This window comes from Aptenodytes patagonicus, chromosome 1, assembly GCF_965638725.1.
Source record: "Aptenodytes patagonicus chromosome 1, bAptPat1.pri.cur, whole genome shotgun sequence".
Classification (NCBI taxonomy): domain Eukaryota; kingdom Metazoa; phylum Chordata; class Aves; order Sphenisciformes; family Spheniscidae; genus Aptenodytes; species Aptenodytes patagonicus.
This window is the reverse complement of record NC_134949.1, coordinates 42,360,376-42,648,733: the sequence shown is the minus strand read 5'-3', so window position 1 is coordinate 42,648,733 and position 288,358 is coordinate 42,360,376. Positions and strand designations below refer to the sequence as shown.

Sequence of the window (288,358 nt, the reverse complement as noted above, 5' to 3'; positions counted from 1 at the left end):
GTAGTATCCTATCCACAACGTACATCTCGGTTCTGGATTTTTTTTTTAAAATAATAAATAGTTTAAAGCAGTAACTTCTTTAAGGTCAGACGAGATGAAAAACACACTCAGCAGAGCATTAAATCAAACATTGTGTCCCTGCTTTCATTTATCGTATCTTTTGTAGTTAAAAGGGGAAGAGATGTAAATAGTCACTGATGAAGGAAGAGGAAAAAACTTTTTTTTTTTTTTTATACCCATAACAGTTGATGAGTCTGAACTTCTCACTGTGCCAGATGGATGGAAAGAGCCAGCCTTTACAAGAGAAGATAATCCCAAAGGCCTGCTGGAAGAAAGCAGTTTTGCAACGTTATTCCCTAAGTATAGAGAAGCGTACTTGAAAGAGTGCTGGCCACTCGTCCAGAAAGCCTTGGGCGAACATGTATGCACATTTCCTGATTGTGATACTATGTTTTATCTTTTGGGAGATACAGGTGTTACTTAAGCTAATAAAAATAGTGTAGGTTGCTTTTCTGATACTGTATTTGTGTATATTTCTACTGTGCTTGCATTTAGAATTGGTGGCGTCATTTTTTTATTGGCATTGAAATCAGTGAAAGTCTGTGTAGCCAGACTTGCAGTTCTTTACAGATGTCAGCAAAGCTCTTTGCAGCAGCAAGTGTCTTGTCATCCAGCCGCTGACAACTTTGTTGCGCCTGAATTCAAGGAGACGAGGGAGGTGGTGTTTTGGGCGTTGTGACACATATATTCAGTCTTTTTTGTGCATGTCTGTCTGTGAACTTCCTTAAGATGGAAGTCACCTTAGGAATTTTGGAAAATGGATCTGCATTCAGTATGTAGTGTTCTGTTTGTTAACTTCTTACTGCCAAAGATGAATTCTGAGGTTCTTATTTAGAGATTGATTCACTATTTCTTTTCAAATATTGCAGTATGTGAACGCAACGCTGGATCTAATTGAAGGAAGCATGACTGTCACTACCACTAAGAAGACTTTTGATCCATATGCAATCATCAGGGCTAGAGATTTAATAAAACTTCTGGCAAGAAGCGTTCCATTTGAACAGGTCTGTCTTAAATCCTGGAAGTTTGTATCAAATTCTATCATAATACTTATAAAATAGTATATTTGCAAAATGTGGGGTTTTCAAGTTAGTCAAGTAAAATAAAATATATATTTAAAATAAATACATCTGAAAGTGAAGTGAGAAGAATAAACTGCAGTATTCTCTTGACTTCTGAATAATACATTTGCGTTCAGATGATATTGCCAGCTTCTTGTCTCTTTAGGCAGTTCGTATCCTTCAGGATGACGTTGCATGTGACATCATTAAAATAGGCTCTCTGGTGAGGAAGAGAGACACTTTTATAAAAAGAAGAGGAAGACTTCTTGGGCCAAAAGGATCTACTCTGAAGGTATTTCCGATAGGTGTAGTAACCAGAAAATTTTTAGACCCAAATTTGTGTCACGTCTTCAGTTTACACTTACTTCATCTCTTCTTTTGGTGTAGGCCCTGGAACTGTTAACGAACTGTTATATTATGGTGCAAGGCAACACCGTTTCAGCTCTTGGACCCTTTAGTGGTCTAAAAGAGGTAAGGGAAGGCAGATGAGCAGTTTGTGTAGCGTACTTCTGTGCCCAGCTTGAGGGCAGACGAGGCAAAATCTGGCAACCTCAAGAGTATCTCACTGACTTTTCAGCAGTGTGTTAGTAAGCTACACTTACACGAATGTCCATAGTCTTAGCTGCTGAATTTTGTTTAGACTCTGAGATCTTTCTGTCTTGGAAGTAAAAAGTATTTGTGAAATACTCTTTTTTTTTTTCTTTTTTTTTTTTAGTAGCAAGATTTTTTGTAGTTTTGGATAAAAGGTGTAAGACTGAAAATACTGCAGAATTAATGATATATAACCTTAAGGAACATCTAATGTTTTTAGTAACTATGTAGGAGAAGAGTGCTTGTCAAAAGCAAGAGTTTCTCATGACACCATAAAATCCATGGTAACGTGAAAGTAATGTTTGTGGGGCATGTTGGAGTGTATTAGAAACGACAATGTTATTGATATTTCTGAAGTGCTGTGCCTTCTAGTTAGTCATGTGTGTTAGCATTTTAAATCTACTTACTTTTGGGGGCAGGGGGGAGAGGAAGCATGGTAGTATACCTGGCACTTTAATTGATTAGAATATCGAATATTTGCTGAGTTTTCTGTTCTGTTTGTTTGTTTGTTTGTTTTATTAAATACAGGTTAGAAAAGTTGTTCTGGACACAATGAAGAATGTACATCCCATATATAACATTAAGGTTAGCGTGGTCCACTGTGCATCTTTATTTACAAGAAAGTACTATTACTTCTCAGAGAGCTGTATGTTAGTAATTTACATGTTTCTGTGTGGTAATATATTTTTGAGGATTTCTGTAGCGTGCTTCTTTAAAAAAACCCTGACTTTGATATCCTCCATTTTACCAGGATACAATGCCATAATATCATTAAAATTATCTGAGAAAACATCAAAGGAAAAGTGTGTATAAACTTTCCTCCATTCGATTGTTTGCTTGATACTTGCTCATTTAAACTGAGACACCTTCTCCAGTGCATTCTGTCCCCATTTTCAGACGTATCTATCTTTCTGGTTCTGCTGTTCATAATTAAACCCCTCTACTCCTACTGAAGTGAGAGATGGAAGGTTCAGATGTAGCATATTCACTGTAAGGAAGTTTAGTAAAACTTGTAGTTTGGAGCTCTTGGCTACTACTGTAATACTATTTTTTTAATAACTTCTTTGTGACATTCTAAAACTACTGAAGACTTTGATGATCAAAAGGGAATTATCAAAAGATCCTGAACTGAGGTCACAAAGTTGGGAAAGATTTTTGCCTAAGTTCAAGCGGAAGAACTTGAAAAAACGCAAGGAGCCAAAGAAGAAAAATACTAAGAAGGAGTACACACCGTTCCCACCTCCGCAGCCGGAAAGCCAGGTCAGCTGAAACTTTATTTGGTTATGCAGGAATATAGCACGACTTCAAATCTCGTTCTTGCTAACAAGAGGTTGGGAGGCCTTTTCTGTCAAGTTTTGATTTACTGATACTATACATCTGGCTTATATTGCATAATTATCTAAAGCTTACCGGTACTTGTCTTACGCAGACTGATAAAGAATTGGCAAGTGGTGAATACTTCCTGAAAGAAAGACAGAAGAAACGAAAGCGAGTGGAAGAGATAAAGGTAAAGTTGTTCTGACCCACTGTTCAGTTAAAAAGCATTTGACTGCTGACTTGGATTTTTTTTTTGTCCCTTTTGCCCTGCTCTACTGATAATTGACCTTTTTATTGGTAACTTTAGGCAAAGCAAGCAGATGCAATCAAGAAAAGACAAGAAGAAAGAAATAAAGCTTTTATCCCACCAAAGGAAAAGCCAGTTGTGAAAACAAAGAAAGGTAGCCATTTATTTTTTCCTGTTCTAAAACCTGCTGTTAATTCCTAGGCTGACTGCTTTTGCAGAGATAGAGCTGTAGGAAGTAAGAAAGGTCATGCAAAAAATCCTAGTGGTTAAATCCATGCCTGGAGTTGCCAGGGACAGTAGAAAGATCATGCAGCCCATAACTCTGTACCTATAAAATGACAGTTCTCTGTAGAACATTTTCCTGATGGAGATACTGGGATGGCCATCTCAACTGTTGTTCTGACGACATCAATTTTTGGCTTTCAGTCTTGTAGTGAAGCTGCCGTTACTTTTGCATTCAAATGGCTTTTCTGTTCAGAAAAAGAAACGCAAAAGCAATACTTGAAAACTTATGCCACAAGTAAGTATTGGTATAAGATGTGGATGGACCACAAGACGGGGACTGGGGGAGCAAAGTCCCTCCCACTGTAAGAGCAGATCAGGTTCGTGACCACCTGAGGAACCTGAACATACATAAGTCTACGGGGCCTGACGAGATGCATCCCAGAGTCCTGGGGGAACTGGCTGATGTAGTTGCCAAGCCACTCTCCATGATATTTGAAAAGTCATGGCAGTCGGATGAAGTCCCTGGTGACTGGAAAAATGGAAACATTGCACCCATTTTTAAAAAGGGTAGAAAGGAGGACCCTGGTCACTACCGACTGGTCAGCCTCACCTCTGTGCCTGGGAAGATCATGGAACAGATCTTCCTGGAAGCTGTGCCTAAGGCACATGGAGGACAGGGAGGTGATTTGAGACAGCCAGCATGGCTTCACCAAGGGCAAGTCCTGCCTGACTAACCTAGTGGCCTTCTATGATGGAGTGACTACATCAGTGGACAAGGGAAGAGCTACGGATGTCATCTTTCTGGACCTCTGTAAGGCCTTTGACGCGGTCCCCCACAACATCCTTCTCTCTAAACTGGAGAGGTATGGATTTGATGGGTGGACTGTCCGGTGGGTGAGGAATTGGTTAGATGGTCGCGTCCAGAGGGTAGTGGTCAACAGCACAATGTCCAGATGGAGATTAGTGACGAGTGGTGTCCCGCAGGGGTCTGTATTGGGACCGGTACTGTTTAATATCTTCATCAATGACATAGACAGTGGGATCGAGTGCACCCTCAGCAGGTTTGCTGATGACACCAAGCTGAGTGGTGCAGTCGACACGCCAGAGGGACAGGATGCCATCCAGAGGGACCTGGACAAGCTGGAGAAGTGGGCCTGTGTGAACCTCATGAGGTTCAACAAGGCCAAGTGCAAGGTCCTGCACCTGGGTTGGGGCAACCCCTGGTATCAACACAGGCTGGGGGATGAAGGGATTGAGATCAGCCCTGCCGAGAAGGACTTGGGGGTACTGGGGGATGAAAAGCTGGACATGAGCCAGCAATGTGCGCTCGCAGCCCAGAAGGCCAATCATATCCTGGGCTGCATCAAAAGAAGCGTGGCCAGCAGGTCGAGGGAGGTGATTCTGCCCCTCTACTCTGCTCTGGTGAGACCCCACTGGAGTACTGCGTCCAGCTCTGGAGCCCTCAGCACAGGAAAGACGTGGACCTGTTGGAGCGGGTCCAGAGGAGGGCCACAAAAATGATCAGGGGGATGGAACATCTCTGCTGTGGAGAAAGGCTGAGAGAGTTGGGGTCGTTCAGCCTGGAGAGGAGAAGGCTCTGAGGAGACCTTATTGCGGCCTTTCAATACTTAAAGGCGGCTTAAAAGAAAGATGGGGACAAACTTTTCAGCAGGGCCTGTTGCGACAGGACAAGGGGGAATGGTTTTACACTAGAAGAGGGTAGATATAGACTAGCTATAAGGAAGAAATTTTTTATGCTGAGGGTAGTGAAGCACTGGCACAGGTTGCCCAGAGAGGTGGTGGATGCCCCATCCCTGGAAACATTCCAGGTCAGGTTGGACGGGGCTCTGAGCAACCTGATCGAGTTGAAGATGTCCCTGCCCACGGCCGGCGGGTTGGACCAGATGACCTTTAAAGGTCCCTTCCAACCCAAACTGTTCTATGATTCTAAGATAGGGTAAATAACTTTTTTAGAAAAGTTAAAGTAAAACCACACTATATGCAGAGTAAGAACTTGTGTTTTCAGATGATTTGGTTTTTTACGCACTATAGAGAAACAAGTCTTCAGTTTTTTGGATTCATTGATTATACTACATATTTATTCATTGTATTAGATATACTGCGTATGTTTTGTATTAGCTATACTACCTACATATTATTACACTATATATTACAATTTCTTATGAACTGAAAATTTTGTTTCTCAAAAAGCATGTGTTCTGCAGCATTGATACAGCACTGTTTTTGTAATGGCAGTAAATTTTCAATAATCCTGCTATTGACTGTACTGTATCTCAAATACTGTGCTTTTCTAGCTGCTTTGTGTTTTGACTCGAAATTCTTCAGTCTTCCAAGAATAAATGACAGCAATAGTTTGCATGTAGAGAAGAAATGAGATCCAAAGAGGACAGCTGGTACCCACTGTTAGATGTAGGAATTAACCGTGTGAGGTAGGAGAGTTAGATCCAAACTCATGCCCAGAAGAGAAAATACCATCACCTAGATGAACGTAAGAGGAGGTTATTCAGGTTGCTCAGCATTAAGTGTTTAACTTAAGTACTCTGGCGCTCCCTGTAGAAGTCTCTTATAAAGGTCTTCATGCAGGGGTCAAAGATCTGTATCTTATTCCCCCAGACCACCCTTCCCCATCCTGTTTCTGATAGTGGCTGTTAATGGATGGCCAGGGAGAGAGTGTAAGGATGGGACAGGCATGTTTGAGATCTTACCGCCTTAATTACTTGCAGAAAGACAAAATACCATGAAAGCTTCTCCCGGTGTACAAACTCAATAATTAATTTCTTCTCTTCTTATGTGAGACCAATCAAGCCAATAGGCCTATGCCTAAGAGAGTGTGCATGTATTCATTTCTGAGGAGTGGGTGATGATAGTTTGTATGTGTGCAGAGTGTGGCATCTGTGTTCAAATGCAGTTGTATAGGATTTTTTATATGAATGTTCTCCTTTGAATTCTGCTGAAAGAGGTTTGTGGATAATACTAGTTTCAACAAAAATTATTATTAGAATAGTTTATGAAATCATTAGTGAATATAAAATGAGTCCTAACCAGTGCCACAGGATGCAGCTCACTGTGTTTACATATGAAGTAATCTTGTAGACCGCTAAAATCTAGAAAAAGTAAAATTCATGTCTGTTATCTGTGTATTTTTTACTGTGTAGCCTCCACTGAGAAAAAAATTGATATTGAAGCCATCAAGGAGAAGGTAAAGAATGCAAAGAAGAAGAAATTAGGAGCACTTCCTGTGGAAGAAGTCAAGTTAAAAATGGCAGCAGATGAAAAGAAAAAAAAGAACAAGAAGTAATTCCCCACCCGAGATGCTCACTTTTCTCCCACGTTAATGAACATTTTCACACTTGGAAAGATTTGAGACTTCTTGCTGTCAGTATAATGTGGACAAGAAAAGACTAGGTAGAAAGATAGTTCTCTTTTCATAAGTACACTTTAATTAGTGGACCTGAAGCAGCTGTGCAAAATTGCCAAGGTTGGTAAAGAAAATCGGTGCTGCTGTGTTGTTTGAGAAGGTAGGAGAGTGTATTTGGATAATACTCATCTGCCTAAAGGGAAGGTTTCGTAATAGAAACACTTCGGAGTTTGATGCAGGATGTTAAACATGAGGGTCAGAGAACTCGGTGGGAGTTTAAGGTAGTTCTTGTGTGAAAGACTACCAGGCTATATGCAGCCTCAGTTATGGTGATAACTTTTGCAAAACGGGCAAGATTTATTACTGTGTTATGCTTTCGTTTCTGTAAAAGCTGATTATTTTTGTGTGTCTTGTCTTGGTGTTAATAAACTATTTTAATACATTGTTCTTAAATCCTTTAATTAGTCATCTACTGCACAACCTACATGTTGTTTTCCAGGAAACAAGCTCACAGCTTCATGTGAGAATTAGACAAATCATAATAATTGAATGCCATTAATAAACTCTCATTTATTAGCATTATCCTGGAGGTTGTTAGACAGAATGTGGTACAAAGCAAGTGTCTTTTCACACGGAATGTGCTGCAGGGAAAGCATAAAGTCTTGTTACCTTTCTTTAAATATATTCTTAATTTATTTCTTGCTTGCAAGAAAGTCTAAGAAATGTGTTCCTCTTTTTTTTTCTTTTTTTTTTTTTTTTTGAGGCCCTTCCCCTTTTTTAGAGGAAGCCTAGAGGTTTTTAGTTTCCTGAAAATGCAAATTGTGATGAAATAACGTTCACTGGAAGAGCAGATGTTGCTTATTTCATGCATCTGAGATTAAAGCAGCAGATGTAATGATTAGGAGGTGGTAGAGCGATACCAATTTCATGATTGTGTTGGGAGTGTTTTTGCCAGGTTTTGGAATTTTGATCACCTGCACATGCAGTGGAAATGATTATGCTAGAACATTGCAACTTGCTGCTTTTAGGTTAGTGACCTTTTATTTGAAACTAGTAAGTGAAAACACAGCCGTTTCCTTTTTTGCATGTATAAGAATTTAGAGTATATGTGGTTAAATAGCCAGTACGTGTGCGTTGAGAAATAGCTAAGATGCTTGCCCTTCAGGGTTGGGGACGACATTAGCCTTAGCGTGCCTTTCAGTTAGTTGATCATTTCTTGGCACTTAATTGTTAAGGAAAAGACACTCAGTCCTTTTAGGGACTGCATTGTTCATAAACAGCAGTTTAATTACTTGTGGAATCAATCAGGAAAATACTACTTCAACAGATACTTCACTGAGAATATGATCAACAAGTCACAAACACCCGTCTCAGAAACTAGAGAGCTGATGGGTTTAGTGATACCAGCAGTACGACAAGCTTTTTAGAAACACCAACTGGTGTTCAGCAGTTGACGGTGTACAGGGGTGACCTAAGTTCAGTACCAGCCAGGTAGTTCAGACCTCTCGTATACTGAAAGGACTAATTTCAACAGGAGGCACTGCAATGCTTGAGTGTAAATGCCTGTTCTCAGAGTGTGATCCCACGAACGAGTGCTTCAACAGAGGAGTCTGCAGAGCTAGAAGCCAGTAAGGAGGAGTCTGTAGCCAGGGAAGGACCACGAGTGTATTAGGGGAGGGAGAGTCCTTGGTTCTCATCTAGACTGGATGAGGCCCCCTTCACTGCAGAGGACTGGCACAGGTGTTCCCCTGTTTGTTGTTTAAAAAGTTAAAAACAAGTGTAGCGCTGGTTGCTCTACCCTGGTCTTGCAGGCTGGCATTTCATTTCAGCAACCTCATCTAGCTGAAAGCACCCTACAAAAAAGTGTTTTCCAGCTGCATCAGCTGACTGCCTGGTTGCCTGAGTTGCAGTGCAGGAAAACAGCTCGGCTTGGTGGCAGCCTGGCCTTAAATTATATATAATTCCATTGTGCTTTTTTAATTTAGGACCCACAGCTGAAGCATCTATGTAGCTTCTGCATCAAATCCCTATCCATGCTAAAACTCTTACCAGACTTCAGGGAGTCTTGTCCTTCTGTTGTTATGGAGTGAAAAGGCTTCGCATTGTGTTTAATCTTTTTCAGTTGTTATGGTTGATGGGTCTCAAGGATTGTTGGTTGGACGTTTATTTACTTAAACTGGAAAATCAAGAAAGCCTACTCATACTCCTGTCAGCAAGTTAAACCAAAGGATTTGTCTGCTTAGAGTCCATATCTGAATGGTAACTGGCTGCACGGGCTCACTGTTGGTGCTTTTTGCACCTGTTTTCTCAGAGAATATGGCTATGCAGTTCTAACACTTGTGTAAAAAGTAAAGAATAGAAAACAAAGTGGATTTGGAAGGGTGAAAAAGGGGGTTTTTGTATTTTCAGAACAGCTTGAACTGTTGAAAAGGAGGCTGAGGGGAGACCTCATCGCTCTCTACAACTACCTGAAAGGAGGTTGTAGCGAGGTGGGTGTCGGTCTCTTCTCCCAAGTAACAAGCGACAGGATGAGAGGAAATGGCCTCAAGTTGCGCCAGGGGAGGTTTAGATTGGATGTGAGGAAAAATTTCTTTACTGAAAGAGTGGTTAAACATTGGAACAGGCTGCCCAGGGAAGTGGTTGAGTCCCCATCCCTGGAGGTATTTAAAAGACGTGTAGATGAGGCGCTTAGGGCCATGGTTTAGTGGGCATGGTGGTGTTGGGTTGACGGTTGGACTCGATGATCTTAGAGGTCTTTTCCAACCTCAATGATTCTATGATTCTATGATTCTATTGCAAATTATCTCCTTAAACTGATGTTAGAGTTTACAGACTTGCAAAAAAGTACCCGAGGGCTGTATTTATATATATCAGTGTTTTGCATTTATCATGTGGAATTCATGGGCATATGCCATAAGATAAACATGGACAGCTCAAAGAGGTTTGATCATCAGGAGTTAAATATCTGGAATTTTGGACGTCCTTAAAATGAGATGCAGGACTTGTTTAGGTTTGACTTTCTGACTTTCAGGCTTTTTTTTGTTTGAAAGATACCATGTTGTAAAGTTTTAGGGTTTTTTCTCCCTAAGCCAGTGATTTACAGGGTTTTCAATGAAGCTTTTTCTATGGTATTTCCTTAGAGCTGCTGGTACATAGTTAAATGACAGTGCTGTGAATGTTTTGAACTTTAAGGGCTCTGTGTTCGTTCTGTTTACTCTCCTGGAGACCAAGCACAGATTAAACTTAGCAGGGGAGAATTCCTGCTGAGCTCGTTTTTGCTCCCTAGACACAGCAGCGTATGCTCTTCCCTCTCCTGCATTTCTCTTTGCGGTAGTAGGATCTAACCGCACGAGGCTTCAGTGGGGCAGACACTGTGCCAGGCTCCGTGCTGGTGTGGGAGCCCGGTGCAAGACAGCCTACGCAGAGTAGGTCCTGCTGCCCACGTGCCGCTTGCCGTCCCATTTTCAGACAGAACTTTGCAGTACATGAAGCTCAAGACTTGGGTCTTGCACAAAAGAGAGTGGGAAAAAGACACGTCAGGAGGAAATTAGCTGCTCTTTTTAACAGATAGACCCATGGCCTTGCTTTTGCAATGGGGATTTTTTTTTAAACGCCCTAATCTGCCTAGTTTGGAAGACAGAACTGAGCTTGGCTCTCTCACAAGTAGGCCGGCATGGGTACTGGGACCCTGTTCACTGGAGTGTGGAAAAGAAACTGCTCATCTCCTGTCTGCGAGTGTGATGTCTTGGCTACGGAGGCTCTGGTATATATCAAGGACAAAAATATATCGAGGGCAAAATTTGGAATTTCGTCCCCAGCCATATTTGCATTTTGAAAAATGATTTATTCAGGGAATGCTGTGATGCTGAGATGGTTCTAGTGCAAGCAGTTACCTGGAAGAGTAACGTGAGAAACATTGTGTCCCCGTTCCAGTGTTTTCAGTTAAGAACCACTCCAGCAGTGAGGTCGGGAGTGGGTATGCAGAAACACTGACAGGTGCTGCAGGGGCAGGACCGCAGAAATGAAGTGGCAAGGGGAACTTCCCGGCTTCCTTTACAGCGGCGTGTGCCTGTGCCCTGCAGAGGGGCATGGTGCAGAGGCATCTAAACCCGCCTCCGAATAGAGACGGATCACCGCCGTCTAGCTGTGTGCTTGTGCAGCTCTGTTCCTTCCGGCCTCCGCTCGAGCTGAGCGGCTGCGGTCGGTAGAGGACATGCCCAGCTGAGCACAGCAGCTGTCCCCGCGGCTTTCTGCCTGCTGCAGATACGCGGGTTCCAGGGGACTCTTCCCTTGGCAACTGTTGAATCAGAGGCATAACTATGGGCACAGCATGATTTTATTTGGAGTTTTATGCCATCTTTCCCAGCATTGTGTTTCTCAGCATTGTGCAGGTTGAAGCTGAATCTGGGTTTTTTTGTGCAACAGCAGTTAAGCTTTAGATCACGTTGCAAATACCCAATTGCCATCTATGGGAAGCAGGAAATAATGATTTATTGTTTGAAATAGCAGTCAAACCCCCTATGCTTGGAAAAAAGGGGGGGGAAAAAAGGAAAGATTGCAGCAATACATAATCATGTGTAAACACAGGTGAAACTATGTCTTGGCACAGATGATGTGTGTTTAAAAACAAATTCTAAGCAAAGAGAAGTACCAGTGGCCCCAGTGCACTGAGAGACTCGGAAACGCACTGCCTGCCCCAGGATGCAAATGCCAGAGCTCTCATGGGTCCAAAAATTATTAGAAAAACATTTAAATGAAAAACCTCTCCAGGCTACTCTGCGTCTTGCTGGAGGAGCGTCCAAGGAAAGAGCGCCGTAGGGACGAGAGAGGTGCGTGCTCTGCTTGGGGCCTGGGCCGGGGCTGGGGCCAGGCTCCTGGCCTGGGTGCCCTCCAGCCCTTCCTAAGAAAGTGTGGCGGGCAGCTGCCTGCGCCTCAGTGCGCTGCCCGGGAAGCATGCTCCCTGCGCCTCAGTGCGCTGCCCGGGCAGCATGCTCCCTTACCCACTGGATCCTGCTCACGCCGCTCCACTTTGAAAAAATACATGGGTAATTTAAAACCAGTTACTGGTTCTGAGCAATGAGAAAGCTGCTTATCAGCTCTCCTAACTGCTGCCTGCAACGAAGATAGTATTTCTGTACTTTTAAATCACCTGTGGATGCAAACAATGTCTCTACCGATCTTTCTGCTGCCAGTAACTTATGTGCAGGGAAGGGATGAGTTGACCTAAGTGCTCTCGTGGTCTTCTGCATGTGTGTCATTCACTGGCGGGTGCTATAGACCAGTATTTTGGTAGGAGCCAGGTGGCCAGAATTGTCAGTATAAGGAGTAATGGCCTTAAAGCAATGACGGTGATGCAGTACTCGTCGCACGCAGGTCTGTCCCAGTCTGGATGCCACCTGGAATCACCTATGAACAAAAGAAGTTACTTGTTTTTCAAGTATAACTGCACCAAGGGCAACAAATGGAAGCAGTAAATTCTGGTGGTACTTACTAATGACTTTGTCACGCTCTGCATTTTCTGGAGAGAGAAAAGAAGTTAGCGTCAGCAGACTTACACACTATAAGCAATTTGAGTCTAAGCAAAAGGGAATGAAGCCTCACGATGGGCTCACAAATGCAGCTGCGTTTCTTTCCAGGAAGAAGCAAAGACTCGCCGACTCTGGGAGAGCCCTGCAGCGACTCTCAGGGCTTTGCTAGGAGCGCTTCCTCACACCGTGTTGATTTCTTCCCCTGCCAGTGGCTGGCATAGAAAGGACTCGCTCCCCAGGTGCGCTTCACAAGGTCACTTTGGGTCTTGCCCAGCGCCTTGCGTTTAAGATCCTCAGCCTATAACTAACGTTAAACCGTCCCGTGAGTCAGGGACTCCCTCTCCTTCCTGTGGTGCTGGTGTTTTAATGCCACCTTCCTTCTCTGTTAGTTTGCTGGAGTTGAGTGCTGGGGAAAAGAGTGACTGTACCCTCAGCTCCCCCCAGGCAGATGTCCACAGCACAGTGACTTGTCCTTCTTACGGGAATTGCAGAAGGTCTCCTCTCTCCACCTGACTCCATCCGGCCATCGCAAAGCCAAGGGCAGGTAAATCGGGTAGGTTGTCAGGGGCTCAGGCTGAGCACCACGTCCCTGTGAAGGACTCTCACGCCTGCACGTGGGCGTGTTGGCCCGGCTCCCTCCCAGTGCTTAGGGGAAAGCAGATGGCCTGGCTGCTGTTCAGTGGAGCGAGCAGCTTTGGCAGTGCCGTGGCAGCGCTCCTCCCCGGCAGAGGCACGGCGGGGGCAAGGCTTGCCTGGACCTGCACCAGCTCAAGCTGCAGTTCATGCACCAGCTAATAACCTGGAGCCCCCGGGGGGGATGCATATCCCTTTCTGTGCTTCCCATTTCTGCAAGCAGCAACTTCTGGCGGGGGTAATAACGCCATAAACTGTAGCCACTACATCTCCTGTATCATACCCTCCAGCACCTGAAGAGCAAATCCCATCCCATCACTTCCTGGGGTAGAAAACAGGCTCTTTCCGCCCTCCTCCCCTCTTTGTGCATCGCTGCTCACTTGGCTTCTGACTGCAGTTTTTCAGACTATATTTAGGAAGAGGAGAGCGCTCTTCCTGCCTCCTGCCATTATCTTTCGTGTGCTCTTTCCCTTTCTACGTGTGCTTGGGGAGGAGGGCTGGTTGTCTTCTACTTACGACACAGCTGGCTGGCACACCGCTCACCATTGCAGTCGCTGCACGCTGCTCCCGTCTTGTATGGGCGCCCTGGGTAATTCCCACTGCAAAGGAAAGTAACATTGCTCCCAAACCGCCCAGGCTCTGGCCTCGGTATTACCTGCCCACCTCTGATACTGCACCAAACGCAGCTCAGTGCTTCTGCTTTGCTTGGAGCATGGCCAAAGTGAGATTTACAGCATGCCTCAAACTGCCCATAAATACACTGAGAGGGATTTTATATGCATGCAATGTCAGCAGTGCTAAACTTCGTGGTAAAACCTCATTACTTTCAGCAAGGTGAGACTTTCATTGCTTGGTCTAAGCTGAAGAAAATCCTTTGGAGTATATTCACTTTAGGAATTGAAATTGTGCATGCATCTTGCTTTGGCCCTTGGCAGAGTTGAAAACAGTTAGAGGTTAGATAAATAAAGAACTTAAGTTGCTGCTTCTCAAAAGCAACAGCCAGACGTGACATTACCCCACTTCTTAGTACGCAACAGCCTGTTTGCAGTGTCCTCACCCAGCAGGGAAGGGTCCAGCTTTAGAGGCCTCTCTAGAGCCCCTTGCATCCCTGGGGAGTGCCCTGCCTGCTCTGCTGGGCACTGTTGAGGGTTGAGGGCACCCCTCCGCTTCCTTGTAGGGTCCCTGCCAATGCAGGGCAAGCGATCCAGCATGATTTTGGTCCTCTGCACAATACAGATATTGGCTAAGGGGCAGAAGGAGGAAGGCTTGGCTCATGTTTTTGGGAGATCCAGGCGTGAGGCTCGAGGGAGAGAGCACCTCCTGGCAGCTCTGGGGGCCTGCTTGCCTGTGCACAGGGTTTCTGCACCATCTAGCATGGTGGGGTGCATAGCGCCCTGGGTGATCAGTGGCTTTTGGCTTGAGAACCAGAGGGGGCAATGGTCCCTCATCCCGTTTGGGTGTGGGGCTTCCGGAGACAGCGGTTTTGTGGCTTTGGCACAGCAGCAGCTGTGCCATTTCAAGGTATCTGGTCAAGGGTACATATTCTTCAAGGATAAAGCATGGATAACTGGAATGCCAAACTTGCTCAAGTTCATGGGCTGGCATGGCCTTGGCCCAACATGCTATGCATGTAAAGCTTTTAAAGCTGTATGTAGACTGTGGTGGCATTAATTAGCTGGAGAAGGGTAAAAAAACATCTATCCTAGATGCAACAAATATCCTACTGACAATGTATATGAAGGACCTCCAGATAAACTTTTCCCTTGAGGAGCCCCAGCCTCATGATCAGCCCTCAGCCCCAAACTCTCATGCTAAAGCTAAGACTGCAGCTGCAAGCATTGCACACTTTAGTATTTATCCGAACCATTGACCTAGAGGCTTAATTCTGCAGGCACATGTGTAAATATTTTCAGGCTTTGGGCTTGCACCTTGGCAACCGTCTGGGGCCATCTTGGCACTCAGGAGCAAGGGATTACTTTTTGAATGATCACTTTACTATTTTCATTTCAGTATCTTAAATTTTACCCTTTCTACCAGTGCCACTGCTTTTTGGCCACAACACATAGTCCTCATCTAGCCAAAAAAAGCTGGTTGGACAGTGGTGTACCTCCTTCTTTATTTTGGGGACCGTTTCCTCCCACAAAACATGAATGGATGGACTGATCTAATAAAGTTGCATGTTGTGAGAGAGAAGGGGCAGGACCCCAAACCCTGTGAAATATTTGTAATGAAAAACCTTACGCTGGCCCGTAGTTGCAGATGAAGTGCGCTGCGTTGGTTATGGAGGAGTATGCCACCCTGGGACAGAAATGGACAGCACAGCCAACCTTGTAGCTTGTAGCCCAAACAATCTGCAAAGACAGACAGGTACACCGGTGACAAAGGCTTTGCTTCAGCATCTGAAGCATTACGGAGAAGACCTGCCCTCCTCTGTTTCATGACAACAAATTGGATGAGGAGCACTCCTTGGGCGGGCTTCATGGGGGAAAGCAGCAGTGATGGATCTCGAAATCATAGTTTATTCTGAAAAACGCCTGATTGTTTTGCACAATTCACCAGGTGTTTATTAAAACAACTGAAAGAAAGAATAACTGGCTCTAACAGGTAGTTTTCCTTTCTTGCAAAGGAGAAGGTGAAGTTCGTCTCCTTTGCTTCATGGCAATCCATTAGCTTTGCTACAGCTCCTACACGGTCTGATTGCCCCCGTACTAAATCCGGAGGGGATGTGTAGGCAAATTGCCGGAAGGCACTGGTGTTACAGGAGGAGCAGGGAGAAGGAGCACGTCCAGGCTGTGGTCCTGCCTTTTAGCATCACGGCCACGACTAAGATAATCTAGAGGTGAGGGCATTACATCATCTAATGATCCTCTGTCTACTACAAGCCGTTCAGTTCGACCCAGCATCCTATATCCAGCTCAAAGATTACAGTGCAACCAAATGCTTCAGTCCTGGAAAAACAAACCCCGTGACAGAAGCAGAGGGGAGGCGAGGGCACAGTGGTACCTGAGGGCTGTACAACAGCCATGATGACTGAGCACGTGAGAGATGTGGAGAGATCCTGGCAGCACAGGAGATGAAGAAACACACGCACGCCTCTGCTGACTCGAAGGGGAGGCCTGGCCCTTTCTGTTTGTGGCTGTTTGGTGCCAGCTCTGGGAAGAGGACACACTGCTTGGGCTCCTGAGGGTGTCCTCAGTGCAGCGGCAGAGCAGAGGCTGTTCCCAACGTCAGCCATAGATAGCTGCATCCCCGAGGATAGTGAAGGACCAAATCACAGGACCCTCCCTTCCTGGGCGGCCACCGGCTGAGGTACACGCTGGGGATGCTCCAGTAATTGTACCCAGAGGAAATTCCTCCACAGCTGGGAAGGAGGGAGAGGAATGAGGGTTTCCCCAAAGGTGCAGACCCAAGGATGCCTCCCAAAGCTGGGCAGACACACAGCTCCTAGCTATAGTCGCTATCATCGCTGACTCCAAGTGAGAATAATCTTATTTTCTCATTCTCCACCATGCAACCATCTGGGCTGCTCCTTTACAAACAATGTAGTAAACAGCACTGCACCTTAGTGCCAGGTAAGGTGCGTTTCACCGCAGTTTCCAGAGGCTGACTTTTGCTGTGTCCTTGTGAGCAAGGTCAAAAAGCAACACGCTGTCACCTCTCATGGCTCCTGCATCCAAATATCTTCTCTGCATGCAAGAACCCGCGTGTGTCATTCAGACACCCCACCAGCTTCAGCTCATCCCTTCAAGTCCTAAATGCATATGTGTATCTCCGCAAAAAATATTAAATAGCTTCAGGTCAAAATTGAATCCCTAGAGCCACTGTTGCAAGCCGTCCCGCTCTCCCATAGCCGTGGTTAGTTCTTTGGGAATCGTGGTTGGGAAAAATGCCCACATGATGCTTGCAGAGCTGCAGACATCTTTTTACATGCTGATATTTCCCCAGCCCTTGGCATGGCTTGTGGTGCCATGCGGAGGCTGCCTGCCAGAGCTGGGACCTCGTCCCACCACGCACTGCAGCCCACAGCCATTGCTGTTGCCTGGTTTTTGGCCACTGCTTGGCTAAATCTGACTGCTTGACAGCTGTCCTGTTTTCCTCCTGGAAACAAAATACAACTGGCATATTTAAAAAAAAAAAAATGCAGTGACTCTTTTCCTCCCTAAAATGGGGACATGAGAACATCTCGTGCGCGCAGACGGAAAATAAGACTACAACGCTTGGAAAAGAGTTCACTGAATTTTCGGCAGAAGTCTAGAGTTTCTGTGTCAAAATGGCAACGCTGGTTCGTGGTTTAGATGGAGAAATGCAATGCCTACCTGCGTATAGTGGCCGCACGCTCCTCTGCAGTTATTGGTGAAATATTGGTAGGCGCTGACCTCATTGTACCAAGAGGTGATGGCTCCTTGCACAGTAAAAACAGAAAGTGTGCCAGTCCAGAGGTTTTCTCCAACGGGGGTAAATTTGGGGTGAGCCTGCCCTGGATCTTTGAGGTACGTGTTATGTTTAAACAGGCATTTCTTTGCCCAAGCTTTCGCAGTCTTTGCCAAATCTGGATCCCAAGTCTGCAAAATAAAGACAACTAAAAATCACTTTGGTATCTTAGCAATGCAGTAATTCAGAGCAACTTTCTGGAAAAGCTGGGTCTCAGTAGCGTATATGCTTCATGTTCCTTTGGTTTTTGCTTCTGCCGAGACTTACAGAGCTACATGGTAAATTGGCTTGTAGGTTCATTTCTGATTTGAACTTAGTCGCTCATTAAACTTGAGGAAGTTTTTGGGCTGGTGGGTGATCTTGGCTGACTGGTTTGTTGGACACCAAGAGCTGTGCCTCAGTCAAATACAGTGTTTGGGGCGCAATGTGCATTTCCAGGCTGGGCCGGCCATGAGAGAATGTTAATTTCATTTAAATGGTGAATTTACAGGAGATCTGGGATTGGGGGGTATGCTTACCGTACCGATCAGACTGGAGTGCAGCCTCATGCATTGAGGCCCCTGCTTGCAGGTCAGTTCACAAGCATGCTGCGATTTTTGGGTCAGTTTAAACTCAACCCCGTGGTTTGCATCTTTGTGTTTGGTGGCTTCAAATGTTAGTGCTGAATTCGTATTTGTGGAATCACTCATTCACTTGCTACTCAATCCTACAGAAAGTGGTTATTTAAGCAATTGAGTTACAGAAATGTCTTCTGTTTGCACTGGAGGTGGTGTCGGGTTTTGCTGGGTTTTCTTGTGCACACAGCTTGATTGAGCAAATACCGCATTGTACCTCCTGGAAAACGCGGTACCACAAGCGTATGCCTGTACTTCTACTTACACTTTGTGTCACATAAATGAAGTTGTTCAGCACTGCTGAACTATTTTGGGTCAGGGCGTTTTGGGAAAAAAAAAAAAAAATTGTCCTTTTCTATATGGATTAAAATATCTCAGTTGCTTCTGCAAACAATAGAATCACTAGAGAAATTGTTTTGAATGGATCAGTAACAGTGACTAAGGAAAAGGACTTGGAGGTTGTTAGATTTTATGGCTATGTTTTACATAATATAACTTTTTTGTACCATAGGTAAGTCTGAAACAATTTGTGTATTGTTTATGCTACCAACAAGTAATTAAAAATTGCAAGATCATCCCAAAATACATCTACAGAAATTTGAAAATACTTTGTAACCTGTGTCTTCCATTTCTTCCTATGGCTAACATTTGGGGGTGTGTGTGTGTTTATTTTCCCACAAAACTAACACATAAATAATTTGCCTAGGAAGTCAGTGTATCGAATATTAAAGGTAAACTTGGGGCAGGGGATCTTATTTCAAGTGAGCAGTTGGTATTTCCTTAGATGATAACTTTTAAGGACAATTAACAAAATCTGGCATTGTACGGAAGTTATCTTCCAGTCCTAGCATTACTGCAAGACAGAGGCGGCAGTTTACATCTTGGCAATGCTTTGAGGTCGCAAGGAGAAGACCGTGATGAAAGATGTATGACAGTGGTGGATGCACCTTAGTGCTTCACGGTCTTGTTTTTCACATTCTGCTTTTTAAGAGTCGGCACATCTCTTCTCCTTCATCCTATAATAGTATTAATAATAAGTTTAAAGATCCATAAAGGTATACATATTAATAAGTTTAAAGGTAAATTAATCAGTTTAAATGTACTTTCCTTTTTTTTGTGTGAATGCTTAAACTGGCTGACAGTTGAAAAAGCAATGTGCAGAAACTGATAGTTCAACATGATCTTTAGTTTAACTGTAGTTATTTGCTTATGAAACTGCATTTATGCAAAAACATTGGACTAAACTGCATGGGGAGAAATGCACAGGACAGGGAGGTTTGCATATAGATATCATTGCTGTTTGAGAAAATAGTAATTACAAATTTTTTTCCCCACGAACTATTTCTCAGTATTGGTTTTATAACTCGGATGAGATGCCTACTGATTTAGGGAGGGAAAACTGAACGTATGATAAGTGAAATGTGATGCGAGGCAGCAGTAAGTCAGAGAGGCTGTTGTGAAGCCCTGATGAAGCTGGTGAGCTGCTGGTTTTGAAGAGCCTTGGAACAGACCTAAGCAATGCTTTGGGTGGATGGGAAAGGGGTCACATTTGTCAGGTAAAAAAAAAGTTAGACCAACATTCTTATTTTCTAATAAATGTATTACAAATATAGATGGTTGGGCTTTGTTACTTGCAGTTAAAGGAGTTTGCAGTTAAAGTATTTTCTTTCAAAAACTATTTTTCCAAAAGGTGGAAATGCCCTGAGTTCATAGTCTTTATTTTTACATATGTCCTGGTTTTGGCAGGGATAGAGTTAATTTTCTTCCTAGTAGCTGGTACAGCGCTGTGTTTTGGATTTAGGATGAGAATAATGTTGATAACACACCGATGTTTTAGTTGTTGCTAGGTAATGCTTACACCAGTCAAGGACTTTTCAGCTTCCCATGCTCTGCCGACTGAGAAGGCTGGAGGTGCACAAGAAGCTGGGAGGGGGCACAGCCAAACTGCCCAAAGGGACATTCCATACCATGTGACGTCATGCTCAGTACATAAACTGGGGAAAGCTGGCTGGGGGAGGGGTGACCGCTGCTCGGGGACTGGCTGGGCATTGGTTGGCAGGTGGTGAGCAATTGCACTGTGCATCACTTGCTTTGTGTATTATTATTACTAGTAGTAGTAGTAGTATTTTATTTTATTTCAATTATTAAACTGTTTTCATCTCAACCCACAAGTTTTCTCACTTTTACTCTTCCGATTCTCTCCCCCATCCCACCGGGGGGGGAGTGAGCGAGCGGCTGTGTGGTGCTCGGTTGCCGACTGAGGTTAAACCACAACAACATATCTAGGTGGACAGTTATCTACAGCATACAGAAGTTCCCTGTGAAATAAAGAAGTCATCTTCTTTTTCTCATTTTTGAAGTGCTAAAGGCCATTCAAAATTGAAGAAATATGCTGTTTTCAATTCCAATGCTTTTACTTTCATAATAGATTTTATCATGTATTGTACTGCTTTCTCCACATTAAATTCTTCCTGGGGGAGGTCATACTTAAGACTAGGGTTTTTGCAGTGTTTTAAAAGAAACTTACCATGATTTAGTTCTTGTTTTATTTGTAATAATCTTTCTTTGTTTGTTTGTTTCTTAAGCTGTTTTTTTCAGATTTCAGTTCTTCAGTTTTTCAAAAGAAAAATTAGGCACAAATTAAAAAATGAATACTGCTCTTTTAATACATCACAGCAAGATTTTGTTAGTGTAGGGCCAGTAAAGCAATCTAGAAAACAGAGTCTGGAGCAATATGTACTGGAAGTTCAGGACGCCCAGCTGAAGAAAGCTGAAGTAAAAGTCACATCTAGAAGAGAAACTAAGTTTTTTCCTGTCAGGCTTGCAACTTGCACTTGCTTGCTGCTCACTTACCCCTCCCTAAAGGGCACTTCTTTTTTAGTGTTTGACAACCAGAAATGGAAAATGAGCTTTATTTTTTTGAACTGTGGTTGGGGTGTTGCTAATTACAGGCGTGGTTATGTCCTCTTCTGGTGGTGACCATGCAAGATAGTCAGAAAGAGGAACAAAAGGAAAGAGATCAGAATTAAGCCAATCGCTATGGTCCATCTGAGAGATCTGTGGAGATTATCCCAAGAAGAAACACGGTATCTCAAGTATTACCCAGTCAAAGCACAAAAGGTGATGGATGTTGCAAGAGACAGCTCCCAACCTACTGGAATGGAACACCTCACAAATCGGAGGTGGGCTTCTCAGCCGTAAGCCCAGCTTTGCGCACGCATTTACAGCTTCCTCCTTGCTGGGTTTTCCGCCTGCCACCCAGCAGGGGGACAAGTGTCACGAGACATCTGAAACGAGAGGTGGCCACTTTTGGGTGTATTTGGAATCACGACAGGCTGTCTTTTGCACGGTGGCTGCAGACGTTACCCCCCGACGTGGCCAGGGAGAAGGCAGAGGGGCACAGCGGCGCGGGACCTGATGCCTCCAGCGCTCGCTGCTGCTGCACTTGTTGCTTTTTGGCTTCCCCTGCAGCCCCAGCACCTAGGAACAGCTGCTCTGTTGGCTCAGTCCATGAGAGCCTTGCAAAGAAAGCTTAGAGAAAGCTCTCCAATGTCATTTGGCAACGGTCTCTGCCTTTGCAGACTCAAGTATGAAAGGTTGTGCTTAGGTCTGCACATAAATTACACCCTGGGCTGTTGAGCTGCAGTGCCTTGGAACGAGGAGGCTTTTCACAGCGCAAAACGACAGCGTTAGGTTGAGGGTTGAAATCTTGAGTTTCAAATGAGGAAATTAAGCCAGGCAAATTTATACACATAGCCAATTGTATAAAGCCATCTGATAATCAGAGCCTTTTTCTCTGCTTTAAAAAGAAGTAGCTCTTTTTTCTTTTTTCTTTTTTTTGCATTCGATCACAAAAACAATCTTTGAGAATCATAAACACCGTCACAATGCTACACACTTGCACGTAAGTCATGAAGATCCCCTTACCATGTAGAGCATGTTGCTGGCTGGTGGATTCACTCCAGACCGGAATCTGTTATGGGTTTGCACACATTCCTCAATAAACTTTGGATCTCCAACATCAGGCAATGTCGGTGGTTCATAGGAGTCAGAGGAACGACAGAAGTGCAGAAGAGCCAGCACACAAGCAGAAAATCTGCTTGTCATGATTCTCAGCCTCTGGTCTTCCAGCTTTAAGAGCAGACAGAGTGTTTCAGCTGTACGAGGTGGTTTTAGCTCTACCAGCAGCGTTTTGCTTGGAAGGCTTGTGGGCTGGACTTATCTTAGCCATGATAATTGAATATGGCATTGGTCACAGGAAATGAGTCATATTTCAGGAGCGTTGCTATGAGAATAAGGAAATTAAACTACAGTTCACACCAGAGCTGTGGCAGCTTTGTCTGTCTCTTTTTTTCTTCTTTCTTTAATTGTGGTGGGCAAGCTGCTTCTCTCCTGTCCTTTGGGCTTCTTTGTTTTTGTTTCTTTGGCTCCCACCATCCCATCCATAGCAATCACTATGGATTGTAGTGAAGTTTTGCATAAATTTTCTGCTTTTCATGAAAATAGCATTGCTGTTAAGGCTGTTACTCTGAGCCAAAATGCTGTGAGAAATAATTGATTTGAACTATGACTTTTACTACAGTATGAACAGTCACTTTGGTTGTACATCGAGCTGTCGGAGGGGTAAGTTTGGCTGAGAACTGCAATTTAAATATGCTGCAGTTATTGATGGGTTTCTTCTGTGACCACACGCTTGTGTTATGCGTTGCTATCAATTTCTCCTCCCAAGCTTTAGCAATTCTTAATTCATTCCCTGCAACCCAAGCCCCCAGCAGAGTTGGGTGCTATGAAGTTTGGTGCTGTCTCATGCCGGGTGCCCAGCAAACCACCCTGGCTGGTTTCACAGCCAGGAGCTGGGAGCTGATGTCCCATACACGTTGCCTCAGGTGCCCAACGATCCCTGCTCAGACCCACCACCATCACCACCCTCTTCCTCACACTGCCCTTAACTATCACCTGTCCATCAAGCTCAGGCTCTTTCCCACAGTCCCAACCTGAACATCTCTGTGGGAATGAGGTTGGGTTTCTTCCCACTCCAGGTTTCGTTTTGAGGAATCTGCATCCTTTGAACAGCTGGGTGTAGGTCCCAGTTATCACTTCTGTGCATGCAGTCCTGTAGGTGTTGGGGCTGGTGGTAAGGCCACGTTCAGGTTGGTGGTCCGGGGTCACACTGTGAGCCTGCAACAGCAGCCCCACCAAGCACACATTAGGTCCTGTGGGTCGCACTTCTCCAGCTATTCATGGGGAGACTGCTTACAGGTGAAAAGGGTCTCTGAGGGAATCGTGGATGAGAAACACTGTGCTCACAACTCCCCTAGGGACCACTTCTTAGAGCAGAATACTGTGATGGGTTGACCCCTGCCAGCAGCCAAGCACCCACACAGCCGCTCACTCACTGCCCCTTCCCCAGCAGGACAGGGGGAGAAAACAGGAAGAAGAAAAGTGAGAAAACTCATGGGTCAGGATAAAAATATGTATATAAAGAGGGGTGAACAAACAAACAAAACCCCCCAGTGATGCAAAGGCAATCACTCACCACCCCCAATGGCAGACTGATGCCCAGACAGTCTCCGAGCAATGGCCACCCTGGAAGCCAGCCCCCCACCTTTATTCTTCTACCCCAGTTTGTTTTGCTGAACACAATGTTCTATGGTATAGAATATCCCTTTTTTGGTCAATTCGGGTCAGCTGTCCCAGCTGTGTCCTGTTCCCAACCACTTGCCCCCAGCCTACATGCTGTTGCTAGATATGCAAGATGGCAGCAGACAAGAACTGACAATTGTGAAATTAAATATGTATCTTCTTACATGGTGACATTTTGCAGCATATGACAAGAGCCCAAACATCTGGGTCTCATTTTTATTCTCTGGGATGCCATGCCCCTTCAGAGCTGCAACATGGCTCAGAATTTGAGTCACTGTGTTCTCAAAACATTAGGACTAAGATAAAGGAGGAGAAACAGCTTTAAATATTGATAGCACAGTTATGCATTGCAAATATCACCCAGCATGTCTTAGCTTGAAATACAGGTTGGTTTCCCTTACTAACAAATGTATATAGGAATAATAGGGGTCGAGGGCTAAATGTCTCTAAAACCAAACTGAATCCATCAACAGTTTGGGCTTTTTTAATGAGGTTGAGATCTTCCATTTCCAAACCAGAATCTGTCCTGGGCCCATTTCATCTTCCCTCTCCTGTTTTGACTCCCTGCTTCCCCCGCCTTCCCCTGCCTGCAAGCTCAGGATGGCTGTCATCTACTCTGCATTTCAGATTTTGTCACCATCTCACATCCTAAAATTAAGCTCTCCCCATTGACACTCCATCTTAATCCTTGCTCTGTCAACTTTCCTTGGTATTCTTCTAGCTGTGGAGGACAAAGCTTAACCCTGAGAGGAGAAGAATAGAATAGTACAACTGACAATAGAGTAACTTTAATGGAGACTGATACACATGGGCTAAATAGAGTAAAGGACAAGCTTTACTCAGTCTGTTCTTAAAAATAAAACATACAGTTAAATCTCCATTATCTGGGGAAAGCGATGCCTGCGATAATTGACGGTTAATGGAGATGAGTTATTGCTTCTTTTGGATCCTCTATGCCGCTTCAGATATGTCTGCGTGATGCTCCAGGTTTCCAGGAGGCTTGTTAGCATGTATAGTAATATACAGTCTATGTGGTCCCCCTAGCAATCGACTCCTGAGCCAGAGCTAAGAGGCTCGTGCAGACGTAGAAGCATGTTGCAGCTACTGCCAATAAATTACTAACTCTATGCACAGCCACTAATATCTTGCCTTGCATGAAGAAGCAGCCTTTTCTATGCTGGATAAACATCACAAGGATAATGGAGAAATGATTGAGTGTTTTTGCAAATGTGTGCAATTCTCTGAGAGTAATACAGTGGTATCAATATCTTAATTGATCATTACTCATAAAAAAATGCGTGTGGAAACTGCTGTTGTACTAAAAGAACGGCACCAGCACTCAGTACCAAAAACAGTGGTCTTAAAATTGAAACACTAAGACAGTACTGGTCACAAGAGGGATGCGGATGCTCAGCGGGTGGGATGTACGGCGGCGTGGGAGGCCTGGGGGGACGGGGCCGCGGTGGCTGGGGCTGCGTATCCCAGTCCGGATACCAGTAGGCATAATCTAAAAAACAGTGAAGAAACAGCTGTTAAGACCCATTGAACTTAGCCAAACTTATGGGAAAGCAATTAAGAACAATTTGATACGTACTTATCAGCTTCTCACGTTCTGTATTTTCTGTAGAGAGATCAGAAAAGGAAATAAATGTGAGTATCATTCAGTGGTGGTTCTTAATGTAAAGAGGTAAGCCATCGCTGCTGCCTGGCTGATTGCACTGACGATGCCAGTCAGCCCCTAAAACACCCTGCAAGGAGGAAGCGGGCCAACAAAAGCAGGTTCCCAACTGGCATGGGGCTCGTATTTTTTACTGAATTGCAAGAGAAGCAGAAAAGAAGCAGCTGTAATAGGAAGAATTTATGACATGGGGAGGAGGGAATAGCAAATAAAAACAAAACATGGAATTTATTTAAAATTGATACACAAACCAAATTTAAGTAGTTACAGACAGAAAATATAACTACTAAATTTATCACAGAAGTACACCTTTACTAAAAGCTTTGATGCATTTGCAGAATTGCCTGTGTGCATCCTATTAGAATTGCTGATTTGCCCTGTAGGAGAATATGGTAAAACGGGTTGTAGGATCTAGCACTTAATTTTTAAAAGCTCTCTTCCTCCTCTCCCTCCCCCTAGTCTTTGAGATGTTTCTAGTTTTTCGGTGATGCATCAGTCTGAGACTTCAAGATGAGTCAGCCAGGATATCACAGGAGGAAATAAGAATACCAAATGCTCAACTATTTCTACAGCTGAAGCTAAAGCCTGGCTAGTAGAGACCATCCCCATTAAACCTCTGTATAAAATTCGTGTTTGATTTAAGATGTTGTTGCATGTCCTTTAATCTCTTTATTTAAAACACTATTTCTGACTAATTTGGGACTAGGTGTAATGACATAAAGGGCCACAGCTGCAAACTGCTGTGGAAAAACAAGCTCTCACTGCTGTATTTCAGAAAATCACAAAAGTTAGAAATAAGTGTGCTTTTCAGTGTAGTCTTATTATTGGTTCAGAACTACAGTTTTCTGGAAAATGTGATAGGACATACTAAACAAGCAAGAAAGCAGAAGTTAAAGCTACTATTTCTGCTGGGAAAGAAGAACCAGACGGGCAATATTTGTTGGGGCTAATGTTTTAGATTTGACTTCCTGATCAGATAAAAGGCGGAAAGTAGTCTAACTGACACTTCTCTTCATGAGAAATTCTGGCTTCTACCTCTGAGAGCCTTTAACAGCAAAGTATTTCAATTAATTCCTTCTTATACTATTCTTACCAGGGTTTGGTACCGTTGCTGTGTGGTGGGCTACGGACCCGCTATGTACTTAGTGCAAATTGACTCACTGTTGTATTTCCACTGAAAACTATGCCACTTTTATTTCTATGCAATTTTGTTAGTTGATCACTTTGATCTTACCACAGAGATTGTCTACACACGTCTCACTACTGCATCCACTGCATGGTCTTCCTGCTTCATATGGTTTTCTTGGGTAATTCCCCCTGCAAAGCGGAAGAACAGTATTTTGTTAGCTCAGCCATTTGAAAAGCAATTTAAAAACATGGTTTCATCAGATAGTTAGAATAATTTAACATGCAAAGCCATTATGGGTGGGCGGAATCCCTTTATCCAAAAACTGATTATCGCAATTGTTTGAAATCCCTTAGATCAGATTAAAGCTCTCACTGGCATGGGGAGCAGCTACCTGGTGACTCTTCTCATTTGAAATTAATGACACATCTTGGGCAATACTGTATTATTCAGTGTAAGCATACAAGAATCTGCCTCTAGTCCCTCATTACCCATCTGTATTTTTAAAAAAATCTGTAAAAAGTAAGTCCAGAAATTGCAAGGTACGAGATAAACAAGAGGACTGTCTTCCTTTCATTTCTTCAATTAAAATGTCTCGTTTGAAGTTTGGGTGGGGCCATAGAAAGAGGTAATCTTTCTCAAGCGGAAAGCTTGCACCTTCCCAACTTTTCCCGCAGAGACTGAAGTCAAAACAGATTTTATTCCGCCGTCTTGGTTAAGGTGAGTGCTCTCAGCTATGATCTGCTCGCCTGCTTTTTTAGAAAGAGATTTTCTGCAGCTCCGACTATGTCCAGCAGCTTCTGCTCTCAATGGCTGAGGGAAGTTTCCCTCAGACCGGTGACATGTGGACGTAGCTGCTTCTGAAATTTGTTACAACTGCTCCCATCATCGTTTGCATCTGATACCAGGCCAGTTACAGGATATTTAAAAAATAAAAAACCTAAACCCCAAATGCCATAATTAACTTACGCTGGCCCATAGTTGCAAACAAAATGTGCTGCTCTGAAGAGTCCTGGAAAATTTTCAACTGTATTGCAGAAGAGAACTGCGCAGCCAACTTTGTAAGTCTCTGCCCAAACGACCTGAAGGGCAAAGGGAAATATGTAACGCACCAGTTCAAAGGCTGAAAAAGCAACAGCATTAAGGGAGGAAGGAGAAGGAAAGGATCTTGTGGAAGTTTAAAACAGCTGACACAGAAGCAACATCAACAACCCAAAGGGCAGCTGAGACAAACAACTGATTGATGTTTTTGCATCTATCATCCTGCTCCCCCAGAAACATGAAATCGTTAGGGGGATAATCCCTTTCCACCATTACTGAAAATAGGACTCGGACATCCCTGGGGCTCGGAATATTAATTTCCAATCTCACGCAGCAATAAACCGGGGGGTAAAAACCCTTGCTGTAATTCCTGTTCCAAAGCGGTCTGTTCCAAGCCTGTACTTGGATTTTCTGTGAAACCATTACATTATAAACTGTTGGGCATGTAAGACTCACCTGGGTGTAGTGACCACACATGTCAGTACATCTATTGGTGTTGAAATCATAGCTGTTGACTTCATTAAACCAGCCACTGAGAGCTCTGTCCACAGAGAAGATGGTGGCTGTGCCAGTCCAGATGTTTTCTCCAACAGGAGTAAAGGTGGGGTGCACCTTCCCTCTTATTTTAAGGTAGCTATTGTGCTTAAACTTGCACTTCTTTGCCCACGCTTTGGCAGTTTTAGCTAAAGCAGCGTCCCAGGACTGTAGGAAAGGAAGAAAACATAATATAACCTGCACTGCAGTGACTTACTTGAATTCAAACATTTTTAAACAGAAACTTGTGAGGATTCTTTTCCCCGTTTCTGCTTCCCATCCCTGCATTCAGTTTCTTTCTCTAACTTGACACTTCTACTCCCATAGCAAATTTATTTTCTTCTTTCTCCCTTAGATATTGCAGGACACATAGTGTCTATCCACTGTCCTGTGGTATCCGACTTGTTAAAATATTTAGAGCTGGATTGCAGTCTTTAAGCTGCTAGGCCCGAGAGAAGGTAACTGGGTGAAACCCCCAGCCTTAGAGGGGCTTGAGGGACTTTATGCCTAGGAGCTGTTGGCTGTCCAGGGATTTGCACTTTGCAGTTACCACTAGACCAGACAGGAATTCTGTTCCACTGGCCAGGATGGAGAGAAGAGTCACAGCTGCTCCCTTCCCCAGCCCCTTCTGCCTCTCTGTTCTTCTCCCTCCTCAGCGGGTGGCCAAAGCAAATGACAGGCTCACTCATCTCTGCTGGGCTGAGGAGGAACCATTCCCATCCTGAGTGGCACAAATGATAATTTGAGAAACCGGTCTGCGAGACTTGCAGAAAGATTTCATGCCACTGAATGACCAGGCAATAAAATGGCAGGTAAAATTCATTATAGAGAAATGTAAGTTAGGGGATGTGTTTTAAAAAACAAACAAACAAACAATTTTGACTTTGTGTTCGTAATGACAGGTTTGGAGCTGGCTATTACCACTTGTAAATCAATGTTTAGAAGTAGTCTAAAAAGCAAATAACGTGTTAGAAATTCCTTGAGAAGGAATGGAGAATAAAACCAGTATATAATTACACCACTGTAGAAGTCCTGTTAAATGCTGTGTGCAGCACCCCACCTTAAGAAGGGGACACTAGAACTGGAAAGGGCAGAGAGAACATGGAGGAGGAGGATCATCCTCAAGTACGGAGGGCTTTCATAAAACAATGGAGAGTGCTCTGCAGCTTTGATCAGAGACAGCTGAACATCTTGTGTGAAGTGTGTAAACAAGCAATGATTACTTGCTCCTTCCAATACAAAGACCAGAGACTATCAAATGAAGCTAGGAATTAACAGGTCCAAATCAAACACAAGGAGGTACCTTCACACAACTTGTTGTTAGACTGTGCAGCTCTTTGCTATACGATGCTAGGGACGATAAAAACTTACATGAGCTCAAGACTGAAAAAAAATTATGCAAGAAAAATCCATCAAGAGCTTTTAAATACAATGCAACAACTTCGATTTAAGAGGTTTTTATATATTTGTCCTGCTGTTATTCCAGACTTGCTGGATCTTTGGTCTGAGCGGCTAAGTTTGCTCTTGTGCATTAGCATTTTAAATTAAACATTGTTTTTTTAAAATGGCAAGAAATTAAAATCACGAGTAGTCTGAATTTTACCCCTTTACTATGAACTTCCTCTCATAGAAATGATTCGTACTGTGCGTGTAGTTAGGCATTTAACTTCCTTTCCAGCGATGCAGCACTGCTGGAGGGCTCAGAGTAATGACATGAGCTGACTGGGGTTACCTCCCTCAGCTATCTACCTTTTTCCTTATGTATTCTGCCGAACGAGCTGAGACCTACCCATGGCCTGTTCTGGTATCCATTGTATTTATAGGAAGCTCTGCCTTCCAGCCCAGATATTAGTATCCCTACTCTTCAAACCCCGCTACAGCAAATGAAGATCAGGTACCTAAATGGACGTCCTGGCAAATCCCTTTCTTCAACACATGTTCTAGATTGGAATACACAAGGGGAGAGGATAGATTTTCAACAAATCCTGTTGTGCAGATTGTCTATTCAGGAGCTTTTTAATACCAAACAGCTTCCCTGTGTGAGACCTGGACTAACATAAAACAGATTACTCTCTCTTTCAGAAAGAGGTAAATGAAATGCTGAGAACTGAACACTATTTTTTGCAACACAGCCCTTTGCTCTGGCTGAAGTTTAGAGTAGCAGTCCATCCCTAAACAAAGAATTCCCTTCAAATTATTAAAACTGAACAATACTGTCAAAATTAATGTATTTTCTATTATTTCCTACAAAGAACTAACATATAATAGAGAGATCATTGACAGAAGGGGAAAGAAAAGCACAAAGCAAATGAAGAATAAGATGGGCTAAATCAGCAGCACAATCTGTATTAATTTTTAAACAGATCACGAATGCCTCCTTACCATGCGAAACATATTGCTGGCTGGTGGATTCACTTTGGATCGAAACATGTTGTGAGCTCTCACACAGTCTTCAATGAACTTTGCATCTTCTATGTCAGGCAAGGGATATTGTGGATAAGCATGACAGCAAGCAAAGAGATCCAGTAAGAACAACACAGCAAAGAAAAATGTGATTTTCATAATTCTTCAATGCTTTCAGTACTATTTTTTTTAAGTTTTTAAAAGAAAAATCTCTTAAGTGGAGATAATACTGGCAAGCAGTTCTTCTGAGGTTGTCCTCTGGGTGTGGAAGCACTCGAAAGTGTCAAAGTAACAGGAAGTGAAGTTGCTTCATAAGGTACAGCTCTATATGACATCATAGCTGGCTGTCAAAGGGTAAACCATGAAACAGGCATCTGCCATGCATAGTAGCAAGGAGCAACACTTCAGATATACTTCTGTCTTTTCTTCGCATGTGCTCCATGCTGGTTCACTGCCAAACCATTCTGTGATTTTAGGTCTTATCTGAAGATATGCTGCAGAACAGCTTTCCTAAAACCTGCGTCAACCATAAAAATCAAAGCTTTGACAAAATACAAACCTGCTGTTCAGCTGATTTTCCTACAGTATAGCTTAGTCGTACCAGCTCAGTTACAATTATTTTGCAGGACCTTGCTTCCATTTCACAATTACTCAAGGAATAAACAGAATTAGGAAAACTGCACCTCAGCATCTCGAAAAAAAAAACGCTTTTGGTCCTGGCGTGTCCTTGATGAAAAGATGTGTGAGGCACTACCAATCATCTCAAACTCTCACCTCCCTTGGCAAATAAAGGGAAGTAGGAGGTGAAGCACCCACCCTGACGCAACCCCAGTCCAAGGAGGTAGTCACATTTGCAGCCCAGCCATTGGCTTTTAGCTCTAATCGCTTTACCTGTTCCTCTGTCAGTGGTTAGCTGTGGCTCCATCTGCCTCCAGAATATGTATGCGATGGTCATGACCTCACCTACATTTACTAGATCCACCTGCTGACTCTGCCTCCTGGTGTACCACTAACGGTGCCAAGGTCCCTTGCCTAGCAGACGTAGTTTCTGTTCTCTTCTGCTCTTATGCTCTATCCCAGAAACTGTGTGTGGGCATTGGCAAAGGTGATAGGGCCCTCAGCTGGAGTGGGACATTTTAAAATGTACGGGACGATGGCCTCTTGCTGGCATTGGTGACTGCTGGTCAGGCTGGGGTTGTGAAGGGGATCTTGGGAAGGAGGTTTCTTCCCATGGGTGCCATTGCCTTCTGTCCTACCAGAGGACAGAGGTTGGTCTCTCCTGCCAGCTTCTTGCTTCTGGGCTACAGAGGCCCTCTGATCCACCATGTGCACTCCTGAAGCCCACAAGGTACCATCCAGGTGCCACTGGCAGTAAGGTGTGTGTGTGTGTAGCACCAGGTAATGGAGAGATCCTTAGATCAAATTGTGACAGTTTAGATCATTATGGTGAATGGCCCTCTCCCCTGCTTCTAAACTGAACGTAGAAGGCCTGTCCACTGCTTTGTTCCTTTGAAAGTCATCTTGCCTCTTTTCTAAACCAGGGCCAACTGAGTTCAGTTTACCGCCAGTTATTCTTTCTCCAGCTGAGTATTACCTTGAACCTAGAAAGTAAGTATGTTTTCTCTTTCTTTTTCTTTTGTTACAATGCCCATGCAATCTAAAGCCTTTGGCCAGCTAGACGTAATGTAAAACCATGATTATATTACAACTACATGCAATTTGCAAAAAATTATCATCACACTAAAACTGCACCATTAATTTAGCAATGCAGTGGTCTTGCAGTTATATATGCGTGCAGTTGAAATTCTGTGCTTGGAAACTGAACTGAGATCTTTATGAAGTAGGAAATTTCGACATATCCAGGATAGTCCAGGTTATAAGATGCTTTCCTGCAGAGGTGACTGGCTCCATCTAGTGATTCTATCAATAATTAAAGCGGAAGTCCAGCCTGCCCTCAAGCATCTATAAACGAGGTTTTCACAAAAAAAGAGTTATAATCCTTTGCCAGCATTAATCAGTTGATCTTGTAAACCAGATGAAAATTAAGCTTTGGGATTTGGATATCACATTGTATTTGTCTGGACAATACAAGCACTGCCTGTCCCTGCATAGATCTCAAGTGAAATTCAGCACAATGACCTGGGTATGGGCAGGAAGCTGTACAGCCCAATGATTTTGAAAAAATCCCCATGTTTACATCCCCCTTTCTCACTTCTCGCCTGCTTTCAGTTTAAAATGGCTGGAAAAGTAAGACCTCAGATTCTTAGTTTTTCCCTAATGTACGATTCAGTCAGTGGACTAAAGGCTGACGGATTACAGACCGTTACAGATATCCAAGATGCCTGGGAATCTGTAAAATTAAATTTAATTTTGTCCTCAAATCATCAACTTCCCCACAGAGTATTGTTATTTGTGTTGGGGAGAGAATCTGTTTGTCCTTGACTTACTAGGTTCAGCTGAACAAACAGGGGTGGATCTGCTGGGTTTTCTTGTTCTGTCCACAGGATTAGGCAGCTGCAAGATCACTTGGCCTTCCAGACCTGTGAATAAACTAATAGTCTGACCTGCATTGCTAGTTCTGTTACACAATTTCACCTCAGGGCAGAAAACAGATTAATTCCAAGGATGGTGGTGGTACTGGATTTCCACAAGAATTATTTTGTAATAATTTATTTTGTAATTGTTCATTAAAAATAAAAAAATCTTGCCATTTTTTTGTAATAATGAGGCTGTAAACAGCCTCACAATTAACAGGGGAGGCCATCAGTACGTGGTTGGACTGCTGGTAGTTTTACTGTAGTTTTGGTTAGGGGAATTTGTACAGCGCTGCTTACTGCCACTATGTCCCTTGGCCTAACTGAGCAAAATCACAGTGCATTGCTTGCTGCGTTCTCTGAACAAAGCACCGGGATGTCATACGGACCAAAGCACAAGAGGTTGGTAGGTGTTCCTTCCCCTGTGGTGCTTACCTCCTGCCAGACAAGGTGGCCCCTTATCACATCTATTTTGCCCAAGGACAGCCTGTTTCACTCCCTCCTCTCAACCAAAGGATAAGAAGGGAAGTGTGAAGCACTCACCGAAGGCTGGCTCCTCCCTTTGGTGATAGCTCTGCTAAAGATTGTGAAGGGAAGATGGATAGGCAGTGATAATGCTGTGGAAGACGGTGGTCTCTTGAACCATATAAATACCTGAAGGGAGGGCATACAGAAGACAAGAGCCAGGCTCTTTCCAGTGGTGCCCAGTGATGGGACAAGAGGCCATGGGCACAAACTGAAACACAGGAGATTCCCTCTCAACATCGGGAAACACTTCTTTACTGTGAGGGTGACCGAGCACCGGCACAGGTTGCCCACAGAGGTTGTGGAGTCTCCATCCTTGGAGACATTCAGAAGCCGTCTGGACATGGTCCTGTGCAACCAGGTCTAGCTGTTCCTACTTGAGCAGGGGTGTTAGACCAGATGACCTCCAGAGGTCCCTTCCAACCTCAACCATTCTATGATTCCTTGATGGAGCCAAAGCTTCAGCAGGTTGTGCAGGATGAAGGATTTAGCATGATCTCAACAACATAGATACAGGAAACGTTACAGAGTACAAGTATATGCCTAGCTGGACAGGATCTCTGGTTATCTTCCCTGACCCTCATACATGATTTAAATTTCTTGAACTTAAATTACTATCATTTGTCACATTAGTTTCCTTCTTTTTAAATTCAAGGCATTTGAAAAATTAGAAGGCTCTTCCGTTGTCCATCGTAAGCCTCTTTTTGCAGGGTAACACCAGAAATGGTTGGTGCATGGCAGCAGTATGGAAGTGTGAAAGTTCAAGGACTGCTACCATACTATTGGAATATTACGGAATAATACTCAGGAATCTCCTGACAGGAGATTCAGCAAGCCATTACAGTCCACATCCATGCTGTTTTTAAAAAGGGGATCTTGGAATGAACTATCTTCTCAGCCACTCATAGATTCCCTCCCAAAGACACCAAACTGGGAAAAGGGCAAATTATACGTATTTCGTGTGGACACCACAAGAACCAGCACTGAGGACAGAAACCTTATATCACAAGTTCAGGAAAGCAGAATGAAAAATATATTCATGGATGGAAAATGACTTCACTTATTGAAACAGGATCTGATGGCATCACTATCTGCACATTATTCACTGTTGCAAATTCCACACTGCTTAGCTCAGGAAAAACACTAAAACTATGTCTCAGATGAAAGGCCTACTATCAGTCTGGCATAAATATGGCCAGTAGGAACCAAGGTTTTTCTAAAGCTTTGGGAGACTGCAGAGCTCTTTTTCAACTCTGCCTTCTCTCCAAGGCGTACTCTGATTGTCACAGTCCTAACTGTAATGGAGTTACTAAATGACAAGACGGACAGTTATTCTCAGGGATAGGAATTACTGTGTTAGATACGAATGTCTTCCAGGCTATCTCACAGCTCCAAGTAGGAAAACTTACATTTTAATAACTGAATGTAAATGGGGAGTTTTGTTTGTAAAAAGGCAGCATCTTAAAACTATGCAATATTAACACTTAAAAACTTGAAAGAGCTTTACGGTAGTACCAGATTTTGTATTTCAGGTACTAAGGAAACTTTTTTTCCTTACAAACATCTGAAATTTAGCTCTCAAGTAAGCTTTTCAACCCTAATACGGCATCAAATAATGATTTTATCGTCAGAGATGGTAAATATCAGCAACTTCCAGGTAAACCAATGGGAATAGCTGCTGCTCAGGAACTTTCATACTGCACAATTCTGCATGTAGGAGCCACCTATTTATCGTTTTAGGTATATAATATTAGGCTTCTAGATTTAAGAATGTAATCCAAGTTTTAAAGAATAAAACTTGTATTTGAAAAGTCTGTTCTGTATTTTAGTAATTTTAGAATAGAAAACTTACAGAAATAGCTAGCACATGCCTAATTTTAAATTAATCTAAATAAGTCTAGCTTACTTTCTTTGAGACTGTTTTATAGTAAGTATTTTTTATATAATCAATGGAATTATCAGTATAGATTTAGATAATAAATTGGAATGTTTTAGGTCTAAATTGTCAAACACACACAGAGAAAGAAAGTATAAAACAAATTAGTTCCTAAAACTGAACTCATAGAGGCTTCTTTTAAGCTCAATTTGAGTTCTGAACATTAAGAAAATAGCAGAATTTGACTTTGTGGGTTTTTTTATTTGTTCATTTTAGAATAACAGTGAAACATTACCTAATAATAATGAACTTTCATACAGTCGTATTGGCTTTCACTAGACAAGACTAAGATACAATCAGGAAAAAATCTAGTTTGCTATACTGGTAAGAAAAAAAGCTTCAGATTCTTGTATAAATTTGATCTGTCTTTTGCAGAAAGTGAAATTAAAGCATATTAATGAAAGACTTCACATCTTGGATATAGAAGAGTAAAATCTGTGTTGATTAAATGGACCTGAGCAAGTTTCAAGATAAAATAAAGAAAATTTATTATTAAAACTTTAGAACACTTACAAAACAGGAAATATGCTATGCATAAGTAATGGTACACGTTAAAACAAGGAATAAAAAAAATTAAAATTAAGCACAAGGTTTAGAGGGAGTTAGGAACAAAATAATAATAAATCTAAAGCTTCACATTTTGAATGAGGAACAATAATGCATTATCTTATAAATATCAAGTTGAACTAACTTCACAAACATCAAGACTTCTGAAGAACCGCCTTTCTATAAAATCTTCTTATTTTATATGTTTTATTCAGAGCATTTTGTCACTCTAGGAAACAGGACTAAGTACATAATATGCTGCTAGCTTCCTCTCAGCATCTAAATTAAGCAATTGTAATTTCAAATATTGGTTTAGTACGAATTGTAACAGTTGTTTAATTGACACCTACTTTTCTCCTTGAATTCCAGGAATAGAGTATGTCACAGTTTTGGGAAATTCGGTATTTAAAAATAAGGCTCCAAACCTTACCAGATACCGTCTTTAGCTTAATACTTTCACAATATGGGTTTTACCCACATATAGTTTCACTTTTTTTGGCATGTTAGCTTTCTCTAAGGAGCATAAAATAATAGCAACAAAATCATTGTTAAAGAAAGTTGTCTTTAAAGTCATGTCAGTATGATTTCTTCGCTCAATTCATTAGCGAGTATCTTCAGAAGATAGTAGGTATTTCAAATCCAGTTAGGTGGACATATGCATGTTTGTGAAGTGTTTTTTGATAAAATAAACAGCTACAAAAGCAAGGAAGATCAGCAATGATGTCAAAACTACAAAAGTGATACAAGCCTCATTGCATACAATTCTGAACTCCCAAGGGGGGTGCCATCTTGAATAATCTATAAATAAGCACATAAATGTAAGAATTATTGGTAGTACATATATTTAAAGTAACTGAGGAATATAAGTAGCAGTGTAAAATTGTAATACGTACAGACAATTTTATCACATTCTGGATTTCCTGGAAAAGGGGAAAAAAAAAAGTTTTACCAGCCAGCCATGATTTCTCTCTCCTTAAATCTTCTTAAATCTAGCTAGCTAAAACAAACTCATCAGATTTACAGTCAACAGAATTTGAAAAACTCTGAGAATTCCCATTGATAAACCTTACAAATAAAACAAAAGCTAAAATGTTTTGACAAAACCAAAAAACAATACTTCGTAATATTAATGTCTCCATAAAGCTATTATTGTTTACAACAATGACATGGATGGGGAGAGGGACATATTACACAGTCTCTTTATTTTCAGTTTGAACCCTCTCTCCTTTGTCTTTCTCAAAACAATAAATACTGTTTGACATTCAGAATATACACATGAACTAGGAAATACTATGAAATATAATTTTATGGATGAGAATGGGAGACAGACTGTTTCCTATGTGAGGCCTAATCCTGGGATCAAGTATAACCTGGTATTCCTTGTATCTGTTTTTCAGAGGTGTCTGCTACCTAAAAATGAAGCCCTACAGGACTGCTGAATGTTTTTAAAGCTATACTAAACATATATATCGAGTAAAGATAATAACTAACTGTTAAACAGAAACCACAAGCCTTACTCCCTGTTTATTAAATGAAACTTAAAACCATATGTCCTAACTTTAGCCACAGGAAACTTCTAGCTTATGACTTCCCAGTAGGTGGAAGTTGTGAGGTCTAAAGCTTTCTCAAGAGACCACCTACTGTCTCTTGATGCTTCACTCCATCAAAACATGATGCATACTTAGCAATTCATGACCCTAATTCATTTTCTTGACAAGAACAGAGTTAAAAGAACCACCCAGTTTAAGGAAGGAATCCTATTCACCATGGAGAAAATACTTTATAGCTAGAGAATTAGATTGGTATGCAGTCCCTTTTCCCACAGACATAACCAGGTGAGAAAGGCAATGTGCCTCAGAGAATAATTTCTTTTACAACTCTAACAAGAATTAGAGACCCAGAATGACTTTCCCACAGTTACTGTGGCTGCTTACAGAGCATATAAGCATCATGCTTATGCTGGATGCTTGAATGTAATTTTGCTGGGGCTGCACAAAACAGTCACAACAGACTCAGTAACTGCAATTTTAATATTTTAGTCTAAATACAACTGATTTGTAGCTTTGCAGTCTCTGAAGGCCTGTGAGACTTCTCAAGAGTTGCTGGTAAATGCTACTTTGAAAAGTGTGTAGCTAGATGCGGATTTCTTTGGTATGTTAATGAAGTCAGCAGAGTATCAGAGCGCAATAGAAACAGTAACACATTTAACTACAATCATTAATTATACCTGTCTATAATCAAATGGAGACTTCATAATGATCACTGAGGCCCAGATTCAGTAAAATATGAACTATTTGTTTCCTGAATGTAAATGGCCTTAAGAATAGTTTTAAATTACTTGTGAATTGGAGCTGAGACAGCACCATCAAGGAGCAAAACAGTTTGCAACATTCTTTATCAAGTAGGTGGCTGTATTTTTTTCCTGTTACGTATTGCATTTTACATTTGCTTTTACGTACTACACAGTTTATTTTCACAGGTGTCCCCTTTTGCACAATTACTGCATGATTTTCCTTCTATATATGGTCGTCTTGGAAAATTACCACTACAAAGGAAAAAGAAAAGTTTCATACATAATTTTAAATGATTTGTTAAATTTCTTAAATCATTTGTTGAATACACTGAAAATACAATGAATTGCTGACAATTCATTAAAAACCTCAGAATAATTTTGAAATCTTTCATTTCATTTTCATTGTTCTGTCCCTGTGAAAGAAAAGAGTCTTAAAAAGCTATTATTCTTCTTATGGGAAATACTCAGGCTTTTTATTAAAATTTTACATTGATATATGAACTACTAAAACAGAATGTTCTGGATGGAGCTTGGGTTTAATGGATGAAAAATGAGGATTTTAGAGTGGAAAATCTTAGACACACTTAGACACACTTAGACACACTCCCAAATAGCTTAAACCAAACTATTTAGCAAAAAAAACCCAAACTTGTGAGCTACTTACTGTTGAAGTAGTTCACAAGTAGTAGCTCACTAAGTAGCTCGCTTACTTACTCACTTACTTACTTACTTCTTACCTTGAGAAACAAGACCTTCATTCCACAAAACGCAAATGTCTAAGAGTAAGTATGCAGTCTTAGCGAAGACACTGGCATCCTTACATGCTTAAGTACCTCATCCAAGCGGAGCAGGAGTGTTTATAAAGATCAGCCTGCGGTACTTACCACTGCACATTCTCAGAAAGGCTCCTTATACATATAACTGCTGAAAATGACAATGCAGATACCATCATCCTGGCTGCCTATACTATACTACTAGGTAATGGGAAACACATTTTCCAGCCTATGCTGCATCCATTCAAAAAGATGAAGTGATGCTGTGTTTTATAGTCTAATCCTGGGAACACAGGAGCAGATTTAGTTCTCTCAAAGGACTGTGGGCTATTATAATTAGTTTTGTTTGTCACTCTACTCACCTCAATAGCGGGCACTGTGGGGATTTTTCCTCAAAGGAGATAATTTGCACCAAGACCTGTGATAATTTTTTTCAGAATTCTAAGTCTCTACTTACACCCTGTATCATCTTCTATATTTATAAACAAGAGCTATGCACCAGACATACAGATTTAAGAGCTGGTATAATGTTGTTGTAGAAGATGGAGGGAGAAGAACAGCCCAAAAGATTACGTGCAACTTACTTGCTACTATTCTTCTTGGAAATGTCTTTTATATACATTTGTGCACAGATACACTTTTGGCCTGAGTTTTATCCCAGCAGCACCTACAGTGGCATATTGCAACAACATGCCCTGACATGCAGTCCAGGCAGTAATAAAATAGAAGGGGTATCTTCTGATCCCAAGAATCGAACATAAGCTTTGAACTTGTCAGAGAAAAGCAGGAGAGTTGTGAAAATACATATATATACATAAATATCTCAAAAATAAAAACTTACAGGGTAAGTAACGTATCTTTTGGCTGATTGTCCATATATATATTCACAGCATGGGTGATTCCAACCAGTAGCCCATATGGTTATCTTAAAAAGGGTCTCAGAATCCAGAATAAGAAAGCCTGAAGGACAAAGCATTGCTTCTAGAAGCTCTGGCAAGAGCATAATGCTTCATAAGGGTATGAAAGCAGACCCAGTTGGTGACTGTGCACATTTCAATTGCAGGAATGCAATACAAAGCAGCCACAGATGTTGCCTGAGCTGCAATTCAGCAAGTCTTTCTTGGTATCAAAGGCTTCCACTGTAAGTGGTAATTACAATATTACTCCACACAGTTCATAATCCACTGTGCAATCCTCTTTGAGAACTCATAGAACTCAGTCGCAGATCCAGAGAGATGAAATGCCTTGCCTTTTTCTCTGAGAGGCCCTACCTTGTCATTTCAAATGAGTAAATCTATCTTATCTATCCGTCTATCTACAGACTGGTTAACACCTAGGTTGTAGAGTGCTGCCTCATTGAGAAGGTCTAAGGAATGGGGAAAAAAGGCACAAATTAACTTCTGGAGAGCGAAAAAAAGTCACTCTCAAAAGGAACTTCAGGTGGCTTCTGAAGACTATGTTACTTAAATGAAATAAAATATATGGGAGAGTATCATATGGGCTTCAATTTCACTTGTCTTGCTTGTTTAGGCCACAGAAACTAAAAGGCTGTCTCCATGAAAAGTGACATTATTGTGTTTTATGTTTCGCTCTCATTACTCTTTCATTTTCTTCTGACAGCTAGTGAGTATTGAGCTGACATTTTCCATGGTTTTATAGGTGACCACCTTTTCCCCCACGTGTATCACTTCATATTTACTTACAGTGATTTTCATCTACCACTTTATTGACCAGCCACTGAGGTCTTCTAACACTGTAACTCCCACAGCTTCTTCAGGAGAAACCGAGTCCTAAAAAAGGCAGATACAGCCACCTATCAGGGACTGGATGTCACTTATCTTTCTAAAGAGGTGGTGGATACCTGGAAGGTCATATTCATGGAAAGGTACAATAACAAAAACGTAATGAGATGTTATTCCCAAAAGCATAGAAGTATCATGGATTATCATTTTTTTCTTACAACAGAGGAACTGAGAGGCATCGAGTGAAGTTGGGACAAGGAGGTAGTTTTTGCACATCTGTTGAAAGCCGTGGCACATCTCTTGTTCTGAGGATGCCATGATCTGCTGAACAAGAAAATAGGGATATCCTGTCCCTGCCAATATCCAGGACTTCAATGAATCCTCTTTTGATGTGAAAGGGTGAAGTGACAGCATTTGGATTGACAGCACTTAAAACTCACAAAATACAGGTACTACCTGTAAGACAGACTGATAGGAATATGAAAGAAGGTGTCTTGCTGTTTAAAGGCATCTCATTCTTTTAAGTGTTGTGATAACCTCAACCACTACAAATCCTAATCTGAAACTGTAAATACAGCTTTCCTAATTCTGTAAGATCTGAATGTGTCATCATCAACTCGCAACAGAAAGCAGTTATAAAGTCCTTTGCTCTAAAATAAGTGGAAACTTACAGCTCCAAAACCAGGAGAGGTTTACCCTTCTGCTAAAGTAGACAAGATAAAGGTTCCTAAAAAGCAGTAAAATAGAAGCACAAATAAAAGCAACAGTCTGAATTGAACTGAATAAATCTTCTCAATGACATCTACAACCCATCTATCTGTGATGGTATTTGGTATTCCTAACCACCTTGTAATATAGTCATCCTGGTAATTTTGATATAGTTTCCAAATGTGAGAGAAATTTGAGCATGAAGATGAAGACTTTCAGCTGGGATATCTGATTTGCATGCATTAAACTAGTTTCCCTAGAAGTCAATGTACGATTAATCACTGTCTTCTCCTGTGAAAGACAAATGAAATGAACAAACTTTGAACACGAAAAGAAAATACTTAGAAAAGGGTTTGGAATAGGAAGCAGAGCTGCCACATGCTAGTGTCTAAGAAGGCATTTTTAAGTGTCTCAACAGACTTCCTTCATAGTACAGAACGGGAACTGTGATTTCAAAATGACTTGAGCATCATAAATATGTGAATAGTGATTAGTTTCAGAACAAGCTGAAACTCTCAAACAGAGGTCCTCTGGTATGTCTCCATGGGGCTGGTGGGTGCAAACTCTACCTGGTACCTAAAAGACAATGCTAGCATCCAACCTGAGACACCAGTGTTTCACTGGATCCACTGAATCCAGTTCAGATTGATAGCTTGCCTTCACCCAGCAGCACTGTGAAGACTCCAGAAACTGTCAGATGTCAGGAGTTTTCTGACATCATGTAAATGTCACAGAACCCTGTATTCACACAATGCATACAACGCTTAGTAATTTGGTAGTTGCAACTGATACAGTATCTTGTAAAGTGATAAATCACCACAGTATCTAGCTAGTCTTCCCTTCAGGATTCACCAGGTTGTTTACACTTCTTGCCTTTAGCCATGATGCTCCAAGGTGCAGGAGCAGGCTGTCCCCATACGCTGTAAGAAGAACGGGCGGGGAAGACGACCCACCTGGCTGAATGGGGAGCTCTTGCTGGGACTCAGGAAAAAAAGGAGAGTCTACCACTTGTGGAAGAAGGGGCAGGCGACTCAAGAAGAGTACAGGGATCTCGTTAGGTCATGCAGAGAGGAAATGAGAAAGGCAAAAGCCCAGCTAGAACACAATCTGGCTGCTGTCGTTAGAGACAACAAAAAATGTTTTTACAAATATATTAATGACAAAAAGAGAGCCAAGGAGAATCTCCATCCCTTATTGGATGCGGGGGGGAACATTGTCACCGAGGATGAGGAAAAGGCTGAGGTACTCAATGCCTTCTTTGCCTCAGTCTTTAACAGGCAGACCAGTTATCCTCAGGGTACTCGGCCCCCCGAGCTGGAGGACAGGGACGGCGAGCAGGATGAACCCCCCATAATCCAAGAGGAAGCAGTCAACGACCTGCTACGCCACCTGGACACTCACAAGTCTATGGGGCCGGATGGGATCCACCCGAGAGTGCTGAGAGAGCTGGCAGAGGAGCTCGCCAAGCCACTCTCCATCATTTATCAGCAGTCCTGGTTAACAGGGGAGGTCCCGGGCGACTGGAGGCTTGCCAATGTGACGCCCATCCACAAGAAGGGCCAGAAGGAGGATTCGGGGAACTACAGGCCTGTCAGCCTGACCTCGGTGCTGGGGAAGGTTATGGAGCGGTTCATCTTGAGGGCGCTCACAAGGCATGAGCGGGACAACCAGGGCATCAGGCCCAACCAACACGGGTTCATGAGAGGCAGGTCCTGCTTGACCAACCTGATCTCCTTCTATGACCAGGTGACCCGCCTAGTGGATGAGGGAAAGGCTGTGGATGTGGTCTACCTGGACTTCAGCAAGGCCTTTGACACCGTCTCCCACAGCATTCTCCTAGAGAAGATGGCAGCTCACGGCTTAGACAGGTGGACTCTGCGCTGGGTCAAAAACTGGCTGGACAGTCGGGCCCAGAGAGTTGTGGTGAATGGAGTTACATCCAGTTGGCGGCCGGTCACGAGCGGTGTTCCCCAGGGCTCAGTACTGGGGCCGGTCTTGTTCAATATCTTTATCAATGATCTGGATGAGGGGATTGAGTGCACCCTCAGTAAGTTTGCAGACGACACCAAGTTGGGCGGGAGTGTTGATCTGCTCGAGGGTAGGAAGGCTCTGCAGAGGGACCTGGACAGGCTGGATCGATGGGCCCAGGCCAACTGTATGAGATCCAACAAGGCCAAGTGCCGGGTCCTGCACTTTGGCCACAACAACCCCATGCAGCGCTACAGGCTTGGGGAAGAGTGGCTGGAAAGCTGCCTGTCGGAAAAGGACCTGGGGGTGCTGGCTGACAGCCGGCTGAACATGAGCCGGCAGTGTGCCCAGGTGGCCAAGAAGGCCAATGGCATCCTGGCCTGTATCAGAAATAGTGTGGCCAGCAGGAGTAGGGAAGTGATCGTGCCCCTGTACTCGGCACTGGTGAGGCTGCACAGGCTCGAATACTGTGTTCAGTTTTGGGCCCCTCACTACAAGAAGGACGTTGAGGTGCTGGAGTGTGTCCAGAGAAGGGCAACAAAGCTGGTGAGGGGTCTGGAGAACAAGTCTTATGAGGAACAGCTGAGGGAACTTGGACTGTTTAGCCTGGAGAAAAGGAGGCTGAGGGGAGACCTCATCGCTCTCTACAACTACCTGAAAGGAGGTTGTAGCGAGGTGGGTGTCGGTCTCTTCTCCCAAGTAACTAGCGATAGGACGAGAGGAAATGGCCTCAAGTTGCGCCAGGGGAGGTTTAGATTGGATGTAAGGAAAAATTTCTTTACTGAAAGAGTGGTTAAACATTGGAACAGGCTGCCCAGGGAAGTGGTTGAGTCACCATCCCTGGAAGTATTTAAAAGACATGTGGATGAGGTGCTTAGGGACATGGTTTAGTGAGCATGGTGCTGTTGGGTTGACGGTTGGACTCGATGATCCTAGAGGTGTTTTCCAACCTTAATGATTCTATGATTCTATGATCCCATGATTATCAGAAATGAGACTGAGATGTGAGAGAGCGTTCAGATTTTCTAGTTTGGACTTTCTGCCTATGGTGCAGAAACTGAAGAGCTAAAACAGACAAAGAAACTAGGTAAATGAAAACAACTAGGTAGAAGAAAACGAGTAGTTGGGAAAGCTCTCTAGGGTGATTAAGAAGAATGTCCAGTAAGCTCTGTGACATCCTACTAGACCCTTCCAAGGGCATTTCTAAGATTCTGCTACCCTTCAAAGAGAATACTAAGGACCATCTTGAGGCTCTTCTTAGAGCCGAAGGTTTCTTGGACATAAGACATGAAGATTCACCTACCAAGAGGAAGGTAGGTAGAAGACATGAGAAGAACAGCATGATGAACAGAGCCTGGTAGTAAGGATGAGGCAGCTAACTTTGGGTATGACAACAATGACAGGACAGGGCATGTTCCAAAGCAGTGTATGCTTCTCTTTAAACAGAGGGAAGGAAACTCGGAGCATCTCAGACATAGATGGTCCCAGCAGCAGACCTTCAAACAAGGTCTATAGAAGGACTACACTGTAAAACTGTGTCGTGGTTTAATCTCAGTCGGCAACTGAGCACCACGCAGCCGCTCGCTCACTCCCCCCCGGTGGGATGGGGGAGAGAATCAGAAGGGTAAAAGTGAGAAAAATTCATGGGTTGAGATAAAGACAGTTTAATAGGTAAAGCAAAAGCCACGCATGCAAGCAAAGCAAAACAAGGAATTCATTCACTACTTCCCATGGGCAGGCAGGTGTTCAGCCATCTCCAGGAAAGCAGGGCTCCATCACGCATAACGGTTACTTGGGAAGACAAACGCCATCACTCCAAACGTCCCCCCCTTCCTCCTGCTTCCCCCAGCTTTATATATTGAGCATGACGTCCCATGGTATGGAATATCCCTTTGGCCAGTTTGGGTCAGCTGTCCTGGCTGTGCCCCCTCCCAGCTTCTTGTGCACCTCCAGCCTTCTCAGTCAGTAGAGCATGGGAAGCTGAAAAGTCCTTGACTAGTGTAAACACTACCTAGCAACAACTAAAACATCGGTGTGTTATCAACTTTGTTCTCACCCTAAATCCAAAACACAGCACTGTACCAGCTACTAGGAAGGAAATTAACTCTATCCCTGCCGAAACCAGGACAAACTGCTACACTGAATAAAGTAATTCTGGCAAGGTGGTCCTTAAACTGGTGCATCCTCAACTCTGAAAAGAAACTGCTATCTAGCAGGGTAACTGAGCACTAAGGGTCCAAACCTCAAGAAGGAGTCATGAAGGTCAAGTTGGAAAGGGCTGTTCCAGTATCTGGAGTGTGGTGATGACTGGTGGCAAGGTTAAGGTTTACCTACTTTTCCAGAGAGTTTAGGAAGGGAAAAGGCTGTTAGAAGATGGTCTGTCTGCTCTAACTCCATTTGTTTCTGTGGTGACATCAAGATCAGTGTTCTTGGTACCAATCAGTGGACAGAAGAACAATGGCAGTTAGACCTCCTCTTCAACAGCAATTCAGCTTAGCTACCAGCTCTCCAGTATGCGCAGAACAGCACCGCAAACCAACATGGTATGTTACAGATTAGAAAAGACTCAAGTGACAAGGATTTACAGACCACTGTTGATGTAATTAGTCATTATTCTGAATTGGCACTGGAAATATTTTAGTTCACATTTTAAAAATAAAACAACAAAAGTTCCATACCCTAGCAAGTTTCAGAATAACGATTCAAGTACAAATCCAGTTTTGGGGTACAGGGAGAGAGATGGACAGGGCTCAGTGAAATTTTTAGTTCAGGCTAACTGAACTCCCTAATAGTGGCCTAGGTTTGCTAGAAGAAAAAGAAAAAACAGGTGTCATGAAAGCTCACAACCTATGTATGTTTTAAAAATGACAAACAGATTGCATATGTACATGCTTAATTATGGACTATGCATTATTATGAGACAAAATATATTATTTTAAAACTCTGCCTCTGTGTTTTCAAACTCCTGCTTTAGGAAGAGCACTGGCTGGAGCCTGTGTTTTTTCAGAATATCAATTTAAATGTAAAATCACATGTTGCAGTTAGCTTTTTCTTGCATTGATCATCTACTGTTTTCTAATGCTTAAAGAACACTTGGTATGATCACAGCTATTAACTGGGCATGAAATGATAATGTAATTTTATTTTACTCAGTTACACAGAAAGGAAAAGCAACTGATTTAACAACTATGCTATTATTTCTATAATTTCTAAAGATTAAAAAAAAAAAATACAGTGTAAAAAGCTAACATATTAAAAAAAATGTACAAAACTGCAAGAAGTAATTCCAGCTCTGATAGCAGTTGCCTGCAGCAACTTTCTCATTTCTTCTGTTTCATATGAAAAAGAAATCAATGAAGCGGAGCATGAGATAAGTTTGGGATTTGTTTGCTTAAGATTGGCACAGAATGAGATTAATCAGTAAAGTTAACAGATTAAAAAACTAAGCAAGTACACGTTCTAATGCTCATGGCTCTCTTGGTTACAGAATTAAACAACCATCATTTTCTCTGATTGCATTTACAAGACTATCAATAAATAAAGAACCTGATTTATTTCCAGCTAAATGTCATTACAATTGCTTTCATTTTTTTAACATTTAAACCAGCAACTTACCCTGGTGAATAGTTGCAAACAAAATTTGCTGCATTTCGTATTCCTGAAACTTCCTTACAAAGAGTAACAGCACAGCCAATTTTGTATGAATAGTCCCAAATGACCTAAAAAACCACGGTTTTAAAATAAATTAAAAACGACACTCAACAGTTACCTAGTCTAATATCTAGAAAGTTTCTGTTATTTTCAGGGATTCTACATATTATTTTCATTTTGCAACATCTTATCTGTTTATTAATTTAAAAAAATTGCTGGTAAGTGAGCTTTTTAAGGTGAACTTCTAAATATTCACCCCTCAAGATGAAGTGACCTATGCTGCAAGTTTCCACAATCTTCTACAGAACAATTTCAGTAAGAGTTTATGATCCAGGGGTAAATTCCAGGGAACAAAAGTGAAATTAGTAGCAACTACCCAACAGCTCCTTTAATTAATTTCAACATTCATAACTCAGGACTGCAAGAAGGGCTTCTCCTGTGTGCTAGAAGTAGTCTGGCTGATTACTGCTGTAAACTTAAGTCTGAAAGCACTGCACATTTTCAGACTAACCAGTGTTATCTGCCATACTTAGGAGAAGATGATTTACTATCACAGTTTGAGCATCCTCTGCTTTTTCTTGGTGATTCTTCCTATACTTTCTGCATACAACTAACGAAACTGTACTGAATTCAGGTAAAAATGTTTAACTATATACCTAGAACATCTGGATGATCATACATACCGCATCTGGAAAACTTAAAGACATAGTGGATTACTCTCAGTATCTCCCCAGTATGAAGAGTACAGGCCTCAGAGTGACAAACTTATTTGAACATCCCCAAAAGTTCCATCTCTTCAACTGTAACTGCAAGAAGCGGTTATTTTCAGAAGACATAACCTTTCTTAGAAAAGGATCTTGAAATTTAATGTGGTGTTATCCAAATCCTCAAATAAGGACTAAGCCTTTCAGGGACTTTTATGTAACAGTTTCATGTGTTTTTTGGAGATTTCCACCGTTTTGAGATTTCTGTGCCATGCTTCTCTTAGCAGGTCTACGCAGCCTATCCACTTACAATTTGTAAATTTTACCCCTTTTCAATTTCGTGTCTGAGCCTTCAGGACCACGATGGCTCCTGGATCATGCAGGGTCTTTGCTCATCAACTTCGAAGAAATACGTACTTCTACATGTTCATTGGTGTTTAGCCCATGTACTCTTGCCATTTTTTTCCAGTGATTAGTTTCCTTTGTAATCCTGCCTGTAATACTGACTGAAATGCATGAACATTTTGATACAACTTAACTATGTGTAACAAGAAAGAAGCAAGCATGCTTAATCAGGGGAAAGAAAGCCTAGAAGTGAACATCACTCCAAGAGAAACGTTCAAAAACCTCCAGAATTCTATGTAGGCAAGATTGAACAGCAAATTTTAAGATGCTAGGAACTACCTTGTTATGTAACATTTTATAATTTATTATGCCAGAGAAAAAACGAAAAATACTTTCCTGAGATATTGTCTAGTTCTAATCTTCCAAATATTTATTGCCCAATAAACAGCAAAACTTAAATCCTCCAGTCTTGCTTTTGAGTTTGTTACAGGCAGAACCAGGGGCAGGAAACATGAATTAACACTTGAGGAGAAATAAGTGAGAAAAGACATAAAAAGAAGTGCAAAAAGTCCCAAACAGAAAATGCTTTTTAAATGATTCTGGTAACTCGAAGAATTTTCATTTCACGATCCAAAGTCCACTCAAAAAGAACCTCACAGCTACTGTTGTGTCTGGCAACAGTTTCACTGTAAGTATACTGCACAGCATTTTCATCTGTAGTTTGCACAGGGAGCACTCTGAGCATCTTTGAATACTGAGATAAGAAATTAAAGAGTCACTTTTACTAGGTAAGATCTAACTTGACATTAAAATTATCTTCAGTTTTAGATCAGTGAAATATTATGTGTTTGGTCATAGATGAAACATTCTACTGGAAAGCTTATTTTTTAAACATGGGAAAGAATAAATCCAGTTAAAATAAGAAGTGTTCAAAGAAATGCTTTACTTTCTCAGCAGAATTAAGTTTGTCAGAATTACCACTGAGAAATAAGAAATATATCATTGTCATGGTTTAACCTCAGCCGGCAACTGAGCACCACACAGCCACTCGTTCACTTTCCCGCCCCTTGGGTGGGATGGGGGAGAGAATCAGAAGAATAAAAGTGAGAAAACTCGTGAGTTGAGACAAGAACAGTTTAATAATTGAAATAAAATAAAATAGTAATAATAATAATAAAAATAAACAAATATACAAAATAAGTGATGCACGATGCAATTGCTCACCACCCGCCGACCGATGCCCAGCCAGTCCCCGAGCAGCGGTCACCCCTCCCCGGCCAACTCCCCCCAGTTCATATACTGAGCATGACGTCACATGGTATGGAATATCCCTTTGGCCAGTTTGGGTCAGCTGTCCTGGCTGTGCCCCCTCCCAGCTTCTTGCTGGCAGGGCATGGGAAGCTGAAAAGTCCTTGACTAGTGTAAGCGCCACTTAGCAACAACTAAAACATCGGTGTGTTATCAACATTGTTCTCACCCTAAATCCAAAACACAGCACTGTACCAGCTACTAGGAAGGAAATTAACTCTATCCCAGCCAAAACCAGGGCAATCGTAAATTGCCTCTTTGGTTGTTGATGCTCTTTTTTTTCCCTTCCTTTTTTACAAAATTTGTAAAGAATACAAATTACTATGGCTGGCTTTTCTCCTTCTGTTAAAATTTCTAGTAAGGAGTTCCCACAGACATTCTGCAGTTACTGCAATTATTTCGAACAGCATCTCCAAACTTACAGAATTCCGAACTGTGTGGCTTTGCAGCTAGAGAACTTGAAATGATTATTTTATAAAGTTCATATAGTACTGATACAGTAAAACGAGGAGTGAGGCTTTCAGTGAGGTCAATATTGTGGACAAGAATGGATTACTCTTATACAAGATTATACAAGACAAAGAGGTGAACCAGCGCAGGGGTAACTGGCAGTACAGCCATTGCTTGAGATTACAAAAGACAGTAAGCTGTCAGTCACTACAAACCACATATACAACTCTATTATTTACAGCCCCTACCGATTCATCTGGTAGGCACTATACAGGACATTTTACCGAAGACAACTCTTACCCGAATGTAATGACTGCAAACCTTAGTACATTTCTGCACCGCAAAAGTATACAATCTGACCTCATCATACCAGGATTTAATGGCATCAGCAACATAGAAAGCTTGACGACTTCCAACCCAAATATTCTCTCCAGTATATGTGAAATTAGGATCGTGCTGATGTTTCCTACTTAAGTATACGTTATGTTCAAAAATGCATTTATTTGCCCATGCCCTTGCAGTCCTTGCCAAAGCTGCATCCCAAGTCTGCAAAACATGAAAGGTGAAATAGTTGTGCAATGTTAAGCTACAACCAGATCTTAAACATCAGATAAAACCAGTCAGGCAATAAAGTACAGATATCTATCATATGCGGGCGTTTTATAAAGAAATACTTTCCCTTATTTAGGCAAGTACCTGTGTTTTGTTTTCATCAACTTTTCCTGTTGCAGCACAGAAATATGAACTAATTTCATTAGACGAGTTTTTTCCCCCTTCACTGTTGAAAATTAACTTTGTAAAAGCACTTGCTAGCAACTGAAAAGATGTTTGAAATGCACTTTTATCTTCAGATAAGAAATTACTGTCACATTAATTAAACATGAAACTTTGTTTTGTTTTTTTGTTGTTGAACAGGTCATTAGGGATTTCTATTCGGTACATAACAATTAATTCAAAGTAAAAATGCACAGCTACTGTACATTCAGATGTATAAATATTTTAAGTATTTTTAAGAGAGCCTCCAGAAACAAATATTTACTCCTCCTACCGTAAAGCTTTAAATACACATCGGAGTATTTTACAAGGACAGCTTCATGAGGTAGACATGCCAATGTTTGGCCAGTAACTCATTCTGCTACCTCTTACTTCTTTGCAGTCTGTCAGCGTTAACACAACCTCCGATTCCTGAACGTGAACGATCTTTGGTACTTGTCTTCCAGTCATGACTGTTTTTCAGCAAGTTTCTTCTATCATTAAAGTACCTAGTTTTATGTCTTATGTCAAAGATCCTGTGTTTTATTGCCTAGGTTTATTGGTGTTCATACATTTCAGTTCACTCTCAGTCTCTATGTGGATCTTACAATAACTCCAATGGCTGCTGTCGTGCATGGGTGACTTAGATCACTTAAAGAATCACCGTCAAAGGTATTAGCAAAAGTGGTTTTAATATGATGTTGTACAGGTGCGACTTAACAAAGTTCCATGGCAAGGTTCACTCTATTACTGTACGGCACAATCACTTGAACAATGATTCAGAACTACCAAGGCACAAATCAAAGTTACCAAGACACAAAACAAAGTTACCATACTACAAGGTTATGCGCGGTATCGGTCGCTTACCAAAGATCTGCCGCTGGTAAAAAGTCTCTCTGCCTCAAGGAACAGCCTTGAGAGGTGTCTCGTCTCAAGGGGAGATCACCGCCATGCAGCCATACTGCCTAGCAGGGAGAGCTCAAAGAAGGCTCACTTAGGCTGTCATATTTATGGAATAAAGTTGTAGTCAAATTACATGCGATGGGAAAGGTATGCATGAGACTCCTCATACCCACAACTTTCTTTGTTCCTTGGTAAATGAGTCTTGGAAAAGCCACCCGCTATTCACGTGTTAATCGCATGATTGCTGTTCCAAGCTCATATGCATCGATGCTCACTGTGTCACTCTGCTCCTTTGTGGGTTTTCAGAGATCATATTGAAACTAGAGGAGTTTTTGGCCCATTTACGACTTAGGCCTTTACCTCCTTTGAAGCCTAAATCAAACTACCACTAGTTTGGTTAAGGGGTTGAGTGCATCTGTCACAGCTGCCGATATTGTTTTCTCCCTAAGACCTTCAATTTTTTCTAACCATATTTCTACATGAATACCTTTATTCATAATTCTTCCCGGTTTTCCTATTCCTGAGTACTAAAACTGGGTGCAGCATCTTTCACAAGCTTCTTCACTTCCAAGGTTATACCCTCTTATCTGCCATTCTGGCTTCAAATCCACCCATGCGAACAGCATTCTTTGCCATCAGTATCCAAGTACATGCATGTTCCCAAGCCTTCCTCAGGGTACTCATCCTTCAGCTGCTCACTGCCCACAACATTCTCCTTTTGCGGTACGAAGTGGACTAAACATCAAACACCCACTTTTTCAGCATCCTCTTCACTTTTGTTTAACCCTTCCCAGCAAAAAATTTCGAGTGCAATTTGTTTTGGTTATGACAAGCAAAGATTCTTCCTTGCCACCAGAAATCCCCTTCAGCCCCAGTATTGCAGTTCATATCCTTGCTTTTGATGGAGAGCCTAACTCTTCTGGATCAGTCCTGCTGCTGGACCATTGCTTCTTCCAAAGGAGAAATTCCTTGGCGTGAAATGTGAACACCTCCAGTTGCCCTGTCTCATTGCATCCTCATACTGCATGACTGTTGTTTCTAGACTCACCTGCCTACAACTGACTCAACTCACTACAATCATAGAATAGTTTGGGTTGGAAGGGACCTTTAAAGGTCATCTAGTCCAACCCCCCGGCCGTGGGCAGGGACATCTTCAACTAGATCAGGTTGCTCAGAGCCCCGTCCAACCTGACCTGGAATGTTTCCAGGCATGGGGCATCCACCACCTCTCTGGGCAACCTGTGCCAGTGTTTCACCACCCTCAGCGTAAAACATTTCTTCCTTCTATCTAGTCTACATCTACCCCCCTTTAGTTTAAAGCCATTCCCCCTTGTCCTGTCGCAACAGGCCCTGATAAAAAGTCTGCCACCACCTTTTTTATAAGCCCCCTTTAAGTACTGATAGGCTGCAATAAGGTCTCCCCAAAGTCTTCTCTTCTCCAGGCTGAACAACCCCAACTCTCTCAGCCTTTCTTCATAGGAGAGGTGTTCCAGCCTCCTCATCATTTTTGTGGCCCTCTTCTGGACCCGCTCCAACAGGTCTGTGCCTTTCTTCTGCTGAGGGCTCCAGAGCTGGATGCAGTACTCCAGGTGGGGTCTCACCAGAGCAGAGCAGAGGGGCAGAATCACCTCCCTCAACCTGCTGGCCACGCTTCTTTTCATGCAACCCAATATTTCCTATCAAATAAACGTGATGATATCTTTACACAAAGCAGTGATGCCACCCCAGTCGCCTTGTCCAGGGATCACCAAGAGACCCCTGGCCCGCTGTCCCATCCCCCCCGGCGGGGTTTTGGAGCTACCCGTGCACCCACAGGCCTGTCCCTACCACATACCGCATGTTGCTGGCAGCTGGCTGGACTTTGGTGCGGAGGTCGTTGTGCACACGCACGCAGTCCTCAGCGAAGGTCTTAATCCGTGACGCTCGGTAAGGCGGGCAACTGCCCGGCTGCAGCCCTCAGCACCGGCGACAAGGCCAGCTCCGCCGCCCACGGCCTCATGGCCCCAACCGCCGGGGCCTCGCGTGAGGGGCCCCCGCCCACCCGGGCCTCTTCTAGAACCATCTGCGCCGGGGAACCGCCCGCCGAGCCCTGGAGCGACGAGGAGCGAGGAGCCCGCCGGGGGGCGCTGTGTCGCCGGGAGGGGAGCGGCAGCCGTGCGGCCGCCTCTCCTTCGCGCTGGGCGGCGGCTCGTTGGCAGGAGGGCGGCGGGGCCGGCTGGGGCGGCGGTGGCGGTGGCGGCCGCCGCCATGGTGCTGTCGGCGCTGCAGCAGGTGGTGGTCTCGGTGGTGCTGGTGCTCTGCGTCTTCGTCGTCATGCCCAGGATGTTCGGGGGAGGAGGCGGGCGGGCCGGCCGGTCTCTGAGGGGCGGCAAGGCCGGCCCCGGCCATTACGATCCCCGTCAGCACCGCAGAGGTAGGAGCCGCGGCGGTGCCTGAGGCCGCGCTGCGATTGGGAAGCCGGCCCCTGTCTCGGGCGGGCTTGAGGGGAGCCCCCGGGAACGGAGAGGGCTGTGCTTCGGCTCGCCTTCGGTTGTCGGGAGGCGCTGGGCGTTTTACACGGCCTGTGAAGGGGGAGGCCTTGTCGGTCGGCTCCGAGCTGGCCTGTGTGCTCTCACCTCCTCGCCTTCATCTTCCACCCCGTCCCCCCCCCCCTTTTATGTTCTGCTTTTCTAGTTCGTTACTGTTTTGGGTTTTGTCTGTGTTGTCTTAAGAAAATTACTTTTAAATGCAGGTAACATCCTGTTATTGGAAGCATATCTTCTCGGGGCATTTTAATGAATAATGCCTGCAGGGGCACAGTTACTCTAACGAGTGGCTGTGAGGTGTCAGAGAGAGGAACAAATTCACTGCGCATGTTACAATTGCAATAAGGAAGCCAAGTGTACTGTTAGTAAACATTAGCACAGAATCGTATGAGATTTGTCAGGTAGTGTTTTGGAAAGAGTCCAAGATGCTTGTTTAGAAAAGATATCACTGAATGGGCTACAGAGCTTACTACTTGTTAAAGCTTGAGTGCTATAAATGTATGTTAAGCTATGTCAGTGTACGTCAGCTGAGGATTTAGCTCAAGGTCCAAAGGTCCACTTTTGTTTTGGAAAATAACAAAAAGCCTGCTTTCTTGAGGTAGCTCTGTGACTCATTGATGATGCCTTCCAAGGCATTGTAAACCAAGAGATAGATACTTGCTATAATTTTCCAAAGTATGTGTCTGTGCTTTTCCCTGGGAGGCAGAAAAAGTGAGGCTTGAGCTGCTACCGTGTTCTTCCCAGCTGATGTCGAACTTACTGTGCTTCATAAGCTCTAGCCTGGCCTGTTTTGCTCGATTACTTTTAATTTATATGGTGGCTGTAATTTCCTATAGATCAAATTCTTTTAAAACCAAACCTTAAAAAAAGGCACACTTCACATGCCTCTGATTCTACTAATGTATTGGCACAGCACTGTGTAAAATAAATTTCAGGCAGATCTGCCGTTCTCACCTGTCTGGGTTTTTCTTTTCTCCTATTTGGCCAGTAACTCACTCCACTGTTTTTTCTGTGGGATAAACTTGGTGCAGGACACTGAACTCAGTTAGGACTCGACACCCCTCCTCTGCCAGGAAAGTGTTGTTTCCCTTGACCACATTCTTATTTGTATGACCTGTGGAAATTTTTTCATCTGTGCTATTAGGTATTTTAGTAAATCTCCTCATTTACATTAAAAACAAATAGAACTGAAAGTAGGGAAAAAAGAGAGTGCAAACTTAAAACTAGTAATCAGTGGGAAACATTCTGAAAGGAGGAAAACCATATGTAAGATAAAACATGATTTCCAGATTAGTTAGTGCAGTTTTAGTAAGTCTAAACCTGCTTGTGTTGAAAGGAGAATGTCTGCCTGAACCTGCATTAAATGATTAAGGTAGCTTGTGTTCTGCTTGTATTAGCTAGGGCATTTAATTTTTTGTGTAACTGTCTGGTTCTGTTTCGAGTTCCAGTGAGCAAACATACAGATAAAAGGTCTAATCCAAATGCGCATGTTGCAAACTGATCAATGACATGCGGAAGAACTTGCAGTAATGCCTGGCACGACGTGACTGCAGAGCTGATAGTAAACATCGCTACAGTCAGGGTCATCCCTGGAAGTCTGAAAAACTTTTCTGGCTAACTCATTTTAGACAATTTTAAAGCACTGTTTGAGATCTCTTATCCCAAAGTACCAGCTTAGGTTAGCAGAATTAGATTCCTTTTTCTCTTGTATTTGGAAGAAGCTGTAACCAAACAGTTGTTTCACTGGGAGTTGTAACTTATGTTAATTTTTTTCTCTACCTGATTGTGGCTGTCTCTTGCACATGCAAGTTATGTTACTGTAAATTCTTGAAATGCCACTGTTTCAGTACTGATTGACAAGGAGCAATTTGCATAATGGTCTTTTCTTTAGAAGTTTTTATAGAATGTGAGTCTTGTTTTACCCATACTCAGTTCTGATATATTAAATTATGATGAACTAAATGTTCAAAGGGATTTGAAAGTATAAGTCTAGGCAGTCAGTTGAGACATCAGTGTAAAACTTCACACACGCTCAATCACCTGCTCTCTGTGTCTGCAAGCGTCTGCATTCTTTAGCTGATAGCACTGTTTCTCATGTCCACGTCCCATGAACCCCAGATTTAACTACGGAGTAACCTAGATCCTAAGTTGAGCAATGACACTGGCTGTTCTTTCATCTGCTCCCTGTTCTGGCAGGCAAATTACATGCAAAAGTACTTCAGACTTCCAAGGTCGCATCTCTGCTATCGTGTTATCTTTTCCTGCTAAATATTTGATTTGCAGAGGTACAGCACTTCTAAGCCTGTGGGAATATCCACGTAACACTGAATTTACTGTCAAAATAACAAAAGCAGCAACACAGCATGTGTATTTCAACAATTTTTTTTTTTCCTGGGACTAGACAATTCAGTTTCTACTTAACTCCTTTCTTTGTTACAGAGGAAAAATATTAATTTGTAACTGTTCCTGGCATTATCAATAGTTTCTCTGAGTATGCTTTCATTTCAAAATTTAAGTTGTTTCTTGTTACATCTACCTTTCTGTGGTTTGCTGTGGGTTTGCCAATGTTGCTGTGAAGGAAGAAACTTAAAACTTGTATCTTAAAGAAACATAGAAACTTAGTTTGAGAGTCTTTGCTACCTAGATTTAACTTTGCATTCTATTCATGAAAGAGTGATTTTAAAATTTTTTTTTTGTAACCTTATTTGAATGCAGGGCTGACCACACCATCTTAGAAAAGTGATGAACAAAGATGATCACCCAAGAAGAAAACAATTTAATTCCAGTTATGAAACTAATTGGACTCTTAATTTCCTTTCTAACTTTGCCTTCTTTCTCTCAATTTTTTAAGGTAGTCCTCAGACAGTTCATCAAGTTCACCTGAATCCAGGAAATCCTGACAGTAATACTTATCAGAGTATTCAGCAGATGAGAAATGCAATGGAAAAAGAGATTAGGAGTGAGAGAACAAGAGGAAATGGTAGAGAGTTAGCATTCACCCTCATGCCGTTGTATGCTCTTGGAGTGGGAGTGTTTGCAGCATACAAATTTCTTAAGGTAAGCCATAAGGAAAGCATTAAATTATTGAAATTAGAAGGAAATGTAACTGGTGTGTGTGTGTGTGTGTCCCCAGTTCTGAGCCCATGTGTATGGTTGTCCAAAAGCCATTTCTTGCTTGATTTGACTTTGAATGTGAGCTCCAAAGTTAAAATTAGAGCATATCTGATTCTTCCTTATGAAGGCTTCTGACTTATGTTTTTTTAGACACTTAAAGAAGTGAGAATCTTACCCCCCACCCCCCTCCGACCTCAGATAAGAATCTGAGAACCTAAACAGTGCTGTTACCTGAGGCTGTAACTTAAGCCTCATCGGTATTTCACTTCCTTTTCATTTTTCAGAATGAGATTGAGTATGGGAAGTAGATGGAGACTCCTGCAGAGTAATAGTCTTAGATTAGCAATTAGACAGAATAGCGAGTAGTCTTAGACCTTTTATTTGGACTTCTCATTTGGTCATGCAGCCGAAACATAGACTTTTATCTGTGAAATGTGATACCTTTTCTACCATTAGTAAATTAAGAAAGGAGAACACATGATCAGTTCCTTTTTTTTTTTTTTTTTTTTTTTTAATATCAGCCTTGACGTGTTACTTATAGTAAGAGATATTACAGCACTTGCAATGCTGAGAGTGCATCTGGAACATTGTTGCTTACCTTCAGGGAAAAAAAACTTAAGCCTGAACAGGACTGGAGACAGCATCTTCATTTCCATAGTCAGTTTCATATCATCTCCTGTGTGAGAAGAATACAGCAGCTTAGCAAGATGAACATAGAGGCTGACCAATTTGGTTTTAAAAATAAATTTAATTAGGTTGTAAATAAGATTTAAACATCATAAAAACAATATTTTGGGTGTTACAACTCTTTACACTTGCGCTTGTGGGATTGAAATATACATATTTTTATAATAGCATCTTTATTGCTTTAAGAAAGAAGTTTTGCCTCCTAGTTCATGGAAGGAGACTGGATCCAGTAACCTAGAAGGTTCCTTCTGTTCATTTTTGAAAACTGGAGTTGAAATAGCAACTGCATTCTTTCACAACTTGTGTCAGTCATGTTGTCGTTGCTTAAAATCAGATGTGTTAGTTTAAGATAGGAAGAAGGCATGGCAGAAAAAAAGTTTCATTAATAGAGCACATTTTTGTGGTTGCTATTTACTTTCAGTAAATTTGTAAATGCATTTTTATTTTTAATATACAAATAGTGATGAAGTCTTTTAACATGATTGTATTTATTAAAGATGAAATCACATGAAGAAAGTCTCTCCAAAAAGGAAAAAAGTACAGAAGACAAGGCAAAGGAAACGGGTAAGATACCCATTCAGAATGCACATGTTCACTAGAAATGCATATTTGCTGCTGCAACAAAGCTACATATTTTAATTGATGCAGTCTATCTAAACAAGAACAATCTTTTAAGTTACTTAAGTGCAGTTAGGAACCTACAAAAACCAGTTTGTTATTCTATATATTTGAAACGCTTGTTAGAGGTTTGTTTGAAAACTCCAGATGGTAATATTCTTTAAAACAGTTACAGTAATATAGTATGATTCTCTGCCTTTTAATGTCTGACATTTTTCTCACTTAAGACCTGTTCAGTTTTCTTCAGTAGAATAGGATGTTTAAGTAGGATATAATAATCTTTAGAATTAATAGGGTATTTTTAAAAGATGTAATGATCTGCTTTAGAATTGAACTGTATTGATAGTGGAACAGTATGGATAAACAGTTACAGAGACTGTTGAATTTCTGGGCCAAACTAGAGACCTGTCAAAAACTTGAAGTGTTTATAGAAGAGACAGAATAAATGATACCATCTTTTTCTTCATGATAGAGTACTCTTGACTGTCTGATTCAGTCTATTCTGCATGTGCCAAGAAGTGGGCTTTCCTTTGGAGAAAAAGTTATGTCACATCAAAGTTGAGCTGTTTTCATACTTTTTTTTTTTGTCCCTTGTGTAGGCACATTTTTAGTTAATTAAACAACTAGCAGCCTCTTTTGGTGTCCCTGTACACCAGATCTGTAATCAGGTTCAGCAATGATTTGCTACACTGCCTACTCACCATCCTTGTGTGTTGCATTCTTCTTTCTTCAAAGTTTAATAGTGTTTTAGGTGGAGTTACTCCTCTCAACTCTAGTGCATCAAGTGTTGAATGTATTTGCAAGGTATGAATAGGCAAATTCATGACAGTGTATTAAGTATAAATACACTACTTACGCCTCAGGAAGTCTTGGAACTGCATAATTTTGGGGGCTGGGAAGGTGAGAGCCCCATTCTCGCTCAGTTTCTACCAAGATTAGGGACATTGTTGCTTAGGGACATGGTTTAGTGGGCATGGTGGTGTTGGGTTAACGGTTGTACTCGATGATCTTAGAGGTCTTTTCCAACCTTAATGATTCTACGATTCTGTTCTGTGATTCTAAGATGTCCTCTGTTGGACACTATTGCAGACAGGTTATTGGATGAGAAGGACTTCTGGTCACACATGGTAAGACTTCTGTTCTTACCCCCATCACTGCCTTTTCATATTCTAGAATTTTATAGGGAAAACAACCTTCCTGTTTTTGAATCTGCCCAACCAAAAATATAAATTAATATCCTTTTGGTATTGTAAATACATTTCATACAATGTTCTCTCTCCTGCCCCCCCGCTTCCTCCCTCTGCCTCCCTCCTTTCTTTTTTTTGCTTTTGTTTTTTGTTAGAGCATCAGCTTTTAGAACTGGAGCAGCATCTAGCACAGACAGAGAAAATGTTAAATTCTTTATTGACTCAGCTGGATCCACTGTCAAACTGGTGAGTGTTTCTAAAACATCTCAGTTAGTATTGTTTTCTGTAAATTGAAATTCTCCAAAATGTTAACAAAGAGTTCTTAAAATGTTCCTTATGTATAAGTAGGGAACAGTGTTTCAGAACCTTCTTTAATTACTTACTGTTTCTGTAGCCTTTTGCAGGTAATACCTTTTCTGCCATTTGCAGTCTCTTCACAGACACCTCACATGTCTTGTTCACCAAACATAAATGTAAAAGCTCAGACTTACGATGAAGTTACTGTAGCTTAACAACTTAAACTTTGATGTGAACCAAGGAGAGTAATACTAAAAAAATGTTTAAGCTCAGTAGCATTTGAAAGCCCTTCTGGGAATTATGTTTCTGGTAGCAGAATGAGTTTCTTCCTTTTGATATCTTTAGAAGACAAAAATAGATATTAAGGTATAGCTGCGTATTTTTGTGTTTTGAAAGGAACCTGTTAAGTGACTGTGTGTGTTTGGGGGAAACATAACTTTGTTGTTGTGTAAAACAAAGGAATAAGTAATACAACCTCCTTGTAGTTTTAGAGATGTTCTTTGTTTAAGAAGCTAGGGCCTTACCCATCTATTGGAAATAAAAGTATCCATACAGGCTATTTTGTGTAGACTGACATCACTCATGAAGCCTAGTTTAAAACATGCAGAATTTCATGATTGTTCCTTTAGTGTACTTCTGAACTTATTATGTGCTGAAACTATTAAGCAGCAAATTCACTGACCAATTTGCCTAAAAAATTTCTAGCAGTGATGGGGAGGAGAGAGAGTAAACAAAATCTGAAATAAATGAGAAAAGCCTGTAAACTGTAAAGTTCTGTATTAGGCATTGTTGTCCTCAAAATGAAATAGCTTTGGAGAATTGTTTCTTTCAGTAGTCATTACTCAGTCTTGGCCTTTGGGGCTCCAATGTTAGAATTCAGTGTCTAGATTATTCAGTAGGTCTAAGTGATGGGCTCCCCACTTCTCCAGGGGCAGTTCTCAAAGAAAAGCTTGACCTAAATGTGTTGCTAACTTAACTATGGTATTTTTCCACTGCAGGAAATATTGCAATCTTGTGCATTATTATTATTATCAAGCACTCACTTCCAAGGTAATCTTTCAGCTGTTGACATCTGTCTTTTTTTATAGTGTTAATGCTTTAGCTTGTGAGCAGAAAGATGAAATAATGACACAGCTCCAATCAATTAGACGACTGATGAAAGAAAGTGGATTGGATAAATCAGAAAACAAGATGAAAGGTACTTCGATTTCCAGTAAAATAGATAACTAAGTAGTTTATATTTTAAAACAATAAACAGATCTTACTATAATAATGTTCAGCTCCTGCATCTTAGGTAATGTGTGTGGAATTAATTTTATTCTGGAGGAGTACCATTCTTCCTGTTTGAGGTGTATCTAACTTCAGATTTTTGATACATCATTTGGTTTTTAAGAATAGGTGTTAAAAGAGATTGAACTAGGATAGACCACACAATCACGTTCTGCTTTGTTAAAACAGGCTTCTTGAATGTGAGTTCCTGAGCAGTCTGTTAGTATTGGACTAACTTTAGTCTGAGGATTCACAGATAGGGACCTCTGAGGCTGTGGGTAATGCTTGCATAATATACTAAACAGCAAATTGTATATTAGTTTCAACTGGAGACTTCCAAGAGGTGCATAGTAGTCCAGAGAAATCTTAAATGTTAAGAATGGTTCACTACAAATTTGGGGAACTTTTGCATTAGTTGAGTCTTAATAAAAGAGAGAAAACAAATAAAAAATAAATATTATTCTTCTAAGCTGACCCTGAAATTTGGAGCCTTTCTAGTAATTTAAACTTTCATTTTGATTTTTTTTTAATTATAAGATGTCAGCCACATTTGTAATGAGAAACTTGAAGATCTCATTCAGTCATTTGCTGAACATTCTCAAGAGAAAGAAACAGATGACAGAGAAGATGACAGTAATGAAGATTTGCTTGAGGATGTTGATAGTGATTACAAGATGGAAGAGCATGAATTATACGATGAATGTGAAGTACACCAGTTTGAGCCAGATGTGGTAGAAGACCAAGAAATGATAAACAAAGATGCGATTGAATCAGAAGAGATGGGATTGAGGAGACGTAATAGATATGAATGTAATCTGCATATGTAAAACTTTAAAAAGCTTATGAATTTTTTTTTTACAACGTTGTATGCACTTTAAACTGTTTTGAATGAAGTTATGTGCACTGCTGTATGCTTCAAAAGAGGGGTGAAATACTGCCTGTGCTCATATCTGACGGCTCTGTAACTGACTTCAGTGGCAGCAGAATTTCACTCAGGATGTTTACATTTTTTTAAATTTATTTTTTCCTATAAAAATATTTCTGTACTCTGTATATAATGCACTGTAATTATATCTGATGCTTCACTAAAATATTGGAATATCTTGTAATTAAGACTATAAAGAACAGAAGTTTCATAAATGTTTTCTAACTAGTAAGCACAGTGCCACTTGAACTGTGACTTTCTTGAGTTCATTAAAGAGCATGCACTGATGAATTTAGCTCTTTGTGGAAAACTTTTCTCTAGGGGCAGGGAATGAAAAGCAGTATGGGTTAAGTCTTAGAGATGCATTCACTCTTTATTTGGAGAGAGAAATTTAGCCACAGACACTATTTTAAAATAATTATGTCTCAGTTTGCTGTCTCCTTATGTCTCGATTTGCTGTCTCCTCAGGAATGACGTATAGTTTTGTATGTCAATTTAAACCTTAATGCAATACACTAGATCACTTAATTTCCTCCCCACCTGTCACTGGTTAAACTGAGCAGCTGCCTAATAATTGATTGATACCCATTAGTACTAGTATCCCTGCTTCATATATATTTTGACATTATAGAATCTGGCCTGGTAATACACTTTTTCTTACATCAGTATTAACAGATGGATTGCTACATACCGTTCAAGAACTGTGGGGCTTGGGGGTGTCTTTTTTCAATACATTATGCTGACACTGGTCAGTGTTTAGAAAAGCATTTTTTTCCTCTGCCAGAATCATTTTTGTCCAGACCTTTATTTTCTAATAAATTTTTGTTTGCTTAATGCGCATGCCTATGAAACGGCCGCCCTTTAATGACAGGAATTACACAAGAGGTAGGTCTGACAGTACAATGCTGTTAAAGTTTCTGGTTTATAATGGCATAGCTTTTAAGTAGGCCAGTTACAATGCCTGAACTTTTTTGCCATCTTTTTTTCTTACGGGAAAAATAACACTTGGATTTGTTTTTATGGAGGAAATGTACTGTAGTTAAAGGGACTAAAACTACTTCTGTGTCACTCACTGAAACGGAATGAATTGTTCATTCTTGTGTAGAAACATGGTGTGTCTTTGGTTCTAAAAATGGATCACACAGGCTTGGAAGTAGCAGCATCCAGAAATACATCCCTAGCGTCAGTGTATTATTAGTTTTGCAGTAAGTGAGATTTTGCCTGACTTTGGAAAACTGATTGACCAAAAAGCCAGGGTTTTGCAAGAGGTGACACATTTTTTCCCCAGGACAGAACAGATTAATCAGAACTGGTACTTGGACGCAATTTGATTTTTAAAAATAACTGGTGTAGGTCTGGTCATTCAGGACAACTGGAACTGTTTAAAAAAATCGTAATTGCATAGAGGCTATCCTCTGAGATGACCAATAAGGCTAATTAAAGTGAACTGAAACTAATTTCAAAGCCTTTGATCAGAGAGAATGAAGGAATGGGAACCAAGCATGCTACGCTGCCGTGGTGGTTGCTGTTTGTGGCTCCATTGCTCGCTCTGGTGTGAGAGCTGGCATGGATGTGGGTCAGTATTGCTGCCCTCCAGGTGCTGCCACTATTGCTGGTGACCACCTTACCTGCAGGATTTCACTGCCGTGGGCAGTGTTTGAATCATCAGCGCTGTGGCTTTCACGTTCACTAGTCTTTGGATGCCGCTGCTACTTGAAGCCTTTGTCCATAAGGCTTTGAGCTACTTTGGGGTAATTGCTGTATTTCTGACCCAGGGCTACAAACATTCACCGTGAGCCCTTTTGCTGCTATTTTGAAGTCCCTGATTTCAGCTGCGTGGGTCAGTTGAGGACACAAACCTGTGCAATGCGTGAGTGCCCAGGACAGGCAATTGCTGCGCCCAGCTTTCCTGTCGGCTGTCTGCCAGGGCCGGCTGGCAGCCGCCCCGTCCCAGCCAGCCTGGGGAGCAGCCCTGTCCCCTCCGGTGACCGGCTTGCAGGTGAGCGCAGGGAGAGATGTTCAGGCACGCAGCCGTACCCCGAATAGGATGTTTCCTCAGGGGGAATAGGGAATTCCCCTGCCCCGCTCGGTTGAGGCGGTATCTTGCGAAACCTCCGTGCGAAGCCTGGCTCAGATTGGCCCCTCCGCGCTGCTGTATCAGGCGAGGCCCCAAGGCGGGCGGAGGCAGGGGCGGTGCCGCGGGACGCAGGCGGCGGGCAGGTAGGGCGCGGGCGGCAGCCGCTCCTGCGCCTCAGGCGGCGGCCGGACAGGGCTGCGGCAGCCGTGACAAGGCGGGCCGCGGGGGAGGGCGCTCGGCGGGGCGCGGTTACCGTGGAGACGCATGGGAGCGGGCCCTTTCCGTCGGCCCTGCGCGGCCCGTCGCGCCCCGTCGGTGAGACCGCTGCGGTGAGACCCCTCCGGGACCCGGCCGGCGCCCTGCCCTGCCCTGCCCTGCCCTGCCCTGCTGGGGCCCCGGGCCTCTCCTGGGCCCTGGGGCCTGCTCCAGTGTGCTCCCGGGAAAATACATCCTTTCCGTGGAGCTGTCTCAGCCCATAATGTTTATTTCACCTCTTACAGCGTTGTTCTTTGTGATAAAGTTGTTTCAGTGTGTTAACCGTTAAATGCAACAACGCTCTCTTCCCCCTGTGCCTTCAGTTGGGAAGATGCTGCATTTCAGTAAGAGCCTTGAGGTCGTGCGAAGACAGCGGCTCTTCATTTTAAGCGCTCTGGGAAAGGGGGTATGGCTGGAAGGCTGTCCTGTCGGCCAGCAGCTGTGGGGCCGTCTCCGAGTAGGCCCTGCAGCTGTGCTTCTGCTTGGCAAAGGAAAGGACACTTGGGAGTTAAAACCTGCTCAGTAGGTACAAATGGGGTCAGCTTTTGTGGATGGTGATTTGAAAATGGACCGTCTGATTTCTGGGAAATAAATTATAGGCTTTTGGTTCAAAACTGGCTGGGTGGAAGGAGAAGCCAGCAGAGCAGGATATAGCATACTGATAAAACGTCACTCTGGAGCTCTTGGAGGTCAGCTGCGTGCCAGGAGGGTCTTCCTGAAAATACCTGGTCACAGGGCATGGTGCGGTTGGGAGCCAGGCAGCAGCTGTAAGTGAAGAGTAAAAAACATTTGATGTTGTCGAGGGGTAGCAAATCATTAGTGCTGCTATGAGAAGGTATCAAGAGAAGTGTAAGGCACAGGGGGAGCTAATTTGAGGCAAAGACGTAAATTTGAACAGGAATCTGGTTAAGCATTAGGAAAGACTATAATTAGGAGGTGCTGAAAAAGGGAAGCCAGCAACATTTCATAGCTTGCTGAAGACAATACCCAAATTATTGGTGATAGACACATTCTTTCTAATGCAGTAATGTTTATTTGCAGAAGTACTTATATAAAAATACATGATTTTCTCAGTAGCCTTTTCTGGTTTTCAGTTTATTCTGAAGGCTGTCATTGAATTTGCATGGATTTGGAAGTTAAAGGAGTTGCTGCATCCTCTCGAAGGCAGACTCAGCTGTCATCGAGGGGGAAGAAACGTCAGGTTTGTTAACGGAAGGCTTGTGGTTGTCTTCCTTCCTTACTTTGACATTTTAAGAAATATTTTAATCATACTTCAGAAGGTTTTTACATTTTACATTTCTACATTTTGAGGTAAGTTAGGTGTGCAACCCTCACAAGATCACTGTAGCAGAAACTTTCAGGCTAACTTTTGAAAACCTGATTACTACAAATATGATCTTGAATTCTGATGGCCATTGTTTTTATTATAGCTAAGGTAAATATTAATATTTTTAATAACAGTTGATTTTTCTCACACTGTGGACTTTATGCCGGTGAAATAAAGTTAATTGGTAATCTTTCCTCAGCCCCCAAGCACGCATTTAACTTCCCTATTTGTTGGATGACCTCATTAGGAATTCTTGGAGTTTGACTGCCAAGTTGCTGTTTTCCTTTTTTGTTTGATTTTGAATGAAAAGGATCTTTTGTGAATGATAGCATATCAATTTTATAATGTTACCTTTTAACCAGTCTTTTGAGAATGAAATACCTGTATACAACAACAACATTTGGGGCATTTAGTGTAGGTTGTAAAAGAAAAAAAATGCCCATTTTTCTCTAATCTCTCACCCCTTTTTTTCTTCTCTTTCTCGTCCCCCTCAGTTTCCAAATTTAGACTCCCTAGTCCATCTGATTCTTGGTGGCTTGCAAAAATATATCATAGATTAAAATTAGGTTGAAACTATGTGCTTCACCCCGTAAATGTAGACAGTCTTCAGGATGATTTTTGTTTCCTTTCTTCCTGATTCAATGACTTCTGGAAAAGGGATTACATTAAGACTTTACCATCTAGCATGTGGTATGTTCTTTATCTTATCACAGTTGAAATGTTACAGAAAAATTACACACTTGCGATTTAATGCATTGCATTTAGTCTTAAGAGTAAGACTAAATTGTGTTAGATCTCTTAACGGTTTTTTACATATTTGACCACAAGGTGGTGGTGTTTATTATATGCGACCTTCCTGGAAAGAAACTTTTTTCTTTTATTAAACCTGATTACCCTTTTTTGAAGGCACTAGAGGGTAGTGTTGCTGAACTGTGAACTTCTTTTTCAGAAGCAGGCTACAAGGGTGTGTGGCAGGAAAGGAGTTACAGTTTTGTGACTGCTCTCAAATCATGAAAGGTGTTAGGCCACCGCTGGAAATAGGATGTCTGCTCAATTCAGACTGTGATGCTGAGATCTCTGAGCTGAAGAGTGTGAAAACAAAGATGCTGGCCCTGGTTCAGAGCATCCACTTTTTTTTCAGACTGGGAGGCCAGTTGGGGGAATTGTTACTATGTGCTTGCCTCAGTCATACAGTCTTCCTTAGGGATTTGCTGTTGGCTGTTTTCAGAAAGCCACAGAGAGGCAGATGGAGCTTTGGCTCAAGTCTTTTCTTCTTCCTATGTTCTTGCTCAGTTGAGTTTGGAGATCTGTGTGGTACACAGCCACACAAAATAAACAGTGTGAGTACACAAGCTGCCTAGTCATCATCATGTGCTGCTATACTAAAGCTGAGATGATACATTTACACCAAATATCAAGGCTTCTTTGGGGTCTGAGCTAGTTCCATGTGAGCCAGCTGGCTGTCAGTAATGTGGTTTTGGTTTAAGAGTTGGCTGAGGGGTTGGTTCCCACCCAACAAGGACAATATAACCTAAAACCTTGTGAGCAGTGATTGTACAGTGTCTCAGAAACATGGATTATTTTTAATGCATTATTATACTATCTGGATTCTGGATTCTTAATGGCTGGAAATCTTTCTGTCACGATGAATATTCAGTCTTTTAGTCTCATGACCTGTAAGAATCAACTTTCAATGAAAAGTTTTTGTTTTGTCCTTTTGTTAGTAGCATCTCAATCAAATGTCAGACAGATACTTTGAGGCATTGATTTTAAATATTCCAGGGGAAGTTGAAAGAGAGAACTATGTATTTTAATCCTGATCCCTGTAGCTATGTAATAGTGCGTCATTCTTTTAGGGCTGGAGACCAGATACACGGGCTACTCATGGTCCTCGCCCACCAGAGTAAGTCTGCTTCTATTTCTGATCAGTTTGTTTAATTGTGCGTTATTAACACAATGCATTTGCATTTGTATTGATGTGCAACTCAGTGTTCCATGAAATTTATCATCATAGGTTTGTTTTCTATGACTTATATTTAGAGTAGAATATTTGATGCGTTATTTACATTGGAATTAAGTTGATTTACATTTGGTTGAGCTTAGCGGTAGAGTTGTACTCAGAGCTTTCATATTTATACCTGGTCTTTCTTGAATATTTTTAATATAATAGTCTGCCAAAAGAGAAATGCATTTTTTAACTATTGGCCTTCTTTGCAGGTATTACAGTAAAAATTGCAGAGAAACTGTTGTGAAGGGTTTTTACAAGCAATGGGAAATTTTGTACAGTGCTTATAAATTTTAAAACCTTATAGTGACTTCAGCAGATAAGCAACATCTGCTATTCCAAGAACCATGTTTGATAGTTTAGTTTTTTTTGTTTACTGAAATGCCTTACAGCCAACGTATCTTTCTATGTTATTTTACAAGTATGTGTGACCATGACCTTGGATTGTTCATATCAAAGTCAAAGAAATTCAATTTCTGTGTACCGTAAGTCATTCTCTAATGAAAAAACACTGGAAATTAAGGAGCTCTCTTATTCCAAGAAGTAATCTTGTTATAATCGGGTTGTTTGGAAATATTGGTGGTAAAATACAAAAAATACATAATTGCGGTGCTCCGGAGTATACCTGGCGTAAAGGCAGAAGGCACAGAGACGCTTTGATGAACTGGAGATGTTTTCATTTCTTGAAGCAGAATAAAATACTGAAGTATAGTTGGCTTCCACTGTGTTAATCTCTTCCAAAAAGTTTGGAAGGTTTGCATCCCAAGGAGCTGTTGCTTCCCTGTTGCTTCTCTGGTGACTGATTATAGAGGGAAGTTGACACAGGCCTGCTGTAGAAGATGGGAATAAGGAATCCCTGATTTATGCTCTTGTTGCAGCAGCTCCTGTTGGGGAGTGAAGAGAAGCCAGGATGGCCTTACTGGGAGTGAAGAAGGGCCTTGCAGGGGCCCTTTTTGGCTGCCAGGGTACTCTGCAACTGGGGAAGAGGAAAAGCTCACTGGCCAGTTCCTGAGCTGAAGCAAGAGGGGCTAATAGGGATTTGCCAAGTAGGCCATCTCCAGTTGGAGTGAAACTGTTCATAGCAGGGAAATTTTTGTGAAGGAGCTAGTAATAACAACAACTAATAGGCAGTTTGCTTTTACTGTAATTGAAAAATAAGAGAACATATTGCTATTAAAATCATTTTAACTTCCTGCAGGGTGCCATGCCTAGATCTAGGGAGGCTGGAAGATTCTGATGAAGAGGTAATTATAAATTAATTCTGTCTTGAATAGTTTTTAGAATTCATGTGTTGCAGGAGTTTATAAAAATATCACTCTGAGTATAAAACAATTACGATTGCTTGTTCTTTTTTTTCTTTTTTTTCCTGTAATTTTAGGATGGGGACTCTTACATACCATACAGTGGAAGTTATCCTCATACATGCCCTCTAGATTCATCTTCAGATTGGAGAACGTTATTACAAACGCCATATGCACAGTATCATCAGGCTCAACAGGTCAGTCTATCACTAGAAATATCTTTAAAATATGCCCCTTTAGCAGTAATTTAGAAAAGCATACTTAGCTTTATTATACAAGTTCTCTTTTTTTCTTTTGGTTAAACTTGTATCTTCAAGTGCTATTGGTGCAAAATATTTTTGGCATTTGACTTTTGTATTGGGTTTGCGTGGCAAGGTTTTGGTAGTGGGGCGGATACAGGGGTGGCTTCTATGAGAAGCTGCTAGAAGCTTCCCCTATGTCCAATAAAGCCAATGCCAGCTGGCTCCAAGACACACGCACCGCTGGCCAAGGCTGAGCCCATCAGCGACGGTGGTAGCCCCTCTGTGATAACATATTTAAGAAGCGGGGAAAAAAAACAAACTGCGGCAGAACAACTGCAGCCGGAGAGAGGAGTGAGAATATGTGAGAGAAACAACTCTGCAGACACCAAGGTCAGTGAAGAAGGAGGGGGAGGAGGTGCTCCAGGCGCCAAAGCAGAGATTCCCCTGCAGCCCGTGGTGACGACCATGGTGAGGCAGGCTGTCCCCCTGCAGCCCATGAAGGTCCACGGTGGAGTAGATATCCACCTGCAGCCCGTGGAGGACCCTATGCTGGAGCAGGTGGATGCCCGAAGGAGGCTGTGACCCTGTGGGAAGCCTGTGCTGGAGCAGGCTTCTGGAAGGACCTGTGGCCCCATGGAGAGAGAGGAGCCCACGCTGGAGCAGGTTTGCTGGCAGGAACTGTGACCCTGTGGGGGACCCATGCTGGAGCAGTCTGTTCCTGAAGGACCGCACCCCTGGAAGGGACACACGCTGGAGCAGTTCATGAAGAACTGTAGCCTGTGGGAAGGACTCGCATTGGAGAAGTTCATGGAGGACTGTCTCCCGTGGGAGGGACCCAGTGCTGGAGCAAGGGAAGAGTGTGAGGAGTCCTCCCCCTGAGGAGGAAGGAGTGGCGGAGACAATGTGTGATGAACTGACCGCAATCCCCATTCCCCGTTCCCCTGCAGCACTTGGGGGGAGGAGGTAGAGAAATCAGGAGTGAAGTTGAGCCTGGGAAGAAAGGAGGGGTGGGGGGAAGGTGTTTTAAGACTTAGTTTTTATTTTCTTATTATCCTACTCTGGTTTTGATTCGTAATAAATTAAATTAATTTTCCCAAGTCGAGTCTGTTTTGCCCATGATGGTAATTGCTGTGATCTCCCTGTCCTTATCTCGACCCACGAGCCTTTCGTTACATTTTCTCTCCCCTGTCCAGCTGAGGAGGGGAGTGATAGAGCGGCTTGGTGGGCACCTGGCATCCAGCCAGGGTCACCCACCACAACTTTTTACTGAGAAGCCTCTAGAATATTTCAAAAATCCTATTTTCTTATATACCTTAGCTCTTCTTTGTTGGTTGATACAGTCATCCTTTTCATTGTACTCATTTTTGAAGAGATATATTAATAGTTAGCTTTATTAACAATTTGTCAAAGCACCTGAAAATGTGAGGTAGCTTGTAACTTTGGTTTATCTTTCTAAACAAAGTGGAACTTACAAAAATAATAAAGATAAGATCGATAGTAGCCAGTAAGTGTATGATTGAAGACAAAACCCAAGTTTACAAACAGTAAGTGTTATTTCTATGGAAGAATAGTTACTTTTGGTGAAAAGGAAACTTTTGGAGTTACGTGCAGCCATTTCATAGGGTTTTTCTTAAGTCTCTTGTCTTTAAAACAGAACCGTGATGTTAACTTTGGAATTATGTTCAATTTATCAGAGCACTTTTATTAAAATTTCCTGATCACATCTCGGCATTTTTTTCCCCTGGATGACTGAGAAACTTAATCACCACTAATCGTAGGTGCTTTATAAGGAAAATCAGTAGTCCAGATGCTAACATTCTGATTTATAGTACAGTACAGCACTGTTCAGGATCAATATCCACTATAACAATTTTAAGAATTAATTTAATTACTCAGTTATTCCCTGAATGCAGGAAAAGTTTTCCGTTGAACTCTTATATCTGAATTAAATTTGAACAAATGAATGTGACAATTTATTTGATCATGATACGTATTTAATTTCTCTTTTCCTTTAGTTTAAACAGGTGTCTAGAAAATCTTGTCAGAAGAAAACAGAGGTAAAGTAGCTGAAAAAGTACACACTGACAAAATAACATAAGCAATTCAGTAGTAGAGTACTGAGGTATATGATCTGAAAATGTAATATGTTTTAGCTTCTTTTGTGTGACAGGAACTAGCTTATTGGAGAGACTATTTTTAATCTCCTGTCATTCCATCAGTATTTTGAGTGTTTCAAATGTGATAATTAAAGGGAAAATGCTGAAGCACTGCAAACAGTAGTCTTCTGTTTGTAGTGCTTATATATTCAAGAGATTAGATATCTAGAACTTTAAACTAATTCAAGAAGAATGCTACCTACATGATTATTTTCTGTCATAATCGTGCACCAGACATTATCATTGTAAAAATCTTACTAGTAGTAGTACGCTTTTATTTGGTCAGGGTGCAGGAAATAGCCTAACTTATCAATGTTACCTCTTTTTGGAAGAATTGGAAAATATACTGTTTAAAAATCCATTATTTCAAAAATATTTAACTTATGTAAACCTAAGAAATACTCTAATGAGTGTGTTTAAAACAGAAGTGTAGCTAGCGGGAAAAACAATTATTAATTAATTTGTATATAACCTGTGCCCCTTGAAACGAATTAGATAGCAACTTGTATGGCAGGACTCCAAATTGGTTGGGGCTCAAGGTGAACCTGCCAAGATCATAATTTTATATGTTTCCCTATATAACCAAATGGTTTCTCAACTTGAAAAAAAAATTGCCTTTAGATAAAAACTGAAATGGTTAAGTGGTTTTTTTTTTCTTAAATAATGGACTAAGAATGCACTACTTCTCAGAATATCTATGTGCCCAACATAACTATTTATGCATGTCTTAAGATGTAACTGTAAACAGGTAACTACAGATAGGTTATTTTCCTCTGTACTGCTTTGTAAGTGTGCAGTGCAAACATATTTGAGTTGTTATACTCTTTTTAGGTCTGGATGCCTATAATTTCACCACTTGCTTTACCTTTTTTTAAAATATAAAGTTCATACATATAATTCTGTCTAGCTGCAGGAAGGCTAACGGAAGGTTGGTATGGCTTTATCTGTTTCTCAGGGTCTTTCTCCCTTTCTTCTCTGCTTTCCTTTATCTCTTGTTGCTTCCTTTCTGCCTTCATTATGTCTTAAATAGTGAACAGCTGAATGTGCAGGGATGTATCTTGTGTTCACTTACACTCTTTTGCTCTCCCTCTCTCTCTCTCTCTTTTTGCCTTTTTTTTTTTCCCCTTCTTTTTTGTGGAGATTTTCAAGCAGTTCTAAAATATTTTAATGTATTCCTCTGAGCGGCCTTTATTTCTGCACTGCTTGCTTCTGGGGCCCTGACTGAGCATTCCTTTAGCAAGATATATTCCAGCTTCTTCAGTAACAGACTGTGTAAGTAAATCGTCCCAAAATAGGTCACTTTTGGAAGAATAATTTAAATATAGTCTTATCCTTCAGGAATTAACCAGTGAAGGGATGTGGATCCTCTTTTGAAAGGGAAAGCTGCCCTTTCAAGAACATAAATCTTCTGGGTTTTTGAGAAGTGGTTTTCTAGAACAGGACTGTTACACTACAGTTGCAAGATGAGATGTGTCAAGTAGGGATGCTAGATAAGGCCGTCTCAATTTTGTTAGCGTTGAAGGAATATCACTTAAACATTGAAGGTGTTAGTTATTCAGGGAGAGAAAGAAGAATGGAGTCTTGGCCTTCTGTCATTGCTGCTGTTTCTACTGATCCAGCCACAATTGTGTAGAGCACTGAAGAGGACGTAAAGTTAGGAAGGTACTTAGCTGGCTTCACAGCCTTTTCAGATGATGTTGTTCTGGGGAAGGAAGTCCCAGTACTAATACTTATCTGCCATCCAAGAATATTAGAACTTCTGATCGAAAAAATCCATCAGCCCATTTTCAGCCATCCAAAATCAAATGTCAGAATTCCCATTTTAGTGATCTGTAACATTGTCTTATAGGACAGAACCACTGAATATTGGCTTCTCTCTTTAAAAGTGATGCAAAACCATTTGGCTGTGTACTTTTTAGGTTAAAAAATGGCAGAATATGAAGAACTCAATGAAAATTAAACCTGAATATGCAGTCATATTTGCATTTTTCCTTAATGTGAAGCATAGTGTCAAGCAGTTTCAGAAGAAGTTATACTGGATGGGAATATGATAATGCTGTTCTCATTCAATAGCTCAGCCAGAGGCTTTTATATTGATTATTCTTTGCTTTAGCATTCTGTTTTGGAGCAGAAGACAGTACCAGAAAATCTGCCATCCCCAACAGACAGATATAAACTGAAGTATCGTCAGTATGAAGCAGATATGAAGGAAGAATATAAGCAGTATTCTCAGAGAATTGCAGAAAAGAGAAAAGACCACCTCCAGTGTCCAGAAGCTTCAATAAAGGTAGCTGGCAAAGAAGTAATTGCATTTTTAGAAAGCAAATATATGCCGGTATTTGGAGAGGTTTGCATGTGTGTGTAATTAGCTTCTTCCATGTTTTTATTGTTAAGAAATAAAAATATGTGTAATTTCAGCATCTAATGTTGAGTAGGAAATAAAATATAGGAAGCTTGTTTCAGTTGTTCCAGAGTGAGAAACTGAGGTGCTCTGAGAATCTAAGTATGCTTGTATTCTTTGGTAAGAAATGTAATGTTTGCCCTCATAGTGCACCTCTAGCCTGAGAATGAAGATTAGCATGGTTGATAGGAAGGAGTTTGCAGCCTAAGAAGATGAGAGATAGCGGGAAGATCTTGGTAAAATGTTATTTCCAAATACAGAAATGCAGTCAAGCTTTTTTATTTTTTAAATATAGAAGTATATTAATTATTATTCTATTCAATTATGACTGTATATAGGACTTAAAAAAGGAAAAGTGAAAGATGTAATCTATACCCTAGAGAACTATTAACACTGAAAATGGAAGGGAATATGGGGTTAAAATAATGAAAAAGCTATTATCTGTACTTTTTGCTTTGACGTTGTATAAGATCCAGTACAGTTGGACTGCAGAGTTGGACTGCAAGCTGTATTAATTCTGCCAGGTTTCTTTTGTGTTTTTAAATTAAAACTAAGATGAAAACAAAGGAAGATCAGTGGAGAGAAACTGGAAAACAAAGGGGCGAAAAAAACCAACTTTCCTCTTGTTCTGGAAGAGATAGTGGAGAAGGGTTGTTGCACAGAGCAAGATACATCATTGTAGGTGTAAGGAAACAGGAGACACAAGTAAGCAACAGCTGTGAGGACTGGTTGAATGCTAGATTGCGCTGAGGGTAGGTGACCATTTAAGAATCTTAATGAAAAGTAAAGTATGCAGATGTTGAGGGAACATATTGTGCTCATTGCTTTTCAGAGAAAAGGTTTGTGATGAATAACAATGAGTTTACTGATTTTACTTGCTTAATGTTCAGTAGAATGAAAAGGGAAGGTCTTACATAAGACAAAGATTATATTTCACATATTGTTGTTACCATTTTACACATATTGTTGATAGTTTTAAAGAGGTTTTCTCCTCTTATAGTCACACTTGTAGTGTTCAGATAAAACTTGGAGAACCTGCAAGTACCTGTAAGTAAACATTCTGTGAGTGAAACAGTTGAGTGAAAAAAAAACAATTCTGTTATTTTGTTTAGTTTTATGTTTGGTGGCAGTTAAGATTGTCAGTTCTGGGGATTTCCTGTAGTATTACTTTTTTTTTTTTTTTTTTTTTATTATTCTACTCTTATGTACCGGTCTGACACCATTATGACATCTGTTTTCCAAGAAGTGACTCCTTTATATGCTGTACTGCAAGCTCATGAAACGGGTATTTACAGGAGCAGCCGAGTTAATCTGAAACTGAAGAAATAGGTGGCAAGTGTATACTGGGAGAGAAAAAGCAGGACTCGCTTATTCTGGTGATTTTGGGTTCCAGAAAGATACTTGCTAAGCACTAGAAGCCATGTGTGTCAGTTCTTATGACAGATTTTAATATAATGTCTAGCAGAACAATTTTCTGTGTTAGATATTATCACTACCTGATTAAATTAATAAATCAAAACCTCTTTAGATTTCAAGATACTTATTATTTTATCTGATTAGTGGAGCTTGTAATAACTTTTCTTCTCTGAAAAGAAGCTGCTCCTAGAGGAGCATAGCTAACAAAACCTACTCTTTTGATTTCTTTCCCATATTCCCTCCTTCCTGACTTCTGTAAACACAGTCTCCTTTGTCAGTTTTCTTTATATCCTCCATGTAGAAGATATTTCCGTAATACCCTCAGACTGATTTACAAGTATGTTAGACCCAGTTTAAAAGTATGCTTTGGCTTTTCCCTGTCTAGACTGTATTTAACTCCTTTGCTGGTCAAAAAGCAGCATCTCTGCAATGGTGAACTTTGAGCTATATGCATAACGGCAAATCCGCTGCTTTCTCCTGGCTGTTCTTGAACAGAACAGAGAAAAGATGAGCTCTTGTCTTCTTCAGAGAGGTACTAACAGTCTGCCTTCTCTGACTTGCTGCTGCTATTTCACAAAGCTTGCAGGAACACAGTATTTCTGAGATTTTTTTTTTTTTATTTCAATATGGTTGAAAGCTGGTAAGTATTCAGAAGCTATAAGGAAAGACTAGAGAGCAAGATTTGTAAGTTCAGTTTCTGTAGAAAGCTAGGCTTAAAAAAATTCTTTATTTTTTCTAATTAGCGTGAAGTAGAAGAAGTAGACACTTTAAAAAATGAAGAAAGAAAGAAAAAGACTTTTAAATAAATTGTTGAGGAAAATGTTGTGTGTGGGGATTTTGTTTGTTTGTTTGTTGTTCTTACAATTAATTTAATTTTATTTATGAAAAGAATGTATTTTTGTATAGGGTACACAGCTTGAAGATGGACATAATGACCATCTTACAGCTCTTGATGAGAAAGCTCTCCTGCAACAATGTTACACAAGCAAACCCTATAATATGCGGCACAGTATAAGGAAATCGGAAGCTGTAAGTATTTTGGCTGATATTATGCTGTTAACTGTCTAGAGTCGTAGAATGACTTCCCAGATGTTCAACAGAAGCCTTTGATGATTTGGTCCTAGTATGTAATTGCACCCATTGAAGTCGTGGGAGTTTAAACATTTGTTTCAAGGAGAGCTGAAATGAGCAATCCAGTGAGCATTTTTTTTATATTATCTGCAATACTTGTATTTTATGCAGTAGTGTATATAAATGAGAATGCAAATTATGAATAATAAATACAAATATATACATACAACTAAGATTAACTGAGTGACTTGTGTGAAGCTGAGTATAGTGTTACATTTCATCTGTAGCTTGTACCTGAGCCTGTATTCCATGATCCATGGAGTCCATGATTCCATTAGCTCTAACTCTGACTTGTTTCTAGAGTAAACAGGCTGTTTTCCCTCATTAACTCCTGAAATGGAGTATGTGATGAGAACTGGCTTTGTAAGCTGTGTGGGCTCTGCTGTGGGTATTAGATCGGGTCAGCCATGGCTTTCGCTGAGTCTTCCAGCTCCAAGGCTGGAGCTTCTACAGCATCTCTAGGCAACATCTTCCTGTGATACACTACTCTCCTTGTGAAGAGGTTCTTCCTGTTATCCATACCGAGCCTCCCAAGGCTCAGTTTGTAACCTTGGCCTCCTGTTAAACTATTGGCCACTGTAAAGGAAAAGTTTGGTTCTGCCTTCTTTGTATCTTCTCTTTGGTTGTAGGATGTTTTCAGAATGCCTCATAGCTGCTGCTTCTGCAAACTAAACAAACCCAAGCTCCCTTAGCCTCTCCTTTCAGTTGCTTTGGCTCCGATCCTCTGTTAGATCCTTTCCAGATTCCTCTCGTCTGTATTGATCTTGGGAAGGAGGGAGCCCTGAAAAATGGGAACGAGTATGACCTCACTAGCATGCGTAGAGGGAAATTAAAACTTCTGTTATATGGACGGACCCAATATGTTTCTTTAATTTCTTACATAGACATAATTTTTATTCTTTTTAGGACTGAACAATAGGAGTCTTACCCATCTAAGGCTAAGCCTTGAATTTAGGATTATTTACAATGAAGAACAACCTTGAAATTTGATATTGCATGATTCAGTATTTGCATATCTCGTTAGGTCGTGCAGAGAGGAAGTGAGAAAGGCAAAAGCCCAGCTAGAACGCAATCTGGCCGCTGTCGTTAGAGACAACAAAAAATGTTTTTACAAATATATTAATGACAAAAAGAGAGCCAAGGAGAATCTCCATCCTTTATTGGATGCAGGGGGAAACATTGTCACCGAGGATGAGGAAAAGGCTGAGGTACTCAATGCCTTCTTTGCCTCAGTCTTTAACAGGCAGACCCGTTATCCTCAGGGTATTCAGCCCCCTGAGCTGGAGGACAGGGACGGTGAGCAGGATAAACCCCCCATAATCCAAGAGGAAGCAGTCAATGACCTGCTATGCCACCTGGATGCTCACAAGTCTATGGGGCCAGATGGGATCCACCTGAGAGTGCTGAAGGAGCTGGCAGAGGAGCTCGCCAAGCCACTCTCCATCATTTATCAGCAGTCCTGGTTAACAGGGGAGGTCCCGGGTGACTGGAGGCTTGCCAATGTGACGCCCATCTACAAGAAGGGCCGGAAGGAGGATCCGGGGAACTACAGGCCTGTCAGCCTGACCTCGGTGCTGGGGAAGGTTATGGAGCGGTTCATCTTGAGGGCGCTCACAAGGCATGAGCGGGACAACCAGGGGATCCGGCCTAGCCAGCACGGATTCATGAGAGGCAGGTCCTGCTTGACCAACCTGATCTCCTTCTATGACCAGGTGACCCGCCTAGTGGATGAGGGAAAGGCTGTGGATGTGGTCTACCTGGACTTCAGCAAGGCCTTTGACACCGTCTCCCACAGCATTCTCCTAGAGAAGATGGCAGCTCACGGCTTAGACAGGTGGACTCTGCGCTGGGTCAAAAACTGGCTGGACGGCCAGGCCCAGAGAGTTGTGGTGAATGGAGTTACATCCAGTTGGCGGCCGGTCACGAGCGGTGTTCCCCAGGGCTCAGTTTTGGGGCTGGTCTTGTTCAATATCTTTATCGATGATCTGGATGAGGGGATTGAGCGCACCCTCAGTAAGTTTGCAGATGACACCAAGTTGGGCGGGAGAGTTGATCTGCTCGAGGGTAGGAAGGCTCTGCAGAGGGACCTGGACAGGCTGGATCGATGGGCCGAGGCCAACTGTATGAGATCCAACAAGGCCAAGTGCCGGGTCCTGCCCTTCGGCCACAACAACCCCATGCAGCGCTACAGGCTTGGGGAAGAGTGGCTGGAAAGCTGCCTGGCGGAAAAGGACCTGGGGGTGCTGGCTGACAGCCGGCTGAACATGAGCCGGCAGTGTGCCCAGGCGGCCAAGAAGGCCAATGGCATCCTGGCCTGTATCAGAAATAGCGTGGCCAGCAGGAGTAGCGAAGTGATCGTGCCCCTGTACTCGGCACTGGTGAGGCTGCACAGGCTCGAATACTGTGTTCAGTTTTGGGCCCCTCACTACAAGAAGGACGTTGAGGTGCTGGAGCGTGTCCAGAGAAGGGCAACAAGGCTGGTGAGGGGTCTGGAGAACAAGTCTTATGAGGAGCGGCTGAGGGAACTGGGACTGTTTAGCCTGGAGAAAAGGAGGCTGAGGGGAGACCTCATCGCGCTCTACAACTACCTGAAAGGAGGTTGTAGCGAGGTGGGTGTCGGCCTCTTCTCCGAAGTAACAAGCGATAGGACAAGAGGAAACGGCCTCAAGTTGCGCCAGGGGAGGTTTCGACTGGACATGAGGAAAAACTTCTTTACTGAAGGAGTGGTTAAACATTGGAACAGGCTGCCCAGGGAAGCGGTTGAGTCCCCATCTCTGGAAGTATTTAAAAGACGTGTAGATGAGGCGCTTAGGGCCATGGTTTAGTGAGCATGGTGGTGTTGGGTTGACGGTTGGACTCGATGATCCTAGAAGTCTTTTCCAACCTTAATGATTCTATGATTCTATATGCAGAATGATGGCCTTCAAAACTAGTTTTTGAAGGTATTGTTGAACAAAGTTAGCATTGTAACTTTCTCATGGAATACTAAGTCATGAGAAGTTTTATGAGATTGTAAAGCAAATAATTATTTTAATTTATTTTGTTTGCTCATCACTATGCACTGAATTTTACATCATTGCAAACATTTATTTGATTTCTAGTCTGGTCAAAGTGAACGTGGATGTTGCACTACTGAGGTCACTATTCATTTTCATGATAAGAAAATCTTTTCAGAAAGTACTTTTATGAAGAACTTGAAGAACTTCCTGTTTGTTATTTTTAGAATAAATTTTAAAATCTATACTATAGGGTGAAGATAATGGAAAAATTTTTGAAGTATCGTTAGAGTAACTACTTAATGCTAAATCAAATAAGCTGAAAACACTGAGAAAGGGAGCAGTGCAGGACCACAAAATAACAGGTACACTGCAGCTGGTATGCTTTAAAAGGAAGCCAGCAGGCATCTGAGCAAGGTGTCCTGGGGACCTTTAGAAGCACTTTTGTTAATGATTAGCACTCATGTTTGCACAGGCTGGCTGTCTCTTTCTAGGAGTATCTCTTAGGTTCTCTCGGGTTCAAGCTTCTGATAGTGGTAGGAATAATGGAAAAAATTGGAAGTAGTAACTGCATACATATTAATTCCATTGGGTGTACGTTGCCTCAATTGTAGGCATTTGATTTTAAGGTGTTGTAAAAATTTGCTTAAGAATACACAATGTTAAAATTTCCTTTTACTGTAATCCTTACCAAAAACTCTAATGTTAAAGTAGAATTTGTCTTAATTTTTCTGTAGTTTGGGATGAAAGTTCCCTTATTCAAGACAGATTATAGTACATGTGTGATTGCCCATAGATGCTATATATAATAAAATTAAGTTTTTTTGGAAGAAGGTTGGTTTTCTCTGAATAATCATATTTTGTGAACAAGAGTTACTACTTTTTAACTACTGAGAGCTGCTGCAAGTTCAATGTTTGTCTCAGCAATTTTGTAAATTCATAGTAGAGCTTTTGCCTAAGAGCTGAATGGAAGATGTTCCATGGAAGAGCACATTTAGTGACTTAGTATTCAATTGAAATTCAAGGTGTAAGGTTTATTTTTTTAAAATCAGGTTCTTTTCAGCATGCTAGCTTGTTTGGCTCTATAAGCTGGGGTCCATGGAATATGTTGTGTTTTAACAAACAAACCCCCCCCCATCTCCTATAATTCAGAAATCTTTTAAGGCTTAAAATCAGTTCAGAATCAACACCAGCTGGTCTGGTGTTACATTATTTATTTGGGTTTTTTGGTTGGTTTTTTTTTTTTTTGGCTAGTGCAAATCAGTATTTACTTGAAGGTTGTGAATTATACCCATAACATCTCTGTGGAATTAGGGATTATCCCTTACAGTTACCTGGTGTCTGGGAACCAACTTTCAGTTCTTCTTCAGCGATGGGAAGGCCTGATCTAGATAGAATTTGGTTTGCACACAAGAATTGTGTGGAAAAAATAACCAGTCAGAAAAATATCTTAATTCTTCAGTTTCAGAATACCTACAGAGTTGTCAAAAAGGTTGCGTAAACCCCCTCAATAACAATAATCTCTGTTTTCTCATATATAAAAATTATTTTTTTGGGAAAAAAGGCAAATTTAAGTGCAGTGAAAAAGTTCAGAAATCTGGAAGATAAAAAGAAGAGAGATGCTGGGGCCTGGTTGTTGCCAGTGGCCTCCATGCTGTCCTGGGGCATCCTCTTTGCTTTGGTTTCTTTCTATGACACAAATGATGATCAACGCCTGAGCACTTTACAGTGAATAGCACAAGGTTATGGTTCAGTGTTACTCTAATAAAAATAATAATAATATCATGTTAAGTCCCCTTCCCCCTTAGGATGATCTTTCCTGAAAGGTTTTTCAGATTGGCCTGTCTCAGCAGAAAATTATTGTGGCATGCAGCAAACAAAAATTGTGCATTGAGACTAATTCTTAAAAGCATTTTTTTGACTAAATATTGCTGGAGGTAAAGTTTCATTCTCTGAGCTGGAGCCTGTCTCAACCATGAAACCTGGAATAGTGTGAGTTTCCTCAGGCTCTATTGTACTTACAGAATTTATTGGAAACAATACAGAGATAAGGATGCTGTCTGTCAACAGAAATACTAGAATTCATATTTATTGACAACTAATATGCATAGACGATTTGAGTGCGTAGCAGAGAATATTATTTGTCTATTTGTTGTGCAAATAGAACTCTTCAAAAAGATGAGGGGAAAAAAAGATTAATTGTGGCATTGGTAAGATTGTGACCTCTAAATGCTATCTTAAAGGGTAATTTATTATTCGAAGTGTCTGGTGTTATGTATTTCATTTTCTCTCAGTCAGTCTTTCATTGCAGGAGGATGTTGCTGCAGAGAGGAGAAAACAGGCTGTAGTTGAACAAGTGATGGTGGATCAATTATCTAGGTAAGTGAATTTATAATGTAAAATTTCAGTTTTCCCTACAGAAGAATTTAGATCTGTGAGTGTGTGGCTTTTCTTGCCTAGGAGGTGTTTTGATCTTCTCGTTCCAAGTCTTATGCAGTCTTATGTAGTGTTATTATTTGCAAAAATTCTTTAAATTAGAAGTCTTTTTAATTTAAATTAAAAGATCAGTTTAAAGTGCTATGTGTAAGATCAGTTTTTTCTGAGAATAATTTTTAATTTTATAGTTGAACCTAATTAAAGAGCTTTACAATAGCATTAGTTCTCAGAAATAACCCTCTTGCACGTCAGCAAGATATATGGATGCCCGCTGGTACAAATTACACTTCTTCAGAATTTATTTTATTTTCTAAGAATCTTAGTTTTATTAATACTCCTTTATTAATATTGACACAACATCCCTCTGGAGTAAAGGAGTGTTATACCAATGTTGGGCAGGTAGGGAAAAAAGGCACAATGATGAATCAAGTTGAACAAGGTTGTACAGGAAGGCTCTCCTAACTTCATTGCTATCCCTTTGGCTCCAAGGAAGCATTGCTTCTATGTAGAAAGATCCCTTTATATGTTAAGGGGAAAAAAAGGTAACTTACAGGTAAAGCTGAGCACAGTAAAAACATCTTTCCTTATTATTATTCCCATAAACTTGTTCTCATTTTTAAGCATGCTTTAATAATTCAGGGGTTTATCCAAGTTGTCTGGTTATGGCAGTGTAGGATGCTGCAAGCTAGTGTAATATAGTTTCATGTTACCTTACACTTGCTAAAAATTATCTGTGGATAGCTCTAGATTATGTTGCATTCTGTGCTTAGTTTACAATCTCTGTAGTCATCTGTACTGATATTATAACCCATCAGATCTTAAGACTTTGAGGTTGAAATGTTGTTGCACTTCTCCATTTTATTTTTTCTTGGTTTCCGTTCCAACTGCAGTTTAAATGACTTATGTTGTTTAAAAGTGTATTAATGCTTTTACACTACTTAAAAGCTGAGATATCAAGAAAGTTGCATGAAGGAAACAAGATTGTACTGAAACACGATGTTAAATTCCAAGTGTCATTGTAGCAGGATTAAAAATATGGAAGTGTTCAGTGCAGAATTTTCAAAGAAATGCTTGTCCCATGTTGTAGCTCTACAAAGATGTAGGTGAAGCAGATGATTACAGAGATTGTCTTAAAAATGCGCTGGTTGTGTTGAAGTGTTTCAATCCTACTGATGTTGGATTAAACATACAGGTTTATGCATCTTGGATCACGGATGTTCATTCTGTGCTTAACCTCCTTCAGCTGCTTTGCCTTATTTTTTCCATGTATTCCTTCTCCTACTCTGAATGAACCCGTCTGTTGACAATGTCAAAACAATATTCAGTAGTGCTGCAGCTGCATCAGGATGAACTTTTAATTTAAAAAATCTCTCTGTTTATGTTCCAAATATAACTGTGCCGGTACAGCCAAACAAATTGGCATCAGAACGCAGGATGTTAGTCGGGGAAGATTAGTTCAAAACTGTTGCATGAAAAAAATCTATTAAAGGAAACACAAAGGTGTTTTGATTTTTTGGTTTTGTTTTTTTTTTTTTTAGTAGAGCCAATCTTGCAGTTAAATCAGTGTAACTGATCTGTGCAAAGATGGATCTGCATAGATCAGAGAGTAAGTTTATAAAACTATATTAGCTGTGCAAAATTATTTTTTCCTTCTGATTATGAACAATTTCAATAACGCGAAAAGAATCTAATGTGTTTTTAAAGGGTCTCTTCTTTTCTTTACTTGTTAAACTGATACAGAGAATATCAAAATGTTCAGAAAGCAGTTCATCTATTTCTTGTCTGCTTGATGGGACTTTGAGATCCTATGGGCTGTGGAGTGAGTGCTTTGGGAGAGGAAGTGCCAATGTTTTTGTTGGATGATGTCACTGGCCAGTATAGTAACTACTGTCACTGATTTTGGAGGGAGCCATGGATAAAGAATATCACTGATGGAATATTTACAGAAATAGTGGAAATGAGGAAAAAAAATGCCTTTGTAATCCTAAGATTTATTTTATATATACATATATAAAATATACTTTAAATAATATATCTATACATGTAAAGTTACTACATAGTAGTGCACTGCCAGAATATTATTGCATATATTTGATTTTCAGTAATCGACTTCAGAATTTTTAAAAACAAACAAAAAAATAAGCCCACAAATTTATGCAAGCTTAACGGATAACTCCAAGATTTTATTGCTGTGTTATTCTTGGGTGTTTTCTTTCCCGAGTAAGAACATGTAAGAACTGAAATTCAAACTTACTGATAGTCAGAGGGCTTCTCCCTGCTCTTTCTGGTCAGAGCTGTTATAAGTGACCCGGAGCAATCCACGCGTACTGATGTTTACGAAGAAGCTCATGGACTTCCGGGACTTGGGACAGCACCAATGCGTTTTAGAAGAAGAACGCTGCATGAAACGAAGTAAGTTTTCTCTAGCGGTCATTTTTTTTAGAAATACACTTTCTGCTGTATTTTTTATTATTTTGGGCTCTGCGAAGTCTGTTTGCCTTTCCAGATGTTTTATTTCTGGCTTGGATCCACCAGCTTCATGTGAAGCCTTTTTTGTAGACTCCCCATGCTTATAATTGCCTAGTGGGACATTTTATGTGGATTGTCTGTGTATGATTGCTTCATAGAATTTATAAAACCTGGGAGAACATTCTTAAGCTTATATTGATATTGTTCATCACAGGGTTTTGCCAGCCTTTTCTGAGCTGTTGAATGCCTGCAATCTTGTCATATCCTTTTAGAGTTTCCTATCCTGAGGTGCATAAAATTGCATAAATATGCATCCGTAAATGCTAATGTAGATCTTCACAATATAATCATACTTTTCTTTCATGTTTTGATTTCTGCTGCAATAATTAACCATATTGGCATTTAAGTGTCATTCCTGGCCTGTGAGCATTGAAATAGTAACTCCAAGGGCTTAACAAAAACTGAGAAAACATTGTGATCCATAAAATTAAATGAATCTGCAGGTCCGAGTTTTGTTCTGTTAATCTTTCTCAACATGCAGGCAAACATCTCTGCTTTGCGCATTTTAACATCCTGCTCTAAAGTCTTTCTCAACAAATGTCATCTTTGTATTCTTAAAAAAAAAAAAAAAGGCAACAAAACCAGTCTCAATCTCTTACACCCATCACATGGACAAATCTCCATTTCTGGAAGTAGTAATATGGCCAATATAAAATATCTAGGTGGGTAAAGAAGCCCCAACCTGGGTATTTTTGCAAGAAAACACAGCGATTGGTGGACGTATGGTGAATAGTAGAGGTTTAATCCTTGATATAAGTATATGTAAACAAAATTTCCCATTCATATCTGTGCCTTCTGTGAATGTACTCTCATATTATATAATTACAGAACACCTTCCACATTACAACTCTGAGTTGCTTTCTAATTCAACTACGAGGGATCATCTCCTCAGCCAGTTGCCAAGGATACCGTATTTCACATTTTTTGCTGTTTTGAAACAGTTGATTTTTATGTAACATTTCTCTGTGAGCTTATAGGTATCATTAACATGCTGCATTGTTTTCACAGAGTAAGGACCAAATCAGGATTAACTGAAAACATGCTCTCTAACAAGCTACGCTTTGATAGTAGGATTATATCAAGGTAATCACAAATTTTGTGAAGCTTTTCAATTCTATGAATTTATCAATGATGTTCTTTACCCTCTTGAAATAATTAATTGCACTGAACCTTTCTGTTCCCTATCTTTAGAAAAGAGTATGTGCTGTGTACACACATATATATGTATATATACATATATATATGCATACAAGTATAATACAAATTTTGACATGGCTGATGGATAGTGGCTTTACAGTCCCATTGTACAGTGTTAAGATGCATAAGTTACATTACCATCATACCCATAGCTCTGTGCAGGACAGTTAGCACACGGGCTGTGTAAAATTTTGCTCTTAGCCGTTGCACCTCAGTTGATTAAAATTTATTTTAGCGTTGTCTTAGTATGTGGCAACCACTGTGGATGGAAAGGATGGCTTTGTGTCTTGTTTGTAGCTCCTTACATATTAAACTTGCAGGTTTAGGGCATCCTTGAAACTGTTCTGAATTGAGTAGCGGTGACATAAATGTATTCTTCAGCTCTGAAAGTGGCGCTTTTCTGAAGCAGTGAGCTGTATACTTGTTAGACGTAGCTGAGGATTCAGCCACATAGCTTCACATACCATAGCTTCATATACCATAATGAATGCAGTAATCTTGGTGTAAGTAATCTTTAGTTAATGAGTGAAAATTATATTGGTATACTAAAACATGAAGCCTTGAAAGGTGTTTTTGACATTATGGAGAATGGAATATTGCATTAAAATACGTGTCCAAATCCAGAAGTTGAATTCCATGGTGGTGTAAAGAAAATAGTCAGATACCTCTTTCAAATAAAAAGATTGTACAATATGCATTGTGCAATGTACATTGAAAATAAAATGCATATTCCAAAATAGGAATGTTATTTATGTTTGGGTTGAATTGGATTTATATAGATGCAAAAACATAAAGGTGCTTTTCAATTTTCCTTCTAGAAATGGTCGCGATGCTTGTAGAGAGTTGATTGGATTTTTTTTTGCATGTGACAGATCCCTTACTGTGTATGAATTTCGACAGTTTGGAAAAAATAGGTAGGATGAATTACTTTTTTAAAAGGTTTTAGAAAACATCTTCTACTGTATCTAAGAAACTTAAATCAATTTAATTGTTTTAATATCAGTTTTGAATTATTTCACAGAACAAATGCCTTGCCTTTCATTCAGAAGGGAGTATATCAACATCAGCGTGGACAAAAGAAGGGAAAAGCTTATGATCTTAGTGACTTCTATATTGTAAGTATTCTGTTGAATCCGTGTCAATTTTGTTGGTGATTTGGAAGTAATATTTAGATATTCGAGTTGAAAATTGTGATCTAGCTTTCAGGGAAGACCAAAACTCTTTCCCTTCAGTAAGTTTTTGAATTAAAGATTTTCAGGAGTCCGGATTATTTTGCTGTCCCACGTTTTAGAGATTCCATTTTTGGCTTCAGATTAAGCTGTAGTTTGTAATTTTCCCACTAGAGGTCACAAGACTGCAGACAGTGTAGACCTTTTTGTAGGCAAAATGAACAACTCGGGAAGGAGAGTCCTGAAGATGCAGTAGACCAAAGTACTTGTAATAAACTTTGCAAGGTCTGCTGGCATTTTTGACACGAGGCAATGATTAAATTTTTTTTGAAACATGAGGAAATTGCAGGTTTCTTGGTTTTAACCTAAAGTTTGGAAATGTTTACCACCAGCTGTTTAGAGAGAGCTTTTGAAACAACGGTAAACTTCATCTACCAGCTAATCTGATGACTGACTACAAATCATATTGCATCTTCTGTACTTCTGTACTGGGTTAAGTGTTCCTGGTTTATAAATACTTGAGCAATTTTTCAAGTACAGAGTGTTTTCACTGAGTTCTTCACATCTTCCTGCAAATCTAAGTTTAGAGCAAAAACTGTGTTTGAATGAAGTACTGAAAGTAAACGAAGACAGCATTAGTTTTTAGAGTGTTTTTGTCTAATCACCTGCCTAATCCTAACTGTTTACATGTGGGTACAATATAAGAGTTTCCAAGATGAAATACATTACTTTCTTTATGGTATGGAGGTTGAAGCTATTTTTTAGAGATTTTTTTTTTTTTTTTTTAGTCATGTGTATCTTTGCAACCTGCAGATGGAAATGTGTTCTGAATAAAGATGTGTCTTAAGGCCATCCAGAAAATACTACTGAGTTCGATAGCTCTTTGGAATGATGTCATATCTGTGAATCTCCGTATCTGCAAACTGGGGTTCTGGGCTGACATTAAGATATACAAATCTCTCACAAAGTCCAAATGGTTGAGACACTTGCACAATAATGGTGTCTCTGTCTCCTTCCTAATTTATGAGTTTTGGAGGCTTTATAACCTAAGCCTGCATGGATATTACAGTTAGAGCTACTGCTTTTTCTGATTCTTCTCAGCATTCTTTGCTTTTAGTTTGCTGCTTTTCTGTCTCTCCCCTTCCCTCTTCTCCCAAACCAAAAAGCATCTTTAACTTTGCAGAATACGTGAGGTGTGTCTTCTGTGGACTTGGAGGGAAGGGGAAGAGATTCTACTGGCTAATAGAACTCTGTGCTACTAATAACATGGTTTTAGTCAATATTTATTAGTGAAATCTATCAATTTAAAAAAAATAACTTTATAGTTAAACATTGCAGGAATGATTTGAACTTTGGGAAGGCTACTTTTTAGTTGTTTAGTTGTTTAGTTGTTTGTTTATCTCAAGTATGATTTTAGGTTATTGAAAATAGCTGTGGAGGGTTTCTTCTAGTCTGAGAGAACTTTGCTCTCATGGAATCAATGTGGCACCTTCTGTGACTCTCTTCTGTGGTCCAGTGAGTTTTGGATCCCTTAAGGATGAAGGGGGAAGAAAAATTGAAAAGTAGAGCCTGGCTGAGGGAACAACGATCTGTAGTCTCATGTTTCTTAGTTGTAGATTAGGCAACAGTAGGCCCTCTTACTAGAGGGCCTTACTAAGAGTACTTACAAACTTCTATGAAGAGGATAATTTGTCATCTTGGAGCCTGCAGCTGTTGTTGTTTAGTCCTAGAAAGGCTCTGTTAAGAAGGTTAACTGACCTTAGGTACACCTTTTCATCATTTCATACCAAGGCTTTTAACAATCATACTTCTTGAAAGTCTTGCAGAATGTATTTTACGAAATGCACGACCTATTTGTAAATCATTGTATGCTTTACCAACAGGGAGCTAACCTAACTTTCCGAAGTGTTGATCATAACCTTCCAGAAAGCGTCAAGCAGAGCTCGGTTCTCACCCTTCGTGTGATAAGTATTGATGAAGCAGCTATGGATTTTCTAAAGTAAGTGCAGCTAACTGTTTTTCAAATTACCTTTGCTTCCTTAAGCAAAAGGAGCTTCTATCATCTTATTACTTATACTGCTAAAAAAAAAAAAAATCTGTGTTTAGGCTGTTAGGAGAAATTAGTAATAGATGTTGGTGGATGTTCTGTAATTCAGTAACTTTCTAGAATTATAAGGAGTGATTTTAAAATGAGAATTAATTATGAATCTGTCTTACTTGCTTTGTTTGAAGTCAGATGCTTTTATATACAAATCATATACTGAAACTATTCTTATGTGATGAACTAAAATACTACATTTAGGGAAAAATGGTTTTTTTTGTGATCAACATTACTATTGAATCTTTTGTGAAGCTTATGTTAAAAGCTTGTATCAGTCATGATAACGCAAGTGTTTGAACACCGGCAGGGGAAGAATTGGAGGTTTCTCTCTCTGTTTTTTCTTTTTCATTTTCTTTTTCCTTCCTTCATTCTTCATTCTTCCAGATATTGCAACATGTTGAAGACTTCCTTCCCAGGAACTGGGACAGGATTTCTGCACTTATTCTTTCAAAATAGGTTTTAGTAAATTATGTTGTTCCATAGTCTGAAACATGGGAGTTTCTTAGAACTTTTTCAGATGGTTAGGTGAATGGTTAACCTTTGAGTAGGAGTTATTTTTGCAGGTAATATTCTCATCTCAATATCTATAGAGAAGCAAACTGTCTAGGGAATGAAGCATCTTTCTCTGGGGTTTCTGGCTTGTATTGTGAGTATACTGGTTCTTAGCACAAGTAAAATCTTGGTATAAAATTTATTGCACTGCTGTGTTGCCTGAACATGGAAGTTACTTAACAGTCTTGGAAATACAGTCAAAGTTTGATTACTCAAATTTTGGTGAGGAGTGTTAGCCGATAGCAAATGTTACAAGGTACAAATTTTCATAAAATCATGGAATCATAGAAAAAAACCTCAAGAGGGTCTCTGGTTCAACCCCCCTGCTCAGAGCAGGGTTTACTACAGCAGGTTGCTCAGGGCTGCATCCAGTTGTTTTTTTTAATATCTTCAAGGATGGAGACTCTGCAACCTCTGTGGGCAACCTATTCCAGTGTTCAATCACCCCCACAGTACAAAAGTGTTTCCTGATATTCAGAGGGAACCTCCTGTGTTTCAGTTTGTGCCCATTGCCTCTGGTCCTGTCACTGGGCTGTACTGAGCAGAGCCTGTCTCAATCTTCTTTACTCCCTCCTGTCAGGTATTTATACACACTGATAAGATCCCCCGAGCCTTCTCTTTCCAGGCTAAACAGTCCCAGTTCTCCCGGCCTCTCCTCATATTTCAGATGCTTCAGTCCCTTCTTGACTAGGAACAGCCATAACAGAATGTCAATTAAATACATTCACTATCTAAAGACTACTTTTGTTAGAACAACTTAACTGATTATTATTTTTCTTTCTGCAAGTGTTTAGACACATGAAGCTTGTTCTCAGTTAAGGTAATACTCACTTTAAGGTCCCTTTACACTGAAAGCTTTGCAAAGGAACCATAGTGAGCTAACTACATAAACCAGTAAATTCAAATGTAATTCGTTAAAGAAATGTATAGTTGTAGGATGCTTAGTGCTTATTGTTCCCTCTCTGCAAGGTTTCCATGAAATAAAAACAATATAGTTTAATTTCACATAGTTTGTGTAAGACATTTTACGTCTCAGAAGCCTATCATTCTGGTAAACAGCTTTTTCTTTCAGTTTTTGCTAATCTTATACCTGTGAAACTTGGAGTTGATCCAATGTTATCTCTGAAGGGTCCAGAACAAAGACCTGCTCACTGGGTTATAATTTTGGATTTTCTGCTATCTGTGGTGGAACAGATTGTTTCTTTTTTATACACTCTCTCTGTGTTCTTTCCATTAGTGACTAAATTTCGAATTGTGAAGTCTGTCTTTTTCTTCTGCATGGGGGTGTTATTGAACTCTGTATTCTCTGGTGCAAAACTCTTGAATTGAGTCCCCTTACCCCCATTATTGTACTCACAGAGAATCCTGCTCAGGTACAGTTCAAAAGGTCTATTGCAGGTTTTCAGGAGCAGCTATGCCCTGCTGCCACAAGCCGTGAATCTTTTGTGTTTTACATGTGCTTTAGGGAAAGTATGCTGTCTTTTGTAGGTGGTTATTGACTTTCCAGTTTAGGCAGTTTGATACAGACAAGCTTTCAGGGACTTTATAATGGGAGGTACCCAAAGTGGGGATGAAAAGTCTTAATAGACAGCAGAGAGGTAAGTCTTTGGCGTCAGAAAACAGGAGGAGGAGTACTCCATGGCAAAGTACTGGTGAGCAAACAGCTCAAGTTGACAGTAGTGCTTTTGCCTTTGCCTTCCTATTCTGATTAAAATAATTATTGGATTTTTTTTTTTTCCTTCCAATAGGTTCTTCCACAATATTTTTTTATCAACCTCTATAATAATTTCTGATGGGGTTTTCTGGGAAGCCCTTCTCAGAAGGGAATCACTTGCCAGACAAAACACAAAATTTAACCATAATTCCTAGATCATACCTAAGATATGCTGATCCAGATTTTGGTCTACACCCTTTCTATTTCTCTTCTGAAGAGAAATTTGTAGCTACTTCATGTTATTTTCCTATTGGTAACTAAATGTAGTTGCTTTAACAAACTCTTCGAGTGGCCTGAGCTGAAGATTAGTATTGTCTTGAAATAAATTTCTGGACATTTTACGCACAAAAGGAATTATCCATGATTAATGAATTAGTACAGGAGCTGCTAATGGAATATTGTCAGAAAGGAATTTCTGCATATCTGCAGCTGTGCAGCAAAGACTTGTGTGTGTGCCATCTCAAACTCAAGCAATTGGATACTATGCTTATACGGGCAGTATAAGAATTAAATATAAAGTTCAATATGTTTTTTACTACAGCTGTTTTGAATTCAGTAATATTACATGTAATTTGACCAATCAAGATTAATTTTTATTATTTTAGAGCTGCTTCTATGGAATTCAAGCAAGAGTGTTCCAACCAAGTAGTTGATGACAGCAAAGTTTTCAAGAAGATTCAAGGTTTGTGTCTACCAGAACCCATTTAATTTTAATTTCTGTATCTCTATCTTTACAGCTCAACACAAAGAACAATAGTACTATTATAAATTAAATTAAACAAAAGCTAGATATTTATCAGAATATTATTAGAATCTGATACCAGAATAAATCATTCATAAGAATACCTTCTCCTCTCTCTTTCTGTAAATAAACAGTCTGGCTAAAGATCGTGGAGACAGTACAGAATAATTGTGAATGCAATCAATAAAATGTTAATCTCTGTGTCGACATAATCTCTGAAAAAATGCTGAAGCATAATGCTGATCTTACGTTAAACTGGCATTAAATTTAAAAAGCTACTGGCAAAATGTACAAACACAGTCTCAATTTCTTCAGTTAATTTTGTGCTAGATTCTTCTTTGGGACGTTGCTTCTATACATTGATAAGTTGTTTTTTGATAGTCTTTAATATTATGCTTATTAAAATACGTGAGTACAATTGAGTGTATATTCTGGAATATGTGATTAAATTTTACCAGGTTCCTACCTACAGTCTTTAGGACGAAGGCATAGCTTTGTGTTTAAAATTATGGAAAGGTGTTTACGCGGTGCTGTGTTTTATCTTTGTAACCTGTGGTCAGCAAAAACTGTTGAGCTGAACAGCTTCCAGCTCATAGAATCTCCACTATTTACTGTCATTAGCTAGAACTGATTTAAGTAGGCTGTCTTTGGTAACTAAAATCTGCTTGGACATTTATGTTTATAAAAATTGTTGGAATAATCAATTAGGGATATTTTTTAATCTTCTAGTTATTCCATGTTTTCCCTCACATAATAGACACAATTGATTTCTCAATCATCTGACTACATCTAAGGTTCGCTGGTGTGGTTTGGAAGAAGGTTATGTGTATATACTTCAAGACATCTTTTAACATACGTCTGAATTTGAACTTTACTGGAAAAAACTTTCTTCTTTCACTGTCACCCCTATTTTGCTTTATAGTTGTAGATACAAGTAATCTGAGGATATAATACGATAATACCAGATGACTTCTGTTAACAGAGTATGCTGAGAAACTCAGACATCCCTAAAGTAAACCTGCTACCTAGAGATTTTGATAAGGCTGTCATTTTACCATAGAAATAGTTCTCTCTGTATCATTTTGGAACGATTTTGCAGAATTACTTATATTTGTTCTTGTTTCCACATGTATTTAACATGTTTGTACAATGAAGGAGCAACTGTGTGTCCCATAATAGAATGTTTGTATTACCAAAGTAGTGTTCCTAAATTGCTTTGTATGCTGAATCATGGTATGTAATCAATTCTAGCAGAAGTAAGCCGTTTTATAATCTGAGCACATAGAGTGATACTCGTTCTTCCTTTCCTTCTGTGATCTCTTTAAATGTTTTGTTAGATGTTTTGTTAGATGTTGGTTGCTGCTTTATATGAATTCTACTCAAATGTTAAGTAACTGATAGTTTCATTTTGAACTGACATTCTTTCATCAAAGATAAGGGAGCCTGAATGCATGGATGTGTCACTTTAACCAGCAGTATCATAAGTACTTGTGGTTTACTTTTATATCAGCTCCATAGCATGTGGCCAACTCCAGGTAAACATTGTGTCCTTTATTTCTCTAAATCCTCAGGTATGCTCAGAGAGACACTAAGTAAAAGAGGAGTTCGGGTTATAACAGGCTTAGGAAAGTATTTCCGATGCATAGACAAGAACAGAAATGGTTTTCTCTCTCAGGCAGACTTTAAAGAAGCTCTAAAAGTATTCCATTTGGGAATACCTGAACGGGTAAGTCTAGCTGAAACTGTAATCATGGGTATTATCTTACTGTAATTTATAGAATCACTTCCTTTCTTTGCTTAAATCTATAGTTTAATAGCTATTTTTTGCAAGGTTTTTTTTTTCCCTTGTGGTATGTTGTCATTTCTGCATTCAGTCAGAATTCAGTCATTCTTAAAAATAAAAAAATAGTAATAAATTTAAAAATGTGCATTCTTTTTACATCATGAAGAAGCAAGTGGGATTGCAGTCCAGTTTTTTTTTTTTTGGCCTTTTAAAAATAATTTGTATGATGCTGTTTACTTATCTTTTTTCTTGGTTTTATATATTATGTTTTAAAAACAGCCCATATCTATCAAAACTGCAAATAATGTGAATTATGGTCATCAGTGACCGATGATGGCTTGCATTTTTTTGACGAATCTTTGAGTCAGTTTTGATTTGGAAGTTGTTTTTTTGTGAGAATACTGTAATTTCCTATTATAGCAATTGTTTCATTCTAGGACACAGTGAAGAACTTTGGCAAAATATTTTTAAATTGCAGGACTTTGAATCTTTATGGCTTATTCTTGATGATAGCAAGAGTGATAAGGTCGATTATGGAGAATTTACTCGTGCTGTATTTGGAGAAATGAATGAATATCGGAAAGCATTTGTAAGAAAAGTAAGTTTTGTTGCAGATATTCTAAGTGTAGATCTTTTGCAGTCTAACTTTGAAGTTGATTATTCGTCATGTTCCAGGTGGTGTTTTTTTGGTGGTGGTGGTTTTTTTGGTGGTGGTGGTTTCCTTGAATTGTGCATCTGGTAATTGACTTTTTAAACTTTCAGATCAGTTTATTAAAATAAACATAAATTAGAAGACTGCATGCTGTTCCATTGTTGAATTAGTTAATGTTGAACTCTAGAATGAATTCCTTTATTATTTTGAGTTTATGCATATGCGTGCAGTTCAGTCCAGTGAGTAAAGCATCTGGCACCCTGAAACTCTCTCTTCCAGAAGTCTGTTTCCTTATTTTGGCAAATTGCTGTATCTGTGTGCAGATTTTTTTTCCTCAGTGTCTGAAATAGAGGCAATAATACTTGCCTCCTTTGAGACCTACAATTAGAGTCATGATGTTTGTGAGGCTTCCTACATTTGAAATGCCATTTGTTATATGTCTATAATGTAACGTGGAGCTGTTTGCAGTATGAAACACTGAATACAAACCAGCCAATAGAGTAGCGACTGGATATCAAGATCAAGAAAAATGACACATACTTTCATACTTTTAATCATGGAGGATCTGACTCTCCTGGCCCTATGTATCAAGCATGTGTATTTAAGTAAACTGAAATGAAAATGAAGCTGCTGTTAGCAGTGCTGAAGAGGCTGTGTTGAGGGCTGTCAGGATGATGCAGGAATCTTAGTAACTGGAGGAGGTAGAAGGGAAGCAGCTTAACTTCTGATTGTAAGGAAGAGCTAGAAACTTAGGAGAAGATAATTTTTTTTGAGTTGGTGAGGGGACCACATTTGATGTGAAAGCTGTTGAGATAAAATAATAATGAAATTCCATAATCCAGAATAATTTTCTGGTATCTGGTGCCCTACATAAAATAGGTAAATTGACATAATCCATTGCATCTTTCCACTTGTTCTTTTTTTCTTATATGCTTATATGAATTTTTTTTTCCCTTTATAGGCTTATATGAAACTAGATTTCAACAAAACTGGGAGTGTGCCTATGGTAGATATCAGAAAATGTTACTGTGCGAAGAAACATCCTCTAGTATTGGCAGGTAGTTCATATGAAAAAAAAAGTTAAATCTGTAACTACTGAAGTCATCTTGTTAGCAGAGATACCAGATCCAGAAACTAGTTGCAAATACAAACTGTTGTCATACTGGCTTAGACTTGAGCTGTTAAGGAGAACTTTTCTTCCTCTGATGACCTATAATGTGTCTCTCCGGAACATGACTATAAATAGTAATGGACTTCATATACACAATTTTAATACTTGCTTTTTATCAAGCTGCAAATACTGCATATATGCAGAACAGTTCCCCTCCCTACCTGTGTAGGACTACATTTAAGTAGTTAGTTTTCAGCTTTGGTGTGCAAGTTATCAGTGACACATACAATATTAGTAATTTTCACTTAGGAGGATACTCTCATTTTCATATTACCGTTTTCCATCAAAATATGCAAGGTTTCCAGCTGGCACTGAATGTACTCAACCTTGAAGTTCCTTCCGAATAAACTATTTATTTCTGGGACAGGATTGTCATCCTTTACAGAGGATGTATTGGTATCTTCATTATTTTTTTCAGGATTCTCAAAAATGTTTAAACTTTTGCCATTGAAAAAATAGCAATTTAAATATTTGTATGTCAGTTTCTAAAAGAACATCTCCATGTACCAAACTAGTCATTGTGAAAGTCTCCCTGTCCTCACCCTTTCAGTTTTACCTGTAGAAGAGAGGATGTTTTTTGTATTGCCAGCGATTTTAATGGTAACACGTGAAGACACATGGTGGTATAGGGATGTTACATATGCAATTTTTTCCAATGCTATAATGCTTTATTTTTGCCGGGTTTTTTTTTCCCCTCAATATTATGAAATTATCTTGAGTATAATCTTTATTAAGTCACTAAAACACACGTCAATTGCAGAACACTTTTCGAATGCAAACTTGCATCTTAAGGTTTTCCTAGAGCTTTGAACTTGTATTACATTAAACATATGCTTTATTACAAGATAACTTCTGCATTACCAAAATTTTAGTTTATGAATGCATTATTCAGTTTTTGCAGTCATTTGAAGAAAAAAATCTTCCTGATCTCATAGTTCATTGAAATTGACTGTGGCCTCATATTTCTGTTGATACTTAATGCTATCATGTGCTATTAAAGTAGGATGATTTCTGTAGCTGGTATTAAGTGAGCCAATGACTTCATTCTGAAATCAGAATATTGAATTTGTTCAAGAAAAAAATATTTGCAAGCTAAAATCTGAAAGTTTCTTGCCTGGAATATATTAAATGCTATATATTCACCGTTGTTGAAAATTTATTTAATGGAAAAATATATTTTCACAGGCAAAGCTACAGAAGAAGAAATTAAATTGTCATTTCTAGAAACATTAGGAGAGTCCTGCAGCAACCCCAATGAAGTGTCCTATTCTGAGTTCGAAGACTACTATGAAGGATTAAGTATTGGAATCACGGATGATGATGATTTTGTTAATATCTTAAGGAACCCTTGGGGAGTTTAGAGTGGAGGACGACAAAAATGAAGAGGAGACATTTTCTAAACAAGGAGTGAGCTAAATAAGGGAGGATTTAGCCTTGATGTGCATTATTGCATAATAAGTGTCTTAAACTGATGTCAGGGACTGCAAATTTTAGATGCTTTCAGAATAATACATGGCAAATTTCTTAGAGTGTCTGTTGAGCTATGCTAACCACTTTTTTAATATAAATGCTGTTCATTCCTTTTCATTGGAAATAATAAAGGCTGTTCCCCATACCAAAAGGCATCATTTACTTGATATTAAAGTGGCCTATTTTAAAATAAGAGGGAATTAGAAACTAAAATGCGTGAAGGAGTATATGCAAGAGAAAATTTAGTTTTATGATGCGTTGTGAAAAGCTTTAGATTTAACTGTATAAATATCAATGGTAGCTTTTCTTCAGAGTTTTCTTCTTATAAAAATAATATGTTTATTCTTATAAAATTCTTGGTTTCATTTCTTGTTTCTTATGCTGGTACTTAGCCTGAAAGAGAGCAGGTCATTTTTCCAAATTTGAGGATGTCTGCAGTACCGAAAGTGCAGTGATGTTTACACCAATTAGCCTTTGAACTACAATGTGGACCGTCTTGACTGATCTTATTTTTTCATCAGGCATCCGAAGCTGAGCATTGAATCAGAAGGGTTTTAATAAGCACGCATATATTTTGTAATGCACTTCTTCCTCTCCTATATTTTGCTAAGTGGTTTTCAAAACAAATAATTTATATTTAAATATCTGGTTTCTGTATTTTCTATCGCTGTGATTTTTTTTAAACTAAAACTTAGCAATGATATCCTTTGTCAAGCTGATATATAGCATTTCCTATCTACTCTGAAAGTATAAAACAGAAAAGTGTAAAAAAAAAACCCAAAACCTGACCTCTGACACAAGAAAATTTAAACCATGAATTAAAATATTCCTTGCTACTTCAAATATTCAGCCAGATATGCTTTTCAATGTAATACATCTTGTTAATTCTGTAAAAGTCTTTGTGTTAAGAAATAAAAAATGTATTATTAATTATATCTAGAGAGAGATAGATAGCCTTTGGCTTCAATATACCTGTCACCAAAATTAACTGTATGTTAAACTGCATTTCCTAAGCCTATCCAATTAAAATATACTAGTTTTCTTTGTGCTTGTTTGCCTGGTTTTGAATTGATAGTCTGTGGTTAACAGAACCTTCCTCTGAGACAGAATTTGTTTTTCATAGGAGTTGAAGGGCAGTGCTGAAATGAATGCTGAAATGAGGGACTTTGGTCCCCCTGTGGCTGACGGGTTTATTCCAGATACAGCACTTCCGTGTTCTAATAGCTTGTGCATTGCTGTCTTTTGATTCTTTGTGCCCTGCCCTCACCTGTAACTAGAATTGCAGTTTCTGCTCTAAATCCTCAAATGAGGGATTTTGGGGGGTTCTTTTGGGGCTGCAAAAGTCTGGATGTATGAGTTTACAGAGAAAGGCAAATTCTGTCAATGCTTATTCTAAGCAAGAATTCTGATGTGGCTTATTACGATTTTCTTACTCCCCGTTCCTGCTGGAATTTCTCTTGCTGGAAAGATTTTGTTAATTAGTGTTCTTGGAATTGCTGATTCTGAGAAGGGCAACTTCAGCTGTTTTTACAGGGGTCTGCTTGTTAATGTGTCTGTTCGAATAACTGAAAAATATCAAGTGGCATTTTTATTAGTTTTTCAGAGAATCACCTACTCTGTGTAGACTTGTTCACTTAGGAGAGTTGTACCAACGTATAAAATGGTAGCTCAGTTTAGTAAGTGTGAAATGAGGTATTGGCATCTTTCTTTTTGCAATGCTTTTTTTTTTTGCCATGCTTTTGGGAAGATTATTCCACATTATCCTGTGGAATGGAAAAATTGATGAAAGTGGATGTATCCTTAGTGGGCCTGCTTATCAGGGGCTGTATAGGTCACATCTGCTGCAAATTAAGCGTTCTTTATTTTGCTCTTATCACTGAAATGAGGTGCTGTTATAAGCACATTATTTCCATAGCTTTGGTAGTCACATATTATTTTTTTTTCTTAATCTGAAGAATGATCCGTAACAGGGTAATCTACGATCAGTTCTAAAGGTCAGAAATTTCCTGAAAATACAAGTGGGTACTCTGGCAATTATGTAAAACCTGCTAGGTATATAATTTCTATTAACTACGAGGTCAGTTATGCATCAGTGGCTGCCTCAAAACATCAGGTATGATGTCTGGTGAGTTTTTAATGGAGTTCACAAAAGTAGTTTTCCATCTGCCTGCTGTTTTTCATTGTCTAAACTTAAGATGGCAACAAAGAATTCAAAGCGACTTCTACCCAGGGCTGGCCCACCGTGCTTACAGGCAGTAGGAAAACACAGAGACCGTATTCAAACCAGGGTCTGTCGTGTCTGACTTCCTTCGTTAACAGTGGTCTCAATGCCCTGATTAATTGCATTCTGATTTGCTCTTCTTTACTTGAAAACATTTGATGAACCTGAATCCTTTTCTTTGATCAATGCTTTGTAGCTTTAAAGCTTTCTGGAGGTGTCTACTGGGGTCTACTGCCTTTAAGTGTGTTTCAAACAGAACTTTTTCTACATTTGCTACCTTTCTCAGAATTGCCCGTGTTTTCCGAATCAGGATGTGTTATTAGTTAGAAGCGGTCTCCTCAGAGAAGCTGGCTGGCTTCTTTCCTGAAACTCGCTGCTTAATAAAACTAGTTGTCTTCATGCCACCCTGATTTACACTTCTGCTAAAAAGTCCTAGCAACCTGCCGTAATTGAGAATATCAGAAGTGCATTATGCTACAAACATATTTTGTCCTATTGGATGTGCACACTCCCAGAAGACAAGTGGAAATTAATGAAGTGATGTAACTCCTCATTCTCGAGGTATGTGACCGCTTCATCAAATGAATATGCACTGGCAATGTTAGCTGGAATGTTTAAGAGCGTTTTTAAAAAGCAAAACACAGGCACATGTGCAAACCTTTAGTAGCTTCACTTTGTCAGCTAATAGAAATCTGGCATCCTCACCTGGGATAGCTGTTGCTGGGAAGGAGGGGGTATTACTGACTCACACCCACAAACTCGTTTCTCTTCCGTAAGAGTCACTGCCAGCTGATCAAATTTTGTGGGTCTTTGGGGCCAGAAAAACAAAAAGATTAAAAATGTATCTACCACTGTGTGTTTGTATGGAGGTGCTGTTTAGTTTTGGGGTTTGGGGGCGTTGTTTGGGGTTTTTTGGTCTTGTGGGGTTTTTTGGGTTTGGTTATTTGGTTTTTGGTTTGGTTTTGGGGGTTTTTTTTGTTGGTTTTTTTTTTTTTTTTTGAGCATGCTATCTCTAGATAGTAAAAGAGAAAGCCTAGAACTGATTTCTTATGTGTTGGTCTGTTAAGTCCATAGAAAAACAAAGCAGATAAGTTTCTGCGGCAGAAAAAGAGAAGGTAGAAAATCACATGCTTTTTTTCTGGATATTACTCTAATAATTTATCCTTCCTCTCCTTCATACTCAGCAATTTAGAGACCGAGAGAGTTCTGTACTTGCTGTTCATGTTGTTAACCATCTTGTCTTTGAGAAGCTGAGTCAGAAGGACTCTGTTGTAATCATGAGGCATCTCCAGTAATGAAAGAGGCAAGCAGTATTTCCTTCCAGACCTGTTTAGGCTATTTTTTCCACAGAGAACATTTCAAAATATTAACTGAACTGGAAGGTACTTAGGAAGGAAATGTGGTAAGACGGTACCTACATGATGACCCTATGAACTATTTTGTTTTGTGGCTCCTATACTTTTGTTGCACCCCTTTTTTCAGTTTCGATTGGGGGAAACTGGAGTCTTAAAGATGATAGAGAGAAAGTACCCCCTCAGAAGAAAAAAAAAAATCTGTTTGTCACAGGTTTTTTAATGTTTACTACAGCATCTGTTGTGTTTACCTGGAATTTATACTATCTGGGTACCCATTTTCTGGCTTTTTTTTCTCCTCGCTCATGTGTTATAGTTTGGATGGAATTAATTGGATTTGTGCATGGAAACTTCTGTGTTTGTTGCTACCGGCAGAATTTTGTGTGTCCAGCGTCCCCAGAGAAGCAGCTTCAAAATAAGAAAAGTAATAGCCGTTTCTTTGTGGTTTGATTTTTTGCAGACTGCATTCCCATGAAAGATGTTTAATATTTTAGGATCTTTTGCTGGCTTGTGTATTTTTCAGCTCATGTCTTCTGACCTTTTGCTGTCATTTCCCCTCCCGGTTTTAGGTGAAGAGAGGAACCTGAGAGACTCTGGAAAAGGTAGAAAAAATGGTATTTAGAAGGTGTGCTGTCTAGGTGTCTAACTAACGAGGATTCTCCCTGTAGAAACTTGACACTGCTTTCGAACTGCCCTTTTGAGTAGTCTGAAAGAACCTCTGGTGGACTCCTTCCACGTACCAGAAATAATCATATAAAGACCCGAGAGGTTCTCCTCTCGGACGGCCGAGGTCAGCAGGCAGCCCCTCACGAGCAGTGGTGAGAAGGGCTAACCTCGTGGCTGGGAGAGGCGAAGGTGCCTGCTTCGGTCCCAGTGCCGATGTCTGCCTACCTCGCTGCTGGGCTCTGATGACTGCTGCAACGGTGGGCTCCTTTCATAACCCTCGTTGGGGGAGGCTTGTGGGAAGGAGACTTCTTGCAGACATTTAACTGCCTACCAATATGCCTTTGCTGAGCTAGAAGATAAGGACTGTCCCTCTCATGGCAAAGCTGGTCTTTATAGCGACTTTTCAAAACATCAACCCCTTAGTACTGTCTAGCTGGAGGCAAGCGTAATGGAGAGGGCAGAGGCTGGACTGAGACAAACTAAAGAGAAAACATGAAGAAAGGTTAGGCAGAAGACATAAAATGGTAGCACTTGGGGGCAGTGGGGGAGATGAAAAAGCAGGGGATGGCAGAGAGCTCCTTTGCAGCAGAGATTTGGGGTGCTTCTTCCCCATCTTTTCCCCATACTTCTATTTTATGCCGCATCTCACATTTGGTTGTAAGTTGGGAGTGAAACTCAGCAGGAACTGATTGACTCAGGTTCAAAAGGACTCTGTTCCAAGGATACCTCCTGGTGTTCTGGTGTCTTTTTTTTTTTTTTAATCTATCCCATTTCTGGGGTGGTTGTTGGTAATTCTGCACGTGTTCTTATTTTGAGAGTTTTAGCCAAGGCCCTCACAAAACTGGCTTTGGGAGGAGCATGCCATGGGCTATACCTGCTTTCCAGTACTTTACACTTCATGTGGGGAAACCCCAGGCCATGATAGGGGAGCACAGGTTAAAATCAGCGGAAGCTAAAATAGCAGCTTCGGTGATGTATCTTAAAGCGATAGTCCCTTTTCTTACAACCTCTGTCAAGTAAGTGGACACTTAATGACTCCTGTGACTAATTCTGGGATCCTATGATTTGTCTCGGCATGAATTAAACCCTGCACTCACACTGGTAAAATTATTCCCCTGAAGTCATTTCTTTTGACATAGTATTTGGCTTGCAGATGCTAGTGATTAACCGCAGGTTTCAGTTGTGAATACTGCAGTTGTTTTCATCCACTAGACATTTTTGAATTCTTCTCCTTTCTCAGTGTTTCATGACCAAAGGGAATAGTAACAGAGGTCAAACCAATGCTACAATTTAACTGTTTTTTTTCCTTTAAAACCAGCATTTTGGAAGTGCCTGATATAGCAACACAGTTTAAACCAAGTTATAATATTCTGCTTTTTATGGGTTTAATATGCTTTTGAGAAATATCTGTTCTAGATATTATTGTTACATAGATCCAAGTAACCATCGGGAAATAGGCACTCAGAAAAGTTTGTTTGTTTGTTTGTTTGTTTGTTTGTTTATTAAAACCAAGACAGTGAGAAGGGAATCGGTTGTCAGTGCCAGATAATTAACTTTCCATATTCCTTGTGTTTCTTTTCTGATACCTTACCCCTTCTTTCAGACTATGTGATTTCTATGTTCTATTTCCAATTTTATCTTGATGTGTCTCCAAACTCTCTTCTTTTGGGAACATCTGTGGAAATTAGCTTCTTCAGTAACAGCCGTAACGCTAAAGACTTTTCTGAAATAAATCAAAATATGAAGTAACATCCAGCAACAAAAATCCCTGTGGTAGAGGATAGGATACGGGGCAGATGACATCACTACTCATTAATATTTTTTGTTCATTCATATCTTTTGACTCTTCCCTCTGGAATGCCAGCCATGAAGAAAGGCCTACCCAGTAGTGTAGGTCAGTGTAAATAGTCCTTCACATACAGTCAGAAGGAATCAGTCTGGAAGAGATTTCACAAGATTGTCTACTCCATTATCCTATATTATCTGGAAAAAATAGTGTGCGTGCCACCTTCTCATCTGTGATAGAGACTCCACCATATTCCCAGGTAATCTGTTCTGTTGCTTCACCACACTTCATATTAGAAGAAGTTCCCTACTGATTAACCTGAATCTTTCTTGCTACAGTTTAAGCTGATTACTGTTTCTGCTATCCCATCCTTTCCTTATGCAACAGCTTTGAAAACTATTATTACATCCCCTTTGATCTGAAGTCTGCTAAATATGACTGTTTAGGAAAATTACAGTAACTGGACGTGTTTAGTCCATTCTCATTATTCTCCCTTAAGTGCCAGTTGGTGCCTTTCTTGTGCTGAATGTGGTGCCCTACACTAGGCACAATGCTCTGGTTAAGGTCTTGCCAGCGAGCTACTTGTCTTACAGATTTTATTTGTCAGTGTGTTTCTCTTTTTTTTTTTTTTTTTTGGCAACAACCTGATGTTATTAAGTATTGCTGAGGTTGTGATGAGTTTTAACCCACAAATTTTCTTCTTGAGAACTGCTTTTTCTTGCATCATTTCACTTGAGGAATGGTGAAGTTCTGCCATGCTATGAGATATGGGGAGATGTTCCTGCTGGAAAACCTGGCCTGGAGTGTCTCAGTTGCGTGGGAGCTTTGTGCTTACACTTCTTTTCAGGTAGCTGACATGCCATCATCAGCTTTACCTGAGACTAGAAGTATCATTTCTCCTTCCTAGTTTTGCTTCATCGGATATATGTCAGTGAAATCCATAGCATCAACATGGAATCATATAATGGAAAATAAAGAAGACCCAAACAATGTGGGGTTTTTTGTTTGTTTGTTTTTGTTTTTTTTTAAGAGCCGGGGGGGAGGTAAAGGCAAGCTGAACCAAAGTGTAAGGTGTTTAACAGCAGCTCTTTTCAGACACTGTATGTAAATGGTCTCTTATGCAATTAATAAATGTAACATAATATAGTAATGTATGCAGGTATTTATTAGAATAGGTTTTATCATTGCTTATTTTTGATGTCATACGGAAAATCTTTTGTCTCAGCTGAAACATATCGTTATTACATTTTGGTATGCGTACTAATCCCTGCTACTGTCTGATGTGTAGAAGTGCAGGTAGACCACCTTCAGTCTACAGTTACTTTACTGTAATTCCCAAGACAAACCTTGCTTCTCTTCAGCAATGTTCAAGATGTAGGGCTTCTATTATTTCCTGCTGCTCTGTTTTTTCTTCTTAAATTAGGCTGTCTCTAACCTGTGAAAGTGCGCTGTTACCAGGTGAGATTTTTCTTCAGCCCCCTTGTTAACTTGCTACTGTATTAATTTCTACAGTGCCTTCCCCCTCGTCCCCAGTGAATTAACTACCATGAATAATACATAAAATTATGACCTGCCTTTCACCCTGAAGGAGCAGACCACAAGGTTGCTTTAGACACTGGTCAGGATTATGTCAAGATTACTAACTTGTTAATGTTGCCTTTTTGGCTTAATTGCATTTTTCTCTCACTAAAATGAAAGGAGTAGTAAAAACAGTAGCCATATTAGTTCCAAATAATCATGGACTTCAAACTGTTCCTTTGCACTTTTACTTCAAAGACAGCCTTTTTGGTAACTGGTTAGATTGACTTGTGCTCTTGGGCTGTAGAGAGTATTTGATGGCAGCAGTTAATGTAATGTAGACTGTGCATTCATCACTCGTATCTATGAGGAGTTTAAAGGTGGAAAAAGATGGTTCTGACACTTTAAAAAACAACCCAGAATGATAACAACGTAGCAATGCTCAGTTTAGACTGAGTTTTAATTGCCAGTTCCTAATATCTATCCTAATAGCAAATGTTCAGAAGCATCAAACAAAAATTGGCATGGTAGTTGTCAATTTAGTAATCTAATAAAATGTAAGTGGAGGCTGGTGACATGTCTTTGTGCGACTGGAAGTGCATTATGTCAATTCTGTACTGTGAAGCTGAATGTCCTGTTCCCAAAACAGGACATGGCAATGCTCTTCCTTTGGGAGAGGCCATTGACTGGATGTCTTTTTTGCCCGTCTGTATTCTTGAATGCATTTTGCCCCAGGGAAGGGCTGGGTGGCTGTAGAGTGGCAGCTGACACATGGAACCTCCTAAGCAATTTTGGAAATTAATATTAAAAGCCTAAGCCAGGAGTTATTAAAAAATGTAAATGAACCTGATACGTAGTGGCATTTTTTCCCAAGATTAGTGTAATATTCACATTAGTTATGATACTGCTAGATTTTAAACTACAGCTTCCTTTTCTGGAGGAGGGGGTAGCAATCTTTCAGTCACAGCAGTGGGAGAAGCTTAAAGGTACATTTAAGATGGCAGCTCTGTTCTCAGAGCATCTCTTTTTGCATTTTGATTTCCACTGTGCTTCTCCTTTTGATGCTGAAACTTTTTGAGCTGGGACATATGTCAGTTACTGTTTCATTAATGTGTTTTCTAGCTTTGAAGCTCCTAAAAACTAACTGAGCCACGGGCTGAACTGGGCACTATGCAAGAGATAACTTTGGGATACAATCCTTGCCTCAGAAAATGTAAAATCTGAGTTGGAAAAGGTACAAGAGAAGAGATGAGGGTAGGAGACGAAATACTATGTTAATGATACAAGCAGCTAACATTTAATGTAACAACAAACATCTCGGGTTGCCTCTTGCTTAACAAATATCAATGGTAACGATTTGTAGAATGAAAAGAATATTGAAAAGTCAGAGCAAATCTTCATCTCTGCATTGGTTAGCAGGAACGCTAAAGTAGAGCTTTAGATAGGTAGGGGTTTAAAATATTATGAGGATTTTCTTTGTTTAGGCAGCTCCCAACTAGAAGATCTTTAGAATCCATTCTTTTTTAGATAGGTCCTTTGAATCTCCCATGTGATACTTCTTGACTACAGAAGGTTTTAAAAAAAATAACTATGACATGATACGGGAGTGCTTCTTCCATTTTTTCAGTCACCATTTACTAAAAAATATAATAGGAAAGATTTTGTTGTTGTTGTTTTTGTGTGTATGTTTGTTGTTAACATCCATCTTGGGAAAAAGGAGATGAGAACCTGAGTGGAACAAAGTGGCATTAAGGGACTTTCTCGTGCATGCCTTGCCAGTAGCTGTCTTGCATACTGAAATAGCTTTCCTCGCTACGGCAATGGCAGATTGACTTCTGTCTTTCTGCCAGTCCTGCTAAGTGCCAAATTGCAAGCTAAGTAGAAGGGTGAAGGTTGCAAAACTGACACCCTGAATTCCCACCGGAGGCTGCCAGTAAGCTTGTAGCCACGCTGCGGCACATGCGCTGTGATCTTGAAGTGAAAATATCTTCTTAAGAGGGGTATAAAACTCTCAGGTCATTTTAGCCTGCATGCTTTCAAGGTGTAGGGGGATGAAGCAGGTGTTAGAGCAACCCAATCTCAAGAAACAGAGCCACGGGTGGTTGCGGCAAGGTCTTGGTTAGTCACTGGCAGGAGTGTGCTGCTTAATTTTAGGCAGCTGCTTTAGGCACCTCTGTTGTGCCGCTACAGTCTTTAGGCTGTCTGCTTATTCTGCAGAAAAAGCAGGGTCTTCCAGACCTTTGAAGGCATGTGTCTTTCTCTTGTTGAGTATGTAAAAGCTTAGGGAAATTACCATAGCTAAACTGACTAGCAAAAGCTAGGAGGGTATTCACTCTTCCTATGGGACACAGATGTTAAAAATCGATCCCTCCTGTAGTTTCTGTGGTTTGGCAGATCAGATCAGTCCAGGACCTAACGACTGTCTCCGTTCTGAGTCCCTACTGCAAGAGGTACGCAAGGCCTTAGACAAGACTGCTGATGCCCCAACGGCCCCATTTCCTCCAGTCCAGACACACCTCTCCACAGTTCCATTTACACCCCTCGTGCACAGGACAGGCATGTGGCCAGGGGTTGGTGTCCTGTTGGCTGTGTGGTACCTGCTTTCCCCAACCCAGGTGGTGTGCTCAGCGAGAGTGCCCCTTAGCAGCATCTGCGGCAACAGCAGCCCCTGAGCCCACACCTTCCCCGTTGCCCCAAACTAGCCCTTTTTTTCCTTTATGGAAAGCATAGAGCAACTAGAGCACTGCAGTTCAAAACAAATTGGGAGAAGATCTCAAGGGTATGAAATGTTGCTGAAACGTTTACAAGATTAGCGTGGACGTGGCATGTTCTTTAACAACTAAGCGTAAGAGTCAATGTGACCAACGCGGTTTTACTCTGCACTTAAGTACGTAAGCTGACTTGTTCAAAGACATGCGGAGACTCGAGAAACCAACTTGCAGTTTTACAACCTTATATTATTTTCCTTATACTGAGATGGGCTACTAACTGAGAGTTAGTTAGGCTGTTTCTGCCAAGACTTCTCTACCTCAGCATGACCTTGCACAGCTCTTTAAGGCTCACTGGCACCTTGCCTCTGAGGAGGAAATGCTGACGATGCTACCCGCAATGGATCTGGTATTTCCCATCTGGCTCTCCCCTGTCAGGTAGGGTAATGGTCCGGTTTACAGGTTAGAGCAGAAATCCGTGCCAACACCTCTAACTTTTGCAAGCCTGACTGAAGCACAAGCAGAGGAGTTCAGAAACACAAGCAGTGTTTCTCTCTTGAGAATACTGTTCTGTTTCCATGGCAGTAGACAGCTCAGTCCAGATTTGGGCAATCTTGTCTGCAAAGTAGCATGAAAAAAATTAGGAGAGAAAAAGTTGACTGCAGCTGAATGGAGGCAGTCAAAATTAATCAAGCTTGCATACACTGAGATTGGGTCTGCTATATGAGACTGCAGACACTATGAAGAAACCTCTTTGCTTCCCGCATAGCTAAGGTATCTGATTTAAAATCTGCCTGCCTCAGTCAGTGAGAATCTGTGGGAGACTTCTGCCACTTGCACTCTAGGAGTTTCCCTTCTGACAGGTAAACTATAACTACTCACAGTGGGAAGACAAAATCATTGAAAAACATAATTATTAAACTTTGAATCAATAGTAGAGAATGAACTATTGTTACAAAGTCTCTTCTATACGCTGATAGAGCAATCAATTAAATGGCTGTTGCTTCAGGAATGCCTTGAAGATCATCAGTGCAAATATCTTCAGAAGATAACTTACTAAAGCAGATCCCTTGCCTTCTTGGGATACGTGTATTATGGTCTCTCACTAAAAATAATGGAGTTTGTTAGTCACAGAAAGGAGGAAAATGATAGATCAGGTAGGTTTCCAGTTAAACTTTGGTGGAATGCAGAAACTAGGTGGAACAATGCCAGTTATCTGAAAACCCTTGCAGTCCTTTTCGTGTGTTTTCATTGATTTTGATGGCATGTGAGGGAGGGTTTGCTGACTTCCTCAAATAAATCACCATCATATGTGGGTTATGTATCGGATTTGAACTGATTTTAGAAGATCAGTAAAAACTAGCATTAAGTGAAACATAAAACTGCTTCCAGACAATTTTAGTAAGTGGACCTATTCTTTTAAAAACAGACTAGCTGTTCAATAACAGTTTGAATATCAATTGAGGTAGTAGATAGAGTGTGTGCTGGATGATAGATAATATAATTTACCAAAATAAATATGTAAAGGTATCTCCCCCCCCCCCCGAGTCAAATTCGTCCAACTCAGTTTGATCACTTCAGAGACTTAGAAACTAAAGATGGCTTTAAGTTTCTTTGTAAGGTTGTTTGGTGGTACTTGTGCAGTGCCCCTGTAAATTGGATGTTTCTTAATACAGTCTTTGCCAATGAAATGAAACCGACAGATGTTTCAGAGCAAACTATGTTATAGATCTGGGGAGTTTTGTTGTGGTGGTGGGTTTTTTTTTCTTTCTTTTCTGAAGAGACTGCTAAAATAGATAATAACATTTCTTCTGTTTAGACAGATTTAGTTCTTCCAGGGCACGCTCTTCTGTCTCTAAGTATATAGAGCACCTGGAAGAAGCTCAGTCCATGTATTTACATTCTACTTGAACTAAAGAGTAAACGCCTGTTGAGGAGCTCAGTACTGTTCTCCCTGTTTGATTAGTCTTCTTTACAAAGCCCCTATTTTGCTGGCAGGTGACAGTCCCTCAGAAGTGGCAACATGTGCTGGCAAGTTATGAATGAGAAAGACACATCACTGACCTTTAACTGGAATTGAAGCAAATTTTCAGGATAGATCAAAAATTCATTCCAACTATTTCAGCATTGGGCACTAAAAAATGTAAGTATGGACAGAGCCTGAGGCAATGCCTCCTTTTATAAGCAGAATATAATATCCTATATCTCTTGAGAAAACGTGCATCCCACAAATGTGAATCAGCACTGACAAAGCTACTTGAATTACAGCAGAAACAGGTGAGTAATCCTTTTTTCCACCATTTTGCATTGCTAATACCTCTGGCATTGTGTCCTGGTTTCAGCTGGGATAGAGTTCATTCTCTTCCTAGTAGCTGGTACAGTGCTGTGTTTTGGATTTAGGATGAGAATAATGTTGATAACACACCGATGGTTTAGTTGTTGCTAAGCAGTGCTTACACTAGTCAAGGGCTTTTCAGCTTCCCATGCTCTACCGACTGAGAAGGCTGGAGGTGCACAAGAAGCTGGGAGGGGGCACAGCCAGGACAGCTGACCCCAACTGCCCAAAGGGATATTCCATACCATGGGACGTCATGCTCAGTACATAAACTGGGGAAAGCTGGCCGGGGGGGCCGCTGCTCGGGGACTGGCTGGGCATCGGTCAGCAGGTGGTGAGCAATTGCACTGTGCATCACTTATTTTGTATATTATATTATTATTTATTATTGTTGTTATTATTATTTTTCCTTCCTTTTCTGTCCTATTAAACTGTCTTTGTCTCAGCCCACAAATTTTACTTTTTTTTTTCCCCAATTCTCTCCCCCGTCCCGCTGTGGGGGTGGGGGGAGTGAGCGAATGGCCGTGTGGTGTTTAGCTGCCCGCTGGGTTACGCCACAACACATATAATAATTGGGGGGAGCCAAAGGGCACCCCAGGGTCATGAATGAAAAAAACAGTGGCTAGGAGAAGATTCTGGGATGGTTGATGTTTGGGCAAAGGGCGTGTGGGATCCACTCCTGATTTAAAGGAAAAAGTGGAATTGAAAGCAGAGGGTGACAGTTTCTACGGGATCGCCCCCTGTGAGAGCAGGTACTTTGGATGTGGGAGTTTATGAGGCTGGTTGGAGGAGGTGATTGATTGGAGCGGCTCCACTTGCATTATATGTGTGTTCTTGTAGCATCGCAGGCAAAACAGTCCTGTGCTGGGGAATTTTCACTTACTTTATTTGTTTTAACCACATGGGAGGCAAGCAGCGGGGCTCCTGGCTGGCTGAGGCTCTGGAGGGCAAGGGGGCTGCTCACAGCGGGGCAGGGCCGCCTGGAAATGAATGGGACCAGCATTGGGCAGGTCACAGACACCTCCCTGCAGGCACCCCGCAGTCCCGCCGCCCAAACTTTGCCGTTTGTACCCAATACACTTAGTCAATATGACCGCATTTGAAGGAATGTGTTTTGCCACAGAGGCAATGCTAAGCAGGTTGCTGAAGTTGCACGTGCCAGCACTAAGGAGAGCTTTGGAAAACAGGGAAAGGGAAAGGTGGAAGGAATTTGGGAGAGGAGCAGAAAAGAGATGGGGAAGATGTCTCTGGAGGGAGCTGGGAAATGGAACAGGACAGGCTTGAGTTCCTCTGTGGGGGGGAATCTGAGGGACACCCCGTGGAAGGAGCCCAGCTCCGCCTCAGCCCCCAAAAGAGAATTGGCAGATTTTGCACTGGAACTGCCTGAATCTGGAAACGTTGAAAAAATAGTGTAGCTTGTGGTATCGGAAACTTGCGACGAGGTACGTTGCTTTGAAATCTTTCAAGCACCTGTGGGAGGACTGGAGAACTGAGAAGACGATGAGAACGTACAGGTTGGTGTGCTCCAGGTTCTGAACTTACAGCAGAAGGAAACATGAGGATTTCTGAGGGAAAGTGCAACTGTTCGGCTCAGAGCTGAGGCAGGAGCTGTGTGTGACACAGGGCTGCAGCTGGAATTAACGCAAGGTAAAATGGACAAGTCCCAGCTCTACAGCAATGTCGCTTCACATTCCCCTTCCCAACACCCCTTTCTTTTGAAAAGAGAAACTTGAAGCCTATTTTAATATACGTAAAACTGTACACTTTACTATCCCCTCCCCACTGCCAGGGAAGGCAATGACTTAACCATGTAGCATGGGTTGTGCTGCGGATTACTAATTAGGCAACGCAATCAGTGCTCACCTGTTTTTTCTACAGCTTTATGTGTCTTCTCCGGAGACCCTGGTGTTGGGTTCTCTAGTTTTTCTTTCCTTGATAAATACAACGTACAAGGAACTTCTCCAGTCTTTCATTTTTCGATGAGACATGCCACATTCCCCAGAATTTCACAAAGAATTGAGTATCTGGGGTGGGGGAAGGCAGATGAAGCACACCCGTGTGCATGCAGCGCCTCATATAGGGGACTCCTGCCTGCTACTGTGGGACTAACAATAGACTGATTTCATGACAGCTTTCACATTTTGTCCCTCTGTCTTGTCCAATCTTAGTTTTATTTATATTTTTCTACAGTAAGACCTTTTTTCACCAATTCTGTGTTATTGATCAAACCAAGCTTATACTTCAACTGCATTAACTAAAAATGCAATCGCGCTTTGGAATTTAAAAATAATGACAACTTTCTGCTGGCTTTGTTTCCAGCCCTGTCCAATTTAACTACATCATGGCTCCTTACAGTTGTATTTCACGGACATTTACTTAATCTATTAATTCTTTTTTTGCAATTTCAGAGTAAGATTCTGACTTATCATCAATGTACTTTAGTATAATGTGGCTGTCATGTTCTGCCAGAGCTGTAATGAATTAGTACATGTAATTGTAAATAGTAGAGATTATTATAAATAGTAAGGGGGAACAGAAAAATACATGAAAGAAGTAGAAGCTTAATAAAATGTTAATGACAGTGGATATTTAAGATAATTAGTTCATTTACTTAATCATCAACTAAACTGATATAAATTGATCATATTTTGGCTGTGTTGCACTGTCTTCAATTATAATTTTCCATTATAAAATTGATTTTTTGTTGTTGTTGTTTCCCAATTACAACATTATATGAAAAATATGAAATGGTGACCTGCACTAGAAAAACTTGGTGGCTTCTGCCTCTCATGTCCTCCTCAGGAAGACAGATAGTAGCTTGGCAGGTTAATCTTCCCAGGGACCCCCAAGTCAACAGGGACAGAGCTCCTCCAGAAGGTGATTCAGAGCATGACTGTAACTGGGGTACGCTGCATTTGTCCTCAAATTTGTTTTTCTTTTCCACAAGTCCTTTCTTCCATTTACTCTTTTCTTGTTAGACAGCTGATAACCCAATGACTTCGCACTGCAGTACTCAAGCTTGCAAGAAGAATGATTGTAAGTAAAATGCTCATTTGGCTTGGGTTTCTGATAGCGGTCTTCACATCTGATTCTATCGCTTTGTTGGTTAAAACAGTAACATAGGACCTTTCCTTTCGTAATACCTATCCAGCAGGGAAAATTGGTTGTGTCACTCAGTTCCTCAGAGAAAGTTCCAAATCCTGAGCTCCAGAAATGTTTCCACTTAACTTTTACATGAATATGTTTGAGAGTATGTGTAAATAGTTTTTGGGTTTTTTTTTCCATTTGCAGACATATTTCATGCTAAGACTCACTCAGGAGGTGCATTTCTCTCTCTTACGTATGTCTCATGCTTCCACTTTTATTGGAAGCACTGAGGAGTGCAAAAATTCAGGTCAGTCTCTTGTAGGGGGAAATTAATTCATAAATGTTACTACCGTTGCCTATGTAGAACATTGTCATTCAAGAAGATGTTGGCTCTGGAAAGACAATGTCTAATACAATTTCATCCTTTATTGAGAAGTCTGCCACATGCTGAAAATACAAGGAAGAGTGACACACAGGGAAATTAATAGCATTTTATTTAGTAATAGACATATTGTAGAGTGTGGACATTTTGATGTGACTGAAGAACTATTATATTCTGGAAGAGACCATTCCTTTTCTTACCAATTGGAAAAATTATTTCTGTGGCTTATTCTTCCCCACGCAATAAAAAACCCTGTGTGCTTAAGAAGTCTGAAGCGTAAACAGATTTCTCATAATACATGCACTTTTCATGGCATTGGCATTACGGGGTATGACTGCAAAGTTTTTGTTTGAGATGCCATCCTTGTTAGTCTTAGGTTTCTTAGGTTGTTGGGTGGGTTGTGGGTTTTTTTTGGGGGGGGTGGGTTTTGGGTGTGTGTGTTTGGCTTTGTTGTTTTGGTTTGGGTTTTTTTTGTTTGTGGTGGTTTGTTTTTTTTTTTTTTTGTGGAGGGGAGTGCTTGTCTTGTAACTTGAGCACAGATGTGGGACTTGAGCAGACAGTGACAGTTCAGAGGGGAGTCCTGATATTCTGTGATGATACAGTTTGTCTAGTGTTTTGGCAGCTACTGCCACCCCATGGTTTTCCATAATGGATGAATGCTGCAGAGCTTTAATACGTTGCATTTCTCCAGAAACCTCTCATAGGTCAGAGAGAAGACAATGAATATTCTTTTTGTCTTACTCCCTCCTTCTCTATGTCCCCTTTTCAGAAAAATCCCCTCTGCAAGGAAAAGCAAGTATGGCATGAGCAGCGTTGCTTTGGTTTAGGATGGGTGAGTCCTTTCCACTGGATTTACAACTACGTATTTGAATATTCATTTTGGCTCCCGGGAGTTTTCAGTAAGTGATGATATCTGCTTCAGCAGGATATATTTTGCCTTTTTTTTAGGAACTTCAAAACGTACATCTGGAGAAAGCTTTTGAAACCCCTTTCTTAAAGTTGCTGCTGCTTTGGGAGTCTGTGTTTACATCACGGATGCCACATACAGACAGATCTGGGTTAAAGCAATCTGGTCTAAGCACAGTGTCCTCTGAGCATCGCTTCCAGCAGAGCTTTGCCCTCCCAATGCCAGCAAGTGCCCAGCTGAAGGCTCTGACGCAGAAGGGGGATGTTTCATATACCATTATTCCACTCATTACCCTACTTCGTGCCAGGGAATACCCTTGGTGTGGAGGAAGATTTTTCTTTTGAGGAAGAGGCAAGGGGGATCACCTCTCATTTTGTGTATCTTCTCTCTGGGGCTGGAAGCTTCTTTCCCTTTGACCAACCCGGCTGAAACCAGGCATCAGTAAAAGAGGCTGTAGAAAATAACTCAGCTGGCTTGGAGGCAGAGACTTTGGCAGGCATTGGGCTCCCTTATATCTTATTGTGGACTCTCAACTTCCATCCCCCCCGCCACCCTCAACCTCCAACGTACGAAGTGTACCGAGTGTGAAGTGTACCCACTGCACTGTATCTGTTTTTTCCAGCTGACATAGAAGTTGGATGCCCCCTCCTTGAGCCCTCCCTCCCCGACCCCCGGAGGCCGGGGCTCCTCCAGCTGCTGGCCTGCGCTGGAGCTGGCCTCCGGGGGCTCCCCGGGAGCCGGGGCGCTCCTCGCCGCCGCAGTCAGCCGGCACCGTGGGCATCCCCTGCCCCGCACGCCGAGGCTGTGGGCGCTGTGTGACCCAGGTGCTGCAGGCACAGACCTGCCTGGTGAAGGACCCTCTCCTGGGGGGGGCTGAGCAGCTCCTCTCCGCAGTCACCTGTAGCTAGGCGCTGCTTTTCCTGCATTCCTCCGAAAAATAGCTATTCTCAGCCCCGATCCCTTCCCGCGTGTTTTCCTGAAGTGAACCACATTTACATGTAGCAGGAGCGGAGGTGGTGTTGCCTTTTTCGGGGAGATGTGGTATTTGTTTTTGCTATCGCCTCCCTCCGCCCCACAGGGCTGGGAGTGGGGGGCTGGAGGGGTACGGAGGGACGGCTCCCCTGCCCCCGCCCCGGGGAGGAGCTTCAGCCCCAAATGAGGTGCGTTTTCACCTTTCGGTTCGTCTTTCCGAAGAGGCGCTGGGATTACGGCAGCGCCGGTCCCCGAGGTGCCCCGACCCGCCGCCCATGGCTCTTGCTTTCCGCCTGCGATGCTCGCCCGCAGTCCCGATGTGGAAAGGCGGCGTCTCTCTTCTAAAATGAAGGGAGCGGGATCTCCGAGCGGGCGGCGGGAGCCGCTTTTACGCCTTTCGGGGCTGAGCATGGAGGGAGGTAAAACAGCTACCTGAACGCGGAAAAAAAACCCCAAACCAACAACAAGTAGTTCTCGCCCGGCAGATAGGCACGGAGAGCGGCTGGGAATCGGCGTCCGCCGCCACGCACAACCGGAGCCCGCCCGAGAAGAGGAGCCACTTTCTCTCCTCTGGCAAAGGTAGCGGAGGGGCGGCGGGGAGGAAGGAGGGGCTGGCGGGAGGGAGCGTGGAGAAACCCACGGCAGCCCGGCGCTGGTTCCACCGGCTCTTCCCCGAGATGCACGCTCGTCTTCATGATTGTCTGAGAAAGTAGCGAGCCGAGCTCCACGCAGACAGCTTTTCCAAGGGTGTGTCTGCTGCATGAGCTGCTGGGGGGCTTGGTATTTCTTCCCCAAAAGCAATCCCTCCCTCCCCAAATAGAGGCGGGGGGAGAGGCAAACCTCTAATCCTTTCCCCCCCCCCCCCCCCCCCCCCCCGTTAGGCTGTTAGGATAATAGAAGATAGAGGCCCATTAAATAATTAACCGTACACTTTCTATTCCATCAGCTCAGTTCACCCAGCCCCGCGAGGGAGAAGGGGGTGGGGACGGTGGCGGATCCGTACGCGGGAGAAGCAGCAGTGCCATTTCGGTAGCCTGCTTTCGGGGGAAGCGGGGAGAGAGCCCGGAGCTTTGCCCGGGGCGGGGGGGGGGGGGGGGGGGCGGTAGAGCCCTCCGCGGGAGGAGCGCGGCGGAGCTGCCCGGCGGTGGGTGGTGCGGGGCCGGGGGCTGGCGGCGGGGCGGGCCGGGCCGGGCGGGCTCTCCCGGCGGTGCGGGGCGGCGGGAGATCGGGGGGACGGAGGGGGCTGGGGCAGGCGGGGAATAGCCCCGCCCCGGTGATGCTTGGGGGGGGCTTCTCCTCGATTTCTTCTTTCTGTTTGTGTTTAAGGCAGAAGCTCGTCCCCCGCGGACCTGCCCGCGACTGGCTGCCCCCCCGCCCAGCGACCGGTCCCCCCGCCCCATCCCCGCTGCCGCCTCCCGCGCCCTCCCCAGTCATGTCCGACCCGGAGCGATGGGGAAGCTCGAGGACAACGAGAGGGTGATCCTCAACGTGGGGGGCACGCGGCACGAGACCTACCGCAGCACCCTGAAGACCCTGCCGGGGACCCGCCTGGCCCTGCTCGCCTGCGAGTCCCAGAGCGAGTCCCCGGGCGGCGAGGAGCCGCCGCCGCCGCCGCCCCCCCCCAACCCGCTGCCGCCGGCGGGCGGCTGCCCGGAGCCCGGCAGCGGGTGCAGCCCCCGGGGCAGCGGCGGCGCCAGCGAGTTTTTCTTCGACCGGCACCCGGGGGTCTTCGCCTATGTGCTCAACTACTACCGCACCGGCAAGCTGCACTGCCCCGCCGACGTCTGCGGGCCGCTCTTCGAGGAGGAGCTGGCCTTCTGGGGCATCGACGAGACCGACGTGGAGCCCTGCTGCTGGATGACCTACCGCCAGCACCGCGACGCCGAGGAGGCCCTCGACATCTTCGAGGCCCCCGACCTGCTGACGGGCGAACCGCCCCCCGACGGCGACGACGACGACCTGGCCGCCAAGAGGCTGGGCATCGAGGACGTGGGGGCGACCGCCGAGGGCAAGGGCGGGCGCTGGAGGCGGCTGCAGCCCCGCGTCTGGGCGCTCTTCGAGGACCCCTACTCCTCGCGGGCCGCCAGGGTAAGCGCCGCCGGACGGCGCTCCCGCCCGGGGCGGCTGGGGAGGCCGAGGGGCTGCCAGGGGTGCGCACGCCATGGTCCCCTGCGTGGGAGGCAGGCGCTCAGGGCATCAAGGGGAAGCTCGCCCCGCTTGGGGTGGGCATGCAGAGGCGATGGTTTGGTGGGCCGCTGCATGGGGGTGATGTTGGCGCCCGTGGGGCAGTGGTGCTTGTCCCCTCTGCATCTGCAGGCGGTGTCAGGCAGTGAGGGGTTCGCACTGTGCCAGCGTCCCCCCATGGGACTGTACGTGGGGTGAGGTGGGAGCTGTGCCCTGAGGAGCCTGCGAGGGAGACATGGTCACCCCCCTGGCCTGGGTGGGGGTGTGGAGGTGCGCTCCTGGGGGACCCGTTTGTGTGTGTGTGGGCAGGAACAGCCCCAAGGTGTCCTCGTCCTTTTTGAGCACCTGCCTGGAGGTGCATTTGAGGCTGGGGCAGCTGGCCCCACCGGGAGGCCATCGTCCCTCCCCCAGCTGTCAGAGGTCTCGGCTTTGCGGTGAGGTGGTGACAGCGATGCAGGAGAGCGACCTCAGCCCTTTCCCAGCTTCGCTCTGTCTGCGCTGGGAGGTGATCTGAGTTCAACAAAGTAAGTGTGACAGGGGGTCACCCTGGCTCTTCCTCCATTGATTTCTCAGGGTGACCCTCACTGGCTCTGTGACTGAGGGTATGGGGACAAGGCAGTAAATGTTCGTACTAAGTTTCTGTTATTTAGATAGGGGTTTTAGATTTTGATGCTGACTACTTTCTACTTTGATGATTTGGATTTTAGTTCCGTCTTTTAGTTGCTGTTGTCAGTGGTAATGCGGGTTCGCTTTCTAACTCGGGGCTTTGGACCAAACAAATGGTTGTAATTCCTTTGAGAGAAATATACAGCGGTGCCTCAAATTTAACGAGAAGAGCAACCACCAGCAAATCCTCCCTGCAATACAAGAAAAAGAACTTGTAATTGGGAATGTTTGATTATAAAATGGTAAGAAGCGTTTTGCAGCGTATTCGCCAGGATTCCCATGAAGTACTCAGAGCTAAGCCTCATCCTGCAGGAAGTGCAGTTATGGTGGGTGTCATCTCCCAATCAGTTCCACTAATTCCCCTGGCAGTCTCATAGATGTGACCATAAGCGTGTGGTTAAGTGACTTCCTGAATTGTACCCTATGGCCTGACGCAGTTCCTGTGAAAGTTAGCAACTCCTACGAGCTTAGTGAGGTAAGTTAAACACGAAGTAAAAGTCCTCGTAGTTATTACTGTCACTTGCTGAGTGCCAGCATTGTTTATGTTTTTGAAGGTTGTCCACCAATGCGTTTTCCCTTGACAGCTGACTCCAGCTGATACTTGAAATACCTTTTTAATAAAGGATCGGTTTTTTTAATAAAGGATCGGTTCTGAAGAAAAACTACCGGAAGTGTCTATCTTTGCTCATCAGTGGCATACCCACGTTGCTCATGTCTTAGCTGTCTGAATCCTAAAGAAAATCTGGCTGACGAAACAGTAGTGCACACGGTGATTGCTCTGCAGGTTGTCTTTCACCTACTGTTTCATGGAAGTTGCTGACAGCGTCGAATCTGCAGCTTTTACGGTAGGGAATCTTTCCACTCAACTTTGCTGGAGGACTGAGGAGGACGAAGTAAGTGTTAAATGGAAGATACCAGGAGAAATAGGAAGGTAGGCTTGCTGATTGCAGTTGCGCCTTGGAGTTGTAGCTGTCACTTGGTTTTTCGGTCTGCTTCGGTCCACTCTTCGCCAGAGCCTGTAGGCACTTGCTTTCCAAATTTTCCATCTGTACTAGACCATCCTGAACCCTCAGTGGCTTGGGTAAAGATATTTCGAGTTTGCAAAATGAATGCCGTAATTAACACTACAATAGAAAATTGTGATGTGGCGATATTAATCTTTTTGAAGATAATTTATTTACCTTTTGATAATTTTAAAACTGTTTTTAAAGATTATATTCTGATTTCAACCCCAGGCAGCCAGAGTAAGGTAGTGTCAGAGCCGTAACAACAGTGTCTAAATCAGTGTTTTAATTTTCTTTGAGGCTGCTACTCTCTACATTGATCTTTCAGGTAGGGAGACAACTTTGAGAATGGCTGGCAACTTTTAAAGCATTAAGTAAGTTTGTATTTAAGGACTAGCATGTGCTTAGTAAGCACTCTTGAACACAGTAGTTTAAGGTGATGGTAACCTTAGTTTGGAACTGAGACGTTACTGTCAATTCAACATTTTCCCCCACCTGAAACAAAGACATTATTTTCTCAGTATTCTGGCAAATACAGTTTTGTTTTGTGTCATCTGAAATGATGACTAACTCTAAAAACGTTTGAGTGAAATCCTGGCCTTAGTGAAATCAAGACAAAACTCTGTGAACATCAATCTTTGCCTCGTAGTGTTAGCTACTGACTCACATGCCACTTAGATTATGGTGAGGCTGCTTAGTGGTAAACTTTCTTAATAACTGTGGTAATTATTTTTTTAGCATTACTGTCTGATTTAACTTCAGCAATGTCTGTTCTGGGAAGTATGATGATGATAAAAATGGGATATTTTCTATTAATGAAATGGTACTTAATATTTGTGATTTTCTTTATCCTAAACTGTGATCCCTAAAAATAGAAATTTATAGAAATTCAAATATAAGTTGCCATGGTAACCTATTGGGGGATAGTGCACGCACAAGATTATTCTAGCAAGACCATCCAGTGATGTTATATAAATAGTGAAACTAGTTTGTTGACAAGAAGGTTCACTTTATTTGAGATTCTAAAAAAAATTTCAACTTTTAGTGCATGCAGTCTGATACTCAGATAGCGACATCTACTAAACATGTTTTTTGTAAATATAAAATGTAGTCCACGTGCATACATTTGCTTTGAAACCTGCAACACTTTTCTTTGTTTCTAAAGTTCAGGAGTTACATCTGAATATTATTTCTGTTTTCGTTTTATCGTTTTGGGTTTCATAGACTGAAATGAAATTAAAGAGTACAGCGGTACTCCTTTCACTCCAGGCTTAATAGAGCAATCATTCACAAACTGCTATTCGACAGTGCTATTATGCAGATATGGAAAGCCACTGGTGTAAGATACTGTCATAGGAGGAGAAGCATTGGGCAACTGAATCTTTCTATGCATTGGTTTAAGCATCTCTGAAACAGACACTTAACCTGATTCTTATCTGAATCATACATGTGTATTGTGAGTTTGACTACTTAATACCTGTAAATGATTTTGGTATCCTTTGATGGCTTCTGAGTGCAAAGTACTCATTATGCTTTAGTAAAGTGCAAAGATATGTCTAAATAGTTTGTAAGAAAGTACAAGAGGCATAATTAAGCACTGAGTTTAAAAGAGCGTCTGCAGATGCTCAGCAGGACCTAGAATGTCAGCGCTAGTCTCAGATATCATATTTCAAATTAATTAAGCTTTTAAGGCCTTTTACTTTTGAATAATAGTTGAAACATGATGCTGTTTAAAGAAGTAATTAGTATTTGTCATTGATTTTTCCTACGGATTATGGATTGCTCATGTACTTAGTGCAGGAACTCGAAAATGGCCCTGGGATTCACAAAGTTCATAGCTATATATCCTTCACTTTCTGAGAAGACCGTAAATCTGTTCACAGAGAAGGAGACAGCGCCTGCAAAGTTGGGTAGCTCAGCAGCGCGGGAGTCAGTGTGGCCCAGGGCACTCGAGCGGGCGCTGCCTGCAACACCCTTGCCATTTTCAGCAGCCGAAGGCAAGTTACACAACTCCTTTGCTGTATGGTCTCTATCTATAGGAAAGATCATAATTACTTGGTTTACAAGGGAAGGATAAAAACTAACAAGTATTTGTAAAGTTTGTTGTAAGTAAGTATTCACTGAAATGCAAATAAAACCACAAAAGCCTTGCAGTCTAGGCATCAAGATACTTACGCCTTGCAAGTGTTCTTAAGAACACTGATCTTATGCTGCTTCATCGTGATGTGAGGAGCTGGACTTGAGCAGTGACCAGTATTGTTGGTTGGAAATAAGAAGTTCCTATCGACTGCTTTACGTGAAGTTACAGTCAGAGACTCCTTTCAGTGTGCCATAACATCTCCACCAGCTTTGAACATTCGGTGGGGACGGTTGTAGGAAGAAGCAGCTGAAATGAGTGATATGGGAGAGGGAGAAAATACAGTTTTATAAATCCCCTCGAAAGGTTGAAGCCATGGAAATCATATTGGAGAGCGTTCTTATCAAATACAACTTATGTCTTTATTTGGTGGCTTGCTTACGTTTTCTCCAGGTACCTAGATACCTGTCATGTACTAGGGTGAATGAATGGGGTGGGTTAAATTTAGGGCTTTGGCTGTTCGTGATGCAAGATGGTTTTTATTTTTGGTAGAGGCAACGCTGCTGGGATAGTTCGATCGAGACACCGTGAATGGCGTGGTGAAGATATAGAATAGCGAATAGTGATAGTGAATAGCAGAGTTTATTTGCTTTCTTAACAAAATTAAAGGGCCTTTCTATTATAAGTGCAAATCTTTACTCTCTATCTTTTATCCAACAAGGAAAGCAAGTATACTTTAGATTTTACTTTTAATAATTTTTTGAGTTATGCAGATGTCTTCTATCTGAAAATGATTATAAAAGTATACAAAGAAAATAGTAAAGGTTGATAAAGAAACTGAAAAGAGGGTATTCCTTTTGCCATGTTGGTAATCAAAGTGCTGAATTTATTTTTAAGTGGGAAGAGAGTCCTTTAGATCAAATTGGCGAAAACCAGTCATTCTGCTTGAAGCGTTTAGCCTATGGGAGCTGTCGCTTTTAAAGAAATAGCAAGATTTGTTCCTAATGACAAAAATCATAATGCATCACGGTTACAGATACTCATACAGTCTGTAGCTTCATGTGTACATGGGCTGACTAAAACCCATTATAAGTAATTTTTATTAGTGTACTTCTGGCATGCTGGCTGTTAAAAGTCTTAATTGGAAATTGTAGCTTAATACGTGATGTATTCAACATAAACTAGCTTGATCTACCTTAAATGTAGATGGTCTCTGATGGCACTGACATATCGGTGAGGTAAAATCAGCAAGATTTCTGCCTCCTGAACTTCTGCCTTTTCCTCTACAGCTGTTCCGCCTGATGCTGCTCCTGTTTCCATGGAAACAAGCCAGCTCTTGGCTTCCTCTTCCCATTGAACACAGCCTTCTCGCTGTCACTTACTCATCTGGGAAAAGCATTTTGTCGTAGCTCTGACATGAATGCCACAGAGATGATCTGTCCTATCATTTCAGAAATAGCTGTTACGTATGTGAACGTGCACGCAGCCAGATTTGTCTTCCAATGACTAAAATATTCGGTTCATGGACTTACACTGAATTTGCTTTGGTGTAACTGGAAGTGGAAATTAGCTTAACACACACAGCCCAAGATAATAACGGGTGGGAGAAATATTTTCGGTTGAGAAATCTGGCAGACCATGTTCCCTTCCTTTATGTAGTTAATATGTAATGTGTTATATCTGTCACGTTTTGATTACCGTGGTAAAATTCTTAAATGGTTTACTTTGGGGATGAGAACTTACCTTCAAACTCATTAAGATGGTGGTGGGAGGAATAGCTCACACCTTCTGGTGAATATTGTATAGGTTTCAATGCTGCCGTCAGATGAGGTACCATGTTATCGTGCCATTGTCACATGATGCAGTCAGGATTCGAAAAAAGTGATGTAAGAAAACTGGTGTCTTTGAGGTCCCTATTTTCTTAAAGTGCCTCGTACTTAGTCCAAGGTAAATGTATCAATCAATACCCTGCGAGGAAGTCAGCATTTTTGCTTGTTTTGGTGAATTTGTGTTGAGTCATAATCAAAGAATTTCAGAACTCAGACTAATCCTAAAGCCTTGATTAGTTTCCTTCGCTGTAGGAACTTTAAGATATTTTGAGGGAAGTTTGTGTAAAACTTGCTCGTCCTTTTCCCTCTCAACGATCATTGGCAGAAAGTGCCTGTTCTCCTCCTCCTATGAAGTTACCTTGCAATTGGGGTAAAAGGATCAGAGGAGAAGAAAGGCATCCCTATATAAATTTTTAATATTTTGATAATCTCTTATGAAGTGCTGCTGTCCAGTAGTTTTAAGATGGAAGAGGCAAGTTCTTCTCATTGTCAAGTGCTGTTTCAGCGCTGTTCATTTCTGCAGAGACTCCTCCTGCTCGTCCTGCACTTCAGGCTCTTGGCTCATCTTGGGGAAACGTGGTTTCCTTCAGCCACAACTGGAAAGAAAGGGTTTATGCTCTCTATATTTAGCACCCAATGGGGATAGTGTGTTCCCTTTTAATTCTCTTTACTAGACTCTTCTTTAGACCTTACTTCTGGCAGTGTGATTTACATAAGCTTATTGATTCAGTGTCGAAACTTGGGGGATTTCTGCAGTTTTCTTTTTACCGTGAGTAAAGTATCTAGGTAAATAAAAATATAGATATGGTAATATTTGGAATATCAACATGATAAAAGGGACTCAAGCTGTAGTGATGACCTGGTATATTCCATTCCTTATTGTGACATACACATGTATATGTTGATATAACTAAATGGTAATTTTGTCAGAGAGAGCTGTAGAAATAGCTGTAGAGAACGAAACATGAAATCACACGGTTGGGGTTTTTTTTTTAGTTCCACAAATGTGTTTGTTTAACATCATTGTTAGTACTTTATGATGACTAAATCACTTCTGAAGGAAAAACTCCACTTCCATCTGTTAATCGGTAGCGTTAAAAATGGAATGCCACCTAGTCACATGAAATACAATTTCTTGTGATTTGCATTACAGAATTTTTGACTGAAGTGGTGACTTGAAGCTTAAAAACCAAATTATCCAATTGTATATTATAACCGTGTGTTGTTTTTTCCCCTCTGCCTTTAAGCTGAAAATTCTGAGATGTTGCTGTGTTTTTGGTCTTTATACTAGTAGGTTAATTATTACAGTGGTGTAATAATTCAGTCCTTTCTTATTACAGACAGCCTTTTGTAGTTTTCTAGTGTTTCTAGGTGAACCTTAGATATCAGGTCTTTGATATGTTCATGAAAAATGCTGTAAACAGAGAACAGCCTCTTACTCCAGTGCTGAATAATGTGGTAAAGTTCATTAATATGCATTAAATATACCACACGATACCATCTAGTCTTATTTCTGAGATAAGTCTAGTTTCTTAAGTGTTTACATTTTCATTAGTGTATAGCATACAAAATTATATTTTTTTTTTTTTAGCGTGCCTAGTCTTTGAAAAAGGTGAAGTATCTCTTGAAGTTTGTGGGTTTGGTTTTGATAATGTGTAGAGTACTAGCTGTATAGCAGTAATCTTCTTTTTAACTGTTTAATCCTTACCCTAAGAGAAATAACTCTTATTTAGGAATGACTTCCACCACACTAAAATGCTTGCTTTGATAAAAGCACAAGGCTGCTCCAATACTAGGGGTCTGGTAGTACGTGGGATTTTAAGGCAACAGAAATCAAACGCTGAAACTCAATTAATGGCTGAGAAAATTCTCTTTCAGTGAATTGCACTGGAGAAGATAAGCTCAGTAGAGTGAAAAAGAGGGCTGCAGAACAGTGCTGTGAAATGCTGCGTACACGTTGTTGCAATATTAAAGAGTGCACGTTGAGTTCCTGACGATTTCGCAAGGGGACTGCGCTGGTGCCTGCTGCAACACTGAGTGAGAGTGCTTAACCATCCCAAATGGCATCCTGCTGGAGGGTGCTCTTAAGTAGACGGAAGAATAATGTCTTCTAATCATATTTCTATTGGCCCATTTAATTTCTCAGATCATAAATGTTCACAAAATATATTAGGCTTTTATATGCTGTCTACTATAAGATTGAGGGTAATCAAGTATGTAGTAATTAATATTTTATATAAAAGCAATCACAGATTTTTAAAATTTTTTTTTTTTTTTTAGAGTAATGGTAAAAATTGTTACAGGACAATGTAAAAGATGTTTTTAAAGTATACAAATGTGTGGGTATAAACTTTCTTTAGTTCTTGGACAATACCAAAGGAGATGTCCTCATTAGTCCTTATTTTTGCATAGGTATTCAAAAATTCTCTGTACTTTTCAAGCGAGCTGTCTATTTTAGCTTCTTCATTGGCACTTGGTAATCCTTTACCCATATGAATGACAATTATTTTTAATAATTGGCTTCAGGAGTATCTTAATTTTCACAGGATAATGATTGTTAGTAGCTGAAGAGTTAACTTAGATCTTTTTTTATATCATCCCAAGTGTTACACAGTTTTTCTTCTGGCAGGAATTTTGCAGTATTCTAAGTTTAATCCAGAGGCGGTTTGGAGAAGAACTTTTTTGTCTTCCTGGTTTCTGATCACATTTGGGAAAGGAGTTTTCTTGTATTTTCAATTCTAGGTCTGATACCTACCTTCAGTTTTCCATTTGAATTTTAGGATATATTTGATGTGCAAGCACATCTGGATATCATGTTGAACATTCTTGCATTAGTCTGGGAAATTATTAAACAAATTACTAAAACCTCAGTGGGAACTGAGTTTTGGCTCTCTACAGCTTCCTGACGAGGGGAAGCAGAGAGGGAGGTGCTGATCTCTTCTCCCTGGGATCCAGTGACAGGACACGTGGGAATGGTTCAAAGCTGCGCCAGGGGAGGTTTAGACTGGACATTAGGAAGCATTTCTTTACCGAGAGGGTGGTCAAACACTGGAACAGGCTTCCTAGAGAGGTGGTCGATGCCCCAAGCCTGTCAGCGTTTAAGAGGCATTTGGACAATGCCCTTAATAACATGCTTTAACTGTTGGTCAGCCCTGAAGTGGTCAGGCAGTTGGACTAGATGATTGTTGTAGGTCCCTTCCAACTGAAATAATCTATTCTATTCTAAATAGATAAGTTCTGGTCTTCCAACCCTCTTTTCCCTTACAATGGAAAATGAAGTCCTTTTACTTAATAATTATGATGTTTCATATTTTCATGGTTTAAAAAATAAAGTGTATATAGTAAATGGCATATAATAAATGACATCAGCAGCTTTTTTGTGGGTAGGAATCGAGTGGGGTAGGATTTTGGTGCAGGTATTGAACATCAGCTCTGCTGTATAACTCACTATCTCTTCATTATCTGGTAATACTTGATGTTAAACAAATTGATTTAAACACCTTAGGCATATTTATCCTTTGGCCAGTAAATTTTATTACTGGCTATATTTGAGGCTGTTTGAATACAGTTTTGAATTTGAGGATTGAGACCTTTGACAGCAGGCCGGAGTTATTTTCCTGCTTGCCTAGGTGATACACCCGTGCAGCTTGGAGAAAGAAATCGTCGTGTTTGTCTTTTGTCTCCAAAACAGGCATGTGAAGCTGATGTTTCAGTGACCCATGAATGGTCAACAAAATTGGTTTGATGCATTGCAGCTACAGGGTCTCCTTGGTTAGTCATTGCATGCTTTAAGTTGCTGCCTTGATAGCAGAACAAATGAGCTGGGGGAATTAAAAAGGAGAAAATATTTGATAAAAGGGAAAATTACATCGGTGAAAAATGAGCCATTATGGACTGAAGCAAAGAATGTATCTTCATTATTTTGGTTTATCATAATATAGCCAGCCAAACCTTAAAACTGGCAAAGGCATTTGGTTGCATGTCTGATTTTTTTTGAGTGATGTTCATTGCTTTAAGGATGGAAGATGGTTGTCCTTAAACTGCAGGTTTATCTACTTATACTTCTTGTTGCAGTTGCCACTTCCTTAATCTTAAAGTGAGAAGGGAGCTCTGATCTTTTCAAAATGACTTCTCTAATGACTAGGTTTATTACATTTTGGAAACAGCTACTGTAGCTAGGTACAGTCTTGCAGCCGGTCTCCACATCAATCCAGGTGCTGTGACAGCTGCAAAACTATCTGTGGAGGCTCTCAGCGTTGGCTCTTGGTTACCTGTTTCCCCACTCGTCAGCCCCACCGCGTTGCATTCAGTGTCTTGCACTGTCACTGAGCCAATGGCTGGCTACTCTAATACTTCTGAATCAATGCCTTTTCCAATGCTTTTGTAATAAAATTAAGGGTTCTGCTACAGTTTGAAGTACAATGATAGTTATAAATACCTTTCTACTGTTAATACTACCTTTAGTAGCTGTGTTTGTTAGCAGCTTTTCTTTGAAAGCGTGATGGCATACATCACTTACGGAAATGAAAACCCAGTGAAACTTCAATGATTTTATATTCTCAACAATTTAAAGACATTTAAATTTGGTAGCAGAAATGTACCCATTAGTCTCTAGAGAAGTGCAGATGTAGTTCATGTTTGGTTTGTATTTCATTAGAGCAACCTACCTTGCACTGCAGTCCTGACAGATTCGTGAGATGAGGGCAATCCTCTTTGACATAATGTCTGCTTTTGTTCAAATATCAATAGCTAACTTTCTAAAGTAGCATGAGGAAAATTATTAAACTCCTGTCTTGTGCTGCTGCTGTTTCTGTACTCCTTGAAAATACAGATCAGGAGGTGTGTATTAGTAATTATAATGAATGAACTTCACAAATCTTATTTTGTTTTTTTACTGGCAGTGCAATTTTAAAATAACAAGGTAATTGTTACAGTTTCCTAATCATACTGTGAGTAAAATGCTGCCTCCAGAAACCCAAACCTTGTCTCTGGGTGGGAAAGTCTTGGCAATAGTGGAGGCTAAAGGAAAAGGCGTGACATAAATTTTTCATTGCAGTTCTACTGTTCAGACAAGAACAGTGTGACAACTGTGTGCGCTGCAGAAACGGGTGAAATGTGAGTCTGAGACAAGGGAGGAGAACATTTGTGGTCCTAGTGCTTTCAAACTTCAGGTGGAGTTTTTGTCCATATATGTAAATATGGATGCAAATATTTTTTTTTGTGTGTATATGTATGTATATGCACACACATATACATTTCTAAACAAACACATATATTGGTGTTCCTGACTTGTAATTATGGTAGTCCAGAAGATTCCCCCCCCCCCCCCCCATTTATCCGTGAAGATTTTAATGAAGAAGGCTGCATCCCAGATCTCATGACTTAATTCAGTGTTCTTGCTTTTACTTGTTTAATTCAGCTTCCAGCAATAGGTTCAAGTAGAGTTTTGTGGACTGTCTGAATATGATAGATCTATCTTACTGGATATACATATTATTATATTGGCTTACAGTATTTTGTTAACCATGTTTGACGATAGAAATAGTGTTCTATTCTTTATAAATTTTATCTCACTAAAGATGGGAGAAACCTGAAGCAGTTCTGTAACTAAAGAAATCTTGCTTTCTGTACATGTATATCTTATGGGTGACTCTCAGGGCAAATTAAACTTTTTCCTGCACTTGGCATATTATAAAGCCCCCTTTGAGTGCACATTTGTTGCTGTCAGAAGGCTCTGAACTCACTTTGCAACTTTTTCTCACTGAAGGCTTTTTGGATCTGTCTAAATGGCCAGCTGGTTCAGAGCTCTTAGGTAGGAGATCAGTAAGGTTTGGGGTTTTTTGTTTGGTTTTGTTTGTTTTTGTTTTTTGTTTTTTTTTTTTAAACCACAACAGCAAAACAAGGTAAAGTTGCTTTTTCACTTGGAAGTCCTGACGACATAAGACATCTTTTCTCAAGAAAGCACTTACATTTACGCTCGTTACATCGGGAAGCATAACTCCACCTAAGTAACTGGAGGTCAAGAACAGGGTAAAAGAGCAAGCCAAGCAGAGGCTGAAGGACTGTTGTGACTGGGGGGGGGGGGGGGGCTGACAGATGTAAGGAAATCCTTCCACGCTTGAGACCTCTGCCTTTTGTGCGATGAATACTAAATCAAGATGGGATTTTTTTTACAGTGTTTTGTGCAGTCCCTACTGTACTATGACGTGTTATGTCATTTAAAAAGTACTTAATTATTCCAAAGCAAGCCAATATTTTGTGGTGTACATTTTTTTTAATGGAAAGCACCTATAAAATGTAAACGAGGAGGCTATTCTTTCTAAGGCTTTATTTCAAACATCCTACAACAAGTAATTATGTTGCTTTTATAGAGTTACACAGAATGGCTCAAAAACCTATAAAAAGGTCAAGTTCTTCTGGTAAATTATCTAGAATTGCACTAGAACCCTACTGATTTTGTATAAAACTATATATTCTTTATATTATTTTATAAGACATTCTAAGAAAATTATGTCTCCCAGGGATGCGTTTTTCCCTTCTTCAGCTGTTGGTAAGAGGATATATTAAATACAATCAGATTTGGTAATCATTTTCATCAGGCCATGTTGATAACACCATGATTTTTCATCTCTGAAGCGTTGCAACCTGTTTTATTATTCATTTATCTGTATTTTTTCATTTAGTGTTTTTTTTTTTTAGAAGGAAGAGAGGATCAGTCGAGTCGAGTTCATACATCTCTGCTTCTTGTGAGGAATAAAGAGAAGCACAAAACCATGAAACCAACATTTAAGCGGAGGATGCAAAAGGTCATAGTACAGTGAAAGCTGTGAATGGTGTAGGGATCGTGTTATGATGAACTCAACTCGGTCAGGCTAGGAGGGACATGGAGAGTGAAGAGGGCCCAATGACTAAAGCGCTAGCAGGGAATTCTGGAGATCCAGGTTTATGTCTTTGCTAGGCTGTAGCATTTTCTGTGGTTCACTGCACCGCTGTGGTTCACCCCGTCTGCAAACTGGGAAGGTACGAATGTTCTCTTACCTTAGAAAATAAAAAAATAAAACCTTAAAAAATTATGCAGTGCTCAAATAATGCAGTAAAATAAAGGACAATTGTATTTTAGTTTGTGACTGTCAAATACAATGCAAAGGAGAGCTTAGGTACTTTTTAAAGGAAGTTGGGGATAGTTTGCTGTTTTCTGTACCCAAAGATTTAAGCATACATAATCATCTCATAGTCCTCTTTTCCCCCCCTCCCCCTTTCTTTTTTTTTTTTTTCCTTCAAGACCTTTGCCTCATTCACTTTATAGCATGGATCTATGCTGGGAGTAAACTGGGATTGTGTAGTCATTTGGATATACGCAGCAATGAGTATGAGAGGAAATCCTCATAATATATTGATAATTTTGTTTGCAGAGCAGAGTTGGAAGGGTGTATTCTGATAAGGAGGCATACATCCCACACCTGAACAATACGGAAAAAAGAAAACTTTGAATTCTGTAAGAAAACATTGTCCATTTTGTGAACTGACTGAGGCAGGGTCTACGTGGGAAAAGATTCTTCGGTCATGTTAATAAAAATTGCTTTTGTAGCATGTGAACACAAGGAAATCGAATTAAGGTGGGGTTTGGCACAGATACAGTTTGTCAAAGTTTTTCCTCCGAAACATAGTGGTAGCATTTCTGAAACAAAAGGTTTCCAGAATTGAATACACCTGAAAACAATGTAATTCTCAATTTTTCGCACAGATTGCTGAATGTTTGCAAAGGCATTTGGCATTCGGCCTGTGCAGTTAAATTCTGGCACAGCAGAGTAGGGAGTCTTAAAATGAGAAATATTGGTCAATCTTCACAGTTGGCTCTGCTACCAATTTGGTCTGCAGTATATTAGAAAGATTGTTCAATATTTTCAATGATCTCTTGTTGATTCTTGGTTGTGTTCTGTACCTGCTTTTGAAGTGTGGTGGCCAAGGATCACCATCACTAGATGGGGCAATGGTAGAGCTTGCAGGCTGTATTTCAGGAGCATTTGCATTGCTTAGTGAAAGCCAGCTGCTATTCTTTGCTGCTTTTTAATATGTTAACTAGTTGTGCTCAACTGTATTGGTGATCAGTATTGGCTAAACACAGGGCAGTGTTGTAATTAAGTTACTGTAAATTTTGGTAAGAGATTTTTCCAAAGCAGTAGGTAATACCTGTTCCTTAATTCTGAAATAACACCCATCTTTCTGTCTTGCTTCTCATATACAAGACTGACTTATACAAGAACTCGGGCTGTAAGTTCTCCCTAGAGAGATGAGCGAATTCTGCCTATATAGGTGAATGCATTTTCATGAGTAAGATATTGTTTAATAGTTTATTGTGAATCAAAGCCAAACATTTTGCTAACTTGAGCAGAAATTGGAATTGTTCTGTAAGTGGTGGAAGCCATGGAGAGCAAGAGCATTGCCATCAAAATTGTTGAAGTGTTTTAAGATCTGCCTTTACAGATGCCTGGGGGCACCACCGATGTTGGTTTGATTCCCCCTCTCTCTTCCCCCACAAACACCCCTTCCCAGCTCAGTCCAGGCTGCTACATTACTTTTACGTAACATGGAAGCCATACTGAATTATTACAAGAAATTAATTAATCGTTTAACTGCTGTGTTTCTGTGCTGGGAAAAAACCCATCTGGCTATGTCTGGCCAAGATTTGGGGATGTGCTTGAAGCACGTGACGATATTGGCTGAATTAATTCCGAAAGACGGCAGCTGACAAGCGTTAAGTCTGCTCTGATCATGGACAGGCAAGCAATTTCTTCATTCAGTTAATTGCTTTGGAACAAGATGCAGGATAAATAAGTGAGCTCAGTTTCTTTTTCTACCTGAAATGATTGTTGCCTATAGCCTTGACAGGAGAAAGCTGCATTTTTGGGATTTATTCTGAGGCTTTGAGGTTTGAAAAATTTGTGTTGTTAATAGCTGCGCTAAGCAGTGCTGGATTTCAGCATGATTCCTTACACAGAGTAATGTCTGATTGTGAAACAATGTAAAATCTCTTATTTAGAATTGAATGCACATTTCCAAGTGATAAACCAACTGTAAAGTATTTAGCAACAGAAAATTTACAGAATTCTAGCTTTATAAGTCTGCTGCATATGCTTTCTCTTCTGTGCGTGCACCATGCTGAATTTGCCAAAACTGGTTCTGAACCAGGAGTGTAGGACAGATCTTGTTTCACCGTATAACTTTAAAAAACAAACCTTCCATTACAAGAGTCAAACACGAAAAAATAGTTCCATGTATTCCTAGTGGTAATAGCAAATTCTTGGCATGGGTGACTAGTTTGGCCCTGAAAAAGCTACGAGCTGGTAGCCATGATAATAAGCTGCAGTGCTTTTTAAACTGAATTTGACTCTAGATCTTAAGAAGGTCCTCCTTCACTGCTGGGATATTTCAATATCTTAGAAAATATTTTCAAATACCTTGCTTTTTGTGAAGATTGGAGTTCGTAGTACTGTTCTTTCAAATCAATCGTGTTTGTGTTTAAATGGACACTGCGCTTCCCGCGCTAGACTGGCAATCTCTGAATCGGGAAAGGATTTCCTAGAATATGCAGGGAGTCCTGGACAGGCTGAGCATTGTCAAATTGATAAGCTAAGTGTGCTAGAGGATTTGAGTGCTCCTATAAATAGGAAACCAGTCTGAAAAAAAAAAAAATACATTAAGACCTTGAGGAGAGAGGATCTTAAAGGAAAAATCTAATCAGGAGATGCTGAAGAAAAACGATAAATTTGAAATGGCAATTAAATAAAAAGAAAGGCCTGGGGAGAGAAAAGAAAAGGCCTGTTGGGGAGGGGTTTTTTGTTTGAAGACCATAAAGTTAAGTGAGGCTCAGGAAATTGGGGACTGGTGTTGCCCTGAAATGTAGGTTGTGTTGGTTGTAGTTGCTTCTGGATTTGCTTTATTCTGTTGCCTAGGGAAGAAAAAATATATGTTAACAGTTTTGTAGGGTGAAAATATTTGCATTTATCACAGTCCTTGGGAATTCTTCAGCTGATTAGAATAACGTATTGGCAGGGGGAAGAGAAAGGAGGACAGGGAGAAGCCTCACTGCCCGTTCGTACAGAGCTACACAGTCTTCTTAGGCATAATTATACACTTGGTTCTTTAATTTTGAAAAGCAATATATAAAATCTCTCAGTTCACCATGAATCTCTCTGAAGCTGTATCCAAATGGCAAAAGTTCAGTGTACCTCTGTAAGCTTCAGAATGTGATCCTGTACATGCATTTGCTTTTTATTTTTCCAGAGAGTCAGTAGCTCACAATCTTGACATTGTGCTCGTGCATAACCTCTCTATCAAACGTGGTGCTCGTTCTGCAGTATTTGTAGCTTTTTAGGTAGGAGATTTTGAAGTTAAATGCCTGGAAATATGTAACATATATGGCATTGAGGTGTAACTGTGTTAGACAAAACACTTCGAGTTAAGTATGTACCTATATGTACCAATATTATGAATATTATAATATGGTGATTTTCAGGAAAACTGAACACTGTTGTGTTCTTTTTTTCCCCCCCCAGTTCATAGGAAAGTGAAAAATAGGTCATATTAAAGAGAAGAGGCTAGTAAGATAAATGTTTAATATTTGAAATTCAGGAAAACCGCTAAGGAGCATAGAGAATTTTTTTTCTTTTATTTCTAGCTCATTAGTTTTTACAAAATAGCCTTGAATAAAATTATCCTAAGGGAGCTATACTGTACATTCTGAACTGACATACTCAAATCAAGGCTTTTTCTCAAAACCTTTTTTAGGGCTGTTGTTGGAAAAGCACTGGTACCGGAACAGTAAGAAAGTGTCCTAATAAGGCTTTGAGGAACCTCAAATACCAGGTGATTCTTCTACCTTTTTAAACAAAGAGAAAATTTTAAAGTTATTGGAGGCTAAGAAAAATAGGTGAGCTGTAGTCCATTGTGGGGTACTCTTCTGCAAAAGTTACATTTATGTGATATCAACTAGCAGTGTTTTTTATTCTTTTGGGAGAGAACCACAGAATATGGTGTCAAGAGTGGCTAATGTCTTGCTCTGCAGAGAAAAGGTGAAGATAACTATAAATGATGGGTTGGAACTTTTAAAAGACGATGTCAATTTCTTCTGCATTTCCTGGTGCAGAGATTCCCCCTCTTTTAATAAAGGAAAATAGGAATGAATTAGAAACTTAATAAACATGTTTCCTAAGCCTGTATTCCTCCTTTGATCTTATGTCATGCCTTTCTTTGGTCAAAGGTAATGTTGAGGAGAAACTGTTCAACAACCCCCTCTTTTTTTTTTTTTTTTTTTTTTTTTTTTAAATTTTCTCTGTAGAATGAAAAGGACTAAATTTTCTCTCAGCTGTTGTCTGGAATACAGGAATGTGATGGCCTCTGGAGTCCCAGGCTTGACCTAATACAAATTCCTGGTTTTTACTGTCTTAAAAGCTATCTGAAGCTTTGTAGTAGAGTCCTTTATTATAGATTTTTTTTTTTGTTGTGGTAAACTTATGGCAATAAAAATGTTTTTGTGATATGTAGTGTTTATGATTTATAATGTATTTTTATGCTCACAGCAATGAAGAAGAGGTGGTTTGCTTCATCATTCACTTAACGTGCCTCTCTAATTCTGATACTGGTTAAAGAAGTCATGCTTGTAAGTAATCTAGAACTGGAAATCCTTTGGTTGGCTGTAGGAGTCTTACATTATTTTCAAGGGGGATTTCAGAGTGAACTGTTTCTGCTATGGATTAATACCATAAAAAAGTGGAATCATTGTCCTTGACTGTGTCATCAGTTTTCTGTCTTTAAAGATAGCACTGTTAATGCTATTAGCTAATGTTAGTTTGATATGAAGAATGAGAGACAAAAATGAGCAGAAGAACAAGTGACTTGAAATAACATAAAATGCTATGTTGCTTGATCTTTTTATTACTGGGTTTAGGAGACTTATTATGTATCCATTCAGTTAAGATGAAGACTCAGAGAGGAAGAACAGTAAAAATTGAAAATGAAGCTTGGAGATTTGTGGTACCCCTTTTCCTGAATTATAAATGATGGAAACTACAGTGTCAGACAGTCTTGATAAACTGCTTTGTCTGTGTTCATAATCAGACCACCTTATGAAAATTGGAATTATTTTGGAACAAACAGGAAGAAATGGAACAACAAAACATACGAAAATTGGTATATGTGAATGATGATTTTATGATAACTTTCATCAGAGGTTCACTTTGGAATGCCTTATTGATAATTGCATAGAAAGGAAAACTCTGCCTAAATAAGCACGGCAGAGACAGTTCTAGTTCTGCACTAAATTTAGATTTTTTTCTTAACTTTTTTTAATTCAAGTATATGAATCATCATCATCCGTATTTCATAAATTTGTTAATTTTTGGAACAAATTAATTTTCTGTTGGCTATTTCCTATTTTTCTAATGCACTTGTTTTTCCTCTTTATTTTTTTTCCTATTTATTTTTTCTTCTCACTTGAGGACTTTCTAAATTTAAGTAACCCATTGCTCCTCTGTAGAAAGATTCATCAGCAAGGCTCCATTCCATAAGCGTGGGTCTTTACATCTGTGGAGCTAGTGGTTCATCTCGTGAGCTTACATATCTGATCCTGCAACACAGAATACGTGGGCAGAGTCCATACCCTTCCCCCCCCCCCCCCCCCCTTTTACTGGGTAATGTAAAAAAAAAAATCTCTATAGACTCACAGCTCAGCACTGTTAAATGTAGTGAACAATATTCTTCTCTTTTTGAACACAGTTAGACTTATAAACTTAAAACTGCAGGGAGAACTGCCTCTATTTTTTTTTATCCTATCTGCAGATCCATTATATTGCTATTACAGGATCCTCTACATGATTCCTGCTTGAAAAGTTCTCAAATGTTGTGGTATATAATTTTTCTGCTAGGTGGCCAGGAGGTACAGTTCAGAGCACCTAAAATTAGGAATCCAAGTTCCCCATCTTCTTAATAGTTAGACATATAGACCTAGATGATTAAAAATAGCTGAGATGCATACATTCAGACAGAGTAAATCCCCTTTTGAGTGCTTTAAATATAATTCTGCTATATGTGTGACTGAAATAGGCATTTGTGCGCTCTACTTCATTGTGATACATTTGTTTTCACATAAGCTGTGCTACTGAGAAATAAGCAATGTGAAAAGTGAAAAAAGAGTGAATTGTATTTGTGGCCTAAATACAGAGTTGGCACTGATTTAACTAAATTGATTGCTAAAGCTGATTTACCTAAATCAGTGTAGCAAGCTTGTATGACCATGGCTCAATCGGGTTAAGAGCGCCCAGTACTCATTTATCTTAGTTTGGCTTCCAAACCAATTTTCCCAAACTTAACAGAATGCACCAGAGGCTAGTTCTGATGTAAATAAGTCAATTTGCAAACCAGTTTAGCTAAATTGGTGCAATTTCTGTGTGATTTCTGTATAGGCCACTTGTGGTATTAAGGTGTTCAGATTCTCATGAGATATTCTAGGAAACCACTGTTGTATGCCTAGAGCTATCAGTTTTGCTCCTGAATGCTTGATATGTCTGAAGTACGCTTGCTTTCAGTATGCAATGCTTTTCTTGAAATTAAAGTATTTGAGTGAAATCAGATTGAACCGAGACTCAGCTTCTCAGATACTTGCTTCCAAGCCACTCGCTGCCTGTGTTTACTAGTTTTCTGCTCCTACTCCTTGCCTTGGTCTCTTTCAGCTGTAAATTCCATATAAGCACAGACTGTTGTTTCCATATGTATGGAAACGTGAATGAATACGTGTACACACATATTTGACTTGTGCACGTTTTGGATTGCGCAGCAGGACCCCTGCTGTCGGTTAGGGGCTTCCCTAGTTGTTACTGCAATAGAGGTAGTAATGAGTTGCAAATGCAATTTGCTGTCAAGTTTGTGACCTCATCAAAGTCAAGCGTAGTTTTAGAGAGCTTGAATGTTTAGTTCTTTTTTTAGGCAGTCAGTAAAATCATCTTAATTCAATTCTAGCATGTCTTATTAATGTTAATGGGAAAGAACTGTGACAGCTGCCAGCATACCTTACTGCAATTTACAACATCACGTAACCACCAAGTGATGTTTTTTTCATTCTTTACATTTGAGCTGAATTCCCTCCTTGTTTGCCAAGGCCCTCAAATGCACAACAGAGCTATTGCATGCTCTTGGGACATGCTGTGGCTGCATGAACCCTGTTGAGGCAGACCTCTAAATCTGTTACTTCAACATCAGTGATTTCTGTTCCCCCCAGCACACCGCAGCTTCTGCCCTTCCAAGCCAGGGAATAGAGGCTGGGATGGCTGTGCCGCACGGGAGGATTGGTGTGAGGCTGGGATGTGTTCAGAATCGGCAGAGAAATTCTTGTAGTAAATAGCGGGCTTGTGTTTTTGCGGTGGGTCGCATGCAGAAGGATCAAAGGGTGAGGTCTGTCTGTCCTCTGACATGTGAGGCAGTGAGAGCAGTACTGAAGGAGCTGGCACGGACAGCTGCCTGGACGGACCTGTGGATGTCCATGCAGGTGCAGCCTTGTTTTTATCTTTCAGGCCTTTTTTGGTGATAGAATAAGAGACACACCAGAGCATCAGCAACCTTAAAAGCTGTTCTTCTACATGAAACAATAGACGGCAGTCACAATCAAAATGGAGGCCAGCACGTTTTCATTTTAAAAAGGTATGTAAATAGTCTCTGTTCAAAAGGAAAGTAAAGCAGGGGCTCAGCAGGAAGCCTCAGACTAGGCTGCAGCAGGCACACACCTGCTCAGCAGTGCTGAAGTGATGTTCAAGTGGAAAGCACTATGTGCCTATGCAGCATCACGGTAGCTCTGTTCAGCTTCTTTTTACTTCATGAAGCTGGACAAATTCCATAACCGTAAATTCTAGTTTTGCTGGTTTAATTTTTGATAGGAGAAGAAACTATTGGGACTGAATTTTGGCTGTTGTCCTCTTCTTCATTAAAAGTCTCCTTTCCGCTGCTATACACCCCTGTTCATTTTGAGGAAATGAATACAGCCCTCTCTGTTGGGTGGGGTAGGAGGTTATACGGTTGCAGCTTTTATATGATTTACTCGGTCTGTGTCTGCCTGAGGAACAGAAACCCCAAACCTTCTCAAGATCTTTTTGTCATTGTAGATAAGACCCATGCTTTCTTGTATGGGAAATACTTTCATACACGATATATAGCCTTTAAATGCAGAAATTACAGTAAAAGGCATCTATTAAAATTGTACAGTTGGCACCCTGAATTAGGGCATACTAAAATTCAGCATTTAGCAGTAACATCATCCTTATGTGTATATTTAAGATGCAAGATTGTAGTGCTGGGTGATACTGTTCACCTAGTCAATGAAGGCTGTTGCTACCTCCACTGTTTGTTCACCAGACTCCATCGCATGGTATAGACATGCCGATAGGTAGCTGTTAGTTTGTCATGTACTTATATTTCCTTGAAAACCTTGTAATGAATTCAGTATCTATAGATCAGGCAATCTGGTGTAATCAAAAGCAAGGATCCCAGCGTGGACTGTGAATTGCTTTCATTCGGCACCACTGTGTTTTCTTTTGTGCTAAGAGGGTTTCCCTTTCTTTGGATTATAACTATTCTACCTCTGTGGGAAGTGAAAATATTCTTGTAATTTTGAAAGTCATTGGAAAGGATGTTATTTTTATAGGGTGTGTTTGAAAGAAACAGAGTCAGAGATTAAATGAAGGATAACATGGTGATGCTGTAAAGACCACCTTGGCTTCCTCATTGCATGCTAAGCTACCTGCTCAACACTGCTGTGGGCATCACTGTGATTTGTGTCCATCCAAGCTGGCTTTTTGTTCAGGATAACTAATGTATGCACTGATCTGAAGGGACAGTTTACTGCAATGTAGTGTTCAGCAGTGGCAAAGAGTCTAGAGAACAAATACAGACTTTCAGTCAAAGGCCAAGAACTGCCCTCCAAATATTGCCAGAATGAACAAAGCAGTACGGAAAAACTGCTTCTGAAGGACAGCTGCCCATTACTATTTTGTTTTTCCAGAAGCTGGAAGCCAACTCCATTTGCTCAACTGCGGTTAATGGCTTCACCCATTTCAGAGGAAACTGTCTTGTAGTGCACTAGAAAGAGATTGATTGTTTGACTAAATGTCATTGGAAATGTCATAAATATGAAAAAAACCTTGCTTTAAATTTCAAAATAACAGGTCTTGCTAGTGGGACTCTAACCTGGTCATGTAATGTGTGGCTGCTCGGTATCACTTCAACGTATTTTGTTTCATAATACAAGTGTATTATAGTTTCCAGCAAATGAGAAAGGTTGTGAGAACCAGAAGTTTTGCCACTTTACTGGCTGGTGGATGCTTATGTGGTGCCTTACCTCATACTGATGGATTTCTTTAATTAAGTTTGTTCCTAAATGTAGTAGGATTTATTACAATTTCAAATGTTTGTAACCACTGTACGATCTGACTTAGCAGAGAAATTAATGTTTCATGATTTTGACCTCTGAGGACATACAGACTTCCAAGGATTGGCTGTTGCAGAGCTTAGGTTTGATTCTGGATCCAGAGTAATGTTTTGTTTAGTCTGGAGCCAGGCAGTAAACAATTATGTGAAGAGCATGAACTTTCTCATTTACCTCAGTGGATGCTGAAGCCAGGTTCTGACCACATGAGTGCCAACATCATTAACCCTTTAACTGAGGAACACATTAAAAAAAAAAAAAAATCTTACTTTTCTCATTGTTTATGTAATCTTGTAAAAAAATGTGAAGTCCATTAACTTGAAAAGATTGTAGCTTAAGTACTAAGACTAAAACTAAATATTGAGATAGACTGATATCATAAAAGATAATGCTTTCATTAATTAGAATTGTGAAATTCTAACATTATGAAGACAATATTATAAAGCTTATATGACTTTTGTGTTGTGGTTTGTAAGGTTTTGTTGTTTTTCTGTAAAACGTGGTCTTAATCTTTAGGCACAAAAGCTGTGTGTTCAACTGCTGTTGAACAGCTGTATAAATTAGGCAGTGGGATCGAGTGCACCCTCAGCAAGTTTGCAGATGACACCAGGCTGAGTGGCAGTTGACACGCCAGAGGGACAGGATGCCATCCAGAGGGACCTGGACAAGCTCGAGAAGTGGGCCTGTGTGAACCTCATGAGGTTCAACAAGGCCAAGTGCAAGGTCCAGCACCTGGGTTGGGGCAACCCCTGGTATCAACACAGGCTGGTGGATGAAGGGATTGAGAGCAGCCCTGCTGAGAAGGACTTGGGGGTACTGGTGGATGAAAAGCTGGACATGAGCCAGCAACGTGCACCCTCAGCCCAGAAGGCCAATCGTATCCTGGGCTACATCAAAAGAAGCGTGGCCAGCAGGTCGAGGGAGGTGATTCTGCCCCTCTGCTCTGCTCTGCTCTGGTGAGACCCCACCTGGAGTACTGCATCCAGCTCTGGAGCCCTCAGCAGAAGAAAGGCACAGACCAGTTGGAGCGGGTCCATAAGAGGGCCACGAAAATGATCAGGGGGATGGAACACCTCTCCTATGAAGAAAGGCTGAGAGAGTTGGGGTTGTTCAGCCTAGAGAAGAGAAGGCTTTGGGGAGACCTTATTGCAGCCTATCAATACTTAAAGGGGGCTTATAAAAAAGTTGGTGGCAAACTTTTTAGCAGGGCCTGTTGCGACAGGACAAGGGGGAATGGCTTTAAACTAAAGGGGGGTAGATGTAGACTAGATAGAAGGAAGAAATGTTTTACGCTGAGGGTGGTGAAACACTGGCACAGGTTGCCCAGAGAGGTGGTGGATGCCCCATCCCTGGAAACATTCAAGGTCAGGTTGGACGGGGCTCTGAGCAACCTGATCTAGTTGAAGATGTGCCTGCCTACGGCAGGGGGGTTGGACTAGATGACCTTTAGAGGTCCCTTCCAACCCAAACTATTCCATGATTCTATTCTATGAAATATTTCCAAATGACTCCTTTCAACAATACCTGACACAAACACAGAAAAAAATGGAAAATAAAAAATACCTGTTCATATTAGCCTGGGCCCTAAACACACCGCAGTATTCCTCCCTCCTGAGCTTACCCGAAGCTTGAGCTTTACCAGTGCACTTCTGCCCTCCTCCTCCTGGTGCACCCCTTCTGAAAGACTCTCCAGTGGGGACAGTAGCAAAGTCCCATCTTGCGGTGAGTGAGTGGCTGTCATCTAGGAACAGGAATAGGTGATGCTGCTTTTCTTCCCAAGGTGTTTGTGTGAATGGGTGGGCCAGGCTCATTGCATCTTCCATTTGCTGCATAAATTCCTGTTGAGTGTTATCCTTTCATTGGTTGTCTTGGTCAAATTCTCAAGTGTCCCTAAACTGCTCTAAACTGATACAACATGTTTGGGGAAAGATGGAAAAACAGGGAAGAAGGTAATGATTTATTGTAATCAAGTCTTCTGGGTATGCAGGTGTAGCTTTTTCCTCATAACCTCTCTAAGCGTGAGTTTGTTTTTATTACAGATAATAATGTGGGCTAATGGAGACAGTCCAGATCACCAAAGTAGTCAGAAATTTAGAAATTATGGCCTATGGGAAAGAATAAAGGACCTAAGGTTGGTTGTGTTAGAGAACAGGATAATGTAGAATGACACAGGGGGCTTCAAATAGGCTGCTACAAAGAAAAGAGTAAGCTTTTCCAGTGTCCATACCAAAGAGACCAAAATGTAATAGGATTAAATTGGAGGTGGAAAGATTTAGTATAGATTTAGTTTAGTTTTAGTTCAGTTCAGTGCTTTAGTTTGGCCAGAACAGATTCTGATGAGACTGAGCTGAAGCCATAAGCATGAAACATCAAGCCTTACTTTGCTCCTGTCTCCTTGCATCTTTCCAAATTCTATGGAGTTTCAAACAGTCTTTAGGATTTAAAGTTCAAGTTGTACTTCCGTAGCTGGAGAGTTATAGATTAACAAGCAATTGCCTTGGATGAGGTCATCCATAACTTATTCCCATCCATGCTTGTTTTGTGTTTTGTTCTTAATTGCCGTACTACTTTGTAAGAGTTTTAAAAGTGGTAGAAATTGTTAATTTTTAGGAGATTATTTATTTCTAGTCACAGAAATGTGGGGCGTGTATTTGCCAGTGGCTTGTGAACATAGACTTGTAAAACCAGAGAGTAGTCTCAGATTATAGCTTAAGGTTTTGTGTAGTCCTGATTAATTTTTTTGCAGGCATTCTTACTCCATGTTGTCATTGTGTGTAGCTGCTAAAAGCACCAAGTGACAAAAGTAGTTCCCTATGACAGGAGTGTTGGGAGCTAAGAGAATTGTGAAGTCAGGCAATGTAGACTGAAGCTATTTTGCATTCATATTTAAATCACTGTGTAACAACAGGGATGATAAAGAGAGCAGTAGTCCACCAGGAATAGTTGGCTGGGAAGTTGGAACATTTTTGCTCTACAGCCTCTATTTGCAGTCATGAATTTCTGCTCTGCAGTTTCTAGTCACGAAGCAAGCTTTAGTTTTTTTTACAAGTAGACTCTGAAAGGTGATTAAGGAGGTGCCAGATCCTATTGGTTTGGCCACATCAAATCCAGAGTCATCATTTATGATTTCTGTCACACAAATCAAGATTTACAAGCCTCTTCTACATAAGAGAAGATGCCAGCCAATTTGTACCTCTGTATATACACTCCATGCGAGAGACTTACACTAGTTTATAAATAATCCAGTGAGGTATCTAAATAAGTGCGGGGAAAATAGATATATTTATAGTGTGTGCTTGTGCCAAAAATATTTCATCTTTATTGAGACGCCTATCTTTTTCTCATGGAAAACGGTAGCAAGATTTTTACCTGAAACAAGACCTGAAAATAGGTTTTGAAAAACCTGAAAATAATAATAAAAAACTTCCGGAATACTCTCCAAAACCTTGAACTCAAACAGATTTTATCTTCCATATATTTTATAGTGATTCAACTGTTTCTCCTTCTGAATTTGTCATGCCTTCTGATGTTGTGCCTTTTCATGTTTGTGCTTATGCAGATAAGTGCCTGTTTAATGCGCTTACATGCTTTTCTGAGTCAGGGCTGTAATATTTTCCTGTAGTGCGTGTATTTCATATGTGGAAGTCCATTCAAATGCATGAAAAACAGCTGAAGTTCTGGGCAGTATTTATTACTTGGCCAGTAATAAATTTGTCCAAACTGCAGCTTAGAGGAGATAGAAACTATTCATAAATTTTGTTGTTGTTGTTGGATAGTTTAGATATGGGGAAGGAGAAATAATGGGAAGGGGTCACATTTTTAAGGTGCTGATTTTTTTTTTTATCAGCTGTTAATTCTGAAATGTAATTTTCAGTAGAAATCTCATTAAAAATTAGAAAAAAGGATAAGATAGGTTTACATATTTCAATGTTGAGCAAAAAAGAAAAAAATTCCCCTGAAAAATGTCCGTTATGGCCTGATCTATATTAACATGTAGAATTTCAGTGTGTTCCTCAAACTGAGAAGTCCATTATTTTTATTGCTCAAGTGACTGTCCCTGGTTATACATTTAAGCCTTTCTGGGGAAGCGAGAAGAAAACACGCAGAATTTAGAGCTCTCTGGAGGAGTCTTACAGTAGCAGCATTAAAGGGCGAAACACCCTGGATGTCAAACACCCAAAGCAAAACTGACAGACTGCTCAGGTCGGAGAAGATGGTGTGTGCTCAGATGTGTACTGGTACGTCTGAGCTGTGTACGCTCTGACGGCAGTTGTCTGGAGAAGGTTCATTAATGTCACGATAATAGTTGTCCTGTGAGAGGAAAAATGGAAGCCGCTGCTCAACATTTCAGCAGAAGTGAGAGATGTGCGAGGAGTTAAAAAAAGAAACCAAAACCTGGTGTGCTTGGTGGTCTTGATGAGTTCATTAAATCTCAGGCTCAAGTAGAGGCAAATTTTAGAAAAATGTAGTAGATGAGATCTCTTATATAAACATGCGTATCTTCTGTTAAAAGCTTGCGTAGATAGAGGTAGTGAGTCTTTATGAACATTTGTTGGCTTTTTAACAGAGTTCATTATGCAGAAATATGTCGCTTCTGCTCATTTTAAAGTTTGGACATTAGACTTAATGGATTCATAAGAAGGTGACATGGGTAATAGGCTGTTATTAATGTGCATAACTTCCTAAGATGAGCTTTGTTCTGCTGAATTAATAAGTGAATTGTAACAGAAATGGCCCAATTACCAGCAGAAATGGAACAGAATTTCTTTGTAGACAAGGTAATAAATAAATATTACCAATTTAGATTACTTTTAAATTTTATTGAAATAAAAAAAAGCAAGTGGAGAAGCATGATAGAAGTTTCAACGTGAGAAATCACAACGGTTAACTTCTCCATAACAGCAACTGTTCTGAATTAATGGAGTATGACTGCATGCAGGCAAGGGAAGGACTTTTCTCTTAAAGGAAGAAGAAAGTATCATCCTTAGATGCACCACTGGAAAGAACCAAAAAACGCTTTAAAAGGCGTCTCTGCAAGGGAAATCAGTTGCTTTTGCTCTACTATTTGGAATGCCTACTCAAAATTTCTTCTTATATGCTCCTGTAATTTGTGCCATGGTGCATCTTCTTTACACTGCGAGTAAGATGTGCATGTGAATGTTGTTGTCCAGGTGTCACTGAGCTGTTGTACAAGTGTGTAGGCTTGTCCCTGGCCCTGTGAATGTCAGCCGTCCTGCGGGGGCCGAGGTATCTAGTGCCAGTGGTGTGAGATTCTGCTGTCGAGTCCCACCTGGCTGGTGTGATGTTAACTTGCAGACCTGTATGAGTCTTTCTCATCTTCTAGAGAACATTGTAGACCTACTCGTGTGTAGGGAGGGACTTTCCTTTCCCATACATGGGAAAATTGGGAACTACGTCCTACATGCTCGCTCTCTGCACGTAATACGAAGTCTTTTGCACAGCACTCAGTTTTGACTTGGCTCCATTGATGAAACTAATCAGTCCCAATCCCATTTGCAAGGTGTCGTGGTTTAACCTCAGTTGGCAACTGAGCACCACACAGCTGCTCGCTCACTCCTCCCCCCCCCCCCCCCCCCCACCCCCGGTGGGATGGGGGAGAGAATTGGAAGAGCACAAGTGAGAAAAACTCCTGGGTTGAGATAAAAACAGTTTAATAATTGAAATAAAAAAATAATAATAATACAAAAAGCAAGTGATGCACAATGCAATTGCTCACCACCCGCCGACCGATGCCAAGCCAGTCCCCGAGCAGCGGCCCCCCCGGCCAGCTTTCCCCCAGTTTATGTACTGAGCATGATGTCACATGGTATGGAATGTCCCTTTGGGCAGTTTGGGTCAGCTGTCCTGGCTGTGCCCCCTCCCAGCTTCTTGTGCACCTCCAGCCTTCTCCGTCGGTAGAGCATGGGAAGCTGAAAAGCCCTTGACTAGTGTGAGCATTACCTAGCAAAAACATTGGTGCGTTATCAACATTGTTCTCACCCTAAATCCAAAACACAGCACTGTACCAGCTACTAGGAAGGAAATTAACTCTATCCCTGCCGAAACCAGGACACAAGGTTTAAATGACTGTTTCACTTTGAAATCTCAAAGCAGGAGAAATGCTATTTCAATTAAATGGTAATTGCTCACCAAGATGAAAAAGTTATAAACTAGTTAGAAATTCAGACCAGAACTGTTCTTTGCAAGAGTAGTTACTGGTTGCAGGAAAATAAGTTTTTTGGGAGAAAAGAAGTTTGTACAACTTGCTGGCAGCCTCATACAAAAGGAGTGTACTGCTGCTGTGTGCATTCCCTGCAGATGTACGAGGAGCCCTTTTGCATAATTATGATACAAAGGGTGTGTTGTGTGAAGGAATAGCCACCAAAAAAATCCTTAATTATATTAAAATTTTGTTCTAGTATTAACAGAATTTTTTTTGAAGTCCTTACGTGCACTATGCTCCATGCTGTTTCCCAATCATTGTAGTATGAGTTGAAATATGAGTTAACTCAGTTCAGCGATCTGTTTGACGTGGTAATGAAGATGGACAGAGTCTGAGGTGAAGGCCTTTTGTACAGGAACGTCAGCAGACACCTATGCCCACAGCATAGGCTTGTTTAGTTATTAATATTTTTGCTCACAGGGCTGTCAGTGTTAACTGTCTCCAGCAGATGTTTTACCAGGAGTGCTAAGTTCTTGATGCTGCTGGAAGGTTTTCATCTGAGAGATGCATCAGTGTTTCTCTGGCACTCACAATGTTATAACAATTTCCTTTCAGAGCAATGCTGCTAAAGGGAGAAAGAAATGCTAAAATAATGAAAGCATGTATTGTGAATATTTGAGGTTAAAAAGTTCTTTGAATGATCAAAGCAGCAAATAATTCAATCAAAAAAGGGTGGAAAAAACTCCTGAAAATACCAAACCTGCCCTGGTAACTATGTGACTGGATTTGCTGATTTCTTAAATCAGCCCAGAATTTGAGCAGTGCCAAATTAGCTGCTTATATGCCATTATTTTGGCAGCTCTGCAGAAATGGGCACCTTGTCTTCAGTGTGATCATTCAGCTCGTGGTCTTCTGCTTGGGGCTTTGAAACATGGTCTTGATGTCCTCTTTTCTTCACTGATTCCTCTGCCATAGAAATTAATAATTGGCCAGGTAAATCTGGACACTGAATCCATTTGAATGTACAGTAGTGAGGGAGCTGAGGAGTGACCCACACAAGGACCTTTTGAACTGACTCTCCAGAATATGCATCATGAGGGGCTTTTTAGGGCAACATGAACCTCATGGTTGTATTCTGTGTTAAGGAGACTTATTTCTTCAGTGGAGGAAGGGCTATAGTACCTGTGGTGAGGAAAGAGGCACAAAGTGTAGGTAGAAAATGCATATGTGTTGTTGAAAGGGCAAAACGGGGCACCCCTGCTCTCCCTTCTGTCCGTCCCAGGAGTAACAAGCAGTTCCAGACAGCTGTGTTAGGAATGGTAGACTGAATCTGCTTCAGTAGTATTTCTAGTACGATGATGAACTAGCTCTCTTTTTGGAAGAATCTGATTTTGCATCAGTGAATAACTGCTATGGGTGCAACCAATAGATTTTAGGCAATACTTTTTTTTTTTTTTTTTTTTTTTGGTAGTAGAGCTGGTGTTTTGCTCTGTATGTAATTTTAGCAAGTATCCAAGGTGGCCATTCTTTTGCTTGTGACCTACTGGCATTACAACTATTTAAAGAATACCAAGCAGTCTAATGGGCAAGTGGGAGAAACGCTAGAGAGATCTTCCAATCCCAGGGAAACTATGGTGGTCGTCACGGGAAATGATTATTTGATGAAGTCTGCCAAGGTAAAGGCACTTCTAGCTTATCTAACTATTTCTGATAGAAAACAGAACTTGAAACAGCATTTTTTTTTATGTCCATCTGTCCTACATAGAAACTCTACTTGTCATAAAACAATGGAAACTAGAATAAGCTTTTAATTTTTCTTAATGTTTGTTATATTTGGGACAGATAGAATAAGGTGAAGAAAACAAAAAGAGATGCAAAAATGCATTTTCTTAATTCACTCAGTGTTTAAATCTATTTGGCTTTCTATCAATAAAATATGTTTGTATGAATAACAGTTTTCTTACCCATATTTTCAGTGACTTCAAAACAAATGGGCTACTAATAATGGGAATAGAATTTGGCAAATGACTACCCCAACTCTGCAATAACATGTTAAATCTGTCTTATTTTTCTTTTTGCTATAATATAATAGAGCTAGTAATCTGAATAGATTTTCTCTTCAATGGAGAGTGATAACTACTATAATTATTAATGCAATGCCAGTCACTTAAACATGTGGTATTCAGTATGAATAATAGTCTTTCTTTTTCACTCCTACGGTAATAATTTCATTACTTCATGTCATGTTATTATTAAATGGAGTATACCTAAATGCTCTTCAGAAAAGATATTGCTGACACTTTCAAATTAGTTTAGGTCTAATTAAACTTCCACCATAACAGATCAGGCATTTGGGGATTTCCAAATTAGTATTTTTTTTTTTTAAATAGCAGATGAAGTGCCACTGGAACAGAGAGAGATAGAAACGCAAGTTGCTGTGACATGATATATTTGATCAATCACACGGAGCCTTTTTTCCCTGTGGAAATGTTAAATGCAGAGTGCCAAGTGTCTCAGGACACAACTGAAAATTAAAACTGTGACATTTAATGTGTCGCTGGTCAGATGGGATGCCACAGAGGTTGATGAGGCAAAGTAAGAACATCTGACGTGTTGAAGCCGATGGGAGTATTGGAATGGGTAAAAGAGTAGGAGAAATACTTTTTGTAAATTTGTGATATTAATCACTGTCTTCAAGCCCAGAGCCTGTTAAGTTTCCGTTAGCAGGCAAGTAGTGTGGTTAGGTCCAAACACAGGAGTACTGAATGCCTCCTGTTGATGTAGAGGTGAATGGTCTGGTCTTCCTGAGATGCGTTTTAAAATTAGTCTTAGGCCTGTGAAATGTGCCAAAAGAATACCACCCCCAGTGAAATTGCAGGAGGGGTCACATTAGGATTCACATGTTTTATTTGCTTGTGTTTTGAATGCAGCATGACTTTCTGATTTGTGGTACTTGTATTTTTTAGCTCCAGGAACAAGTTTGCTTTTTTCAACACTGAAATGTTTGAGAAGGAAATATTTGAGGAGTGAAATTGTGGCTCTAGCTGCATCCACAGCTCTGGAGTTAAGAGAAGTATCAACTGATTGTCTTTATCCTACATGCAATGAATAAAACTGCTATCACGTGAGACTTCCTTTATTCCAAAAGAAGAATTAAATGATACTCTGTCTTCTTGTTGCTGAAGTTCTCCATGGCTCATAGCTGCAGTTTTCAAAGGAGAAAAACTATGTGCCAAATTGTATTACATGCCAATAAAGTTTCAACTTATTCAACTGCTTTGTGATTCCTGGTTGACAGATGTCAATAGTCGAATATATCACCCATCTTGTAAATTACTGTAAACTGGGTTTAATGAATACTGGTGTAGTTCAGTGGAGCAACTCTTGTTTATACAACATAGAAGCTCACTTTTTTTCTTTACTGGATGCATCAGAAAGCTATTATTACTATTTCTTAATTTATTTCAGGATTTTTATTTCTCAGTATCGCTATCCTTTATTAAGTGGGAAAAAAGCCTTGGTTTTGTATGTGAGAATTCCATGGCTTTACTTTTAATAAATTCACATCCTTAGTTTTCTGCTTGCGGCTCAGACATTGAAAAGTATTTGCTTCTTTTGACTATTAAGTGGAAAATTGGCTTGGGAGAATATTTTAATTTTGTGAGGGAAAAGGAAATTATATTACACCAAAATAAAGTGCATGAGAGGCAGTTGCTTAAGAGTTTGGCATGAGGTTCTGCTGGGCATATCTCAAGAGCTTTAGAAATTAATTTAATGTGGGATGGAAGCCAAAATGTAGTCCAGTTTATGGGACTGTGAACAATTCTAGGTTTAGTATCAACTTCCTGTTCAATGTCACTGTCACAACTGATGGAGGTATTTCCTAGACCTGATTAGGATTTTGATTCCATGTTCTTTCTTCTTATCTTGATAGTTCCTTGTATAATTTGGTGATACAATAAGTTTTTTCCCATACTATTTTTTTTTTTCCTCCTAACTTACAGTTAGAAGTCTAAGCCACATTTCTCTTCATTTCCCTTACATAACACAGCCGTATTTACAGTTCTGGCCAAGTTAAGAGCATGAAGGTGCTTCTAAGTCAGAGTCAAGCCAAATGGCTTGTTTATTGGCTTTATTATTTAGGCTAGAAGAAGAGCTGAGGTGATGACACAAATACAAAAGATAATAAATATTAGGTCATCAGTGATCCCAAGAAATTCCAGTAGAATCACAGAATGGTTGAGGTAGGAAGGGGCTTCTGGAGATTGTCTAATCCAACACCGTGCTCAAGCAGGGCCACCTAGAGCTGGTTGCTCAGCACTGTGTCCAGCTGGGTTTTGAATATCTCCAAGGATGGCGACTCCACAACCTCTGGGCAACCTGTGCCAGTGCTTGACCATCCTTGCAGTAAAACATGGGGGTTTTTTTTGCATTTAAACGTCATTTCCTGTATTCCAATTTGTGCCAGTTCCTCTTGTCCTGTCTCTGGGCACATCGGAGAAGAGTCTGTCTTCTGTCTTCTTTGATTTTCACTGGTGCATGGCTGAGCTGGGTCAGCCCTAAACTTGGCTTGAATCATCATGATGTACCTGCATCAAATTGTTTGTATGGAGAGGCTTAAAGCATTAAGATACAGATCTTCTAGATTTTTCTAAGACCATATGGGAAAACAGTATTCTTAGTATTCCATTTGGTGTGGTTTATTAGTGTTGCATTTTGATGAGTTTTCAGTATTTAAAATAAATTATTGCTCATTTGATTAAAAAAAGAAACAAACATTAACTCTACTGGAAGAAAGGTAAATTTCTGTTTCAGAGGAAACAGCACCTTCTTATTGTACATCCTTTTCTGCTGTCTGTTAGAAGTAGTCTTTAGCTCAGTGAATAAAATTAATATGCATTTATAAAACAATGTACTTCTACAGTGTCACTTTTGTTGGCAGAAAAAATTGATAGCACAGAATGGTCCCTTAATAATGAAGGTCTAAATGATTACATTGTTGTTTACAGGTGAATTTACTGTTAAAAATGTGCAAGACAAGCCACTGGTTTTAATTTTCAACCAGTGGGAGAGTGGGGTATTTTACTTTTCAGCAAGGAAGAAATACAGCACAGAAAAGAAAAAGTCCAGATGTTTACTTCACGACGTGGGGAAGAATCTTATTAACCTCACCTGCCATACCAAAGGGTGAGACCATTTTTCTCCGTTAAAACTTGTGTAGCCTTCATAGGTTCATAATTGCCTACCCTCTGAGCAATGCATGTGAAATCTCCTGTTTTGCAGTGGCAAACGTTTCAATAAGTCTCCGTGAGCTATGAGCACAGCACACTAGCGATAGAAACCCAGCTTGGATTAATAAGAAGTCTTTGTGTTTACAGTTCCTTCAGTGCTGAGACACTTCCCTGTTATGTAGAAAATTTTAACAATTTGAAGCAGACTGGACTCGGAGGCTGCAAGTGGCTGTTGCCAAAGCTCATGTCTCTTGATGTCTTGTGTTTGTTGTCCTCTGTGACCTTCAGAAAATCATCTTGTCTGGACAGGGGTTTTTTTGTGTGGCATTATTAACTCTACCACTACTTTCCACCATTGTTCCTAAACTACTAAAACAGTGCTTGAAAGCTCATTTAGCTATCACAAGTGCTACTTGTGGCCTCAAACAATTCAGGATGTGTCAACGCTTCCATTTAAGTCACGGTTTTCAGGATGTAACTATGCTAAATACGTTCTTTCTGCTCTGAAATACGATCAACAAGGTATGTTAGCAAAACGATCTGATTTTAATTAATTTGCTTTAACGGAAAGCTCTTGAGAGTGAGAGAGATTGGCTTTGGCTTGGGTTCAAAGCCTGCACGCTTCCCACGGATTGCTGTGTTGCCTCATGCCAGCCAGCGGCCCCAGCCTTCTCAGCATCGTCTTTCCTCTGGAAGGCTTTGCATTACAGTTGTTGTGGTTTAACCCAGCAGGCAGCTAAACACCACACAGCCGTTTGCTCGCTCCCCTCCCCCGCCCAGTGGGATGGGGGAGAGAATTTGGAAAAAAAAAAAGTAAAATTCGTGGGTTGAGATAAAGACAGTCTAATAGGACAGAAAAGGAAGGGAAAAGAATAATAATAATAATAATGATAAAAGAATATACAAAGCAAGTGATGCACAATGCAATTGCTCACCACCTGCCAACCAATGCCCAGCCAGTCCCCGAGCAGCAGTCACCGCCCCCCGGCCAACTCCCCCCAGTTCATATACTGAGCATGACGTCACATGGTATGGAATGTCCCTCTGGGCAGTTTGGGTCAGCTGTCCTGGCTGTGCCCCCTCCCAGCTTCTCGCTGGCAGGGCATGGGAAGCTGAAAAGTCCTTGACTAGTGTAAGCACTGCTTAGCAACAACTGAAACATCGGTGTGTTATCAACATTATTCTCATCCTAAATCCAAAACGCAGCACTGTACCAGCTACTAGGAAGAGAATGAACTCTATCCCAGCCGAAACCACAACAAAGGTGAGAGGATACAAGGCTGCTATGAGGGCTTTTCTCCTCTGAGTGCTTAGGTTAAGAGCAACAGCCTTAGTTTCATCCGTACTAAATGTCAAATTTGAATCTAGTTTTGTGGAAAATAAACAGTTCTGTCATTAAGACATTTAAACACAAGGTTTGCTGATTTGGCCAGTTCATGTTCTCTGCTAAAAGAAAAATATTTATTCATGAAATGGTTCTTTTATAGCTCCAACAGCATTACAAATAAAATTCATGTACTTCTTTTTCAGTTAAGTAGAAGTCATGGCTTGATTATTACTTAAAGAGGAAAAAGGAGAATTAGGTAGAAGATTAGTTTCCAGTATCGTGGTCTGCTCATTTTAAGCCTGCAGATTTGTGTAGGGGCATGAGCCTTTGTATAAATAATTTTTTGCTGCCCTAATGGGACATATGTGCCTTGAGGTGATTACTCCTTGAGAAGAATATGTACACTCAGACTGTCCAAGAGTTAAGGCAACAGGATATTAGCTTCTGCAGTTGTCCTGCAAGAAGTCTGCAGACTTTGCCTGTGGAGGATAATTACAGCTCTTTTGGGAAGTAAAAATGTCCTCTTTCAGCAGCTGCAGAATATATGATTAGGTATCACGGAGCATTGCCTTGGATTATAACCCATCTGATTGCTGAGCCTGAAAATCTGGTCCTTTAAACTGCCTACTGTTTGATGATGCCTCTCTGTCAGGATTTGGGATTACAGCAAGTATCTCCTAAGGGCAGAGGTACCAGAAGCAGATTGAAAGCTGCCCTTACACTTTAAGATATACTCCCTTGTGGCCGGTCAGGACTGTATATGCATGTGTGTATGTGCTGAGGGGAGAATGAAAATTTTCTGTTTACAAAGAAATGTAAACAAAACTAGGCATTCCTTGAGTATCTGCTCATCTGGGAGTAGCTGGGGATCTTTCATGAAGAGGACAGCCATGGGTGGGAGTGCTTAAGGGAGTAACGCTCGGGAAGGGTGGGTGCAAGGAGAAACTATAGCCTTGTCTTCCTTTGTTTGACCACTGTTTTTATGCATTTCAGCTTTTTCATGGACTCTAATGGTAAAATTGATGTTGAGGTAGGCTAGCTTAGGCTTTGCTGGAACTAGGAGAACTCATGCTATCCAACAACACAGATGAAAAACTCATTTAGGGTAGAGCTTGGTAAATTTATGGATGGAATTGGGTGACAAGGTTGCTAGCAATTGGACCAACTAGTATGAGTCCATGGGTGTCCATCTTGGTGATATCCTCAAAGGAGATGTGATTGGCATTGACAGTGTTCATTTGTACCCTTTATGTATGAATCACAGCCCACAGCTTACTGGGATTTTCCCCTGACCTTCCGTTGTATATCCTGTCTTCTCAGGGGTTTTTCTTTTTTTTTTTCTTTTTTTTTCCTTTCTGAAGCATACAAGAGTGGCTGCAAGTAGGTAGGTAGGAGAAACTGGTGGGATCTGCTGATGCTATGAGAAGTACTGGTGTGTCATCGATCCCTGGATGGTTGTCACGTTCACGTGCTCAGACCTGTCACCAGTTTTACAGCTAGGGGAGGATTCTCACCCAGGTTTGGAAGTCAGGAGTGAGTTAGTTGGTTGGTTTGTTATCACTTTAATTCCATTACAGAATGGGGTCTGGGCCACTTCCTTGGAGTTTTGGGTCTCTTCTATGACAGAAATGTAAGTTGTTTTATTTTTTTGTTTGAGAAGGAGTTTGTTTTGTTTTAAATAGGGTGTTGTAAAGTGCTTGTTAGCAGCAATGTGGGGTCATTTCTTTAAAAAAATAAAATAAAAATCTATTTTCTACTTGCCTGCAATAGTAATACTTGCCTACTTGGCCTGTGAGGGATTAGGCTTGATGACGCTGGTGACATGTTCTGTTCCTGTGTTCCTGTGAATGGGCGCTGAGCAAGTCAGCCTGGCATTTCCAGCTTCTGAGTGTTTGATTTTTATGACGTAATTGACATTTTTAATGTACTTCCTTATGAGTGGAGTATGTAATACAGAATATTGCTTTATGCAAATTGTTTTTTGAAAAATACTGAATAGAAAAATACCTCATTCTTTTCCGTTATAAAAAAAGCAACTTTCACATGTAGGAAATATCTACAAAGATGATACAAAAAGTACTTTTTCCATCAGTGTGGACTATTTGTTTTTTTCCTTTTGTATTGTACCTTTTTATATCAATGTATTTATCAGGCGGTAATAACTTTGAAAGATGAAGCATTTACCTTAGGTCTTACACTTGAAGAAAACAAAATATAAAAGCAACAGGCATCTGCATCAACAGTTGTTCCATTAACTACATTCCAGTTACTCATGAAGTGTATCCCTCAAAATGTTTTTTGTCCTGAGGTGGATCTCTCTCAAAAAAGGTAAATCTTTATAAATTAAATTGATTTAATATTCAGTCCTTTTTAAACATTTGCAAATTTACTTTGTGCCAAGGTAGTGCACAAATATTGCACCTTCTCACTCAATAGGTCTTTTATTCAAACATATTAACAGATTTCTGTGTTTAATGAGAAATATTGAACTTCTGTTGCTACTACATAGGCTGCAGCTGTTACGAAGAGTTGACTAATGATTGCTCTTTCATGTACATCAGCGAAGGAATCATTTACCCAAATGGTATTTATCAATTGTCTGTGAGATATGGGAGTGTTTATCATATAAACACATTTTCTCTTTTCAAAAGACGTGAAAAACTGCTTCAAAAACTTCTGAATGGAGCACTGGTCCAGCTGCTGCCTTCAGAAAGTTTAGAATATTATATAATTACCTACCATACTGTCTACCTTCCAACTATAAAACTCCTGGAAACCGACATCTTTCACACTGTCAGAGGTATAGGAGGCGGCATCACAGTAGCTCTTGGGTTGAAAAAGAAGCGTGCTGTGATCTGACCTGAATTTGCATGGGTTGTACGTGTCTTGGGAAGGGTCTCGAGGCTGGTCCTTCCTTGGGGCAGAGATCAGTCTGGACATTGACAGGATGACCAGTTGATTGAAAATACTTGTCGTGGGCTTTTATGTATGGGTAGATATAGATAGTAAAATGAGAATTACAGTTTTCTCCTGTATTCCTTATACAATTGAAATTCTAATCAGAAGTGAGATGAAGATATTTAATTCTGTAAGTTTTGCAAACTAAAGGGTTGCTAAACTTTTCTTCTCATCTTAAATTTCCTCCCATGGTTTTTATTTTTTACTTTACAATATTTATTCTCTTTTAAAGAGGTGCTTTCTTGAGTTGCATTTTGCTCTGCTGTCTGACATGAATTCTGCAGTGTTTCTGCCTGAATTGGGAAAAAAGAGAAAATTCTCCAACCTTCTTTGCCTGTTTTCCATGTGATATAATGCCTTTTGTGAGAGGCATTGGCAAGGAACTGAGGTGCAGAAAACTGTGAAATACATGAAAATCCTAAAAGCATCATATAAAAAATTGAATGTCTAAATGTATAAAGCTCACACAGCATATCATCCTACTACATATTTAACAGTTTTTCCTGAGCAGTAGGCAGCTAGTGTTGGGAAAGTTCATGAATATTGTATTCTGTGAGATGAAAAGTAACCATGTAGCAAACATACAGGACCTACATTTTTAATTTTGTTTATTCCTTTTTTTGGTTTTTGTTTTCATATGGGTGAATCACCCTTTCATCTCCCACAAACTTTCTAAAATTATCCCCATCAACTTAGTAGTACTCATTGCTGAGGGCAGACCTCATCAGCTGAAGGTTCCCTTAACGAAGAACTGAGCTAAGCAGCAGATCATGACTGTTTCTTTAGTCTTGGGGCAGTTTATGAAGGAAAAAAAAAAAAAAAGGAGTTCTGAAATGATAATGCTGAATGTCAGAATTAAAATATACTTTGAACCCTTTCTGCTGCTGGGAACTGTAATGTTTTGTAACTTTTTGAACTGAGGACAGCAGCAGAAACCTGGGATGTTGGCAAATGGGCTTTTTGACAGAGCAACTAGCTGAAGAGAAACCAGCCATCCTATACGAGAGGTTTGTCCTAGTTCTGGTAGTCAGGCTGTTGTAGTTCTGCTAGAGTAAAGATGGAAGAGAAATATGATTTACAGGTAGAAATAATACCTTTTCTTAGATCAGAAGGCATAGATGGAAGAAACAGGCAAGGCTTTGGCTGTGTAAGTCCTTGTTCAGATGAGAAACAGAAAAAACAGAGATAGTAGAGGTTGAAGACAGTCGCTGTGAATTTAATTATATAGATCATCTAGATAACTCAGAGAAAAGGATTCTTCCTACCTGTGGTGCAGACTGCACTGTTGTGATGGATCACATTGTTTGATCTGGAGGAGGCAAGCCTTAGGCTGGTAAAAATTGCTGATAGACAGATTTTCCTTCAGGTCTACAGGTATGTTAGGGGGAATGCACAATCATTTTTGGGCAATTATTTTGTCGCCATGCTGGAATCTCTTTTACTGCTTGTTGACAGGCATCTGTTCAAATTATTATAATGCAGTTTTAAAATATTTTAAATATTAAAATATTAAATATTTTAAATATTGTTTTAAAATATTTTAAAATTTTAAAATATTGTTTCTGGCTTCCCCCCCCCCCAAGGACTCTGCCCTAATTTTTTTTTTTTTTCCCCCCCTCCTTCCCTTCCTCCCTTCCTTAAGAAATCCGCTTAGCCTACATCTCACTCTCTCATTTTTCTATGTTAATCAGAGAATTCTCTTTTCTGTGGCAAGATGTCAGGAAAGTTAACTGAACACGCCAGTACAAGTTCCCCAGATGTCATATCACATGCATGGTATCTAGAACAAAAGTAAAGAAATTATCTGTATGCATTGTAGTTGGAGGCAGCGGAAAGGAAAGCCTTCAGCAGCTGCCAACATTTATTTAGTACAGATGCTGAAACCAGGCAATCATTCTGCAGCTGTAGTTCTGAGGTGGCCAGGAGATCTTCTGTAAAGGGCCAGCAACTGAATAACTGTCTTTTTTAAAAAATGGAAATGCTAGTAACTGGTAATCAAATTCCAAAATGGTCCTTTGGAGCAGGACACAGATGCAGTAGGACAGCCAAGAGCACCTGAGCAATTCATGGCTGGTGGAAGGGGGCAGAAACCAATGGAAAAGAGGTAGCTTACACCAGCTGAAGATTTGTCATAAGTTTGTGTTTTATTTCTGTAAATCCTAAAATGTACAATAGTATTCTAAACGTGTTATCCCTGTAAATCAGAAGAAGGCATAAGCCAAAACACATAGAAAACGTACAATATCCATAGCACCTCATTTGAAACTGAGGATTCGAAACACTATTTACTGTGTACTTAAGAAAAGTTCGGGATAGTTTGTGACTTCTGTGTAATAAAATGTGTGTGTTTACACATACAGCAGTTGGAGGAGAGAAGGTTTTGTCACAGCCTGTTGAAGAGATAATATATTGTTGAACTGTATTGGGAGCAGGAAACACATTGAGCCTGCTGCTTTTCTTCCAATTCACATGGTCTAAAAAGAAGGCTGTACACATGGGTCTGGGCTTGCCTCCCCTGAAGGGACTTTTGCTTCGCAGATCTATCAATAAAGATGAGCACTTACAAAGATGTAAAGTTACTACATACTCCCATTTGCACTCTTCCTTTTTTGGTTTTTGTGTGCATACCTTTCTTGCAAGGGTGGTCGTGAGGATTAAATGCTGTGGCATAGCATCGCAAGATGTGCTGGAACTCCTCGAGTCCTCCTTCAGTTTTTCAAGTCCCGATTGCTTTTGTTTTTGCACATAAGCTTGAAACTATTGCAAATCTTCGAAGCCTTTAGGCTTTTCTCTCAGCATATGTTTATACCAGTAGAGTACCACTGAGTATTACTTCATTACATTCATGCCCCCTAATCAACACTGACTTTGAAGGTAAAACAGATGGAATTTGTTTGCTTATGAATTATGCAAAATTATAGTTTATTAAGTTCCTGCATTTTAATGGGCAAATGAGCTAATGGCTATGTGGGTGGGCTGGGTACAACACAGTGTGTAGCTGCGTAGATGGACTACAATTGCTTCAATTTGCTAACTGTGCTTTCAAGTACACCTGTTCTCCATTGTGGTTTTCAGCTGGAAAATCTGCCATCTGGAATCAGATCAGGTTTTGAACAAAAAAAATGAATGGCTATAAATTTAGGTCAAAACACTTTTTTCTCAGCTAAAAGAATGCACTTTTTCATGGAACTTGATAACAGAAACAACTATTTGCTGAGAAATGTAAGGATACTTAGAAAGTAAAGAGTTTCATATTGCCTGCTAATGGATGATGAAAGCTGAAAATGAGGGAAATACGTGAAGTGTATTGGCACCACTTTAAATTTTGTAGATTGCATTTAATCAGAACCTGATTTGGCTTGAAATGGCTGTTTAAAATTCCATTTTTTATGTTCTGAGAGACAGAATATAAAGCTCCAATGACTCTTTTTTGATTTAAAGGGAATGAACTGGAAAAGATAGGAAGCAGCAGATGACAGGTGTGGTATTTGGCTATTGCCTAACTTTATGTACATTATTCACAGACAGGAGATGGGATTCTCATCTTGCTTTTTTTTATAGCTGGACAAAGTTTGATGGAAGATTCTTTAAAAAATCAACTTCCATTTTGGTTTTGAAAGACACTGCGCCAACCCAGTTTCATAATACTAGCCCAAAAGCACAAGAAACTATATTGCAGGGTATCTGGTAGTGTAGAAAAAGGCAATAATTAAGGTGGGAGAATTAATCTTTTAAATTACTTGGAGTTTTCTTGTAGGCATGAAGAGTTTGCAGCCATGTAGGTGACTTGCTAAAAAGGACCAATATGTAAAGAGAAACAGGAATAGTACGTATTAGCAAATTAATGTTTAGTGGTTAATTAATTTTATAGCTCCTCTTCTTCTTGGTGTGAGAGAGTCAAAACCTAAAAAGATGAGCCAAAGTATGCCTTTATATACACTGATGCCAGTGTATTGACCTCAGCGTGATTGCAGAGCTGTGACAAATGCTGAAATGTGGTTGTTAAGACTGAACCTGAATGACAAACAGTTTCCTCCTCTGCTAAGGGCAAAGGCAGATCCCCTTTCCTGCAGACATCAAAGACGACGTTACAGCTACCTGTGTGTTATCACCAGGATGGAGGTTATTATGACCAAAGGATACTAGCGGCAAGGAAGCATTATTTATCCATTTGTCATTCAGGTCTTCCAAAATGCTTTAGGAAGGTATTTAGAGCTAAGATGAAAGGCTTTGCTTTGAAATGAAATAAGGATGCTTACGCATTTTTTTTCCCTATGGGACTGGTAAGCTGTAAGAGAGGACAAGTAACGAGCAGCTCGGGGAAGAGTGGTAACACTGAGCCACTCTGGTAGCTTCCAAAATAGTCAAGGATATCTATTCCCTAACTCTCCAGTCACTACTTTGTGGTGATCACTGTTTCCTCTTGCTATTTTTATGCCAGGGAGAGTGATTTTAGGTGTTGATTTTGGTGGTTTGAAAACATTCCCCCCCACCCCCTGCTTCAAAAGGGGAGTGTTTGACTGCCGATACTGCGTGATGCATAAATGATGAGCACTGGTGACAGCTGCTCACTCACATTTATCACCATTATGTAAGCCGCCGTCTGTCAGAAATGGGCACCACCCAAATAAAAAGCAGAAGAGCTCTGCTGAATATCAACTGCTAGGCTGGGCCGAGCTACGGAGAGGCTGGAAAGATTGTCTGGTCGTAGACTCAACTTCTTCCTTTTGCGTTTGTTGCAGCGATTGGCTTTCAGATGAAATCGGTGTGCCTTGGCTGGGCGACGTGCATGCCTTGCTTCTGGTACTGTGCTCCCAAATAAACATTCAGTAGTGAAGAACTAAGCCAACGATGTAAATTGTTTCAAACATTGCCAGTGACCGTGGTGGCTTTTATATCATGTTCATTGTGAACAGCAGTGCTAAATTTGGGAGAAAAGTTGGACTACCTGGGTATTGCTTTTCCAACAGTACAGCTCTAAAATTCTGCAACCGACAGGCTTGGAAGTAAGTAATGAAAGACTACTATGGCCAGAATAGAAGGAAAAGTAATGACTAATCTGAAACAGGACAACTGAACTGTTTTCTGCTTTGCAATATAGCGTAGTTTGGAAACATTTCTCTGAAGATACAGTATTTTTGTCCGGTTAGTAAGAGATTATGTTTGAGAAAATTCCAGTTAAATATATTAAAAAAACCTAATGGTAGTTACAAATTGCTGTACAACCTCTTTGCCGTTCAGGTGCTTTTTTGCAAGTTTATCTCGTTATTTTTATGTTACAGCTAAGTTAGCACTAGTCTAAACCCAGCAGGGTAATATTCCACATTGGCCAGTGTATACTAATACTGTAGCGACCTCCAGCTGAGACAGCTCCTACAGCAAAAGGGATTTGTTTTGTTCACAGGCTGTATGTTGCTGTAATGTTCAAAATTTTCAGTCAGAATTATTGATAGACTGTGAGTCTTGATTAAAAAAAAAAAAAGGAAGCGTCAAGAATTTTTTTAACTTTCTCATGTCTTGTAAATCAGAGAGTCATTGCAGAATGATGATGCCTGCCTCAACGGTGCTGCAGCGCAGTGCATGCATGAACAGGGTAGGAGACAAGCGAGGGCTAAATTTTGTGTACTCTGGAGGTTTACCTCTCCGTGTTGACAGTGACGCAATATGAGACATCCTGCTCTTGATCACAGGCCATTTAAAATGTGATTAGTGCATTTAGTCAAAACTTAAATATAAATAGAAAATAACCATCCATTTAAAAATATTTGTTGTGTGTGATTTTTCCCCTGGAGTAATAAATTAGCCAGTAAGAGGTTTCATGCAGTTTTGTGATGTTTATTAGCTACTGTGCCACACTGTACTTTAGAAAAAAATTAACTCTTTTCAATTTTATGAAGCAGTAGAAGAACCTTTATTTGAACAGTTTGTGGCCAGGTGTCCCAGATGACAGGTGCAGGAAACAGTAATTTTAATTTTTAATGTGTTTTTATCCTTACTTCATCAAATACTCAACATATCGGAATGAAAAATATTTTTCATTGCCGTTTACGCTTGGTCTCAGTTGTCTGAGATTGCAGATTTTGCGTTAAGGAGTTTGGAAGTACGAGGACAGCAGTGTGGGGTCTGTAGCGTTGGCCCTCTGGAGCAGAACTGAACGAGTGTTTCGTTACGGTGCACGCAGTCGGGTAGTTCCCAGTATCAACACACAGCACTTCCAGTCTGTACGCTAGTCAGTTCTGTACCACACACCAGCAAACAGCTACAGATTTTTCCCCAAGCCTGGACTCCCTCTTAACCTTCTCTCTGTTTTTAACAGTGACACGAAGTCTTCCCTGTTCACTCCTGCATTATTTACATTTTGCTGCCAAGCCTTTCTTCTGGTTCTTCTTAATCCACCTAGAAAATCTGTTTTTTCCATCTTTTGCCTTCGCTAGGAAGCAGAAGGCTAGGAGTCAGCTATGTTTTCTTTTACTATACTTTCTGCAAACCTCTTCCACTCCTTTCCAAACTCAAGAAATCAGTTTCAGGCATAAAGGCCACCTGTATTTTTGTCTGTGGTGACTTGACGCTGATGCTAACTGATCTACACCATCATATTGGGCGTGATGTATTTTTAAGTAGTCTGGCTATTATGTCTATACTGTAATGCCTATGCTTTGCAATCTCTTTAGTTGTGCTAGCTTGGGGCTTAGGTTCATGCTCAGCCTCAAATTCTGTATTGTCTTTGCTTACTCGATTTGTTTCAAGGGATGTAGTCCTCTTATCTTGACAGGAGAAAATAGCCAAACTCCTAGTGGTTTTCCCTGGTTGGCACTGTGCTTGTCTGCTTCATGGAGAACCTTTAACCACAACACGAGCACGATGACTCAGACTTTGTCAGATCTTCATACAGTGTCCAGAGTATTTCTAGCCTGTTCAAAGCCTTTTCCACTTGCTGTTCACAAGGGATTTAGGATAAAAAGGTGGAAGAAACAGCTGAAATAGATGTGCGAACCATTTGTGATCTGCTAATGTAGTTAGCTGTCCTTGTGTGCCACATATGCAATTACCTTCACTCCAAGTGATTTTGTCACATTTATAGTTAGGAAAAAAATATATTTCCACTACTTTTCCAGTATTTAAAATGAACCAATAGTGTTTATTCTGTTCCAACACTTACAGTGGAGCAGCTTCTTCTTTTGTGTTGAGTTTATTTGTTTTCTTCTTATTCTTTTCCCTCTTAATTTTCACCTGTGAACTGATTCACAGGATTTGTTAAATCTTTCTGTAACATGGCACATTTGGTCTGATCCTAAGAAATTTTTAATCATGCATTTGCTGCTGAGATAAAATAAGCAAGGGAAAAATGGAAAACTGCTTTGCGGAAATGAACCTTATTACAGCTTTGAGGAAATGACACTGCAATTAAAGCTGAGACAGACATTTTATTCAAATCCCTTCTCTTCAGCTGTGCATAGCATATTGAAAATAATGTTGTGATAATTTATCATATTTAAACTCTTTAATGGACAGTTTGTGTGGAGAATTTGTACTTAATTCTGAGAGAGAAAATAGAGTCTTTCTGCTTTATATATTCAGACTTCTGTGAACTTTTGCACAAAGTAACTTGGAAACTGGCTTTAAACTTCTGTTTTGTGTCAAACTCCATGTATACTATTTCCATGGATGTTCCTATATAGTGGAATTCTGTCTTTTCCTCTCAAGAGTCAGAAAATCGGAGTGTGGATTTTGACATGAATACATATGATGTTCTGTAATGATTAATGATTTATTTTTGCAAGAGTAGAAGTGGAAGGGGAGCAAACAGAAAGAAAAAAAAATACGGATACAATTGACTAGGTTTCAAGTTCTTGCATTGCACCTGTGACTCTACCATCTGGAGACCTTCCAGATTTGGGAATCTGGAGGGGGAAAAAAAAGAAAAGAAAGAAAAAAGAAAAGAATATGAGTAAATACGAGCATACTTGCTCTCATTTCCTCCCATCTCAGCCATGGTATGTACTATTGAGCTGGAAAAGTCATGAGATCAGACATTTTTGTTTAGTTTGCCAGCATGGGAATACTTGGAAAGAGGAGCTGCTGTTGTCTTTCTTTCCTTTGCAATTCAGTTCCAGTAAGTCAATTACATGTCAATTCTCATTCTCACAGCTTCTGCATCCCTCTCTTAAAAACAGCAATGTATATTTTTCAATTAAAAAACCAAATATAGAATAGACAGACAAAATACAGAATAGAAGATTTGAAGATTGACCCAGACATTCCATAATTAGCTCTTCCCCTTGTTCTGGTCAACAATGCCTCAATTTTTTTCAGTCTTTTCTTATTGCAGTCTTTTTTAATGCCTTCTTTTCATTTAACAGCAAAGATGATAGTTTCTCTGAACACAGAGAATCAGTTCAGTTTTTCTGAACACAGTGAGAATCAAAGAAACCCATAGCTGTAACCTGCAGTTATATCGCCTGTTATTTTTCATTACAAATCCCTTTTTTTCAGTTGCTTATATGTTTGTCAGAATCACTCCATAACAGTATGTACTAAACTAATTTACAGTGCACAGAAGGGGAAGTTTATCAAGCAGATCCCTTTCCCTAGCAAAGGGGAACTGTATTTTAAAAGGTTTATGCTTAAATGAGAAGCAAGTTATATGCATGAAATATAACAAATTTCATGTACGCACAAAAAAAAAATACACAATAGTTGCAAAGATGCAAATATAAATCTTCGAAGAATCTAGCTTTTTTTTAAGGAGTATGAATTTTGTGATGGTAAGTAAGAGGTTGTTATTTTTCAACAGGAAAAGTAATGAATACTATTTTCAGTGTCCTTTGGTGTAGGGTCAGGGTTCCCAACTATGGAAACCATCTAACTAGTGGTATGAAAACCTCTTCAAAGTGGCTTGTAAAAGCTGCCTAAGCAGATAAGTGATATCTCATATTAAGTTTGAAAACCTTTGATACAAGCCATGTAGGCTGAACTAAAATCCTTTCAGGTGAGGAGAAGGGTGACTTTCTGCCCTGTCTCCTGAATCCATACAGAGAGTTTAACTATGAGCTTTTGACTGTGAAAATTCAGGGTATATTGTCAAGTAGTATAGGTAAAATAGGGAAACAACCTTTTTTTCCTGTGGCAAACTTCTACTTTTTTTTAAACGTATTTTTGTTAGCAGCAGGAAAAATGGCAAAACAACTATCACAAAATACTACACAGCTAAAGATATCAACTGTGAGGACCACTTTCATAACAGATCTACTCTTTGCTTCAGCTTTAATCCCCTCTTGCAAGAATATTTTCACAGCTGCTTTTGAAGGAGAGCTTCCCCAGTACGGGTGCTGAGCTGGAGAGGAAGGCTGACCACATACCTGACTGGCAACTCTTAATAAGCTCAGATTAGCAAAAGGGTGAGCTCCTGCCATCATCTTGATCTGTAAGATGAAATTTGTTGGAGCTCAACAGGTTGTTCTAAAAAAGCCTATGCATAGCAGCAGATAACTTATTTCCAATTTTCAGTGTTGGAGATGCACTGAGATTTCTAAGATCTTTCAGAGATAGCTATTAATAGCACCATGCGCAAAGAAGGTCTGTAATGCTTCAAAGGGATGCACAAAGCCTAGGGGGATGCTCAGACTTACTGCTGTGTGTGATTGCAGAAGAAAGTCATGAGGCTTGCACACTTCAAAAGTCAGGGCATGCAAAAGTTCAAGCAGCCCACGCAAATTCACCTCCCCCTTTCTGCTTGTTCATTGCAGTGCATACAATTGCTCAATCCGTTTCATTTCTTCAGGGCGTTTCCTTTAGCAGTTAAGAGATTTGATGATGTAAGGATGAATGAAGTTCTTAAATAATGTTTATCGGTATTGAGCTTTTTAGCCAAATAGAAATGCAAGATTTTTGTTTTATTGCTGCTGCTTTGCCTTTACAATCCATGTCTTTTTTGACCATGACCTTGTCTACTAAAGATCTCTCTTGTCTGTCAAAGCAAGCCTCAGTTCTCAAATGACTATATGATACATAATTTACTGGTGTTTAGGTCTATGGGTAGCATTTTTACATGCTGCCATAGCTGAAAGAAAAATTACATGTGAACACTACCCTGTCTGCCAATATTTAAATATAATCTATTAAAAAGATTTTATTTCCATACAGAAAGGCAGCATATTTCTTTAAAAACATAGAGCTCAGTTGTAGGAATGGAGTCTTAACTCCAAGTGTCATGGTCCTCCAGTCCAACAAAATGACTCTGGCACGATGCAGACACAATGGGTTTAAACCCGGCACAGTTTAAGCCCTCTCTGGAGCGTATGAGGTGAGGTGAAGATATACTAATCAGGACTATTATAGGTTTAAGTTCATGAGTATCAGCTTTTTCTTTGTGTTATGGAGGCTGACCTTGTCTAAGGCTCTAGCAAGGCTGCAATTAAGCCTTTGTATTATTGTTGTTGTTATTATTAAATACTACTACTACTACTACTACTACTACTAATGTGTTTTCTGTGTTTTCGGTGAGAACACCCAGCCTCATTTAATACACAGACCAACCTTTGCCTTTGGTTTCAGTGGTGTCAATCCACATGTAGAAGTGTTCCGGATTTGAAGACTGAGGTCTCTTTTCTCTAACAAAATAAAGTTAATCCATTATTAAATGTGGCCTCAAATAGAGGGAATGTACTGCACTGTCTTTATCCATATAGAGTCAGGTAGTTTCAATGTGAGGGCTTCAAATAGATGCTTTTGGACATTTACATTTTTCGCAGAGTACTTTATGTAAAGTGAAAGGCAATAAACTGTTTAAAAATAGTACTGTAAAGGATTTTTATGATAAGGTGAAATAGGCTAAACAAATTTATAGTGACTGAATAGATTTTAGGCATAAGTGGTAGGTGAAATTTGATAAATTTGACATGTACTAATTGCCTCCAGCACTAGCTATTGCTGACTAAACCAGTTAGTAAAGACCTACAGTAATGTCAAATCTGTGAATACAAGCTATATTAAAATACTTGAATTTATGTTAATGAACTATTCTTTTCCCCTGCACACTGAGACAGTTTACTTCCAATGCCTTTATCACTGAATTGTCAGGTTTTGGTGAGAATACTGCACTTTCAGGCTCTTTTTTTTTTCCCATCAAATAGTTGTGTTGGTTTTTTCCTGTCTCCCAAAACAGAGAAATGCTAAAGCTAGTGGTGAACTGGAATGTTAACAGTGATTGAGAGATAAGGCAGAACATTTTGAAAATGCTGGAATTTATATTTATGAAAAATTATTTTAGAGGAAAAAGGAAAAGGCTCATAATTAAAGCAAAGAAATAAGAGTCAGGCATGGTCTTTATTTCCAGCTGTGGCAGAAGCTTTAGGAAATCATTTAACCTTTTTGCATGTCTTTGTTTCCATGTCTGTAAAATGGTATGATAAATGTGTACAGGAAAGCTAAGCTAATTTAAGGCTGCAAAGTATTCAGAGACCTGTGGATGTGTCAGATGGCAACAACTGCAGCTTATTTCAATAGGAGAATTTACCTTATTTAAATTAACTTGATTAATATGCTAATTAATTTTTTATCTAGAGCATAAACCACACTACTGAGTAGCTGATGTGTATCAGAGTAATAACTTATTAAAAAAATGGTGGAAGAGCTAGAAATGAATCTCATTTTCATGTCATACAACAGAGACCACTTTGATAGTCTCTGTTTTGTTTATTCCAACTCTGAAATAATTTTGAATTTCTACCAGGAATATGCAGCAACAATAATTCTCAGGCATTATCTAAAGAAAAGAAATTATCATAGATTTTCAAATAAAGCAAAATCTAGAAATCCTGATTACTTGATCTCAAAAAGCTTATTGGGAAACCCCTGAATTCAACTAACTTGCACAGGTTTTTGATGGACAGTCTTCCCCTTCCTGGCCATCCTACCTATTTGATTTTGGAAATGCTTTTAGAGTTCTCCAGAGGTCCTGTTGTTTGGGGGAGTAGAGAACTGAAGTTCTTTGGAGGTACTTTGGTTGAGATGGTTGAAACAAAGTGTTTGGCTTTGAAATTTGAATCTGGTTTAGTTTCACATTAGAGTGTGAGGTGGAAAGTAAATATTCTTCAATAGAACTGTCTTCAATTAAGTAATTTTTCTATTGAAAAACAACTTTATGTTTTAAAATATCCATCCCATTAAGATGGAGCATACTATTGTTTTTTTTTTTACTCTGGATTACAACATCCATTGTCCCATGGTGAAATATTTAAGAGCCAGTCTGTGCAGATGAAACAAACAGCTAAAAATAAGTGAATAATGAATTGATGAGATGCATGTTACTTACTAAAGTGTCTCTAATGGTATATTGCCTTAGTGAAAAGAAAATGAAATGCTGTGTATATTTTCCTGGTAGAAAATCAGCCGGTAGGAAGATACTGTCTTTGCCATGAGTAACCTCCCAGGGAAGGAGAAAAATTTGAAGCCAAATCGGTTCTTCATCTAGGGAAAAAATACTGAAAGTATCAGGATTAACCTTCTTCTAATTAAATGATAAGCTTTTATTGAGTTAGGCAAATACTGTATATTTGAAAACTTTATCCCTAACATATGGTTTATTATAGTTACTAATTTTGCTACGCTAAGAAATACAGATATGTAAAGCAGGTGAAAGGAGGAAGTTATTTGAGATCCAGAAGGAAACTCTTTTAACGTTTCTTTTCAAGTCTGCAAGAACCTGAGGCACTTGATTGCAGGGTAGTATATAAGAGAGACGGATGAGCAACCTTCAGAGTGCAGGCCTGCTGAATACAAAATCCCTGTGTAGATTTCAAGAAGAGGTAGTAACCAAATTGGTTCCACCTTTTGATAATCTGCCTTTATTCGAAAAAGGAAGCCTCCCTCATCCCTGGCAGTAACTTTGAATGAGTTTTAGGTTATATGATCCATGCACCTTACAATGTATAGAATAGAAATGAATCAGTACAGTGAATTGGCCCAGCCTCATGGTGATAGGCAGGGTGAATTGTGCCAATCTTTTTATTTTTATATGAGAAAAGAAGATGTGATTTTGAATGTCAGATCTAGGGTTTTGAGCCAGTAATCTCAGGCAAGAAAAATCACAAGGCATTCCTACACGTCTGTAGTTTACTATGTCTCAACGTTGTCAACTCTTAAAGGAAAAAATGAAGTGTATCTGAGGCTTTTCCCTAGCCATTTGTTTTATTAACGTCTTACATGCTTTGCTTGTTGGCTCTTACAGTTTTTGCATTGCAACTTCAAAAGCTATTTGTGTACTGGCCAGATAAAGCAATTGCTTAATAGATGCAAAAAGCTGTCTTATCAGGGGTAAGTTGCTCACTGCAACTAAGACAGAATCAAATAAAGATTCACAGTGTAAGTAACAGGCTAAAGATGGTGGTTTGTGCACCTCTCTGGCTTAATAAATGTGCAATATTTCATTGTCTCTGTTCCTTCAACTCTTAGAACTGTGGACGTTTGTTTCATTTATGTAAAAAATATTGGACTAAATGATTTACTTTCTTCTTACATCTTTAAAGCTAACTGTGCAAACGAGGGAAATGTCTTAAAAATTTATAATAGAAGAATTTTAATGACCTAACCTTTTAACTTCTTAAACTTTAAAAATGTTTATTTCTGTCCTGTTTAGTAGTGACTTGAAAATCATGGATATTTAATTTGGAGAAGAATCAAAACAAGTGAACTTCAAGTTGGCTTTTCAAAATGGGAATTTGAAAAGCTGTAGTTCTGAAAGAAAAACAAGTATTATTTGCACTTAAAGGTCTTTGTCTGCACATAAAGGTCGTTGTCTGACTAGAACACTTTCTATTAGCTAGTAATATATGGTTTCTTATACTGAATTTCTTTTGAAAACGACTTAAGGGGAAGATCACGCAAGTTAAAATGCTTTGTAGAGACCCTGTCCTTAAAAATGGTAGTGCTGAAGTGTAGGTGTAACCACACTGATTTTGTATTGTGCTGCATAAAACTGTAGAAAACTATCCAGGCAGAAAGATTTGAAACACAATATGCACCAGGTAGTATGAATATGCACAGAAAGTTAGCTGAATGTTAATCTAAACTCATAGGCGGTTGCCTAAAGCCACATTTTTTGATGTATCTCTGGAGAAATTCAGAAGAAATCCATCAGGGGAATATTTTCAGCCTTCTCATAAAGTTTTTTTCTTTTTTTCCCCACTGTTTAAACACAAAATTTAAGAGAGGCAGATATCTGGGTGACAGCTGTTGGAAATAGAATGGAAGAATTTTTTATGAATGGGAATGGGATTATTCTTAGCAATTTATGTCAGGCTTGTAAAACATCTTTTGCCTACTCATCCAGAACTATAACAACAGATTCACACTGAGCTTGAAAGGTAACTGGACTTTCAATTATCTTTCTTCCTTTTTGTTCCTAATGGATTGAACAACGCCATGACCCTAGCTCAATAAACAGGGTAATTGCCTGTGCTGGAGAACCAGTGATTTCATGATGTTTCTATTAACTTCATGGGGAAACAGGATTTGTCCGGCTTTCTAAAGTTCCAGCAACCTGGCTTCTAGCAGGAGTTACCAGCTCTCCTGGATTCTCTAGGCTGAAGTTTCATCTTAGGAAATAAACTGAAATACATACAGAATTGTTTATGGTACCTCTGAAACCCATTAAACCTCTCAGAATGAACTTCCCTGAGAAAGTCCTCTGCTCACATTGAGGAGGGTCCCAATGGAGTCCCATACAGGACCTGGTTTAGTTGTGCTTAACGAGTAGGCCAAGCATGAACAGGCTTAGTATTAGAGTCTGTACTTGAGTGGAAAACAATGTTTAATCAGGTAGATGAAAGTCTGAAGAACCTTACTGATTTTAATCACGCCTCCCAGAAAACAAAAGCTGACTTTTGTCCTTAAGACCTTCTGATAGTTCATGTTCTACCCTCATTGCAACTTCCAGGAGCTATCCCTGAAGCTCTACACTTGTTTATTTGGCAGAGGCAGGTATGTTCATTGGAATATCACATGCATAAACCTCTTGTAAATCTCTTCATGATAGCGTTAGTGTATTCTAATGACGATGATGATGCACATACACATAGATTAGAAGCATAATTAAGAAAAGCTGAAATTTCTCTTGTAGATTTTTAACTCCTAATTTCTCATTTTACATGGCTTGTGGTTGGGGACCATGCAAAATTGTTTCCTAGAACGGTATAAATTGTCTAACATTCTGCATGCAGGTCACTGATATGTGTTATTCTTTGTACTTAGCCTGTTGAAATGCTGATCCCAGCCAGCAATATGTGAGTGACAGGGTAGTACAGGCTTAGAATAACTGGTGGTGGAAATGATCAATAAGTATACCATTCTTTTTGCCTAGCCTAATCCATATAAACATTATTTGTCTGCGTTTAGCTAGTGTCTGCACTCTCACCGTAATCAGTGAAAAGAGTTACCATAGGGTAAGACGGATCACTCTGCTGAGATACCCATCTCTCTCCATAGACTATAGAAGAGTAATTCTACTCTTGGTTCCTCATCCAGCATATTGCTTTCCTGAAGGCATTCCTGGTTAAGAGTGATGTTTGGCAAAGGTATTTGTGTTTGTCCCAACTTCTTGAATTTTTTCCTGTATTATGTGCAACCAATATATTGGTTGCCAATATATTCAAACAGCCAAGGGGATATATTAGCCCTACCTGGATTTACACTAGGTTTATTTTTTTCACAGTTTATCTGCTTTCCTACTTTTGTGGTTTGAGCTCGGTTGTTGTGGTACATCAGGCTCTTTGACTCAAATCCATCCTGTCCCCCAGCGTACCCCTACTGGCAGACCTAGCCAGGCTAGAAAGTCAGTGACTCTGGTGTGTGCATGACTCCTCAGCTGGAAGAACTCCACATGTTTTCCACCTGAAGTGTAGACCCTGTTCTTTCAAAATGAAGCCTATCTGCAGCAAGTAGGCTTTTTCCAGTTGCTTCTCAGCTGCCTGTTCTCCACACTAGTTATCCGCTAGATCCTTAGTTATCTGCGAGTCATTCCAGCCTCTGCTAACCACCTCTTCAGGCACTTCCCTTCATCTTTGTTTAAAACTGTTTGTTTGCTGTCTCTTCTCCTCTTGTAACGGCATTGTTCACATAATGTACAACATTACAAACATTTTACAGATCATGGGTGCTCCTAAGGTCACTGTAGTGCTACTGTACTTCTGGGTACTGCGAAAAACTACCCAAATCCTTGGTTTTCTTTTTGTTTGTTTTTAGTGCCTTTTCTTGTAGCAAGAGTCTTTCAGCAGGTTTACTTATTTTCTTGATGAGAACAAGAAACTCTATTAAAATCTATGAACATTAGGATTCTGGAAAAGCTGAAATTAATACTGCGGAGGACAAAAGAGGGGTTTGCATGCTGGGAGTATGAGAATTACAGCTGTGGGCAAGATTTAAATAATTCTTCCTGGCGAGCTGGGTGGGTGCCTCAGGCTATGTCGAGGCTGAACAATTTCTGCCTGAAGAGATCCTGGACCTACCAGATCGTCCCAGGATTCCCAGCTTTGCATGCCTGGCTTTCCTTCTTGGGGAAACCTTCTGGAGGAGGGAAGAGAGGGAACTGTTGCATATCAGGGTCTTGACCACAGCTCAGTTTCAGGACAAATCAAAACAAATTCCTGGACTCATGAGCTCAGAAAAACTCCCAGCTCCAAGTTCAGCCACAGCTTTAATGTGCAGGAGCCTTTTGATCAGATGGAGGAAAATTATTCTTTAATACGCCATTAAGCCTATAAACCAAACTAGATTATTTTTTTTCTTCTGAAAAAAGTTTTAATTAGGATTTACTTTTATGAAAGTTTTCTGAGGGCTGATATTTAGCTGAACTGCAGTCTACCGACAAAGGGGACAACTGAGTGCTTTCCTGAAGTCCCTTAAGCAAATGTTAATTGTCTACGCTTGATAAGGACAGTAAGTGCTGGAAGGGAGATGCTGCCTGCAACCCTTGTGGTAACAAACCTAAGATTGACTAGAACACAAGGAAGGTAACCTTTGGCTGAAGTTAGACTCAAAGTGAGATGTTGCCTGTGAAAAACTGAGCTTAAAGCAAAAAACACAATGGTTGGGGATTTCTGCTAGCTAGAAAATCTTTCTAATAAGAAAACAAGGACTGGCAGGATAGTGCTACTTTTAGCAGGAATTCTGCTCCAAGGCTTGGGCTTTGGCTATACATGGAAGCTGTGACTTTCACTCTCTTCTGTAGATTTTATTTTATTGAGCTGTAAAAGTTATGTGCGAATAACCATTTTAATGTTTCTGAGGCTGTCTGCCAAGCCAAATATTTAGTTCACCCTCAGATAAGCCTATAGACTGTGTAAATTCCACGACACAGATTTATCGCATCTAAATATCTGAACATTGATACTGAATCGAGAAGACCTGTTAAAAATGTATGAATGCAGGCTCTATAAACTGCACTTCAGCTGCTTTTGTTCCTAAGAAAACACTTTAAAGATAAATTTCTAGGAATTATTTCACTGAGGATTTATTAGCATCTATGTCCCTCTCTCTGCAGGCTCATCCAGTCTCAGGCCTTTTGAAAAATAATCAGCATTTCGGAGTGGAGTGCTAGTGCAAAACCAAGTACCAGTTAGACAGCCTGAAAAGATGTAGGAGTTGATGCAGCAGAAATATATACAATCAATCTGGGAAAATAGTTCAATGATAGTTTTACTCACAGCCTGTGAAAATGTCTGCTTTGGCTGTGCTGATGTTCCTGGTAGGAGGCATTAGCAACATGAGGTTTCCATGGGTCCAACTGTTTGTTGGCCAGGGAGAAAAATCACTAAGAAAATACACAGGGTCTGAGTAGTCTTAGTTGAGTTTAGTGACGGCATTTCCACTCCCTAGGTAAAATCCTGCGGGAATTAGCAAATAATATCCTCCCCTTGCCCAGTCTAAAACATGCACTGTGGAAAAAGACAGGATCATGAGCACTTCCATGTGTTAACAACAAGTGTTTTCTGTTTCTTTTTGAAACAGCCATGCAGTGTATCCAACAAGAAACTAAATTGGGTCTCTCAGCTCCCACGTGTACTTCCCCGCTTCAGTATGGCATAAGAAAAGAGTACCTGACCTCCAGTCATTTATTTGCAGACTGATAAATGAATGTGGAAACCATTCCATGCTTACCTATTGATTTTGAGCATTTCACCCTGAATCGTAATGCACAATGTCTGCGTATGTTCCTGTCTGCATTGGTTACGCTAAATGAATAAAGTTAAAATTTTCAGTAAATTAATTCTTAAAACTGGTGCTTTATTAAAATGTCTATTGACTTTTTTTCTTTAAAGTTACATGAAGAAGAGAAGCTTCCAGATGAAAGCTGGTTACCTCATGGGCTTTGGAGAAGTTCAGGGTCAGCACTGAAGTTTGTGGCATGGGTCCAATGGCAAGTGAGAACTCATAGAAAATTCACAAAGAAGTGAAGAAAAAAAAGTTGTAACCTTAGAGTAAAAGTTGCACATGAGCGTCTCTTAGCAACACAGTCCATGAAAGTAAGGAAGCTAATGTTTAATACCAGCACCCAAAGTGCCTATCACTCAGAAGTCATGGCTGTATAGAGTAGTCCCGAGGGTGAATTAAAAGGCAAAATAGTTCCTGTCTTTCTTACTTGGTGGCAGGAGAATTGTGGAATTACCCTCCTTGTTGCACTCGTCTGGTCCTGTCTGGAACACAGCAAGCCCCAAAAGGTCCATCTACTAGAAAATGAAAGGAAATGCTAATGAATCCGGTTTCTTTATCATCCATATAATCCTCAGTTCCTTCTAGTAGGTACGTTGCCTGGTGGTTGCTGGTATTTGTATTGCATTTTCCTTTGAGGAGACAGAAGAACCTCTGCAGCTGATGAAGTTAAACCACCCTGAACCTAGATCGTGCTTTGCCCTTTCCAGTGTTTCTGTGGGTGTGAGTTTATCTGTGAGTTTTTCCACTGGAGCTGCTTCAGTTTGATCCCTCATGTCTGCTTCTTTTTACACTTGTCTTTACGTACCTTTCACACACAGAAGAGGACACCTCCAGCAAAGCTTCCCACTTCTCCCAGCTTTTCTCTGTAGAACTGAGTATGTCAAACAGTTTACGTGTTCCAGGACCATTATCTCATGTCCATCTGGGCTGCAATGGCAGAAGAAAATCTTTACTATGTGCTGAGATGCTGTACCTCTTAAGAATGCTTATTTCTCTCCGCTGTCTATGAAGGGAACCTAGATTTAGATGTCTACAGTACAGGTACCTACATTTGATCATTAATGCCTCCATAATGCTGCGTATGCTAGTTGTCTTCTTTTTGGATTCCATAGAAAATAGCCTAGTGATCCAGAGAAATTGGGGAATCAGCTGTATGAATAAAGGAGAGAGTAACTTTTCCAGATTTACTCTTCTATGGTGAGGTCTAAGGCTGAAAAGGAAGCAACTGGTTGGCAGGACCTGTTGGTTAAATGCTGTGTTAGAGCACTATGCAAAGTCTTGCTTTACCTGACTGCAGAGAAGGCTGACTTTTATGTAGCTGGGAGGAAGGGGAGTGTCCATAGTGCCAGCGTTCGTGTAAACAAGTTCTAGGAATCTGTTTTCAGAATGAGCATGGAGAACCCAAATTCTCGTTTTTGTGTGTGTTAGCTGATTAAAACTGCAAGGAACGTTGTCCTTATCAATGAGTGAATGGTTGTGTGTGTGTACGTATATATAAATTCTATATATAATGCATATATTTATATTTAGAACACATGAATTATAATGTATATATACTTAGGTAATTTTAACGTATACATCTATTTTAGAGAGAGAGAAAGAATCAAGTATTGTGTAACTTTTATTTTTACATAATCCATGCAACCTACTTCCATTCTGCATGAGTAATAAATATTATGTACCTTTTAAGCATACGGCTACAGGGCTTAACAGATTAATTGCTGTAATGTAAAATGATTCCACTGTCCCTGAAGATCATGCTCTGTCAAAATTGCAACTAATTATGGCTCGTTGGCTATCCAAGTTGATGCAAGTAGAAATAACTATACACAAAACTATATTCTTATAATGAATTAATTAAATAGCATTTTCACTAAGCTTATTCAGAAATTTCTTCCATGCTTTCATCAAATAGATAGTTATATTCTTCATCTAAAATTTTGAAGCAATTAAGCCATTACTGATTTCATGGATTCAAATTATGTTGGAAACTCTCTGGGGCAGGGACTTGTCACTTCAGTGTTTGCAAAATTCTGCTCTCATTGCAGTTGAAGGTTTTGGTACTACCACAATTGAGTTAATAGCAGAAGATAGGAATCTTTTAATTTCATACATTTAGGATGTGCATTAAATAATTTATGGAGGGTTCTACTTTGTTTCTTCTGAATATGACAAATGTTATCAGCGCTTTCTTAAAAATTGGCCATTTCCTCTTTTACTTCCACATGTACTTCACTAACATGACATGTTAATTTGCATCTTCCTGTGTAATAGAAGGGGTTGTAAACGTGTAAGATTCATACATTTGCTTGTTTCTAAAGAAATGTCACTTTCATACAGGCTTATTTTTCTTCCTTATGTGAAATATTTCATATTTATCAGGGAAATAAAAAGCCCTTTTAGATGCAAGGACAGTATATATTAAAAAACAAACAAACAAAATTAATTAAAGCCTAGAAATCATTTAGGTAATGATCTAGGTTTACATGTCTTTGTATTTGAATGAGTCCTGGTAGTTATGGAAAGAAAGAACTTGCTGTTTAGGTAGTTGAATTGTATGTTCTGAAGTCTTCCGTACTGAATTGGTGGCAATTCATAACTGTATTTAGAGGAACTGATAACTGCAGTATTTATGAGTATTTACAAGTCCTTATTGTCTGCTTAGCAGCAGTCAAATAACAAAATGAACAGATGTTTCTCCCAAGCTTCTTAAAAAGAGCTCAGGAAGAGGGGGATATGACTTATTAAGCATAACTAATGCTGCACAAACTGCCTCTCTCTTCAGCATAGATTCACATTTGCATGGTGAGGTGATGTGGTTCCTGTTATTGAATAAAGCAAACCTGTTCCTGATTGCATCCTGACTGTGGTACATTTACAGTGCTAGCCCTTGGCATAATCTCTCTGGCGTATGCATGTTTCAGAGAGCTGCATGCATCTGTTTTATTTTCAGGCTTCCAGGTAACCTTTTCGGGTTATTTGGGCATACGGAGAGGGTAGGCAAAACTGACTCCAGGCTGATTGTTGTGGGGCTGCAGACCATCGGGAACCTTGCAGAAATGAATTGCTGCTGGCCTCAGCAGCTCACACGTTTTTAAGGGGCTGAGGGAAGGTTTTCCCGCCCTCTTCAGCTCAGCCTCTGTGGTCCAGGAGGCAAGGTGACTTTTGGGGACTGAGTCTCCTGACACATACCCCAGTCATTCTCTCCAGCTGGGTGACTTTTCCTAGTTGCTCATGCAGGCCTGTAATTAAAAGGCATTAGCTCAGACCGTATAGTTTGTTCTAGAGGTTTCTCTAATGCAATTTGTATAATCATCCCTGTCTCGCTTATCTAATATGGGCAGAAAATAACTCAGGTTATGAAATTTGCAAAAGAGGCTTGTGGCCGCAACATTTTAAAAATAAAAATGCTTGGTGATTGTTTATGCTCTTGTTCTCCTTTATGCAAATTGACTGATGATAAATGAATGCAGTATTTTTTCTGTAGGCAAACTGAAAACATGTAAGACATGAAGTCCTCTACCCTGCATAACTCTAGCTCATCAGTAAACCTGACTGAATGTTTATATCTTTGGTTTCTTTTCTGCAGTTTAGCATGGAGAATGGCAGTAATTGTTCCTGCTGAAATAAATCTGTCACTACCTAATCATACTGTGTCAAATATACTCTTAAAGTAATGTTAGAAGTACTTTGAATGTGGGTGCTTATGTAGAAATTCCCACCTCTACCTTTCAGTATGTTTCACATCCAAGGAGCTCTGTCTCTGCACTGCCTCTCTGAATAATGCTGTGACAGTGTCTTCCTCTGCTGGGTTTCTTCTGCCTTTAGATTTTCTGGTACATCCCACCTCCTCCCTTGCTGAATAAGCCTTTAAATTCTGTGCTGGGAATCAGGAAATTCTCCAGCTCCCACGTGGCTAAGCTATGCTATGTGCTGCGGCATATACCTTGTGCACTCACTGTGTGGCACTTGGACTGTAGCTTCTCGTGTGTCTACCTGTCTCACTTCATAGAGGAGCACCATTGCTCCTTCCCTTTGACTTGGACACATGCTTAACACGTGCAGCTTCTCTCACCGGATTTGCTGTTGCCTGTTGACCAAGGAGTCCTTTGATGACAATTTTGATGCTGTCAAGGAAACAATAGCAATATTTTGCTTGTGTCTCTGGCACAATGTAGGCAGATCATCAACAGGAATGCTAAGGGCATCCTGTTTACAAACTCTGTGTTGTATGAAGTATTGAACATTTCTTTTCATGTATATTATTTGACTAGGTCAAAATGTGGTCAATTTTATGTCATTTTATGAGTCTGTGTATAATTTCTGTCCTCACTTCCCTTGACAGTAACAAGAAAATAAGTGAAAACAAAGCTGTTTAATGCATTTGTCTATGCCATTCAATGCTACTGACAGATGTGTTTCATATAGACCCACTTTAATTGAGTGTGTTAAGATTGACGTCATCTCCTTGCAAACTGTCTTGTTTCACCATAATGGTGTACCATCTCATCATTTTTATATAATAGGTGGTCTTGCTTCATAATTTTTTTGTTAATTTTTTCAAAACCTTGCCAGGCCACAGTTAAAGCTCACTGATCTTCAAAAGTCACCTGGAAATCTTGTAAGAACTTGTACTTTTTCAAAATTTCAGTAAGTCTAGAAATAGCATGAGAAACAGGATTGTGTCATTAAGGGCTTTGGTGGCAGGTAGAACACAGAAAGATGAAGGGGAGGATGGACTAACTGTTGAAGTCCAGCAGTAGTGGGAACAGTTAGGATCCTTTTCAGGAGCACTGCCTTTGCCTTTAGAGGGATTCTGATTTCTTAAGTGTTAATACTACTGGAGATTTGAAAACACAATATCCACTTATCTGTCAGACCACTGGATGAAGCAGCATTGTTTCATACTCATCTTGCTCCTGTGCATTGGATAAAGCTCATACTGCAGATAGTGTTGCTGAATCTTTGGCAAAGTTCTAACCACCCTCTTCCAGAAGCAATTCTTACAGAGAAAGCCAAATGATACCACTAGTTATTTATGTTGTCTGTTTTTCAGTTCCTTATCCAGTAGATCCTTTAAACTTTCCAGGGAAGTTTCAGTGGAGGATGTGGGAAACAAAGAAGTAAAAGAAGAGAGTAGTCTTGTGAGGAGAAGATAATAGCTTCGTGACTACTATCTATGGATACCTTACCTATACATCTGACTGGTTTGAAATAATATAATGGATATACAGAAGCAAAACAATCACATTGCAAAAGTTGGACAATATTGAGACAGAAGGTTATATAAGATAACATCTACAGGAAGAGATAAGAAAAGTCATCAATCAGTCTCTGAATTAGGAATGTGTTTTTCAAATCAAAATACTGATATTTTCAGTAGAATCTAAATATTTTATCTGCTTATGTGTGTGTGAATGTAAGTTAGAAGCAAAGTATTTTTAAATAGCTTCCTCCAATTCTTCAACTACTGAGAAAGAGCCTATATTTCTTTTAAAGGACTATTTAAGTTATTTTCAAATGACAAGAGATAAGGTAAGGGAAAGAAGCTATAGCTATTTTTCCACCGAGGTTTTGGTGATTCCATTGAAGAAATCAGGAGGTGACACATGGAAAGAGAGCCCTGTATACAAATAAATCATTCTTGACACATCCCTTGGGCAGTTGGCTTTCTTATGCTATGCAGTGCACTGGGACATACTATTATTATTTCCCATGTGATTATATGCGTGCATATGCTGTCACTTTCCATTGCTGGAATAAGCTGTTTGAGCTGGATTGTTTCTGTGTTTAAATATTCCCTCTTTATTCATCAATGAAAAGTTGTTTTGGTGCAAATTAAGGCCTTACTGAATTTGGTTAGCAAGGAAAAATGTAATCTTTCTTTCCTCTGTCCCATCTCCAGTTGTACAGCTAAGGGGAGTCAACAACCTCTAAGGTGATACCTTAGATACTGGAAGCGATGTGAAGTAAAATGAAGAAGGTGCAGCTTTAGCTGTCCATTTCCAATTTGAAGGCCTCCAATTTGAATGTGTTGAGTGTTGGCAGCTAGCACTCAAACCCAAAGGAGCTGTGTGAGTGTTCATTATCTCCCCACATCTAGACTTAAGGAAAGATGCCTTGCATGAAGCAGTGGGAAAGATAATTGTCTTTTGTAAATCGCTGTGTGATGCCCTGTGCGGTTTTCAGAGAGATTTTGTTTGTGGTTTTCTGGTCTTCCATCTCTTCTGCTTAGAACCTGGCAAGATGATGATGCTTTCACTGTATTAAATCAGAACTAAGACCTCTGTGACTCCTGATCACAATCATATCTGGTTTGTCCTGGAGGGAAGAAGAGTCTGGTTACGTATGTTTGTTCATGAACCCTCTTCTATCATACTGCTTTTGACAATTAATATTTCTCACTGGCTGTAGGTGCTTGTCGTAGGGGCAAACACAGTGTTTAGCATCCCTGTCAGTATAGGGCATGTAACATGCTCAGTATTTTGCACAAGGAGTACTAATCATTCTGTGGCAGATTGATTATTCTAGTAAATATTACTGAAATATGACTGTTCAGTTTTTTGTTGTTCACTGGGTGTTTCAGGATGTGCATTGCTGTGGAGAGCCATAGAGGTTGTACAGGTTGGCTGCAGCGAGAGAGGGGCAGGTTCCTAATGCAGCAGCTCCCGTTTTCCCTGAGGTTGCTGTGTTATTTGCCACCCCTAACCATTAAGGTGTGGGGTGGGAGAAGAGAGGAGATTTCATCACCCAAATTCAGGTGCTTCATTAACCAGCCACAGCCAAGGTTATGTGTGTGATATTGGCCTGTGGTAGTCCTGCTTTGTCACCGGCCCATCATTTCCCCTCCCACGTTGCTCCCTTTGCTGTTTTGCCACAAAGCTTTGTGCAGCTGTGCTGTGAATCGGATTTGGAAATGGATGGCTTAAAAAGCATGTGAACTGAGAAAATTTAAGTCAGAATGACAGTGCTTCTCATGAAACCACAGCCAAATTCAGAGGATAGTTTTCTGAGGAACCTTATGTAATAAATGGAGAGAAAGAGTGATTCCTTGATAGTGCTCCTTTCTCTAGAGGGAACTGGCTGGAGGTTGACTGGTGTGAAAGTGCCTTATAGAACGACACTTTCAGAGGAGCCCTAAGTCTGAATTGCCCTTCTTTGTGGATTTAAATATGGATTTTGTTTTAACAAGCCTTCCTATGCTCACAGAATATGTAGGGTCCTGTATTTTGTGCAAACCAAGTTGTTATCGATGGCATAAGTGCAAACTGGATTTTTTTCTTGCAGTTACTCATTTTGCATTCAGTGGTGCCTGCTCTCTTTGTGCTTTACGAGAGGAAATAATGTGACTTAAAGCTATTTTGTGTTTCTCCTTTAGCAGCTCCCCATACCTGAGACTTCAGAGATTTTCCTCTTCCCCTGGCACTTGTAATGGCTTTTTCTATCCAGAATTAATAGTCACCATGCTTCGGCTGCAGCTGTTTCAGAGCCCGCTCACTGAGCCAGTGCTTTGGCCAGAGGAGGAGTGAGAAGCCGCAGCTTGAGGGGTTGCCTTCAAAATGCACCTAGCGCTTAGCCAGTGTACTTCAATCAAGTTTACTTCAAAGTATTTCTGACTGTTACCAGCTGCTCAGGCAGTGTTAGTTATCATGCTGTCAGATGTGCACGCTGGATCCGACCCATTCAGACCTCAGAAGGTTATTTCAGCCTTCTATTATTAAAGTGTTTAAAAATAAACCATGGCTTTGAGCCGCTGTCCAAGGTAAGGGGATGGTGAATACGCCCTTCCCTGCTGGAAGCACAGCAGAGAGCCCACGGATTCAGCTCTTCCCGCGTTGTCAGAAGGAGGTGAAGAAAACTGTGCGGTTTCCTGTCTCTTTTCTTCCCCATAATCAATTATCAGACTTTTTGACATGTTATGATGTCAGTTGCTAGGAAGGAAGTCTGCTTTTGACTGTATGTGTTGCAGAGGGCACAGAGGATTTCCCTAGTAGGTGAAATTATGGGTCCATCCTAGTCAACGTTCTTCGGTAACTGCAAATCAGCCAGCAGCATTTCTTCTTCTGTCTTTGCTTTCTCTTCTTTTAACCGTGGGATCCGTCCTAATACAGTAGAGGCAGAGAGAGAAAATTGTTTCATATAGAAAAGGAAACTGGTTTAGGATTACAAATATTATTATACCAGAACATACATAACAAGTTTTCTTGGAAGTGTGAAATATGCATGTATACATGTCTATATACAGATGGTAATTTGAAATGATTTAGTATATGATGGTATACATACTGTCACTTCAAATACGTGTTACAGAAATTTCTGCAGAGAGGGTATGGGGAAAGAATAGAGACATACCATCTTAACCCTTGTGGTTTTGTGTGTATCGATGCATTAACAAACAATTTAGAAGAAATTATTCAACTTTAAGTATAATTCTGCCAAAGCCTTCTAAAAAGAAAGGTGATTTTATTTTATGTCTAGCCCCAAGCATGTGTCTTAAGGGACCATTGCAGAAATATATGTTTTGTAGAACTCATTATTTCATAGTTTTATTATTTCATAATGAGTATCATAGTGAGTCAACTGAAGTATGAAATTATGAAAAGCAACCATTTCAATACCAAAAAGAAAATGCACAATCAAAGCAAGTATTTAAACTTCTTCCTTTATTCTTTGTTTACGTGGCAAATGGAGCAATAGATAAGTGGTATATCCATAAAAGAGTCAAGTAGGATTGAAATCGTGTAAACACCATCTGTTGTCATTTGAAGCTCTCTCTAAACGATATCTCGTATGTAACCTTCATAGTCAATGGCAGAAACGTTTCCCTGCCTCCTTTTAAATTTTTCTTTCATTTATGTTGTCCATCTAACATCTTCAGTTTCAGCCCCTTACTGAAGTGTATGTTCCCAGAATGGCGACCTCTCTACCCCCGTGGTTTCTTGTGTAAGGGATTCCAGCTGGTGTCACGGTATCATGCCCATGTCATGTCTATGCTGTGAAGCACCCACTGTAGAGTATAAACCTTACTGCTGAATTATCTTACTCAACTGTAGTAGTGTACTCTGAGGGCCAGATGCTAGCACATCATGGGCATTAGTGTAGGTGTTTTATGGGCTGAAGTGTGCCCCATATCTTGTGTACTTGTTTTATGGGACGTGCTTTTCACTCCCCATGCCTGCAGACTGCTTATCGCATGAACTTTCTAAGTGACAGTCACTCATGGATGACTTGTACTGTTAGTTAGACCCTCTTGCTCCATGACAGTGCCCCTTTTGCTGCAATTTTCCTTGTTCCTGGCTTCTCTGACCTTTTACTCTTTGCAGCTCCCTGACCTACCAACCATCCCTGTTTCATTGAGAAGACCTCCAAGGAGAACACGGTTCTGGAGAGGACTGTGTAAAAAACAGGGATTTGCTGAATGTCAGGAAAACAGTTACTTTTTCCCTCTCCCCCCCACCCCCCGTATTTTAAGAAGGAGGTACCTGAAGGTGAGGAGAAATAGCCTGTCTGACAACAAATAAATTTGCCCCTTTGACTTGCAGAAGTGAAAAGGGCTGAGAAGGTTCAGGGAGGGCTTTCTCTTGATCATCTTCTTAGCTTTGAACAGTGAAATACAGAGAGTCCTCAGTCCTCTTGTTGAGTGGTGGCAGATGAAACAAGGGAAGGAATGCTGTTTTAGCATTATATAATGAGTAGGAGAGGTTTAATGGATTCCTTCCTTTCCATTGGCTCCCTGCTGGTTTCGGTGGTCAGTCAGAAATGCCACCTTCCACCCCACAAACCCTGAGAAAGGAGAGAATAGGATAATAGAGGGTGTTGCAAATGTAGTAGCTCTTCATGGGAAATTTGAGCTGAACGTTTCTGATCTTCTTAGTTCATTTAGCATGCTCAGAAAGCCTTCTTGGTGTATAGTGTCTAAAATGGCAAGAACATGTTTTGCATATTTTCTGTTCGTCAGAAAGGAAGGAACCTAGCTTTCTAATGTCTATTAATTGCTGTTAAATATTTGTAAGCAGGTGGAGACAATCTATATAAGGGAGGTAAAGAAAAGCCTCCCTAGAAAGAGAAAGAAATTTCATGGAATTATGATAATGATTTACTTTACAGTTAAAATGAAAATTAATGCCACTGAACTTAAGAACTTTTCAGTATCTGAAAGCAAATTTAAAAGACAAACCAAACAACGTTGCACCACTGCACTACAAAAATATGCCCCCAAAATGAAGTCTCTTCTAGATCTCTACAGCAAACATTTTTACACTGCAAAAGAAAAAGCGCTGAACAGAAGCATTCTTGCTGTTATCTTCTGCCTTATTTTTTCAGATGTTCTTTGTAAGCACATTTTAGCACCATTAAAGATACAGATAATTAATCCCCATTTGCCATGTGAAAAGCAAGAAATGAAAGCCATAGCAATTTAACTCACATGTAAACCTGCCTGTCAAGACTCAGGCTGTTTTTTAACCTTACTACGTGACGTTCAGGGGTGAAGGACAAGGAGAGTAAAGCAACTAAATACTTCAAGAGTTCTGAGAACTCCTGAGGTGTTAGTTCGTAACTCAGACATCCCTTCCCCTTGGGAGGCTTACCGACTGAATTAAATGAGAAAACAGAATGCTTTCTTCCATGGTGTACTCTTACTTTTGAAGCAATAGGGAAAGGAGTTCATCAGGTACTGAATTTTGCTTTGATTTTCCTCTTTCAAGGCAAGCAGTATTTATTGTATTTTTGTTTTGCTTTGCTTTGCTTTGTCTTGCATTGATAACTCCGTAGGAAGATGCAGTCTGTGTATGTGTAGACTGAGGTTTTAAAAATAAAAGGGAAAGTATCACAGATCCTTTTTAATTATATGAAAAACATATTAAATATTAGAAAATGAAGTTAACTAATGCCTTTAAAGGCTGGCAAAAATACATGATTTAACTTGAATTTTATTATTTAAATGCTTCTAATTCCTAATTGCTAATAATTTCTTAGCTTTGAAAATGTAAAGAGCTATCTACAATGCAATGTTTGCTTCTTTTGAACTTTCATTATTATTATTTTCTTTCATTTGTTCCAGAACAAAAAAAAGAATATAGAGTCTAAAGGTGCATGTGCTGGGCAACAAGTCGAAGTTCTCTTTCATATGCTGTAAACCTAGAGGTATAAATAGATGTCGTTATCAGTAATTCTGAAGGTCAGCAATTTGAAAAATTAATTTTTCACTCCATAGGGACATTATTTCACCTAATGCCTACACCCAATGGTTATAAATCTGCTCATGTTAGTTTATACTGGTCTGCTATTTCTTACATAGGAAGAGTTCACCAAGCAACACAATAATCATCCACCTGTTGTGGGTATATTAAAGAGGTGGCACTTTTCCATTCATCTGTTTATTTTTGCCATTGTTAGATCCATATAGAGTCCAACTTAATTGAAACAAGAAATACAAAATACGTCACAGTAAAATATATCTAGCTTAGGAAAATGTAGCAACGGTGGCACATCTAGGAAATAGGAGGTTGGTTGTGACTATTATTATTGACTCATTTATCAAATATTATGAGGGGGAATATTAATGTGCTGCCTTAGTTGGCCTCTGTGTATCACAGTTATGTGTATGTATTTTGTGAAACCAGTTCATAAAAACGTTCAAGAGTGTGTTTTTTATAGGACTAGAGTATTGTGATTTATGTTTTTTCTGAATGAGTTTTTCTATGATAACCTGAATAGCTTGTTTTTAGATATAGTAGTTGTAATAGCAGCTATGTAGCACTGTATATTTTCAAAGCATTGATATGATGGAGAAAACATGAAGCTCTTTGAAAAAGAGATTGGTTTTAGCTTTTTTTTCCTTCATAAAAGTAATTGTATGGTTCCTTTTCTTATTTTTGAATTCAGTGGCATTTTACCTGGGGAACACAGGGGAAGATTAGGCTTTGTTAGTAGTTCAGTAGTCAGTAGTGGAAGTGGGAAGTAACCAGATTAAACTGCATTTGGGTAAACCAGAAAATGTGATGGCAGTATTAGTACGTTAGAGACGTTCTTCTGAAAAGTGACAGAAGTGACTAGCAAGGATACTACACCTAGCTGTGGAGCCACAGCATGGGAAGGGAGGGAAACGATCACTCTGACCTCCTGTAAGTAAACTCATCTGACCGCATTAAGTGTCAGTTTCTTAATTTTTAAAACATGCAAAGATGAAGTGGTGTGCTGTGACGATTTGTAAAAAAGGCGCTGTGGCCCAAGAAGAAAGTTTGTTATGTGGCAGTCACTCTTGCTCTCAGCAGCATGTTCTCCCTCTGAAGATCCCACTCTCAGCCCTGAGGTCTTCTGAAAGGCTTCACACGCGAGTGTGCGCATTAAGACACCTTCTGAGTTTCCAATGAAGGGAGCGTTCCCTGCAAAGCCAGTCTTGTTGGTAAGTCTCTGGGGAGACCTGCAAAACTCATGTTCTCTGAATCATGATGTCTAGCTTGAAAAGTAGCAAGCAAATCCAGGTTTGCCTCTGTTAAATAAAATTGTGCTAGTGTAACAGGAGATATCACTGGTCCCTGGGGTTATAAGCACTCTTTAAATCATACTATATCAAAGATGTTTTTCTCTTAAACTTTTCTTTGCACTGTTTCTCTAGAGCAAAATATTTCTTAATTTGTATTTAAAATAAGAGGTTTTGTTCATTACAGTGCTTTTTCACTCCAGTATAGAAGTTCATGTGTAGGCTTTCTATTAACTCATTGTTTTTCTACCCCAGGTTGTATATCTGCATTTTAAATAGAAAGGAGTAAGCGGCTGGTCATTCAACCAAATAGGGTGTATCTGAAGGTCAAATTAAGACGGCACATTTGTTTCATGACCTGATAAAATTGCAACATTATTCTTTTGATAAAAATTTCTTCTGGTCTGGCTTTAACAAGACATTGGAAAAAAAAAAAATTAAAACCTGCCCTTATATTACAATTCCCTTTAATGCCTGACTTAGCAGAATTCTTTCTTTTGACATAATTTTACAGCTACAAATGGCTGAGATGCAACAAGCAGAAACTGTTCTGTTGTGCTTCGGGGTCTGAGACAAACATTTTGATTTGAAAGTAAAAAATTTTAATGGACATTCAAGGACATCTAAAGAATGTGATGCAGTCTAGCCATAATTAAATATTTCAGGGGGGAAATAATCTTCTCACTTTGATTTTCTTTTTTTTTTTAAGTGAAATTTTAGAATGCCATAAACATTCAAAAATTTTGAATTTTGTCTCCAATGTAAAATCTTATATTCAACATTTCAGACTTTCCTCACAGGATGTGAATTTTACATCTGTACTTCCCGTCTCCCTCTCCTCAAAATTAGGGTAACTGAAGCCTAACAACAGATCTAACCAGAATTGCTGTCACTATCAAATCTACTGTCTTAAGAAATCTACTCTCTCTGTGTGAAGTATCTACAAGTTGTATCAATGGTATTAGTATCCTGAGTGCGTTAGACATGAAGACGGGAGGCATCTGTTCAAATGTTGGTGTCCACACAGAAGTTCAGTCACGCTGGTTGCCTTTCATAATCAGCGGAGGCAAATGCCCACTTTCACGTCCTGTGGTTCAGTTCTAAAGGAGACATCTTTACGGGTCAGAGGAGTGGTAGCTTAAAATTGCCTGACACTCTCCGCTGACTATAAAAGAGGCTAGAAGGTAGGAATTCTATGAGGACATGCTATAAATGTGAGAGAATGTCTATTTTCTGGAGCCTCAGTCAGCTTAAACAGAACAGAGCCGTTAAAATTCCCCAAATGGGGCTGTTCTGGGTAAGGAGGATATGCACATCTCCTGATGCCCAGAAAATTATAAAGACACAAATAAGGAGTCAGCTGGTAATTTTGGGCACCTCCAAGCTCTGGTGACAGATGAGGAGGCTCTTTTATATCACAGTTTTGGTGGGTTTTGGGACTGTAAATCACATGTGGTGCCTAAGACCTCTGAATTTGGCTTCGTGAACCTGGGAACGCAAGAAAAGTGGAGTTTGTTAGCTAAGAAGAAACAGAAAACACATAGATGCCAATTCAGAAAAATGAGCAAGTGCTAGATTTTCCACACAAGCTTATTTCCCACTAACTTTGATGAGATTTATTAGTCCTACAATAACAGGAACTTAGAAGATGTAAGAACACATCCTTTAATAAGACTTGTTTGAGGTAACTTCCAACCTGGTCAAGGATTTCATAACACTTCCCATTCAAAGATGATGTGTGCATGCACATTTTAGATACAGTAATTGTAATAGCAGCCATGTAGCACTGTATGTTTTCAAAGCATTTAAAAACACATTTTCATAGTATTATATGTGGTTTCAACTGCCCTATCTCAGCACCTAAGAAACATACATCAAAAAGTTTTAAATCCTGCCAATCCTACCAGCTATGTTTCCCCCTTTCTGCATAATTAAGTTAATCTTTGAAGGCAAGTTGACACATGTAGTCAATTGGTTACAGGGATTTTTAAGATCATATTTCATATTCTTCTAACAGGCTAGCAACTATGGTAAAATCTAACTTGGGAAATTTTCTACCTGCACTGACAGTTCCTTATTATTAAATTCAAAGTGCATATATGCTGATTGATTTCTGATTAAATCCTTGTCTTCTGGAATGCTCCAGATAATTTATCTAGACAGTTTCTTTTACAGTCTAATATTAAGAGGGAATAATTCACTGTGTTACATGCAATTATTTGCAATAATAGTGATTTGATCAGTAATATTTACAGGATTCCAGACACTGGCAACATAAACTGCAATAAAAAGCTATTATAGTTCAGTTTGTTATAATTTCCCTCACATTTAGCTGCTTTCATGCATTATTAGTTGAGCTGTGAAATTTATAGGCAGCTTGAGAAACAAACAGCTACCTACTATGGAGCATGAACTTGCTTTTAGTGACTGCTGGCATCTTGACTGATGTGCTATTATGCTAAAAAGTGGTATATAAACAGTTTACTGATGAAGGAAGAATCTTTAATTGGGAGTTTGACCACGGCCAACTAGATATTAAGGAGAAGGTTGTGTGCATAAAATTGGTTCACTGATAAATAGCACGATCATCTGCAGAATGAAATCAGGGACTTTGCATGACTGATTGCCAGAGGGGAGAATGCAGTAGAGGCTACAAGATAAAAGATTTAATATCATCACAGTGAGATGATGGTGGGTCAGATGCCGCTCCTGACACACCTAACCTGAAATTGCTGAACCAGCTTGGGTTTCTGTTCCCCCTGTTTTTCGCTGTCACAAAGCTATTTCTGCTCAATGCTTCCTGGAGGTCACATAGCTATCTGTGTTTATCGCCACTTGTTCCTGCATCCCTGTAGGAGAAGCATCCAAGGGAGATGAGCCAGGGGAGGTGGGAGGGATTGTGACTAGGACTGTTTGCTGACCCTTGGCTCGCAGAACCACCATGAGCAAACCTTTCCAGCTGGCAGCAGGGGAACAGCTACGACGGACAGATGTAAGACTGTTACATTCAGTGGAATTAGTCCAGGCTCGCAGTAACTCAAGTGGCCTGTTGTTGACAATGGCACGGCTGTTGTTGCTATGAGAAACCAGCCACATATTGGCAAGAAGGAAAGATTGCAGATTAAATATTTATGTCATGTTTATTTACCTTTTCATTAGGAAAGCAAACAAATTAATTGCCTATGGCATGGTCAGGTTAAAGACAAGATGATGTATTTTTTTTATTGTTCCTAGTGAAAATATGGTCTCTCTTTAGATGTACTGTAAAGAGTACGGTAGCAATGGCATATTTTCAGCTATGTATATTTGCCAGGGAGGGATCCTATCTTCTAAACAGCAGCTCTTTCTCTTTGCCCTTTGTTGCCGAGTGTACAAGAGCAATTCCCAAAGCTGTTGCACTGACAGAAGGAAACGCTTGTTTCATTTCATGTTTTCCAGCTATGGTAATTGTGATGAGCTCCTTCCTCACAAATTTTCAGTATTAACTCACCACCTGTGGACATGCCTGTGCAATGGTACAAGCCTCTGATCTGATGTATGTACGGTTAGTGGTCTGAGTCTAAACTACATGTCCCATCCTAGTCTTTCTGTGGGAGGTGGTAGATGTTTATGGAAAACTTGTTTTTGACTGTGGCACGAGTGACTGCCAAAACGTGTGAATGGCTATTATGTTAAATAGGTACTGATGATCAGAGCAAATGTTCTGCCCATGCCTCATTTTTCCCCAGCCAGGCTGTCTATTTGAGGAATCAGGATGCTCCTCCCAGGGTAAACACCATAAATAACCATCTGACTGAAGGTCAGCTCTAAGAAAAAGAATTACAGTTATTTGTGGTGTGTTTCTACACTGCTGTGCTAAGAACAGCTCATTTAAAGGTGCACTGCAGCTCCCACTTGTAGACACGTTCCCTTAGGTAGTCTGAATCCTATTTTTCTGTTTATCCCAGTATCTAGTGTTGCTTTTGAAGGTCCTGATGGGTTCTTCCTTCTTCTTTACTTCTTCCTTAGTCTACCAAGTTGAGAAAATAAATAAACTTTTGAAGCCTGGGATTTATTTCCTCTTTCAGTGATTGTGGGTAAATCTCTGTTACAGTAGTCAAAACATGGAATGGATTATTGTATTTTCTCTGAGTTTTTGCCTTATTAACAATGTGGGCTGAAAATGTAAAAAAAGTAAGAACTGCACAGAATTTACAAACACACACAAGAACACTTATACACCCAGGACAGGAAGAACTTCAGAAAATTTAAACCTGTGCCTCACGGTGTTTTTATCCATGACTTAGACCAACTGTCCAAATTACATGTATCGGAGAAACAGGAAATTCTGAAGAAGTGCTCCTTCAGTACTGCATGGTGGCAGCAAGCTTCTGAACTAAATCAAACTGCCCTATTTGCAGGTAACTTATTTAAAAAAAAATTAATAGGACACTGAATTGAAAAAATGTTTTATTTTTCTGTATCAAGTATGTGAGCCTTCCTTTCCCTCCTAACCTGGGAATTCCTCCTGTCTCCTCTGTGAGCTAGTTAGCACACATACGAGAAGCAACTCTCAAATCTAGCCTGAGGTTTAGAGTAAATTCATGCTGAAGATCAAAATGAAGTTTCTAATCAGATGAATGCCATTAATTCAAAACATTTCTGCTGGCATTTCATTGACTTGGGTTGCATCTAAGGTAAGAATATTACCAAAGGTTGAATAAGGCCATGTTTACTTTCTCTTTTGTACTCAGCTACATTATTTGGTGTAATTATTAGTACTATCCTTAGAAATTAGGAGTCCCTTTATGAAACTAAAGTTTGGAAATAGCAACAACTGTTTGCAGTCTCCTGTAAGTCATTCCAGCTGGTAATCTTAAAAATGGCAGTGTCATAGTCTTAGAAGTGCCTTGGGGAGAGCTGGGTAAGTTTTATTTTACCAGCCTTCTCTGTTACACCAACCTGTCCGCACGTGCCTGGTTTACAGTGACAACTGAGTACTTTCAGTTTGGCTGGTTTGATATATGAAGAGTTTCCAATGACTTGATGCATATATATCATCCAGATTTAGTTTAATAAACACTTGTAGCATGCCAATAGCTTCGTGGAGAAATTTAGCAGGGACATGGGAGAAATTGAGCTTTCTCACATACACTGTCACCATTTTGAACTTCATTTCAAGCTTACTTCTGAGGTAAGCGTGTAAGAGAATATTAATTAATGATTCATAGATCAGCATCTCACTGCATGTCTGCATATCTTGCAAGCCTGCACTGAATACATTTGTTGGGCAATTCTAAATTACATGAGCCTTTCCAGATTTACTTTGAATAAAAGAAAGATCTTAAGGTCCCTGTCATGAGCCGAATCTTGGATCATGTAACAATGGATTTCAGAGTTAGTTTTATTGCTTCTCTATAAATTTACTACACCTAGTAGCTGCAGAGCAATACAGCAGCAGTCTGTGCACATTGAGTGAGCTTACACACACGCAGGGGACACAGTCTCGGCATCACATTACCAAAATCGATGTGTTTATTCCTGGGTCAGCAAGATTCTTAAGCACGTGCCCCATTGAAACCTCTGTGTCGTCACATTGACTTCAAAAGAATTGCACAGTCACCGTCTTAGACGGTCTGACATTGCCAGGCTAGGTTACTTTTTTGGCTTATTTCCCCACTTCCCCAGTTCTATGACATTGGGTTTGTTTCTAGTCTTGGTTCTAACAGCGTGAAACTCCATTGCATCGTACTAAGTTATTCTGTTATTACACCAGTGCGGGTGCATTCATAATTAGGTCTTGTATGGTGATGATCAGCCACTGAAGGAGTACAAGCCTGAATCAGCTTATATTTTTGGAAGATATTGATATATCTTCCAAATATAGCTGGTCATTGATACCAGCTAGCGTTGCAGGCGGCCTGGATCTGAATGAAATGAGGAAAAGATCTCTTTGCTTGTGCAGGCTGTTGCTGCTCTGTCACATAGATGGGTGCATGTGTACCACACTAAGTCTTATCTAATGACCTACTAACTGCCCCCCTAGTGCGCCTTGTAAATGCACATTCAACTGATAAATGTTCTTCTTTTGCTCTTCATGTGGCTTGCCTTATTCCCTTCTATTATCTTTCATGGGCCTTAATTTTCAAATAGGCTGCTTCTGGTCTCCATGTGCATCCATTGATATATGTAAATCTTATATGACCATATCTTGCATGAGCCAATTTTATGCATTGTCATTTCTGCAGGAAAAAAAAACCCAAAATGTTTTAATATCTGGCTCTATTTACACAGAATTTTGGCTCATTTTGCTTTCATAAGGGAAGTTTTCCACCTACCCTATATTCTTTTCTTGGCAAGTGCAAGAACCTAGTGCCAAACCAGTTATAGCAATGTCACATTGTGGCCTTTTTAGCCTCTTGCAATGTGCATATTTCAATAACACAGAACTGCAGAAAACAAATATAGTCATGTTTTCACATAGTACTATTATCAGATAAGTAAAATAAAATAAGAAAAATACTTTAACTCAACCAGTACAGGTAGTGACTTTCTATTTTCCTGTTCTGGTTATCCAATGCAGTCATGGATTTGTGACAATGAGTAATGTAATATTAATACACCAGCAGCCAGTCCTTCTAGGGTGGGCACAGGGCTATCTACAAATGCACAAAAACCTTCCCAGCTTTCTTCATCCTCAGTTTCTAACATCTGAGTATTTGGATCATTAGCCAGTGGTAGATAAAAAGGGATTTAATAATAGACATTTGCGTACTTTTTCTGGTCATATCCAGCACCATTTTACATACATTTGAAATAAACTGTTAATGAATATGAAGCTGTGAAACTTAGATTTTCACACTGTTGCTCATCACTTCATATCTGAAGCATTATATCACTTGATAGTGTGCTAGTAGTCAAAATGTTTAATGAAATCCCTACAAGCGACATGGGGAATAAAACTTTCTTTATCTTTTAAACATAGACTTATACTCAGTGAGCAAAAGTCCATCTCATCTGGCCTGACACACACTTCAGTTGGGGACATAAGTGTCCAAAACCCTGTTTTTTAAAAAAGTACTCTCAAAACCTGTTCCATATTGGTAGTCTTCTAAGAGAAACCATATTTCTTGCTTCCCAACTTCTTGCTATCCATAATTTCAGAACCTAGCTTTTAAAATATTATTCCCAGACTATAATGTGTATCTGTTCTCCAGGGTGCCTGTTGAGATTCAGCTGAAATTTCATGGCTGTAATCTGAAATAAAAGTGAATAATACATAAATAACTATTTTTTATTTCAGAGAACCTCCCATCCTGGCACTGCAATTATCTGCACCTGAAGGATTGTATGTTTCCTACTCATTTACCTTATGAATAAACTACAATGAACTTATGAACAAGAAAGGCCTCAGAATAAGGAGACTTGTGTAATGGCAACTGTTCAACAAGCCCTCTTAATCTTGGTAGTGATTTAACCTCATGTAACATAGAGAATTTTCTGAATCCCAGAAAATTTTTAAAGATTGGGCCAAAAAAGAAAGCTGTAATAGGCAGTGTGGGTAACTGTAAGAGCTGCACTAAGACATTATATAATCAAAGAAACAGTAGATGAAACGTTAATCAAATGAAAAAAATTCCAGAAAGCTATGACAGCAAGGCATGAGCTCTGGAAGTACTGCCATAAAGTTTGCTATAAATCCCATACAGAAATGGAGATAAAAGCCCAAGAGTGTCAGATGAAACAGTGTGTACAAACTGAGATCACTACTGTTTTTATTTTCCACAAAGCTAAAGAACTTTGTCAGATTCCCATATTCATATGTTTCCTATAGGGAGCCTGGGCAAACAGCCCTCACTGGACCAGTCCTATGTTCTGCTTATCTCTCCCTCTATTGAGTATCCTCAGTTCCCACTGCAGGAGGTGCTCAGTGTTTCACAGGATTGAGCCGGAAAAGCTCCATGTGTTTGGCTCTGGTTGAGCTCCAGCCACACTTTTTTTTTTCTCAAAATTTTTTTTTTTTAATAGAAATAGTATTGGTGCCAGCTGTGCAAAATGGAAGAAAAACCCCACCCTTGCTTTGTCTCATTCTGTGTCTGATTTCTTCTGGAGAGAAGCTCTTGTATTCAGCGATCGCATGGCCAGGCCGTTTGTCTGAAGGCCAGTTTTTGTTCTGGTTTGGCAGTATAGTATTTTTGTGAGCTTCCTCCCCACTATCACTGCAGCTGCACCTGGCAAGAGGAAGCAACCCACAATCTAAAAAGCTCATCAGAACAATAACGTCTGCTTCTCTCTTGACAGGTTAATTAATTGCATGCCATTATATTTTGTGTGTGGTTTTGGATGGTTTTGATACTTTTCTTTCAAGTGCGTTTCCCAGTAGGGTTTGAAAAGGCTGGCGCATTGTCTGCCTGTCTGTCACTTCAGATGGAGCTTGATGCAGACAGAAGAGATGGAGAGGAAAAGAAGGAGAGAGAGAGTATGTTGGGGTTAGTTAAGTTAGAAAATCTTACCCACTAGGAACCGGGATAAAATCATGGTTATGGCTGACTGGAAAACAAAAATTTTGTTTCATGAAATTTTGGGGGTTTGCAGTCTGTTGCATAGCCCTTTGGAAGGCGAGGAAAGGTGGACTCCATGTCAGTCCAAGGCTGTAGTTTGGGGCACGCATTGACTCCTTAGAGACTTTAACATGGTCTTTCATCTCCCCTGTGAGCATCCTAAATCCCAGCTACTGGCTGTTTTGGTGGGAAACCTCTTTTGTGGGAGGGAGACAGGGAACAGCAGAAATTGATCTCTCTTGGAGAGACTGGAATTCCTAAGGAAAATTTCGCTAACAGTTTTTCTGTGAATAACTGCAGCTTTTCACCTTTTGGATTGCATTATTTTAGAAATTAAAGTAGCAGCATGCAAATGATGTGCCAGGACTAAGGGAGTTGACCAGACATTATGATTTTTCAAACTGGAACATTTCCAAAGGTTGTATAACACCTCTTTATGTCCTCCCACCCAAAAATATATTGAGACTTACGGGATGAAGAAGTTTGACAGTTTTCAGTGTTCTTGGAAGATCCACCGCCACAGAATGTTTTAAAAGACTTAAGTGCCATATTCATGTATTAAGACTATTTTGGATAAACAGGGTAACATATGAATGTCCACATTCAGCATAAAGGAAGATATTATTAGAAATGTGTTATTCATATGCAAGTGTGTAGGTTTGGAGGGCATCTGTCACATGGCCCGAGACAGGAGCTTTGTCTCCACACAAGAGTTCACTAATGAAAGTGCCATGCACCATGCAGTCCTTCCAAACGCTCTCAGTAATGTGCAAATGTGCTGGAGTTGCCAACGGCTGTTATCGGGGGCTGCTTTTGTGTACCGCTGTATGTGGTACCCGTGCAGAGAGCATGCCCTGGCATCGAGGGTTCAACTTCACATGAATGAAGCAGGTGCAAGTGGGCGTATTTGGACCAAGAGAAAAAAACCAAACCGAAGAACAACAGACTTACCCAAACACCCTAACTTATAACTGGATGTCATTCACTGTATAGGAATTTTTCATTTCATCTAACAATGACAGAAAAATGAGAGGTCTGAAGGTCTGGGAAGCAACCAGCCTCCCTGAGACATGTGGGAGACAGGTTATTTCCATCTGAACTTCAATGATTTTCATCTCCGTTGTATATGAGGAAGCTAGAAATAGTCCTTTTTTTGGCATTGGGACATCTGGAGCAGTGTTGTGGCCTGGGAGCTGCCTGTCCTTGCCATGGTGAGATGGAATTGAGCTCAGGATCAGGAAGCACTAGAGGCACCTGGGATCCAAAATCCCAGCCCACACAATACGGATGGTATCATGGATCATTCTGGAGTACTTGAGCTGGGTGGATGAAAAATATTCTGCACAGGTGAGTTTATTATTAATTTTAATTTAGCAAGTAATATCTCTTTTCATTGTTTTCCTCTAGAGAAGAGGGGGACTGGATTTGCAGACAGTAGTCACTACTGCTGTTGTGAAATAAGATGACCGTAGTTTCTTGCAATGCTAAAAATCCCCTTTGTAGCAACATTTGTCCATTTGTTGAGTGGACACGCTGCTCTGGTACCTCGAGTGAGTCCTGCATCATGCTCATCTGACACCAGTCACTCCCTGTCTCTCCCTATGGACCAAACTCATAATTGCACTGAGACACGCACCAAAGGTGCCTGTTTTAAAACTGCAGGTCAAACACGGTGATGTATAAGTAATCTGTATTTGAACTGGAAATAGCATATATTATAAACATATTTATAAACATAGCATACATGGTAAACCCTGCTCATGACTGATATTTTTTTCAGCTGTTCATGTGTAGAGGGCAGGGGAAATACCTGACTGGCTGGGATAACATTTACATTGCAGCATATCCTTTAATAAAGGAAGAAGCAGCCTTTTGTTCCTAAAATGCAGCAGAAAGAAGACCTATCTGCTGTGTGCTGCAAACCAGAAAGAACCCTCTAGTGCATTTATGTTTGCTTCTGTTTCCCCCAGTCTTCCAGGTTTGTCACATACAGTCTCTTAATGTGTCTCTGCTCTTGCTTGGCAAAGTAATCCTGCACACTGCAAACAATAACTTTATATTAGATTATTTTAGTGAGCATCATCTCTCCTAGTAGCTTCAGTCCAAAAGCCACGCCCCCAAAAAAACCCCACCCCACCAACCCCTATTTGAATAAAGGTTGATGTTTTAATGCAGTTGTTATAATTATGAACATCTTAAGGGACAGAGAGTCTTAACAGTTAAGAATCATTTGTGAGTAACACTTTTTGTTAGGAATTAGGAGGCTGTAAAGAACACAGTCGCCACTAGCATCCTGCTAATTTTTTGGTTTTGTTTTCAGTTTCCCCAAGAGTTACCAGGGCAAATTTCATTAGACACCAGAGAAATGGGCTTTCATTGAACTCCTGAAGAAGCAAACCATCTGGGAGATTCCTGATGAAATGGCTTATCTTCATATTCTACATCTCAAACTGCAGAATGGTAAGAGAAGAGTGAGTAGGTGAACTGATGAAAAAGAGCTGAAGAAACAAGGTGAAAATGAAGGCTGAGCCTGCCACTAGACTTCTCTGCTTGTATGCTGTTAAATAAAGTTGTTTTTCTTGGCATGCATCATTTTGTCAAGATGTTGTATGACTGTCAGTGATATGTAAACAAAGAGAATTTATTACCATTCAAATCAGGACTGCAAAGCCCTAAATAAAAAACACAGGGTTCCCCAAAGCCCAGTTTGCTACTTCATAAACACCACCAGTGACCAACCTCTGCTGGTATGTCACATGCATATTTCAGCAGCGACACCACTTGTAATTCCATGTACAAGTAACCTGCTCCTTATTTAAGAGAAGTGTGCAGACAGACGTAACCAGTCTTGAAAGGAATGTGCCAGCAGTAAATATCCCATGTAGAGCTTAAACTGGAAATGGAAACTGCGACATGTGCCTCTGTGCAGCATTGCATGCTACTCCTTTTGCAGATTACATTCACAGTCTCTAATGAGCATAGTCTGCCTGGTAGTGGCAGCGGTGGTAATTCATTCTCCCAGAGTTCCTACTCTGTGTGTAATCAGCAGCAAGATCTCAAGTCTTGTTAAAGACCCGCTTTACTGCTTGATTTCCTGGCTGGTCTTCGCCACAGAAACTCTAGAGAATTGTGTTCCCTTAATGCAAAGTTTCCACTGCATGCTACAAACGTTGCCTTTCATTGCTGTGAGGATCGTTGTAAAGATACGAGCCCAAACTATAACCAGTGCAGGGTTATTTTCCTTCAGATAGCCCAAAATCTTAGTTGCACGGGGAAAGAACTGCCCCAGCCAACTCAATGGCATGTTGACTCTGACGCATAAATGATAATATACGTATTGATATTGCTGGCTGCTTTACTGCAGATGAATTTTAGCTAGCCAGGACATCCAAATGTTTATATTAAGTTTATATTTCTTCCCACACCCCTTTGTGTGGAGAATTTAATCAAAAAGATCCTGGAATGGGTCCACTGTGTATATTCTACTATTGATTTTTCATAAGTAAGCTATTAATGTAAGTTAAAAAATAAATAAATGGGGTTTAGAATCACAAGGAAAAAGATAAAGATATTTATTTTCTGAATAACTGTTATACCTCTGAAAGAGACAAGAGTTGTCATTAAAAGCAAAAGTGCAGCAGACAGACAGTAGTTTTCCCCAGCAAATTGGGAAGGCTGCTTCTGAAGCCTGCCGGATTGGGATGAATGCTCTTGTCTATCTCAGCACCTGGTTCTGAAGAAATATATGCTATGGTGGATTGACAGGTTTGACACAGGAATTAATTCCTCAGTTCTCCTGAGGTCACAAGGCAAGTCCCGTATGGTTCCCCGCTGCTGCTAGCAAGCTCCCTCTCATCAGTAATAAGCTCTTGGATAAAGAAATCTTCAGCAGGATCATGGTCTGTGCCCAACATCGCTGGTATTTGTCATTGTGCTAGTTAGTCCAGCCCCGAGTATAAGGATTAGTGTCAGTCCCTAGGGCAAACTGGTGATAAAGCTCTAAGAGAATGTTTAAGCTAAATAACGTTGGTGATGCGGATGCTATTAAATAATAGGAATACATTTGAAATGGTGCTGTATGCAGCTTCAATGCTAATGCTTGCAATGGTAATAGCTTAGAACATAATCTATGTGTGAAATAAATGTGTAAATTGGATTTGGAAATATTCATGGAGACAGAGGGCTGGAGGAGCCTCTTGGGTCTTTGAGTCCAATTCTGTGTTATCACAGGCCCAGTGTCATATAATCCCTCTCATAAACTTGTGTAATCTTTTTCATATGCTTAAACATGCTTCTCCCAGGATCTAGAGGAGGGACTTGAACTATCTTTCATCTCAGTTCAAGGGTCTGCTTTGAACAGGGCAGGAATGAAATCTGAACGTCACAGTTGACTGAGTATCCTAATAACTGTCGTACTGGTGGCTTTTCTCTTTCTTACCTTCCTTTTCTCAGTTCAATTGAACTGTCACTTCTGCATCCCTGGAGACAGGGGTAAATGGAATTTTAATGTATTAAGAACTGCAAGTAAGCTACATACATTTTTTTACCTATCTTTAGGAAAACCTTCAATAAGATTCTGGGCAACTGGTTGACCAATGCAATTTTTCTGCACCATGGAGCCAAAAGACAGAGCTGAAAAAACAATGTGTATGTATGAACTAGTGTTGTCTGGGGTGATGTGCTCAGTTCCTGAGAGTCTGGATAAGCCTAGCTGACTACTGTTGCAATGAATAATTCACTGTCTCTAAATTTAGCTTTGATCTATGTTATTGTGTTGTGAGCTTGAAACATACTCACATACCTCATGCACAGGAGTTTTAACAGCCTTACCCGTACCCCTCTCATAAAAATGCCTTTCTGACCTCAAACTCTTCTCCAAGTGATCACTCTTTCAGCTGTACCAAGGTGTTAGGGTACACAGTTCATCAGTTTCAGCTGTACCAGGGTGTTAGGGTACACAGTTCATCAATTTAGGTATCTCAAAGATTTTTTTTTAATCTTAAAAGACTTTTCAGAGGCTCCTGTGAGATCATGGAGGAATTCCAAGGACACTGTCTTGTCTGGCCTAGGAAAAGGTTAAAGCTGAGACACGGTTTTTATTTTATAGACTATCCAGTGATTTGACTATAGAAAGGCATAAATCTTCCTCTGAAGAGGAACTGTTCTAATTTTATTAGATGGTAGATTTGTTTAATTAAGGTCAGCATTTATCCTATGCTCCCTTCCGCTTTCCTGGCATCTAGCTGATGCGGGGGAGGAAGCCTTCAGCCTCAAAGTGAGGCCAGGTTTGGAGGAAGAAATAATATCTTTCATTAGACCAGTAATTCAGTTGGAAAAAGCAGATGAGTTTGCAGGTACGTGTGCCCTTCAGATTCAAATATAAAAGTCACAGAAACCAGGGAGAGTATATTGGCATAAAAATCCTGATGAGGATGTGAGTGGAAGCAGAAAAGATACCGGAGAGTGCCTGGACCAGGATACCATGGGGTGGTATCAGCACTGGAGCAGAAGGAAGATGAAGTTGCTTTTGGAGATGGGAAATAGAGAGGTTGTTGTGATTTATGTCAGAGAAGAAGGGCTTGAAGATCCTCCAGAAATGTGGAGAGAGGTAGAAAGATACAGAGATTGAGACTAGGAGGAAAACAGGGTTGGCTGAGCAAACAGCTTGGGACAAAGAGCCAGGGTAGCATGTGAATTGAAGGCTGAGGCTGGAGGAGGACCCTGGAAGAGGGGAGGCACATCAGCTCTGGAGAGAGAACTGCGTATGAAAATGAGTGATTGGAGATACAGGACATAGATATACAAATAGGTAAGAACTAGTTGCTCAGAAGAAGAGAGGAGGAAAGTCTGGGATCCAACTGTAAACCTGAGCTGGGGTTGAGAAAGGGAGTGAAGAACAGGGAAGAGACAATACCAGGGCAGGGGCACACTGGAGTCTGAAATGCAGAAAGGAGCAAGCTACGGGCACATGGGGAAAAAAATCTGTGCTCCCCAGAGGCTTTTCATGTCAGAACCAGGGAGATTGAGACTGCCGAGTCTCGGCACTGTGTGCTCTACTGTGAGTCAGTTAAACTACTCCTGTTGTTGGCTACCCTGCTAGTGCAAATGGCAGAGGAGTTTTGTCTACTGGATTGCAACTGTGACAGTTCCCGTAAGAAGCCATAGGATGAAGTTTCTGTGTTCATCATTTGCTTTTATTAAATCTAGATTACTCCACAAAACCTGCTGGAAGCTCATCATTAAGACTACCATACCAAGCAACTAAGATTTAGGCAATGCCATAGGCTAGGTAGCCTATTCCTTATGTTTTTGCTTTCCCGTAATTAATTTGCAATCATGAAACAAGGGTACCAGTTAATATCAACTGTATTGTATTACTGTGGCATAGGTATGAAAAATTAAACCAATGCTGTTTAATCAGTATAAGGAAGACAGAGCTTCCAGTCAAAAGAGACCTGGTAATCAGCTGTTTGAAGGCTCTGCATACACTTTTGGGTATCTTGGAAATGGCTCCGTCCCTTCAATTTTTAAGAAGTAGTTTGGTAATTTCTATTCCAGCACTTGCAGTAGAAGTCTTACTATGTTGTACAGGAAAGACACAGGCCTGGAAAACTTGTAAATAATTCCAGTATGTTTTGATTAGATTTGGGATGGCAAAAAAAGGTTATATGGTTTGGTTATAAGGCTTCTCTAGTGAAAGCTAAGATGGGCTCTTACAAATCTTAATGGATGTCAAGCCTCAAAATCTTAAAGTTTTCTAAATTTGCCCAAGTGTAGTTTTAAATTAGGCCATCAGACTTGTTTTGAGTGAGAGAAAAAGTAGACGTAAGTGAGCCTGAGTGCTTAAGTGAGACAGCGACGATAGGGCTGAAAATGTTTCTGTAATTTTAATGCACATGAGATTTATGTACTAGGCAAACGACATTATAATAGAATTTTCATGAATTTGTCTTCTTAAGAATTTCTCTCTTTTCTCCATTTGTCTGCCTGGGTGTGAAAGTCTATTAATAATAAATAGTATTACATTGAAGATTTTTTTTCCAGTTTTGACCCATTGAGCCAAATGAAACCTTTTCCTGATAAATCAGGCGCAGAAAGAAAGATACTCCCTGTGTAGTACTTCAAGTTGCCAGGTCCCAGAGCCTAATCTCTGCTGTAATGGTGTGAACGGTGGGTAGTCTAGGGAAGGGAAACAAAGGATACAAAGAGGCTAATTCAACTCAGCATGTAAATTTGGGATTGGCTGAAATGGGTCCTTCAAAATCTGCCTTCTTCAGCCCTTCAGAGAATTTTAGCTTCTTTCTGGAAGATGCTTTTTTAGTAATAAGAAGCCTCTGAATGTGTGATACCAGATCCAGAATATGGACTGAGAATTCCTCTTTTTCTCACCTTTGCCTTGACTCCAGGAAGAACATCCATTGCATTTTTTGCAGCCGCTAGAAATATTTTGCCTGTTTGAGTGCATAGATTTATAGCAATGTTTAATGAATGAATGGCAGTGGTTTGCTTATCAGGCCACGTAAGCATGCAGACCTTTTCAATAAAGCAAGGTCAAAGTGAGCCTTGTTGATGCCTTTTAAAAAAAATGATTGCTAGAATAGAAATGCCAAGTCTAGTTAAAAAAATCAGCACAGCTGGCTGTAAGACCTAAAACATCATTGCTGCGATAGTCACAGCTCAGAAATATCACAAGTGAAACAAGCTTGATAAATTCAAGTGGATGGGAAAAGGAAGATTCTGGAGGCAGCATAATTGCTTTTCAAGCAGTTCTGATGAGTCTTTAGGAGGAAAAAACAGGCAGTGGGATATACGTTGTGTGTCGGTAAGACGTGTTTGACTTACCTGCTCAATGGGACAACAAAGTCAGATGATTTTGATTTGCCTAGTGGGAAGCGGCACTGGCCATTTAGGAAATTAGTAATTTTCTTGGACGTGAGGCAATCAGGGATGGAGTACAAGGGAATGTCCTGGGCAGCATATCAGTCCTGTCCCAGGGACTCCCACTGCGTGAAGTGTGGCCCTGCCACTGAAACGCATTGTCACATCTTTCAAGTTGCTCAGCAAAGGCAGTTTTCCATGCTGAGCAGCAGAACCTGTGTCTATATCAGAGCAAGTTTGTAAATCAGTTTTGAATCCTTTGGGAAGATATATGTCACTTAAATGCAATTAAAATACAGCATAATTTGTAACTCTGGTTTTCTTTATGATCTGCTTTAAAATGTAGATGTGCCTAAGATTTGTTGAGTCAGATACGTATCTGGGTCAAATGGGTGTCAGACTGCTGATTTACCTGACAGCTGAGTTAGAGTGACTTAATTGTGGACCTGGATTTCTGAATATGAAAAGAGGCATTCATACCTTTTTGTTTGTGCTCCAGCTGGGAATGAAGGAAAACTGCTTTGTAAAACTATAACAAATGGGAAAAGAATGAGCAAGCAAGAGAACATTTGTGTTCCCGCTACTACGTACAGATGGTAGCCAGTCTGAGCTGTAAATACTCCCACACTATAAATCTATGCATAACATATTACTTATAGGCCGTTCTTAAACAGTATATCAATAAAAGTGTATTGATACAGAGATTTTTTCATTCAAATATGACTGTGTGTAGAATTGTAGCAGCAGAATGTTAACTGTTAAATTGAATGCCAAATAATGTTAGCAGGAGAGAGTACAAACAAGGAAGAACTGTACTGGGGATTTGAAAAGAGTAGACTTATCTTTCACAGGATCAAAATGAAAATATTGGCAAGAAATCTACCAACTGTGGCTTGATGTTGGTTGAGAAATTAGAATGGCCAGAGTTTCCCAATTAGGATGCTAAGGTTGGGCTGTTAAATCTTTATGTAGACATTTAAAAAACTGTTTAATGCTGACATTCCACCTTATCCCCCAGAAGGAGGATGAATTATAGATTTTTAGAGACATTAAATTGGTCTTAGTGCCTGATACTTCATGTATCATGTTTTTGTTTTTCCCTTGAAGATTTATTTAAAATGCTGTGTCTGTATCCATTCCTTAATCTTTGGAGAGTGATAATGTGAGAGATTATGATTTATGAGTGATGAAGCAAACTAATAGTATATTTGCCTTGAGTTTATGTTTTAAATGCCAGTAGTTTGGTTAGTGGCTACTGATGGTATTTGGTTTCTTAGTATACCCAGATGCAATGCACTGAAAATGCTTCACACCATAAAAACATGTGACTTTTCCTTTCTTTTTGCATGAAAAGATAATTTTCCAAGGGGAGCTTATAGCTAAGGAAGAATAGCAACTTTGAGAAATAGAGTCGTAAAGATACTGATGATCTGTTTGGTGAGATATTTGGGTTTGTGTAAAATGAACGTTAATGTTTAAATTTCACCCCACAGAACATTAAACTATACAGAGAGGCAAGGTCGTCACAAGAGCTCATTCTGAAATCACATTATGATTTTATCAGTCTCCTGATAGCCAGATGAAATTAAACAGAGGGAAAAAATCTATTGTGTTAAAATCAGAAATGAGGGCAATCTGTCAAATCTAAACCCAGAGACAACTCTCTTTAAAGCTGGAAGTAGTATCTAATTCTGTGATTTCATTCCAATGTTAGTTGCTACTCATTAGAGTGAAGCATGCCATGTACTTTACAAATGCAGTTTCTTTTTCTGCTTAAGTAACATCCATAGTTGAGTCATATTTTCATTGAACACCTAAATCCCTCAAATTTATTGGAATTTCTATGGTTTTTTTGTTTTAAGACTTTGGTTTTATATGACTAAGCAGCTATAAAACTAGATTAAAAATCAGCATTGCAAGTTAGTTGTGACTGATTGGAAAGTAGTACGTGCCATTGGCTTTGCTCCCTGTTTGACTGGGTCTCACTCCTACAGAACTAGGGGGATTCCACAAAGTAACTGAGGGTTTGAATTCCTGGAAGAATAAAAAAAGGCTTGTGGAGAATAATACAAGACAAATATATGGAAGATTGACAGGAAGAAAGACTTTTCTTTCCTGAACCTTGACAGAAAAAAAGTCAACATCAGATTATAATGTTTATGATGGGAATATTTAATTCTGGTATAACCACTTATAACTGTCTTATTCTAAGAAATAGTGTTGATCAATGAATCTTAGAGTACACATGAAGAAAAATTGTGAAATACAGTTTTGTAATGAATGTATCTGACTACGTATTTGCAGTCAATGAGATTGGATGCGTTTAATGCATAGATTAGCTTACTTCTTGTGGTCAGAGGGTTAGTAGGAGGAAGAAACTGAATCAGTTATTTTTTCAACTAATTTGTATCATATTCTGAACTATGAAAAGATGAGACTTAAACTAACAGATGTGAACAGACATCACTGGAAATAATTTTTAAATCTCCAAAGTATGGAAATTTATTTTTGATTTTTCAAAATGAGTATGGTATTAAAAAAAAAAAAAATACTGTGTTCCTTTTAAGTATTTTGTTATCCAGCAGAAAAGTTACTCTGTTTTGAGCGTTCTGTTTAGCAAGAATGATCTGATGGGAAAGCAAAGAACTCATGACTGTGGAAACTCCCCCACTCTTGTTTTGATCAGGAGAAGTTAAGTCATTCAGTAAACTCTTATCTTTTGTAACGAAAGCAGGATTTTGGTTTCAATAGTGAGCAAGCCGTCAAAGCTGGTTTCTTTAAGAAATAAAACACAATCTCTTTTCTGTGACGGTCTCCCTATAGCTGTATTTTTAGTCTACTAAGTGTGGTGGGGAGGATTATTGTTTTTTTAAAATTGTTTTGAATTCCAGCAACATGCATGTATCAAGTCTCATAATGTGCCTGTGAAGATATTTATTTAAAGCAACATTGTCATTTTCTTCTTTAAAGGCAATTCTGTACCTGCATTAGAGAATATTAAATGCTGTATTTCCAAGGGCTTATTAAATATTCAGTAGTTTTCTTTTTCTGTAGTCAAGTGTGTCAAGGGCAAGCCTTCTAAGTCCTGGAATGGAACTCAAATGAACTAACTGAACCTTAAAAGCTGCTATTGAATACTCATGTTAGAAAATATACATTACACAGTGAGGGAAGTTGAAGGAGGAGGTGTTGAGATCCAACCCCAGCACAAGTTGTATCCAGGCAGGATACAGTCTCTTTCTGGGAAAATACTGAAATATTGTGAGAGATTTTATTAAAAACTTAACTATGAAACAAGAAGTAAGGGTGACTGTGACTACCAACAATTAACTATGCATTAACCTCTTCACTGACTATGACCTGTCCGTCTTGGAATACTAAATGTGTAGAAATAGCCTGTTTTAAGGGTGTGGGGTGGACAAACAAAGCATATCTTGAATACGGAGTGGTATGAGTCTGATTTTATGAATATGAATAACACACCTGAGTGTGAGGATCAATTTCTAGCTCTGTTGCTGTTTTATTCGGGCTGTGTCTAAGCTGATAAACTTTAGAATGACTGAAGTCAGGCCCTGGCTCCATCACAGGACAGCAACAAGTTGTGCAACCAGTCCCATGTCTGGGTTTGCGTTGGAAAGGAAACTTGGGCAGGTGGGTTAGATGTGAGCCACAGCATCCTCTGACCAGGTGCCTTTTCTTACTGTGAAATCCAGACATGGCCTACAAGACTGTTGTCAGGTCATTTGCAACCACAATTTTTAAAGTGACCTTAATTTCTTCAAGGCACTTCAGGAGCTATGTGCAAGGTAAAACATGTCATTGGATGCACAGAAGTTCTGATAATCCACAGGCTGCTCTATTTGCAGTCCTAGAATTGGTTGTCATTTTCGAAATTGCTTTAAACTCTGAGCAACTCAGTTCCCCATGGGACACTGAATGCAAAAGAGGAATCATAAAGTTTTCTACTTCCAACAAGTTATCTGCAGGCATGTGACACTCACTTTAGATTTACGTGCTTCATTAAAAATCAAGTTGTCGATGATTAATCCACTTAACTGTGAACATTAGTAGGACTCAGCAACAGAGCTTTTCTGGTGATCCCATCAACTAGAGAAGCTGGGAGCTGGAATCTGTACCAACATTGTCTGAAATGTGATGCTGACACACATGAACAAACTTGGGTGCACACTGCCTTCAAAATGTGAGCAGAGGGAATCAGCAGCCTACTGAGAGCTTTAACTACTTAATGAGGAACATTCTGCATGCTAGTGTATTACATACTGAACATTTTTGTAACTTTTAACTGCTCTCTTCTGGAAAAAATGGACTGAACTTTTTATTAATTCAATTTGTATTAATTTCAATTTTGCAAAAGGATGGTTTGGTGGCCCAGGAGTGTCTGTACAACCATTCTCTCACTTAGAAAAGTGTTGTCCCTCAGGGGAAAAAAAGAAAACCTAGATGAAGAAAGATAATTTTCTCTCATCCATTGAAACAAACAAGAAACAACTATTTTTTAAAAACTTTTAAGAAATGAGAAAAGGATCCTGATTATTTGAATCTTATTTGAAAACTTTTTTTCAACTTTTTTTCCAAAGAGTTTCAAGCTGTGTGCTTGGGCCACAATCTTTGGTGTAAAAAAAGGGGTCGATGAAGCTGTTTTCCTGTATACCAAGGCTGAATTTGTCTTGCAACTAGTCAAAACCTAAGTTTTCAGAACTTCTCACAGTGAAAGGTTGCTAATGATTCAAATAAAAAATTGTCTCTTGCTGTGACCTTTCTGAAATGGCGATCAGGCTAACTCCTTTTAGATTTGTGTGCTTCATAAATAAAAAAAACACACAAAAGTTGTGTATGGTACCCCAATTATTGTGAACCTTAAGAGGACTGAGGAATAGAACTTGGTTGGTCCCATCCACCAGAGAATCTAGGAGTTTGGATCGGTACCGACTTTGTCTGAAATGTGGTGCTTGCCCTCATAAACAAAAATGGGTGTGTTTTTAGAGACTCATTACCTTCAAAATGAGAGAAGATGGAACTAGGACGAAGCAGAAGGAAAGCATAAAGTGAAGCTAGCACATGATTTCATTTCATTTCTATCATTACAACTGTTTGTGAAAAACATGCTAGAGTCTTTTCAACACATTGCCTAGTATTATGTAATATAATACTAAGGAAGTATCTTCATTAATGTAAAGTAAATCCCTAAGCATTTTTCTTTGACTGATAAAATGTTCCTTCTTGCATTGGCCATTGCATTTTCTTCTTGCATGTTCTCTGAACCTTTTGACTATTGCAATAACATTGTAGGTCTTCTTGTGTACGAGGTTTCATCGTGCTAGGTGCTGTGCAAGCTCTATCCAGAATGTCCTGATCCAAGGAGTTTACAGTTTAAAACAAAACGCAACAAGAGATAAAAGGAATGAGTGTCTTTGCTCAAAATCAGTGATGTATGTGCTATTGTGTGCATGGTGAAACGTGTACATCTCATTGTTTTACATTGCTATGAATGGAAATTGCGGGATTATCAAGAAATCTGTCACCAGATTAATAGCTTTTTCTTGCCTTTCTTTGTTCTAACCTCTGAAAGATGATTGCCTTTAGGATAAAAGAGTAGGATACTCAGCGGATTTTGGAAATGACTGAATGTCTTTTTCCTTTAGGGACAATAAAGCACTGTTGAATGTAGGTGCACAGTTAAAAATTTCGATCTGCTTTGCCAAGTGCCGAGTGCCAAGTGCACTGTGGCCTTTCACAGTGCCAATGTTGAGCAAAACAGTAATAAATAGCTTGTCAGGCAATTCTACCTGTAGTTAATCCCTTGGTATTTGGCATTTTTTTAGAAAGGATCTGGACTCTCTTTCTGAAATACAGCCCAGAAACCAGTGCTAATTATTTACATACTATTAGATTCAGTGCACTGCTGAATGCACAGTTAATCCTTATTGTATCTGAATTATTGGTAAATTTTAGTTTGGCTAGGTTGAATGTAATTTTATATTCTTTTCAGACAAAAAATGTTCACAGTTGTCTGAAATCACCAAAGTGTTGCTGTTAAAGAGGTTGCCCAATATTTTATTTATTAGAAGTTCCCACCAGATTGCAAACTACAGTGCTGACTTAGCTTCAGTGATCCTCAGCCTCCACAGATTTGTTTGCTTTTTCCCTCCTTCACTGTGCAGAAAGATGCTGGGGGATGCTCTAGGGGCCTACCAAGGGTCATTCTTACCTCACCAGTGGCTTAGAGTCTGATAAATTCTCTATCCATGTTATGGAGAGGTTTTGCAAAGATCTGCTGAGATTAATTCACTTAGGTTATATAAATCTGGTTGTATTTGCTGACTCTAGTTGTCTCACACAAGACTGAGGCTTTTTTGTGTATGTTGGTGTCAGGTGCCAGAAATAAGTGAGCTATGAATGCGCAGCAATTTTGTAGTTCTGCTGGTTTTGGCTGGGGTAGAGTTGATTTTCTTCAGAGTAGCCAGGATGGGGCTGTGTTTTGGATTTGTGCTGAAGACAGTGTTGATAATACAGGGATGTTTTAGCTATTGCTGAGCAGTGCTTACACAGGGTCAGGGTCTTTTCTGCTTCTCTCCCCACCCCACCAGTGAGCAGGCTGGGGGTGCACAAGAAGTTGGGAGGGGACACAGCCGGGACAGCTGACCCCAACTGCCCAAAGGGATATTCCATACCATGTGACGTCATGCTCAGCAATATAAAGCTGGGGGAAGAAGAAGGAAGGGGGGGACGTTCGGAGCGATGGCGTTTTGTCTTCCCAAGTAACCGTTACGTGTGATGGAGCCCTGCTTTCCTGGAGATGGCTGAACACCTGCCTGCCGATGGGAAGTAGTGCATGAATTCCTTGTTTTGCTTTGCTGGCATGTGCGGCTTTTGCTTTACCTGTTAAACTGTCTGTATCTGAATCCACGAGTTTTCTCACTCTTACCCTTCCGATCCTCTCCCCCATCCCACCGGGGGGGTGTGAGCGAGTGGCTGTGTGGTGCACAGTTGCTGGCTGGGTTTAAACCACGACAAGAGTTAAGGCAAAGGCAGAAAAGCCTGTTCGGTAAAAGTCAGCCAGACAGTGTAAGATTATTTGCTTAACTCGTGACTAGAAGTTCAGACTGGATGATAAGTGTTCAGTTCAGTCCCTGAGTCAGTCCTTTCTGAAAGATAACAGATTTAGAGCATTTGTAATTGAGGGGCTTGGTGTAATAACTTTGTTTCATTTATTGAGGAAAGGAAGCCATAAACAAGCTGTAAATCTCTGATATAGGTAGATATATGGTGGTTTTTGATAGGTAGATAGATAGATCTTGTGAGTCTGAATATAATAAGTTTGCCAGGCCTGCATTGCAAATTTAAACTTGTTTCTCAGAATAAAAGCAATTCTCTCTACCGGTTGTAAAGACAACATTTTGTTGTCTAACTAATGATGTTCTGTGTTAGAAAAATGCAACCATTCAGTATTGTGCCAGCCCAAATGAACTCCTGTGGCACACAATACTAAATCTGAGTGCTAATACTAAATTCGGTGATTGATACCTGAAGTACACAAAAATCAGTTTTGCCGCAATGTTGCAGCCTGGATTAAAGTGACATAACAGAGGCGTTCTTGCTTATGGCTGCTGTTCTGTCTCCCTTGTAACTAGATTTTTTCAATGAGATTCAAGATTTTGGTGTGGTAACATAGCAGCATCCTGCTGCCACATTTTCTCTTGCCTGTACCACTGGAACCCGGACTGTAAGCTGCTGTTTCCAGTAGGGTGGTAGTAGAGAATATCATATTTTTTCTACTTGCTGGGCTTCTTTAAGGTACTCAGTTTCAGGTTAGGAATTAACGGATTAAAAGAGTGATACCCTGAGTGATTTGTAAGTAGTATTAAGGGAAACATAAAATACATTAAGTTTATTTACTAAAATCAATAATATTAAAAAGGTTGAAGAGCCTGCCTCAAGCTTTGAGATCCCTATCATATGTTTTTGTTTTACTAGCAAGTAACAGTTTGAAATTATAAAAATCCAAAGCCAAAAGAGTTAGTAATTTGCTGCCATTTTGAAAGAAATGTGTTTCTTTCTTGATATTACACAATGGTAAAATTTCAAGCTACTAGATATGTGAGGAAGCACATAGGCACTAGATATTTTCAAAAACCTGTTTAGGCATCTTTTGTCTCTTTGGACCCTAACACCTTTGAAAATCTTCAAGTCTTCAGAGAGATTTTTCCAGGATAACACTGGCTATAAATTGTCTATTAAGCTGAAAATCCAGAATAACAAACACATTGATAACATGTTATAAATCCTGGCTCTGGGAGGGATTTAAACAGATAATCTCTTCGTGTACCTAACCATTGATGTTGGAGTGCTAACATGGTGGTAATGTATTGTCACTTAAAAGAAGTTAACCATTGTAGCAAAAGAACAACTGCCCTCAAAACACCTTTTCATTTGGTGCATCTTACTGGGTGTAAGAAGGTTTATCTCTCCCTCCAGCTGTTTGGCTCAGTGTTAATTTTTATGAGATCCTGTCCTGGACGTTCTCTTTTCTTCAATGCTTGACTGTGATGACTGAGTTGAAGATCAGGCAGTAAATGTTTTTTAAGTCCTTCATAATCCTCTGTGAGGGCTGTCTCCAGGTTATTTAACTGTATTTTATCTATTCATGTGCCTCTACTAGAACTGAATTTGTACTTCCCTATTTGTTCAGATTGTCATGGATTTGTAACTTTGATAGCAGGATTGTGGATCCTAACACACTGGCAAAGCTCTGTCACCGCAGTGAGAGAGGTTCTGCTAGGTTTACTCTTAGTCCTGCCTAAGAGATGGATGACTATGAACATAACAGGCTGTGCAACCAACTCTACCTGTAACACAGAAGGCATTTTCAGTAAACAGCCTGTGTTTATGAATCACTGAAAAACCAAAGGAAACCTGGTGTTTGGATCTGTTCCTGGGACCCTCTGAGGTGCCCTTCAGGCCAGGTGTGAATTCCTGAACCATAATCTCAAGACCTTTAGGGTCAGCCCCATTTTCCACTATGTGAGAGGTGGACAGCCTCAAATCTTGCTGTGGTTGGTGTGTATGGGGGCTGTTTGTAAGGTACCTTGACAACTGAATGGAATTCAGATGATTTAGCACACATTAAAGAATTTGTTGCCACTTTCTGAATGAGTTGCAGCCTGTCATGGTATCCATCACCAAGACTTTTCCTGCTCTTAGACTCCTGGCCTACATGAGAGAGCTGTCTGCTGCTCTCCTCTGGCTTAGATGCAAAGTTTTATGCATACGAATTTGTGAATCATTTGGGGATGAATCAATAAAAGATTTGTAATGATCACTGACATTGTTAGTATTAATGTGAAGAGCTGTGTGGTTCTGATGTCTCTTTTCCCTTTTTTTGTTTCAGTTCATTGCCTTTGCCTCTTTATTCTTCATCCTAGTTTCAATCACAACCTTTTGCCTGGAAACACATGAAGCTTTCAATACTATTATAAACAAAACTGAGCAGGTCATCAACGGGACAGAAACTGTGCTACAGTATGAAATTGAGACAGATCCTGCCCTGACGTACGTGGAAGGAGTCTGTGTGGTATGGTTTACATTTGAATTTTTAGTACGTGTTGTTTTTTCCCCCAACAAACTTGAATTCATCAAAAACCTCTTGAATATCATTGACTTTGTGGCTATCCTGCCCTTTTACCTAGAAGTGGGCCTGAGCGGGCTCTCCTCCAAAGCTGCTAAGGACGTGCTCGGTTTCCTCAGGGTGGTAAGGTTCGTGAGGATCCTGCGAATCTTCAAGCTCACCCGGCACTTTGTGGGCCTCAGGGTGCTGGGCCACACTCTGCGAGCCAGCACCAACGAATTTTTGCTGCTGATAATATTCCTGGCACTCGGTGTTTTGATATTTGCCACCATGATCTACTACGCAGAGCGGGTGGGAGCCCAGCCTAATGACCCGTCAGCGAGTGAGCACACACAGTTCAAAAATATCCCTATTGGCTTCTGGTGGGCAGTAGTCACCATGACCACCCTGGGATACGGGGATATGTATCCACGGACTTGGTCAGGCATGCTGGTGGGAGCCCTGTGCGCGCTGGCAGGGGTGCTCACCATAGCCATGCCTGTGCCCGTGATAGTCAACAATTTTGGGATGTACTACTCCCTGGCCATGGCAAAGCAGAAACTGCCGAGGAAGCGGAAGAAGCACATCCCTCCTGCTCCTCAAGCCAGCTCACCCACCTTCTGCAAGACAGACTTGAACATGGCCTGCAATAGCACACAGGGTGACATCTGCCTGGGCAAGGACAACCAGCTGATGGAACACAACAGATCATCAGGTAGGACCCCACTGGAAATGCATGTCCTCTGAAAACACTTTATAGACCAGTATGTTTGGTAGGGGTCAGAAAGCAGCCAGTCTTTCTGCCAGGAGAAGACGTAGCTCCCACCCTTCTCCCCTCCAGTGTTTGTGTGTGTCAGTCTCACAGAGGACAAAATAGGTATAGCGATGTTCCCAAACCTCTATGTAGCTGGTCTATACAGTTTTGCTTGCTCTGTTGAGAATGCTTTCCTGCTGATGATATCAACCTTTTCTTTTGCCTGTTGTTTGTTGCGTCATATGGATGTTTCTTGTTTTTCTGCATGACTGTGACTATTTGAGCAGCCACCGTGTCCCACCCTGTTGGACTCCATGGTGTTTTGCCTCAGTGTCTGTCTCTTGTGTCAGCTTTGCCTGTGCCACATCGTGGCCTGTTAAGCAAGATCCTACAAAGAAGCAGTCATTTAAAAGGAGCAGGTGCTATACATCAAAGGCCCAGCACTCAAAGGAAATAAGAAGAAATTCTCTTCCTAGCTTTCTTTCCATTTGGCATTCTGCTTCCCTGGCTAGAAAAACCTCCTTCGTCTGTGTTAGATGAGACATTGCATGATATTTACTATTAATTGAATGATAATAGCATAGCTGATGTAAAGTTTGTCAAGAAAAATGAAAGTGACAGCCCCTAGCAACATCATCGTTGTTAGTGTTGATTTTTATGGTTTATATTACCTTATTTGTTAGCATTCCTAATGATGGATAAGGAGTATTTTGTGCTAATCGCTGTGAAAATGTATACCAAATGACAGCCTCTGACCCTCCAAGCCACTGCCCCATATCCCATATCTCTTCAAATTAAAGAGTAAATTTTATCTCTCAGTATAATTAAAACAAACTTTTTAGCAGCAAGGATTTTTTTGTTTGTTTCTTGAACTTATTTATTCTTAAGCCAAGCACAATCTGATTACAAAGCTCACATACCAGTCATAAGACTCCTGTTGGAAAGCTGCTAAAGAATAATAAAAGCAAAACCACCCATGAGTGATGTCATTCAGTAATTGAAATTTATTTTTTAAAAAGAAGACTCTGGAAAATCAGTCTCTGAACAATATCTGTCTTTGGTCTCTTGCTCTGTTACTGAATAGCATTTATGTTCAAAGAAGCTCGGTTTCAGTCTCTGAGTGAGTGTTCACAAACAAAGTTAACACAGCTTTCTGAACATCCTAAATATATTTAAGAGGATGGAAACCCTTGAAAGGATTCATACTGAGGGTGGAATATAGTTAGTTTTACAGTGCTTTGACTGATACCCACTTTCAGACGACATCTTTAAAGTGTTAATGATAACAGCTTTTTCATGCCATCGGGTCCTACTAATGGTATTCCGGAATGGAGGAGGCTCAGTGTGATCAGAGCAAAGAGACACTTTTCTGTGTCTGCAGCTTTATTTACAAGGTATTATAATCCTTGACGTTGGAGAGAAAGCAGATATGCAAAAAGGAGCCATTTTAAAGTGTTAACTTTCTCTTCAGTAGTGCCACCGCTCTCGTCATGCATCGTAGCTTTATTTCTGGTAGAGAATGCTATTACAGTCACTAGGAATTCTGTGCAAAACTTCAAGGCTGAATATAGCCCTTTGCATTACTAGTTCAGAAAAACACATGCTCAGGTTTAAATGCAAATGTAAAACTGAAGTCAGTAACATGCCATTACCTGTTATGTGCTGTACCGAGCAGAGATCTTTTCTTGAAGTGTGGCCTGAATCTGAAATAGTAGATAATTTTAAAAGAGAGTCCTTTGGGAGTGCCAAATCAGGAGAGGTAAGAGTTTTGCTGTTTAACAAAATAAACTACAGAGACCAAAGACAGCATTTAATGTTGGGTACTTATGATGACAAGCAGTGCAAGTGTGATAAGTATAGAAATGAAAGCTAAGTGTGTTATTAAACAGGTTTTAGTGCCAAATGTTGAAAATTTAACCCTCCTGGGGGAGGGGTTGTCTTTAAAATACGCTAAACAACATATTCTAAGAAAAAATGACTAACATGACCTCTTGTTTAGCAAAAAGGATAGTAAATACTTGTTTGAAATATCCAGGGCTGACTGTACTCCGAAAAGTTACAGTCCATAATAGTCAACTAACTGAGCCTTGATTTGATTATTTCTTATTTCATGTTAGTTTAGTATAACTTTATATGAGATTTAAAAGAAGAACAGGAAAGTCAAAAGATCATTTGTTCTTGAATAAAAAATATACTTTTTGCCATTTTGTATGATTAATGGTGAATTGCAATCTTGTTTTCTTCTAATGATTTACGTTATAACTATTTTTCGAGTGATGGGATTATCCGGCATTCAGCATAAGCTCTTTGTGATGTCTCATTTCCTCATTCATTATTGTCTGTAAATGGGCATGGTGCTTTAACCAGTGTTATCAGGTGAAGACAGTGCAGGAAGTGAGCAGCCACTCTCACCTGGTGAAAGGCTCCCTCCCATCAGACGCTCTAGTACAAGAGACAAAAACAGAAGAGGGGGAACATGTTTCCTACTGACGACAGGTGATTACACGTGTGCTACTGATGGAGGGATCAGGAAAGGTATGGACTTCTTTCATTAGATCATAAAAGGTTACTCCACAATGTGCTTGTGAAAAGCAATCTTAGAGTAAAATGATGTGCACAATGCTCTTAGAGGAAAGACTGTACTCACAATGTATCTTTTTTCTTTATTCCTAGTCATTCTTTTCCTGCTTTCCTTTTAGAAACACTCATCTCCTTTAGTCTTCACAAAATGTGCTTGATGTTGGACCCTCATTTCACTTGTGTCTTCATTTGTCTGTTATCTTTAATGGAAAAGCTTGCAATTCAGACCTTGCTCATTCAACCACTCATCACTCAATACCATTTGTCATTCTAAAAGACAAATTAATTATTTAATAACTTTGGTCTGCACTTAATAACTTAGCAAAAATTACAGCTGAATAAATTACACTTAAAAGGTTGAAATGTCAGAAGTAAGCAATGTTCTTATTCTGAACACAACAAAGCGTATCATGTGAGATGCTATTTAGATTTCTTTCAAAGAAAAGTTTGAGTTTATAATGCCACAAAATGTTTCCTCTTTGTAATACACCACTGATGCTAAAAGGTGACTGTCTACCCCAACCAGAATTCAACTACAGTAAACAACACTTGATCTTGCAAGGTGCTATAAATGCCTTTCTAGTTATTCAGCCTCTTCAAATCTGATTACTCACTGTTCAGTAGGATTGAGTTCCCCAGGCGGAGTTTGCAAAACCTTCTGTCGTTATATGTATCACCCATGTGACTGATGGTGTGGCTACCCCATCAGGCCACAGCTGGCTGTGGCTGCAAACCTAACCTCAGGGCATAGCCCCAAAATCAGCAATGCCAGTGGTAGTCTTGCCTTTTCCTTAGATAAGAATTGCTTTGGTTTCTTGGCAAATTGTAACAGTCCAACAGGTTTCACCTTCCTGAGTGCTGATGTGCAGTCGTTCACCTCAGAGTTCATCTGCAGTAGCCATGTGGCACTGGACAAACATTTTTGGCTGAGATTTTTCTGCCCCCCCCCCTTTTTTTTTTAAAACTTGCTTTGTGTGCAGGAAACATAGCTGTCCCAGCCAGCCATAGACTCTAAAGGAATTCTCTTGGGTTATTCTGCAAATGCTCTTTTTACATTTCAAAAGCATGAACTCAGTAGGTTAAACCTGTGAAGGCAGATATGCAACCAGAGTTTGATGTGTATGGTATTTGTAAAGAGTATGATCATCTCTATGCTCCTGTGTTTTATAACGCATATATATAATGTTTAGATTAAATGGGACTTCATTGCAAACATGTTTTTGCACAGATTTAGGACGCTTTCCACTGAGCGTATATCTCGCACTGTCTTCTCAACAACTAGGGTTATTTAAAATATCTCTAGTGGTAAGAGTCCAGTCTCTGAGGAGGTCAGGAACACCTGAATAAGGAGATTGCCATGGCATCTTGCAAGATAAGGTTCTTGCATTCTTTTAGGAATGTTAGTATAAACATTTGAGTGCTGTTCACTTGGCAGTTACTGTAATTAGAACAGATCAGAAATAATATAAGAAGTTACCCATCAGCTACTAAAGACATATTCATAAAACAATAAAACGTATTTTATACTGGGACCACATGAACATTTTCATTTCAAAATCTAGATTCAAGAGAAAATTGTTACATAGTTTTTACTAGAAAAATGGGGCTTGAGTTCAGAACTGTCAGTTTCTCAATGAGAAATGTGCTCTTTGACTGGCTCTGATGATAACCTTAGTCTAGGCTGAAATGTTTTAGCCACTGGCTTTCCAGTTTATTTTATACAGAGTAGGGAATTTAGCTCATAGGCAGAAAACTGCTTCAAGTAGCATCCAAATGGTTTTGAATACTTGAATTCACACATCAAGTCTACTACTTTTTCATTTTATTTTTTCCCTTTCTTTCTTTTGGTACATCCTTCTTGTTTGGTTGGTTCCTTGGTTGGTTCTTGGTTGTGTTCAATAATCATTTATTCTGAGCTTTTTTGCATGAACACCTTATTTCCATCTCTAAGATGATACTGATTCAGAGCTGATCCAAACCCCACTAAAATACCCGATTTTGGATCATGCCTCTATCTCTAGTCATCTTGTGTATCTGGTTTTCATTTTTTAGGAGTTCCTGTTTTCTTTATCATCTTTAACATCTTCCTCTATCAGTTCTTTGCTTTCATCATTAGAAAAGTAACAGGAAGAAATACTTTCCTAGTTTCTGTGTAAAAAAGCTACCTGATTATTTTGACTTTTTTCTTGGTAAGATTTATGTTTACAGGGGAGGTTAAATATATACACTAGCATTGTGCTTCCCCTCGATTCCTCTTTCAAACATGATTCTTTCTAACCTGTGTAAATACTGATAGAAACTCAGAAACTGGAGGCTGTTTTTGAAATGTATCAGAAGTCTGTGAAGCATCACAGTCTAGCCTGCCCTTGCAATCTGGAGATAACATTGCACGATGTTTTTGCAGACATGAGGTTATACATTTGCTTTAAGTATAGTTTTACAGTATGCAATTCTCAGTAGGTAAGAAATATGTTAATTGTCTTTAGGGGAGAACCTAAGATACGATTTTTCCTGAAGATGCTAACAACCGTCTGTGAACTGCCTGTTATCTGGAGATCTGGAATTTGAGCCAGTAACTATTTCAATAAGAAAAAAAAATGTCTGGTGATGTCCCGTGTAATGTTTAGCTGTATTGTCATTGACATTTTATAGTTTCTGTGGGAAAAGTCTCAGTATTTCATTGTAAGCAATTTATACCTGAATATCTTAACCTGACAAATGCCTAGATGCATACTTGTCTTCAAGGAAATAGATAGTGCATTGAAATCAACGGGGCTTCTCATGCTTGCAGTGAAACACTTATCCATGTACTTCAGGAGTGAGGTCCTGTCCAGCTTCATCTTCGTTGTATTTCCTTGCTGATATCTCTCTCCAGACCGATGGACTGATCCTTTTCTTCATAAGTGGGCTTATTCAGGTGCTATTGAAAATACTTGAATATGACGATAGTGATGTAGTGAATAGCAATGCTTTTCCGTTGTTTTACAGCATAGACTCTACAAGGTGAAAACAATCTATATGTAGCAAAAAGTAGGTAGCTAGAGCTCACAGCGTATGTGAACAGAAACGTCTGCAAGTGCAATGTTCCCTCCAAATTGTGAAGCATTATGTGGTTGCCTCGTTTAGTGATTAATTATTTACTACTTGCTTATGTGGATTAACACCTTTTATTTAATTTGAGTCAGCTGGAGAAGGAGCACAAATGTGGTGTTTTAAATTTGCCAATCAGGAGGCATTTACAAATATGTCAAACTCTGTTATCTTATTATACTTTAATATTAGACAAAAAGTCTTAGGGTTAATATTTCTGAAGATGGAGCTTCTTTCCCATATTATCATTCAATCCTCTGCAGAAGTGATTTACACATACTGTATGCAATTTATCTGGTTTTTATTTTATTTATTTTTTAAGAAAAATCATCCTTTATTAGGAATTGGGTTTAGCAGAGATTATATAATTCTAACAGTTTTTATAGTCTGTCTTAATGGGTTTTTGATTATGCTTAGCCAGATAGCTCACCCAGTAACCCTGTTGGGATCCTTTATCTTGCACTCTGTGCAACCCTGCTGAAGCCAACAGGGTGGCATTGAGTGCAAGATGGGATGTGGAAGAGCGGGTCAGACCTCTTGTGTGATGGTCTGTTTAATTTTCTGGGAAAGAATAGCTGCATTAATTTGTAAATAATTTTACTTATTTTGGTAGTAATGTGTCTCAGCATTGAGTTCTTTTGCAGGCAGATTCCCTCTGAGTCCCAGATAGCTCCTTGGATTACATTATGTTGTATTGTTTGTCTTTGTCTATTTTTTGGCTGAATTCAACTGATGTCTGTGCATTTTCTCATACAAGGCTATGAAAAATCTCGAAGCTTAAACAACATAGCTGGCTTGACAGGCAATGCTCTGCGACTGTCTCCAGTAACATCACCCTACAGCTCACCTTGTCCTCTAAGGCGCTCTCGGTCTCCCATCCCTTCCATCTTGTAAACCAGATGGCATCAATCGGCTACATAGTATTAACTCAAATACTGTTTACCACATATTGGAAATAAATGTAGCATTAACCATAGGCTCCACAAATATGGTATAACTCCTGCATGATATAACTGTCAGTAGTAAGAAATGCCACTTGGGTAGCTGAAGATCTTTATCTTGGCTTTTAAAGATTACCTAAGGTAGCGCTTCTCCTTTTCTCTACTACATTGTCCTACTTTCCTGTGGCAATAAAAGGACAGTTAGTGGATGCCGTTGGCCAGTATATTCAATAAATAAGGATATTTTCAGGGAGATTTACTTAAAATAATGTGCTTCCAACTAATTATCAGTCACTCCATTGAACCTCCATTTGTTGTGACTCTAATCCATTCTGAAGATGTCTGGAATCGTGTCTTGGTTGCACACAATGTGACTTGGGTTTGCTCATTTGCATGGACCATCCTGTCTCCATCACCTGACAAGCAGTGTTGCTGATCGCGGAGACCGCAGGGGGCTCTGGATGTGTGTTCTCGCATTGTACCATCCTGCTGAAATGAAAACACTGATAAACTGGTCTGCATGTGGGATTGTTTTTCTTTGTTTAACCTTTTCCTTTATTTTTTAACGATCTACTTGTTTATAAATGGCTTTATTTTGTGATTAACTTACTTCGGTACTGGATTGCTGTATCAGAGTTCTGAATGTCTCCGGTTGTTTGCACACAGATAACTGCAAAGAGGTTGTCATTACTGGTTACACGCAAGCAGAAGCCAGATCTCTTTCTTAATGGCTTGGGGAAGGCACAAAACATGCAAGAAAGGTAAACGCCATCCAGACTTGCAATTTTAAGCTAGCAAGTGCTGCTTGGTACTCTAGTCATTTCTCTACTCCAGGGTTCTTCAACATGTTCAGAGGCTGAGTACCAAGTAAATTTGAGAAGATTATTGGGGGCTTTTTTGTACCACTGTAAGAGGGTAGTAGTTCTCAAGTTGGGTTTTTGACCAGCCTTATACCTCTGGCTCATGAGCTTCAAAAATTTCTTCAGTCAATGTTTTTTGAGGTGCTTTGTCCTATATGTTGTTCGTCTGTCTGTTTTGCAACCTGTCTACTGTATTCTCCATCTGTCTCCATAAAGCACAGAGATACTGTTAAAATGCCCCCCTCTTGTAAGGTTAACTAAGGACATTTTTCTCCTTTTCTCTTTTTTTCATATGGACTATACTTATGTGTATAGATACAAATATATATATTTTTGAAGTGCAAGTTAGTATCATCTAGACTAACTCATGTGAGCACTCTGAAGATTTTTCGAGTGGGATTTAATAGCGGCTTTACAGTACTGACCGGTTGCCTATTGCATCAATCTTCCTCCTAGCAACCAGCATTCATTACAGTTTTGAAACTGTGTCTCCTCTAGTGGCTTTTTCATTCAATATTAACCTCTGTTTATGCAACAGGACAAATGCAATGGCAGATTTGATGTTCTGGGCTGGTGAGGAAAAATTACCCTAAACCGTAGAGTTTTAGAACTACATGAGAAAGACCATAACAACCCAAATCTTAAGGGATCCTTGAGATTGTTGAATAATCCCTGATTGTCATGTTTTATTTTTTGTTAGGAAAAGAAATACAATTTATTGTTGACCATGTAACATGTTCTTCTGTATATAGCCTAGCCCAATAGCATGACCTGCATGTCAGAATTCTTGTACAATAATGTATTTATCAAAGTATACATTTCTGATATTTAGAGATGTACATTGATTTAGTTTTGGTAAAATATTGTCAATAGAGAGATAATTGCAAACAGCTTTTAGCAAAGGAATTAATATAATATCTGGTGCTGCTGTTATATTAACTACAGTGTTGTACAGAATTTATCATGGATTTTTGACTGCTGAAAAAGGGACAATGGAATTTAGCCATACCAAGGACTGTACTGGAAAGAGACTGCTGCTGCTGAATGGGCCCTGATAAACAACTCACGCCTTGAGGAGGTCACTGAGACTTTACATGCGAAGTAGAGCTTGTTAAAGAAGATTAGAGACTGCTCATAATTACTGCTGCCAGAGGAAGGGGTGACTAGTCACTGTTGATGAGTCAGTTGTAAATAAAACTTGTGCATGGAATATCAGTTTTTATCTATATCAAAGAAAGCTGAATTCAAGTCATCATTGCTAAAGCTCCATGCAAAGACCCACACCCCTGTATGTATTCTTCCTGGTTCCTGCAGTTGTGCTGTGGATCATACAAAGACACACACTTAATAATGGTAGTGATGTAAACTACATCTGTCTTGACTTCTGTCATAATAATGGTCTATTTTGCAAAGGTCACAAATATGAACAGAGTAGGTTTGCATAAGTCCTTGCTTTCTCGGTTTGCCATGACCTATACTTGTATGAATTCTAGTGTACATGCCAAGTCTTAAGTTTACTTTTCACTCTGATAACAGAAATGTGACTGCAGACAAACATCACCGACTCTGTTCACAGCACACAGTCTTCTTTCATTGTTACCTCAAACTATAAGTATTATGAGAAATAAAATTCTGGCAGCAAGACTATTTGTTTTTTTTTTTTTTAATTCAAAGTGTTGCAAGCCCACCATCAATAAGTATAAAAGATGTATTAAAATTATATCCTACAAATGTATATTTTACATAAAAGAGATATTCTTTGATCAGTTACTTTCTGTGATTTTTGTGGTAAATGGATCTAGTCTATTCTATTCTATGTTTATGAGGCATTGTAGTGCTACGATGTGGTAATTATGTTCTCTCCATCCTATTCAGTAGGAAATTCTCCAGAATCTGTTTTGTCACCCTGGTGTCCCGATTGTAGGGACCTGTCCCAGTTGTGAAACTCTGTATCGTGGAACTTCTGTGAACATGTCAAGGTGCATGCACAATCCTGGTGGAAACCAGTGGAAATGTAATACCTGAATTGGAGAATAAAAGGCAAAAGACCTGGGGAGGAACTTGGAACATACCTTCTGAAGTGGCTCATGCGCTTTCTTTAGCTGTATCGGTCCCCTGCCTGCCACTGGCCATCCCAATTCTTAAACCAGTTTCCTGGGGTACATGAGGAGCTAATTCAAAAACTAGCATGAGCTGGCTTCTAAAACAATTTAAAATCTTCCTTCTTGTTAATGACCCCACGCCTCGTGCAGAAGTTGTAATTGGACTAGATATTATTAGACTCAAGGCAGTTTTATTGCATCCTGATGTGAAGTCAACCTAAAAAGGAGGTGATAAATGGTTGCTTAAAAATCCTAATCTAGTACTGTATTTGGGGCAACCAGTGAAATCCCCGAATACATAAGCAGAATGTCTCAGAGGGGTGAGGGAGCTAATACAGCTGTACACATGATCTGGGAGGCTGTTACCACAGTATTTTGGAAAAGGTGCTGGAATGTAAGAAAGATTCCAGAACACAGGATCAAGAGGTGTTCAAGTTTTGCAAAATGTGTTATAGTGACATACCATGAAAGGTCAATGTGCTGAGTTTGCCCAAAGGTTAAAAGTTGTCTGTACTGTGACCTGTGAGCAGTACCCACATGAAGAAGAGGTGTAGTGGTTAGCCAGGACAAGGCTCGCAGCCAGCTCCAGACACGCAGGTCTGATATCTGCCCCCAAGCACCCAGAGAGAGTTGTCTGGCTTTCCTCAGTGCTACAACAGGGACGGTGAGGAGCCCTAGATGGGATGCAGACAAGGTGGTGCGTTGTGTTGGGCAAGACTGTAGAAAACAGACGGCCAGATGGTGTCTGACTTCTACTGTCTCTGGATGGTAAGGAGCTTAAGCCTGGATGGATCTCCACTGACACAGGACCTTGAGTAGAGAATATCCCGACTGTAGCTACTTATTTTTCCCCTAGAGAACCAAGCTCATGTTTAAATGCTTTCTTTTAAAACACACCTGGAGGACAAGCTGATGGTGAGTCTGTTCACTATTCCTGTGTCCTGGGACTACAACCCAAATCTGACTGTTCTAAGAGGAAGAGTTGGCTTAACCACCAGCCCTCAAAGACTAGCCCCCACCTGTTCTTCCCCTGCTTCTGGGCCCAAGAAAGGGTGAAAGTGCATTTTCATGGGAGGTAGGCCACCAAGGTTTAACTTTCTCAGACTGAGGAAGGCTTTGAACCTAGGCTTCACTCTTCAGGGTAATGCAGTTCTTATGTCTCTCATACTAAGTAAAGGATGGGCAGCACATTTACATTCACTTCCCCTTTTGGCCATCCTTTAAAAGTAAGTAGGTACAACGATCTTTTGTAAAGGGGGTCCTCACAGTGCGATGCACTTATGCAGAGCAGATCTACCCGAGCCCCCAGAGGCCTTCAGCCCTACAGAAGCAAAACTGCACCTGGAGGAAGGAGTTTTGGGTCAGGCAGGAAGATGCTGTGTGAGTGTAGGTATCCTGGGGATCAAATACTCACCAATGGGCAGTTGTGGGCATTTCTGGGCCTGCTTTAAGAGCCCAAAAACTTATTTAATCCTTGTAAAAGTAAGACTCGAGGGTTAGAAGTCAAAACTAGATAAACAAGCACTGAGTTTAGAAGCAATGCATCCATTAAGACAATTTACCAAAGGCCGTTGCTTGTTCACCTTTTAAAGTTGTAAAATCAAAATGTCAAAAATAAGCATCTTTTTTAAAAATAAACTAGTGCAACAGCAGGGTTGGTGCAGAGATCAAAAGCTGTGACGTATTGTGGAGATGAGCAGATTATGGGACCTTCAGACTTTGAACACAGTTACTGTTCTTATGGGGCCTCATTGAGCACTGAGAAAAAGTTGCTGTTCCAGCGAATTTTGAGACACTGTATTACGAGTGTTATAGGTGTGTACTGTCAACTGGTGCCAGAATTGCTAAGAAGCATGCAGCTAATGATAATTAATATAATGCTGTGTGTCGGGGGCTTTTTCATGTGTGAAACAATTATGGTTCATAAAAGTTCTCTTACAAAAGGTCTGGATTAAATTAAAACTGTTAAAAGAGGAGGAAATTTAAGGAAGCCTCTGTTCAGATGGGTTACTGAAAACTAGAGAGGGAAGGGACCAATCTGACATGAGCAAACTTGCCAGCATGTTTAATGTGAAGATATGAATTTTAAAAGTCACGAATGAATTAACTATATGAAAGAGGAGGGCATTTTATCATCAGAACAAATCATGCAGAAGTCAGATAAAGGAAATTGGAATGGAAAACTGCTACTAGAAAGAGAAAATGAATATATTAATATGCTGTATTACAAGCAGTGGCTTGAACGATTCCATAATAGAGCTTTTGAATACTACCTGAGTGAGAAGAAATTACCAAAAAAGCAAAGGTTTCTATCAGGTTAAAGTTATCAGAAATATTAATATTTTTATGATACATTATTTTCCCCTTGGAAATACTTGTTATTTATTTAATTTCTAAAGAGGCAAGTTATTTAAAAGATGGTGGTTTATAAAGTCAAGAGTTGGCTCATGAGCAAATACTGAGATGTTAGTGTTGGGTACCTAGCTGGTGTGCCATTACCAGCATTTCTCTCCTGCTTAACTGAATATCCCTGGGACATGTTGAAATTGCAGAGGTGTCTGATTCCTGGCCCCAGAGACAGGGATCTGTCACACGCCGGCTCTGAGGGAACGCTGGGCTGTGCTCCAGCCAGGTGTGAGCGGTGCAGAGCTCCTGGCTCCACGGCACAGCCTGCGGAAGCATCCCGAGCCGTGGTCTACGTGTGGCTTCTCATTGCCTTCTGGCAAAATATGCATGCTTCCCCCGCCCTCTGCAACCTCCTCCCCAAAACCCAGCCTTCTGTTGCTTGCATTTTTTTTCTCATGAGCATTTTGATGAACAGCTGACAGATTTCAGATTCCTACTTTCACAGCTTCACATTCACAGATGGCAATATTCTAGCATATTTCAAAAAAAGAAATTGGAGGTGGACACTTTTTGAAAATTTGGCACCAAAATGTTATGCATTTCATTTAACATCTGTATTATTTGCAGGCAGAAGACTGGAGACCAGTTTAAAACCAGGGCCACAGCTAGGCTATACTAAAACTTTCAGGATGTGTTCATTTTATATGCTGCATCTGGTTAGAGCATCACTGCATTTTACTATCGCATGAAGCTCTCAGTTTTCTCCCCAAATGGGATTTGGAGATAAGATGCTAGGGCAAGTCAGAGAGGACTATTTTAAGTTAAATGTTTTCTCTATAGAATGATTGTGACTCCTATAGGACTGTAAACATGAATTGTAATATGAAGAAAAAGATATGGCTTGGGAAATACTGAGGCTGTAATAGATGGCTGTAATCCATCTTTGTCTTGCAGAATGGTACAGGCACCCTTTCTTTAAAACACGGAAAGCAGACGATTTCGTGTTGGCCGCCTCAGAGCAGCATTAGACCTGCATAAGATAATGAACTACCAAAAGAAGAAAGTGGAAGTTGTTTCCCTTGACCTTAAGACAGCTTATTTGCAAAAGCAGCAAGATCAGACTTCTTTAAGAAGCTTGGCCTTTGCAGTGAAACAATGCAAAACTCCATCAATCTGAAGAATAGTAAACTGTAACCACGTTATCCTATTAGGCTGATGCTAAATATAGAATGGATTTTCAGTTTCTTACAGGGATTTCCTTGCTTTGTGACTAAATGCAGCACCAGGGTTTTATGAAAATCTTATTTTCTTCATGCCTATGAATGTTGTTGGTACGATGCAGTGTTTGGCACTCTGAAAGTCTTAAAACGATGCCATTGTTTATTGGTACTTTCTGCATTTTGCCACCATGAAAAATCAGGTTTCTTCTGAACTGGAACACTGGAAAGGGGGGTAGAGGGAGCACTGAAGGACATGGTTTTCTTGAACCCTTATGGAATCTGCCACATGTAACTGCGACCACACAGAAATAAAAATATGAAGCTTTCCCTATGTCAGTTTCTTGACATTGACTGTAACTTTTCCAGTTCTGAAACTCCTCTTCTTAGTTTTGGTTGGAAATCATGGCAACAAAATTTATTTAGTTACTGCTGTTTATAACATCTACTTAACCCTTGATAAGTTTGCTTTAAATCTGTCAATGATGGAGCAATCATAGAGCTTAACAGCACTAGCACTGAGCTCAGAGAAGAACTTATGCGCAAACTTGATAGGTTCATCTGTAATTATTGAAGAGTTTTCTCAGTACAGGACATTATCTGAACAAGTTCCCACCATGAAATGGCCTCACTGAAATGAATGGCAAAACTGTCCTTGGCTTACTTAAGCAAAACTAGGTCTTGGGAAGCAACTGGTTTGTGTCATGGACATTTCCAGAATATTTATCACCAACATCTTAGTATTCAAACCTATTTCAGTTGGGGGGGGGGTGTGTGTGTGATTTATCGCGGTGGTCACTGATCCTGGTTTGAGTACAAGTAGTCATAAGGATATGCAGTCGCAGCTTTTATCTGTGCCCCATTCCCCTTTTCTCCATCCTCCACCGGCTGCTGCAGCTGCAGCAGAACAGTCAGTGTGAATGCTCGGAGCTTCACGCTGCAGCTGGAAGGTCCAACCTGCCCTCCCTGGTGCAGGGGTGAGAAGGCGATTGTAACCTCCGCACCCAAGTCACCTGCAGGGTGCATGGCAACACTTCTGTCCCCTGCATGCCTGGTGCCTACTCCAAGCAAGCTGCTTGGGTTTCTCCAGAGCTAAAGAAGATGGATCAAGCATGCCCAGAAAGTGATTTTACCCATATCTTCGATACCTCTTTCAGTATGGGTCAAATTCATCTCTGCGAGTGTCTGTTGACAGAAAAAGTAGCCAGATCTGTCTCCCTCCTGGCGCAGGGGCAGAGGCTCAGCGCAGAGGCAACGTGCCCCTGCTACAGTGCCTGCCCCTCCTGGTACTTCGCCCACTCTTGCAGATGTGTCGTGCCAAGGCTACTTCATGAACATTTCCCCTCCACTGCCCCAGAAATAGTTTCTGTTTCAGCACTTGCGTTCTTCTCGGAAGAGGAAGGGAGTGTGCAATCAGAGCCTGCCTGGGAGGTGGCTCATACTCAGGTGTACGTGGGACTAACATGTCCCCACATTGACTCCCAAGCTTTCTTCTCTTTTTTTTTGTTGTTGCAAGAAATACATCTCTGACTGAAACCATCCTGTCATGTGAGCTCCAGGCATACTTCAAAAACACTTCTTGGAAGAGCATTTGGCTACCTGAGAAGCTTTAAGCAGAGTTCATGTTACTTGTTCGCTTTTTTTTCCTTCTGCAGTCTCCTGAACCCACTATGTAGATTATTCCCTTGTTTTCTTTGCACGTGCCTTCAATGCTCTCTGCCTTCTGCAGCTTTCCTAGCTTCAACTTTGCCCATCCTGTATTCAGGACTTACCCACATGCCTCCTTTGCCTGTCTCCTCCTTACAGTGCATCTGTAGCCTGCATGAGAGATGCTGGGAAGGGAAAAGGTAAGGGAATTTGGACCTTAATCACAAGGGTAGAGGAATACAGGACTGAGTCTCCTTGTGAAGTTGACTAAAACTTGCTGGAGATGTCGCCTTATGCAGTTGGGTCCAGCCCAGCTTGGAATGAATTTGCAATTCTCTGCATCTCCTTTTGTATGGCCACCACAGTTGGGAACATTAAACTGGGGAACCACAAAGTGCTGTCTAAAAGCAGCACAGCTGTCAATGAAGAGCAGTTTGCAACTGGAATATGGCCAGTGCCAGGGGCACTGCGGAGGGACATGCCAAAAAATGGATAGAGATGATTGCTTAGAAACCAAATTCAGAAATTAGATTTTCCAACCACATATTCACTGAACTATTGATTTACCAGTCAATATAATAGTACTGGGCAGAATGATTGGAGTGCTGAATATATCATGATTTATCAAAAATAATGACAAATACTGACATGATTCTTTCTGCCCTTTTTAAGACTTACTGTAATACCAAATTCCCTTCAGACCCAAAGATAAATACAATGAAAATAGGTGCATTAGCTAAATTAATGTCAGGGAATAAACATCCCTCTAACGTAACTATAAGAATTTACTTTAAGAAAAGTTTTTATATCCTAGTCCTAGACAAAAGCTGTTCATTAAGTTTTATTCATAGTCCTCAGTACCCTTCAAACAGGGCATAATTTCTAGACTTCTACTGTCCTTATTACCAGGAAGCCTGTTTCAGTTATCTGTATTTGAATCTTTAGGCAGTAACTGTTAAGTTTTTGATTCAGTCATTCCTGCATTGCCTGTGCCTATTTAAAATACTAGACAAACTGTGTTATATGCTGTTGTGGTTTAACCCAGCAGGCAGCTAAACACCACACAGCCGTTTGCCCCCCCACAGATGGGGGAGAGAATTGGAAAAAAAAAAAGTAAAATTCGTGGGTTGAGATAAAGACAGTTTAATAGGACAGAAAAGGAAGGGAAAATAATAATAATAATAATAATAATAATAATAATGATAAAAGAATATACAAAATAAGTGATGTACAGTGCAATTGCTCACCACCCGCTGACCAATGCCCAGCCAGTCCCCGAGCAGCGGTTACCGCCCCCCCAGCCAGCTTTCCCCACTTTATGTACTGAGCATGACGTCACATGGTATGGAATATCCCTTTGGCCAGTTTGGGTCAGCTGTCCTGGCTGCGCCCCCTCCCAGCTTCTCGCTGGCAGGGCATGGGAAGCTGAAAAGTCCTTGACTAGTGTAAGCACTGCTTAGCAACAGCTAAAACATCGGTGTGTTATCAACATTGTTCTCATCCTAAATCCAAAACACAGCACTGTACCAGCTACTAGGAAGAAAATTAACTCTGTCCCAGCTGAAACGAGGACATATGCTTCCCAAGTTTTCAGATGAGATGTTTTGTGATGACTGGTAGGGCAGACAGACATATGCTTAGCAACAGAAATGCTCCAGATTAATGGTCTGTAGTTCACAGCAGGTCCTTGGCGTGATTTGTGGGGCTGGCTTTGCCTCGGTGGGGCTGTTGCTACCATGTCTAAGCTAAAGAAAGGGTCTGGGACCGCAGCTGTCCCCATAGAGGTTTCAGCACGCAGAGCTGAGAGGTGCCAGCATCTGTCTATGGCCAGCACTGGGATTTAATTCCCTGCCTCCCTAAAAAGCCCATCCAGCCCACGGAGCAGTGTGGACATCCTCCACAGGGCACAGCTCTGGTGCTACACTTGCATTGCCAACAGCATTGCCAACACCCTTTCGGGTCCTGGATCTGATTTCATCCCTGCAGCTGGCTGCCTTGTTTGGGACCCAGCGGTGGTGCATGGGGTAAGTGTAACAGCATTCAAACCTTAACACTAAACTGTACAATCACTGACAGAAGTTTTAGCGAGTCAGCTGGAACGTGCTGTCTGCCCAAGAAACTGTGTTATGTGACAGCCACAACACCGCTGCAGCACGCGTCTGTGTCCGCTTGTCCTGGGGAGTTAATGAGGGTGTTTTCTCCTGTGCAGCGGGCTTTGCTTGCGGAGCTGCTGGCAGGGAAGCAGAGCTGTGTGGCAAGCGCCGAACACGTCTCAGCCCTCTTCCCCTTCCCCTTCGCTTCCATGGCTTCGCAGAATAGTCTCATCATCACAAAAATGTTTGAATAACGCCACATCTTGGTGTTTTACGAAATCATGTGCTCGATATAAACTGTAAATTGTACCACATGGCACAAGGCAGTGGGAGGCAGGGGATCTTTTCCAAATCTCTCTGCAGGAGTACGCCTTTGGGAGATCAGCTGTAAGTGATTTTTTTTTTTAAGAGATAGAAAAGGAGTTCGTGTTTTTGCCCATTGGATAGGTGGGTGGATTTGGAGGGTCATGCAGGTCCAGGTGGGCCTGAGAGGGGGGCAGATGTGCACTGGATGGTCCCTGTGTCCACGTGCTGGCCTGCCTGCACCAAGATCCAAGGGATCTGTTGGTTGTGGACCATGCTGTAAGGGCTAGAGACAGTATATCCCAAATCAGTCTCAGTGGCCAAATCCTGCTGGTCCTCATCCGCCGGGGCTCTGGGTGTGGGCAGGAGGTGAGTGAGCTGTGCTGCACAAGGAGGTAGGCAGCTGCAGAGGCTGCAGGTCAGTGGCGAGAGCAGCCACCAGGGCCTGGCAACAGGTATGGGGCAGTCCAGAGGGGTGCAGCATCACTCCTGCTCACAGCCAGAGGCACTGGGCCCTTTGCCACAAAGCTGTACCTCGCTCCTCCCCAGTCCCCGTGTTTTCTCTTTCAGGGCTTGATTGGGCTCCTACAGACCAAGGGAAAGCCCAGAGCATCCCCCAGGATGGAGGCACAGAGAAACATTTGCTCCTTGGGTGCCCTGGGTATGGGGAGATCCTCGTCTCCTGGGCATCACTGCAGCCACCACCTCCTCTCCTTCCTGCCCCATCTTGCCCCCCATGCATCCCCAGCAGCTGGAAAATGAAAAACCATTGTGCATTTCTGGTCCTAATGATGTTCTTTCTTCATTCCCTGATGCTCTATGTAATGCAGTGTCACCGTGAAGGTAACATCAAGTACATTTGTCACCATAACCAGCCCAAAACAATGTTTCACGCATAAGGCAAGGTTTGTTAAATGGCTCTGTGGACTAGGTGTGGACTCTAAACCCCTAGAGATGCGGTTGTTATTACGCGTTTTGTACAAGGGAGTGTACTGGTTTTGGCTGGGATAGAGTTAATTTTCTTCATAGCAGCTTGTATAGGATATTTTTTGGATTTGCGAACAAAACAGTGTTGATAACACACCCATGTTTTAGCTATTGCTGAACGGTGCTTACACAGGGTCAAGGCCTTTTCTGCTTCTCACCCCACCCCACCAGTGAGCAGGCTGGGGGTGCACAAGAACTTGTGAGGGGACACAGCTGGGACAGCTGACCCCAACTGACCAAAGGAATGTCCCAGACCACCATATGACATCATACTCAGCACCAAAAGCTTGTGGGGGCATTGAGCTTGCCAAGGCTGCTGTTGCCTGGGGACTGGCTGGGCATTGGTCGGCTGGTGGTGAGCAATTTTGGGGGTTTTTCTGCACCACTTGTTTTTCTTGGTTTTGTTTTCCTTTCTTGTTGTATTTTATTTTACTTATTAAACTGTCTTTATCTCAAACCATGAGTTTTTCCACTTTTACATATTCTCCCAGAACCTGCCTTTGGTTGTGTTTAAGGTGATAACAGGGCTGTTTGTTTGCTTGGATGTTTTTCCCTCCAATTAGTCAGGCTTAAATATGCAATTTAGCTTCTACATAAGAAATTCCTTTTTTTCCTTTTTTTTGCAACACTATTTTCTCTTTCAAAACCAACTTGAGGCAGTTTCAAGGACACATCAGAAGCATAACTGCTGACATTGAAATGTGAGTGCCGGCTCACAGTTTCACAGCTGCATGTGGTCTTTAACCTCATCAGGATTATAAGGCTACCAGTGTTTCCGAATTAATTTTACATAACTTCAAATGGGTTTCTGTTAAAAAGCATACTAAAATAATACAAATGACCACCTCCCCCCCTCAAAGGACTCAAACAAAAAATAAACAAGGGAGAAATTCTGTCCTTTCATTGGCACTGTGGATCTCCAGTAACAGGTTTTATGGACAACAGACTTATTGTCAAACAGGCAAGGAAGGATCCCAGGAGCTCTCCCTCCTACCAGTGTTTGACTTCATGTTTCTTCTGTGTCAGAAGTCCTGAGTCCCCAGAAAAAGGTGGTTCCTGGCTATACTGGGGTTTTGAGAGTGGGTGCTCTGATCCTATAAGCTTCTGCCCCGCTGCTGCTCCACACAAGCTCACTTGGGTGAAAACGTTGGGCTAGTCTCTTCTTTAACCAGGGAAAAAGAAACAGCAAGGACCAATGGATAAAAGCCAAAAGGTAAGCATTTAGGACCCTGGGATTCACTGAAATCAATGGGGTGTAGGCTCCTAAATGCTTCTGGATCTGGCAGATTTAATGGATCTGCTCCAGACATGGGAGCCAGAGCTCTGTTAGTCCAACCTCGATAATTAAATTATTGCATTGTCTTAGCTTAAATGCTGAGTAACTGGACCTCTGTTTCCTTCTTTAAAAAAAAAACAACAACCCCAAAAACAAACCAACAAACAAACGGGGATAATATTACTCATCCGCTTCTGAAAGGTGCTTTGTGTATAAGGTACTCTGCAGGGGGAAGCTGGGACTCAGGTAAACAGTACTCTCAGGCTTGCGCTGACCCTGGGGGTAAGAGAGGGTAATATGTGGTTGGAAAAAGCCCTTCCTTGTATGCACATCAAACACAACTGCTGTGAAGAAGCTGCTAGTCTCTTTGGTCACAGGTCACTCGGGAGGGTGGCTAATATAACCTCTCCAACGTTGCCACACACCGAGCTGCAGATGAGAAGGCTGCAGCGGGGCTGTGAGCGCTCAGGCGCTGCCAGGGCTCGGGAGCTCCAGAGACAACTAATACCTCTGTCATGCTGCACTGACATGCAATAAAATAAAACTCTGTCCCCCCAAAAAAGGGAATTTTATCCTTCTCATCAGACAATGCAACAAGTAGCGCTTGTCAGTGTGAGTGCAGTGAGCATACATGCATTTACATACATATGTAAATGGAATGCACATTTCAGAGCTTAGCACTGAATTTTTAGAGCTATCTGGGCTAGCGTGTTGTGCCAGGGGTTTCCAACACATTGTACACAGCTGCCCAGAAAGTACGGGGAAGCCACAAGCCTGCCTGGCAGCTGGCGCCACCGAATTAGGCTTCTTGGTGCCCCAAGCCAGCGAAGCCATGGCAGGAGACATCCCCTCCCTCTGGGGAAAGGCGTTTGCAGTTCAGGACATGCTCTCTCAACTTGTTGGCTCTTGGGCAGCATCCCCACAGACTCCATTCCCTCAGTGTACGGGCACTTCACAACCTGCCACCAGCTTTAATTTGGACAAACTCATTCCGCTTTTGGAAGCCCTCCTCTGTGCAAATGGAATGATTACAAATGAATTTACCAGCACTTTCTTTTTTTCTGGAGAAAAAGGAACAAGGGTGAAGAAAAGCTATACTTGCAAAGTAGTACTGTGTAGCTTTGCAACACTGTTTAATATAATTGTTGTCCAAAAATTGTGTTGACAAGAAAATCCCAGAAAAAATAACTTATGGAAGCAAAATTCATGTAATCTAATGGATGTCCATTAGTGCACTTCCTTAGTTTTCATCTCCTGAGTCTTTCATCAGAAAGATTTCTATTTATTATTTACAAACAATCAAACTACAATAATAACAAAAGTAACCCTTTTCAAGAATCATCCCGAATGACTGATATTGTATTTTTGTCATCTTGATCACACTGAGTTAGTTTTTTTCCCTTCTAAATAAAAACTAGGAAGAAAATTCTGTTTTAATTTCTTTTAATATTTGACACAATCAAAATATATGTCTTTCTCTTGTGGAGTGCAGAGACTGCTATACACTGGAGAGATACAGATTTCCCCAACACTAATTTTTAACTGCTAGCATGTAAAGAAGCAATAACATAATGTATTACCAGGCAACAATGAAAGAGGCTATGGCAGCAATCATGTTGTGTGTGTGGTGTCCAGAGTTAAGGGTTCTTAACCTTTTTGCTTTCCTCCCTTGTGTATCAAACACTTAGTGAAAGCCATTATAAGGTGGTATTAACATGAACTATTTTTAACAAGCTATGATGGCAAGCTGAAAGTAGTACGCTGCATAAAAAGTCTTCATCGAACTTCCATTTCAACAAAGTTATTTTCAGATGCCATATGTATTAGCCCTTTCCACTGAGACTGCGTTCAGCTGTCATTAATATCATCAAACATTTTCTGAATTTGCTGCAGCTTCTGGGTAAGCTGTTTCCAACGTGGCAGCCTTGACTCATCAGTTGGGACACATGCACCGTTCTGAAGAGGAAGAGCACAGTGCCCCATACATTGGTCCTATTTTAACCGTGCAGAGCTTAACACGCTCCTGCTTGTCACACCGACTCTCTGAATGGGCTGAATCTGAGCAGACAATGAGTGCTGCAGAGAGATGAGCTCTTCTGCTGCAAATGTGTGACACACAAACATTTTTGCAAAAAAACCCAGTTGTCATTAAAATATTCAAACAACCCTAACTGGTATAAACACTGTTCAAACACTCCTAATTGACACGAATACTGAATGTCTCATATGTTCTTCTACTCACATCATAGCCAATCTTTCTTTAGGGAAGACATTTCTTCCTGCCATGTAGGATTAGGAGCACAGTTTCAAACTAAGGAATTGAAATTTGCTGATGAAAGCAGTATGAGCACTATGAGAGCACGTGGTGTTTGCCCACTGCACAGTGACAGGAGGGATGAAAGATGAGGGGGGGGAGCTTGGCAGGGCAGAACAAAGAGCCCAAATCAGCTGGATGTGGGGCTGCTCCCCAGACAGGACATTATGGAGCAATGTCAACAAACCTGCCTATGTACTCTGGGGGGGGAAAAAAAAAGAAAAACCCCAGCCCTCCACCTATGAAAAAGATGAGAAAAATTTGCTTTTCTGTTGACCTTGCCCAAACATCAGCACAGCTTGTTCTCACAACTTTATAAACAATATCTCGTGCAAATTGGCTACATCAAGAGTTCATTTACAGTTTGATGAAAAGAAAACCTGGTGGCTCATGGCCAGCGTAAAATGCTGACACTGGTCCATCAACTGCAAAGCTTGGGGACCAATATAACATACATGAGATCAAGGTCCACCCAGATAGTGTCCCTGCCTTTGATGTGGGATGCCCATGGTTCTTTTCACTCTTCGGCCTCTAACTGCAGATGTGAGAAGATCCAGATTGTTGCCATCATACTCATGGTCAGACCAAAGTTGAACTGCAGGAGGAACAACTAAGAAGTAAAGAGAAGTACAAGGACAAGAACCCTTCTTCAGTTTATGTGTTTTTATGTTTCACTCTGCCTCTCAGCATAGAGACCTTATAAAAACGTAACTCTCTTGGCCACGAGAAGAAGGGTGTAAATGGCTTTGATAGAATCAGTCAGACTGAGGGGCTGTGAATGCTGCATAATGCTTTATACGCAGCCTTTGAGCTTCTGCCCATGTTTCATGTATTCATCACCAGCAGCAAGGTAATTTTAGAAATGTGACTTTTCCAGACAACTCGCATGAAAGTGCACACCGGCTTGCAGGTTGGCCTCATGCACTTTTTTTTCTTTTCCTCAAAACAGCATCAAACTGGCAGCTGCTTTCACATTTTCAAACCAGAGTGTCCCAGTGAAATTTTCTTTTGAAATTGCAAAGATATGAAGAGCACTAATGCACGAAGAAGTAAATATCTATTACTTATAATAGAAGACTGGAGCTGAAGATTAAGAAAAACAGAATTGCAGGAAAAAGCATTAGTGAATGCTGTCATGTGCAGACATCAGAAGCCACCGGTTAATATACAGTGTGCCAAGAACAGGCATCTTTGAAGTATGAATGTATCTTCGTGCAGAGCAGGAAAAAAACTGCAAAGATGCAAGAGAAAAATAACATGCTAAGTCTCAAAGTTTTACTGTAACCCACTCATCCAAGGTCTGCCCCTGGAAAGATTAATGTCCTAGAAATATAACTATGAAAGGAAATCTAGATTACCTGTCCAGCTCTGAAAGTGAAAAACAGTAAAGGAGTAAATGAAAAGCTATTAATTCAGGACTACAAATTCAGCTTGAAAGTTTAGCCTTTCTTACTGTTCTTGAGGATATAAACAGATATAGAAAATGATTTCCTGGGGGAAAAATGATAGATACATATTTTTTCATGTATTTAAAGTCTATGGATGAAAACTTAGGCATACATTCTGGACCAAATTCTTATTCTCCTGTTCTTGTAAGGTTGATCCTGCTTCAAAAATGTTCATATTGATAGCATTTGGGAATACTATTGTTGTGGTTTAACCTCAGTTGGCAACTGAGCACCACACAGCCGCTTGCTCACTCCTCCCTCCCCCTGCTGGGATCGGGGAGAGAATCGGAAGAGCAAAAGTGAGAAAACTCGTGGGTTGAGATGAAAACAGTTTAATAATTGAAATAGAATAAAATCCTAATAATAATAATAATAATAGTAATAATAATAAGAAGAATATACAAAGCAAATGATGCACAATGCAATTGCTCACCACCCGCCGACCAATTCCCAGCCAGTCCCCAAGCAGTGGCCCCCCCCAGCCAGCTTTCCCCCAGTTTATGTACTGAGCATGATGTCACATGGTATGGAATGTCCCTTTGGGCAGTTTGGGTCAGCTGTCCTTGCTGTGCCCCCTCCCAGCTTCTTGTGCACCCCCAGCCTTCTCAGTCGGTAGAGCATGGGAAGCTGAAAAGTCCTTGACTAGTGTAAGCACTGCTTAGCAACAACTAAAACATCGGTGTGTTATCAACATTATTCTCATCCTAAATCCAAAACACAGCACTGTACCAGCTACTAGGAAGAAAATTAACTCTATCCCAACTGAAACCAGGACAGTATCCACCCCTTATTCTATACCATGTATGTCATGCCCAGGTCCCTCACTTTCCAATACATTTCCATTAATCACCACCCCTTTTCCTGTTTTTTGATATATATATACACACAGATATCATTCCCTTAGTCTATGGGCCATCCCTCTAAAATGTTCATTGAGTTCATTTAGTCTATGACTTTGGGCTCCATCTGTCATAATAATCTTTCAGGGCAGGAAAGATGGAGATGGTATGCAGTGTTGGATTGTTTCATGTTGAAGTCATTTCTGGTTCCATCATCACTGTGCTTTGCTCGGTTTCATCGAAGATCATTCTTCATTAATCTGGGTGATTCTTATTGTAATATCATTGGTATGGCATATAATATTATGTAGTAATTCATAGAATCATAGAATCATAGAATCATAGAATATGGTTGGAAGGGACCTCTAAAGGTCATCTAGTCCAACCCCCCTGCCGTGGGCAGGGACATCTTCAACTAGATCAGGTTGCTCAGAGCCCCGTCCAACCTGACCTTGAATCTTTCCAGGGATGGGGCATTGACCACCCCTCTGGGCAACCTGTGCCAGTGTTTCACCACCCTCAGCGTAAAACATTTCTTCCTTATATCTAGTCTAAATCTACCCTCTTTTAGTTTAAAGCCATTCCCCCTTGTCCTGTCACAACAGACCCTGCTAAAAAGTTTGCCGCCATCTTTTATATAAGCCCCCTTTAAGTACTGAGAGGCTGCAATAAGGTCTCCCCAAAGTCTTCTCTTCTCTAGGCTGAACAACCCCAACTCTCTCAGCCTTTCTTCATAGGAGAGGTGTTCCATCCCCCTGAGCATTTTTGTGGCCCTCTTCTGGACCCACTCCAAGAGGTCCGTGTCTTTCTTATGCTGAGGGCTCCAGAGCTGGACGCAGTACTCCGGGTGGGGTCTCACCAGAGCAGAGTAGAGGGGCAGAATCCCCTCCCTCGACCTGCTGGCCACGCTTCTTTTCATGCAGCCCAGGATACGATTGGCCTTCTGGGCTGAGGGCGCACGTTGTTGGCTCATGTCCAGCTTTTCATCCACCAGTACCCCCAAGTCCTTCTCAGCAGGGCTGCTCTCAATCCCTTCATCCACCAGCCTGTATTGATACTGGGGCTTGCCCCGACCCAGGTGCAGGACCCTGCACTTGGCCTTGTTGAACCTCATGAGGTTCACACAGGCCCACTTCTTGAGCTTGTCCAGGTCCCTCTGGATGGCATCCCGTCCCTCTGGCATGTCGACCACACCACTCAGCTTGGCGTCATCTGCAAACTTGCTGAGGGTGCACTCGATCCCACTGTCTATGTCATTGATGAAGATATTAAACAGTAGTGGTCCCAGTACGGACCCCTGTGGGATGCCACTCGTCACCAGCCTCCATCTGGACATTGAGCCATTGACCACTACCCTCTGGATGCGACCACCTAACCAATTCCTCACCCACCGGACAGTCCACCCATCAAATCCATACCTCTCCAGTTTCGAGAGAAGGATGTTGTGGGGGACCACGTCAAAGACCTTACAGAGGTCCAGATAGATGAAATCTGTAGCCCTTCCCATGTCCACTGATGTAGTCACTCCATCATGGAAGGCCACTAGGTTGGTCAGGCAGGACTTGCCCTTGGTGAAGCCATGCTGGCTGTCTCGAATCACCTCCCTGTCCTCCATGTGCCTTAGCATAGCTTCCAGGAGGATCTGTTCCATGATCTTCCCAGGCACAGACGTGAGACTGACTGGCCTGTAGTTCCCCAGGTCTCCCTTTTTTCCCTTTTTGAAAATGGGGCTGATGTTTCCCCTTTTCCAGCCAGTGGGAACTTCACCGGACTGCCACGACTTCTCAGATATGATGGATAGTGGCTTAGCAACTTCATCCGCCAGTTCCTTCAGGACCCGTGGATGCATCTCGTCAGGTGCCATGGAATTGTGCACCTTCAGGTGCCTTAGATGGTCTCAAACCTGATGTTCTCCCACAGTGGGCAGCTCTTCATCCTCCCAGTCCCCGCCTTTGCCTTCTGCAGCTTGGGTGGTGAGGCTCGAGCACCTGTTGGTGAAGACTGAGGCAAAAAAGTCATTGAGTACCTCCGCCTTCTCCATGTCCCGGGTAACCAGGTCTCCCGTTTCATTCCGGAGAGTGCCCACATTTTCCCTTGTCTTCCTTTTATCCCCAGCATACCTATAGAATCTTCTTGTTGCCCTTGATGTCCCTGGCCAGATTTAATTCCACCAGGGCTTTAGCTTTCCTAACCTGATCCCTAGCTGCTCGGACAACTTCTCTGTATTCCTCCCAGGCTACCTGTCCTTGCTTCCACCCTCTGTAGGCTTCCTTCTTGTGTTTGAGTTTGTCCAGGAGCTCCTTGTTCATCCATGCAGGCCTCCTGGTGTTTTTGCCTGACTTCCTCTTTGTTGGGATGCATCGCTCCTGAGCTTGGAGGAGGTGATCCTGGAATATTACCCAGCTTTCTTGGGCCCCTCTTCCCTCCAGGGCTTTGTCCCATGGCACTCTACCAAGCAGATCCTTGAAGAGGCCAAAGTCTGCTCTCCTGAAATCCAGGGTAGTGAGCTTGCTGTGCGCCCTCCTCGGTGCCCTTAGGATCTTGAACTCCACCATTTCGTGGTCACTGCAGCCCAGGCTGCCCTTGAGCTTCACATTCCCCACCAGCCCCTCCTTGTTGGTGAGAACAAGGTCCAGCATAGCACCTCTCCTCGTTGGCTCCCCTACCACTTGGGGAAGGAAGTTATCATCGACGCATTCCAGGAACCTCCCGGATTGCTTAAGCCCTGCCGTGTTGTCCCTCCAACAGATGTTGGGGTGGTTGGAGTCCCCCATGAGGACCAGGACTTGTGAGCGTGAGGCTGCTCCTATCTGTCTATAGAGGTCCTCATCCTCACGGTCTTCCTGGTCGGGTGGCCTGTAGCAGACCCCCACCGTAATGTCACCTGTCCCTGCCTTCCCTTTAATCCTGACCCACAAGGTCTTGGTCGGTTCCTCATCCATCCCCAGGCAGAGCTCCAAGCACTCCAGCTGGTCATTGACATAGAGGGCGACACCCCCTCCTCATCTCCCCTGCCTGTCCTTCCTAAAGAGCCTGTATCCCTCCATCCCAACACTCCAGTCATAGGAACCATCCCACCATGTCTCCGTGATGCCTGCAGGCATGCGCACGTCTCTAACTCTTGTTTATTCCCCATGCTACGTGCGTTTGCAAAGAGGCATTTAAGTTGGGCCCCCGATGAAGCTCTCTTACTGGCTGGAGTTCATCATATTATTAATGGAGTTATTAACATCATATAGTTCATATCATTGGCTATTCTCACCTAAAATCAAATCCCCTTGAGGTACACACTGGACTTCCTCATCCTTCCGCATTATGCACCAAGTGCACCCAGGTCCTTGAGCAAAAGCAATCCCACGGATGGGTTTGCCTTTGCCCGAGGCAGGAATAACCCAGACTGTCTTCCCCAATATATTTTTTATGTGCACTACAGGGACTTTATTCCCATCTACAGTACGTAAAAGTTTTGACTGGGCAGGGCCAGCTCGATTGGTAGATCCTCTAGTGTTGACTAACCAGGTGGCCTTTGCTAAATGCTTATCCCAATGTTTGAACGTCCCACCACCCATTGCTCTCAGTGTAGTCTTTAACAGTCCATTGTATCGTTTGATTTTCCCGGAGGCTGGTGCATGATAGGGGATGTGATACACCCACTCAATGCCCTGCTCTTTGGCCCAGGTGTCTAGGAGGTTGTTTCGGAAATGAGTCCCATTGTCTGAGTCAATTCTTTCTGGGGTGCCATGTCGCCATAAGACTTGCTTTTCAAGGCCCAGGATAGCGTTCCGGGCAGTGGCATGGGGCACGGGATATGTTAACTCTATCCCAACTGAAACCAGGACAACTATCTAACATAAGAAAACAGATCTGAACGTGGCTTATTGTGAGTGTGGAGTCCATGGGGTCTGTGGGTGATCCATATTTCATCTGTTTCTGGTTATCTGTGATTGATTATAACAATCACATTCCTCGGTGGACTAGCAATTCTGGAATAAACATTACTATGTATAAATTAAACGTTCATTTTTCTACAGTCATGTGCATCCACAACTTTACATTTTGCTTCAAAGGCCAGTGCAGTAAATATTCACTATCCTAAAACTTGCTTGTTCTTATTATGATGATTGAAATAGTGCATTGAATTCATATCATAGTCTGCACAAAGATGGGTTTCACTCAAATTAAACTGAGGTGCCAGTAAGTTTCAATGACAGAAGTGTTTGTTTAAAGCAAGTCCAAAAAACTCTTATGGGTAAGACTCTAACAAATGCCTTAAAAAATAAGTGATGACTCATGTAAAATATTTGACAACATACATCCAGATCTAGAAAGGAGATTCTGCTAGTTTTTAAAAATGTATCTAAATAAGAAGTATTTTTTTTCACTGATGCTTACTTTGCTCCAGGCAGCAAGTTTTTTCCTTTTCTTTACCACCAATATGGGCTGTTTCACTTGGCTTGTCTTGTATTTTGGCACATGTGACAAACCTTTAGACTTTCCAAAATGCCACAGCTCATCTGAGGTCAATGTAAAATGTCTCTGGTTCCCCTCTGAAATTTTTCAATCTCTGAATGACCCTCACACAGCCTTTTAAATGCATTTTTCTGTAAGCATTTAGGAATGATGCACCATTCTGTTTCTAGAAAAAAATCAGAAAAATTCCACTACTGAGAGCTCTGCCTCTCACTGACGCGAGGGGCTGAGAACATGCCCAAGGTAGCATTTAATGGGGGTGCTAATTGCTTTAATTTCCTTCTGCCATGCCTCATCCTTAGCTGCGCTCACTTTTCGTCTGAGCTCTGGCACACTTTTCATCAGACAGTACAGCCAGAGTTTTGTACTGGTCCTTGTTTGCTGCACTTGAAGTATGGGTGTCTGTGACAACTGAGCCCCTCTCATAAGGCTTCCCACTCACACCTGTCTGGAGGTGCAGGAGTTGGTCCTACCCTTTGGAAGTGGCAATGCTTTGGTCATTTTCTGGTAATACTGGTCTCCTAGAAAGCGTCTCAACATTTTTAATACAATCAGCAAATGCCTTCATTATCCGTATGTTTAAGTACCCGGGAGGATGCTGATCTCCAGTTTTACTCACAGTGTTGTGGAAGTTGCCCAGTTCTCCATGGAGAGCTTAGAGTATATCTACAAAGCACATGTTGGTGTTAAAGGGTCTATCTGGTACTAACAAGATCTAATAAAATCAGTCAGCATGGGTTGATTAGCCTGTTCAGGGGACTGACATAATGCGGTTACATTTCCTCCAGCACGTGATATAATTTTTACAGCCTCTTACTATCACTTCTTGTGCCATCATTATTGTCTTCTGCTGTTATAAAACTTCAGAACTCCTTCAGCTTCTTGAGCTCTTGCTTGGATTTTCATCCCAAATCCACCAAAAGCCTCTGCCTAGTAATTGCTCTTATGCTGGCGACCTGGGCAAGAAGATCAGCCCCAAAAGACTCAGTTCTCTGTTTAGAGTCTTTGGCATCCTTCCTGATCCGGGCAACACCCACTCTAGTGAAGGCACCAGAGATTTTAATCTTTTAGGGCAATTTTAACCTCTATGTTTTTCCACTAAGGATTTTGTCTATGTCCACAGCACTCCTAACCAGATGTTATTCATCAGTTACTCACAGCCAATGCATCTGGAAGTTGTCTGCTTCATTCTTTATCTTAAAATTTTGGCATGTTTATCATTTAACTAGCTCTGACTTGAGGCAAACTGTTTCTCAGATTGAGTGTGTAACTTCTTTACACAGTGCACGTTTCTGCAGAAACCCTTGGTCATGATTGCAGACCACCCAGATGAATGTCAGGGCTAATATCTAAAATCTCCATTCTGAGAAATGATCCCTTTCCAGCAGAGTAGTTAGGTACACTTGAATGCATGCACTTATGCAAGACCCATTGACTTTAGATGCACTTAAAACATGTCTTTAAGTGTCTTAGTGAATCACCATTATGATCAAAATCTAGACTGCAAAATAATGCCCTTTGAGGAGATAAAGATCTTGAAAGGTATTTCTGTGAGATATTGCTTAAAGATTGCTTCCTTTTCTAATTCTTCAATAAGGTGACTCAGCTCCTTCTGATCATTCACAAAAATCTGCTGGAAATGTTTAATCAGTTCAGGAAAATTCTGGCAGCTTCAAACTGAATCTTTCTTTCAAGGGCAACTGTCGCTTCTGCTTACTAATAATCAGGCAGCAGGGGAAAAAAAAAAAAGCCAAGCATAAATTAACCTGGAAATAGCAGCATTAAATGTTTAATGGCTCTGGAGACTGCACATCTTTGGGTTATTCATTAACATAATTATATGTACTGTTTTGTCCAACAAGATTTTTCATTGGGAAATCTCATACCTTTATCCATGGATTATAAAACCCACAGCTCTGGGGTGTTGTTCCATACCCCTTTCTGGTCTTACCTTTAGCTCAGCATACGAAAGGACTCGGGTACTCACCTGACTTGCCCCCTCCACCGTTAGTGCTTACATCCAACACTCAGAGCCTCCAAGACACTTCTTATTGGTGCCTAACCCCAAAGGGGTCTAATTTCCCAGCACCAGCAGTAAATCCTCGCAGCTGCCTGCACAGCTGCCTCGGGCATGCCAGCTGCTTTCCCTGTCTTGGGTGGATGAGCAGCCGGCAGGCTGCAGCCCTTCCCTAACTTTGCAATGATGGTTTCATGTGCTCAGCTTTGGGGATGGAGGTACAGTTGTCAAAACTTGAGAACAGTATGATGTCTCTGTGCACGTGGAAGTGGGTCACCCATGTCCTTGAGCCCCCATCCCCTCAGCTTTTCCTGAGCTTCCTTGTCCCCAGATTGTGCTCTTTAAAGCAGGGCCTTGCAACCTCCATATACTTTGATCTTAAACCCTTGATAAGGGTGTAGCATAGAGAAAAGCTGATAAGGTAATATTTTAGCAGCCACATTAATCAAATATTTATAAACTACAATATAATTCCCTAGAATATCATAGAGCTATTTCACACAAATGGAGCACTGGTAAATTTTTAAAACACTCAGACCACTCTGAACTACAAATTTAATAGGAACACCTGAGTGACAGCTGGCTTTCATGAACAGAAATTCATCTCGGAGAAAAGAAGTGATCAGCAGGCTGGCCTATTTTGGGGAATGGCTGGCTGTCTGGCACAAGGGATTCACAGGCATGAAAAGCATGTAACTCACAGACAGGCATAAGGGAAACTCATAGGGTCTCAGGCTTGCTGCTGTGATCAGTGATCCATCTCTTTCCTTATAAACATTTTTACAGCAGCGAAGAGCTGCTGCTGTGCTTTCTCTGCCTTGTACAGAGTGCCCTTCTGAATTAAACCCTGTTCGTGGAATACAGCCTCTTAAAATTTACTCTTTTTCCAGCATTTATCAAATATACATTGACCAAGACCTGCTTTCCTGTATACCCCTTCTCAATCCACTGCGGTAAATATATTATCATCTTACTGATAGCATTTTCTCCTTCTTTCCTGCATTCTCAGTTTGGCTTCCTATCTGTTTGTGATGCCTTGCCTCAGGTGAGATCTTGGCTCAGGTTACGCGGACGAGGACTTGGTCCTGGGAGGTTTCTGTCCTGCAGGCAGATACAACCTGGCTGCCCTTCGGTGGTCTCGCCTACGCAGAAAGTGATACACGCATCTTGTTTGCAGGATCTTAGGGTGCAAACTGCTGTTCTCTCCTTTCTTTGGTTTCTGGGGCTTGCAGCATGCTTTGCGACACCCAGGGTTATACTGCAGAGACGGCAACACAGGTCTTTAGAAGGGGAGATGTGGCCTGATGCACAGGAAGCCTGCAAGTCAGAGTACTTGAATTGTCTTCCCAGGTTTGCTTCTGACTTGCTGGGAGATGTTAGGCTTAGCCTGTTCCCCAGTTCTTATAGCTGCATTAATATTGTAATATGCGCTGAGGTCTTTATTAAAGTGAGTTTTATGAATGTCAGAATGATGACTATTTGGCTCAGCCACATTCTTCTGAAATGCTTACGCACATGAAAGATTTTTTTTCTTTTCAGAGGTTTGAAAGATAATTTGGCTAGATTGTTCCTTTCAAGTAAAGCAATCTCTCATTTGCCGTGGTTGGATGCGAAGTTGTTCAGTAGTATCACTGCATTACTAGCTTGCCATTCATGTTCTCAAAGAACTTCAAAAGGGATGCTTTGATGTACTTATGGACTTCTTCCAGCTGGTTTATAGCACATAGTGTCTGTGCTTTTGTAGCAAATCATAACTTGGCTTGTGGGATTTTTAGTATTTTACTGACTGCCTGAGGAAGTATACTGAGGGGTGCCTTTTGAACAACATACAGGAGCTGGATAACAAGATGACAGTCATAAATGGAATATTTACATCGACAGCAAAATACCCTGTGCTCCTGGAAAGAGCTAACCACTTCTAAAATCTACACTTCCTTGTAGCTCCTTAGATTTCTGCAAAGGGAAATGACAGCGTGTGGCATCTGAGTTGCTTCTGGCTTCATTTTCCCCTGTTTCTCAGCTTCCCAAAGAGGCTCGTTGAAATCCCAGTGATCAGCATGTGGATCTGAGCTTAATGGTCCCGCTGGGTCTGCATGCCCAGTGGCACAGTTGTTATCCTCACCAGGTGGTAATGGGGTTATTAAAACTCCTCTCCATGGGAGCAAATGGGTAGTGCTGGGAAGGGACCCAAGGAGCTTTAGAAACAGTTTTGCCTCATGAGAAAGCTTAACTTTCAAGCCAAAACTGTGGCTCATCAGATGAAAGACACTTGAGGACTGGTGCCTGATGCAGTCTGGCAGTTGCTGTGTCCCTGTGAGATGGTGCTCTGCTGTCTGAAAGAGGGATGCAGGCAAGGTGCTAACGTCACCCTGCATCTCTCCTGGGGTTGTATATGGAGTGGTCAGGTTTGGGACACTGTATCATCATTGCAGGATCCCTCACCTGTGGGTTTGCCCCAGTATCTCGTGGCTGTTGGGTAACCTAAGGCTAAACACTAACATGTGAACAGCACACGGTTGACTTGCTGCTCCATCAGTCCTGCACTGCAGCCAGGCACAGGGCACCACTGCCACAGCTCAGCATGCAGATGAGATTAGGTCACAGGACTTGTGGCTAATTGTTAGACTTTAATCTTTATTTTGAACCTGGGCCCAGAATATCTACGAAACATCCTGACATGCTGGGATCAAGACCAAAGCTGATATCTGCCAAGTGACGACTGGCGCTTTCTCTGTCACAGAGGTGAGGCTTGTCTGTCATGGGCATGGACCTTTCCTGATGGCTGAGCTGAGGCCATGAAATTAATTGTGCAGGAACTGAGGACCGTCACTAACCTGGCCATCACATACTCTGATGGTAAGAGCCATTGCTTTGACTGGCTCAAATACAAATATGTTAAAAGAAAACCTGCATCAGACCAAACTAAATAAAAACCCTATCAAAACTGAATGTTCCACATGGTCCAGACTTCTACCTCTGGGGCAAAGCTGAGAAGCTAAACAGCATGTGATTGATTTTTAAGTCCGTTGCTTAATGCACTATGGGTCTGTTGCTCAGATGCTATGGTGATGAACATGTTATAAGAGCTGACACAGAATAGAATGAGTATGAAAAAATTCAGACATCATGTTGAATTTGTGATTCAGATTGAAGTGCATTAATAATAAATTGAACACATGTATTATATATAGAGGTTCCTATTGAAACATTTCTTGAGGGCAGCTGAATTTTAGTGCCATGGCAGAAGGATAATAGTTTTAGAGAAAATGTAGATTACTGTCATTTCTCTTGTAAATTGTGTTGAGCAATAATTATGAACAATGACAGGGCTCACACAGGGTATATCACAGAAAACCCAACCTACTGTTAAACTCTGCATTCCCACCTCCAGCCACAGAGTCAGATCTTACCAATCTCTTTGGTGAGAGAAGAATAAAAAATATGCTGCAGGTTACAGGTCCAAAATTCACAAGGAGTATGTCCAATGATTTTATAGGAAAATCTGTTGATGCTGGAATTAAAGACCTCTAACTGAAGTCACATTTTTCCCAGAAACCCAACCCACTCATCTTATAAAAAATACATAAAATAGTGGAAGCTTTCTGAATACTCATTTAGGAAATTAAGGATGATGGGTTACAAGTCGTACCCAGAGGGATTTCTCAAAATCCCTCCCTCCTCCGTGAGAAGGCAGGGAGAGGTAGACCAGGGGCGTAGTCACCACAGCATGTGCCCTGATCTCCTCTGACCCTTCAGATCTCCCCCTGTCCAAAATCCTCCACACAACCCCTTTCCTGTTACAGAGTGACAGAGATGGTTTTAATGTGCTCTGTCTGTCCACTGGAAATAGCAGAATTGGTAGCAGGGGACGTCTGGTACTCAGGAGGGAAAGGGAAGGTTTGCTTATGCTGGAGGGCAAGCGCTGCTAGCTACTTAGCTAACTTTAAAATCTCCTTCTGAGTACAAAATCTCTTTGGTCCTCCCCAGACCTTGTAATTCAGCTCAGGAGCAAGTCAAGCGGCCCTAGGGGCTCTGGATAGCAGAGTTGCCTCTTTCAGAGATAAAGGTGCCTGTTTCCTCCGTGAAAGGTGGAGTAGAGGTCCTCTCTCCCTACAAAGAGACAAGAGCAGCTTTGCCTTTTAGTACTGAACTGAAGCTCTTTCTTTCCACACACAGACTTTTCTCTTGAGAGAGCGCTTGGGGACCCCCAAGGATTGTGTTTGGCCTTGAACATCCCTTCTGCCAAGTGTGAATACTTCATGCTGGTAGGACATCCCTTTCATGCTTCCTGCCTGGGCCATGTTGGTGGATTTGGGCCCTTAGAAATGACTGGGATGCCTGCCCACAGTTCAGTGCCTTTCTACTTCCCTAAATTTAGAGCAGAGAGGAGCAAAAGCCAAGGGAAGGGCAGCTCCCCCATCACTCAGAGGGTCCCTTGAGGTACCAAGCATGAGGAGCATCACCAGCCTCAAAACGGACATCATCATTCAACTATGGGTTTCCCTCCCTCAGCTGCTGCTGTAGAATTTTGCCCCCTCTCTCTTGGACACCAGCCCTGCCTTAGTATTGGTGGCTATTACCACTCTGGGGCTTTTACTCTGGAGCTGAAAAGGTTGAGCAGGGAGGATGCTTTCCCAATTATAAGGGTCAATTTTTGTTTTCAGAAATGCTACCAATATGCAGGAGCTGGATGCAGGAGGAGAGGCAGGATGATGCCTCCTCCTCTCCTTTTGGTGCTCTCTCTAGCTGGAGGTTTGACCTGCCTTTGCCCTCGCTTGAATTCCTGCATTGATTACACAGGGATTATGTGTCCACACTCTTTCCCTTGAACCTGCGATGACTAAAACACTTTTTGTGTATTTGCTTTTTTTTTTTTTTTAAAGAAAGCTGTGATCCTGATGTAATCTCAGGGTTCAGAATCAGAGATCAAGGGCTGAGCATGAGTCCTGGATTCTCAGATGTGCTTAAATGCATAAATTCTCAGGGGGCCTGGGACATAGCACCTATGGCTGTAACATGCCCTACTTTCATGGACATCTATTTCCAGGTCTTCTACTGCTAACGGACAGTAAGGACAGTCAGGGAAGAAAACATCACTTCCAAATTAAGGAAAGTAAATGACTTAGCTGAAAACCAAACCGAAAAACTTGCTGAACCTTTCCAGAGTTCATCAGGAGAAAACCACTCAACCTGGAGGTGGGAGACCATCAACATCAACACCTCTTGGCTCTGCCTCAGCCCTGGTTGTCCAACTGCAGTGAAACAGTCCCAGTTCCTCTGTTCAGTACTCTGCCATGGAGCTAAGCCTTCATGTCAGGATGGGCAAAAATGGTGATATGGGTCCCATGCTGCATTTTCTTCAGTGTTTCAAACAAAGACTTAGGCACTGGTGAAGGCAATAGCACCCTGACCTAGGAACAGGGGATGGAAAGGAGCCACATAAACTTACTGAATGTGAAACAGAAAAAAACCAACCTCCTACAAACACTACAAAGATTTTTAGCTTTTCATTTGAAAAAGAAAAGGTGGGAGTTAAAAGTATTAGGCTTGGATAGCAGACTTTTACAGCTCAGCAGAAGATGTAGACCTCTTGAACCAAGAGACCAGGAGAGAGAGCCTTTATCTGAGAAGAAAACGTGGAGACTTTGTAAGTGAAGTCCTAGCAAGCTATCAGCACAGCTTCTAATAGCTTCTAACAGGCCCTATTAGCTTTTGGAAGAAATATTTGCAAGGAGCTTGAAATGTCTTTCAAAATAAAGCAGCCATATTTGACTGTTAACTAGCAGAGCAGGAGAATAAATTAAACAAAGTCCAAGTACATGGCTCAGTAAAGATAACAGAGCAGTGAGAGTTAGACAAGGCAGAAGAAAGCTGGGTTTTGTGTGGCATTGGCATATGAGCAGGGTGCCAGGACTCCCACGCTAGTTGATTGAGAGCTAGTCAGCAGTTAGTGGAGCCTAGAGAATGATTCAGTTCTCTGCAAAGGAAACTGAGGGCATGATTCAGATGTCATTTACAATGCATTTGAGGAACCTAGACATCTCCATGGGGCTGTCAGATATGTCACAGGATCTACAGGGGACCTCAGGTCTCCTGTAGTGGCTGCTGGAGGCAAGGCAGATACCCAAGGGCATCTCAGATGGCACCAGAAAGCTAAGTTGAAGCAGTTAAATCCATCTGAAAATGTGGCCTGCAGCCTAGGCTCCACTGACTTGTCTTTGCTTCACTGGCTATATTGGGAGCTAAGGCACCCAACTTACATGTAGACACCTGCATTTATGTTCCTGGAGGTGAATCTTGCCAGAAGAGCCTGGCTGGGAAAGGGAGATGATTTGTCCTTAACTAAGAGGCTACCTACAACCTAAAATATGCACCAGAACTTGCAGTGTTAATAGAAAAAAATGCCAGGGAGCTGGAGGTGCACTGTACTACCTGTGCCAGGGCAGAGCTGGGGGCAGAGCGTGTGGGGCAGGCAGTACTCTGGGTGCATGCCGAAACCATAGGGCATCTGGGGCACAGGAAGACCAAGAAGCCCCAAGTCATGGAGTTACTGCTTTTAATCAAGCTTCTGCCTCCTCAGCTGGAAATTATGACTCTCCCAGCCCTGGCCATCCTCAGTGCCAGCTAGTTAAGCTGTTTTATCAGGCATGGCAGTGGGCAGTGTACGGACAGATACAGTGCCTCAGGTAAGAGGTGTGGATTTCCAGCCAAGGAGTGGTAATTTGTAACATTGCTAACGCTGTTTTTCAGGTTTGGCTAACCAGATCTTGAATGCTGCAGAAGCCTGGGTCAGCCTTGGGCTGCTCAGTTAAACAGCCCAGGTAACTTATGTCTAAATTTTTTATATCTGTAAAAATAGAGATATTGATCCTGGTCTCCTTTGTAAATTGCTTTAAGGTGTCATGAGGAAAACTTTTATGCAAAATTCAGGGGAAAAAAAAGAGCTAATAGCAGTTAGTGTTAGGTCAAATGCAAACTTACAAAAAACCTGCAAAAAATTGGTGACCTACTACCTTGTGCAAGCACTGCCAGGAGTCCTCAGCTTCACTATCTTCCAGATGTCAGCATGGGGACACCTTAGATAATAGCATAACTTCTGTAGCCATTTGATTTAGGAAACCAGAAACTTATTTGAATTTCCTTACAAATGGAAAAAGTTGGACTTAAAATTGAGCCTCTTACTGGATCTATAGTTTCTAATTTCACAGCAAGACTATTGGGACCATTTAAAGAAGCAAAGTCACAGAAAAACCTCTTTTTTTTCACATCTAGATGGGGAGCCCTCACTCATCTGGGTGCCATTAGGCAGAAGACAGACTGTAATGATAAACAGTCCATGTTAAAATTTTATGTTATGAAGAAGGAGTATTACACATTGTTTCATTGACAAGTCATAACAAGCCAGCGGGTTTCAAAAGAAAAATTATGGTATCTGGTTGAAAACAAATTAGCTGAACTTTTCAAAGCTTATATCTTTCAAGACGGAATCATAACTATAAAACAAAAAGGCAAAACTAGACTTAGTAAAATGAATGACTTTTAACTTCTGAAAAACTCAACAAGTTTTATTTTATAGCTGACAGCAACTATTGGTTTCCAAGCACACATCATAAAGAGTGCATTTGGAGAGGTCACAAACCGTATGAAAAGTCGTAGCTGATTCCTATACATTTTGGTTACACTATTTAGGGAACATGGAGATGTAATGGATATATTAGTATTTCAGGAGGTTATTTTTCCATCAAGCTTATCTGTCCAGTGAAATTCCAACTGGGAGAATTTGTTCTCTTGCACCAAACTCCAACTGTGTGCCCAGTTTTCAACTAGGTACCATTATCCACAACTGAGAGCTGTTTCAGCATGAAGAGAAGCCAAGCCACAGCCTGTCTGGGCTAAGGTTTGTAGGATGGAGCACCCATGAGATGTGGGCAAGCAGAGTCATAGTCACTGTGATGGTCACTGTGCTGGCCTACTCTCCCTGGCCAGAAGGCTGTTCTCTGCTTGGGGTCTGCAGGGGTCCCTTCTCACAACCTCCTTCTTACTGTAGAGAGGGCATGGACAAAGATCTTCACTTGTACTTCTGTACTTATGCTCCCTTTTGCATAGCTCCTTCCGCATAGCATACATCAATGCCAATCTGTTATCCAGCTGCTGAACTTTTTGCCAGCTTTGCTAAACACATACATAAGCTGTAGCAATTTATCTGGGGGAGGAAATCCCAAGTTTGCCAGGGTGGAAAGAAGCTTTTGTGGGGGCTGAAGAGAAGGTGAGGAGGGAGTTGGGAGTGTTTTTTGTATAGCTTAAACTTGCAACCTAGTGAAAATACACTGGTTTTGAGAATGTACTAACTCAAGTCTAAATTGGAGTGGCTACAAAGTAAATCTTCCCCTTCATTACTCTTCAAGCATTCATCATGCAAAAATGTCTATGACAAGAAGGAATATGACAGATTGCTTCTGCAGTTTACCAAATTTGAAGTCATGCTGTGAAATGATGCCTCTGCATTTTAAACCTATGTCAGACTTGGGCAGGTTTCTCGTGGGTGAGTTATGGTTCTTGAAACATGACAGTGTTGCAGAACTGTTCTTCTGTATGACAGAATATGAGAGAGTTTGCAATTATATTTTGAATTTTCTAACCCTAATTTTTGTATTATTTTTCATCTCACTGTTAAGCTGATTGTTATAGTTAGACATTCCTTTCTCCTGTTTCCTCATTCCCTTACTAAGTTGTATTTAGCCTTGATCTAAAATCAAAATAATAATAACACATAGATAATAATAGTGTTCACACAGCAATGAAGTTCAACTAATTACAGCCATTTTTCAGTCCCTGTATTTTCAGCAGTCTCTTAAGTTACATTTCATTGCTATCTATTAGAGAAAGCGTTCCTCATTATTGAAGGACATCATTATATTCAATTTCAGCAAAATTTAACTGTGAATTTCCAAAGTAAAGGCCACCATAAATATGTTCCTTTCAAAAAAAAAAAACCCAAAGCAAGTCACCGAGCTTGAACACTCAAAAACAAGCAAGTAAACCAATCCCTAATTATGAATTAAATAATACTAGAAGAATGAGAAAGAAAGTGTAATGTCTAGCCCACTTATCAAGACTTTCCTTAGAGGCAATGCAGAGAGATACACACCTCCTGTGGGCAAGTCATGCCATCCCTAAGATAAGAGTCTAAGCTAAATGGGATGATCTGCTTTCAGATGTCATTTTATTGAATTTAGAGAGAAGAAATGCATACCTTAGACCAGATGCCTGACTTTTAGATGGTGACAGTTAGGTGTCCAACCTTATCAACCATCATTACAGTTAATTAAATTCGAGGGAAACACTTCAAAACAGAGTCAGCCACTGACTGCTTATGGCAGTGATGCTGAAGACATGCAGATATTGCAAAGAGTTTCTCATGCACCCTATACGCAACTGCCTGATCCTATCATGGATGTCAATCTATCTGTATTGATGAGCTCTTCACACCTTTCGGTGTCTTATTTTCAGCTCCTACAGAGAGCTTATTGGAGCAAAATGTCTCTTGTCCTGCTGCACTGGGAAATCAGTCTTACCAAGCTGACTGAAAATAACAATATAAATACCTAAGGAGGTATTAAATGTTTTCTAATAAACTTTTTTGAATCATACAGTCAATGATTGTTTGGAACAAGAAGAGAAAGATGCCTTTGTGGTAGCAGAAGCAGCTTTGTTGTCCAGCACTGAGTGCAGCTTGGAGCAGTGAAATTGCTCAGCGCAGGGTCAGATGCTAAAATTTCCCCTGCTTCCTTTATCAACATTCAGAAATGCAGACTTGTTTATCACTGTGTAGTTATGATGGTACAGTACATAGCATTAAACAGGAATCTCATTAGCTAGAGGAGCATATATAACCACATTATTCCCAGAAATGAGCCGCCTTCTGAATATTGTTTTCTATACCCTTATGCAAGCTAATGATGAGCAGGTCAGCACCAGGATAAACAAACCTCATGCAAATTCTGGTACCCTGCTTTATTTCTGTGCATGCTTTCATGCTTCTCTTTGGGCTTACGACTGCATCAACTCAGCAAAGGGAAGAGGTGCTTTCTGACACTTGCACCCTGCAGCTGCTTGTTCCTGTCCCTCTGATGGCATTTACTGTGCCTGCAGCGCAGTCTGTGGCCATGCGAGCACTTGTCAATCATTTCTGTGCAAAGTCTGGTGGCCCGAGCTGTCCTCTGAGGTGTTTGACTTTGCTAAAGAAATGATCATATATCTTTTCTACTGCCTACTGTCCTGCTGGAATAAAACATATGTCAGAGAGGAGCAATAACATCTTAAATCATCGTTGTCTATTGCTATGTGAAGGTGTGTCTAAGCCCTGGGGTTAACTCAGCCAGATATTCAGAATTCATTGATCAGAATCACAACCATTTTAAGGATGTCTTAAAAATGAGGACTTAAAAATAGTAAATGCGTTAATTTCTAATTGTTCTATAGCTATTCTACCTATTTAAGCACTCATGGATTTTCCAGGTTTTTTTGCAACTGGGAAGGTTAGATGATAAAATGGAGATTGTGGTTATTCGTGTGATTTCAGAAGCAGGAGTTACCAGAAAGCACCTAAAATATTAAGATGTAATATTATGCTGCAACAAAGAGAGAAGGTCTCTATATTTGCCTATATGTTTAGGTTAATAAGTAGTAATTGATGACATGTTGGAGTTTTTTATATCATGAGCTGAAGTGTGTTTCTTTACAAGATAGTATTTTAAGTTTGGATTCCTGAAATACCGCATTTTCTCACATCTTTTATATGCCAATCAGAAAATCTCAGCAGGGATGTATATATTTTTCCTGAAGTTCATTAGGTTCCAGGGCGATCTGCAAATATTTAACTGACGGTTGCCTGGTCTTTTATTGAAGATGCTTCTGACATTCTTTGGTGAAATTTCTCTTTTCTTCAAGGAGATCTAAAATCTTGAGATTGTGGAAAAACATTTATTTCTAGGTAAGTCCTTCTTTCTTTAAAAGTGATTTGAGCAGTTTGTTTCGTGTTGCTGTTCAAAGTGCAAGAGTGTCATCACCCTAGGGTTCAGCTCCCACCTTCTTTCTCTCTTCTGGAACCAGAGTGCTCTCCACCAAGTTAGCTATCTTCACTGCCATCATCAAAATGATTTCTAACACCTCAAGAGGTTTCTGATACACCTCATCTGCCAGAAACAAGATCAATGACAACCACAGCAGTAGTCTCTAGAGGAACAGCTCCAAAGGCTATCACTGAATCTGTTTTTAACTCTAGCATACATATTCATTAAGTGTTGATTCATGATGTTTAAGTTACTATTTTTCCTATGTTCATAACTGAAGCCTCTTTCTTATAAATACAAATTCCTTTCTTACTCCTTTAAATCAAACCACTTCTGTACTGGCAGTACCACCACATGAGAGAAGATTGTTGTTGGGTAGTACAAGGACATCTTCATAGTGTAGGTCTTGGGAGTGGCGTAAAACCCCAGACTTTAGCCACACAGTTTTTAAATGCAGGGCTAACCCAAATTATTTAAATATGACTTTTTTTTCTGAGTGACATATGGACTGGTGAAACTGAGAACAAATGAGGGTTTTTTTTCTTCATTCTGAAGCACCTTGAATTCATATAGTGCTCCAGGTTTATCACTATTCAAGCAGAGGAATAGCATATAACAGGCTAATGCAGACATTGTTTTAATACTAATATTAATATCATAAAGCAAAATGTAAGGGGTTAATCTGCACCATTCATCCATTTGATGAAAATAATAAGCTAAAATGCCCTTCCTGATGGTGACTTAAAGCCAATATTATTAACATAAGGCTGATGTCTGGTGTTCACATGCAGCAATTAAGTTCAGTTAATTGCAACTACTTTGAAAGGATTTTTCAATTTTTAGTCTATATTTTTTGATCTCTTCAGGTCATGCATCGTCATTTTCTGTTATGGCACTGTAATTTTTCCACTATTTTCTTTTCACCCTTGACCCATTTGTATGACAATTTGGAAATGTGCATTCCCCAGTGAATGACAGAACTTGTATTAACCAATGAATGGAAATTGACTGCAGGCTGCCCTTGCAGAATGACACAGGTTAATAGTCCTGCATTTTTTGAGGAGTAAAACATTTTCTAGTATGGAAAGAAATGGCAGGAGCAGCCCTTATTTGATTAAAGTAAAGCTGCAGGCTCTAGGGCTTCCAAATGCAAATTATTTTTTTGGATCCTGGAAGATCAGTCCAACTGAGGAAGGAGCAATTTGATCAGATCACCCACTTTTTTTCTCTTGAGTAAACTATATTTTCTGGTCTCTTTCCGAAGAGCAAACCCTAGGCTGTACAAGAGCGGTATAGCCCTCATCTCAGAAAGTGGATCAGAGAGAGTTCTCCTTACGGATTCACAATTATCCACAACTGCAGGGGAGAAACAAAACCTAGAGAATCAGTAATGTCAAAAATAAAGTGCACCAACATTTGCTAAACAATGACAAGCTGTTGGGAAGATTTACCTACAGAGTAAATGAGCCATGGGGAGAGAAAAGGAAATAATGTAAGACAAAAAAGGGAGAATAAAACAAAAAGAAAAGCTCAAAGTGATATGGAAGTGTGGTGAAGTTCCCATGGAGTTTGAAGAGAGTAGATGGGTTTTCCCAGAGACACACATGGAGGACAGCAGTCTTGAAGATGAAAGGATAATTGCTTCAAAATAAATAAAATCAAAAAGACTGAGATAATTAAGAGAAACAAAGCCTATGCAGACAAAAAAGCAAGACAGTGTCAGGAAAGAATTGGCTTTCTACTAAAATCTAGTGTTCTGAAAAGAAAGTTTCTTCTGGATACTACCAAACAAGTGCCATCCTTATGCCTGATGACTCCAGAGTTCTCAATTTCAAATTTTTAATTTAGCAGCAAAATTGAAGGGAATACATTGAGAAAATGCCCTTCTATTTTATTGCTTTTCACAGTTGTCAGCTCTTGTGAGATTTCTGTTCCTCTGTAAAAGGAAATCAAAATGACCTGAAAAGTGTGTAGAATCCTTTATCAATATAATATAAATAATTATAATTATTATTCTTAATAATAATGATATGGGAGTGGTTGATTCTGCAGTCTCTGTAGGACATCATTTGTAGAAACTGAAGGCTAATAAAGAGATGATCTGTAGCAGATGTAACATTTTGTCGTGGTTTAACCTCAGTCAGCAACTGAGCACCACACAGCCACTCGCTCACTCCTTTCTGCCCCCCCCCCCCCCCCCCCAGTGGGATGGGGGAGAGAATTGGAAGAGTAGAAGTGAGACAAACTCATGGGTTGAGATAAAAACAGTTTAATAATTGAAATAAAATAATAACAACAACAATAATGTAATAATAAGTAATAATAATAATAATAATAATACACAAAACAAGTGATGCACAGTGCAATTGCTCACCACCTGCTGACCGATGCCCAGCCAGTCCCCGAGCAGCGGTCACCCCGGCCAACTCCCCCCAGTTCATATACTGAGCATGACGTCACATGGTATGGAATGTCCCTTTGGCCAGTTTGGGTCAGCTGTCCTGGCTCTGCCCCCTCCCAGCTTCTCACTGGCAGGGCATGGGAAGCTGAAAAGTCCTTGACTAGTGTAAGCACTGCTTAGCAACAGCTAAAACATCGGTGTGTTATCAACATTGTTCTCATCCTAAATCCAAAACACAGCACTGTACCAGCTACTAAGAAGGAAATTAACTCTATCCCCGCTGAAACCAGGACACATTTCTGTACATTAATTAATAAATCACTTGCTGCAGTGAAGCATAAGGACTACATTGCTATCTGTATGATGAGATGTGTCAGACCTTTGATATTTTGTCCTTGTGCCCTGTTCCTATACAGAATTGATTCTTCTGTGGAATTTAACGTTACATGTCAGCTAATAAAACACGATTATATGGTTTCCTCTATGTGTATCAAATGTGTTGCTGTAATTAAAATGTGACCTCTGTGGAAGAGTTTATGTGGAGTGGATTTTAATGTCAGGTAGAATGGCAATGCCCAAGTCAGAAAGAATTTTAAGTAAAATATAAAAATGTATTTTATTTATTCTGTGACTATTCTCTGCACCAAAATCTGTGGAGTTTGGTAATCTATAGTGAGCTTTCTTCATTCACTTAATTAACCGGACAGTTAGAATAGGTTGTTATCATCAAACCTTCCCACCAATTCCCAGGGCCAGCTGGGTTCCTTCAAGGAGGCTACTGATTTCTGCTAACTGCAAATATGGTTAGACTTACCAGAAAAATGTCCCATTAGCAGAGAATTGCCTGATTATTCAGTACAGCTGATGTGGTAGGAGAACGCAGTAAGCAGGCTTGAAATGTCATCCCACTGCTCAAGTACCTGCATCATTCAACAGCTGTTGAATCCTGAACCGTTTGAGGTCCCAAAACTTTTATGTTGGACAATGTTGACAGACTCTTACCCCTGGTTTCAGTTTTGAAGTTGGCTACAGAAATTCTTGGAACTTCCCAAACCATACACAGAGCAGGAAAATGGACCCACAGGGTGCATGATCATTTAAATAAGCAGTAAAAATGAATGGGTAATTTCTAGATACATTTTTTTTCTGATTTGTGTTTGTTTTGCCCCACTCAAAGCAAGAATATTCTGCCTATGTAATGGGAGATATGTATGTTCAGCCAGCCCACAAATGCATGTCTGGTCTGGTGCTGGGAGACGGGCCATGGTGTTGGCTGGAGAACATCCAGAATGGTCTACATGGCTCTCTTGGCCAAAAGGTTTTAACCAAAGAAAAGCCTCCCAGATTCCATGCTGTTGATTCAGACACAGTAGGTGCTTTAATTAGTGGAAGGTTATACTTACTGTAACCATCAGTGTTGTCAGACTCTAACTATGCTGAGGATAAATGCTTAAAAAAAAAAACATTTCTCACGGCAAAATAAGGCAATGCAACCAGAACATTGACATAGTTTGCATTGCTGTTCAACAACCTGGCCAGTGGCAATACGGAATCGTATCATTAAATTAGATTGGGCATGTATCTTTCGATATTTTGCAACATTGTCAGAAATATCTTTCTTTTCCAAAAAGAGAACCTTGTACAAAATTATATCGCCTCTTTATAGACAGACCTTATCGAGCATTACATTGCTTTGGGTAGTAACAGCAAGGTATGAACTCTGTTTCTTTAAGTATACCAGATGAAAGCACCCTAGAGTAAACGGGGAAAATCTTTCCTTTTGACAGAGAATGGAATGGAATTATTTTGATTTAATGAAGAAATGTAATTTAATTGCTGTATCTGGGCTTTTTCCCTCTATAATGTTAGATACGTTGTCTTGAATGTAATTAATTCTAACTGAAGTAATGTGCTTCGATTTGAAATGTTGTTAAATGAACTTGCCACCTAACCAAGCTTTTAAAACCAAATAAAATAACCCATAAGTTTAATAATACTTGACATGGAAGGAGTTGGTATTGCTCATTAAAATTCTACTGCCAAAAGTCTTTGGTTGGTTAATTTTAAGTGGTTTTAAGTAGATAAAATGCAATGCAAAAAAATGTGATGTCTAGATGAAGCTAATGTTATTAAAAATTTTAGGTTTAGTACTTTTACGGAAAGGAAAGAGGCAATCAAGTACTGCTGAAGTGTTTGAAGCTGTTTATTGGTGCCAGTTTACAAACCCAAGCTGGAATGCCAAGGGGAGAGGTAGTTAAATTTGTGTATGTGATTTGTGTACATTTCTAAATGCTCATGAACCTATTTGAATTGCAAGTTTCTTACTAAGATACAAGTAAAAAAAATTCCTCAGCTGATGCATGCAATAATTATTTGCAATGCTAGAATAGAGTTAAAAGTGTGGGAAGAAGCCTGTTATGAAGGATTTATGACTTTTTTTCTGTCTTCACTGAGTGAATTAAATCCAGTCTGTAGTGTCAGTTTTCCTTAAAGATGGACAAGACTGTAATGGATGAATGAAGGCGCCAGCAGACACGGGCAATGTAAATGAAGTAATGAGAAGGAAAATTCAAATTTGGAAGGCAGATCAATACAGTGCTGCGTGAATCTTCTACACTGTTGTTCCTTCTCCTGGAAATTAAGGTCATCGTCTAACAAGCTGCAGTAGTTATTGTTCTGGAGAACTGCAGAGTGAAGCTGCTTGGTTCCAGCCATATTTTCTAACTCTGAATGAAGTGCTTTCTTCTCCCAGGAGTAGCAAACATCAGAACAGATTAAAAGTTTCTTTTGATGTGTCTGTGCTTCTACAAGCAACCTGGAAAACTAGGTATGTTTTTTTTCTTTGAGACCTTGAGCTGAGGTAGCAGCACCAGGGAGCCAGTGTACCAGAGCCCAGACAGGTATGCTGAAACTGCTGCCCTAATGCAACCTGGGGCCCCACTTCTCCTTTGTATTTCAAACCTGCTCCATAATATTTAATACCCTTGCCAAAATCATTGACTCCTTCAGATGGTCACACCTGCCTCCCTTAGCTCCTTTTGTCTTTCCATGGAAATCTAGAGGCTCTTCAGTCAGACAATTCTATTTTTTTTTTTTTTTTGCATAAAATGTTAAGGAAAAGGGTATTTTTAATTCTCCCAAAAATTGCAGTGGTGGTGTTATGAAGTAGACAGGATTTGGGTAAAGCTATTTAGTTGGCAGCTGCTTGTCATTGCAGGGTTGTTTAAGTGTTGTGTTAAGTTTTTGCAACAAAGTGTTGTGTGCAGGTAGAGGGAGGGGGCAGATATATTGTGCTGAAGTTCTGTGGAGATTATGTGCAGAAGGTAAAAATCAAGATGTAATTACCAGTGCTGGATGGAAAACAACTTTTCTCTTCTATAAAATGAAGTAATCAATGCTTTGAATTCTTCTTACCTTACATTTTCATAGAATCACAGAATGTTTGAGATTGGAAGGGACCTCTGGAGGTCATCTCATCCAACCCCCTGCTCAAGCAGTGCCACCTAGAGCTGGTTGCCCAGGACCATCTCCAGATGGCTTTTGAGTATCTCCAAAGATGGAGACTCCACAACCTCCCTGGGCAACCTGTACCAGTGCTCAGTCACCCTCAGAGTAAAAAAGTGTTTCCTGATGTTCAGAGGGAACCTCCTGTGTTTCAGTTTGCGCCCATTGCCTCTTGTCCTGTCACTGGGCACCACTGAAAAGATCCTGACTGTCTTCTTTACACCCTCCCTTCAGGTATTTATATATGTTGATAAGATCCCCCTGAGCCTTCTCTTCTTCAAGCCGACAGTCCCAGCTCTCTCAGTCCTTCCTCATAGAAGAGATGCTTCAGTGCCTTAATTGTCTTCGTGAGGAGCCCAGAACTGGACCCAGCACTCCAGGTTTGGCCTCACCAGTGCTGAGTACAGAGGAATGATCACCTCCCTCAATCTGCTGGCAGCACCCCTAATGAAGCCCAGGACACCATTAACTGCCTTTGCAGGAAGGGCACGTTGCTGGCTCATGTTCAACTTGGTGTCCACCATGACCCCCAGGTCCTTTCTGCAAAGCTGCTTTCCAGCTGGGTGGAAAGAAGCACATTTTGCAGAAATCCAAATACCTTCTTAGCAAAAAGACTTGGCTGGCTTATATTCTTCCAAGGGAAAATGCCAACAGCCCCACTACTGCCTGCTCTCAATGAGAGTGCCCTCCTGGAAACAAAGCCATGCAGTTGTCTGTGACAGCAGGGCAGAGTGCCATGGAGAGCCCTTTCAGGTCTCCGTCCAATACATTTCCACCAAAACAATATCAATAACAAAAGCTTTCCCTGCTGATTAATTGTTGCAGCCTTTTTCTACTGAGTGAGGGTTTCTTCTGGCCTCTTCTTTGATCAGTTGCAGCCCTGAGATCAGGCTGAACACAGGTTTGCTTTTGCTTCTAGCTCATGACTGCTTTAACAATAATCTCCTTCTTTAGTACAATCCCTGTGCTCTTTCACTTACCCACATACTTTCATTTTTACTATACCTCATGGTTACGCTCTGTAACTCATAGAAATGAATGCTATTTTGCTTTAGATTCCTTTGAAGACGATAGAAATATCAACCCCCTTTGAAGGCTACTGGTACCACGGACATCTATGTGTAAAACGTTAGGTATTTTTAAGTCTTCCATCATCATGACAACCTGTTTGTATTAGTCAGAAAAGGAAAGGAAATAAAGGCTTTTGTTGCAGTTGTTACTCAGCTGACACCCAGCACTCAGAACCTCCTCCTGACGCTATCTGCTCTTACCAGTCCTTCAGAGTATGGGATTTCTTCATTATGCTTTCAATGTCTAAACCAGTGTGTGTTGCTGGCACCTAACAAACAGTACCAAGGCCCACATATTTAAATATGTTTAACTGCTTGACTTAGGCTTCCAAGATCTGTTTCTAAATTCTTACACAGCACCTTTAATCCCTATACTACAAAACTCTTCTCAAAGGGAGGCAAGCACTGCTGCCCACCCTGATGCCCCATTCTTGGGCAGTTCTTCCTCCCGGATCACTTTACTATTGAACTACAGTAATCAGAGGGTTTACACACATCAAAGTAAAATCCTTACATGAGAATGAGAAAGCCATTCAGTGAGAACAAAAGAAAAAAAGGAAACCTGAAGGACATAAGAAAGAACACATAACAAACAACATGCGGGTCCAAAGGAAAAATACCGGATCCTATGCCTCATCTTCTAAGAAGAGCTACAGTTTTTACCACCTTATTTTAACTGTATTTTGGAAGAACTCTTTGAAAAATAGCTTTTAGCTGCTTGTGTAAGTTATTCAAACATGCAGAGAATTTCTAAGTCTTTTTGTTCAAGCGTCAGGCTCATGTGCAAAATGCTCCCCCCAGCCGCATCTCTCTTGGAGGCAAAATTCACGTGTGGCTTGCCTCGCCCCCAAACAAATGCTTTTGCATGAGTCATAGACTGTGGAACTATTAACCCTAATTGAAATGCACATCTAAACTGACACTTAACCCTGATTTTTTTAAGCAGCACATGAGGCTGTGGGCGATACTGTCTTATTTGGATAGCACCTTGCAGCCTGGAGGCTTTAGAAGTGTTTTATTTACATAATGTCTCATTTATTTTGTAAGAATTACACTCTCCCCATCACTGCTGTGATCTTCTTTGGCACAGAAAATATCCAGCAGCTGTTTATCAGCCTACAGAAATGCTGTGTAATAAGAAATAAAAAGAGATTGTGCATCTCACTGAAACCATGGAGTGAATCAAGAAGGAACACCATCAGGAAAAAAAAAGAAAAAAAACAGTCACTGGGCTTCCTCCCTTCAATTGTACAGTCCTGCGGGTCACCAGTAGACACAGAATCAGACAGGAAAAAAACAGTCACTAAGTTTCCACCCGTGGTTTGTACAGTCCTGCTGGTCACCAGCAGGCACACTGCACTAAGGCACAGGAACCACCTTGGGCAATCTCTGTGGGGAACAGTATTTTACATAACCTGAAAAAACAAATGCATAAGCCAAGATTTTGAGAAGTGACACATACTTTGGCTGCTGAATAGAAGGTATTTTTAAAGAGGGTAGGGCCTGTGGTTTTTTTTCAAAAGCAGATACCTATGAAGGAACACTAATTTCACCACTTGGGGCAGCCAGTGACAACCACAGGAGGGTGCAGAGAATAAATTGCAGGAGATAAATTGCACAAACCTTTAGAAGTTACACACCTGCTGAAGTGGTTTTCATTTTTTATTGTTTAAAATAGTCTGATCAATATTCTTGTTTGCATTTAATTAGGATAACAGCACAGCAGAAACATCAAAACTTTATTAGTTGGGGCTGCTAGGTGGGCAAAGCTTATTAGAGTTTAAAGGTGTTTGATTACCTGAGATGTATAGTGGGAGAGATATTTATAGAACAATAGAGAAAATACTGCTGGTATCTTCGAGGTGGGAGAATATTTAGGTGTAGAGAAATGCAATACAATTTCAGTTGTGAAAATTATAGCTCTTGCTAATTATAAGAGACAGAAGTTACAAAATATAGTATTAAACCTGATGGGAATAACAGGAACTTTACTTAAAAATAATACATTTTTCAAGATACAGTGTAAGTAAACACCCTGAAAGCCAATTCATGTGAACTTGCCTTGAAATACAGAAAAGAGTGAAAGTTAACTGAGCAGCAGTTGGGATGACAGGCTTTGTGAATTCATCTCTTCAGAAAGAATGGAGCATTTGGAAACAAGTACGTTGTCATTTATCATTATCAACTGTAATTGAAATTGGGGCAACTCAACACTTTGCTCTGAAACTGTGAAAGCTGTGTCATCAGGTATTGGGTTAACACAACAGAGGGCCTTAATGTTCACTGACAAGAAAGCTTTGGAGTATTTAATGCCCTCCCTCATCAAAACTCTAGGTTATTAAATATGACAGTAGAATATGTATATAGGGGGAGAAAGAGCCTCAGCCATAGATTTTACATCTTTTTAAGTAGTGTATCCCTTGCAAAGGTCTTCCAGGTGCTCTTGTTGTCACTGATACACATCAGTAATTTTATTTAGGGATTGTGTATCATTCCAGCATCAGTCAAGCATATTCAACTGACTGCAAGAGAATGATAGAATATCTAAATTCTAGGCTGCCAAAGAAATTTAACTGTTAGTTATAAAGACTAGTGATTAAGGAAACACAGAGCTACAATTTGTAAATTATTCAGGTTCTCCAGGCTGAGGTTTTGGATTCAGCACAAAACCTCAGGTTTGAAGGAGAAGAGTGGCTGCTCTCATCTATATTTCTTGCCTGATGGCAGGGACTTGCAGGAGGGCAGGATGGCTTGCTGTGCATCTATAGCCTGCAGACTGCAGGCTATTTAGCTGGCTTTCCTTTTCTAATGTTTTTCTACTAAATACTTTTCTTCTTTGCCTGTCAGACTCTTCTGTAAATAACAGCATTCAGGTGCAACTACAAAGACTGATATAGAATGAGAGCTGTGCATTAATTTCAGCATATGGTCTTGAAGGTTAAGGATGAGATATCTGAAGAAGAGGTGTTTAGTCATGTCAGTCACCAAGATCCTCTCTACAGACAAGGGAAAGAGTTCATACTTCAGGAGGGTGATGCCTTCCATCTAAAGACAAGGGTTTAAAGTTGGTAGGTTGAATTGCCCTTCAAGGTGGCTGGCTCTCCTCCACCAACTGTAGAAGAAATCAGATTACAAGCTTCCATTATGTGTCTGAGCTTTTGATGGCTAAAAATAATGTAATTCCCCAGCTGAAAGGAGTCAGCTCCCACATTTGGAGGCCAGAACTGCTCTTCATATGTTCTCTCCTGGTGAGAGGGAGTGCCTGGACAACCAGCTGTGATGAGGGAGGGTCTTGATCTTCTCAACCAATACTGAAAAAAGGTGTGACATCTGTGGTTTCTTCATCTCAAGAAAGAGGAAGCTCCAAAGGGTGGGCTGTACCATCCTGAGACACTTCAGAAAGGTGGGGTAGATTGTCCTCTGAAGATGTTATCCTCATCACAGAGAAAAACATTTTTAGACAAACTTCTGAATGGTGAAAGTTAAGTGAGCTGAATCTCACCAATATGACAGCTCAGATGGAAATGAGGCACTGTATTGGGTGTAGGTGTCAAAGTGTGGGCACCAGGTGGGGTGCAGGGCTGGCATCTGTGAGAAGAGACCAGGGGCTACCCTGTACCAGACACAGCCGGTTCCAGCCGGCTCCAATGGATCCACTGACAGGACGTGGCTGAGCCTATCACCCAAGCTGGCGGTGCCTCTGGGAAAACACATTTAAGAAAGGGCAGAATGCCACAGAGAGAGGAAGAGGGAACAAAAACAGTGAGAAAAAGCAGAGGGAACACCAAAGGTCGTAGGAGCAGGAGGAAGTGCTCCAGATACCAGAGCAGATATCCCTTGCAGCCCATGGAAGATCCGTACTAAAGCAGAGGAAAAGTATGAGAAGGAAAGAAAGAAACGAGCAGAAAGAAACTCCTGTGTACTGGCCAAAATACCCTAGCCCCGTGCTGCTTGCAGCAGGGGAGGGGAGCGTGGAGTGAACCTAAGTCTGAAAAAGGAGGAAGGAAAGGTGTTTTTTTAATGTTTGTCTGTTTGTTTCCCATTACCTGAATTAGTAATTATGTTTTTATTTTTCTTGGGAACAAATTAAGTTAATTTTCCCCAAGTTGAGTCTGTTTTGACAGTAATTGGTAAGTGAACTCCCTGTCTTTATCTTGACTGATGAGCTTTCTTGCTCCTGTTCTTTCTATTTTCTCTCCCACCTCACTAAGGGGATGGAGTGAGCGAGCGCCTGGGTGGGTGTTCGGGTGTTAGCCAAGGCTAACCCACCATAGGCACATTTACCTTTTATTATTATAAATTAACTTCATGTGCCTTTTCTAGGAAAAAAAGAGACCCTGAGTGTACACAGTTGCTTTGGAAAGTACAGCAAAATTCCATATGTGGTATCTAATACATGGGAGATACAGTTAATGAGAAAATTCAGATAATGACTTAATATTTCCTTTTCCCAGATAATTCAGGAGGGAAGATTAGAATAGTCTATCAGAAGGTGAAATGGCTTTAGCTATATCAAAATATTTCTAGATATATATGCAGAATATGTGCAAACCTATGCTAATGTATGCACAAACCCAAGTGGCTGTCAGATTTGCATTGTAAGCTGAATAATTGAATTGGGAATGTATTTTCCATTCAAAATTCTAATTTTCTGAATGTTTCACTTGCTCTGAAGTAGCAGAAGAGCAACTACCATTCAAAAAACTGTATTAAATTAGCTGGATTGCTTGGTTTTGATTTGGGGAGACAAAACATTTCATTTCAAATTTCACCTTTTCATGAAAGTGTGTTTATATTAATTTTTACTTTAAAACAGTTTTTCAATATTGTTTTTCAAAAATGTTAAAACTGGGCTTTTCTATATCACAGCATTTTTTTCCTAAATGAAAGGCTGTCAATATTGACACATACTAAAAACATTTCATTGTCGGTGTGAATACTATTTACCTAGGAAAAGAATTCTGACTAAAATATTCTGACTGGCAGACCATTTGTCTTAGGCCATACTTTTCTTTAACTCCTCTTTGCCATCAATGGTAGAGCAGGTTTTCTGTTCAGAAACAGATGCAGTAGCCTTCTGGGTTGGTGTCACAGCAGCCACTTTCTCTGTAGTCACTATGGTTACATGGCAAAAGCAGCATTTATCCTTCATGCTCGTTATTCAGCTGTCCCTATTCCACTTTCTACCAGGACTGCCACCATACCGGGAGGGCTGCATTGCTTATGAACTCCCTCATCCTTTTCTCACTGGGAATGAGCAAAACCCCTCACTCTGCCTTTCTCTTAAGTCTTAATCCTGGTACGTGGTCTTGAGAACAGCAACGTCTTGCAGAGAGAGTTCACCAATAGCCGTCAAGTGCAAAGGAGGAATTTAGTGTGTGGGACTGCAGCTTAATAATGGGGTCTTGCAAATGGTGTCTGAGAACATAATTTTCAAAGCCTGGGATTCATTAGGTGTAGTTGTAGCTGGGTAGTCCTGGGAGCAGAAAGCAGTTCTGTAGGCATTAGGGTAGAGTAAAATGGACAAAACCATCTGAATGCACAAGGTGATTGCATAAGACCCAGCTCAATAACTTGCTTCAAAGATAAATCAAACCAAAGCCAGGCTTCTTTTAAAACAAGCTTTTTGGTGGCTCTTTTACATTTCTGCCATGGCTTTTCATTCCTTGTTTTGGGCCAGGACCAACAGAGCTATTCTGAAGTGCCTCAGCAAGCATATGGTGCGTGTGCTGTTTCCATCATTAACTACCCAGGCGGCAGGGAATGCAGCGTCTGCTTGAAAACATTGCAGGAATGGGATTTCTGTTACTTGAAGTGCAGGAGTTTATGACTCAGACTGTGGATATGCCTCCTTGCCAGCTAATATCTGGACAGAGCCAGAAACTGAATATTATAAGGCTGAAGCATCATTTTGACACACATTACCCACTGATTCTCCTCACGACTCATTATATTTTCGCTTGTTAGAGATACCTATTCACAAAAACAAGCATTCATACTAGGCTCTTCCAACTGTGGTTTAAAGTGGTGCTGTCATTACAGAGCTGACACATTGCGTACACCCTGCCAACTTGTTGACAAAAAGAGGGAAACATGTAATTTAATACAGCTGTTTTACTGCAAAAAGTATCAACAACACTTCAGCCTTTTTATTTCAGGCCTGTCAATCAAAAATATCCACTCCACCAGATAACTTAACATGCCCTGGAAGAATGCCTGTTTTTGACAGGCATTCAGAGCATGGTGTGACTTTTTTTTTCTCTTTTTTATTCTCTGTTCCTTTGGCCTATTCACACGTCTATTTGTTCAGAGGACTGCAGCCCTCCTCACTGACTCCAATGATGAATTCAGAGAAAGTTTTGGGCACACCCCTAGAGCTTGGCAATCTTTGCATGTAAATGAGTAATTTCAGCTGCACAGCAGATCACTATGTAGGTATGAAATCAGTTTTCTTTTGAGTGTGAACATATTAGACAGGTACAGTTGTTGAATTGTCTTTTAGAAATTTGTCCCTTCTCTTACAAGTAAGATCAGGTTTCGTTAAAGATGAGATCAGATTTATTGATGCTTCTTGGATTATTACCTGTCCCCACTTCCATATTTCCTTGACTAAATTCTTGTGCTTTCTCAGCATTGGCATTTCTGACAGTTTGATATCAAACTCTTGTTTTAGAAACCCTTTTATTTTTTGAGTGAAACTTGACAAGATGTAGTCTTCACAGCAAATTCTGACTCCCCTCCTGCCTTTTCCTTTTCTCCTCTTCTTGTTAACAGTCCTGGTCCATTTGTAGTTATTCCACCCCCTAGCTTATGTAAACAACCCATTTGAAGTTGTGAATGAGCCTGTCCTTGGATGGACATTAAACTTCTGATGTTTCAGGAAACTGATGTGGAAATGCACATTACCTGGACCAACAGCAGTTTAGGTTTTTTACAAGACTTTTATTTCTTTCATATAATTCATTTTTATTCTTTCACTCATATGTTTTTAAAATAGGAGAAAAATTCTGTCTGGAGACTACCTGATGATGTTGTGTTTCCAGCCGGTGAGATTTCTGTAGCACTAATTCCTGAATTAATAATATCCTAATGCAATATAGCAAATCCTGACTAGGCTACCTGTCAGCAGGTAAAAAACATATTTATGAGACTTATAATATAATTTCTAATTTATAATGATTTTCAAAAAAGGAACTGGAAAAGGGAGTCAGCTAAATTTTGACGTTGCTTACACTGACTGTAACAATAGGGAATCTGAGATCTTCCTGGTGAGCAGGAAGATTTATGGTCTGTTCAGTGAGAATTCATAGGCTGAGATCTCCCTGCCAATAAATCTTGATATTCATCTTGCCTAATTCTCTGTGAAGATAATGCAGAAAATTCTTAAGGCACAAAAGATGGTTTGACTCACTGTAAGTTTTTAATAAGGGATATAGGATGAAGTAATTCACAAGGAGAAAGAAGCCATTCTGCTCTATGCTGTTTTTCACGGATTCTGTGACAAAGGAATGAAGTAGCATGCTGGGCCCAGGCAAGGTGTGTATTTTTGGCAAGGACCAATGAATTTTACATTCTGTTTCAGACAGAGCTGTCCTGATGTGAAATCTGCCATTTCAGCAATGTATTTCAGCATCGACAACAGTGCTAAAAATATAGCCACCGTTGTGCGCAGAAGGCTTGTTAGGGCCAAATTTAGTTTGCCAAGCATGTCTGGGGAGGAGTCCAAGAGACTCTTTGGACGCCACAGCTCTGTCCAGAACAAGGAGCCAGAACCCTGTTATACAAAAGATATATCTGAAAAAGACAAATATGAGACAAAGATGCAACTGGCACCAGAAACCATGGCAACAGGTGGGTGCATCTTAAAAGAGCAGGGAATCCAGGAGCAGGGTTTAAGACTAAAATATATTCATCTCTTCTCTATGAACTCCCTGTGATCTGGGGAATTGTCTTTTTGCAACCTGCAAGATTTCACACTGCAGAACATTTTAGGAATGTGTTAATTTCTTTGAAATATTTCAGATATATAAACATGAGGCAGGTGTCTACATGGAGTAACTGCACTGAGGTGAAGATAAGCAGGTAGGGCAAATGTGCCCCAAATGTGCTTTACAAAATTTCAGCCTAGAAAATCATAAGAATGCCAGATCTGTCACTGAAATCAGAATTCAGAATCCTCTAGGATCTGGTAGCACTCTCTCTTGATCGGCTGGGGTGAACCTGTCTGTCTGTCCGTGCCAGGTTGAGGTGCAACAGAGCACATAGTCACCTGATTTGTGCTGGTTTCTCTGCACAATAAATGGCTTCAGGAGCCGTTGCCACTGGGTGGAAGCTTAAGTGCCTGCCTGAGACTTCTCAAGTGTAAAGAAATTGATTCTTAATCATGCACTTAATTCCACTCATCACCATCATTATTCTAGCAAGGCAAAATTATCATGTTTTAATTTATGGAGCTGTGCATAACATTTGTCGGTGTCTTGCTACTTTTTACTCTCAGAAATATGACACAGCAGTCTTCTTTGGTGGTAATATTTTGATACCATACTGCACATCAGAGTTAATCACAAAGTCTCTATGCTTTTTATTAACATTTTTTGTATAAAGATGATGAGGTGTATTTCTCAAACCATCCGAACACCAAAATGCTAGAGCTCTGGTTTATCTGCTTTTGAAAGATTTAACAAGACACTGAAAAGACAATAGTTCAAAGAGATGGAAACAAAGTCAATATATGCACTTGCACACAATTTTTAATTTAAATTTTAATTTAAACCTAGAATTTTTAAGGAATTATTTGATTCCTTAAAATATTTTAAAATTATAGACTGATGGTTGTGAAATCCAAACATTTTGGGCAAAAAAACCCCAAACCACAAACACCTGAAATTCAAAACAAAGGTTTGCTGGCTTTCTTCTTCTACTAATATTCAAGCTGATAGATCACCTAAAGATTTCACTCAGTTTAGGTGGGTCAGAAAGTCATCTTTTTACTCAAAGATCTTAAGTGCATTTTGACATTTAAACTTTCCTGTGGATATTTTGTTTCTGTTCCATGTAGGTTCCTAAAGATCTCAGCTACTTCATCACCAAACCCATGTTCATTCTAAAAAGACTATTGATATCCTGTTATTTACCCACCATTATTCTAGCAGCATTGTTGTCCTCCAGAGTATCTGAACATATTCAGAACTGAATGACTTAAAATTCAGTGCAATATGAAAGTTTTCAGAAAAATTCCAAATTTTTAGGTTTGGCTATGCAGCTATTAAGAGACAAGTGTGCATGTGTTTTTATTATTTTCTCACTGAAGAAATCTGACTGGAATTTTTTAAACAAGTTAACCATTCTTGCTCAGTGTATGCGTTTGTTCCTGGAGATCTTTGTAGTGCTGCTATCTGTGTCCCTCCAACATAGCTTTTGCTCTTTACAATAGATATCCTGTCTTTCATCTTTCTGCTGATGGCAGCAAAACATGTCTATCAAGCCAAATGCTGTCCTCTACCATTTAATTATCTTTGAATTTATGCCACGATCATCAATTCTTCCATTGACTGTCTCCTCTAAGACTGACTGAGAAAATGAAACGTCCCGGTTCACAGTCCATTTTCTAAAAATAACAACATGAAAAAGCGTGAAAGGCTTGTCCTAAACCCTAAGAAGTCCTGCTCAGCCTGCAGTTTAATAGAAATTCTGTCATGGGACATGTGGAAACTGAGTTAAATGATACTTTTACAACAGTCAAAGGCCAGTATTTTGTCTGGTAAGTTTTGATGAAATAGCAGGTAAAATGCTGCCTTCTTTTGAAATCATTGGGAGTTTCACAGTAGAGGTCAGTGTGTCCAAGATTTCATTCAAGGGAAAACTCAGTACCGAGAGGTATGCCTTGTGTCTTCAGGACTCCGAACTGATCCACGCTGTGGATCACTCACAGTCACTTTATTCATTTCAGTGATTTGAAAGTAATTTGCTACCTAACAAAAAAAACCCTCTCTAATATATTTTGTAAAAAAAAAGAGGAATAAATACATACATTTATTTCTTAAAATAAATTAATTCTCACAACTGTAGGAGACAGAGGCTGCCTCCTGTCCACCTACAAAATACACACTTTGGCTCATGCAACATGAATTCTGAACCTAGACCACCAATCTGGCCTTCTCCTGACTCATTTAAATCAGGAGAGTTGGTCGTTATCCTGACCCCGTGGAGTCCCAGTGTCCGAGATGTGTGGGTGCCAGCAGGCAGTGCATGGCTGTGGGAACATACCTCCCAAGGATACCCTTGGGGCAGAGTGTGGGGAGGGAGGCACCTCAGCCCTCCCAGCATTGCCGAGCTGAATGCAGCAGCCACCTCTCCCTCTGCTCTGCTCCGATCCCGTGGGACCAGGTACCCAGCGGTCGCTGGCTGCTGCAGGGTGGTTAGGAGACGGAGGGGTGGTAGCTGGTTGCACCTTCAGAGGAGGGTTTCTACCATCAGTGTGCAGCAGGATTGTTGGCAAAACACACCCGGTGTCTGATTAATTCATAAAACCTATTATAATTGATCAGGTGACCAATCCAATGCTGAAAGAGAAATAACATTAAAAATTGGGAGAAAATGCTTAAAATAGAAAGTATGAACACATGTCTGCATATAGCTAGACAGATGGCATCTCTTTAAGCAGGTCTTATCCATATGGCAAGCCAGTAGATTGATTATGAACGCTGTATAGGATCCCAGTGGAGCAATACCTGGATTTTTTGACTCAGAGAGTCTATGCCATATATCTCACTTACGTTTCAGATGACAACATAAGCAGTGTTATGCCATCAGCTTCTGTTATTAGGTGCAAATAATCAGAGAAAGAGGGAGAGAGATGAAGAAACATGAACTTATCAGGGAGTTAGGAAACTCTCTGAGTGAGGGTTTGAGTAAGTAGAAAAGAAGAATAGGAAAAAAAAGACATTCAAACCCCAGTAAAGCAGTTTTCATAAACAGCAAAATTTAATAGCTGACTAAGAGAAAATTACAATTACTGCATCTGCCCAACTACCCAGCAATAACTTGTTAACTGAAGAGTCCTGTTTTAGCACTGATGGACAACAGACTCCTGCAAAGTCCGTATCAGTCTGGGGGAAGGCTGCTGAGGACATGAAATTTCTCTAATACAGTAGGAAAACCATCCAGGTACAGAGGATTTCTGAATTAGAATAAACACATCCCTCGCCTTTTCATCCCTCACAGGAGATTAAGCATTCAGCTCATGTGCTGGTTTCTGCTCCTGAGCTGCAAGCTCTTCTCAATAGAGATATTCCAGGCATAAAGGAAAGGTTGTAGCTGAGAATGTATTACCTGCCGTGGCACAGGGATTACACTGCTTCAGCACAAGGAAGCCTGCCCGGCAGTCTTATGGTACGGGAGGACTGGGAAGAAGCCAATTTTATCTATGAAGAAAAGTCAAAAGATAGTTACACCATTTTAAACCATATCAAAAGGTAGTTACACCAATTTCAAACCAGAAAATCTCCATACCCTTTGAAACAAAGCATAGTGAGGCTATGATGTTTGAAAACAAAGTGAATATATCAATAGGAAATATCTTCATTTTAATGGAAGTTTAATTGCAAGAGGCTGCTGACAAGTTCAATCAATCTCATTTACTTGTTGACACGCGGAGTGTTGAAAAATGTTTCACATTTTTTAAATACAACAAAAGCAAAGAAAATGTAGCAATAAAAAGAGACCAGTTTAAAGATTTCTTAGCTAAATAAACGTGTATCTGCACATTTGGTGGAGTGGCCAGCTAAATATAAATAGTTTATATATTAACACTTCTGTGGATATCCACATTTTCAATTCAGTTTAACAATCCCTTATTGATCTCTTATACAGACAATGTCATCTTTGGAACCAGGAAAAGATGAAGGGTTGAGTGTGACATTAATGAACTTCTCAGGAAAAAAATGTACTTGTGCTCACCTGCAAAAACATAGGAAAGGCTGATGATTTGATAAACTGGTGTGCTTTTACTGCTACATGCCATAACTGATTGAACCAGTTAAAGAAAGACTGGAATACCAAACAAATTGAGAACCAACTGAACTTCATTTTCAGGCTTAAATTTGTACTTTCAAATGAAACGTGATGTCTGAACACATTTCTCATTATTTGCAACCGTCCTGTGCTGCAGGACGGTTGCAATACACAGATAGAATAGAATGTTCTAGCCATACCTGTATGCTGTCAGAATTCAGTGGCATCCTGAGGGCAATAAGATGTCCATGCAAATTATGGTGCAAGACAATAATCAAAGCCTGTCTTCAAAACATTATTAAGTTGTTTCTGAGTCCCCTGTTTCTGGGTCCCATACAAGACTAGCAAGCATGCAGTGGATAAGATTTCAGTCGTTTACCATCTAGGTACCAAATCCCACAAAGTCTGATGAATTTCAGGTTCCATCTATCCCAATTTTTATAATTCTTCACAAATATTTCAGTTTTTTGGGGGGATAATTTTGTGTTCTGTAGCAAGAATGGGTGCTATTGCTAACTATAACTACCAATAATTATTACTAGTAGTCATCAGTGTATTGTTAACTTTTTCCTCAATCTTTCTTGTCCACCAGACACAGAAAGCATCTTTGACCTTTCAGTCTGGAAGATGAGACTTAGGAAACCATTCAGCTCTTCGGCACAAGGAAGGTTGAGGACTGACAGTTCTTCCCTTCCCTCATTTATCATCTATAGAAAGAAGATGTAAACTTGTGAATGTATATCAGGCTGGTGAGTCATGCTGATTAGCAGATATTTAGCCAGGCTCATTTGCTTAACCTTAATGCTTGTCACATGTCATGCAACAAACTCCACTGTGCATTACAAAGGATTTGACATCATGGAAGTAATTATTCCAAAATCATTCTGATAGATTAAAAAAAATAAAAAATGAGGCAATTTGGCCCTAAAAACAACATTCTCTAATGAGAATGTTTCTGGGTCTGCAAAGCCATAGTCATGTTTTATTTATAGCCTGGCCTATGATTCATCATTAGAGTTTCTTTCAGATTTTGGAAGAAAAATTGTTCTTCCATGCACGAGTGTTTTTAGATAACCACAGCTGCTCCTCACTAGCTGCTGTTTCAATAGCAGAAAGCCTAACACTAGCATTCTTATGCATGTTCGCTCCTATCTGCTCACATTCAAACCCTTTTCACCACACACAATCAACCCCATTGTAAGGGCTTCAGGCAGCAGCCACCGCAGCCGTCATTTGGCTTGTCAGCAAACCATCCCCTTTTCCTTCCAAGGAACATCTGATGGGATGAAACTTTGCTGCTGGCTAGAAATCTTTGAAAGGATGGTGCTGCCCCACCCCTGCTCTCATCTTCTCCTGAAGAAACGCTGTCTGTGCCAAAACGCCTCTGAAACATTTTAAGGCAATTGTCAGAAGCTCTGCCGGGTAGCAGCAAAGGAAGGCAGGGTGCTACCTAAGCCTTCTGCTGCTCTGGCATCAAGGGCTACAAATCGAATTTTTCTGTGTATTGCTTGCCGGGTGATAAAAGGAGGAACGGTCTAAAGTGATTTGTCATTGAGAAACTTATTTTTGGAGGTTTGGTAGTTGCAGTTAGCATTTCTGCTCTCTTGTTTTAAGAACCTTCTCCGTAAACGGGCAGGTTTACAGGATGTTTAAGAAGCAGAGCTTGAGCTAAACTTTTCTGATAATCCTGTCCCCAAATAAATTTTGGTTGTCTCTGCACACACGTATCTCTCTCTATACCTAGTAAGGTTTTTTTCCACTAAGATAAAACCCTGTTGAACCCTCTGGGCTACAGGGCTGCTGTTTAACAACAGATGCTTCTGTACTTTCAGTTACTATACCAGGTTATTATTATCCTCACGTTTGCTCTTTCAGGACCTGATCAGACTTGAATTGAGAGAGACCAGAGGCTGTGCCTGAGTTAACGACCAGCTCACGGAGTCCGGCATCGCTTATTGAATACCTCTACAAACAACGTTGGAGAGATGAGACTACAGTTTCACATGCATGCCTGGCATAGCAATACCAAAGGGAGCTGGTTTTTTGTCTCACCTTCGTTCAGCTTTATGCTGGAGATGGGTATGAATAAAACTTTGATCGATGCCGGTGGGGATGCAGAGGTGGATGAGCGGCAGAGCAGTGCTTGCTGCACTTGCAGCGCTTTGTGAGTCGAAAACAACTGAAGCTTTGTGACTGTAATCAGCACATCTGGGGAACTCATAGGCTGAGTTTGTAATCTTGGCCTAAGGTTGAGGAAATGAATGCTCTTGTCACTTATCCTACTGGCAGTTTACTGCTGTCTGGCAGCTTGGAGAAGGCAGAAAATACTGTAGGGAGTAGCTAAGTGAGTGACTTTTGACACTCTGTAAATAGAAAAGGAAAAATTGAGGCCTTTGAGCAGTCCTATAGCTCCAGTACAAGGAATCTGCAGGTCTGCTATCAATTTCATTCCTGTGGGCAGCCAGAAGTCTTATCCTGTCATATTCCCTCTTCAACAGTATTGTGATCATATGGACCTACAGTGCAAACTGTCTCATACTGCGTGAGTACTTTGTTTAGTTCCCATAAATAATAGCATATATACCCATCAAAGTAGAGCAGCTTCGCACGAATTCTGCTTTTTTCATTAAAACATACATCATCATACATATTCACTAAATATGTATTTGTACAAAAAACAACAGTCGTCAAAAATAAAAAAAAATCTTTCCATGAGAAAAGGAATCACAGAAGAAATACTCATACTGGGATCTGTTTTCTGCTGTTGGTAATCCCATATTCAGTGTCTTTGGGAAACAGTTACATGTGCCTTCCTAATTGTTCTGTAAGTTCACAGTGAAAAATATGAGCATGAGATCTGTACCTCTTACAGTTTGATTTCAGCATAAACATTTTTTGTATAACTTTACTTCCTGTGCTAAATTTGTATGGTGATTACGTCTTAAATGTGCTAAGCAGAGAGGTCAGAACACTCTCTATTTGTTAAACAAATTAGTGTCAGAGATCCTGAGCAATTCCAAGGCGGAAAACATGAGAAAGGCAGTGAGGGAGAGAGGCAGAAAAACACAATGAAAAGTATTTTTTATGTCAAAAATCATAGGGTTGCTAATAAAAAGCTCAGCTTCCCCAAAAAAACTCCATGTGGAGGGATTAACTTTATTTTAAGTTAAAATGTAAACTCCTCTCTGACTGCCCCACAACAGAAAATATGTTAACTATTTCTCTCAAATGTGACCTTGGAAATGTGAACCTAGTAATTGGAGTGACTGGGGAACTACTGAGGATCCTCGACCTCTGTTTAGTTTTGGTAAAGATCCATGCGTATTTGGATACATAGCTGAAATGTGTCTTTGCCTGATTCATCCCATCTATGCTTTTCTTCCTTTCCATCTCACAAGAAAGCCTTTGGGCTATCCTGCTTCTTTGAATGGGCAACGAAGACTCTTAACATACAGACCACCTCCCTCCTTCTCTCCCTCCCTCAATTCTCAGTTCATCCCCGGCCATGTGCAGCTCTCCCCTTCTGGATACGTGCACTGCTTGCACTAGTGCTACTGCATGACCGAGCATATATCCAGGGCTCCATGAAAGGCTCTGATCAGCATTCAGTTTACAAAGATACCCAGGGGTTTACAGCCAGGGTAGTCTCTGCCTGTAAATTTATAACTTTTAAAGAAAGTCAGGCAGGGAGGGTAGCTTTCACACTCATTGCATAAGGAAGCCCTACAGTAATCTTAGACTTAGATGAATAAGAGGGATGATGACATGGGGATCAGTCTCATATGAAGAAATGGAAATCTATCTGAGAGGGAGGAAGAAGGTGAAGGATCTAGAGGGAAAGAATTGCTGATTGATCAGGCATCATGGGAGAATAACAGGAAAGAGGGAAAAAAAAAAAAAAAAGAAAAAAGAAGCAACAGTCCCTGTAGGGGGAATAGCAAATTTGAAAGGGAAGAAAGAGCAAAGGAAAAAGGTATAAGGCTTCTGATTGCTCTTTTGGTGGTGGTTGTTCTCTTTATTAAAGGCATCAATACAATATGTTTACATACCAAGCAGCTGTGGTGGTTTAAAACCTTACTGCCTGGGGGCTGCTTGTTACCATCTTCTGTTGGAGGTCACCCAGCCCATCTTCCCCCAGCAGAGCAGAGAGAATTACAATGGGCACCCCTCTCCCCTTTGGCCGTAAGGCAGCCTGGGTTTGACTGCCCATGATGATAAGCTTAAGCTTAGCTGCCTGACTTCTCAGTAAAGCAGATAGGGTCCCTGCACTCAGTAACTAAAGCAAAAGTGATTCATGCATGTGATCAATAAAACAGACAGGGTCCGTACACAGTCACTAAGGCTGTGGGTCCAGCAGGTAGGGTCCATGTACACAGTCCCGTCAGCTGGCACAGTGGGAACCTCCGGCAGAGGACCGAGAGGGGGTAAAGTGTTTTTGCACTGTCACAGCTTGCTCCCAAAAGCCACAACAGCTCAGAGGTTTTTGAGGGAGCCATGTGTCCGTTTGGTCAGGTGAGGGGTTCCAGCTACATAAATAAGGTGCTTCTTCACTGGGACTACGTTTTAGGAAGTTGCCATACTTTACATTCATTTATTAAGGAAAAAGCAAGAAAAAGCATAGATTTTTATCCTCTGTTTGTGAAGCACAGGAGAATCAAATGAATATTGTACTGAAGCGCAGCTGATTCATTTAATGAAGGGTATCACTTTTTCAGGGTCTTTATATGAAATCTCTGTGAAGCTGCAGGGGTGAAGAAGTGGGCCTCAACAATTCAGTTGGATTATTGTATTAAAAATATCCTCCAAAGTATAACACAATTAAGTTACCAGAGGAAAAAGTAAAAGGATAATTAGACCAAGCACGTGCATCACAGTATGATTGGTCTCATAACTTCTGGAAAAAAAAAATCATAATGATACATTTCCTTTTTGAAAGGTAATGGATATGCTTCTACTGCCTGGAGCCCTGGTCAAACTTTTATCCTCCAGAAAATAAAATAAAACTTTCTGAAATTAAACCTGGTGAAATAAAACCTTTGCATACTGATTTTTTTTTCCTTAATATAACCAGTTGCGTATGGTTAAAGTTAATTCGAATGCACTGGTTTGGAAGTTACAGCTATTTTAATAAGTCATCAAAGAGATATTTGAATGCAAACTTTTGAGAATAAAAATATAATCTCACCATTTATCCATAATATTCTTTTTTTCCTCAAAATTTTGCTGAAAGTGGTGGAAAAAGAATTAATATAGAATATTAGGGCCAAAATTTTCAAATTTGAGCATCTAAAATTAGGTTCCTAACCCCTTATTTAAATAGCTAAATATAAGTAGCCTGATTTTCAGAGCTGCTGAGCAATCCCAGCTGCCACTGAAATCAGTGGGAGCTTTGGGTAAATACCAGATTGCCTATTTAGGCTTATTATCATGTAAAGACTAAATAGGGATTGGGACATTTTAGCCAATGTTATTAATAAAGGTTAGTGTGGTAGGACTGGGATCTGTAGAAGTGCGTAGCAAACTCTCAGTGACTTTCAGAGGCCGGAGTTCACCCAGGCCACTGCTCATGTAGGCACAAACCCTTCCTGAGGTGTCTCGCCCATTACCTTAAACCATACGAAAGTGGCCCCATGCCACTTTTGAATGGTCTCTAGCAAGTGGGCTGCAATTGCTCTCCTAGAAAAATCATTGCACCAATCACCATTATTGTCTAAAGGCTTTTTCTGATGTATAAACTTGATATAACCCTTGTCAGCTTCCTCCCAGTCTTGCTCTTACAAACGCAAGGCACATGTTTCACTTCTCCCTATCCCATTCCTGATGCCTACCCTCAAACGGCACCATCCACCCGTGCATGGGCACCAGCACCTCACCCCAACCTGCTGCCGGGGGCCCGGGAGGTGCAGCCCTGCAGCACTCCCTGGCCGTGGATGCTGCCCACTTCTTGCACGTTGCCAGATCTGGGAAGAGCCGACATGTGGCTCTATGCACCTTCTGGGTGTAGCGCCCTCCCTCCCAGGAAGACCCCAGGTAGCCCACGGCTCTGTGTAAGGGTAGCTGGGACTCACGGCCTTGCATTTATTCTGTGCAAGGTGGTACGAGATGATAGCACATCTCCCACGCTGCCTGCACACCCCAGAACAAAAGAGGCTTTCTTGTATGGGCGCTGCACTGGGAGCCGCACTTTCAGTTTGTATTTCTTGAAGTAGCTCTGTGTTATGTTGTTTGTTCTCCATAATCTCCTCAAGCCTCTCTCTCTATGATAAGAGTTGCCTAATGTCTATCTTTACTCCACATGGCTGTGACAGCCTCAAAAGCTTTTCTGAGCTCTCTGCAGAGCCCAGAAGGAGCAGGCACCCAGCTGCTGGCCTTGCTCTCTCCCTCTCTGCTGAGCCCTGCAGCAACTGGGTACCACTGATTATGAAATGAAACAAAAGACAAGCAGCTTCCATTGAACATGCAATTGATGCAAAGATCAAAGCAGAAGCAAACAAAACAGACCTTGAAAGAGAACAGTTCAAGGAATCAAGCAGATGCTTTTTTTCCCTACCTTGTGGTGCGGATGCAGAATGAAGCCTCAAGTCACTGAAGTCAATATCCAACCTGACAGGAGCCAGGATTTCACCTCCAGTGTTTTAATCCCTGGTTTATGTCAAAACTGCTACATTCCTCACATGTTTTTTTTCTCTCATTCCACATTATTTTCACAACCAAGGTAACTGCTTTTTAACATAGTTGCCTATCTTTCCTGGGAGTAAGATGGATCTTCTGCGTGTAAGACTTGCTTTCATCAGGCTTGTGACCTCCAAGAGTTGTATTTCTGTTTAGCTTCTGGAAGCTCATCTAGCTGTCATGGTCTCATTTGGGGCTGTGACTGGATCTGGCAAAATCTAATCTATGCTTTAAATTGCTGATGTTCTTTTTGATGGTTTATAATTTCACCAGACTTTAGCAGTTTGTGTTCAAATCTTCCATGTAAAGTGTCTTCTGGGGTTTTAAAAATTATTATTATTTATTCTTTTTGGTAAGAATAATTCAGAGAAGCATGGTTAATATTTCATGAGGGAAGAAAGGGCAAAAAATATTTGGGTTTTTTCATGTTAAGAAAAAAAAATTGGCATCCATTTAACTGAGAAGTTTAAATGCTTCCATGCCTGGGAGCAGGCACTTCTTGGGGCAAGTGGGGTGAGGAGAAGAAAGACCCCTCTTTTTTTATATTGGTGTCATTTTCTGTGTTCAAAGGAAGTGAAGTTTGTACCTAAAGTCAGTGGACAAATTGCTGTCCTCAAAGACATCAAATGTGAAGAAAAGAGAACTGAATGTTTTCAAAAGCATTTACAAGCATCACAGCGTGAATATTGATGAGCAAAGAAGAGGACATTAGGTTTTCCGAAGTGCCCAAGTGAATTATAAGCCTGAATGCCACTGCACTTGAATGATGATTTGGGAAGCCTGCCCAGTGTGAGGCAGTGCTGGGCAGTCACCCCCGAGCGAGCGGTGTGTCTCAGGCAGGAGGCCGCACCGCTGCACTAAGCCCTGGTGCAGTGCCATGCTCAGGGGATGATACTGTCCCCAGGGCCTGAGGTCATTCTCCTGAATAGAGCTGCCCTGTTAGGAATGCATTTATCAAATCAACTTTGTCTTGGTAAGGGTGGCATGACTCCACACCACAGTGAATTGTTTCGGACAGACATGCCCATACGGTCCTGGGTTTGTAATGAGATATTTAGACTAAATGCAGACAAGTAGGTTATGGGATTATCAAAACCACTCAGTCATCTACTAACATCTTAATATGACCAAGAGTCCTTCACAGTCAGCCCTAAGGTGCTTTTGGGGGAATTTCCTGCAGAAAAACAACACTGGATGGAATAATATGGGTTGGTGACAGTAAGGGAGGGGCAACCTTTGGAGCAGTTTCATGAGAAAATTAGAGAGAAGAAAGATCTGGAAGTAAGAGACTAAGGAATAGATAGAAGAGGAACAGATAGAAAGGCTATAGCAATAGTAAACAATTAAAGCTCACATAAATTTTGGTGAGAAAAACTTGAGCCTAAGAAAACTTACTGGGATGGTGGTGGCAAGCGATGTTTCACTTTGCATGGAGACTGCTTTTGTGCAGCATGTTAATTCCAAAGACATAAAGAAGCCCTTGGGCTTCCTACTTTCAGTGGGTGGGAATACATGTGTTCTGCTCACCTCTGATCACAGAATACAATCTAAAAGAGATTCCTGCTCAAATCATACCTAAGCACAATCATTTTGTCATGGTGTCATGTAATTGCAGACACCTGCCTGTACCAATTTCTGAATGAGAAATAAACCTTGATGTGTGATAAGAGAGGCTGTCTTCTGAAACCTCTGCATGTAAATATCAGGTAGATCTTGCAGGCCTGTGTAGGTCTTCCTTCATGGAAATGAACAGCAATGGCTTTGCTACTGTCTTGAAATCAGAAGCAGGCTGAAGCTTCTCCCTTAAAATGTGAGAAAGGGGTATATGCAGTAAGTTGCCTGCACAGCTGCATCTCCTTATTTCTGAAATCCCACTGAACCAGAGTTGGACCTGTGTATGGGCAATGAATGAAATTGTATTGCTTGTTGTTCCCACCAATAAAATGTCTACGGCAAAGTTAGTCCAGCTTGCTGGCGTTTCATCATAGTGAAAGACATTTCTCCACCCCTAGGGGTGCTTCAAAGCAGAGGAGGATTACTCAGAAAATAATCATAGAATCATAGAATCATTAAGGTTGGAAAAGACCGCTAAGATCATCGAGTCCAACCGTCGTAATGTAGCTTTGCACGTGACAATTTAGCCTGGAAGACGATATATCCCTGCCCAGGAAGCTGAGGTCCTGCAGAGCTCTGAGAAAACTTGAAGGAGGTTTCTGTGTGTCAGGAGGTTTGTTTTGCTGGGGAAGAAGCCCCAGGAGCAGGGAGCAAGGTGCAATGGGAACCAGGCTCCATCTGCAGTGGAAAGGCTGTTGCTTGGTCAGCGCTGTCACCCCAGCAGTGACACGCTTTCCCAGGCTGCTTCTCAATACCCCAGTGTGTGGGTGACTAAGTGAACTCCCATGAAATCTTGCCTTGACCTGGGATCACAGGGCATTAGACAGGAATCAGTGATTTTGGATGTGATAACTCCAGAAAGGCATCTGTTTTTTCCTCTTTTCCTCCCCAAAAGTGATTATACAGTGCTGCCTGAAAATCCACCTCCTTCTTTAAGAGAAAATTTACCCTTTTCCCAAATAAATAGTAGTTATTTTGAAAATTTTGGGTTTGGAATTTGGCTATGAATACCTTCAACCTATTTTTCTGTAAGGCTTTTCAAAAGTAGTTTTATTTAATGGAATTTCAGGCATAGTTTTTACTTATAGAGAGAAATAAAAACAACTTAGTCTTTCTTCTGCTCCTCCTTTTACCACAATCCAGTCTGATGTGCAGGCTGCCTATATGATCCCTTCTCCTTTTCTGATTGCAGCTGCCTCTTCCCCTTCATGGAACTAAAATTTGATGCTGAAATGACATAAAAATGTATAACAATTGGAAAAGTAGAATTATTGTAAAAAAAATGCTGCAAGTGTTGGTAGTCAAACAGTAATTTTCCTATTTTAGGTAATTTAATTCTTTCCAAATGGCAGGAAAACTTTGCAATTCATTGTGTAGGTAAATGTCTTTGGGCACACGTTCTTGAAGAATGGATCTGATTGTCAGATATTCAGAGGTGAATTGTTTTCCACTGTTATTTCTAATGATGATGATAGAGATTATATTTCGATACTGTAAGTTATGAGAAAATATCTTGTCTGACAAGAGCCACTCCCTATTGTTTTCATTGACAATATTCCCATCATTGCTGCTGTGTATTGCCTCCCCCTCAAACTTCTTCACCATTTCTTACAAAAACAAGTCCAACTGGAGTTTCTGCCTCTCCCCATCCTTTTGCTGCTCTACCATTAATTTCCCCTTCCCTGTCACAGCCTGTCTACAGTTCTGAAGTCTGAGGACTATTATCTGCCTCTCACTCCTTCAGTCCCTGCTATCTCAAGCTTCCTTTCCTCCTTTATTTCTGTTCTCATTATCTCAGCCTCACCTTCAACTCTGCTGGCTCATGTCTCACTGCCTGCAAGCATGCTCTTGCATATTCTACATCAAAATAAGGCTTCTGTATTCAACTTGCCCATTTACAATCCTATCTCCTTCCTCACCTTTGTTTTCAGTACTCTAGGGCCCAGATCCAAAGATCTATTTAGGCTCTTGACTTGTCCTTGAATGCCGAGAAGTATTTTGAATGCAGTCCTGCCTCAGTTTTCTTTCCTTAATTCTCATGATGCCCTTTTAAATTTCTCTTGCACCTTCCCTACTCTTCTGTGACAGCTGAATTCCTTTTTGGGAAACAACCTTTGTACGTTTTGGTTCTTTATGGAATTGATGTCATAGCAGCTGAGCAGGTTGTACTTGTGCTCTTACAGCACTAGCATTGCTCCCCTAACGATGGCTACTTCCAAGAAGGAGCTGAGAGGAAGCTTCTTACTAAGTCCATATTGGACCAGTCAGCACAAATTAGTTCACAAAAATGAAAGGAGAAATGAAGAGTAATTCCCACATTCATTATTGTCTGTCCATCAACAAAAAACTTTCCCATATTTTAACAAGACATATTATGGCCTTCTCAACCCTCCTGTGATTCTCCAGTCAGATAGACTCCTAAGCTGAACTAACTAATAGGACATGACTGCTTCACAATAAGCACACCTTAAGGTTGCTAATAAGCCTAGTTGTGTGGAGGCAGTGCCCAGACCACAGAGGAGACAGGAGCAGTTCAACACAGAGAACAGAGGCTGATGGAAGGGGCTCTGCCAGCAAGCATGGAGAGAAAGACATTCCTACACTGGGGGTTTTGTGTTGCACAGGTCGAGCCATTGAACCACTCAAAGACTGCAACACAAGTTGCAGAGGATCGTTAGAGAGGACCTGGGTGTTGCAATATGTCATACCACAGCATCTTTTAGCTTTGTAGCCACCTAGCAGAACTCACAATACAGTGCTTAGAAACCCATCTGTAAGGGTCCATGAACTGGGATTCACAAAATCCAGCTGCTGGCAATTGGGAAGTGCTATGGAGATGTCCGAGTATTTGAACGCTTTCCCTGCTCATTAGCCTTTCAAGTCACAAGCACTTGCAGAAAATTATCTCATCTTCTCCATTCCTTTGGGACTAACAGTGCTGGACTGTTTGCTGGAGTTAAAAAAAAAATGAATGAAAGTCCCCTGTTTTAAAAAATTGAAAAGGAATTAGTTTTTCTTCCTAAAGCTGTCTGGGAGGAACATTAAGACACTTAGCAATACCTGGTGTTTTCCTTAACAACTCCCTGGTGAACACACATGCTTCTGGCTTGTCAGAAGCTGGCAGAGGTGCTATAAAGATCTGAGTTCTGTGGTTAGATGTCTGAGGTTAGTCAGCCAAGGTGCCTTATTTGGATTCAGCTCACAGGCGTTATCCTCTTAGTTGTGCCTGACAGTATTTTATGTTTCTTAGTTTTGCATATGAATGGTAAATGGCCTGTAACAAATTTTGGAAGGACACCTAAAATGGAGCAAAACTGTAGAATAATTATTGCTCTCGGTACATTTGTACATGCAGTAGGGGCCTGATTTTCTTACTTGGGTTTCAGGAGCTAGAACATCCACAGGATTGCCTTCCAGTGCTCGCTCTTTGCACTGCTATACACAGAGGCTAGCAGTGAATCTGTACCTTTACAGTGTCCTACCTCTAGGTTGATCTCGTTAGTATAAGCTTAGTTTGAGTGTTTTATCTTTGACTTCATAGCTGGTTGGAAATGACATCCTGTACAAGTGGGGAAATCAAAAACACTCATTGCTTTAATACATATCCATGTACAGTGGTTGATTGTCACTTTTGTGACAGCTGTTTTGGAGCCTCTTTATGTTTTAGGGGAATGGAAAGCTATGCTAGCTTGCGTCAGTAGAGCATAAAAATATCTTCCTCTCATAGAAATGAAACATAGTAACAGATAACATTTTAAGTGATGTCAATAGCTACATTTTCTTTTTAATAATTTAGAAGGCATAATACAATTTGTTTAGCTAGACCACTTACTGCCTGTGCATGATCTCATATCAACCACAGAACAACATAGTTTATTAATACAACAGAAGAACGTAAAACATAATTCATTCCTTAAAAATGCCATTATAGTGTCACTAGGTTCAGCTGACTTTAAGAGTGTGAATATATTTGAACTCTTTGCTATTAAATGCATGATCATTAACTAAAATCCAATAGTATACAGAGTAGGAGTGGAAGAAGGGAGATCCCATGGTGACGTGATGTAAGACACGATGATTATGTGACAGAGGGCACGCTGGAATATTTTGTGAACTTAGGGCCAAAGACAACACTGCAGTTTCCATTCACAAAGTTCAGCAAAACTCAATGGATTTTCATAGAGCTGCACTCATGTATTCTAGTAGAGTATCATCAGACAAAGATAAACCTTCTTGGTTATTTCTCTTTTGATAGTTCTTAGGCTCACTTGCTCCAGACGATAAAGAACTGGAGGGAAAACAAAGTAAAATTAAGTGTAATAATATAGATTCTAATAACCCTCTGCAGAAAAGATGGGAACAGATGTAACAGTTGGAAGTTAGGCACTGAAAGAAGTATTAATTCACCTCCATCGATATGGCTATGAATGCTGAGTGATTTCTTTTTTTTTATTATAAGTTAGTAGTTTCATTAATTTTTGAGACAAAGAAAAGAGCACACTATTGGAAACATTTTATATTCCTTTCCTTGTGAAACTTTATCCTTTGGTTGTCACAAGGGCTAGTAATACCCCACTCAGAAAGAGACACAAACATGGTTCAGAAACCTGAACTAGCAAACTTTCAGTGATGTAGCAATAAAAGCTGCCCACCTTGCACGTCAGAGAAGTTTAATTTGGGAAGTAAAAAGAAGAGAGGGGAAAATGAGAAGCAGATCTGAGATGAAAGAACAGATCAAACATTCTTCTTTTCCTTTCTTGCCTTCTCTCCTGGAGTGTCACAAAAGCCCACAAGAGGTGGTGGTCTGGTGCCACACTTCACTCCATTGAGGCTGGGATTGCAGCTGCCCTGGAAACATCCCTCTTGCTGCAGGGTGAGCAGACGTGGGCTTGCTGCCGGTGAGAGGTCTTTGCTGTGATTGTGCATTTGTTTGAATAACAGGCTCAGTCCTTCCTTTGGCTTGGCTGCTGGGTAGGACCCATGTGCAAATACTTGGCAGCTCTATACCCCTCTCCAGAGCTGGTCTGGAGTGCTGAAGAAGCTGGCAGCTTCATGGGCATGCTGGGACCCCCACTGTGGTGGGGACAGCAGGGCAGAGCTCAACGGGACGCTTGCGAAAAACTGAGTCTCCATGCCATGCATCTGGCAATACTCATACTCTCCATTGATCTGAAGGAGGGACACTGTTCTCACATATATTTAGTAACCCAATTTTAATGAAGACTGGAGAGCAAAATAGTCTAAGGAAACATGTGTTTGCTTTGCTTAACCTGGCACACAACCATCATTCTTATCTGGGTGGGCAGAGAATGTTGCCAAGATCAAACATCATTTTTTCTTCTTCTAAATACTGATTGATATATAATACTCAATATGATTGTGTGCATTTATTACTTGAACATTAACAGTTTAACTATGCATACAAAATAGATATATGCGTACATCTTTATATCTCTTCAAAGACACAAACGTACTTAAGATAGGAAAAAGCAGACACCTCTTTAAATAATTTTATATGCTTTTTTCAGATATTTTCCCCTAGAATCATATCAAAAACAATAATAACAAGCTGAATATAGTACATAGAATCATAGAATAGAACCACAGAATAGTTTGGGTTGGAAGGGACCTCTAAAGGTCATCTAGTCCAACCCCCCTGCCATGGGCAGGGACATCATCAACTAGACCAGGTTGCTCAGAGCCCCGTCCAACCTGACCTGGAATGTTTCCAGGGATGGGGCATCCACCACCTCTCTGGGCAACCTGTGCCAGTGTTTCACCACCCTCAGCGTAAAACATTTCTTCCTTCTATCTAGTCTAAATCCACCCCCCTTTAGTTTAAAGCCATTCCCCCTTGTCCTGTCGCAACAGGCCCTGCTAAAAAGTGATGGACAATTCAAGTCATGGAAAGGAAACAGAATTTTGTCATTCCATAGTGATATTAAATAAAAAATTGTCTCAGTCTCGATTTCCTTTGCTTTCTGTTGTGATGAAAGCTGATAAACGTCAATGAGCTTTCCAAGAAACTCCAGATTCATTGGAGGCAATAATGTGAAAACTCTCTGCGCAATAATAAATTTGGAAAGTCATTTATTCTTAAGATTGAAGTCTTAGGCTGCAGGGGTAGCAGCACTGAAGGTTCTCACTTTGCACATCTTCCCTGAAAATGGAAAATAAATAACTGTGACTAAGCCTTTTTGATCTCTATTGAAAACCCTAAAATCAAGGCTTTGAGATAGAAAACAGTTACTCTACGGTAACAAGCTCCCACTAAAACTTACTGTACCCTCACCGCTTTTATGTGGCACCCCAGATTAATGTGAGGTCTTTCCCTGAGGAGAAATTCCTTTACAATTGCAGCACTAGTGCCAATGCTCAGAAGTACTGCTTGAATCGTTAAGGTGCTGAAATATGTGGGGATCCAGGATCCGTGCCTGAGAGCTCCATCCATTAAGCAGAATGGAGCAGGCAGTAATTTGTGTTGCAGCATCTGTATTTTAGGCACTTGGCCCTGCAGCAGCACCCATGGTCCCCACCGAGCCGAGGTGCCTGCCCTCTGCAGCACACCCAAAGCCAGGGAGAAGCCCAGGGGAGCCAGCACCGGAGTGCAGAGCTGCATTAGCCAAAGAGGAGGAAATGTGCAGAGAGAAGTGGAACTTAGTATAATATATGGGCCTTTATTCTGACAATTCCCATCACTCAAGACTCGTAAAACATCACAAAGTCAGGTTTCTAGGGCTTTTCCTCCAAACTGGTGATGCCTCTTTACCAGCTAATACATCAGGCTTGACAGTGGGACGTGGGAGACTGAATTTCCATTAGGTTTTTTATGCGTTAGGATTTAATCTCGTGTTTACTGCCTTCCAAAAACATTATTTAACAGCAGCATTACAGGCCTCTCTCAGGTTCCCCCTCCTGCTTAATTGTTTCATGTACGGTGGATTACCATACATCATGTGTGTGAATGCACAGATAAAAAGCAAGGGGCACAGTTCTTTATCCTGGCGGTCTGAGCACTCATTTGGAAGTGATGAGACCTGGGCTTCAGTGCCTGCTCCT

At 40.7% G+C, this 288,358-nt stretch overlaps 6 protein-coding genes and 1 pseudogene across 16 annotated transcripts in view; 4 read left to right on the top strand and 3 right to left on the bottom strand.

The window, feature by feature from the left end:
• KRR1 (KRR1 small subunit processome component) overlaps window positions 1–7,333 on the top strand; it is a 7,783-nt gene extending 450 nt beyond the window's left edge. Inside the window, exons 2-10 of the mRNA XM_076333191.1 lie at window positions 246–421; window positions 930–1,064; window positions 1,288–1,413; window positions 1,509–1,592; window positions 2,241–2,297; window positions 2,802–2,972; window positions 3,142–3,219; window positions 3,337–3,430; window positions 6,678–7,333. Coding sequence (XP_076189306.1) covers window positions 246–421; window positions 930–1,064; window positions 1,288–1,413; window positions 1,509–1,592; window positions 2,241–2,297; window positions 2,802–2,972; window positions 3,142–3,219; window positions 3,337–3,430; window positions 6,678–6,820 — 1,064 coding nt within the window. The 3' untranslated portion in view covers window positions 6,821–7,333. The remainder of the gene's footprint in view (window positions 1–245; window positions 422–929; window positions 1,065–1,287; window positions 1,414–1,508; window positions 1,593–2,240; window positions 2,298–2,801; window positions 2,973–3,141; window positions 3,220–3,336; window positions 3,431–6,677) is intronic.
• A 4,522-nt stretch (window positions 7,334–11,855) lies between these two features.
• LOC143155700 (glioma pathogenesis-related protein 1-like) lies at window positions 11,856–22,263 on the bottom strand. The gene is made up of 6 exons (XM_076328663.1): window positions 22,014–22,263; window positions 17,358–17,603; window positions 15,283–15,392; window positions 13,558–13,640; window positions 12,372–12,398; window positions 11,856–12,286 (listed from the first exon to the last, which is right to left on the bottom strand). The coding sequence occupies exons 1-6, from the start codon at window positions 22,191–22,193 to the stop codon at window positions 12,135–12,137; spliced, it is 798 nt and encodes a 265-aa protein (XP_076184778.1). The 5' UTR covers window positions 22,194–22,263; the 3' UTR covers window positions 11,856–12,134.
• A 2,746-nt stretch (window positions 22,264–25,009) lies between these two features.
• On the bottom strand, window positions 25,010–30,670 carry LOC143155699 (glioma pathogenesis-related protein 1-like). Its single transcript, XM_076328662.1, has 6 exons — window positions 30,491–30,670; window positions 28,031–28,276; window positions 27,503–27,615; window positions 26,642–26,724; window positions 25,324–25,350; window positions 25,010–25,236 (listed from the first exon to the last, which is right to left on the bottom strand). Exons 1-6 carry the CDS (start codon window positions 30,668–30,670, stop codon window positions 25,010–25,012), a joined length of 876 nt encoding a protein of 291 aa, XP_076184777.1.
• Window positions 30,671–36,695: 6,025 nt separating this feature from the next.
• Window positions 36,696–53,692, bottom strand: LOC143155698 (GLIPR1-like protein 1; annotated as a pseudogene).
• Window positions 53,693–53,855: 163 nt separating this feature from the next.
• On the top strand, window positions 53,856–62,567 carry CCDC107 (coiled-coil domain containing 107). Its single transcript, XM_076333179.1, has 6 exons — window positions 53,856–54,063; window positions 57,027–57,232; window positions 58,474–58,540; window positions 59,937–60,027; window positions 61,167–61,276; window positions 61,885–62,567. Exons 1-6 carry the CDS (start codon window positions 53,898–53,900, stop codon window positions 62,172–62,174), a joined length of 930 nt encoding a protein of 309 aa, XP_076189294.1. The 5' UTR covers window positions 53,856–53,897; the 3' UTR covers window positions 62,175–62,567.
• A 2,076-nt stretch (window positions 62,568–64,643) lies between these two features.
• Window positions 64,644–98,143, top strand: CAPS2 (calcyphosine 2). Of its 3 annotated transcripts, XM_076333147.1 has the most exons (19): window positions 64,644–64,678; window positions 65,699–65,805; window positions 67,788–67,834; window positions 69,135–69,180; window positions 69,315–69,434; window positions 71,495–71,536; window positions 73,749–73,922; window positions 76,359–76,481; window positions 81,891–81,958; window positions 84,308–84,427; window positions 85,553–85,627; window positions 86,560–86,655; window positions 86,763–86,856; window positions 88,794–88,909; window positions 91,883–91,959; window positions 93,591–93,745; window positions 94,281–94,400; window positions 95,416–95,512; window positions 96,811–98,143. In XM_076333147.1, the coding sequence occupies exons 2-19, from the start codon at window positions 65,728–65,730 to the stop codon at window positions 96,984–96,986; spliced, it is 1,824 nt and encodes a 607-aa protein (XP_076189262.1). In that variant the 5' UTR covers window positions 64,644–64,678; window positions 65,699–65,727; the 3' UTR covers window positions 96,987–98,143. The 3 variants fall into 3 exon arrangements, with proteins under 3 accessions (XP_076189262.1, XP_076189271.1, XP_076189280.1); XM_076333156.1 differs by lacking the exons at window positions 71,495–71,536; window positions 73,749–73,922; window positions 76,359–76,481; XM_076333165.1 differs by lacking the exons at window positions 64,644–64,678; window positions 65,699–65,805; window positions 67,788–67,834; ... (1 more) ...; window positions 69,315–69,434; window positions 71,495–71,536 and adding an exon at window positions 72,758–72,907.
• Window positions 98,144–115,080: 16,937 nt separating this feature from the next.
• Window positions 115,081–221,966, top strand: KCNC2 (potassium voltage-gated channel subfamily C member 2). 9 transcript variants are annotated; one of them, XM_076333107.1, is made up of 6 exons: window positions 115,084–115,608; window positions 116,356–117,117; window positions 211,455–212,385; window positions 214,792–214,959; window positions 219,702–219,796; window positions 220,841–220,907. In XM_076333107.1, the coding sequence occupies exons 2-5, from the start codon at window positions 116,479–116,481 to the stop codon at window positions 219,761–219,763; spliced, it is 1,800 nt and encodes a 599-aa protein (XP_076189222.1). In that variant the 5' UTR covers window positions 115,084–115,608; window positions 116,356–116,478; the 3' UTR covers window positions 219,764–219,796; window positions 220,841–220,907. The 9 variants fall into 9 exon arrangements, with proteins under 9 accessions (XP_076189231.1, XP_076189193.1, XP_076189249.1 ...); XM_076333078.1 differs by lacking the exon at window positions 220,841–220,907 and having other exon boundaries at window positions 115,082–115,608; window positions 214,801–214,959; window positions 218,852–219,774; XM_076333098.1 differs by having other exon boundaries at window positions 219,702–220,909.
• Window positions 221,967–288,358: the final 66,392 nt, after the last annotated feature.

What these genes read in the sequence shown, in the direction of transcription:
- LOC143155700 (XM_076328663.1), bottom strand. Translation starts at nt 22,193, where the DNA reads ATGACAAGCAGATTTTCTGCTTGTGTGCTGGCTCTTCTGCACTTCTGT. An exon ending in ATCTGCAACTACGGGCCAGC is followed by an intron (nt 13,641 to 15,282) that starts GTAAGGTTTTTC and finishes TTTCCTTTGCAG; the next exon opens with TGGGAATTACCCAGGGCGCC. An exon ending in AGAGCGTGACAAAGTCATTA is followed by an intron (nt 12,287 to 12,371) that starts GTAAGTACCACC and finishes TTTTGTTCATAG; the next exon opens with GTGATTCCAGGTGGCATCCA.
- LOC143155699 (XM_076328662.1), bottom strand. Translation starts at nt 30,670, where the DNA reads ATGAAAATCACATTTTTCTTTGCTGTGTTGTTCTTACTGGATCTCTTT. An exon ending in TGTGTGGTCACTACACCCAG is followed by an intron (nt 27,616 to 28,030) that starts GTGAGTCTTACA and finishes TTTGCCCTTCAG; the next exon opens with GTCGTTTGGGCAGAGACTTA. An exon ending in GTGTGTAGACAATCTCTGTG is followed by an intron (nt 25,351 to 26,641) that starts GTAAGATCAAAG and finishes ATCTCTCTACAG; the next exon opens with AAAATACAGAACGTGAGAAG.
- CCDC107 (XM_076333179.1), top strand. Translation starts at nt 53,898, where the DNA reads ATGGTGCTGTCGGCGCTGCAGCAGGTGGTGGTCTCGGTGGTGCTGGTG. An exon ending in CAGCATACAAATTTCTTAAG is followed by an intron (nt 57,233 to 58,473) that starts GTAAGCCATAAG and finishes TATTTATTAAAG; the next exon opens with ATGAAATCACATGAAGAAAG. An exon ending in AGACAAGGCAAAGGAAACGG is followed by an intron (nt 58,541 to 59,936) that starts GTAAGATACCCA and finishes GTTTTTTGTTAG; the next exon opens with AGCATCAGCTTTTAGAACTG.
- CAPS2 (XM_076333147.1), top strand. Translation starts at nt 65,728, where the DNA reads ATGGATTTGGAAGTTAAAGGAGTTGCTGCATCCTCTCGAAGGCAGACT. An exon ending in TGGAAGATTCTGATGAAGAG is followed by an intron (nt 69,181 to 69,314) that starts GTAATTATAAAT and finishes CTGTAATTTTAG; the next exon opens with GATGGGGACTCTTACATACC. An exon ending in ACATCCTCTAGTATTGGCAG is followed by an intron (nt 95,513 to 96,810) that starts GTAGTTCATATG and finishes ATATTTTCACAG; the next exon opens with GCAAAGCTACAGAAGAAGAA.
- KCNC2 (XM_076333071.1), top strand. Translation starts at nt 116,479, where the DNA reads ATGGGGAAGCTCGAGGACAACGAGAGGGTGATCCTCAACGTGGGGGGC. An exon ending in ACTCCTCGCGGGCCGCCAGG is followed by an intron (nt 117,118 to 211,454) that starts GTAAGCGCCGCC and finishes TTTTTGTTTCAG; the next exon opens with TTCATTGCCTTTGCCTCTTT. An exon ending in GGAACACAACAGATCATCAG is followed by an intron (nt 212,386 to 214,791) that starts GTAGGACCCCAC and finishes TGCTTTAACCAG; the next exon opens with TGTTATCAGGTGAAGACAGT.